Source organism: Choloepus didactylus, chromosome 15 (assembly GCF_015220235.1).
Source record: "Choloepus didactylus isolate mChoDid1 chromosome 15, mChoDid1.pri, whole genome shotgun sequence".
Taxonomy (NCBI): Eukaryota; Metazoa; Chordata; class Mammalia; order Pilosa; family Megalonychidae; genus Choloepus; species Choloepus didactylus.
In genome coordinates, this window is record NC_051321.1 from 40,593,340 (window position 1) to 40,881,697 (window position 288,358).

The window sequence follows — 288,358 nt, forward strand, 5'->3', positions numbered from 1 at the left end:
ATATTAATTACAGACTCGAAGAAAAATGTTCCCCAAATAAGATAGGATCTGCTGGAAAGGAGTAGAAGTGGAAAAACACAGGAGATTTTACAGCTATATTGGAACACATAAAATCTTTGAGATAGTTGCCCCCTACCCTGAACATCAGAGGATTACTATGTTTCAACAAAAACCTAAGATTCTTGCTTTCTAAAGTCCTCTTTGGTTATCTAGGGTCCTTACTACTAGAAATTGGACTCCTGGTAGCTGGAGAAAGTGGGGATCAATGATGGGAAGAGGGGTGATGAACTATAATCCTGTGCAGGACTACCTTCACTATCATCACTTTGACAGAAACCTACTGCTCCAGTTCTCTACTTGGATTTACTTTAACAAACTCATCAGAGCCGACAAGGCATGCATTTTTAGTTCACGGTAGAAAATCCTCTGCTTTGATTCTTTAGCCTGAGTTGCTAGGCAGCGGCCATTCCCACGCTGATAGAGCCAGTTCTCTCTTTCATCAACAGTTGTCAATCATGCCCCGCAGGCAAGAACCTCCAGGAAAAGCTTATTTTTCTCCTTTCTCTTGCTGGCCTCATCCACACCAATTCAGCAGGATTTCTTCAAGGGCCAGCCTTAACTTTCTGAAGGATAGATGACTCCCAAGATCACTTCATCCTGCGAATCAGGAAGGTGTTTCCCTCTCTCCCAAACAACATCTCTGCTCATCTAAGACAGACTGAAACTCCAGATGGTTTCATTCTTTTGGCCTAAGACTCTGTTTTACATTGAAATGCAAATCTGGCCCCAGTCATTGATAGGTTAGGGAGAATGAATTTATCAAATCATTCTCACTAGGAATGCAGTGGAGGTGGGGGGAAGTGAGCGGAAGTGCATTGAGAAGTAGGGAAAGGAAAAAGCATTGGCAAATGGAGCAAAGACTCCAGAAAGAGAAGCCAAGACCACTGATGATAAATCTGTGAGATCCTCAGGTTACCCTAAAGCTGATCTTGGACTTGGCAACTATACCATGGTGTCTCATTAAACAGATCCTGAGCACTCAGCATCCTGCTGCTCAATCATGCAAACCAGGAGTGGGAACTGGAGGTCAAGATGGAGGCTAGTGTGGGGGACACTGTTAGGACTACTGCTCACCCTGCCCTCAGTTATCAGCTCTCTTTGGGAATTGCCTCTGCTGAGGAAAATTGCCTTGGCCAAGGCCACTTCTCCTTCCCCATGGGTTCCACATCTAATGACTGATTAACACAGAGGTTTAAAGGCCCATTCCAGGACCCCTCTGCAGTTTCATTCCAACTCCATCACTCCCAGTGTGGTTGGCTGAGGCAACTATTCAGACTACATCACTCAACTTCTCCCTCTGCCCAATCCTGCTGCCGTTCACTGTCTTTCCCAGGTGTTGAGTTCCTAATAAATGTCCTGCATGCCAATCCCCAGCACAGTCTTCTTCCTAGGGACCCTAAACTGAGATAATCAGGCTGCAAGGTTTCTATTTCCCAAATGAAGCTAACCTCATTCTGCCATTAAATACATGAAAGGGTTAGGAAGTCTTCAGCTGCCTTACATGGCTCCTACTACATTGTTTAGGCTGAAGCTGGGATATTTGACTCAATGACAAAAGCAGTACAAATAGGCCCACAGCAGTCTTCTTTAATACCTAAGGGAAGACCTTGGAGTTTAGCTTCTCAGACATTAGACAACAGGAAAAGAGGTGATCCATTTCATTCAGTAAGCATTTACTGAGCATGAGCTCTTTATAAAGCACTAAACTATTTGCTGCTCCCATCATCATCATCATCATTGTTGTCGTCATTGTCACTGCCATTGTTGTTACCAGTTAGCATTTTAAGTGGTGTCTCCAGATTCGGTATTACAGGAATTGGGAAACAAATCACTATCCTCTCTTCATGTTCCCCTTATGGTTTCACAGACACAGATGATACATCGCTTTAGTCTTCATATTCCCAGATAGAAGTATACTTAGTTTTCAAACCATCTAGCTTAGACATTTCCCCATCTGCTTGGTCATTCCCTGGAGCTTTCTCTGGAACTGCTTCACTTCTGCTGGTTTTCTTGAGTTGTGATCATATATGTTTCTTTTTTCTAGATCCGGATGAACCAGGGTTTTGAAACCAAGATCATATTCTTTTGCTTTGCTTCCAGTGATCTCACTGAACTGTCCAGCCAGCCTTCCTGGTAAAGCTGTTTGCTGGGCCAGAGTGACATTAGGGCTTCTCTAAGCATATCTGATAGTTTAAAGTCCATTACCTTAAACAAAATTTGAATTGTTATTTCCTTACACACTTTGCATTCATCCTCACTGACTACTGCTGCTAATTTTCTTGTGATCTCTCTGAAAATTATCTGTGCTGACAATTTTAGCCCTTCAAACAGTTTGATATCTTCTATAAACTTAGAAATTTAACTACAGGTGTCCTTTGCCAGTATATTCCTAAACATGAGGAATGACCAGTTCTGTTCTGATCTCTGCAGGTTTCCATTATTTAGACCTCCATTAATTGCCCTTTTGTTTCTTGTCTTTGAATTCTATTATTTTCCCTTCATGAAATAATCCCACAAGTTCCAAGATGATGCATGCTGGTGACTAATACAATGTGGTGTTAACTATAGCACTACCTTAAGATATACTGCTCCAAAGATTCCCTGGAAGAACAAACCAGTCATTGGTTGATTGGTTCTTGGCTAAAAGAACCTGGACAGGATTGGGTGATAATGTGGCTAAAGCAGAATCCAGGGCCTTTCTAAATCCAGGCTTAGGTTCAGTCCATGTTTCACCTTACTCAGTCCTGCAATGTGTTCTGAAGTCCTTCATTGGCCCTAAGCCCACTCCCCTATCTAAACAACCAACATGGTAGTGACCTGACCAATTCAAATATCTTTGGGGGTGATCTCTTCAGTCTTCCTCAGGTTGAATTCACTCCCTATAGATTCCAAATAGACTCAGAATGAGATCAGGCTATAAAGACTCTTGTGAAAATATCACCATTGGGAAGTGGATAGGCTATCTTAGGAACAATATGGTCAATAACAGCCTTCCAATGGGACAGGAATAATACTGTGAAAAACATCACCATTGCATTCAAGATGTGATCATTTAGCTGAAACAGAGTTGAACACTTATTTTTCAAACATATCTGGGGAAAAATCTTGGGATTCTGCTACTTACTAGAGACTGTGAGGAATAATCTGTGTAAAATTTATAGCATCACAAGGAAAAAAGTACCTGTTCTCTCACATAGATCCACGAAGAACTGAGAAAGGGGGCATTTAATAAGGTATGAATGTAAAGTTTCTATTCTTCCTGGCAGTGACTCATATCTCTAAATATAGATTTGCATGCGTGTGCATGCACACAATCATGGCATATTCCCTGTTGACTCAAAGGATTTTATTTCAACTGTTCATTTCTAAGAAATTACTGTTCTTTCCCATTCTTGTATGCCTGAGTCACGCCCTCCCCCACCCCCTTCCCTGACAGATTTATACCACTGAAGTACAAGGTATTTTTAGGAACAAGCTGCCACTGGGAGTTAGCCCTCTCGATGGAAATCAAAACCACCATATCGTATTTCAGGGCAAAGTTCTTCATCTAATGACTACCAATAGGCAGCATGCAACTCATGCATTTGGGATCATGAGTGTTGCAAACTTAACTGAGATTCAATATTTTGTTCTTAAAATTTTCTAGATACACTGTAAATCTATTCAAGTCATTGGTAATGACAAATTAGATAGATGGGAGGGAGGGAGAGGGAGAGAGAGAGAGAGGGAGAGAGTCTAGGTTTTGTGTTTGGATATTTTTCTCTTCAGTCACCCTAAATATTTGACTTGGTCAAATACCTATACTTAAAATAGACTAAGTGTCATCTATTTTTGTTTCCTTGTTGATATATTATTCCATAGGACCCCTAGTGCTCCATCATCCAGCCATGTAGCTGAGTGATGCAAAAGTTGGCAGTCCAACAGACTACTTGGGATATATCAATATATGTGGCAGTATTTTATCAGGAAAATTAGATTGCCCAAAGGAAGCATTCAGTCAAAGTGTTGAATTTAAACAGGTCTGCAAACAGGGAATCTTCAGAGCTATGCATACCAAGACTGTTCTGCTGGTCTATGAGGTTATTAACTCCACCACTAAACCTAAGTCACCAGCACTCACAAGGACCAGGTATTAACCCCATTTTATAGATGGTAACACTAAGATCTCCCCACTGGGAAAATCCAGCCCCAACCCCATCCCCATCCTGGTGAAATAATGAGAAACTTGGTGTTCCGGTTTGCTAATGCTGCGGAATGCAAAACACCAGAGATGGATAGGCTTTTATAAAACGGGTTTATTTCACTACACAGTTACAGTCTTCAGGCCACAAAGCATCCAAGGTAACACCTCAGCAATCGGGTACCTTCACCGGAGGACGGCCAGTGGTGTCCGGAAAACCTCTGTTAGCTAGGAAGGCAGCTGGCATCTGCTCCAAAACTCTGGCCTCAAAACGGCTTTCTCCCAGGACGTTCCTTTCTAGCAAGCTTGCTTCTCTTCAAAACATCACTCCCAGCTGCACTCTCTTTCTCCCCCCCCCACCCCGAGTCAGCTCATTTATATAGCTCCACCCATAAGGGCCCACCCCAAATGGGCGGGGCCACGCCTCCATGGGAACATCTCATCAGAATCATCTCCCACAGCTGGGTGGGGCACATTCCAAGCAAATCCAACCATCACCAAAACGCCTGCCCCACACAAGACCACAAAGATAATGGCATTTGGGGGACACAATACACTCAAACCGGCACACTTGGACTCACTGTTAAAGCATGAATGTCATGCTCCTTCCCAGAAAGTTAAATTACAAAGAAATATCAAAGCACTATGAACTAATATGTGATTATGCATTATTAATAAAATTACAATATGATATTCATATTTCATTCCACTTCATGATATTTGAAAGTTTTCAATACTATTTGTGATAATTCCCAGTCTTATTTACAAAGTGATGGAATTGTTTTTCTTTCCTCCCTTTTTCCTTCTCTCTCTTCTCTCCTCCCCTTCTGTGCTTCTTTTTTTTTTTTTTAATTTATGTGACTTTTTATATAATTTCCAGTTACTAATTCCATATAGGAAAGACTGACACAAAAAGAAAACTTTGTTCAAAATTGAACATTTTTTGTTACACTCTGAACTATTTGTTCTTTTGGTATATTCTGAATACAGCTGAAGTGACAGTGTGTCTGTCAGCATCTGGTGTGTAGCAGACTGCCAGGCAACAGTGTTATTCCAAGGGTCTGGAGATCAGAGCAAATGAAGAAGGTTTCCCTTTTTAGTTTCCTTTATTACTTTAATTCTTAAAAATCTAGAAAGCAAGCTAGAAAGTACAAGGAAGGAGGGAAAGAAGGAAGGAAGGAACAAAGGGAGGGAGGAAGGGAGGGAATGAGAAAGAGGAAAAGTGAGAGAGAAAGTAAAGAAAGTTATAATGCAGTTGTCTTATGTCAGTCACTTCACATGCGTTAAGATTCTCTTTATCACCTTTGTCTGCTTCTCAGCTATTTCTTTGTTCTTACCTTAACGAATGAGAACTGTTCTGTGAAATCCAGACATTGTTAAATAATTCCATGCCTCCAAAGTTATTTTTACTTTTGAAACTAATACCCCTAATCATAGTCACAAAAACCTCTCTCACACAGTTTTTGAGATTCATCCTACATGTGCAATTAACAACAACAAAAAATCCCCTAAATAACCAAATTTAGGCATGTGGACATGTTTCATTCTGTGGGTATGTGTGCAAGTGTGCATATGTCAGAGGAAGTCAGTTTGTGAAGATTCAAAATGCACAAACCAGTGGTCACATACTGGTTCTAGGCTTGACTGCCATTTTCCTGCTGTGTAATTTGAAGAAAGTAAATTCACCTCATCAAGTTTTAGTTGTCTGGTCGTATGTTAAAGTCTCTTACATCTACAGTATGTTTGTAAATTTCTGCTTGTAAATCTTCACTGAATGTCATTTGGTTCATAAAGGCCCATGACTTTATCTCCATTGAAGAAGCTACAATTAAACAACATAAAAATATTCACTTTTTTAAACCATTTTTTTTTTTTTTTCACACTTGCTGGTTTCTTTTGAGGTCCCACATTTTCTTGTTGAAAACTGGGCATTTGAGATAATATAACCCTGGGAGTCAGATTCTCCCTCCGCAAGATTTTTTTGTTATTCCTGTTTTTTGGAGAAGGTGGTGATGGTGGTATTTGTTGTTGTTTGCTGGATTAGCATCTTTCGGGGTAAACCTTTTTTTTTTTTTTTTTTGCATTTTGCTTTGAATTCTACATTAAGATTCCAAGGATTCTTTACTTTTTGTAACTATTTTGATTGAGGTATATTGTCTCGCTGAGGGTATAAACATGGAACAGCTGTATTTTACAAATTAACTGCTACCAGCTGAGCTGAATAGACACTTAATATTTCAGTATTATTTCATAACTTTACAGTCCCTATTAGATTATTGAGGCTCCCCAATCAAATTATTAATTTCTTCTCGTCCTCCAACCACAGGCTAGAGTTGTGGCTACAGGCGCTTGGAGAGAAAGAGTCCATGAGAGTGGGGAAGGAGGCAGGGAGGGGGGTCAGTGTGACCATTTTATGCTCTCTCATCCTCTTGGCTGTTAAAAGGCCTGGAGAGTAAAAAAAGACTTTCCCTTAGGTGAAGGGAAGTTAGAGAAACTCTGATTTGTTGGCTTTCAAAGTTATTCTCTTTTGTGAGCAACCATCAGTTAGTGTTGGCAAGGTAAGTGACTACTGTTTGTCATCCTGGCTGGCCTAGCTCATTATCTATAGACTTAATGCGGATGAATGCCCAATGATGAGGGTTTCCATCCCAAGAAGCTTCTTTAGGCACAGGTGAGCCCTTGTGAGATTCAAATGCATCTTCCAGCTGGTCCCTAGATGGTACCCAATAGCATGTGGCACTCCTCTCATGCATGTTCCTCTTTGACTCAAGCCAAGGCAGTCTCTAACATCATCTACAATCTTCAACCCCAACTCTGGGTGGGTCTGAAGGTACTAAAATGGATAAATATTCTTAAGCCTCAGAAACTCAATGGGTAGGCCTCAAAGGAGAAGTCTCTTGTCCCCTCTCAGTTTGGTTCTTTTCCCACGCTGGGGCAGGTCAGCAATTACTATAGCTTTCTGGACTTTCAACTGGAGAACAAGATATAATTCTCCTTTCATGCAAAAAAAAAAAAAAAAACCCACAAAAACCTCTCAAACTTTACAAATAATTATCTTGAGCTTCCATTCCTTGCCTTGGGAAGAGAAACTATTTAAGTACTCTTTGCCTTTACAAATACTGGGCTCTCCTAAAGATACACTTCTACCCACCTTCTGCACCTTATAGCCTTTTTGTTGGGGGTGGGGAAAGGGATGAAGGAGGCTGCAGTGTGAGTTCTGCTGAAATAAAATCACATTTCTCAGCCAGCCTTGTGTGGAAATGGTTAGCACAATAGCTGGTGGTGTTATTACATTAGAATGGGGAGTGAATGCTCTAGACCTAATTAAAGGAAAACAGGAGTTGTTATAAAACCTTCATGCTCATTTTATCTCTTTTTAAATTTTGTTTTAGGTCTGCTTCTAATAAATGCCCTTCATATAGACTCAAATTAACCTAGAGTCTTTGCCTTTCAACAAGGGAATTTAACTCTTTTACATTGATTGTTATAACTGGCTTGCTTGGCCTCACTTTCATTTTCGTTTTTAATTCTTCCTTATTATTTCCTTTGTTTTCTATGTTTTTAGTCTACAGTTTATTGTTTCTTCCCCCTCCTCCTTTTCTATTGATCTGAAAGACAAATGACATGTGTTTAATTTTTAATTTCTTCTAGTGACTGCCATTGTATTTAATAACAAATATGTAAGCTTGTATAAGAGATTTAACCAGCAGTTTGAGGCATCAGGACAAAAAGCACCAATTAATGGAAACATTAGAAGTAATCTAAAATAATTCTGATTTTTTTGTTCTTTTATTGGCAAATGTTTTTATTGTTCTTTTGCCTGGAGACCTATTGAATTCTTTCTTTATATTAAAATTTTTTTAATTGACATACATATCGTGGAAACATACCTACCATGGATATGTAATAAAAAAGAATTAGCTATTGATAAAAACAACAACTTGACTTAATCTACAGGAAATTATACTAAGTGAAAAAAGTGATTCCATTTATATAACATTTTTTAAATGACAAAATTTTAGAAGTGGAGAACAACAGATTGGTGGTTTCCAGGGTTTAGGGTAGGGACAGGGGGGCAGGGCCTGGAGGCAGGAGGGAAGTGGGAGTAGTTATAAAAGAGCAACACAACACAAGGGATCCTTTTGGTGATGGAATCTTTGGTATTTTGACTTGTGGTGGTTGATATATTAATCTACACATGTGATAAAATTGTACAGAACAACATACACAAACAAATGAGTAGAAGTAAAACTGGAAAAATCAGAATAAATTCAGTAGATTAATATCAATATCCTGGTTGTGATATTGTACATTTTTACAAAATGCTACTATATGGGCACACTGTCTAAAGGATACATGGGTTCTCTCTGTATTATTCCTTGCAATTGCATAAGAATCTATAATTATCTCAATAAAAATCAGTTAAAGAAATCCATTAGGACTTGTCTAAGTCTCGGTCACTTTACATTAACATTTACCAGTATACCTCTATAAATCACTTAGATTTTCAAACTCTAATCTTCAGCTGAAAGTTACATATGTTTGAAATTATTGCTTTAGTTCCATTAGATCTGGCCTTTCCTTCCTTTCTCTATATCTTCTCTATATCCAACATTCTTTCTCATTGGGTTGTTCTCTTAATCCTTTTCCTCCATATCCTGGAAGAACTTTGAATTGGTTCTCTAGAGTCTATAGTATTGATTTGATTTTCAGTAGTGTTAAGTATTGAGCATTGATAAAGTAATTTTGAATCATTTTTTGATGTTTATACATTTTTCCCTTTTTTTATCCAACCCCTTTTCTACCCATCAGTCAATAAGCTCCCTTTCCATTCAGTCTTTCATTTTATCTTCCCATCTTTGATTTCTTGATTCAAATAGTCCACATTTTCTACATTTTTAAAAATAAATATAGATGGTTTCTAAAGCAACTAGCTCTATAAGGTAGGTCTTTATCAAAAGTGAGCTCTTCTTTGGCTTCTAGAGTATTATACCATCTTTTGTGCTGCAGAAACATTTTGTTTTGTTTTGTGCTTTTTGTTTTAAGTGTACTCATCCCTAAATAAGGAAGCTCTATTGAGTCCTGGCATTTGTCCACAACAGAGTGTGGAGTTTCTCTTTGTTATTCACCTAGTTATTATCAGAATCCTCTTCTTTGCTTATAACCTAGGGTAGAAATTAATTAACTTTCTGGATTTCCACATCTTTTATTCGGTATAATTCTGCAGTCCTGAAGAAATCTCTTTTGGTCTCTTGACCTGATTATCTTTCCACAGAGAGTGAAGTTTATCCAGAATTCTTTAAAACCTTCTATATTTCTTTCCCTTCCAGAAGAAGTGCTTTTGGATTCAGTCCCTTGTAACTACCAAATTCATAACCCAAATATAAGTGTCCCCAGCCATTTTACATTTTCAGAAACTATGGCCCTGTGTTGGGGAGAAGGGAGGATAACGTGAGTCTGACATCCCTGGAAAGCAGCTCTTATATAATAGAGAGTGACTTCTCTTTCTGTGGTTGAATGCTTCTGTCTGTGAGGTTGGGGGAATAGCCCCCTGGTTCTGCCTTAGAGTAAACAACTCAGGAATTACCAGTAAGCATTTTTAGCAGAGGAATAATGTAACCAGATTCATATTTTTAAAAGACTACACAGACAACAGTGTGGAAAATGAGCTTGAAGTGGGTTAAAAGAAACAGGAAGCCAAATTAAGAGGCTATTGTAGGAGTCCAAGAGAGCAATGATGACACTTGGGCCACGGAAGCAGCAGTGGAGATAGAGAGCAAGTGGCACATTCAAGAGATGCTTGTGAGGTAGAATTGACCTGAATGACTCCTCCTGTGGTGAGCAGTTTAGTTTAGGGTAAACACCTGCAACTGTGCCCTTTGGAGAAAGTGGACACTTCTCTGTGGCTTCAGGGGAGTACATTGAAATTTTAAGCTGTTTAATTTATTGGGAGGTAATGCTAACCATCCTAAATGTATTTACAGGTTTGTGGGTTTTTTTGTTTTTTGTTTTTTTTCTGTTTGGTATCAGTCCCTGTATTAGTTAGGGTCTCTAGGGAAACAGAATCAACAAACGATATCTAGGAATATAAGATTTATAAAAGTGTCTCATGCAACTGTGGGCATGCATGAGTCCAAATTCCATAGGGCAGGCAGCAGACTGGCAACTCCAGTGGAGATGTTCGAGGAACTCCTCAGGCAGAAACTGGCAACTTCAATGAACATGTTCGATTAACTCCTCAGGAAACGAACTGGCAACTTCAATGAAACTCCTCAGGAAATGCTTTGCTGGTTAGCCAAAGAAGTAAAGGTCCTCTGTCTCGCTTGGATTAAATTTAGCTGACTGCATTCTGTCATTGTGGAAGACATGCCTTTCGTGGATGTAATCAGTCACAGGTGCAATCAACTGACTGATGATATAATACACCAGCCTGTTGGTTTATTAACCAGCCACAAATGTCCCTGCAGTAATGGTTAGGCCAGTGCTTGCTTGACCAGACACCTGGGTACCATCACCTGGCCAAGTTGACACAAGAACCTAACCATCACAGTCCATATGTATCATGTTTATTTAATTCTGTCACAGCCAGGTAAATTTTCAGGAAATTAATTTGTGTAACAAAGAATGAATAGCATTAGCTTGCCTTTAAAGGATAATCAGAAATAGAGAACTCACAGAACCATTTGGTGCTGTTGTCTAGGTTACCATCTAGTGATAAAAATTCTGCATAGCAGATGTGCCAGTTTGAATGTATTATGTCCCCCAGAATACCATTATCTCTGATGCAATCTTGTGTGGGCAGACATATTAGTGTTGATTAGATTGTAATTCTTTGATTGAGTGTTTCCGTGGAGATGTGACCTACCCAACTGTAGGTGGTAACTCTGATTAGATAATTTCCATAGAGGTGTGGCCCCGTCCATTCAGTTTGGGCCTTGATTAATTTACTGGAGCACTATATAAGCTCAGACAGAAGGAGCAAGCTTGCTACAGCTAAGAGGGACACTTTGAAGAACACACAGGAGCTGAGAGAGGAGCTCTAGATGAGAGACAGTTTGAAGACAGCCATTGAAAGCAGACTTTTGCTCTGGGGAAGCTAAGAGAGAATAAACACCCCAAGAGCAACTAAGAGTGACATTTTTGAGGAACTGCAGCCTTGAGAGGAACATCCTGGGAGAAAGCCATTTTGAAACCAGAACTCTGGAACAGACGCCAGCCACGTGCCTTCCCAGCTAACAGAGGTTTTCCGGATGCCATTGGCCATCCTCCAGTGAAGGTAACCGATTGTTGATGTGTTACCTTGGACACTTTATGGCCTTAAGACTGTGACTGTGTAACCAATCCTTTTCTGGTGTTTTACATTCCGGCAGCATTAGCAAACTGGAACAGCAGACAAGTAGCCTTCAGTTTGTCACAACTTTTGGAGTGAACTTGCTACTTGCAATTCACGTGTTAGTATCCTCACAGTCAAGTACATAAGGTGATTGTCTGCCAAATGCCACCAATTAACTAGCCGGATTATGACAGGCAAGTAACTTGATCTCAGCAAGCCTCAATTTCCAAATCTGTAAAGTGAAAGGCCAGGACTAGCTCATTTCTAAGGCACTAAAAATGCTTAGTAGTTGAAAGGTGTGTCTTTTCTGCAGACAGACCAAAACAACTGCCCAGGATGAGACAAATGTCTTTTTTTTTTTTTTTTTTTCTATACTTAGTATCTAAAATCACATGTTGTACATCTAGCTTAAGGTTCTCTAAATGACCTCAAATTTTGAGATTTCTTATTAAGCAGATTAATCTCATTCCAGGTTTCCCATTGCTTCAGGAAATTCTCCATATTGATAGCCCTGGTGATTTTTCTAAGAGCCAAATTAAATAATAAGTTAATATATCATTATTCAAAACATTCCAGTCACTCTTGATAAACCACAGAAGTCATCTCCAAGATTTTTATTATTCATCCTAGTCAGAAAAAAATGCCTACATATTTTTTCTGTTTGTAAATAATATGCATGCATAACTGCACTAATATAGTGATACATATTAAAATGAATATAAAACAGAAATATTTAAAGAATGAGATAACATTTTTCTCTCACTAAAATAATATCTTGGTGCTTTTAAAAGAGATTTTAAAATAAGAAAAATCTTTTGTATTTGCCCATATTTACCATTCTAAATGCTCTTTGTTTCTTTGTGTTGGTTCAGATTTCCTTCTTATTTCATTTGCCTTCTGACTGAAAGACTTCCTGTAAGATTTCTTGTAGGGCTGTACTGCTGGTGGTGTTTTGTTTTTGTTTTTGTTTTTCCTCCACCTTTCATATGCTTGAAAAAAAAAATCGTTATGTTCCAAGTTTTGAAAGATATTCTTTTTGGGTACAGAATGCTAAGTTGACAAGTTTTTATTTTCTTTCAGTATTTTAAAGATGTTGCTCCACTGTCTTTTTGACTTGTAATTTTTAAAACATGTCAACATCATTCTTATCTTGTTCCTCTGTATGTAATGTGTGATTTTACTCGTGCTCTTTTTTAAAGATTTTTCTCTTAATCACTTATTTTAAGCAATTTTATTATGACATGCCTAGGTGTAGGTTTCTTCATCTTTGGTCTGCTTGCAGTTCTGTAAGGTTCTTGGATCTGTAGTTTTGACTTTTCATCAAATGTGGAAAATTTTCAGCCATTATTTCTTCAAAAGTTTTTGTCTCTACTCCTTCCTCTCCTTTTAGAACTATAACTATGTATATATTAAAACACTTGAAGTTGTCCAGCAATTCCCTGATACTCTATTTAGCATTTTAAAGGAATAGTTTCCATTCCTATGTATTCAAGTTCACTATATTTTTCTTCTGAAGTTTCTGCTCTGCTATTAATTCCATTCAGTGTATTTTTCATCTTAGACATTGAATTTTTCATCTCTAGATATTCAATATGAGTCATTTTAATATCTTCTATATCTCTACTAAACCAACTCATATTTCCCTCTATGTACTTGAACATATAAAATATATTTATCATAGGTATTTTAACATCCTTCTCTTTTTATCCTATCATCTGTATCATTTTGGGGTCTGCTTCTAATTGATTAATTTTTCTCCTCATTGTGGGTCAGCTTTCCTGCTTCTTCACATGTCTGGAATTTGTTTTTTATTAGGGAAGTTACAGAACAATCATGCATAAAATACAGCGTTCCCATACAGCACCCTATTACCACCTTACATTGGTGTGGAATCTTTGTTACAATTAATGAAAGCACATTCTTATCATTGTACTATTAACTGTAGTCTATAGTTTACCTTAGGGTTCACTGTTTGTATTGTGCAGTTCCATGAATTCTTTTTAAAATTTTGATTCTAGTAACATGCAACTCAAAATTTCCCACTTTTAACCACATTCAAACATATAATTCAGCAATGTTAATTAATTACACAATGTTGTGCTGCCGTCACCAGCATCCATAACCAAAACTTTTCCGTCATCCCACATAGAGACTCTGTATATTTTAAGCCTTATAATTCCCTATTCCCTACCCCTATCCCATTCCTGGTAACCTATATACTGGATTCTGACTCTATGAGTTTATTTATTTTAATTATTTCATATCTTTTTGTGTCTGTCTTATTTCATGCAACATGATGACTTCAAAGTTCATCCATGCTGTCACATGTATTCATTACTTTACATTATTACAGCTGAATAATATTCTATTGTGTGTATATGCCACATTTTGTTTATTCAGTCATCGGTTGATGGACACTTAGGTTGCTTTCATCTTTTGGCAATTGTGAATAATGCCACTGTGAACATCAGTGTACAAATGCCTGTTCAAGTCCATGCTTTCAGTTCTTTTGGGTATATACCTAGAAGTCAGCTTGTTGGGTCATATGGTAGTCCTATACTTAACTTTAGGAGAAACTGCCAAACTGTCTTCCATAACAGCTGCACCATTTTACATTCCCATTAGCAATGAGTAAGCATTCCTTTTCTCTACATCCTCTCCAACACTTGTATTTTCCTGTTTTCTTAAATGGTAGCCATTCTAGTGGGCATGAAATGGTATCTCATTGTGGTTTTGATTTGCATTTTCCCTAATGGCTAATGATGCCAAGCATATTTTCATGTGTTTTTTGTCCAATGTCTGTATTCTTTGGAAAAATGTCTATTCAAGTCTTTTGCCCATTTATAAATTGGGTTGTTTGTCTTTTTGTTGTTGAGTTGAAATATTTCTTTATATATCCTAGATAGTAAACCCTTATCAGATATGTGGTTTCCAAATATATTCCCCCACTGCGTAGATTGTCCTTTCACTTTTACGATAAAATTCTTTGATGCACAGAGGATTTTACAAAGTTTTTAACTTTTGATGTTCCCATTTATCTATTTTTTCTTTTGTTGCATCTTCCTTGAGTGGGTAAAGTATAAGAAACCGCTGCCTAACACAAGGTCTTGAAGACACTTCCCTATGATTTTTTTTTTTTTTTGAGGAGTTTTATAGTTGTGGCTCTTACATTAGGGTCTTTGATCCATTTGTGTATATGCTGTGATGATTTGTGCATATGGTGTGAGGTAGGAGTCCATCTTCATTTTTTTGCAAATGAAGATCCAGTTTTCCCAGCCATTCATTGAATGTTTGTTCAACCATTTGTTGAAGAGACTATTCTTTCCTAATAAGTGGTCTTTGCCACCTTGTCAAACATCAGTTGTCCATAAATGTGAGGGTTGATGTCTGAGCTCTCATTTGATTCCTTTGGTCTATATGTCTGTTCTTGCACCAGTACCATGCTGTTTTGATTACTGTGGCTTTGTAATAAGTTGTAAGATCAGAAAATGTGAGTCTTCCAACTTCATTCTTCTTTCTCAAGATGTTTTTGGCTATTCAGAAGTCGGTGTAACTGGAAAAGCAGAAAGGAGAGGACATCACCACATGATGGGAGGCACAGACATAAGCCCAGCAACATCAAAGATTGCCAGCAGCCAGCACCAGACCACTACAGACTCCAGGAGAAAGTAAGCCTTATCCACATATTAATTTTGGACTACTTCTAGTCTCAAAACCATGAGTCAATAAATCCCAGTTGTTCAGCCCAAACCAGTTTGTAGTATTTGTGATAGCAGTTCTGGAAAACTTGAGATAATATATCTCAATAAAGTTGTCTTTTTTTTTTTTTAATAAACATAAGGAGGACTAGAGTTTCTTCTTACAATCCAGTAGCTCACCTCAACAGACCCAACAAGGGATATACAGAGCCCACATTGGAAACCACTGACCACAGGATAAAGTTCAAACATTTTAACTTTACATAATGGAAGGTCCATCAGGATCTGGCTGCTATCCATGTTTCCTCATCTCGCACTGCTCAACCTCTTAATCTAGCTGTACTTAAGTCATTGCAGTTTCCTGAACATGCCCCTCTGTTTCGGGCACACTACATCCCCTTCCCCACTGACCAGCAAGCTCCTACTGTGGGTCTGTCACATAACCTGCATAAACATGCAAGTCAGCTCTGCCTCTGCTCCATCTTGAAGAGCTGTCTCCTTTGTGAAGCCATCCTTGACTTTCTCAGTCATACGTACACCGTATCTTCCTCTATGCTCACCATGAATGCTGTGGCAAAACCACTGATAGAGCATTTTGGAGCATCTAACAAGCAAGTACAACTGGGTATCTTCCCTTACCTGAAGAATTATTCTCCAGTTCTCATCCATTTGGGAAGGCAGCCCTGGAAAGAGGCATAAGGAGAAGTGATTGAGAAAGGGGTCTGGCCTGTGCCACCCCAATACTGATGATCTCTCTAGAGAACCGGCTGAAGGGTCAGAGTTTGAGGTATGATTCCTTGGAGGCAAACAAGAGGCAAAAGTCCTCACTTGAGACAATGGGAGCAACTGAACTGGACAAAAGAGTTAAGCCAAAACCTGAGCTGTATAGTTGAGGACCAAAATTTATGGAGAAGTCAGGAAGAGGACAGAGGTGAAGTTGAAATCTAATGATTTGACAACTTCCCCAGTAACTTTGGATGCAGGTTGTTCTTATACCAGACTTTGAGAAACACTGGCCTAGAAGATAAGAAAGGAGAAATGTAAAACAGGAGAAGTTGCTAGGGTCATCTAAACACTGCTAAAGGAATGATCAGTCATTGTGTAGGGTGCATCCCTGCAGTGAATTATATAGCAAACTACACTTGTTTTGATTGTAGGCTCATCTATAACCTTGTGATTGCAATTTGACTTCCCTTGCCACTTTCCTGAAAGGAGATAACTTACAGATCTGCTGACATGAGCGCTCTCTCTCAACAACTGTTACTTTTCATTATAAATCAAAACACTGGCATTCTGCATATATCTTCATTTCTGTGACTTTGGTTACTATGAGTCCCTGCTGAAAAGTGGATCTTCTCTCATAGTGCAGAGGAAAACTGTTTCCTGAGCCTGGGTGGGATTGCCGAGTCTGTTACAGAAATTAAGCTCACTGTGAGTTGATCAATCTCACATACTGACATGTCCAGGAGAATGTTCAGAACAGTAACTTCCTGCTCAAACCATCTGCTCAGATCCCAACAGAGCTCCACGCCCTCCTACCCTGTGTTATCAATTCCCAGGGCCACCCACACTGTCACCCCTCTCCCAGAACCCTGGGGAGCCCTTCCCCTTTATTGAGTCCTTCTTGTGCCCTAATGCCCCTCAGTCTCTTAAACCCCTCTGCTCCTAGCTCCATCTGATCTCATCTCTTGTCCTCCTCGGTTTTTAGTCTGCATTGTCAATCATTCCATTCTGTCTGCTTTTCTCTCCTTTTTTTCTTTTTCCCCCTCTGGAATGGAACTACAGAGAGTTTCTAGTCCCTGCTGGTAGAAGAAGGCCTGACATGACAAAACACCCCCTTCTTAACCTTGTTTAGTGTATGCCTGACCCCAAGGAGAGTTGGGTGAGTGACAGACCCCAGGAAGGGGGGTGGAGGCAGACTCATCCTGTCACACAGGGTTAAGGCCAGACCCTTTGCTGCGATCAGTTCACTACAGTGAATGCCACCCTGTGTTGTGTCTTGGCAGCCAGCTGCCTTTCCTGGGCAATACCCCTGTGAACTGCCTGAACCAAATGCCTTAGCATTCACACTGCATCACCATTCAAGGGAAAGAACAGAAGAAAGGCTAAACTAGATTAGACCAATCTTCATTCCCGGGGGTCCTGGGCTCTTAACAGTGGCAGTGACTGACAGGCCCGCCCTCCATGCTATTTACTTCAGTAGATTAGGGACAGCCCCCAATAGCTTCTTTTCTTTAGTAACCTATTATATAAGCCTCTCCTTTATTCCCTCTATCAAATCTGTCATCATGTCCTGCCAATTTCTGTGGTCACCACTACTGTTCTAACCCTCATTATCAGATGAGAGGCCCCATCTGGTTTCTGTGCTAAGTCTTCCCTCCCCCTCACTGGAGCGATCTTCATGAAACACTTTCATCCTCTCACTTGCTGCCTCAGAAACCTGCTGAGGCAGGCAGAGTCCAGGCTCCCCCCCCAGCTACACCTTCCGTGACTCATCTCCCCCTGCTTCCTGCATTCGGGCCCATCTTGGTGTTTGTCCCTCAACTTCACACTCATACTTGCCTGCAGTGCCCTCACCCGTGTGCTCATCTAAATTCTTCCTCTTTTTTAAATGTCAACTTCACACCTTGATCTGTTTAAAGCAAGGACCTGAGACATGGTGAAAGAGCACTGGGCTTGGTGTCACAGGTCCCAAGTTTCCTGTTCTGACACCTCCACTTTTGGGCAGGTAATTTAACTGCGGGACACTGATTACGTGCTTCAACTTGGCAGGCCTGGGCTGGGGGACCTGATCAGCCCCTGGGGAGGGTGGTGAGCACGGGCGACAGCGCCCTCCGCAGCCCCCTGGGCCTGGGAAAGTGAGGCCGGAGGCAGGCCCCATTTCCTCACCCAAAATAACACTGTTGGGGGAGGCTTGCCGGAGGGAACCGCCTTTTCCCCACCCCCTTATCTTGCCCGGACACTCCCCGTTGCCAGTGCAACTCCCATCACCACCAGTGCGCATACATTGTTGCCAGACACCGTTACCGGAGCAACTCTCGCCCCTTTTCAATCAACCTCCGCGCCCTCTCAGAACCAATCCAAGCCTTTAACCTCTACAGCTACCCCGCCCTCTAAACGCCCGATATAAGCTTGTACTCTCCCCTAATAAACTCTCTTGGCTTCTTCACCCTAAAAGAACCGTGTCCCGCCTGTTCCTTTCTCGCCGCCCTCCATACTTTGCACGCCTACGCCGGGGACCGGGACCAGTCCCCCGCCTCGCCCTCGCCTCCGGGAAAGAGCCCCCGCCGCCGGTACCCTCCAAGCAATCCTGAGAGCCTAGGATTTGGCAACCGGCCGCCACCTCCCCCCCCCCAGACGAGTCAACTGCGACCGCATTTAACTTCTCTGGACTTGGCGTTATTAGACTGTAATCATACTTCACAGATTGTGTGCATGCATACTTCCAGCATATTTGTTAACGACTAGCAGGAAAAAGGATTTTAGCTCCTCCAACCTCTGCCTTCCAACATGCTGTATAAACTTTCCCTTCCTGGCTGGCCCTTTAACAACAGGTTTCTGGAAATTTTCAGTTATAGGAAAAATTCTGACCTCCAAATATTAAAAAGTCCAGTCGAATCCAAACACAAACTTAAGGCTTTGCCCCCACCTCCATTCTTTCCCTCCCCACCAAATCATGTCTGAACCATGGCTCAGGCACCTGCCGCAGTCTACCCTTTCATTCCTTCTTGCTCTTCCACTCCTCTTCAGCCTGCTTCTGGGCCTTCCATAGAGAGAAACCCTGGATCGGAAATTGGGAAAGTGGAGAGTTACCATTCAAACTAGCACAAGTAAAAATTGGGTTGTTGATAGGATTCAGGGGAATTTCCTAGAATTCAAGTTTGGAGATACAGCCTAGTAGGAACTGGAGAAGGATTTGGAAGCCATTTTCTCCATCTCACTCACTCTGGGGTTGCAGACTCTCCCATTTTTACTCTGTCTGCTCACCTGCTTCAATCCCCTTCCACTCTCTGCTTCCCCAGCACAAGGCCCAGACAGTCGGTCCCACCCCTGACTCCACAGCAGTTTTGGGTTCAAGCCTGTGTATAGGCAATAGTTACAGTCTTTGTGCTTATTTGTTTACTTTTTCAAAGGGAGAACCAGATTGGCCAGTCCTGTCCAATGGATGGTCTAGCTTTGAGTCAAATTATAATAAATCATGCTGGAAGACAAGACTGTGTCCACTGTCCACTCATCAGGGCTGTGGTTGGCACCACAGGAGTAATCCTTTCTCAGAGATTTAAAGAAGAATATTTGAGGCAGAGGAAAGAGAAGTTCAAATCACGTGGCTCAAAAATCTTGGTAAAACAGAAGGCCAGGTTGCCTGCCAGGATTGGGGCTTCTGAGAAAATCTTGGGCGACTGCAGAAGTAGGGGACCTGGAAAAGAGTGGCTGGGGGGAATTTGATAGCGGATTGCCCAGGATGCAAAAATATTGCCAAGGGGCCCTGAGGACCTCCACTGCGACTGGAGAGGTGCCTGCCCCAACCCCATAAGCAAAAGAGGGGCCCTTGCCGGACCCTTTGCTCTGGAGGGCCCTGCAGGCCACAAACACTGGAGAGCCTTCATTTGTTCTTTTTTGAACTCTTGAGAATGTTATTTGAAAGTCTGGTAAGTAATTGAGCAAATGGGAAACCAAACTGGACTTCCCAGGCCAGATAATGAAGGACTAGGATCTCACAGGGACTCCCAGACTCTGCTCTGGAAAATCAGACAAAGGGGGGCTGCTTTTGTTTAAAGTTGGCCCTCCTCAACTTGTGTGAGTGTCCAGGCAGGCCCCTTCCCCTCCTTCTACTTAGGTGGTGGGCCAGTGATCAATTTAGTGCCTCTTAACTCTACATACACCCTTCACTACCTACTCTGTGATAATGGAGCTGACCCTTTAAGCAATTCTCCTTTGCTGCAAGCACAGTGTTAAGCTTTATCAGAGCAAGGCACATTGAGGGACTTTTAATGAGGAAGGGGTGTCTCTTCCTGGTTTTAATGTAATTCCATTTGCTTCTTTTTGTCTTATTGCAAAGCTGTGAGTAGACTATGTTTGTAGAACATTCCGGGGCATGTCACCAGCCACTCATCCAGCATGCACAGTACCTTGGCAAACTCACAGCCCTGGCCTGGTGACTACCTTGTCGTGACCCTCCTAATGTGGGTAACTTGGTATGTGTAATATATATGTAGATATGCACATATGTATGTCTTAGCAATAACTATCTCCATTCTGTGGAACTATGGTAATTTTTATTTTGCTACTACATATATGTCAGGAAGCAAGGTCAAAGAAAAAAGAGATGAATTCTCAAATTTTAAAAGATTATCTACATTCTCCTGTCTTCCTGAAATAAAAATAAAATCCCCTCATTAAACCAGATAATATCATCTATCAGGACAATGACAGCCTACCTGGGAAGATACTGTACACAGGAAAATACATCTTGCATTTTTTCCCCAAACTTGGGAGGTAGGAAGGGAAATTAAAAAGAATTTTTTTGTGTGAGTAATTATGTGTGCAAATGCGTGGTTACCTATTCTTTTGGGGTGCTTCATTTTTGCCCTTGCGCACATATGCTCTGAATCCATACAGGGTGATTGGTGTATACCTTGCACCTGTATCTTACTATTAATTTTGGTGTTCCATTAGAGAAAACCCCAGGAAAGGGGAGGAGGTATATCGGGCAAGGGGTGAAGTTGCAACAGTAATTCTGCTATAAGTAAATTTTTAAGTCCAAACTCTGTGTCCTCTTCTCTTTGGGTTAGAAATGTTTGTCACTAATGCCAAAGTAAATTTCTTCCTTGGCATTTAAAAGAAACATTCAAGTAACATAACCTCAATAGGTTAAATCAATTTCAAGTTCTGGGTAGTAAAGGAGGGTGTGTGTGTGTGTGTGTGTGTGTGTGTAAATTCTTTTCCGAGTCTCTTGGATTGTACTGACACCATTGTTATTTCCTGAGAATAGACCCTTCCTAAGTCACCCACTCATGTTTTGAAACTTGCCAGGATTTGAAATAATTTGATGCATTCTTGCTGCTAAAATTATCCTCGGAGGAAAAGTTCTACACACCGAGCGTTCACAAAAAAAGGACTCTAAAAATGCAAATGTTTGGTTGTTCATGCCAGGAACCAAGAATGGAGAAGAAATGAATTCGTCCCTTTCCAAGTTAGGGAGGGAAAAATCTGCTATGGTATCTTGCAGCAAAACTCCATCACCATTGCGGCTTGGAAGCCTGTTCTTCTTACCCTGTGTGTGTTCATTTACGTCATAATTGGCATTCAGATTTTTGAGAGCTCTCTTTTCAGCTAAGCTAAAAAAAGAGTGAAACCAAGACATCCACATCATCTGAATAGCTTGGTTGCATGCATAGAATGGGGAAAGAAGGAACAAATAAATCATTTTGTTAACTAAGAAATTTCTCCATTTTCTAAGGTAGCCTTTGTAGTCTATAAAATATTTGTTTCTTTAAGGAAGAATAACTCCCAGGACTATCTGTGCATATGAATTAGTATTGTCACCATAACTCCATAAACAATTATTGCTTCTCTCATTAGGAGTAGAAACCCTGGTAATTTAACTAGTGATTTTGATTTGGCTTTTACTGGAATGTAGTTCAGTTACTTCAATGAGAGGTAACAGTTTTTCTCAAGGAAGCTTCAGTTACTTGGATTACAAAGCCCGTTCATTTCACAATGCTGTATTCTTCATGTCATACATATAACTATATGCCCAAAATATGATAACCTAGAAGATTCATTTGATCACAAGTTTGGACTTTTTTTTCTAGCCTCAATAATATCCATTTCCTCTTCCTGGAAAATTTCCCTCCCTCCATCCTCTCCTCACCCCACCCCAACTCTTCCTCCCATCTCCCACAAAAGAAATTCTTACTTATCCTGCCTGATTCAATTTAACTCCCCACTTCACTCCAAAGGTCACCTTAAATTAGGTGCCCTTCCTCTGTGCTTCCTTAGTGCCCTCTACTTAACTGTCTCATAGCACTTAAAGGCTGAATTGTAGCTGGTGTTCTCATCTGCCTCTTCCCATCTGACTGGGGCTTCTGTAGGGCAGTGATTGTGATTGAGTGCTTTAATCCCAGCATCTCATTTGGCACAGAGTTGACACACAGGAAATGGTGGGTGAGAGATTTTAAGATGCTGTACCTCACAGGCTTGAGGGAGGATCCAATGAGATGAGCCATGTGAGATTTGAGTTTCAAACGGTAAGGCCCTTTTTAGAAGTTAGGTGACTTTAAGGTGAAGAAATACACATAAAAATTGTTCTATTATGTTCACATGTAAGTGGAAGTTTGGTACAGTTTATGCTTATTACAATGAATAAGGGGGATTGGAAAGAGAATTTTTACTGATCACTTTCTCTGTGCCAGGAATTTTTCATATACTCTAGCAATCCCTCTAGCAATCCTGGAACAGTTATTAATATCTCCGTTTTACAGATGAGGAAACTAGAGCTCAGAGAAGCCAAGAAACTTTCCAATGTCACACAGCTAATAAGTGGCAGAGCCAGGATTTGATCCCAGATGTGTCTGCCTTCAGAATTCATATATGCTCTCCTACAGGAGGCACTGCCTTTACAGAGGGAAGAATATAGAGCAATAAACAATTACCCTGCTCACACCTCCATGTCTAAGTCAGAAAATCCAACAAATCCAGTGGAATTTGGTAGTTAAATAGGCGTATTTTTCAAGCTTTTATTTTTTCCCCACAAATTAAGGAACAATAGGAATTTTGAAAGGGACTGGTAGAAGAAAATATTGTATATCCAGGAAAGGGAGGATGAGAACAGAGGTGTGTGTTATAACATCAGCAATTTGTATTATCATTAAGAACATAATCATTTATATATTATTGGATAAATTACAATCATGACAGATGTAGTCATGAAAGAGCAAACTCTTGACAATGATGTAAAAGCCCGTTCAATTAGCTTGTCCCAACCTTTCTAATACACAACCTGCAACAACTTTGTGAAGTGTTTTAACTGTAAATGTGGGGCAGTGGGATTACATTAGGCTGAAGCACTTTGTGAATCTCACATGAAAGGCACTTAGCAGTCACCTGAACACACCGTGCATTTTAATGACTAGCTCTCTTTACTTTAGTTGTTCCTTCAATCTTGGAGCAACCATGTTTGCGAATGCACACATGCAGACACACACACAGCTGGAAAACTATGCATGTTGCAGGTCCTTGCTCGAGTGTAATGTGTTTGAAAAGCGCTTCCAACACACCTAGGAAGAATTGATGACTCTCCTCTGTGTATTCAGAGCTCTCTATTCATATTTTCACTGTAACTCCTGCTCACACTGTGCTATGGTAAGATGCCTCTACTGCTACACTGAGAACCCAATAAGCATAAGAACTATGCCTTAATAATCTTACTATCCCTGGAGCCTACCTCAGTGCTAAGCATACAATAGATGCTCAATAAATGTTGAATAAAAGACCAACTAATGGATCCTGGCTCCCCTGAAAAAAAGTTAATTGACATTTTTGAGCCTCAGGTTCCTCATCTGTAAAATGAGGAAAACAACAAAAATACTTAACTTATATGGAGATTTTAAACATGCAAAAGGCAAATGACAATAAAATGCTTGGGATATTGTGAGCGTCCCTCCTCCCCCCAAAAGACTACCTAAAAGGAAATGCTTATTGTATGTTATGCCCTCATGCACCACTAGAGGGCAATGTAATCAAGATTACTATAAACAGGTGCAGTTACAGATGAATAAGAGGAACAGCGTTTTAAAAAATATGAGTATCTTGTTTTCAGATCTCATTTGTATTTTTTTGCCATGCATTTTAATCAATTCTGCATTTAATTTTGAGGAAACATTCAACAAATGTAAAAAGAACACTTTGAAGACTCATGAAACAGAAGCCAGGTGATTTACACCAACTCCTGGAGTGCCAAGGAGTCTAGGGATTAATACCCCAACCTGGGGAAAAGAATCTATGGGCTACAGACAGGATTGGAGATGTTCTTTTTTCCTCTCAGATATAACCAGTTGTCTGAACAAATTAGTTCTATATCTTCTCATACTTTCAAAATGCTCAATTTCCTACATTAACACCAGGGTAAATTTAAGCATTGTTGCATCTGAGGAAAAAACTGAGGGGGAAGGGAATAAGCATTTTCAGGGTGAGTAATGAGAAAATACAAAACGGGTACAGCTGTCAGTCTAAGAAGTTTCTGTGGATTTATTTCTGAGGTACAGCAATTTTGTTTAACCAAACTGAATGAAATTGAGTTCAAGCTCTAGTAACTGTGAATCTGAAGCCTGCTTACTTTAGTCTCTATTTTCATTTTATCTTTAGTCAGCTGATTTAGCAGTAGCATTTATCGTTATTAAACTTGGATAGATTCTTGTTTGATTAAAAATTTTCTATCATGAAAATTTAGAGTCAGTGCCATAATTTAGCTTACAGTTACCAAACTTAACCATGCTTTAGTTCCCCATCTGTACTTTAAGGGGAGTAGACAAAAGTAATGTATTTTTTGGACAAATTAATAACTAATATCCTTTTCATTACCTCCCCTGCTTATGAAGCCTTTGTTTTGAATGATTTGGCCAACGTAACTGCATTTACATGCAAAAATAAGTTCATTTTCTTTCTAATTAATTAAAAACAAAAGTAATTCCTAGAAGTTGAATAAATTGTTGCTGCAATACTGATTTGATTTAATTACAGCACAAATAATTTATTTTATTCAATAACTTTATTAAGTGCCTACTGACTCTCAGATTCTGTTCTTAGCATTGAGGATATAGTGGTAAACAATAGATAGATAATGCTCTGCCAAAGTGGTGCTTAGGTTCTGGTGGGGGTGAAAAACAAAGAAATTTGATGATTTATTATTTATGAATAAATGTATGTATTAATTTAGGCTTTTTTAAAGTTTTGAAATAGCTTGTGGTTTCAGTTTCCTGTGTCTAGGAGCCTCTGTTTCTAGGGAGCCAGTAGACTGGCAGCTCTCTGAGCCTGATTATCCTGTTCACAATTTTCTTGACTGTATTAGTTTTCTATTGCAGCTTCTGTTAGTAAAAACTACTACAAACATAGCAGCTTAAAACAACACCCATTTATTATCACATAGTTCTGTAGATGAGACACCCAGGCAGACATGGCGGGGTTCTCTGCTTAGAGTCTCACAAGGCCGAAGTCAAGGTGTTGGCTAGCTGCGCTCTTACCTAGAAGTTCTGAAAAGAATCAGAACTTTGCAGTTGTAGACTCACAGTTGTAGGATTGAGGCCCCCTTTCCTTGTTTGCTATCAGCCAGGGACTTATCTTTCAGCTCTTTAAGGCTGCTTGCATTCCTTTTCATCTGGCCCCCTTCATCAACAAAGCCAGTCATGATGGATCAAGTCCTTCTCACACTTTAAATCTCTGACTTTTTCTACTACCAGCCAGGGAAAGCACTCTGCTTTTAAGGACCCATATGAATAGATCAGGCCCACCCACATTATCTCCCTATCTTCAAGTCAACTGTGCTATATAGCATAACACAATCATGGGAATTCACATTCACAGATTCCAGGTATTAGGGTGGGACATCTTTGGGGACCATTTTAGAAAGTCTGCCTACTACACTGACCAATGGAATTTCTACCTCAAGCAATCAGTCATTTAGAAACCTCTGTTACCAGCCAGAAAGATTTTAGACCCACGGCATAGACAGGACTTTTTGGAACCATTAAGATCATTTTATTTAACGGATGGAGGTCTGTTTCAGTTTGCTGTCCCAGCCCGCGGGACGATCAACGGAGGCTCCAAATCCTGTGAGGGAGGAATGGTATGGGACAAGAGACGCGAAGAACGACAGCAAGACAAAGATTCCGATCAAGCTGCAAAACTTTATTGAAGAGGCAGGGTATATATGCCCTGGAGGGAGAGGGGGTGGCTAATAAGGACAGGTAGCGGTCTGGGATTGGTGATTGCTGTTGCTAGGGTGGATGGCCAATGGGTGGCTACTGTTTAGGTGCCAACTAGCTACTGCTTAGGCGGGAACTACTGTTACTTCCTTGAAGAAGGCTAATTATAGCTTAAGCTGTTCTTGCATCAGCCCTGGCGGCCATGTTGCATGTTACCGGTATCGCTGAAGGTGAATATTATATATGCTACCTTAATTGTCCCCAACAGTTTGCTAAAGTTGCTGGAATGCAATATACCAGAAATGGGTTGGATTTTAACAATGGAGATTTATTAAGTTACAAGTTAACAGTTCTAAGACTGTGAAAACATCCAAATTAAGGCATCAACAAGAGGATACCTTCTCTGAAGAAAGGCTGCTGGCATCTGGGGTTCCTCTGTCGGATAGCAAGGCACATAGCCATGTCTGCTGGTCCTGCACTCCCGGGTTTCATTTCTTTCAGCTTCTGATTCCAGTTGCTTTCTCTCTGAGCCTCTGTGGGTTCTCTCTTAGCATCTCTGGGGTGTTTTTCTCTCTAAACTCTCTCCGAATGTCTCTGCCTTTTATTCTCTCACAAAAGACTTCAGTAAAGGAGTAAGACCGACCTTGAATGGGCTGGGTCACATCTCAACTGAAACAACCTAATCAAAAGGTCCCACCCAGATAATAAGTCTGCCCCCACAGGGAAGGATTAAAAGAACATGGCCTTTTGTAGGGGATATAACAGCTCCAAACTACTACAAGATCTTTAAAAGTAATTATTGGATTTTTAAGGAATGCTTTTCAGATTGTTTTGGTCCATTTTTCCTTTATGTCTTTTCCTTAGAAAACAGTATCCTTTTAGGAAAATAAAATGTTAGTTACAGACATAGCAAGCAACTTCAAGTAAAAAGAATATTAATCAGTGGTTACTTACTGAAATCTTTTTATGTTTAATCCTCTAAGATATGAGTTAATAAACATACAGTTTTTCTTTTGTCCATTTTAACTGGCATTCATTAAATTTTAGTATTTCATCAACAGAATATAGCTGATATCTGGACGGGCAAATGACAATAATGATGTGTATCAATTTTATGCAGCATTTTTTACTTTTATGGAGTTGAAGAGTAAAGGAACTGTTTGCTTTGTTTAAATTTTCAGATTTATTGACTATTTGAGGTGAAAGTTCATTTTTCACTAAGTAATGATTACTTAAAACCCATTTTTTTTTCCACTTCATTAAATGTACAAATTGGTGTCACTGTGGCTGCAATTAATTTCATATGATGGCAAAGCAGAAAATATATGATTTTAAGTTTCCAGAGTATTTATCTTTGGCAGATGTAGTATGGACAAATGACTCAAACCTTCAAAATACAACTCATTAAATATAATTTAATCTCTTCTTTTATTAACCTGCTTATTTTTTCTTTAAAGTTTTCAAAGTAAGTTTGAGGCAAGCACCCCTACTCTGAAAACAATATCTGCCCCAAGATAGTAGACTAGAACCCTTGCCATCTACTTCAAAATTACCTAGAGTAACTTATTAAAAGTAAGGGTTATTGGACTCTTCCCAATGTTACTACACCAGCTAGATTTTTTTTTTTTTTCTTGTCGTAAGTAACAAAGAAAGCAACACAAATTTTTTCTTAAAAGAAAGAGGAGTTAATGAATCCAAGGATTGCAGTGGCTTATCAATGTCATGGAAGATCTGGTTTCTTTTTCTCCTTCCTCTTCACCCTGCATAGCTTCAACTTCATTCTGAAGAGCCTTTCCCTAGCTCCCTGGTATTTGCTTCCTCCACCATATCTTGAAAGAGAGAGGAGGTTGTTCCTGGAAGTTCCCTGTATAAGGACGTGTCCTTCCTTAAAAGTTCCCAGAAAATACTTTTTCACCTGTTGTTAACCCAAATTAGGTCATGTGCCCATTCCTGCATCAATCACTGAGATTAATAGATGGGATTGCACTGATTAACCGTGAGCCATGTGCCCACCTCCACAATTAGACACTGCAACACCTTTCACTACACCACAATGGGTAAGGTGGACAGATATATTTACCAAAAGAAGGGGAAATGGACATTGCTTGGGAGGATGCCAAAATACTGACTATAGCGCTCAGACAGTACAGCCACACAAGTGGTGCACTTACATTCCAGGAGCACCATTCACAAAAACGATTTGAAGGCCCACCTTCTTCCCATTTCCAACTGATAATTTTGCAATGTGACCACCTTGATCTCTGGGTGAAGTCTAAAAATCTGTGTTTTAATAAGCTACCCAAGTGAGCCTGCTGCACACAAAAAATTGAAGATCATTGCACTAAACTGTAAACTTCTTGGGAATAGTTTAATTAATTCTTATATCCAAACACCAGGTCCAGTATGTTGCCTGCTGAATAGTATGTGATCAGTAATGTTGACTAATTGGTGATTGATTTATTGATTTTATCAAGCAGAAAAGGTTGGTCAGGAAGGCCTTCAGTAAAACTTCTGGTGGCAGGACATCTACAGTGGGAGATAGCCAAGGGCACTGACATTCAACTTAGCTTTTAGACAAGGTTCTCAGTAGCAGCAAAGGACAAAAGAAGCTAATAGGCCTTCACTTAGAATTCAGATTTGTCCTCAGAAATGGATTTCCAAAAGAGGTTCATAATCAGTACAAATTATACAAGCATACAAGTATCGAGGTAGTCATGCAACTTCTTGACTTCAACCATTGACTTCTTTACCAACGTATTAATACTTTTATATTGATAGCATTTTTTCAGGAAGTACATGTTTTAGTGCCATTTAGCATCCTGTGACTAAGCAAAGCTCTCCCACTGTGAAAAGAAGGGTCAGAGAGAAGAAAGAATGATCCGCTATGACCAGAATGCATTAGCAAAACCCCCCAAACCAGGAACTCCTTGACATTCTAGTAGGTGTCCTCATGTTGGCAAGCCCCATATCACAGTATGTCTTTATCCTGTGGCTGGTGAAGCAGCTTAACACTTTAGCTTCCTATGAAGGAAAACTATAATAGAAATAGAGTAGCCCCAGGAAGGTTTAAAATACCTCCTTTGTTTTTGGAATAGATTTGCCATGTGAGTGCATCCCATTAGTACTAATGCCGCCGCCTAAATAGTGATGCTGGGAATCCCAATATCACATTTATCTGCCCTTTTAAAATAAACTCCAATACCAGAGTTTACTAAACTCAACTCAGCTAAAATCTTTCCCAAATGTATTCTCTGCTGCTTTCATGATCAAAGCATGATTGTAATACTGTAACATTTGCAGGCCCTAAAAAGTAGACTCTGTGAAACATTTAATATTCATCCTTTCAACAGTATTTGTTGAGCTTCCATGGGCCAGGGGTTGTGCAAAAGATGGGTCCTCCGTATCTGTCCTCAAAAACTTCTAAAGGCAACAGAAATTATTAATCAAAGATGCTTTACTAGGATTGTCACCTTAATGAAAGGTGATTGTATTTCTAGTATCAAACGTTCCATTAGGATGTCAGGCAACAGGAAGTTGCTGAGTAGGTCTTAGCAGTAGTCCCTTACTGTGACCAAATCTACTAAGGGTTTAAACCATCCTAAATAGTATACAGCTATAGGAACTACAGGAACTCAAAAGAAATTGTTCATCTATTCCTGCCATAAACATTTATTGAACAACTACTCCGGGCTTTAAGGGGTGTAAAAAGATGAACCTGAGGAGTGAGGGGGCATGGAGGCTACTGGGTTATTATCTATGCTGGTGCAGTAGCAGAAATTAAAATTTTTGACTTGCCTTGTTTTGCCAATATTTAAGCATTTTGTTCTATTGAATGTGACTACACGTACAGACACTTTTATCTGGTCTCACACATGAAAAGAGAAAGCATAAGGCGTGTAATTCAAGTTGTTTCTCATCCAGGCATTTTTATAGTACATTACTAAATCTAGTTGAAAACAATAGGAAAGAGAATACTTTTTTTTCCCTAGTATTTGTTTTATCAACCTAGATTTAAGATCACAGAATAGATTGAATTTAGTTAAAATAAAGATTTCAGTTTCTAAAATAACATTTGAATTGTTATTGCTGACCTGCTAAAGGTGGGAAATAATTTTATGTTCCTCTTTATGGATGAAGATCTCAGAGGCTTAAGAAGGAAAAAAAAAATCCTGAAAAAGAATTCAAGAAATATGGAAAGAGGAAGAATGATGCTTCAATGCAATGTCTGTATACATCATTTCCCTGCAAGGCTAATTTGCACTAAAATACTTTTTTGCTGACTATATTGCACTTACTCCATACCTTTCTTAAAATTAACATTTAAATAGGTGGTGACAGCAACTATATTAAAACTAGAAAAGCTTTATATAAATGAAAGCCAGAATTTATAATTTACAAGGCAAACTTAAATACTAATTATTTATTCATAATTATTCATTGCTTGCTTACAAATTCTGGGTTTGAAAAACACACACCCTCATTTCAGCTACTATAAGATGCTGTAACTAGTACTTAGTTAAGCTAATGATCAGGAATACACTAAATTATGTAAACAAAAGATGATCCAAAAACCATCTTTGGGATTGTTTGTTTCTGAGACATCGGTTTTTATATTTGAATCGGCAAATCTTTGATCTGGAAATTCAATCTATAATAAAATAACAAAGCCACAACCTAAAAAGACCCTGAATGTTAAGAAATTCCCTATTTTTAATCAGTGATACAGCACACTTACTTTCTCCCTTCTCTTAGATCAGGTGTCTTACCATTCCAGTCGACTGACAAAAGGAAAAAGGAGGTGGCGATAAGAAAGGAAATTGTCTGCGTGCCTTGGTGGTGGGGTTGTTTCAGTATCATGATTATACGCTTTCCTCTTCAGCTTTAGAGTTCTTACCCATATTTTACAACGATCTGATATTAAGGATTATGCAGTAGCGTTTAGGAATGTCCTTCTGTAACTTACAGGAGGAAAGGACAAATGAAGAGAAATAAGGCAGCAAGGGGATGCAGGCAGAAAGCAAGATCTAGGCGCGTGGGACAGGAAGGGAGGGGCGGATTTGGCAGTCAAGAGTGGGGAAAGGAACGTGGAATGGAAAGTGTAGCCTGGCCGTCCTGCCCTGGGATGGGGAAGGTGAAGCCCATGTCTCCCCCCACCCCCACCCCCAGGCCTTTCCCCTCTAGGTGGAGGCTATCTATCAGAGCGTCAAGAAAGTGTCGCTCGACAAAGAAAGGCTGTCTTCCGAAGATGCCAGGCTCTCCGCCGCCTCTCCTGAGAGGTGGCAGGCGGGCAGGCAGAGAAGGGGCAAGCAGCGGCTCCGAGGCCCGACGACTCAATGGGCCCTGAGGAGGAAGGCAGCCAGCGTGGATTCTTGGGCGCAGGGCGCTCGCCCGAGGTTCTAGGCGCCCCAGGCCAGGGTCGTCTCGTGAAGAAGCGGCTGCTGCGCCCGCCGAGCCGTACAGGCAGCGCCCGGGCACTCTCTATTCCCGCCCGACCCTTTCCCGGCCTCGCTTTGTGCTCCAGGCCAGACCCTCTACTGCAGCCCGGGAGCGAGGGTCCCCTTCTCGTCATCGCAGGCGACAGCCTGCAAACAACATGGCCGCCCAGCGTCGGCCGCGGCGCCTCCTCCCCCGGCCCGTAGCGTCGGTGAGGCGGCTGGCTGCGGCCAGGGCCCTAGACCCCACGATCGGTGAAGCGGGGGCGGGGCAAGCGAGGCGGCGGTGCGGACGAGCGGGAGGTGCCTACAGTCGCTTCGGCAGGCCGGGCGCACGCGGAGGCGGCGGGAAGGAGGGGCGGGGGCGCGGCAGTCGGGCGCGCGCGCGAGGCCGCCGGGCGGACGGGGGCGGGGCGGCGGCGGCGGTTGAAAGCGGCGGCCAGAGCCCTCTCGCGGCCGTGGCTGCAGCAGCGCCAACCCCAGCAGCAGCCTGGCGGCCACCGCCGCCTCACACTCCCGCCGCCCGGCCCGACATGAGTGAGGCGGGTCGGGTGCCCTCGCCCGCCGCGTCGCCGGCGGTGGCGACGGCTGCGCCGGAGGAGAAGAGAGGGAAGGAGCCTGAGCGCGAGAAACTGCCGCCCATCGTGTCGGCGGGCGCCGGCGCGACTGCGGTAGGTGCTCGGCGGGGACCGCGAGGCGCCTCGACGGCGGGCGTCGGGGAGAGGGCGGGGGGCGCCGCGAGGCCAGCGTCTCCACTGGGGACCCGAGGAGCTACTTGCCGGTGCAGACCCACCTAGCCGCGCTTTTTCAGGCGGAAATAAAAGAGTTGTGCCTCGTGGACAGCCCCGAACACTTCACGAGCTGCACCTTCCACCCTTGATGTTTTTGGTTCTCTTCTTTTTCTTTCTTTCTTTCTTTTTTTGTTGGCCCCCCCTTTCTATAGGGAAATGCCCTGCATCTTGGATTCGGCATTATCTATTGGATGAGGATAAGATGTCAGCTAGGCGGGAGTGGCTTTTCCATAGCGGTGCTTGCCTGCCATTGAGGCTCGGAGATTTCCCTCTTTTCTTCTCTTTCTTTCCCTCCCTCCTTCAGATTGCACAGACTCAGCGGCGAGGTTCCACTTAATTGTGACCTTTCCGTTGCTGTCAGGGATGTGGGAGGTAGATGCAAGGGTGATGGTTTTATTTTTCATATGGTACGGACATGTGACTTGAGGCGGGGAGACTCTTTTAACCTTTTATTTAATCTCAAATTGTTCAAGCTTGACAGGGATGATTTTTCAAGCTGGATTTTCTTAAGGGTTATTTGGAGAGCGCTCTCAGACGTTTTAAACTATGATGTAATGGGACAGCTCTCCGCCCCCTCCCTGTTTTTACTGGTGGTTTTGACTCTGGTTACTTAGGAGCACAAAGAAATTAACCTCTAATTTTGAAACTTTTATTTGGTATAATATTTAAATACTTTTTGAAAGCTTGTTTTATTAGAGACTGTGATATGTCATGCAGCTATGGGTGGCAAAATAATAAAAGTTTAGTGAATATTATATATTTTCTTTATTCCTGATTGCAATTCATATTTTAATGTTACCCCAAGAATTTACTAAAATAGCTCACTCTTTAAAGTATTAGTATTAAGAATAATGTTTTGATTATATGGGTTTTGTTCAAAAATGTCTAAGGACTGTGATAACTGGAAATTGTTAGAAAAAGCTCTTCAGGTTAAATCAGTACAGCAAATTTTGGACAGTAATAAAATGAGAGTTAAAAGTGCAAGTATGGTTGATTGATAATTGGAGCGAAGGGCTAAGGGATTACTTTGGAAAATCTTTGAAGGAATTGTCACCCAACTGCTGGCAGACCCGATTCCTGTTGCTGGCACCCGAGGTTTTCAGAGCTTATGTAGGAAGTTCTTAACTCACAAATAGGTGGTGTTCCAACAACTCATTTCTAAATCCTTTGTTTAAGATAAGGAATGCATTTATTTATAGAAATAGTTTGGCTTAGGTCCTCAAGCAAGCACCCCCCCCCCCCCGCCAACAAAACCAAGCCAAACCTTGTTTATGTCAGTGAAGATTTGGGATGAAAACTTGCAGAAATTGATACAGTTGGGATTATAGGTCTATGACCAGTTATCTGAAATCCTGGGGCTTTGGCATTCAGAATCTTTCAGATTTAGAAAGGTAATATGGTACATATGCCCTATATTGTGTAATGCTCTCAGTGGGGTTCAGGCCAGTTCCCATAATCAAGCATATTAACAGTGAAATAGATGCATTGTTCATGCTAAATGGAATAAAGTCAGACTATAAGTAGCCTCTTGTCAGTTCAGGTCAAATTTGATTATCAGAGTTCAGGTCAGGTCATGTTTTGCCATGAAATGAGTTTTACACTCTCAGTTTTATGAGCTTGTTGGATTTTAGAATTATAAATAAATATGGATTTGTACTATGAATCAAACAGAAGAATAGAGTTCAAGAAGATTTTTTAAATTTTGAATTAAACTTTGAGAAGACAGGTTAGATTAGAAGAAGATGAGGAAATTCAGAAGGTAATTCCTGGTGCTTTCCAAGGTCTTTCAGATTTGGTAGCATTGTTGTGGTTTTCTTTTAATTGACAGTTTAACGTCAGAATTTATGGCGCTCATTTGAATTGACAGAGGTTTGTCATTAGGTTTTGTGGCAGGAGTTAGAAAGAAGATCAAGAGAGGAGGGTCTTATCAATATGTGTGTTCTTAGAGATTTCCAGAGCTAGAATTGACTGAGCTATAGCATTGAAAACCCAAGTCAAGAAAATATATGTTTGGTTCTTCCAAGGGCAAGAAAGCCAGGAGAGTCTGATGAAGACTTGAGTTCACCAGTGGGTGAGGAAAGTCATGATGTATGGGGCAGGGAAAGACAGTTTGTGACCTGTTCAGTTTATCACCCTCCTTGTGGATTAAATCGAACTCCTGGGGCTTGCCATCAATAACTTTTTCTTTGATCCTTTTTCAGTGATTCTTCTTTTTGCCCCCAGTTAATGTCTCTCTCTATCTAGATTGACTTTATGACTTAATTCAAGTGGCCCTACAATTGTGACTTTCCCCAAAATCATTGTATCACATTCATGAAAGTGTGAAAGCAGTTTAAAGTGACGGCTCACTAAAATAAATAGACCAGGGTGGGGGTGGGGGTTGTGAAATGAAACGGGGTAGGGCTTCGGTGGCTGGGGGATTTTGGGTGGAGTCGAGGGGTCACTGGTGGACGCTCTTGTGCACTATATAGATAGCACTTTTTAGGTTTTGGTGTTTTGGAGTGGCTAGAGGCAAATGCCTGAAATTGTCAGGCTCCAGCCAGGTGGCCTTGACTCTTGAAGACGATTGTATAGCAGTGTGGCTTGAGGGGGGTGGCAGTTTGATTGTGGAGACCTTGTGGATCGCGCTCCCTTTATGCAGTGTGTGGATGCATGAGTGGAAGAATGGGGACAAAGACTGAATGAAAAATGGGGTGGGATGGGGGGACAACTTGAGTGTTCTTTTTTACTTTTATTTCTTATTCTTTCTGGTGTAAGGAAAGGGGTCAAAAATAGATTGGGGTGATGAAGTCATAACTATATGATGATACTGTGAACAGTTGTACACCATAGATGATTGTATGGTATGTGAATATATCTCAATAAAATTGAATTTAATTAAAAAAAAAGATAGGCCAGATTATAGTGATCCTAAATAAGGTTGAAGAGTTTTGACTATACCCTGGAGATTTAAAGAAAGATGCAGGGGTGGAGGAGAGGGTGCTGGAAAGAGAAGCTCTAATGTGATTGATCCTAAGGCCACCTAAGTATGAGGAAAGTCCATTCTAGCCAGGAGTTACCTATCAATATGTTTTCAAACATGACTGAACCCCCGAGTTACCTTGGTAGCATGTTAAAGTCCTGATTCCACCCCTCACCTTAGAGCACTGGTTTTCAACCTTTGATTCATACCTGGGGAACTTTCAAAGCTATCAGTGTCCCGGCACTAATGCAGGTCAATTAAATCAGAATTTCTGGGGACAGGGATCAGACATTGGTGTTTTGTTTTGTTTTAATTCTCCAGGTTTAGCCAAGGTTGAAAACTGACACTCTATATACTGAATTAGAAGCTCCATGTGTGAGGTTCAGGAATCTGTATTTTTAATTACATTCCCCCAAGTGTAGTTTTTGGAGCAGCATTTGAAATGGACAGGGGAAAGGTATGAATTAGATGATGAAGCACAGAAGAAATCAGGTGTGGTAGGGAATTGATAAGAATTGCAGTTAAAGTGGTTCTAGTTAGGGATGCTTAAGAGGTTAAGATAGAGCCCTCAGAGGTCTATCAGTTTTGGGGTTTGACCTTGCTGTTTTGGAGACGGTGTGTCAGTAGAATCAAGAAGAATAAAGAATATAAAGTAGTGTATGGATATGAAGGACTGATGATATGAATATTGAATTTACTGAGGTTGATGGATTGGAATGGAGGAGAAGGATGTTATAAATTAATTGCAAATGTAATTCAGTCGTTAGAAAATAAGTGGTGAATGAGGAAGGAAAAATGGTCAAAAGGAGGGTCAGAAATTAGAGTGGCAAATGATGGTGTTTGTTTACTTAAGCATTTAAATCAGGTGAATCTTTATGGGTTAGACTAGCAAGGATTGTAGAGGGTTCAAGAAAAAGCTAGATTTTACTTAGGTGAAGGGAAATGGAAGAAATCAGATTACAGTTGGAAAGAGAAGTTTGTCTACAGTGAAGATAAGGGAACTTGTCAAGTGGATGTAAGGTGAGAAGAGCTTGAAGGAAAACATAAGATGTGTAGGGATAGTGTAAGTTTGAGGAGTTCATCTGAAGGCAGCATAAGTGGGGTTGATAGATTCTCTGGACCAAAATTATTGAACATCTATTCTGTTTAGCTTTGTTTTAGATACTATAGAAAATACAAAGACAAGGTTAAAAAAATGGTTCTTGCCTCAGGGTATGCATGGCAAAACACATGAAAACATAACAAAGCAAAACAGTATGTAAAAGCCACAATGAACCATAGAAATAATTTGCACTATAGGAAATCAGAAAAAGGAGATCAATGTGTGCAGAACTGTGAAGAAAGGCCTTAAAGTAAAGGTAATTATTTTAGTTGGCTGGCCATTGAAAGATGGTAGGATTTGGATGGGCAGAAGAAAGTGGAAAAAGTAATCCAGTGGGGAAAACAACATGAGCAAGGCTTAAAGGGAAGAATTAGGGAGTAATAAAGCTAGCTCAATAGACGCATGCTGTGAACTCGTGGGAGATAAAATTGCATGGCGGGTGAAAGTAGATCACTAGGCAGAGAAGTTTGGACTTTATTCTGTGGTTAGTGGGAAGCCATTGGAGTTTCTTAAATAGAGGAACTGCATAATGAAATCAGTGGAGTGTATAGTTAGACTGGAGCAGGGAGGAGGAAGAGAATGAGGGAAATGAGGGAAGGAGCTTTGTAGTTCATGCTTGAGGTAGAGTGCATCCACTGGGCTAATGGCCATGGGATAAAGTGTAAGGCATGGAAGAAAAAGTAGAAAACAGGAAAGGAGAAGGAAGATTATAAAGCAAAAAGATTCTAAGGTTTCTAGATGAGGTCTCTTAAAAAATATTTACATAAAACGGCATTCCAGTCCATACCAATCCAGATACTCTTGAGTGTATTTGTCTGTGTGAACTTATATAAACTGCCCAGTTAGGTGTTTGAAACAATCTTATATATGGAAAATCATGTGCTCTTTGCCCTTTATACTCTAAATAAGAAGAGTGTTAGTTTGCCAGGGCTGCTGTAACAGATGTTTACCTTAAGCAACAGGATTTTATTTTCCCACACTTTTGGAGGCTAGAAGTCCAAAATCAAGGCATCACCGAAGTTTTTAGTGTTCTGGTAGTGGTTTGAGTGCCTACACTGGGCTAAGCATTTTCTTTTTATTCCCTCACACACGATCACACAACAATCCTGTAAGGAAGATTATTGTTCCCGTTTCACAGAAAGAATCTGATAGTTAGAGAGTTTATATGTACCTTGCCAAAGGATAAAATTGCTAGTAATGGCCATAGCTTGGTTTAAAATTGAGATGTTTCTTATTCAAAAACCTATGTTCTTCCCCTTATTCCATACACTCTGTAGCTATGGTCATAAATATAGGGGCCATGTGATATAGTGTAAAGAATCTGCACCTAAAGCAATATTTCTGTTTTAGAAAAGAGGATGTGGTCCGGTGACAAATTTGTTCAAAAATTTGTTATCAGAGATAGAACTTATTATGAGAGAGCAAGATAGGATATCTGATAATTTGTATTTTAATATTATGGTATGAATATATCATTAAATTCTGTGGACTTCATGCTTTCCTTCACATCCTTCTATATCAAGCTTCAGGCCCTGTAGAATTTGCCTTTTTCAATCCATATCCCTTGCCAGCACACATTCACACACAGTCTCACACACACTCATTAAATTAAGAGATAGCATGCACTCTCTGAACTCTCTAGGATTGTTGTATGTCTAATTTTGTGTGAAGTTTTTGAAGAGGAAAAGAAATAGCTTAAAAAGGGGGTACAGCTAGTATTGCCATAGTAGCAGCTTTTTGCATCATGCTTGTAAATTAACTTGCTTATTTTTAGTTAGAGTTGAGTAAGAGAGAACAGAGAGCTCGACAGAAGATGAGTGAGGAAATAGGTGGAGCTGAGAATGCTCTGGAAAGCTTTGATTTCCTTTTTCTCCTGTTTTTATTTTTCCTAGTATTATATTCGACTCTACAAGTATAGGATCCTTTCTTGTGTTATAAATTATTACACTACTGAGCCTTGCTTATATGAATCACTGGTTGTTATTTAAGTTGTTATTTGTAACTTGGATAATTTTCTATGTAACGTTTGACCTGGTGCTTTTGCTTTTAGTAAGCAGTCAAAAAAAAATTTTTTTTTTGGTGAATGCAACCAGATGAATAAGGATACATGCTTTATTTTAGGAACACACAATCTATTGCTAAAACATTCATCTTTGGACAGGAAAAATAAATTTCAGTGAGGTATGGCCAAAGGTATACAGATTGCCTTTGTCCCCACACAGACAATTCAGGTTTTATTCATTCAGCATGTTTTATGTTTTATCTAGTAGAGTATTTTATAAAACTTTTCAATTTGCTACTTTCCCAGAAAATCCCCTCTTCCACAATGGTGCAAGGCAAATATTCTGTTCTACTTCTTGAGAGTGTGTGTTGGGTTGGATCTACTTAAGGAAGTATGTTTTCATCTATCTAGATCAGAGTGGTACAATAGAAATATAATGCAAGCCACATATGTGATTTAAATTTTTATAATAGATGAAAAAGAATAAAAAGAAAGAGGTAAAATTAATTTTGGTAATGTATTTTGCTTAATCTAAAATATCCAGAAAATTATTATTTCAGCAATTATTCAATATAAATACTTACTGAGATATTTTACCTCTTTTTTTATACTAAGTCTGAAAACTGTATTTTATACTTACTCCACATTTCACTTTGGACTAGCCACAATACAAATGCTCAATAGCCACATGTGGTAATGGCTGAATTAGTGCAGATTTAGATGATGTCTTGTTCTCTCAAGATTTCTTAAAATCCTGTATTTGTTCATTCTTAGTGCTAATTGCTGTTTATCCCTACTGCAGCAGTTCTCAAAATGTGGTCCTTCTCGCTTTTTTAGGGATCTGTAATATCAAAATTACTTTCATCATGATAACTAAGATGTTATTTGTCTTGTTCATACTCATTCTCTCATGATTGTACAGTGGAGTTTCCCAGGAGCTATATGACACGTGACATTGCAACAGATTGAATGCGGAAGCAGATATGAGAGTCCGTCTATATTCTGTTAAGACATTGAAGACATTTTGCGACGTGTAAAATGATGTAATTCTTCTTTTTTTTTGGTTTTGGAAAATATAGTTATTTTTCATAAAAATGTTATTTTTGTTAACAAGAAATGGGTTTATTGTTAAAGAAATTAATACATACTTCAATTTTTTCAGTTTTAATTTCTAATACAATACATATCGATAGATAGAACCCACAATACAAAAGTTCTTTGAAATTCTCAGTGACTTTTAAGAATGAGACCAGAAAGTTAGAGGACCACTGCCCTAATGTATGTTGAATTTTCTTTGTACTATTAACATTAACGCTTTTTAAACCTGGCATTATTGATAACAGGTGTTCTACATAAGTGAGTTTTCCAAATAACCAAGTGTTACTGAATACTGGAAAATGCCCAGTCATTATTTATTGTATGGAGCATTTTCTAAAATGCGTTACGTGTGTCTCTTCTCAAGTAGAAGATACTGAACATAATTCACATTTCTTAATGGCTCAAGCCCATCATTATGAACATCCATGATGTACTATCATATCCAACACTATGTATGTCTGCTTTTTAGTTTACCTCTCTTTTTAATCATTACTAGGCCATCATCAACTACTACCTCTCCCCACCCCTTCTAGATTGCTATTTCTTTTGTTTTATGGGATGAGAAACCAGATACTCCATTTATGGGACTTCTGGACTCAAATGGATACAACATCCATACTCAAGCTTAATAATAATCTGGAATAAAGTAAGCGTGGGTTTCAGTTTCTCTCCTGTGGAGTGGAGTGATAGCTTTTCTGCTGAAGCCTTGGGTCACTTATTTAAGAGGCTTTTGTCTTCTTTTAGCTACATTTTGGAAGATTAAATTGGCAATGGAGTGTTCCTGAATATAGTTACTTTAAATTCTAACTTTCCCTATTTCAGTGACTTATTTAGAACCTTTCTGTTCATACACCATGTAATTCTACCATGTTGGAAGATACTGCTTATTACTTGCTAAGTTATAGGCTATCATTATCAGTGTAACAAAGACCTGCAAGCTGGGTCAAGACTTTGATTTCTGAGTGGCTGGAAATGGCTAACAGCTGAGCAGTCCGTAAGTGTGATTGGAAGTCCTGAAGAGAATTATCCAGGATCATGCTAGTGTATGGATGAAGGTGTCTTAGGTGTTTCAGAAGGTCATCAGCTATTTTAAAGGGTGGCATGGTACTGTTATTTGGAAAACTGAAGGCAATTGGAGATTTATACATCCAGCCTATCATACAGACAAGAATTTTCACAATCGATAGAGATCTGAAAACTGTTAATGAATTATCTTCCAAGCTGTGAAGCACTGATCATTAATGAAATGAACATGTCCTTTGGAAAGGAGATCTCTTCACAGTTTTGCATCCAGAGCAGACCAAATCAAAGAGCTCTCCATTGAGTCCATCTACCCATGCATTTGTAGCGTGTACTGTTCAATACATAAAAGTTAATGGCAATCTGACCTATCTAAATTGATACCTAGAATGCTACATTAATTTCCAATTGATATAGTTTTAAAAGCAAGCATTTCAATCCTGTTTGTAAATCTAGTAGTTTAACATTTATGAATAATGAATTTTGTTGACATAGAAAATCTGTTTAAAATATTTTAATTCAGAGATGCTATGATAGTGAGATATTATGGTTATTAAGTATATCATGATGGAATAGAATCTGCAGTTATTCCTTTGCCAAAGATTGGGTTAGAATGTGAACAAAATTATTTTATATCCTAAGGTAGCTTTTGGGAGATAAAGGATGATCAAAATAAATTTTACCAGAATTTTTAGTATTATAGAACTGATACTCAGTATAAAAGCTATAATGTAAAAATATGAATATTCTTATTGTTATTTGATAGAAAAATTATGTGACAAAATCAGGACTTTAACTCAAATACAATCTTTTCCTTAGTAAAGGTTTAAGGTAGAAACTCACATTCAAATAGCAGAATTTAAAATAAAGTTGAAAACATTTAACTATGAAGAGGAGAATAAGTACTCAAATAGTTGCCTATTTAAATTTTTTTAGATAATTTTATATTATGATCTTACATGTAATCTGTAAGAGGTCCATATTAAGTACTTGTGAAATATTATCATTGATTAATTATTGTAATTACTACATAAACTTTTTCTGCTGTTTGCAGTGTTTATTAAACTCATGGTCAGCCTCTACTGGAAGATTCGTCTCCATTTTTTATTATACCAGATTGAAGTATTTTGTTTTTGTTTTTTTAACCTTCAATGAATTCTTGAAGTGTTCCCTACTTTTACTTATCTTCAACGTACAACAGCTGGTTGGGTATCCTGCTACTATCTATTTATCGCACAAATCTAGCCCACTCTTTATAGGCTGGCCACATTCCAGGACCTCATCTTTAGTGTCTGCTTCTAGTAGGACTCATAGATAACATTTCTAAAACATGAGGAAACCAGATATAATATCTATGATGGGTCCAGGTCTAAGAAGGAGTGTAATGTCTCTACCCTTTAATTTAGTCTATAGTTTGATGCCATATTAATGCTCTATGGCTTCTTCATTGGATTCTCTAATTTTCAGCTAATGATTTTACCGTGGCACAACATGCTACCTATTTTTTTCATGGAAATCTTAGGTTACGTGTTAGATTTATCTTGGGCAAGCTGGTATGGGGCAACGGCTGTTTTTAGCATTTGCTTTTATTGATATTTAGTGCTGTGTCAATCTATAAAACTGTCCATGATTAATTTCATGTCATTTTAAGTATAAACTATTAAGAGCACGTCTTACAACAAAAGACTTCTTAGTAGACCAAGGATCCTTTTTAATGTTTAAGGTTTTTTATTGCGAGAAACAGAAATTCAGGCCATTTGTGCTCCTTTTTTGTGTTAGAGAAGTTGTAGGTTTACAGAAAAATCATGCATGAAATACAGAGTTCCCATGTAGCACCCTATTATTAACAGCTTGCATTAGTGTGATACATGTTACAATTCACGAAAGAACATTTTTATATTGTATTGTTAACTGTAGTCCATCGTTCACTCTTTATATTGTATGGTTCTTTTTTTTTTAAATTTTTCATTTATGCTCTTTATGGGACTAGGGGATTTATTGGAATGATTCACATAAATAACAACCTGAAAGCAGGCCAGGAACAGAGACTGGCTGCTTTCTGTGACTCTGATATTCTCTCACTCTTTTTTGGCCAGTCTCCTTCATATTTCTCAGTCTAAAATATAAAAAGACCTGATTTGATTGGCTTATTATGAAGCATCAATGTCTTTTGCACCAAGCCACCTAATGTTTGGTCACCCAGACTACATATAGTCTCCCTTTGAGTTGAGTGCCTATCCCTGCTCTAATCCGTGGCCGTTCCTGCACAAAGAGTAACAGTGGTGCTGTGAGTGGGGCGGTTTAAATAGAAGTTAACATTGGATTTGGCAGCAATGATTGCATGTTCAATATACTTTCCCTCAAACCTTTATTCCCTTCAGTAAACCATCTAGATAGACAATCCCTGCTCATTGCATTCATTTCCAAACTTCCCATTCATTCATCAATCCATTTTATATAGTTTCTACTGAATCTGTTGTCTTCATTCTCCTGAATCTGTTCTCTTTGAGGACCCCAGGAATTCATGCTTGTTCATTCTAGTAGGCACTGTTTAGGCTTAACCATTCTTCGTCATTTAGCATTGTTAACCATTTATAGATATAAATATATTTAACATTTATAACATACATATGCTATAGATACACACATGTTATATATGTTAATCTATGTTATATATAACATACATATAGATAACATCCATTTGTTATATAACATACATATCACACACTATATATATAAACACTATCTTCCCCTAGTTTTTAACCCCTCACATGGATTTCTTATCTCTTTGCTTATTCATTCTTTTTTTTTTTTTTTTTTTTTTTTTGGTTAGGGAAGTTATAGGTTTACAGAAATAACATGCATAAAATATATAAAATACAGAATTCCCATATACCACCCTATTATTAACACCTTGCATCAGTGGGTTACATGTTATAATTCATGGAAGAACATTTTCATAAATGTACTATTAATTATAGTCGATCATTTACAGTTCTTTATGTTGTACATTTCTATGTATTTTCTTTTAATTTTTATTCTAGTAACACATATACAATCTAAAATTTCCCCTTTTAACCACATTCACATATATAATTCAGTGCTGTTAATTACTTTCACAATATTGTGCTACCATTACCAGCATCTGTTACCAAAGCTTTACAATATACCCCAATAGAAATTCTGTACTATTTAAGCATTAACTCCCTATTCCCTACACCCAACCCAGCCCCTTGTAACCTATATTCTAGTTTCTGACTCTATAATAGTTTGCTTATTCTAATTATTTCATATCAGCAAGATCATACAATATTTGTCGTTTTGTGCCTTGCTTATTTCAAGGTTCATCCATATTGTCGCATGAATCAGAACTTCATTCCTTTTTAATGCTGAATAATATTCCATTGTATGTATATATCACATTTTGTTTATCCATTCATCAGTTCATGGACATTTGGGTAGCTTCCATCCTTTGGCAGTTGTGAATAATGCTGCTATGAACATTGGTGTGCAAATATCTGTTGAATCCCTGCTTTCAGTTCTTTTGAGTATATACTTAGTAGTGGGATTGCTGGGCCATGTGGTAAATCTGTACTTAACCTTCTGAGGAATTACCAAACTGTCTTCCATAGCAGTCGCACCATCTTACATTCACATCAGCAATCAATCAGTGTTCCTGATTCTCCACATTATCTCCAACACTTGTAATTTTCTGTTTTTTTTTTTTTTTTTTTAAATAGTAGCCATTCTAATGGGTGGGAGATGGTATATATTATGGTTTTGATTTGCATTTCACTAATAGCTAATGATATTGAGCATCTTTTATGTGCTTTTTAGCCATTTGTATATCCTTTTTGGAGAAATGTCTGTTCAAGTCTTATGCCCATTCAAAAGTTGGGTTATTTGTCTTTTTATTGTTGAGTTGTAGGATTTCTTTATACATTCTGGATATTAAACCCTTCTTGGATATGTGTTTCCAAATATTTTCTCCCATTAAGTATGTTGTCTTTACTTTCGTGATAAAGTCCTTTGATGCACAATTTTTTTTTTATGATGGAAGATTTTGATGACTGATTCAATCTTTTTACTTGTAATTGGTCTGTTGTGTTCTTTTATTCTTTTAGAGTCAGTTTAGGTTGTTCGTGTGTTTCTAGGAATTCGTCCATTTCACCTAGGTTGTCTAATTTGTTGGCATACAGTTCATACTATCTTCTTATGAACCTTTTTATTTCTGTGGGATCAGTATAACGTCTCCCTTCTCACTTCTGATTTTCATCTTTTTTTCTCTTTCGGTCTAGCTAACGGGTTGTCAATTTTATTGATGTTTTCAAAGAAATAACTTTTGGTTTTGTTGATGCTTGCTAGTGTTTTTTAAATTCTCTGTTTCATTTATTTCCGCTTTAATCTTTGTTCTTTCTTTCTACATTTTTTGGGTTTAGTTTGCTGATCTTTTTCTAGTTCCTCCAGGTATGCAGTTAGTTCTTTGATTTTAGCTTGTTCTTTTTTTTTAAATGTAGACATTTAGTACAGTAAATTTGCCTCTCAGCACTGCCTTTGCTGTATCCCATAAGTTTTGATAAGTTGTGTTCTCTTTTTCCTTTGTCGCAAGATATTTACTTATCTCCCCTGTAATTTCTTCTTTAACCCATTGATCATTTAAGAGTGTGTTATTTAACTTTCATATATAGTAGGACCTCATTTTTGGTGAAATCAACACATGCAAATTCAGGTATACCTGATTGGCAGTCAGAAAAAATAAAGGCAGAGAGAGAGAATTAAAATTTTTAAAAATTGTTTCTATAATTAATTTGTTTACTTATTGTTACTTGAGTATTTATCTGCCGTATTTATTTTAAAAAAAGTGTAATAGGTATGTTCGTATAAGAAATACTTACTGAATGATGGGGTTTGCTATTATGAGCACCCTATATTGAGCCCTGGAGCATGGCAGCAGTGGGGCCAGTGCATGGAAGAGGCAGGGCAGAATGCTGACCCAGGGTCTCCAGGCAGTGCTGCCAGCTTGCCGCAAAAGGCTCATTCCTGGCCTCCCTTTGGCCGCCTCCAGATTTTTTCCTCTGGGGAGAGTGGGGAGAGACCTAGGATTGGGGCAGGCTGCTGGGGAGAGGGGGAGGGAGGGTAGAGAGAGAAGCAGGGGGGGGTGGAATTTCAACATACGCAAAGAGTCTTGGAACATATTAGTTGCATAAAATGAGGTCCTACTGTATTTTTGGTTTCCTAGATCTCTGCCTGTTATTGATTTCCAGCTTCATTCCACTGTGGTCAGAGATGGTGTCTTGCATAATTTCAGTCTTTTTAAATTGATTGAGACTTGTTTTTGTGACCCAACATGTGATCTATCTTGGAGAATGATCCATGTGCACATGAGAAGAACATATATCCTCCTGTTTGGGGGTGCAATGTTCTGTATGTGTCTGCTAAGTCTAGTTGATTTAATGTATTATTCAAGTTCTCTGTATCCTTATTGACCTTCTGTCTAGATGTTCTATTTATTGATGAGTGTGGTGTATTGAAGTCTCCAACAATTATTGCAGCGGTGTCTTTTTCTCCTTTCAGTTTTGCCATTGTTTGCCTCATGTGTTTTGGGACACTGTTGATTAGGTACATAAATATTTATGATAATTGCTTCTTTTTGGTGGATTGCCCCTTTTATTAATATATAGTGTCCTTCTTTGTGTCTTATAACAGCTTTTGATGTAAAGTCTATTTTGTCTGATATTGGTATAGCTAGCCCACCTCTTTTTTGATTACTATTTCCATGAATTATCTTTTTCCATGCTTTCACTTTGAATCTATTTGTGTCTTTGGGTCTAAGGAGAGTCTCTTGTAAGCACCATATAGTTGGATGGTGTTTTATTTTTTTAATCCAATTGGCAATCTGTGTCTTTTGATTTAGAAGTTTAATCCCTTACTATTCACTGTTAATACTGTAAAGACAGTATTTCAGCCATTTTGTTCTTTGGTTTTTATTTTTTATTTTTTAATGCAATTTTATTGAGATATAGTCACATAACATACAATCATTCAAAGTGTACAATCAGTTGTTAACAGTATTGTCATATAGTTGTGCATTTATCACCACAAAGTTTGAACATTTTCATTATCCAAAAATTAAAATAAAGATTAAAATAAAAAAGAACATCCCAAACATCGCATTCCCTTCATCCCCTCCAATGTTCATTTACTTTTTTTTTTCTGGCCAATTCATTTTTGATAAGACAGCAAAGTCCACTCAATTGGGAAAGAGTAATCTCTTCAACACATGGTACTAGGATAACTGGATATCCATATGCCAAAAAAAAAAAAAAAAAAAAAAGAATGAGGACTCCTCTCTCACACCATACACAAAAATTGACTCAAAATGGATCAAAGACCTAAATATAAAAACCAGGACTATCAAACTCCAGAAAAAACATATAGGGAAATATCTTCAGGATCTTGTGTTAGACAATGGTTTTGTAGACTTTACACTTAAACCACAAGCACCAAAAGAAAAAAATAGTTAAATGGGACCTCATCAAAATCAAAAACTTTTATGCTTCAAAAGGTTTATCATGAAAGTGAAAAAAGAACCTACTCAATGGGAGAAAATATTTGGAAACTACATATGCAGTAAGGGTTTAATATCCAGCATATATAAAGAAATCCTACAACTCAACAATAAAAAGATAAACAAATCAATTAAAAAATGAGCAAAAGACTTGAACAGACATTTCTCCAAAGGGGATACACAAATGACCAAAACCACATGAAAAGATGCTCAATATCATTAGCTTCTAGGGCATGCAAATCAGAACCGCAATGAGATACCATCTCACATCGATGAGAATGGCTACTAGTTAAAAACAAGGAAATTATAAGTGTTGGGAGGATGTGGAGAAATAGGAACACTCAATCATTGCCCATGGAAATGTAAAATGATGCAGCTGCTGTGGAAGACAGTTTGACAGTTCCTCAGAAAGCTAGGTATAGAATTACCTTGTGACCTGGCAGGGACTTGAACAGATATTTGTGCACTGATGTTCGTAACGGCATCATTCACATTGCCAAAAGATGGAAGCAACCCAAGTGTCCATCAACTGATGAATGGGTATACAAAATGTGGTATATACATATAATGGAACACCAATCAGCATTAAAAAAGAATAAAGTTCTGATGCATGCAAGAACATGGATGAACCTTGAAGATGTCAGGTTGTGTGAAATAAGCCAGTCACAAAAGTACAAATACTTTATGATCTTGCTGATATGAAATAATTAGAATAAGCAAACTCATGGAATCAGAATCTAGAATACAGGTTACCACGGGCTAGGTTGGAGGTAGGGAATGGGGAGTTAATGCTTAAATTGTACAAAGTTTCTCTCTGGGTCTATTGTAAAATTTTGGTAATAGGTGGTGGTGATGGTAACACAAAATTGCAAATGTAATTAATAGTACTGAATTGTAAATGTAAAAGGGGGGAATTTTAGGCCATACATTGTTATTTGAATAAAAATTAAAAGAAAAAAATCATCTAGGACCACGTTAACCACAGGGCAATAAAATCACAGTTTAACAAAGAGAGAGAAAAAAAAGGATGGTTTAAAATCTATGTCCATGGAAATAAGGAAGGTGGGGCACTGCACTTTTAATCTAGTTAAGGAGAAATCAGTTAAAATGGAAATTACAAATCATTGCAAAATGAAAAGCAGTAAGAGCTCTACATATCAAAACCAGTGGGGTGTAGCCAAAGCTAGTACTCAGTGGAAAATGCATGGCCTTAAATGCATTTATTAGAAATCAGAATTGAAAACAAAAGAAACCAAGCTTTCAAGAATCTAGGTGAAAGCACACAAAATAAGCTCAAAAGTAAAAGGAAGTAATTAATAAAGTCAGAAATCAGTGAAAGAAAATACAAAAAATAGAGTTGAGTGATACTCAAAAAACGGCTTCCTTGCAATGACCAACAAATTAAACAAATGTTCTTTCTAATAAAGAAAAAGAGAGGGGAGACATAAATAATGACAGGAATAAGCTTCAGCTCCAGATTAGATTTTTTAGCAAATTTTCAAAACAGAAACATAATTATTTGGTAGGCAATCATAAATTACCAAAATTGCGTAAGAAAAAGTATAGGAGTAGTATGGACCAACAGCCATAGAAGAAAGTGGAAGGGTCAAAGATTTATCTTTCATATTTGTTGCAGGCAGCCTCTAAAATGGCCCATAATAGCACTTACTGGTATTCACACCCTTGTATAATCTCCTCCCTTTGAGGGTGGCTGGACTAGCAACTCGCCTCTTCTAGCCAGTGGACTGCAGCAAGAGTGATGGGATATTACTTTCAAGGTTAGGTTACAAAACAGACAGTCACTCCTGTTTTGGTACATGACTCTCTCCCTTAGTGAAGCCAGTTGCGAAGTTGTGAGCTGCCCCGGAGAGAGTTCCATGTGTCAAGGAACTGAGGGGGCTTCTGGCCAACAGCCCATGAAGAACTGAGGTCTTGAGTCAGACAACCCACAGGAAACTGCATCTTGACAACAGCCACAAGTGAGGTTGGAAATGTATCCTACCCCTAGATAGACCTAAGATGACTGAAATCCCAGCCAACACCTTGATTGCAGCCTGTGAGAGATACATGCTTTGTTTCTTGAGCTACAGAAATTATGAGGTAATAAATGTTTGTTGTTTTAAACCATTGTTTTGGGGGTAATTTGTTACACAGCAATATATAACTAATACAAAAATAGGTCCCAGGCCTAGATGATTTTCTATATTATGTTAACACTTCCTAAGCATAGAAAAAGATGGATGGCTATTCACCTCGCTTTTGGAAGTTAGTCAAACCCTCATACCAAAGGTGGAAAAGAATAGGATATATAAAGAAGATGATGAGCTAATCAGTTTACAAACACCAAAGAAAAAGTCATAAACAAACATTTAACAAGTGAAATCTGACAACATGGTAATTGAATACTGAATTGTATCCATGTAGAATTAACTTCCAAGAAAGCAGTATTTTAAAAAATATATATTTGTTACTTATTTATGTACTAGGCTCTGTCATAGGTGCTTTACATGTATTTAGTGGTTTAACCTGCATAATAACCTAATGAGGTAGCAGCTACTGTTTAAACCCGATTATATATTCGATGAGACTGAGGGGGAGAAATTACACAAGTCTCAGCATTACCCTGATGATAAAACCAGATGAAGACATTACAAGAAAGGAAAACTACAAACGAATATCTCTTATGAATATAGACGCTTAAATTCTCAACAAAATATTAGCAAAACAAATCCAATAATATATTACTGAACCTTTCTCCATATCTCTTCTTTCTTTGTTTCTCTGTTGGTAGGGCTCCTTTTAGTATCTGAAGTAGGGGAGTCTTTTGTTAGCAAATTCTCTAAGCATTTGTTTGTCTGTGAATGATTTAAGCTCTCCCTCAAATTTGAAGGAGAGCTTTGCTGGATAAAGTATTCTTGGTTGGAAATTTTTCTCTCTCAGAATTTTAAATATGTCGTGCCACTGCCTTCTCGCTTCCGTGGTGGCCGCTGAATAGTCACTACTTAGTCTTATGTTGTTTCCTTTGTATGTGGTGAATTGCTTTTCTCTTGCTGCTTTCAGAAATTACTCCTTCTCTTCAGTATTTGACAGTCTGATCAGAATATGTCTTGGAGTGGGTTTATTTGGATTTATTCTATTTGGAGTTCACTGGGCATTTATGCTTTGTGTATTTATATTGTGTAGAAGGTTTGGGAAGTTTTCCCCAACAATTTCTTTGAATACTCTTTCTAGACCTTTGCCCTTCTCTTCCCCTTCTGGGACACCAATAAAATAAATTTGGACGTTTTATTTTATCTATCGTATCCCTGTGATCCATTTCGATTTTTTCTATTTTTTTCCCCCATTCTTTCTTTTGTTCTTTCATTTTCCGTTTTGTCCTCCTCCAGATCACTGATTCGTTGTTCAGCTTCTTCTAGTCTTGTACTATGAGTATCCAGAATCTTTTTAATTTGGTCAACAGTTTCTTTTATTTCCATAAGATCATCTATTTTTTTTTTATTTACTCTTGCAGTTTCTTCTTTATGCTCTTCTAGGGTCTTCTTCATGTCCTTTATATCCTGAGCCATGCTCTTGTTGTCTTTAGTTCTTTGATTAATTGCTCCAAGTACTGCGTCTCCTCTGATCTTTTTTTTCTTTAAATTTTTATTGAGATTGTTCACATACCATACAATTTTCCAAAGATCCAAAATGTACAATCACTTGCCCCTGGTACCCTCATACAGTTGTGCATACAGCACCACAGTTAATTTTTGTTCAATTTTTAGAATCTTTTCATTACTCCAGACAAGAAATACAGCAAAAGACGAAAGAAGAGAGAAAAGGAAACTTGAATCCTCCCATATCCCTAAGCAGCCCCCCTCAATTGTTGACTCATAGTGTTGGTATAGTACATTTGTTACTGTTTATGAAAGAATGTTGAAATACTACTAACTGTAGTATATAGTTTGCAATAGATATATATTTTTTCCCTATATGCCCCTCTATTATTAACTTCTAGTTGTAGTGTCATACATTTGTTCTGGTGCATGGAAGAGATTTCTAGTATTTGTACAATTAATCATGGACATTGCCCACCATAGGATTCAGTTTTATACATTCCCATCTTTTGACTTCTAACTTTCCTTTTGGTGATATATATGACTCTGAGCTTCCCCTTTCCACCTCATTCACACACCATTCAGCACTGTTAGTTATTCTCACATCTTGCTACCGACACCTCTGTTCGTTTCCAAACATTTAAGTTTATCCTAGTTGAACATTCTGCTCGTACTAAGCAACTGCTCCCCATTCTTTAGCCTCATCCTATATCTTGGTACCTTGTATTTTGTGTCTATGAGTTTACATATTATAATTAGTTCCTATCAGTGAGACCCTGCAATAATTGTCCTTATGTGTCTGGCTTATTTCACTTGGTATATTGCCCTCGAAGTTTTGTCATTAACCCATTTTTTTTTTTTTTTAGGATGGTTTTGTTCACATGCCATACATTCCATCCTAAGTAAACAATCACTGGTTCTGTGTATGGTCATATATTTATGTGTTCACCACCTTCACCACTATCTATATAAGGGCATCTACATTTCTTCCAGAAGGCAGGAGGGAGAGTCAAAGAAGGTAGAGAAGCAAAAGAAAAAGAAAAAAGAAAGAGGAAAAAAAATGACAGCTAGGAAGCAGCAAAAGGAAAGATAATCTTAAATCAAAGTAGAGTGAAGAGTCAGACAACACCACAAATGTCAAGTGTCTAACGTGCCTCCCCATCCCCCATTCTTATCTGCATTTACCTTGGTATATTCCCTTTGTCACATTAAAGGAAGCATGATACAATGGTTCTGTTAGTTACAGTCTCTAGTTTATGCTGATTGCATCCCTCCCCCAATGCCTCCCCATTTTTAACACCTTGAAGGTTGACATTTGCTTGTTCTCCCTCATGAAGGAACATATTTGTACATTTTATCACAATTGTTGAACACTCTAGATTCACCGAGTTACACAGTCCCAGTCTTTGTCTTTCCTCCTTTCTTTTGATGTCTCACATGTTCCCAACCTTCCTCTCTGTACCGTATTCATAGTTACCTTTGTTCAGTGTACTTACATTGCTGTGCTACCACCTCCCAAAATTGTGTTCCAAACCACTCACTCCTATCTTCTCCTATCACTCTGTAGTGCTCCCTTTAGTATTTCCTGTAGAGCAGGTGTCTTGTTCACAAAGTCTCTCATTGTCTGTTTGCCGGAAAATATTTTGAGATCTCCCTCATATTTGAAGGACAGCTTTGCTGGATATAGGATTCTTGGTTGGTGGTTTTTCTCTTTCAGTATCTTAAATATATCACACCACTTCCTTCTTGCCTCCATGGTTTCTGCTGAGAGAGCTGCGCATAGTCTTATTAAGCTTCCTTTGTATGTAATGGATTGCTTTTCTCTTGCTGCTTTCAGGATTATCTCTTTGTCTTTGACATTTGATAATCTGATTATTAAGTGTCTTGGCATAGGCCTATTCAGATCTATTTTGTTTGGGAGACGTTGCTCGTATTTTTTCATTCTTTTCTCCATCTGCTCCTTTGCGTATAGGCTTTCAGGTGTTTTGTTCTCCAGTTCCTGAGTGTTTTCTTCTGCCTCTTGAGATCTGCTGTTGTATGTTTCCATTGGGTCTTTCTTCTCTTTTGTTGTGCCTTTCATTTCCATAGATTCTGCTAGTTGTTTTTTTGAACTTTCAGTTTCTGCCTTATGTATGCCCAGTGTTTTTCTTTATAGCCTTTATCTCTTTTGCCAAATCTTCTCTAAACTTTTTGAGTTGATTTAGCATTAGTTGTTTAAATTCCTGTATCTCAGTTGAAGTGTACATTTGTTCCTTTGGGCCATAACTTTGTTTTTCTTAGTGTAGGTTGTAGTTTTCTGTTGTCTAGGCATCTGACCTGGACCACCCCAATCAGGTTTTCCCAGACGAGAACCGTCTCAGGTCACAGAAGGAGGAAATATTCAGTATCTGGTTTCCCTGATGGTTTTTCTTAGAGGATGGACACACCCTGTGCTTTTCTGCCTGGCAGGTGCACCTGTCAGCCTGTCACTGGCTGGTGTAAGGGGGTGTGGCCTGTGGCTCTCCTCCCCCAGGCTTTGGGGTCTGGTTCCGGTAAGGCAGGCAGTGGAGCTGGGCCCCTCCCTTTCCTCTTGGAAAGCTATGCCCCCTCCAGAGAGGTCATCTGAATATCAATAAATTCTTTGTCTCTCTGACTCTGCTGGTCAAAGTGCTGTGATTTTAAAATGGCTGAGGCTTTCTTGACGACAAAGCACTGTGTGCTGAAAACAGCTGAGGCTTTCTCCACAGAGAGAGAAAGGGACAGAAAGCTCCCAGATTCACCCGTCGGCCAGAGATAGCACCTGATCCTCTGTGTTCCCCGTCCTGAGACAGATATGTCGCCTGACTCTCCCAAGGTCAGTTGTCACCAAAAGCCTCTGTCTGCTTGTTAGGGATTCGCTATCTGTATTGAGCAGTTAACATTAAAACCCCAGTTGGAGTTGGGCTGAGGTATATTTGCTTGTTCAGAGAGTGCTGCTCTCTAGCACTGCAAGGCTTCCATGAGGGAGGGGCTCTCAGCTCTTGGCTCTCAGCATGGGTCCACAGTTTTTACTTACAGATTTTATGCTGCGATCTTGGGTATTCCTCCCAATTCAGGTTGTTGGATGATGAGTGGACAGTCACGTTTGTCTCCCTGCGGTTATTCCAGGTTATTTACTAGTTTTTTGGTCATTTATGAATTGTTCCAGGGGGAACTAACAGTTTTCCACTCCTCTCTATGCCACCATCTTAGCTCTTCCCTCTTCTCTGATCTTTTGATTTGGGTATTTGGGTTTGGGTTCTCCATATCGTCTGGTTTTTTCATATGCTTTAAAATTTTCTGTTGTTTTTGGCCTCTTGGCATTTGCTTAACTTGATAGGGTTCTTTTAGGATATGTAGGCCAGTTCAAAGACTAATCTCTAATTTGTCAGATCTACAGCTTGGTGGAGTACACTTTCTCTAACTAACCAGCAGGTGGCATCTGCGAGCCACCTATTCCCCTCAAGCCAGTTCTCTCCCAACTTTGTCTTTGTGGTGTGTGGAGGTCTGATTCTTGTGGGGTCCAATTGGTGCACCAAGTTTGGGTGTGTTGTTGGTGCTGTCTGCCCTGAATGTGGGGCGTGTGTCTGAGCGGATGGGGAGGGAGGGCGGCTTTAATAATCAAACCTCCTAGGTGTTCCTGGAGATTTAAGGCTGTTGGAAGAGTTTAAACCTTCATTTCAGTCTTGCCACAGATTGTCTCTGCCGCTGACCCACATGTCCTTAGTATTGGCATATGGTCCCTGGGATTTCCAAGTGCATCCCTCTTCCAAGCTGTGCCCTCCGAGGGCCTCTGCTGAGGGAAGGCTGTGCTACGTCACAGGTGAGCGCCATCCCCCAAGGGAAGTTCTGGGCCGCCGGCCGTGTAGGGGCATTCCCAGCCTGCTGTATGGATGGCTGTATGGGGCGTGTTAATTTCCCCCTTCTCACACAGCTCCGCCTTCGTAGCTCTGGGACAATTAGCTGTGGGTGCACAAAAGGCTTTTGTCCACGCCCGATATTGTGGCATGTGTGTGTTGCTGGAAACACTTCCTGTCACACTGGGTTTTTTGACATGGCCCTGGGCTGTGGCACCGGCTCCAGGCAGGAGCGTTCCCAGCCCTCTGGGAAGATGGCTGTAGGGGGAGTGGTTATTTTCCCCTTTAGGCTCCCCTCTGCCTTCCTCGCTCCGAGACTGTTAGCAGTGGGTACACAAAAGGCTATTGTCCACACCAGATATTGAGGCTTTGGCACAGCCTGCTCCTGCTGCGCTTCGCTGTGCAGTTCTCACTGCCATATCCACAGCCGCTTTTAGGTTTTTTTTAAAAAAGAACTAGTCCGACTCCAAATGCCAACCCATGGTTTTCCCACACTGCAGCATGGCTGCGGATATTCAGCAGACTTACTCACTTGTTTCAGAACGTAGACCCTGGTTTCACCAAGTGCACAGTCCCTGTGGCTTTAGCAGACCTTGTCGAGCTGGTGCATCGCTGAAACTGGTGCTCTGGGTCACTTTCTAGCTTTTATCCAGTGTTTTTCATGGAGGTGTTTTTTTTGCCCTGTCTCTCCTAGCTGCCATCTTCCGGAAGTTCCCCCCGTCCTTTGGTTTTTATATGTCATACATAGTTGTTTTTGTTTTTTTTTTTGTCTCTTTTCCTTTATTGCAGCCTCCTTTTATGTTTAGTTGATCTTTTGTGATGTATCTGTCTGATCCCCTTCTCATTTCTGTTTCTGTATATATTTAAAATACTTTGTTTGTGGTTACCCTGGTGTTTTTATTACATAAGCTACACCTTTAACCTATTGATTTGAAAAGATACCAACTTAGCTTCAGTAGCATACATGTTCTCTGCTCCCATATCCCTCTGTTGATCCTCTTTATATTGTTTTTGTCACACATTACCTCTTTATATTTTGTGTGTCTATTATCAGGGAATGTGACCTTTTCCTATTCAATTGTATTCTGACTCTTAAAGAAATTAAAGGTAGAGTTATATATGAGGATACAGTACCATTGGGTTTTGCATTTACCCTTTACTACAGTTTCTTTTACTATAGTTCTTCACTTCTTCTTACTACTCCAAGCCACTCTCTCCTGCCTTTTCCTTTCTACCCAAAGCACTCCCTTTAGTATTCTTTGTAGGGTAGTTATGATAGAATAAGTTATGCCGCAGTTACAAATTAATACCCCAAAATTAGTGGTCAAACACTCTAAGTGTTTATTTCTTGCTTATGGTATTTTTCACTTTGATCAGCAGTGGCTTTGTTCTACATAGTCACTAGGGGACCCAAGCTGATGGATGCTCTGCCATTTGCACACTGAGCCTCCATTGTTGTCACAATGGAGGAAAAGAGAGAGGAGCTAGAGGCTTGCCTTCAGTCCTTAAGTGCACTGGCACTTCCTGGCCCAGAAATGACTGGTATCATTTCCACTAGTGGCCTGTTAGAATCAATCACGTGCCTCTACCTAACAACAGGGTGGGGAATTTGGGAGAGCATGTAGATATTAGGTGAGTTTAAGTGTTTCTGTCACACTGAATATGGGATGATTCTAAAAAGATAAACAAAAATTTGTCTGATGAATAAGAAGAGAGAGATGAAAAACTCCCTACTGCGAAAGCAAAGAAATTAACTTTAGAGGAAGGAAGTGAATGTTAAGGAAGATGTTAACTCCTATATTTTAGTAAGCATCTGGAAACTGGAACATAGTGTATGCTCAGCTCAGAGATGAGAATAAGCGCTTAAGGCAGCTCTGTTGCTAATCTTGCACTGGAAACAATTTTATTTATAAATTAGAGGTTAATTAAATATGTATTATTAATCTTAATGAGTTATTATTTTGTGGAAAATGTGTTCATGGATAGGGTCTATGCTCTAAGAAGGTTGCTCTGTAATCTGTTTAAGGATCCCTAAGTGCTTAGCCCTATTTTTTTTTTTTTTGTAATCCTTTACTACCCAAAGTACAATTACAGTGCTTAGAAAGAAATGAACTCAAAAGGATTTATCTTTTTATCTGAACTTTTAAAGTTGTATCAAATGACAGGAAAGTCTTCAGTAAGTCAACCTGTGAAGTATTGCCTGCATGTTAATTATTAAAAATAATATTAGTGATGATTACATAAATAATTTCTAAATGCATAGTTCAAATAACAGCAGTAATCAAGTGTGTATTTTATATGAGGAGCTGTGCTAATTATTTTATATGCATTATCCTAGTTAAATGTCACAATAACCTGTGAGATAGGTACTATTTTTTTCCCATTTCCAAACTTCATCAATTTGTAAGCAATTAGATGAGGTGGCTATTTTCAGTTTATACTTAAAACAGTTTGGTCCTAGAAAAGGTAAATCAATTGTACATACATCAGTTTTAACTACCTGTCTATCATCAAATTAAAGTCTCTGTTATAAATGTTTATGATTTCTACAGTAAAATAACTTAGCTGTGGCTGACAGGAAATATGTTATAATATTAATTTTTCTGTTTTTAGGGTTTGGACAGAGGAGCCAAAGGACAAATTCCCACTATCAGCAGTTTTATTTCAACTGTTAGCCAGAAGAAAGAAGCTGCTGAAAACAGAAGTTCACCTACACATCTTGTTTTCCCTAACATCAAGAATGGTAAAAAAAAAAAAAAAAAAAAAAAAAATTATTTATAATTATTGAAAGTACACAATAGTGTATATATATTGGCTGCAAATGTATTATGAAACTATTAAAAAGTAGATTTTAAATTTTAATTTTTATTTGATCCTTTTGAGAGGATATTGGTTTTGGTTTTTAGAAAAAAAAATTTATTAAGCATTTTCTAGAATAACAGATTTAAAACATAAAAGAATGTTCTGTGCTCTAGGTGTCTAATGCAGTAGTCTCATGTTATTCAAATGTCTTGAGCAAATACCCCACTATATATTTATGAATTATATGTGTGTGCTACTATTCTGTTACATACACTATAAAATACACAAAAATAGAAAAGTCTAAAAGATGAGCTGAAGATGAAACAAGCCATACTAAATATTTATAGAAAGTTCATGGTATGATAAAGACTTATGTCTAATATACTTTGTTATTTTAAAAATATTTTCTATCACTTTATGGTACCATGATTTGAAGATCTGGTTCTAGGTTCAATTTTGTTCAATACTTGTTTTTAATCGCTGTTATTACCGAAAAAGTTATAGATTGCAACACTTATCTGGCTGTGCTTATCAAAATACTAAATTTTAAACCCCATCCACAAATTTTGCTATGGTTTTTAATTAATTTGACTAATAAATTTTCATCTTCCCTGATGTCAGTCATTCTTTCAAACTAATTAGAAGTGTTACATTTTGATAGTAACAAATTGGCTCAAACCTACTGAAAGCTTCATTTAGATGATTCTATTTCCATATTTCATGTTTGTAGACATAAGCATTTTAATAAGCAATGCACTTACATAATGTAAGTTTATGTGTAATATAATATACATAATGATGGAGTCTTTTCTAAACATCCATTTTCAAAATGCTTTCTTTGCAGCATAAGTTTCTTTTGTAAAAGTTCATCTTTTTCACTGTTAGATTAGATATATTTGTTATTTCAAAGTTACTTGCTAGGTTGTATACTACTGAAACTATTTATAACAAAGATGAAGAAATTTGTAACGTATCTCCTTTTGTAAATGAAAAAATGTAACTCATTTTTTTTTGTAAATTTTTATTTTGAAATAATTCCGAACTTAGAGAAAAGTTTTAAGAATAATACAAGTAACTGCCACATAAGCTTTCCCCAGATTAACCAATTGTTTACATTTTGCCCCATTTGTTCTTTCTCTCATTGTCTCTCTCTCCCTCCTTTTCTTTCATCACACACACACATAAATACGTATATATGCACACATTGTTTTCTGAATAATTTGAGAGTATTTTTTTTCCGAAAGCGTTAGAGACATGTTACCCCTTACCCCTAAACATTCCCTCGTGTATTTTCTAAAACTAAGGACATTATCTTACATAGCCACAGTAGTTTACCAAAATCTGGAAATTTAAATATTCAATTATGTTACCTAATCCATAGTTGATAACCAGTGTGTCAACTGTCACAATAATGTTCGTTATAGATTTTTTTCCCCAGTTCAAGATCTGATCTAGGACCATCAATTAAATTTAATTTGTCATGTTTCTTTAGACTCCTTTAATCTGGAAATTTCCTTAGCCTTTATTTAACCTTTCTTGACCTTGACATTTTAGAAGAGTATTGGCTAGTTATTTTGTTGAATGGCCAATTCTTCCAGTGTGTCTGATATTTCTTCATGATTGGATTCAGTTTATAATTTTTTATGTCAATACCAGAGGTGAGGTTGTATCCTTTTCAGTGTATCCTATCAAGAGACATGATATTGATTTGCCTCACTATTGGCAATAGTAACTTTGACTACTTGGTTAAGGTGATGTCCTCCAGGTTTCTTCATTGTAAAAAATAAGTATTTTATGGGGAGATATTTTAAGACTGACTATCTCCTTCTTCCACCAACTTTCACCTAACTAGTTTTGGCATCTGTTGATAATTTTCTAATTCCAACATTCTTTTTATATTTATTAGTTGACATTCAACTGTAAGGAAAAGTATTCCCTACTCCCCCATGTATTAATTTATTCATGTATATGTATCACTTTGACTTCATGGATTTCTGTTTCATTTGCTGGGTTATCCACTATGTCATTTTAAATTTTGATGTATTGAAGATGTGCCCAGTGGGAGCCCTTTCTGGCTCATGATCTTGTGTTGTATTAATAGGTACCTATCATTTTTGTGTGTACTTCCTTACTTTCTGGGGCAACAAGAAGTTCCAAAGTTCCAACTCACCTTGTACATTTCCTGCCTTAGCCCTGGAATCAGGCTTTTTTGAATCCTTGTTCCTTTTAGTGGAGAATATTATTTAGAAACCAAGTACAAGAATAGGTCCCAGAAAGTTCCCTTGAATTCTTCCCAGTTAGTACCTCCCCTGCCTATTGCAACTACCTCTTTTCTGATCTGTTTTTTTTAAACATAGATTTATTTTGCTTCAACCTATCGCAACTACCTCTTTTCTGATCTGGTTTTTTAAGCATAGATTAATTTTGCCTGTTCTAGAACTTAATATAAATGGAATTATCAGTATGCATTCTATTGTCTCTGGTTTCTTTTGCTCAGAATATCATCTGTGAAATTTGTCCATGTTGTGTATATCAGTGCCTTGTTCTTTTTATTGCTGAATTGTGTTCCATTGTATGAATATACTGTAATATGTTATCCAGTTCACTCATTGATGGGTGTTTTTGTTTTTCTGGCTAATGAATAATGTTTTGGACTTTAAGAAACACCCTTCTAAATAACAAATGGGTCAAATAAATGAAAATGAATATTAGATTAATAAACATTTTAAAATCCCTAAAAATTGATCAGGAAGTATTTAGAATTATGTAATAATTAAAACACTATATATCAATCTCAGGGGATGCACTTAAAGTGGTATGCTGAAGGAAATATATAGCCCTAATATTTATATTAGAACAGAGAGACTGAAAATGAGTGAAGTAAACGTTCAACTTAAGTAATTAGAAAAAGGACAATAAAATACCTTATTTACAAAGAAACAAATTTGGAGGAGATATTACATGTAAGAGAAAAATAGAAAATAAATATACAATGTAGAGGATTAGAAGACCAGAAGTTTATTCTTCAAGAAATTTAATACAATTGACAAACCTGTGACAGTGTTTATCAACATAAAAACATAAAAACATAAAAAGTGATATTTGGAATGAAAGGGGGTTCATATGTAGATATGATTAAGGTATTAACCTTTATGAATAAATTTATGCCAATATGTTAAAAAACTTAAGTGAAATTGATGAATTCCCAGAAAAATATAACTTGCCAAAATGATTCAAGGAGAAATAGGAAGCCTAAATAGACCTATAACATTCCTGTCAACCATCAGTCCTACCAGAATACACACACACACACACACACACACACACACACACACACACACACATACATACACGTACCCCTCAGACTGTTTTACTGGCAGATTCTAACTGTAGTATTATATAAGCTATTTCAGACTATTGATATTGAAGAAATATTCCCCAACTCATTTTGTGAGGTTGGCATCACCTTGGTTCCAAAAACTTGATGAAGATAGCACAAGAAAGAAAAATTAAAGGCCAGTTTCATTCATGATTAGAGATGCAAAAATTCTAAACAAATTATTAAGAAACTAAATCTAACAATGTGTAGTAAGAATGTTTCCTCACCAAATTTTACATATACCAGGAATGTAAGATTAGTTTAACGTTAGAAAATTGAATAATCTTAATTACTGCATTACGTGATTAAATTGATCGTCTCAATCATATGTAGAAGAACTAAACAGTAAAAGCAGTCCTAAAAATGTATAGTTTACTGGCCAGGAATAGGAGGAAATTTCCTTAGTCTGGCGAATGGTATCAACCAAAAACTTATCACAACCATCATACTTAATGGAGCATTCCCTTTAAGATCTGGCATAAGACATGGGTGCCTGGTGTCATCTCTTCTAGTTGATACTGTAAGGAAGATCCTGGCCATTATAGTAAAACAAGACAAAGAAATAAAAGATATAATAACTGGTAAGAAAAAAGAAACTCTGTTTAGAATGATATGATTATCTACATAGAAAACAAAGAATAATCTACAGCTTAATTGTTAGAATTAATAAGAGGATTAGCTTAGCAAGTTGGAAGGATACAAAATGAATATTAAAAGTCAATTGAATTTTAACACAATAGCAAGAAATAGAAAACATAAAATTTAAAATATATGTCGCATTGATGATAAAGTGCCTTGAAACAAGGAGTATATGAAAATCATGATTAATTCAACCTCTGCACATAAGGGTTAAACAAAGTACTATTTATAAAAGTTTCAAAAAATAATGTATCTATGTATATGTGAATGTGATTAAAAGGGAAAATTTTAGGTTGCGTATATGCTACTAGAATAAAAAATTAAAAACCAAAAACAGGACTCTACAACACAGTGAACCCTATTGTAAATGATACACTATAGTTAGTACTATAATTATAAAAATGTTCTTTCATGAATTATAACAAATGCACCACACCAGTGCGAGGTGTTAGTAGTAGGGTAATATATGGGAACTCTATTTTATGCATGACTTTTCTATAAACCTACAACTTCTCTAATAAAAAATCTAGTAACAAATCCAATAAAAGGTATGTAATAACTTCATGAGTAAAATCATAAAACTTTATAGATGTTAAAGAAGACCTAAGTAAATTGAAAGATATGCCATATTCATGTATAGGAAGACAGCTTTTTTGTGTGTGGAACTTGTTAGGCTGATTTGAAAATGTACATGAAAAAGCAAAGAATCAAACATAGCAGTACACTTCTCAAGTAGAAGAACAAGGTGGGGGATATATATTGCCAAATATCAAGATTAAATATGGTGCTATAAATTTAGATACAGCATTACATTGTGCAGAAATAGACAAATTGACCAATGGAACAAAATAGGAAGCTCAGAAACAAAGTTACACATAGGTGGAAACCTGAATTACTACATACTGGCACTTTAGATAAGTGGGGAAAGTGAATAACTGGTGCTATGACAATTGGGTATTGTCTTAGTTTTCCAGGGCTGCTATGACAAATGCCACACAGTGGGTTGGCTTAAACAATAGGGATTTATTGTCTCACAATTTTGGAGTCTGGAAGTCTAAACTCAAGGTGTCAGCTAGGCCATGCTTTCTCCAAAGTCTGTTGTATTCTGGTGCTAGTTTTCCAACAGTCCTCTGTCACAATGCACTCTCTCTCTCACTTGCTTCACTCTCCTACTTTTGGTGTCAACTGACTTCTGGCTTCTTCTGATTGACTGTGTCCAAATTTCCTCTGTGTTTTAAAGACTCCAGTCATATGGATTAAGGACCACCCGGATTCAGTTTAGCCTCATCTAAATAGAATTTTCAAAGATCCTATTCACAAATGAGTCCACACCTTAAGATAATAATAATTGTCTTCAAAGGTCCTATTTACAAATGGGTTCACATCCACAGGAACATGAATTAAAGGCTTGAACATGTGTTTTTTGTGGGACATGATTCAATCCCCAGCAGGTATCCAAATGGGGAAAAAATGAAGTCTATCCTCCATCAAAAAATCATACATTAAAATCAATTCCAGGAAATCAAATGCTTACATGTTAAAGCAAAACTATAAAACTTTTTATAAGACATAAGAGGAACATACTTTTATGGCATAGAATTAAGAAAGGCTTTTAAAAACAAGACTTAGAAAGTACAGACTTTTAAAAAATTAAAAGACTGATAAATCAGACTACATTGAAAGTAAGAACTTCTGTTCACCAAAATAAATCATTAGGAGACTGAAAAATAGAAGTTACAAATTGGAAAAATATTTGCAACCCACATAACCAATGAAAAATAAATATCCAGCATATTGAAGAATTCGTAACAAATCACTAAGAAAAAGAACAAATAACTCCATATAAAAAGGGGCAATAAGTTTGAAAAGACAAATCACAGAAGAGGGAAAACAAATAACCACTAAACATGTAAAGTAATTAGTAGTAGGAAAAGTACAATAAAACCATAAGGAGATACCATTTTACAGCCACTGGAAAGGTAAAAAATTAACAAGTCTGACAGTATTAAGTTTGACAAGTGTGGTAGGCAGAATAATGGCCCTGCCATAGATGTCCCTGGAAGATGTAAATATGTTAGGTTACATGGCAAAGGGAAATTATGGTAGCATATGGGAATAAGATTGCTAATTAGCTGACCTTAAAATAGGGAGATTATCCAGGATTGTCTAGATGAGACCGGTATGCTTACCTCTAGCATAGAACCAGAGTGGCCTCCTAAAGGCCACTCACAGCTCCTAGAGGCCGCCCACAGTTCCTTGCCACAGGTCTTCTCACAGACTCTCTCACAGGCCCTCTTGCAGTATCATAGCTTACTCTTTCCGGGCTGACAACAGGATACTTCTTGTCAAATCCTCTTCATGATTCAATTCTCTCTTTGTCTTCTGCAACCAGTGGGAGAAAACTGCTTCTAAAGGGTCTATATGATTAGATTTCTCCTACTTCGATAATCTTCCTATTTTAAAGTCAATGGATTAGTAAACTTAGATCTGCATCTTCTCTTTTGTTGTTATGATATAACATAATCATGACAGTAACACCAGGGGGTGGAGTTTGAGGGGGAGGAGGTTCATCTTAAAATTTTATCACACCCATTTTAGATATAAGGCAGTGGAGCTCAGAGAGGGTGACTTAGTTAAGGTCACACTGTCAAGGTTTAGAACCAAAATTCAACCCCACATTGAATTTGAAGATGATGAAACTCTTGTTCTGACAGATAGAGGAAACTCCTAATTGACTGGTTTCTCTTGCCTGATTAATCATATCACATTAATCACACAACTCGAATCACATCACCCCATGACTCCCTAACTTCCCAAATTAAATAAAAATTTTTTACCTTGACATTCAAAGACTTTCATGATATTGCAGCAGCTTTTCAGCTCCCTTTTCTCTCCTGCATCTAACTTATATTTCACCTATTCTCCTGGAATGTCTCATTTCTGTTTACCACAAAGGTTTTTGCCCATCTGTTTCAAAGTTTTTGCTTTTCTGTCTGGAAAGCACTTTCCTCTCTTCTTCACCTGTCAGAATCCTGTCTGTTCTTTAAAGCCACCTCTTTCACTAAACTATTGCTGTTGCTCCTTAACCAGATGTGCTGGTTTGTATATATTCTGTCCCCCAGAAAAAGCCATATTCTTTAATGCAGTCTTGTAGGGACAGACGTATTAGTGTTGATTAGGTTGGGATCTTTGGATTAGGTTGTTTCCATGGAGATGTGACCCACCCAATTGTGGATAATAACTTTGATTAGATTATTTCCATGGAGGTGTGACTCTGCCCATTCAACATGGGTCTTGATTAGTTAACTGTAGCCCTAAAAATGCTCAGACAGAAGGAGCTGGCTTAGCTCAGAGAAGCTTGGAGTTGTGGACCCCTGACGTTGGCTGCAGCCAAGAGAGACATTTTGAAGATGGCCATTGAAAGTAGACTTCTGCTACTCCAGAGTTTGCCTGGGCGAAACTAAGAGAATACCCCCAGACGCCTAGAGAGAAACGTCTTGGGAGAAAGCCATTTAGAAACATAACCTAGGAGCAAAGGAGGAAGACTGCAGCCACATGCCCTCTCAGACAACAGAGGTGTTCCAGACGCCATTGGCCTTTCTCCAGTGATGGTACCCTATTGTTGATGCCTTACCTTGGACACTTGATGGCCTGAAGACTTTAACTTAACCAAATAAACCGCATTTATAAAAGCCAATCCATTTCTGGTGTTTTGCAAAATGGCAGCATTAGCAAACAGGAACACCAGGTTTCCTTCCTTTGACTTCCCTTCTTTGACTTGCCATTTTATTATCTCTTAGCGATTTTCCAACTTTATGTAGTATCAATTGTATACTTGTCTAATATCCTCTCCTAGACTATATGCTCCATGAGGGAATAAATACCTTTGTAATCCATACGGAGCATAGGGAAGTTCTTTGTCCATCAGAGGTTCTTAGCAAATATTTGTTGAATAGAATAAAACAAATAGAGAACTCAGGGCAGGTAAAATAGCTATGAGAGTGGATGTGTCAGAGCTGTAATAACAGCAGCCACAAAAACTTCATATAGTATTTACTATGTATCAGACACTATTCTAAGGACTTTACATATAGGTAGGATTTTTTTCCATTTCACTGATAAGGAAACTAAATCACAGAGAGTTTAAGTGATTTGCCTGCATGAATTCACATAGCGAGTGAATGGCAGAGCCAGAAAAAGACAAGGGCCAAGGCATGTTTGGATAATGCCTTCATTAGAAGAGCTGGTAAAAAAAAAAAAAAGTGAGCTCTGAAAAGATAAGAGAACCAAAGTGTACTATGACTTGGAAATCAAGGGAAAAGAAAATTTTCTTTTATTTTTTTATTTTTATTATTATTTTTTTTGTGAAGGGTTTTTGTTTAATACATCTGGAAAGAATGCATATACAAAGAATTGAGACATGAGAAAGCATTGGTTCAAGACTAATGAATCTACAAGAATTAGGATTTAGGAAAGGTGGAAAAGATTACCTAAACATTAAAAAAAAAAAAAAAAAAAAGAAACTGCAACCAAAATAAGCTGATATTATCCGTATTAACACTTATGAAGAGTCTTCTTAAGACTCTCTCCGTGATTTTTTTACACTAGAGTGCCTCAACTGGCTGCTCTAGGGTTCCTCAGATGCAAAACAGAAATAAGGGGATCCCCCTGACTGGTACCCATGTTGTTAAATGTTCTCCCCACCCCCACCCCCACCCCAGCTTCTTAAGCCGGCCTCCATCCCCAACACTTGCACGAGGATGTGAATCATTCCATGGCCATCTGTCTTGTAGCACCACTCCCCATATTTCCTCCGTAGACCAGGTTTTCAGTTGTGTTCTAGGAACATCTTATCATATACTATTAAGCTGCACATCTATGCTAAGCATACAAGACAATGACTGACAGGGAAAATTTTTTTTTAAATTATGAACTCAATCCATTTGGTGTATTTCAAAAGGTGCAATACTTTGCTTCATTTATCAGTAAAAGTTGTTAGAAACTAACTTCAAAAAAAAAAAAAATCAGCAAATGGCAAACAAATTTCCTTGAAAGTCACAGTCATATATATAGTGCATCCCAGAAAAGAGGAGGGGCAAGACAGGTTCCACCCACTTTCATGAGTTTTATCAAATACTGAACCTACTCAAGGGTGGAGAGAAAAGGAAACTTTCAAAAAGGAGTATGTTATTAAATGAGGCATCTGTTATACTCCTTTCTAAGAGCACCAGGTGGGGAACATGTTTTCTAAACTAGATCTAGGAAGTGGAACGTGGAATCAATCCATCCTCCTCCCCTCCAGGGCTATCCACCACTGGTTAATGAATTAAAAAACAAGACTAAATAAAAACAAAACCCCCGCAAACTCCCCCCTCCCCCCAAAGAAAAGGGAAAGAAGGAAAACAAAACAAAACACTAGGATGTCCCAGATTACTCTCCAGAGTGGAACCAGGGAGCAGCTTCCACAATACAAATTAGTCTGTTACAGAGTCATCACAAGCATGCCTTGCTTTTAACCAAAAAAGAAAAATTTTTTTGAAACAACAAAACAAAAACTAGTACTGATCACTTTTCGGACAATACACAATTATTCAAAATTAACTAGTATTGGGAGGGGGCAAGAGGGCCATACCTATGGGCCTTGTCTCACACGAGTGCATGTGGTTAGGTGCAGGGCATTTGTCATTATTGCAAAAATGAATTTTAATTTTTAATCTTTAGTTTGATTTAAACATTGTTTTTAGTATGATGCCGATACCAGTTGTGCAGAAAGGGCTCTGGAGAGATGTTCATAGCAGCACACACCTGCAGCTCTTCTTCGGTTCTGGAGGCTCCAGGGCAGCCAATATTGCTTCATCAAATACATTCTTTAGGCCTTTCTGTGTGAGAGCAGAACACTCCACATATTTGATAGCCTTCAGGTCACGGGCCAGCTTTTCAGCAGTCTCCGGAGTGATAGGCTTCTGTTTGTTCTTGGCAAGTTTCTCAATAGTAGAGGGGTCATCTCTGAGATCAATTTGGGTCCCAACAAGCAAGAAAGGAGTCTTTGGACAGTGGTGAGTTATCTCAGGTACCCACTTTTCTTTCACATTTTCAAATGAGGATGGAGATACCACTGAAAAACAGACTAGAAATACATCTGTTTGTGGATAACTCACTGGTTGTAATCTGTCATAATCCTCTTGCCCTGCGGTATCGAAAAGTCCGAGAGTGTATGGCTCTCCACCAATCATAACTGTGGCTGCATAGTTGTCAAAAACAGTCGGTACATATTCAGATGGAAATTTGTTTGTTGTGTAGGATATCAGGAGACATGTTTTACCAACGGCACCATCACCCACAACAACGCACTTAATTGTCTGCATTGCTGAAACAGTTTTGTATCCACTTTAAATATTTCAAATTCGATGTTGACCTCAGCTCCTCCGCCGCAGAAAATTTTAAAATAGGATTTGGTCAACTGTCGTTACTGAACAGAGGGCAGGGTGGGTAAGCACAGTGGGAAAAAACCATGTATTTGTTGGTTAGTGTGTTCATTGGTGACTTTTAAGAGAATAGATTCAGTAGGATGGTATAAGGAAAAAACAAATTGTAAAAAGTTAAGAGGAAAATTAGTGGTGAAGATATAGGGGCAGATGTAGACTGCCTTTAGAGTAGCTTAAATTGAAGGAAGGAAGAGAATAATGGAGTCTAGCAGAGTAGTAGGGTCAAGGTGAAGGATTTCATACAGAGGGAGAGACTAAAGTAGGGGCATAGAATAATAAAGTGAACAGAATAGAAAATTGATGTGAGAAAGGTATCAGGAAGAATACAAGCAGAAGGGCTGAGATGTTGACTCCAGCAAGGAAGGAAGGATACTTCTTACTCAGAGACCGTGGAATCGAGGGAAAATAAATGCAGGGAGAAGTAGGAGGAGAAAATGGAAGTAGAAAAAGTTATTTTTTCTAGGCCTGAACTCAGTAAAGTCTCCTGGAAAGGTTAGGAGCTTTAAGAAAATTGAGACATCTACTGTGGAGAATGATAGGGTAGCCATACCCTTCTTTGTTTGGATTGTTTGTTCAAATTTCTTGGCTTTTGATTCCAGGCTCCTACCTACTCCATTCTGTCTGTACTAATCTCTTGATCGCTAAACCCATCTTGCTAACTCGTATGCATACCACCTGCCTGCCTCCTGCTTTGGTGGACTTACTGACTCAGCCTGGCCCATCTACTTGAGCTTTCTCCTAGCTGTTTGGTCTAGATGCCACCTGAATTCAGGTGTGATAGGGAGGCCATATATAAGAAATGCTAGAAAGAATTCTTTTATCGAATGGAAAGTTAAGACTAGATCTTCTAAATGCAGCATGTTTATGATTCCTTTATCTTTTGGGAAGCTGCTCTTACTTGCCACTAAAATTGTTTCCTCAAAGATGCATCATTTTTGGCATTACGCTTTTCCTCTCTCTTTTCTGGTAGCAGGACCTTTGCTGGGTATTCTCTTAACAGCTTGCCTCCCCGTCTGATCTTCAAGAGGTATTAGAGAAGCTGCAAAAGTCCAGCGTGGGTTTACCGAACAGCTGAGGGATGCCTTTCCTCCCCGTAGATCACATGACTAGGTATGCCTGTGGAGTTGGCTGTCCTTTTAAAGATCTGAGAAGTGTAGGAGTTTTTACCTACTATAACAGCTGCTAGGGATGATACATCTTCAGAGAAAAAATCTAGATGATAAGTAATGGTTGTTGGAGGGGGTGTTTAGCACTACATTCTCTGACTCTTCTGCATCTTTCTTTCTGAAGGGATTATGCCCCTTTTCAGACTTACTTAAAACATCTTTACACCTCCAGTCTGATGCCCTTGTTACATCATGAAGTGGTTTATAAATATTTTTTTTACCAATCCATTTTTTAATTTTTAAATTCTTGACATTACGGAACTAAACTGAAGTTTATTAACATTCCACCCTTACATTGCTTATCGACAAACAGAAATAAAATTCATGAGCCAAAAAACCCAAAACAAAACTAAAAACAGGGAAAAGCTTAGAAAACTAAATATGGACAGAACATCTATAAAAGAAAGTAAGCAGTTACTCCCCAAACTTTTAAAAATAACTTGTACTCTTGGTACTTGAGAAAAGAGTAGATAAGAACTCTGATATTTACCTTGAAGGCAGTTGGAGCACACAGCTCAGCCTGTTTCATGAGTTTACTCTAGCAGAGCCCTGAGATGGCATACTGAAATGTACAGTTTTTACACTCTGGAGAAATGCACCCTATGATGTTTGCCACTCTAAAATAACAAAAGAATGGTCTTAAGTTCAAAAGATGATTGGATCTGTGTGTGGTGGGGTCCTATGATATATTCCCGGATAAAGTGAAACCTGGTTTTCACATGTTTCTACAAGAGCAATTTGAGGGGCAAACAAGAAAACAAGCTGTTAAAAGAAACTCAGCACAGAACTTACTATCTGGAGAGAATAAAAGGATTTGTAATCACTGCTTTAGGATTCCTACCCTAGAAGAAGTATCTGAAAGGCCTCAAATGATCCCATCTTCAAGTTTCCCTGAACTGATTTTGGACTTAATTTCCAAGATCCTTCCCTAGGTCAGAGTGAGTACCTTGGACGTGGCTTTTCTTAACTATTCCTGTTGGAGGAGAAGTGTATCAGTCAAGTACTTATAATACCTTGTTACATTCATTTGTTTACATATCTGTGTCTGTGAGCTCCTCAAGTTTTTATTTTAGAGAGGGAAAGAGCTATCTTTTTCTTTTTTATATTAAAGTTAATTTTTGAATGTGTAATGCATTTACATATTTCAGAAATCAAAACTGTGTAGATAATGCACTCAGACATCTCACTTTCACACTCTTCCTTGTCCCCTATAGGAATCTTTTTTTTTTTTAAGTTTCTCTTATGTTCTTTCCTGTGTTTCCTTATGCAGATACAAGCAAATGTAAATCACATTTTCATTTTCCACCTTTTCTTAAAGAAAAGATAGCTACATATATAATGTATAGTACTTTGTTTTTTGCAGTTAATATATCCTGAATATCTTTCTATAGCCGTACATAGAGAGCTTCCTTATTCTTTTTTACAACTATATTGCATTGTATTAGATGTACCATAATTTATTTAATGATACCCCTATTAAAAGGAATGAGTTGCTTCCATTCTTTTGCTATTATAAACAATTCCACAATGAACAACTGTCATTTTCTTCATATGCAGGTATATGGCTCTATCTATAAGCTATTCTTAAAAGTGGGTTGTTGGGTCAAGGAGTAAATGCATTTATAATCTCTTTACATTTTGAACTCGTGTGTATCTTCAAGACCCAGCATCCATAGTACATGGAGCCTATACTCAGTAAATAATTGACTAAATGAAGAAATGAATAGGGGACACTTTTTTCTGGGTTTCTGGTCTGTTTTCCCTGTTGGAAGGGCAAACCCATCTCAAGGCTACAGTTCTTTAAGAGACCTCCAGTACAGGGTACCTATTCCATTAAAAATAACCCTCTATAGAAAGGACTTTGGGATATCTTTATAGCTAAACCCATAAAAGAACATTTCACCCTACTTTTATTGCAGTTTTACAAACACACACATAATTGAACTTAGTAAAAGGTACATTTACAAAAACTGGTGAATGCATTGCTTTATTTGGCTCTGATGGCTAAAGTCCTGAGTCAGAGAGCTTTTTTTCCCTCTTCCTCTCTCCCACCTTCAATTTTATTTTTTACCAAATGTTCATAAAAGTCATCCTATAGACAATGATATAAACACCACCTGTTATGACTAATCCTCCCTGTCTCTCCCTGTTTCAACTGCCTGCCACTATGAAAGTATTGAAAAGGAATAGCAAAGTACTGAACTGATAGAGGGATCCTTCAAATTATAGCTCATTTGCTACCTGCCTGGTATGGACACATTTTCAATTATGATATTAAATAAGAACTGAGTCTTTAAGTCAAGTACTACCAGTAATTATTCACTTGACCTTAGCAAACAGCCCTCATCAGCCTTCATTTGCTTATTTATAAGTGAGGAAATTAAGCCTTTATAAGTTGTAAAATATCTTCTACACCTAAGTTTTATGATTTATTGGGGTTAATTTTCTAATATATTGATTATATTTGATCTTTTTTTGATCAGTTTTTGTTGTTGCCATTTTGTAGTTTTTCTAGCTCCTACTTCCTTGCAAATTAAGGGCTCAGTTTTTCTACTTGATACTATACATGGTAGAAGCTTTGGCACTATTCAAAAATGGAAATAATATGGGTTTTGTACCTTAGGCTGGGGTTGAATCCTGGGTCTGTAACTTACCAGCCGTGTGACTCTGGAAGTTATTTAATCTTTCTTTCCTTATTTCCCCATCTGGAAAATAGGATAATAAAGAAGCTACCTTATAAGCTCATAAGGATAAATGAAATAATACATATAAAGCAGTCAGTTCCATGCCTGGCATATATGAAATACAAAAATGTTGGTGATAATATACACAAGCAGTTAAGTCATGGGAGGATTGTAATGGGACAGGGATTTCCATTACACTTACCCATGACTGACTGTACAACTTTTTTTACATAGTGAAATGTGTGACAGACAGTAGAATATAATCAAAATTTGTATACAATTTTAATAATACTAATAAAATGAAAACCCATGAACTCAGCACTCAGATTAAGAAAAAGAACACCAACACCTTACAAGCTCCAGTGAGTCCACTAAATCATATTGCCTCACCCTTTGCTCCAGAAGTAGCTATTATTAAGTTGATTTTAAAAAAGAGTTTTCTTACCTATGTATTTTTCCATAAACAACATACTGTTTGTTTTGAAAAACTGAATAGCAAACAAAACAGGATGTGTAGGGAAGGGACAGTATTGCCACTATTAGGTGAAGATTCTCAGGAAACGATAATCTGAGCATAGTCACTGGGTCAAATCTGGCTCCACCTTCCCTGAGAATGTGTTAGTCCCTTCTGGGAAAGTTAGTGGGCAAGGTCATGAGTGAGTCCTGGGAAACAAAGAGCGACTATTTGGGCATCTGGCAGAGCTATAATTTGGATTATGTATTAGGTGTCTGGCCTCTCCAGCTGTCAAGGAGTGCCATAAATTAAAGCTGAGAGGCGAAATTAGTGTCCTCAACTGATTCAAATAGAACAAAAAGAGAAGAGCAGGGACTTCAATACCAAACTGGCAAGAGAAGCCAAAGTACAGAGTGACTCTTGGCTGGGCTCACTTCTTTATTATAAATTCAGTTGGAAAAAAAAAAAAAAGAGTACAAAGTCAATCAGGATCTTGAGGATGACAGTCATTGAAATTACTACCTCCAGTCAATGTTTAGAATACAGCTCTCATCTTAAGCTTTTCTGATCCCTGGTCCTTTTTGTAACCTCTCCCTACCTCTGTCTCTATTTCTGTTAAATTCTGTTATTTTTCTTCAATTTCCTGAGACACTAAAGTATTGAAATTAGGCCAATTAATAACCATACAATGGCCTCAGAGTTCAAGTGAAAGAAGTGTCACATGTCTCTCACTTTAAATCAACAGCTAGAAATTATTAAGTTTGGAGAGGAGGCCATGTTGAAAGCTAAGACAGGCTGAAAAGCTAAGCCTTTTGTGCCAAACAGCCAAGTTGTGAATGCAGAGGAAAAGTTCTTGAAGGAAATTAAAAGTGCTACTCCAGTGAACACACAAATGATAAGAAAGTGAAATAACCTTGTTGCTTATATGGGGAAACTTTTAATGGTCTGGATAGAAGAGACACAAGCCACAGCATTCCCTTAAGCCAAAGCCTAATCCAGAACAAGGCATTAACTCTCTTAAATTCTCTTAAGGCTGAGAGAGGTGAGGGGGCTGCAAAAGAAGCTTGAAGCTAGCAGAGGTTGATTCATGAGGTTTAAGGAAAGAAGCCTTCTTCATAACATCAAAATGCAGTGTGAAGCAACAAGTGCTGATGTAGAAGCTGCAGCAAGTTCTCCAGAAGATTTAGCTAAGATAGTTAATTCAGTGTAGATGAAACAGGCTTTTATTGGAAGATGCCATCTAGGACTTTCATAGCTAGAGAGAAGTCAATGCTGGCTTCAGAGGTTCAAATGACAGGTTGACTCTCCTTTTAGGAGCTAATACAGCTGGTGACTTTAAGTTGAAGCCAGTGCTCATTTACCACTCTGAAAACCCTAAGTTCCTTTAAGAATTATAGTGTATCTACTTTGCCTGTGCTCTATTGACAGAACAACAAAGTCTGGATGACAGCACATCTATTTATAACCTGATTTACTGAATATTTTAAGCCCACTGGAATTGCTCAGAAAAAAAGATTCCTTTTAAAATACTATTTGCTCTGGTCACCCAAGAGCTCAGATAGAGATGTACAGTGATATGAATGTCGTTTCCATGCCTGCTAACACAACGTCCATTCTGCAGCCCATGGATCAAGGAGTCACTTCAACTTTCAAATCTTATCATTTAAGAAATATATTTTGTAAGGCTATAGCTGCCGCAGATAATGATTCCTCTGATGGATCTGGGCAAAGTAAATTGAAAACCTTCTGGAAAGGACTTACCATTCTAGATGCCATTAAAACGTTCGTGATTCATGGGAGGAGGTCAAAATATCAACATTAACGGGAGTTTGGAGGAAGTTGATTCCAGTCTTCATGGAGGCCTTTGAGGGGTTCAAGACTTCAGTGGAGGAAGTAACTGCAGATGTGTAGAAAGAGCAAGAGAACTAGATTTAGAAGTAGAGCCTGAAGATGTAACTGAATTGCTGCAATCTCATGATAAAACTTGAAAGGATGAGGAGTTGCTTTTTATGGATGAGCAAAGAAAGTGGTTTCTTGAGAAAGAATCTACTCCTGGTGAGGATGCTGTGAAAATTGTTGCATTGACAGCAAAGGTTTGAGAATATTGCATCAACTTAGTTCGTAAGGCAGCAACAGGGTTTGAGTGAATTGCCTCCAATTTTGGAAGAAGTTCTACTGTGGATGAATGCTATGAAACAGCATCATATGTTGCAGAGAAATCTTTCATGAAAGAAAGAATCGATGGGCCAAACTTAATTGTTACCTTATTCTAAGAAATTGCCACAGTTACCCAAACTTCAGCAACTACCACTCTGCTCAATCAGCCGCCATTCACATCAAGGCAAGACCCTCCACAAACAATAAGATATGACTCACTGAAGTCACCGATGATGGTTAGCATTTTTTTAGCAATAAAATATTTTTTAATACTTTATTAAAAATTTTTTAAAAGGTATGTACATTGTTTTTTTTAGACATGATGCTTTTGCGCACTTGAACTTCAGTACAGTATACACATAACATTTATATGCACAGGGAAACCAAGAAATTCATATGAAATGCTTTATTGCATTTTTTTTTTTTATTGCAGTGGTCTGAAACTAAACCCACAATATCTCTGAAGTATGCCTGTGATGCTTTTTTATTTTCTTTAAATATTTCTTTTTATAGCACCATCTTATTTCATGGATGTACTGTCCTCTCATCCCTCAGAAGAAATTAGTAACAAGTTTTTTTTTTTTTATCATTTTTTTTTATTGTGGATAGATATGGAAATAACATATTTACCTAGAAGTGATAACTTTCCAAGTACAATTTAACAAGTAGTTAGCAAATTTCAAACAATGTTATGGGTTACATTTCCACAGTTTCAGTTATTTCCTTATTGTGAAATATAATATATGCAAAAAGGTGATAACTTTTAATGTATGATTTAACAACTAGTTAAATAGGAAATTTCCAAGAATGTTATGGGTTATAGTACCATAGTTTCAGTTATTGTGAAATATAACATCTAGACAAAAAGGTGATAACTTTCAGATTACAGTTTAACAAGTAGCTATATAGCAAATTTCAAAGAAGGTTATGGGTCACAGTTCCACTATTTCAGTTCTTTCCTTCTAGCTATTCTAATACCCTAGCAACTAAGAAAAACAAAATTATATAGATATTCAATATTCATAATCCTTTGTTAAATTCTATCTTGTCTGTTGCTACCCCTTTCTCTAGTTTAAATCACTTTCCCAATCTTCAGGGATGTCTAGGCAGTGAACACCCTAACTTGCTCTTATTGAAAAGGGGTATCAACATTATGGGAAAGGGGGAAGCATCTGATTGATGTTCCTGAAGAGGCTGTTGCCTGTGGGTTTTGGGGATTAGCCAGCACAGGAACTCTCTGGAAGATTAAAGTTTCTAAAGGATAAACTTAGTGAGTGAAACTTTTATAGAGTCTCAGATACGAACCTAGGTATTCTCTAGGGATTTCGGGACTACTGTTGACTTGGGCTTATCATTCTTTGGCTATTTAGCATATCTAGCTGAAGCTTGCATAGAAGTAACCTTCAGGACATCTTCTTGACTCTATTTGAAATCTCTTAGCCACTAAAACCTTATTTTATTGTCTTTCTTTTCCCCCTTTTGGCAAAAAGGCATTCTCAACCCCTTGAAGTGAGGGTCATGCTCTTACCCAGAATCCATGTCCCATGTGGCCTGGGAGATTCAGTCACTGGGTGGTCCTGTCCCACATCAGGGGGAGAGTGATGAATTTATTTGCAGAGTTGGGTTTAGAGAGAGAAAGTCCACATTTGAGCTACAAAAGAGGTTCTCTGAAGGTGATTCCTAGTCGTAATTATAGGTGGTCTTAGCCTCTCCTTTAAAGCATGTTTCATAAGAGCAAACCTCTAGATTGAGGGCTTTACTTATAACGTAGGGGTTTCTAATTTCACAGCATATGTTCTGTCCACGATAATCAGAATCTCACATTGTCATTACTTAGTTGTACAATCCTCATCAATCTCCATTTTAAATAATTCTCATGACTCGTATACCCCATAGCTCTTACAGCCCTTAATTGTTTGTCCCTGGTATTTGTGTGGTACTAGTAAGGTATTCCTATTAATTAGAATCCCTAGTATGCAATAGGTAGATTTTTTCCATGTACTACTCTGTCGTCAACACTCTGTACCAGTGTCATACCTTAGAAGTATATCATGCAAGCACCTATCTATATTTGTAGTGCTGATCTGTGGGATACATGCCTTTAAACAACCCCTTTCAATCCTGTTTGCCTTCAAGGCAGCTCTGATGCTTATAATCCCATTAACAAATAATCATTACCCCTATCCACACCCATTCCTTTTAAGTCACCTTCATTAACATATCTGAACATGTAAGGTTATCATTCCCCCTTCACTAGCTTCTGTCTATCACTAGGTCCCCAATATTCTACATTAGAAGACATTGATTTTTACATTGTTCAGGGAGTTCATAGTAGTAGTAACATATAATATCTCTCCTTTTGTGTCTGACTTATTTCACTCAGCATTATTTCTTCAAGGTTCATCCATGTTGCCATATGTTTCAGGATCCTGTTCCTTCTTACTTACATCCATTGTATGTATATACCACACTTTGTTTATCTACTTGTCTGTTAAAGGACACTTGGATTGTTTCTATCTCTTGGCAATTGTGAACAATGCTGCTGTGAACATCGGTGTACAAATGTCTGTTTGTGTCACTGCTTTCAGATCTTCTGGGTATATACTGAGAAGTGGAATTACTGGATCATAGGGTAATTCAGTATCTAGTTTTCTGAGAAACTGCCAAACTGTCTTCCACAGTGGCTGGACCATTATACATTCCCACCAGCAATGAATACAAGTTGCTATTTCTCTACATCCTCTCCAGCATTTGTTGTTTCCTGTTTGTTTAATGGTAGCCATTATTATTGGTGTGAGATGGTATCTCATTGTGGCTTTGATTTGCATTTCCCTAATAGCTAGTGAAAATGAATATTTTTTTGTGTGTTTTTTAGCCATCTGTATTTCCTCTTCGGAAAAATGCCTTTTTTTAATCTTTTGCCCATTTTGTAATTGGGCTGTTTGTACTATTGTTGTTGAGTTGTACAATTTCTTTATATATGCAGGGTATCAGTCGCTTATCAGATATATAGTTTCCAAATATTTTCTCCCATGGAGTTGGCTGCCTCTTCCTTTTGACAGTCTTTTGAGGCTCAGAAGATTTTGATGAGGAGGAGTTCCCATTTATCTATTTTTTCTTTTGTTGCTTGTGCTTTGGGTGTAAGGTCTAAGAAGCTACTTCCTATTACTAGGTCTGGAAGATGTTTCCCTATATTATCTTTTTTTTAATTGCTATTTTATTGAGGTTTATTCACATACCATACAGTCATGCGAAGTGTACAATTATTCACAGTATCGTCACATAGTTGTGCATTCATCACCACAATCAATTTTTTGAACATTTTCCTTATTCCAAAAAATAAGGAGAATAAAAATTAAAATAAAAATTAAAGTAAAAAAGAACACCCAAAACATCTCATACTCTTCCCTGCCCCCCCATTATTTATTTACTTTTTGTCCCCCTGTTTTCTACTCACTTGTCCATATGCTGGATAAAGGGAGTGTGAGCCACAACGTTTTCTGAATGATACAGTCACACCATGTAAACTATATAGTTATACTATCATCTTCAAGAATCAAGGATACTGGAGTGCAGTTCAACAGTTTCAGGTATTTCCTTCTAGCTATTCTAATACACTAATAACTAAAAAGGGATATGTATATAATGCATAAGAATAGCCTCCAGAATGACTTTGACTCCATTTGAGATCTCTCAGCCACTGAAACTTTATTTTGTTTAATTTCTCTTCCTCCTTTTGGTCAGGAAGTCTTTCTCAAACCCATGATGCCTGGTCCAAAGGCTCATCCCTGGGAGTTGCTGTCTTGCATTGCCAGGGAGATTTATACCCCTGGGAGTCATGTCCCACATAGGGGGAGGGCAGTGAGTTTACCTGCTGAGTGGGCTTAGAGACAGGCCACATCTGAGCAACAAAAGAGGTTCTCTGGGGGTGACTCTTAGGCACCATTATAAGTAGGCTTAGCCTCTCCTTTGCAGTAACAAGCTTCATAAGGGCCAGCCCCAGTTAAGGACTTGGCCTACTACAATGGTAGTCCCCAATGCTTGTGAAAGTATCAGGAATTCCCCAGGTGAGAAAGTTTAATGTTTCCACGTTTTTCCCCAGGCCCTCAAGGGGACTTTGCAAATACTTTTTAATTCTCTGCCCAAATTACTCTGGGATGTATCGGGATTTCATTCTACCCTGTACAAATCAACCAGATCTCTCCCCCATTCAAGTTACCATGTAATTATGGTGTTTGAATAAACTGAACATAAAAGTTAAATTATATAGCATGCTATGGAAAGTATAGATTTTGCACCAAATAAACATCTCTTCCTTTGGTCTCACACAGAAGTTGAAGTTTTAAAACATAGTCAATGTCATCCTTTTCCCTTTAGTCTGGTTTACCTTAGTTCTAATCAAGTCCATTTCATTCATATCTCTAATTGAAGTCTCATCTCTTTTTCAGCTTCTTTAACATTTGCTGTATGGGGTAATGCTGACATTCACAGCTGCTGAACTCTGGCTCTGAGTCTCATGTGTCACACAGAAACCTGAAATTACAGGGACTGACCAGGTTATATACAAAGAGCTCAGCATCTCAGAATTTAGAGATAACCATAACGACTCATGAATAGATGTGACTGCTGTAAGAGCTTACAATCTAGGAACCTTTACCATAAGCCTTCCCCTGATAACCTATGCTCTCAGATTCAATTCTCAGAGTTTGCACTTTATAGTTAGTCCATATTAGTGAGGCATTATAATGTTTGTATTTTGGATTCTGGCTTACTTCACTCAACATGTATATTTGTCGACTCAAGGTCCATTCACCTAGGTGCATACCTCAAAATTTCATTTCTTCTTGCTGCCTTCTAGTATTCCTTTGTATGTATACACCACTGTACATCATTGTGTTTATCAGTTGATGTACCCTTAGGCCATCTCCATTCCTTGCAAGTCATGCATATCACTGCCATAGACACCAGGGTACAATGTCCATTCATGTCCCTGCTCTCAGTTCTTCCAAGTATATACCCAATAACAGGATTGAAGGACCATATCACAACCCCATAGTTAGCTTTCTGGAACCACCAAATTGCCCTGCAGCTGGGCTGCGCCATTCTACGTCCCTACCAACAGGAAATAGGTATATCCCTTTCTCCACATTTTCTCCAGCATTTGTATCCCTCTATTTTTTTAAAACAGTTTTGTTCACACACCATAGAATCCACCCCAAGTAAACAATCCATGATTCCCAGTATAATCACATAATTATGCGTTCACCACCACAATCTGAGGACATTTCCATCTCTTCACCAAAGAAAGAGGAAAAAGAGAAAAAAAAATGAAGGATAGAAATACAAAAGATAGAAGAAAAATGAAAATAAAATACAACAAAAAGGTCAGACAGCATCACCACCACCAAGAATCCCATATCACTCCCTTGTATCCCCCCCTTATAGACATTTAGCTTTGGTATATTGCCTTTGTTACAATTAATGGATGCATCTTTCATTGTTACTGTTAACTATAGACTGTAGTTTGCATTGATTGTATTTTTTCCCCTATGCCATCCAGTTTTCAACCCCTTGCAATGTTGACATTCATTTGCTTTTCCTCATTTAAAACCATTCTTATATTTATACATTTAATCACAATCATTGACCACTCTAAGTTTTGCTAACTTACACAATCCCAGTCTTTATCTTCTATCTTTCTTTCTGGTGTCATACATACCCCTAGCCTTCCTCTTTCAACTGTACTCACACTCATATTTGTTCAGAGTACTTACAATATTGTGCTACCATCATGCAGTATTGTGCTATCCATTTCTGGATCTATACAGTCAATCCTGTTGAACATTCCATACTCCTTCAGTATCAAATGCCCAATCTGTAACCTCTTTCTATATCCTGATAACCTGTTTTCTCAGCTCTCAAATCTCACTCATCATTGTTAGTCCATATTAGTGAGACCATACAGTATCTGTCCTTTTGTTTCTGGCTGTTTTCACTCAATATAATGTGTACTGTCTACTGTTTTGTCTTTTGGATTTTATATGTCGTATCTTACTTTATTTTTATTTTTTCCCTGTGTTCTAGTTTGCTAATGCTGCCAGAAATGGATTGGCTTTTATAAAGGGGGTTTATTTGGTTACAAAGTTACAGTCTTAAGGCCATAAAGTGTCCAAGGTAACGCTTCAACAATTGGGTACCTTCAACTGGAAGATGGCCAATGGCGTCCGGAAAACCTCTGTTAGCTGGGACTAATATCCAGCTTGGAGCAGATGACGTGACTGTCATCTGCTCCAAGTTCTGGTTTCTAAATGTCTTTCTCCCAGCCTGTTCCTCTCTAGGCTGAAGCTCCTCTTCAGAAAGTCATTCTCAGTTGCTCTTGGGGCATTTGTCCTCTCTTAGCTTCTCCAGAGCAAGAGTCTGCTTTCAACAGCTGTCTTCAAACTGTTTCTCATCTGCAGCTCCTCTCTCCACTCCTGTGCGTTCTTCATAGTGTTCCTCTTGGCTATAGCAAGCTTGCTCCTTCTGTCTGAGCTTATATAGTGCTCTAGTAAACTAATCAAGGCCCATGCTGAATGGGTGGGGCCACACCTCCATGGAATTTATCCAATCAGAGTTATCACCCACAGTTGGGTGGGGTGCACCTCCAAGGAAACAACCTTATCCAAGCATTCCAACTTGATCAACACTAATATGTCTGCCCCCACAAATTGCATCAAAGAACACAGCTTTTTCTGGGAGACATAATATATACAAACTGGTACACTCTGTCTCTCTCTCTTTTTACCTTTACTGATAGTCTTCATTTCTACACTCTTCTCCAAACCTCTCTCTCCTGTCTTTTCATGTCTGCTCCCTTTGGTATTTCTTGTATAGCAGGTATCTTGTTTACAAATTGTCTCAATCTGAAAATATTTTAAACTCTCCCTCATTTTTGAAGGACACTTTTGTGGATATAGAATTCTTGGTTGGCAGTTTTTCTCTTTCAATATCTTAAATATATCTTACCATTGCCTTCTTGCCTTCATGGTTTCTGCTGAGAAATCCACACAGTTTTATTGAGCTTCCTTTGTATGTGATTGATTGCTTTTTCTTGCTGCTTTCAGAATTCTGTTTTTATCTTTGACTTTTGATAATCTGATTACTAAGTGTCTTGGAGTTGGTCTACTCGAATCATCTGTGTGGCGTATGCTGCACTTCTTGGATCTGTAATTTTATGTCTTTCTTAACAGATGGGAAATTTTCAGTGATTATTTCCTCCATTACTCTTTCTGCCCCCTTTCCCTTCTATTCTCCTTCTGGGATACCCATGACACGTGTATTTGTCCATTTCATGTTGTCATTTAGTTCCCTGAGACCCTGCTCGTATTTTTTCATTCTTTTCCCTCTCCGTTCTTTTGTGTGTAGGATTTCAGGTATCCTGCCCTCTAGTTCACGAATCCTTTCTTCTGCCTCTTCAAATGTGCTGTTGTGTGTCTCCATTGTGTTTTTCATCTCTTCTGTTGTGCCTTTCATTCCCATAAGTTCTGCCGATTTTGTTTTTTCAGACTTTCAAGTTCTTCCTTATGTTTGCCCAATGGCTTCTTTATATCCTTCATCTCTTTAGCCATATCTTCCCTGACTTCGTTGATTTGATTTGTGAGTTGATTTACGAGGTTTGTTTGATTAATAATTAGTTGTTTCACCTTTATCTCAGTTGAAGTGTATGTTTCTTCCTTTGACTGGCCATATCTCCATTTTTCCTAGTGTGATTTGTAATTTTTTTGTTGCCTGGGTATCTGGTTTCCTTGATTATCCCAATCAGATTTTCCCAGACCAGAGGGGCCCAGTTCTCATGATGAGGCTGTATTCAGTAGCAGGTTTCCCTAAGGGTGAGACACAGAAGATTGTCAGACTTTCCTGTGAGGCCTCCAGACCCTGTGCTTTTCCTATCCTGCCCATCATGTGGCACTTGTCAGTCTGCAGATCCACACCAGTGTAATGAGATGTGGTATATTTAATTCTAAGTGAACCCATCCTGGCCAGGGATCAAGGGTGTCAGAAGCCAAGCTTAAGCTATTTCTGGATTTTCCCCTCCCATCCCAAGTCCTGGGGTCTGGGTTCTCTGAGTGAAGGCAGCCACATGTGCTGGACCCTGCCCTCTCTTTTCTTAGGGAAGATAATCCCTTTAGGGAGTTGTTTCTTATACTTGAGTTTTTCCTTTGACTCTCTATCTTAGCTCCACCTTTGCCTGGGTCAGTGCTGATAAATGAAAATGCCTGAGGGTTTCTCTTATGAGCTATTTAGAATGAGAGAAAAAAAAAAGGAGGGGAGCAAGAAGTTCCCTTTTCAGAACCAGTCCCTAGCCCTCCAGTTCACTAGGCAAGAACTGGTATTGGTACCTGGTTCTGTGTGCCCCTTTTCTTGGGGCACAGTCCTTTTCCAGTTTTCTGATCTCAGTGGACTCCAAAATCCTCTGTTTTTATTTATTTATGTATTTTTTTCCATTAGCCCTGTCTTCTCTCTGTCAGGATAAACCTCTGGGTTCTTTTCCTGCTTGCTCTGGGTTTATCTGTGCTTGTAGCCTGTATTCAGTAGTCTAGATTTGTTAATTAAAACTGCAGCTGGAGCTTGGTTGCGCTACATTCCCTTACTCCCTGCAGGAACCTTTTCCCTCAGCAAAGTTTTGCAACTCAGCCTGCCATGCCGTTGGGGGAGGCGCATCAACTCTGCAGTTTGGGGAGCTTTTCTTACAGTTTTATGATGCAATCTCAGCCATTCCACCCATCCCTGACTGGTGTATGATGTTGTACGGTCACAGAATCCCCCCAACAGTTGTTCCAGACTGTTTTCTAGTTCTTCCTGGCTGTTTACTAGTTCAAGAATGAATTTTGAGTCCCTATATTATCTTTTTAAGAGTTTTATTGTGCTGTCTCTTATATTGAGGTCTTTGATCCACTTTGAGTTAATTTTTGTATAGGAAACGGTATGTGAGGTAGGGGTCTCTTTCATTCTTTTGGATATGGATATTCAGTTCTCCTTGCCCCATTTGTTGAAGAGATTGTTCAGTCCCAGTTCAGTGGATTTGGGGGCCTTATCAAAAATCAGTTGACCATAGATCTGGGGGTCTATTCTGAACTCTCAATTCCTTTGATCAGTATGTCTATATTTGTGTCAATTCCACGCTGTCTTGAGCACTATGGCTTTATAGTGGGCTTCAAAGTCTGGAAGTGTAAATCCTCCTACTACTTTCTTCTTTTTTAGGATGTTTTTCTCAATTTGAGGCCTCTTTCCCTTCCAAAAAAATTTGATAACTAGCTTTTCCAAGTCTTCAGCATAGGTTTTTGGAATTTTGATTGGATTTGCATTGAATATGTAGATCAGTTTAGGTAGAATTGACATCTTCAGGATGTTTAGCCTTCCTATCCATGGACACAAAATATCTTTCCACCTAATTAGGTCCCCTTTGATTTCTTTCAGTAATGTTTAGTAATTTTCTGTGGAGAGGTCTTTTATTTACAACCTTGTAAATTTATTCCTAGGTACTTGATTTTTTTAGTTGCTATTGTGAATGGAATTTTTACATCCTTGTAAATTTATTCCTGGGTACATGATTTTTTTAGTTGCTATTTTGAATGGAATTTTTTTTTATTGCTGCTTCAGTTAGATCATTACTAGTGTATAGGAATATTGCTGACTTATGTGCATTAATCGTTTATCCTGCTGCTCTGCTGAATTGTTTGTTACCTTAAGTAGCTTTGTCATCAATTTCTCAGGATTTTCTAAGTATAAGATCATATCATCTGCAGATAATGACGGTTTTTCTTCCTCCTTTCCAGTTTGGATACCTTTTATTTCTTTGTCTTGGTGAATTGCTCTGGCTAGAACTTCTGGCACAATGTTGAATAATAGTGGTGACAGTGGGCATCCTTGTCTCATTCCCAATCCTAGGGTGAAGGCTTTCAGTCTATCAGCATTGAGTACTATGCTGGCTGTGGGTTTTTCATATATGCCCTTTATTATATTGAGGAAGTTTCCTTGAATTCCTACCTTTTGAAGTGTTTTTATCAAAAAGCGATGCTGAAATTTTGTCGAATGCTTTTCATTATCCATCAAGATGATCATGTGATTTTTCCCTTTCGATTTGTTAACGTATTGTATTGTAGTAATTGATTTTCTTGTGTTGAACCACCCTTGCATGCCAGGAATGAACCCCACTTGGTCGTGGTGTATAATTCTTTAATGTGCCTTTGGATTCGTTTTGTAAGTATTTTTGTTGAGAATTTTTGCATCTGTATTTAGTAGGGAGATTGGCCTATAGTTTTCCTTTTTTGTAGTGTCATTATTTGGTTTTGGTGTCAGAGTGCTATTAGCTTCATAAAATGAGTTAGGTAGTGTTCCTTTTTCTTCAATTTTTTGAAAGATTTTGAGCAGTAATAGTGTCAGTTGTTTTTAGAAAGTTGGGTAAAATTCCTCTGTGAAGCCATCTGGCCCTGGACTTCTATTTGTAGATGGATTTTTGATGACTGATTGGATCTCTTTGCTTATGATTGGTTTGTTGAGATCTTCTATTTCTTTGTCAGTCTGGGTTGTTCCTTTGTTTCCTGGAAATTGTCCATTTCCTTTAAGTTGTCTAGCTTGTTGGCATACAGTTGTTCATACTATCCTCTTATGATTTTTTTTTATTTCTTTGGGATCCATAGTAATTACTCCACTCTCATTTCTGATTGTTTATTCGGGTCTTCTCTCTTTTTTACTTTTTCAGTCTAGCTAAGGGTCTGTCACTGTTGTTGATTTTCTCAAAGAACCAACTTTTGGTTTTCTTTATTCTCTGTATTGTTTTTTTTTTCCCCCTCCCATTGCACAGCTTATTTATTTCTGCTTTAATCTTTGTTATTTCTTTTCTTCTGCTTGCTTTAGGGTTAGTTTTCTGATCATTCTCTAGCTCCTTTAGTTCAGTTTGGTCTTTGGTATTAGTTCTTTCTTGCTTTTTGATGTATGCATTTAGAGCTATAAATTTCCTACTCAGCACTGCCTTCACTGCATCCCATAGGTTTTCATATGTTGTATTCTCATTTCCATTCATCTCTAGATATTTACCTATTTTCTTACAATTTCTTCTTTGACCTTCTGGTTGTTTAGGAGTGTGTTGTTTAACCTCCTTGTATTTGTAAAAGATCTGGTTCTTTGGTGGTTATTGATTTCTAGTTGCATTCTGTTATGGTCCAAGAAGGTACCTTGAATAATTTTAATCTTTTAAAATTTATTAAGACTTGTTTTGTGCCCTAGCTTATGATTTATCTTGGAGAACGTTCCATGAGTGCTAGAGAAGAATGTATATCCTGGACTTTGGGATGATTTATATATGTCTGTTAAGTCTAATTCATTTATCACATTGTTTAGGCTCTCAGTTTCTTTATTGGTCCTCTGTCCAGTTCTCTCTATAGAAGAGTGGTATATTGAAGTTTCCCACTATTATTGTAGATGTGTCTATTGCTACCTTCAGTTTAGCCAATATTTGTCTCATGTATTTTGGAGCTCCTCAGTTGGGTGCATGAACATTTATGATTGTTATCTCTTCTTGGTTTATTGTCCTTTTTATTAATATATAGTGTCCTCCTTTGTCTCTTAATGACATCTTTGCATTTAAAGTCTATTTCTTCTGGTATTAGTATAGCTACCCCTCTTTCTTTTGGTTGCAGCTTGCTTGGAATATTTGCTTTCTATCCTTTCACTTTCAGTCTTTTTGTGTCACAGGGTCTAAGATGAGTCTCTTGTAAACAAGTTATCAATGGGTCATACTTTTTAATCCATTCTGCTAGTCTGTATCTTTTAATTGGAGATTTTAATCCATTCATATTCAAAGTTACTACTGTGAAGGGAGTTCTTGAACCAGCCATCCTATCCTTTGGTTTTTAGTTGTCAGATCTTTGTTTCCCTCCTCCCTTTTTTCCTTTAGGTTGCCCTTACTAATACTCTTAAGTTCTTAGCCCTTCTCCAGACCTCTTTCTCCTTTCTTTTTTTTCTCAGCCAGTACAGCTCCCTTTAGTTTTTCTTGCAGGGCATGTCTCTTGTCAACAAATTCTGTCAGCATTTGTATGTCTGCAAAAATATTAACCTCTCCCTCAGTTTTGAAGGAGAGCTTTCCTGTATAAAGAATTCTTGGCTGGCAAGTTTTGTCTTTCAGAATCTTAAATATGTCATACCACTGTCTTCTTACCTCCATGATGCCCATTGTGTAGTCAGTACTTAGTCTTATGTTGTTTCCTTTGTATGTGACAAATTGGTTCTCTCTTGCTGCTTTCAAGACTTTCTTCTTTTCATCATTACCATTCTGATCAGTATACATTTCAGAGTGTGTTTATTTGGATTTATTCTATTTGAAGTTCATTGTGCATCTTTGATTTGTATATTTATGTCATTTAGAAGGGTTGGGAACTTTTCCCCAACTATATCTTGAAACACTCTTCCTAACCCTTTTCTCTTCTCCTTCTGGGATACCAGTGATTCTTAAATTTGTGTGCTTCATGTTGTCCGTCATTTCCCTGAGATCTATTTCAAATTTTCCAATTTTTTTTTCACCATTTGTTCTTTTGTGTATTCACATTCAATTGCTTTATTCTAGTTCACTTGTTCTTTCTTCTACCTCTTTAAATTTGCTGTTGTGTGTGTCTGGTATATTTTTAATTTGATGAGCAGTAGCTTTCCATAAGATCTGCTATTTTTAAATTTACTCTTTCAAATTCTTCTTTATGCTTTTCTAGTGTCTTCTTGATGCCGTTTATATCTTTAGCCATCTCCTTGAAGTTGTTTTGGAGATTTGTGTACTTCTTTTATTAATTGCTCCAAATTTTGTGTCTCTTCCAGCTTTTTAATTTGTTCATTTGGCTTGTACGTATCTTCTTGCTTCTTCAGGTGCTTTATGATTTTCTTTTGGCTTTGGGGCATTTGCTTATCTTGGTAACATTATTTTGGGAAATGCCAGATTATTTGAGCATTTGTATATAATTTGGCAGAGCTACAGGTAGCTGGAGTGCACTTTCCCTGTCCTACCAGAAGCTGGCACTCTTGAGCTACCTCTTACTCTCAAGACAGCTTTCCCCCAACTTGACCTGTGTGCTGAGTGGAGTCCAAGTGGGTAGGAATCCAATCAGTGCACCAGTTCTCCCTGTGCACTGGGGACTACTTGCCCTGGGGATGCAATGTGGGCCCTGTGCAGTTTGGCAGGGAATCCACTCAAGGGCACTCTCCAGCACAAAGGTGCCCAGCTCCCTGCCTGCTGTGTGCCCGCAAGCCTCTGGGGTGTGGGAGGGGCTCCTGGTGCTTCCACGTGGTGCCTTCTCTTACCCCATTTCTTGTCCGTATACACTCTGGACTTCCATGGGGGGATAGTAAATATGGTCAGTACTCATCTGCTGCCTTCTGGGTTCCCTACTGGGAGCTCCCAGCTGTGTGGCTGTGGTCGATTATCTCCCCAGCTAATTCTTAAGGTGTGTGCATGGGCATGGAGAGCCATTTCTCACTCCCTTGCCTGGTGGTTGGCTGGCTGCTGCCGGCCCGGGAAGTGGTCCTAGTTGATGAAACTCACCCTGTCCCTTGAGTCACATTCCTCTGCCTTTCCATCTGTGTCCCCACCACATACTATAGGAGTCCCTCTATGGCTTTTCACACCCTGAAACCACTTGTCCTGGGCATCCTCCATCTCCTCTTTAGTTTCCTTCTTGGAGGAGAAGCCCACTCTACCTCACCCACTCCTCCATCTTCCCTAGTAATAGGTTTTTCAAAAAAATTTTTTTCCCCTGCATGGTTTGAAATTCTGCCAAGTTGCTTTTGTGTATTTGTTAGGGTCTCTATTTTCCACATTGAAGATTTTCATCAGAGTTTGATAATTCTTCATTTTCAGCTCATGGTTAAGAATTGGGGAACCAAATTATGGTTGTAAGATGAGATATGAATAAGATTTTTTTGACCATGAGCTTCATTTTAAGGTACTGTTGATTGGGGAACCCCAATAGCAGTATCTTTATTTCTTTCTGGGTTGATCATATTTTCCAAAAAATATCTGCCAGCCTTCTGTCTGGGGAAGGGGCCAGGTAAGTTTCTGGCTACCAGTATTGTGTTTGCTGGGGATGGGGGCTAGAAGTCTCTGCATTCATCACTTAGGATCATCAATTTGTTATTTATTGCCCCTATTTTTTGGTATAGTTCTTATAATCTCATCTGTGTATGGTGTTCGCCAAGTCCAAAGCCCTCTGTTTGTCCTCTCCAAATAATAAATGTTCAGACTTCTGTTTGGAGAGGGATGGGACAGGAATTATTTCCCAGTCGCAGGGAGAGGGTCTAATGATCTTTTACTTCAAGCAGTTTTTACTATAGTTTTTTAAACTGTAGCCCCACCCCCACTTCCATATTTGTACCCTTTGAGGATTCTGTCATGTAAATCAGTGTGCTGGTTTGTATATATTATGTCCCCCAGAAAAAGCCATAGTCTTTAATGCCGTCTTGTGGGGACAGATGCGTTAGTGTTGATTATATTGGAATCTTTGGATTAGGCTGTTTCCATGGAGATATGACCCACCCAACTGTAGGTGATAACTCTGATTAGATCATTTCCATGGAGGTGTGGCCCTGCTCATTCAGGATGGGTCTTGATTAGTTCACTGGAGTCCTATTAAAACAGCTCACAAACAGGGACCTCGGAGCAACCGAGAGTGACATTTTGAAGAGGAGCTGTGGCTGAGAGAGGACAAAATACCCCAAGAGCTACATTTTGGAGAATGCCATTTTGAAATGCAGCCTGGAAGCAAGCAGACACCAGCCATGTGCCTTCCCAGCTAACAGAGGTTTTCCGGATGCCAGTGGCCATCCTTCAGTGAAGGTAGCCTATTGTTGATTCCTTACCTTGGACACTTTATGGCCTTAAGACTGTAACCTTGTAACCAAATAAACCCCCTTTATAAAAGCCAATCCATTTCTGGTGTTTTGCAAAATGTCAGCATTAGCAAACTGGAACAATCAGGTTCCTTTTCATCTATCCCTTTTGGGCTTGATATTTAGCTTTCTCAGGTTTGTCACAGATCTGCCTATTTTCTAACTTCTTTATACCTTTAAGGCTATTCTATTCTTTTCATTGTCCTTGCAGGTTTATGTCTTTTAAACAACAACAACAGAATCTTTTACATAGTTTTAGTGGGATTTTGGGAAGAATTTAGGGAAGTTTTGGAATGATTTAGTGGGATTTGGAAAGGATTTGAGAGTGATTCACTAAATGTCTGTGCTTAATCTGCCATCTTAACCTGAAAATCCCCCCATTGTGTGTTTGCCAGATGAAGAATATGAGATTCTAAGAGATTACATGATGTATTTAAGGTCACATGTTCCAGTCACATGTTCCAGTCTTTTTTGTTCATAATAATTAACCACCCCAAAACATAGTGGCTTAAAACAACAGCAATAGGTATTTTGCTTGGAAACGTGCGATTTGGGTATGGCTTAATGGGACATCTTATCTCTTCTCCTGAGCTTCAGCTGAAGTGATTCAAAGGCTGGGGTTTGGAGTCATTTAAAGACTTGCTCACTCACATGTCTGGTGATTGATGCTGGCTATAGGCTAAGACCTTAGATTGGGCTGAGACTGAAACACCTACCAATGGCTCCTTGGCTTCCTTACAGCATGGTGCCTGGATTCTAAGGGCAAGCATCCCAAAAGGAGAGAGCCTAGCAGAAATTGCACTGCCTTTCAAAATGTAGTCATGTAGCTTCACTTCTGCCACATTGGGAAAGGAATTAGGCTCCATCTTTTAATGGGAAGAATGTCAAAGAATGTGTGGGCGTATTTTAAAACCACTTCATCATGCGACTGTAAAACATAGATCCAGAACTAGAAGCCAGGCCTTTTGACTCATTTTGGAACTTTTTCTTATACCATGCTATAGAGGAAGAAGTCATAGCTAAAATCAAGTTTATAGATGACTTCTACCTTTTAAATTTCCATGCTTCCTCAATTTCTCTATTACAAGTCACTATAAAGGTCACTCTAATCAAGATTTATCTTGATTTTTTATTAGTTTACAAGTCATATCTATTTTGTTCTTACATTAAATATGTGGAGTGGTAGAGATGGAAGTGATGTTATAAATTATGTAAACCAGTGGTTTTCAAACCAATTTTTTTTCTTATTTTTTTATTTTGTAGCAAAATACCTAAAAAAAAAAAAAAGGTTTTTTCTTGTAGCATCGTTATTAAGCATAGAAAAGCTGAACTGCTCTGAATAAACCTATCTACTGAGCACTATTTCCCTGAAGTGCCCTTGAAGTTCCTCTTTAGAGTCTTTAGGCTCTTCAGCCCCTATTTGAAAACTACTAAATTAGGCCATCTCCTTCATTTTATAATGTCAAAACTGAGGCCCAAGGAGTTTCAGTGACTTATCTAAGGTTAAGAAAGTTAGTTACCCAACCAGCAACAAGACTACAGTCCCTTTACTTCTGAGGCTAGTGCTCTTTCCATTATTTCTTTATCACTTATTTAATTACAAATTATTTATGATGAAATTTAGGTTATAACATTTTGCAAGAGTGTGTCACCAGCACCAAAGATTTTATATCAGGGCTTTGTCCCCAGCATGGAGCTGAAGTTCCTCCTACTGAACAGTCAACTTTCTTAAAGACCCTTGTTTACCTCTGATGCTGCTGTTGCCATCTGTGCTTCCTGGCCGGGAATACTCTTCAATCTCCTAATCATGTGGCCAGTTTAAATGCTAGTCTTAGTTTGGGTAGCTACAGTGTAGAAAGCTATATAATACTAGTTTCTAACCAGAGTCAGTCTATGATAGCTTCTTGAAAACAGTGAGCTGGCAAAATCTGGCTCATAATCTCACACCCTTAAACATGGTTGTATTATGTTCTTCACATTTTTTTATATACTGCCAGCCCCCACCACAAGCCTTATTCTTCTTGCACTGTCTTCAAATGTTTTACTTAATGTTTCTAAGCAACCAACTAAAATTGGCAATGCTATATTAAAAGAAAGGGAAAATGATTACTGCTTATTAGTTTAGTACAGAGTGTTCCCAAGTATTGGCTGAATGAAACCTACATGACAGGTTTTCGCTGATAAAATATATTGTAGCTTTTTTTAGCATATCATGCTATTCTGTGTTGCAGAAAAGCCTGTATATGACAGAACAAAGATTTGCCTGTTCTATTTGTAATATCATTTTGAGATTCAATTAGTCTCTCATCACCACATTATTGATTTTCTCTTTTGAATTGGATTTTAATAACCATCTGTGAGAACAGGCAGAACGCCTGTCTCTGGAAACAATGCCTTGATATTCAGGGACGTGAGAGCAGCTGTGAGCTGTTATTCTGCCTTTCTTAATAGCCGAATGTCACATCCTGTAGTTTGGCTTTCATTCACTAATGTGAGCAAAGGATTCTGCCTTTATTTCTGACTCAAGTTCCATTAACACAGTGTGTTAACATTCTGCATTACTTTTCAGTCCAAGTTACTTTCTGAACTAAAAATAAATCCCATCTGGGTCTCTCATTCTAACCTCATCCTATAATCTTCATGGCCTTGGCATTACTATTTCTCTTATATAAGAATTTCCTCATCCTCAGACTTTGCCAAAATCCAGTTCTCTTATTAACGTGAATTTCACTCTTCCTCCACCTCAGCATGATATTAATAAAAATGAGTGGGTATGGAAATGTGTATATATGCTCTGTGAGTGAATAAATGAATTTATATTTGAATGAGTCTGTTTATGTCAAATAGTGGGTGTTTATAGCCAGGTTGGGAAAGGTGTGTGGGAAGGGATAGGAAAGGGTAAGCTTGGTGAAGAGGAACTGTAGAGGAACCACAAAATATAATAGTAATAAGACTGGTGTTGGAAGAGAGGAAAAAACTATTTATCATCTATTTCTTTTCTATTGAAATGCCCTTTTCTTTCTCATTAATAAAGATTTCCAAACATAATTCTCAAGTAACAAGTTGTGATGATATCTGTTTTATTTGCTAGTATATTAAATATCCAATTTGTGCTTAAAGTACAAATTACTAGAAATTTGGTATATTTAATAAAGGGCATAAAATTAATTACAAAGCTGAATTACAGAAATTTAATCATTTCTTTTATATTGTCAGCACCATTGTTCTCTCATCTCTCACTGTTAAACATTGTTTCTCAACATTTGGCTCCCAGACTAGCAGCATCAGCATTATTTGGAAACATGATATAAATGCAGATACTTGGACCCCACACCAAACCTACTGAATCAGAAATTCTGGTGGGTGGGACCCAGTCATATGTGTTTTCAACAAGCTCTCTGGATGATTCTGAATTGGTATTTCTACACTATCTTCCATTATGAAAGTTTACTTTAAAAAATATCCCAACTTTCATGAAATTTATCTTGATCTGTTAAAGTTGGTATAGAGGCAAGGATAGATGATTGATTAGGAAGATGGGTAAGTGAAAGAAAGGAAGAAAAACCTATGGCTATATTAATTCTGCATTTACTAATAGGGCAATATTTCCTTAGTGGAAAACATATCCTGATTATATTAGAATATAGATAAACTCTATATATGTGTATTTCATTGTAGAATTTAAAATGATAAAATACTAATCTTTTCTATTGCTTTAGAAGTATTAATACTTGATTTATCTTTATTCCATTTCTGCTGCTCCCTACTCATCAATTAAAAATGGCCTATATAAATTATATAACCCTTAAAAGGTATTTTAACATGCCTTAAGAAACACCAAAATGTTTATTATTAAAATCTAATGAAATATTGATATAGAGATACCTTCATGTTCTCCTTAATAGTCTATATTTTTCTGTCTTGGCCTCTGTATTAGTTAGGGTTCTCTACGGAAAGAGAACCAACAGGAGATATCTGTAAATATGAGACTTTATAAAAATGTCTCATGCATCTGTGGAGATGCACAAGTCCCAAATTCCGTAGGGCAGGCTACAAGCTGACAACTCCAGTGAAGGTGTTCAGTGAATTCCCCAGGAGAGGCTGGCTGGCTGAAGTAGAGATGAAAATTCTCTCCTGATCGCTGAAGTTATCACTTCTCCTTTTAAAGCCTTCGACTGATTAGATTAAAAAATCTCTCGTTGCAGAAGACACTCCCCGTAGTTGATTGTGGATGTAGCCAGCCACAGATGCAATCAACTTAATGATGTTAGTCCACGAAATGTCCTTGCAGTAGCAGTTAGGACAGTGCATGCTTGACCAGACAGTTGGACACCATTGCTTGGCCAGGTTGACACATGGCAGCACTTCTGACATTTTTGTAAATAGTAGGAAAAAAAAGGAAATATAAATTATGAAATAATTAGTTTGACAATTACAAAACTTTATATGAGGAAGAGGAAGCATAGAAGAAAAAGGCAGTGTAAAAGAAAAGAAACATTGGAAAAATGTTAATGTAAAACCAAAATAGAAAGGAAAATAGATTGTCAAAAGTATTTTAGAAAGTGAAGTAATGTATATAAAAATATAGTGGTGAGAGACTTGCACTTCTGGGAAGGTGGAGTAGACATACCTTTCCCTGTTTCTCTAAATACAACTAAAACCCCTGAACATTATTTATAATACAGATTAGGAAGTGGTCCTTCTGCTTCTATTTTCTGGAAGATATCATTAAAAATTGGTATAATTTCTTTTTTAAATGTTTGGTAGAATTCTTTAGTGAATTCTGGGTCTGGTGCTTTCTCCTTCATAAGGTTCTTAATTGTTGACTCAGTTTCATTAGTAGAAGTAGGGATATTCAGTTACCTATTTCTCCTTGTGTGAGTTTTTGAAGATTGTGTTTTTCAAAGTATTGATGCATTTCATCTAAGTAATCTAATTTGGGGGCATAGAGTTGTTCATAATATTTATTATCCACAGGATCAGGTATGATGGCTTCTTTTTGTTTCTAATATTAGTAAAATTTGTCTTTTTTCTTTTTTTGAATAGCCTTATAAGAAGTTTATTAATTTTATTGATTTTTTCAAAGAACAAGCATTTGGTTTCATTGTTTTGTGCTGTTAATTTCCTGTTTTCATTTTAATTGATTTTTAATTTTTATTTATTTTATTATTTATTTTCTTCTGATTATTTTGGATTTAATTTCCTTTAATTTTTTGAGTTTCCTAAGGTAGTTTAGATTGTTTATTTTAGATCTCTCTTCTTTTCTAATATATGCATACAGTGTTATAAATTTTCCTCTAAGCTCTGCTTTGATTGAATCCCATAAATTTTGATAAGTTATTTTCATTTTCATTTGGTTCAAAATATTTTTCTAATTTATCTCGAGACTTCTTCTTTGACCCATGTTTTATTTAGAAGTACATTGCTTAGACTCCAAATAATTGGGATTTTTCTAGCTATCTTTCTATTATTGATTTCTAGTTTAATTCCATTGTGGTATGAAAGTATACATTGTATGATTTCTATTCTTTTAAACTTGTTAAAGTGTGTTGTATGGCCCAGGATGTCTTGGTGAATGTTCCATGTGAGCTTGAGAAGAATATGTTGTATGAAGTTCCTGGATGAAATATTCTGTAAGTGTTGATTAGATCCAGCTGATGATGCTATTCAACTGTATCCTTACTGATTTCCTGCTTGCTATATCTGCCAATTACTGATAGATGGGTATTGAAGTCTCCAACTATAATAGTAGATTTGTCTGTTTCTACTTGCAATTCTATCAGTTTTTGCCGCCTTTATTTTGACACTATGTTACTAGGCACATACGCATTGAGGATTGTCATGTTTCCTTGAAGAATTGACCCCTTTATTAAGATATAATGCCCCTCTTTATCCCTGATAATTTTCCTTGCTCTGAAATCTGATTTGTCTGAAATTAATATAGCTAATCCAGCTTTCTCTTTATTAGTGTTAGCATTATATATCTTTCTCCATCCCTCTGCTTTTAACCTATCTGCATCTTTGTATTTAAAGTAGGTTTCTTGTAGACAGTATATACTTGGATCTTGATACCCACTCGGATAGTCATGTCTTTTTTTTATCATATTTTTTTGTTGTAGATTATAACATACATACATAGAAGTGATAACTTTTCCAAGTGCACATTAACAAGTAGTTAAAAAGCAAGTTTCAAAGAATAGTATAGGTTACAGTTCCACAGTTCAGTTATTTCCTTATTATGAAATATAATGTATATACAAAAAGGTAATTATCTTTAAAAGTATGATTTAACAAGTAGATATATAGGAAATTTCCAAAGTTGTTATGAGTTATAATACCATAGTTTCAGTTATTTCCTTACTGTGAAATACAGCATATATACAAAAAGGTATAGCTTTCAAATTACAGTTTAACAAGTAACTATAGAACAAATTTCAAAGAATACTATGTGTTACAGTTCTACCATTTCAATTCTTTCCTTCTAGGTAGTCTAATAGCCTAGCAATTACAAAAAAGAAAATTATATAGATATTCAGTATTCATAATCCTTTGTTAAATTCCATCTTGTCTGTTGCTACCCCTTCCTCTAGTTTAATCACTTTCCCAATCTTTAGGGATGTCTAGGCAGTGACTACCCTAACCTGTTCATGTTGAAAAGGGGTGTCAACTTTATGAGCAAAGGGGACACATATAGTTGATGTTCCTGAAGAGGCTATTGCCTCTGGGTTTTGGGACATAGCTGGCATAGGAGCACTTTGAAGGATTTAAGTTTCTGATGAATAAACTTAGTGAGTGAAACTTTTATAGAGTCTCAGATAGGATCCAGGTATTCTTTAAGATTTTGGGGACTACTGTTGACTTGGGCTTATATTGTGGTCATTTGGCATATCCAGGTAAAGCCTGAATAGGAGTAACCTCCAGGACAGCCTCTTGACTCTATTTGAATTCTCTTAGCCACTGAAACCTTATTTTGTTGCCATTTTCCCCCCTTTTGGTCAAAAAGGCATTCTCAGTCCCTCGACGCCAGGGTCAGGCTCATTCCCGGAATCCAGGTCCCACATTGCTAGGAAGGCTCATTCATCTTTGGGGTCCTGTCCCATGTCAGGGGGAAGGTGATGAATTTATTTGCAGAGTTAGGCTTAGAAAGAAAGTCCAGATTTGAGCAACAAAAGAGGTTCTCTGGAGGTGACTCATAGGTATAATTATAGGTGGTCTTATCCTCCCCTTTACATCCATAATCTTCACCCAAACAAGCCTCAAAATTGAGGGCATGACTTATAAAGTAGGGGGTTCCTAAGTTCACATAGCATATGTTATGTCCATGATGATCCATCCATATCTCACATTATCATCACTTAGTTGTACAATCCTCATCAGTCTCCATTTTAAGCAATTCTCATGACCCAAAACATCTCATAGCTCTAGTCAGCCCTTAATTTTTTGACCCTAGTATTTGTGTAATGCTAATATGGTGTTCCTATTAATTATAGTCCCTAGTGTATAATAGATAGATTTTTCCCATATACTACATTGTTAATCCTCTGTACCAGTATCATATCTTAGAAGTATATCATGCAAGCACCTATCTATATTTGTGGTGCTGATCTCTGGGAAACATGCCTTTAAACAACCCCTTCAATACACCTTCAATATATCTATTCACCTTCAGTACAGCTCTGATACTTATAATCCCATTAAAAAACAGCTGTCAACCCTATGCATTACCATACCTTTGAATTCACCACCATTAACATATTTAAAAATATTAGATTATCATTCCCCCTCACTAGCTACTGTCTATCACAAGGTCCCCAATGTTCTATATTATAAGACATTGATTTTATGTTGTTCAGATAGTTCATAGAAGTGGTAACATACAATATCTCTCCTTTTGTGTATGTATGACTTATTTCACTCAGCATTATATCTTCAAGTTTCATCCATGTTGCCTTATGTTTCAGGACCTTGTTGTTTCTTACTGCTGCATAGTATTCTGTCACATGTATATACCACATTTTGTCTGTTGAAGGACACTTGGACTGTTTGCATCTCTTGGCAGTTGTGAACAATGCTGCTGTGACCATTGATGTACAAATGTCTGTTCATGCCAATGCTTTCAGATCTTCTGTGTATATACCAAGAAGTGGAATTGCTGGATCATAGGGTAATTCAATATCTAGTTTTCTGAGAAACTGCTAAACTCTCTTCCAGACTGGCTGTACAATTATACAGTCCCACCAGCGATGAATAAGAGTTCCAGTTTCTCTACATCCTCTCCATCATTTGTAGTTTCCTGTTTGTTTGATGGCAGCCATTCTTATTGGTGTAAGATGATGTCTCATTGTGGTCTCAATTTGCATCTCCCTAATAGCTAGTGAAGATGAACATTTTTTCGTGTGCTTTTTAGCCATTTGCATTTTCTCATCGGAGAAATGTCTTTTCATATCTTTTGCCCTTTATTATAACTGGGCTGTTTGTACTATTGTTGTTGAGTTATAGGATTTCTTTATATATGCAAGATATTAGTCTCTTATCAGATACATGATTTCCAAATATTTTCTCCCATGGAGTTGGCTGCCTCTTCACCTTTTTGACAGATTCCTTTGAAGTACAGAAGCTTTTGATTTTGAGGAGTTCCCATTTATCTAATTTTCTTTCATTGCTTCTTCTTTGGTTGTAAGGTCTAAGACGCAACCTCCTAATACTGGGTCTTGAAGATGTTTCCCTACATTTTCTTCTAGGAGTTTTGTGGTACTCTATTGAGGTCTTTGATCCACTTTGAGTTAATTTTTGTATAAGGTGTGAGGTAGGGGTCCTTGTTCATTCTTTTTGTCATGGCTATCCAGTTCTCTGAGCCCCATTTATTGAAGAGATGGTTCTGTTCCAGTTCAGTGGACTTGGGGGCCTTATCAAAAATCAGTCGACCATATATCTGGTGGTCTATTTCCGACCTTTCAATTCGATTCCATTGATCAATATGTCTATCTGTATGCCAATGCCATGTTGTTTTGACCACTGTAGCTTTACAATAGGCTTCAAAGTCTGGAATTGTAAGTCCACCTACTTCGTTCTTCTTTTTTAGGAAGTTTTTGGCAATTCACGGCCCCTTTCCCTTACAAATAAATTTGATAACTAGCTTTTCCAAGTCTGCAAAGTAGGTTTTTGGGATTTTGATTGGAATGTTGTTGAATCTATTGATCAGTTGGGTAGAATTGATATCTTTTTTTTTTTTTCCATTTTTATTGAGATTGTTCAGATACCATACAATTATCCAAAGATCCAAAGTGTACAATCACTTGCCCCTGGGTACCCTCATACAGCTGTGCATCCATCACTCTTAATTTTTATTCAATTTTTAGAAACTTTTCATTACTCCAGACAAGAAATAGAGTGAAAGATGAAAAAAGAAAAAAAGAAAAGAAAACTCTAATCCTCCACTATCCCTAACCAACCCCCCTCAATTGTTGACTCGTAGTATTGATATAGTACATTTGTTACTGTTTATGAAAAAAATGTTGAAATACTACTAACTGTAGTATATAGTTTGTAATAGGTATATAGTTCTTCCCTATATGCCCCTCTATGATTAACTTCTAATTGTATTGTCATACATTTGTTCTGGTTCATGGAAGCGATTTCTAGTATTTGTACAGCTGATCATGGACATTGCTCACCATAGGATTCAGTTTTATACATTCCCATCTTTTGACCTCCAACTTTCCTTCTGGTGACATATATGACTCTGAGCTTCCCCTTTCCACCTCATTCACACACCATTCAGCGCTGTTAGTTATTCTCACATCTTGCTACCAACACCCCTGTTCATTTCCAAACATTTGAGTTCATGCTAATTCAACATTCTCCTCATATTAAGCAACCACTCCCCATTCTTAAGCCTCATCCTATATCTTGGTACCTTATATTTCATGTCTATGAGTTTACATATTATAATTAGTTCCTGTCAGTGAGACCCTGTAATAATTGTCCTAATGTGTCTGGCTTATTTCACTCAGTATATTGCCCTCGAGGTAGGAAGCAGCAAAAGGAAAAATAACCTTAAATCAAAGTAGAATAAAGAATTAGACAATACCACCAATGTCAAGTGTCTAACATGCCTCCCCTATCCCCCCTCTTATCTGCATTCACCTTGGTATATCACCTTTGTTACATTAAAGGAAGCATAATACAATGATTCTATTAGTTACAGTCTCTAGTTTATGCTGATTGCATCCCTCCCCCAATGCCTCCCCATTTTTAACACCTTGCAAGGTTGACATTTGCTTGTTCTCCCTCGTAAAAGAACATATTTGTACATTTTATCACAATTGTTGAATACTCTAGATTTCACCAAGTTACACAGTCCCAGTCTTTATCTTTCCTGCTTTCTTGTCGTGTCTCACATGCTCCCCACCTTCCTCTCTCAACTGTATTCATAGTTACCTTTGTTCAGTGTACTTACATTGTTGTGCTACCATCTCCCAAAATTGTGTTCCAAACCATGCACTCCTGTCTTCTGTCACCCTGTAGTGCTCCCTTTAGTATTTCCTGCAGGACAGGTGTGTTGTGCACAAAGTCTCTCATTGTCTGTCTGTCAGAAAATATTTTGAGCTCTCCCTCATATTTGAAGGACAGCTTTGCTGGATATAGGATTCTTGGTTGGCGTTTTTTCTCTTTCAGTATCTTAAATATATCACACCATTTCCTTCTTGCCTCCATGGTTTCTGATGAGAGATCCACACATAGTCTTATGAAGCTTCCTTTGTATGTAAGGGATCGCTTTTCTCTTGCAGCTTTCAGGATTCTCTCTTTGTCTTTGACATTTGATAATCTGATTATTAAGTGTCTTGGCATAGGCCTATTCAGATCTCTTCTGTTTGGAGTACGCTGCACTTCTTGGATCTGTAATTTTATGTCTTTCATAAGAGATGGGAAATTTTCATTAATTATTTCCTCTATTATTGCTTCTGCCCACTTTCCCTTCTCTTCTCCTTCTGGGACACCAGTGATACGTACATTATTGTACTTTGTTTCATCCTTGAGTTCCCGGAGACGTTGCTCATATTTTTTCATTCTTTTCTCCATCTGCTCCTTTGCGTGTAGGCTTTCAGGTGTTTTGTTCTCCAGTTCCTGGGTGTTTTCTTCTGCCTCTTGAGATCTGCTGTTGTATGTTTCCATTGTGTCTTTCATCTCTTGTGTTGTGCCTTTCATTTCCATAGATTCTTCTAGTTGTTTTTTTTGAACTTTTGATTTCTGCCGTATACATGTCCAGTGCTTCCTTTACAGCCTCTATCTCTTTTGCAATATCTTCTCTAAACTTTTTGATTTGATTTAGCATTAGTTGTTTATATTCCTGTATCTCAGTTGAAGTGTACGTTTGTTCCTTTGACTGGGCCATAACTGTTTTTCTTAGTGTAGGTTGTAATTTTCTGTTGTCTAGGCATGGTTTCCTTGGTTATCCAAATCAGGTTTTCCCAGACCAGAACAGGCTCAGGTCCCAGAGGGAAGAAATATTCAGTATCTGGTTTCCCTGTGGGTGTGTCTTAGAAAATTGCTCCACCCTTTGATGCCTCAGGTCACTGTGCTTTTCTGCCCAGCAGGTGACGCCTGTTAGCCTATAATTCTTGACTGGTGTGAGGAGGTATGGCCGTGTTCCCCCAGGCTCTGGGGTCTGGTTCTGAATGGAAAGGGCCCCACCCCTTTCCTCCTAGAGAAGACAGACCCCCCAGGTTGAGGTCATTAGCATTTCAATGGTCTCGCTCTCTGCTTGTGGTGTCTCCACCCTTCCCCGAGTCACAGCCCTGGAAACTGAAAATGACTGGGGCTTTCTCCACTGAGCCGAAAAAGAAACAAATAGTCCCCTTCAGACCCAGTCCAAGGCGACCCTCCGGCTCTCCCAGGTCAGTCGTCACCCAAAGCCTCTGTCTGTTTTTTGGGGATGCGTACCTGTAGTGAGCAGTTCACACTCGCTCCTTAAAACCCCAGTTGGAGCTCAGCTGAGCTGTATTTGCTTGCTAGGAGAGAGCTTCTCTCTGGCACCACGCGGCTGTGCAGCTCGGGCTATGGGGGAGGGGGTCTCACGACTTGGATCCGCAGGTTTTACTTACAGATTTTATGCTGTGTTCTCGGGCATTCCTCCCAATTCAGGTTGGTGTATGATGAGTGGATGGTCTCGTTTGTCCCCCCGCAGTTATTACTAGTTGTTTCTGGTTTTTTGTAGTTGTTCCAGGGGGACTACTTAGCCTCCACTCCTCTCTATGCCGCCATCTTGCCGGAGTCCTAGAATTGATATCTTAACAATGCTTAATCTTCCTATCTGTGAACATGGAATACCTTTCCACCTATTTAGATGCTTTTTTATTTCTTTTAGTAAAATTTTGTAATTTTCTGTCTAGAGGTCTTTTATGTCCTTGGTTGAGTTTATTCCTAGGTACTTGATTTCTTTGATTGCTATTGTGACTGGAATTTTTTTTAATTACCTCTTCAGTTAGGTCATTACTAGTGTATAGGAACATTACTGACTTATATGCATTAATCTTGTATCCCACCACTCTGCTGAATTTATTAGCTCAAATAGCTTTGTGGTCGTATTCTCAGGATATTTCAAATATAAGATCATATCATCTGCAAATAATGACAGTTTTACTTCTTCCTTTCCACTTTGGATACCTTTTGTGTCTTTGTTTTGGCAAATTGCTCTGGTTAGAACCTCTAGCACAATGTTGAATAATAGAGGTGACAGTGGGCATCCTTCATTCCTAATCTTAGGGGGAAGGCTTTCAGCCTCTGACCGCTGAGTATTATGCTGGCTGTGGGTTTTCCATATATGCCCTTTATCATATTGAGGAAGTTTACTTTAATTCCTACCTTTTGAAGTCTTTTTATCAAAAAGGGATGCTGAATTTTGTCAAATGCTTTTTCAGTGTCTATTGAGATGATCATTTGATTTTTCCCTTCTGATTTGTTAATATGTTGAATTACCTTAATTGATGGTCTTATGTTGAACCACCTTTGCATGCCAGGAATGAACCCCACTTGGTCGTGGTGTATAATTCTTTTAATGTGCCTTTGGATTCGATTTGCAAGTATTTTGTTTAGGGTTTTTTGCATCTATAGTCATTAGGGAAATTGGCCTATAGTTTTCCTTTTTTTTGTAGTGTCTTTATCTGGTTTTGGTATCAGAGTAATATTGGCTTCTTAAAATGAGTTAGGTAGTGTTCCTTTTTCTTCAATTTTTTAAAAGTGTTTGAGCAGGAATGGTGTCAATTCTTTTTGGAAAGTTGGGTAAAATTCCCCTGTGAAGCCATCTGGCCCTGGGCTTATATTTGTAGGTAGATTTTTGATGACTGATTGGATCTCTTGGATTTTTAATGATTTCTTGAGGTCTTCTATTTCTTCTTTGTCAGTCATGGTTGTTCTTGTGTTTCTAGGAAGTTATCCATTTCCTTTAAATTGTCTCACTTATTGGCATAGAGTTGTTCATAGTATCCTCTTAGGATTGTTTTTTAAATTTCTTCGGGATCTCTAGTAATTATCCCTTTCTCATTTCTGATTCTGTTTATTTGGGTCTTCTCTCTTTTTTACTTTGTCAGTCTATCTAAGGTCTGTCAATCTTGTTGATCTTCTCAAAGAACCAACTTTTGGTTTTATTTATTCTCTCTATTGTTTTTTTTGTTTGTTTGTTTTTGTTTTTCTCCAGCTTATTTATTTCTGCTTTAATCTTTGTTATTTCTTTTCTTCTACTTGCTTTAGGGTTAGTTTGCTGATCATTCACTAGCCTTTTCAGTTGTTCAGTTAGGTCTTTAGTTTGAGCTCTTTCTTGCTTTTTGATATACCCATTTAGAGCTATAAATTTCCCTCTCAGCACTGCCTTCACTGCATCCCACAGGTTTTAATATGTTGTGTTCTCATTTTCATTCATCTTTAGATATTTACCAGTTTCTCTTGCAATTTCTTCTTTGACTCACTGGTTGTTTAGAAGTGTGTTGTTTAACCTCCATGTATTTGTGACAGATCTGGTTCTTTGGTGGTTGTTGATTTTTAATTGCATTCCATTATGGTCAGAGAATGTGCTTTGAATAATTTCAGTCTTTTAAAATTTATTAAGACTTGTTTTATGCCCCAGCATATGATCCATCCTGGAAAATGTTCCATGGGCACTAGGGAAGAATGTATATCCTGGTACTTTGGGATGTAACAATCTATATATGTCTGTTAATTCTAATTCAGTTATCATATTGTCAGGGTTCTCAATTTCCTTATTGGTCCTCTATCTATAGAAAAGAGTGGTATTGAAGTCTCCCACTATTATTGTGGACATGTCTATTACTCCCTTCAGTTTAGCCAATGTTTGTCTCATGTATTTTGGAGCTCCTTGATTGGGTGCATAAACATTTATAATTGTTATTTCTTCTTGGTGAATTGTGTGTTTTATTAATATATAGTGTCCTTCTTTGTCCCTTAAGACATCTTTGCATTTAAACTCTATTTTGTTTGATATTAGTGTGGCTACCCCAGCTTTCTTTTGATTGCAGTTTGTTTAGAATATTTTTTTCCATCCTTTCACTGTCTTTGTGTCACAGGGTCTAACATGAGTCTCTTGTAAACAGCATATCAATGGATTGTATCTTTAAATCCATTGTCACAGTTTGTATCTTTTAATTGGAGAGTTTAATCCATTCACATGCAAAGTTATTACTGTGAAGGGAGTTCTTGAACCAGCCATCTTATCCTTTGGTTTTTAGTTGTTAGATCTATTTTTCCCCCGCTCTCTTTTTTTCTTTTAAGTTACCCTTACTTAACTCTTCAGTTCTGTGCTCTTCTCCAGACCTTTCTGTCCTTTTTTTCTCAGCTATAGGGCTCCCTTTAGTATTTCTTGCATGGCAGGTCTCTCGTTAACAAATTCTCTCAGCATTTTTTTGTCTGAAAATTTTAACCTCTCCCTCAATTTTGAAGGAGGGCTTTGCTGGATAAAGAATTCTTGGCTTGTCTTTCAGAATCTTAACTATGTCATACCACTTCCTTCTTACCTCTGTGGTGCCCACTGAGTAGTCATTACTTAGTCCTATGTTGTTTCCTTTGTGTGTGGTGAATTGCTTCTCTCTTGGTGCTTTCAGAAGTTTCTCCTTCTCTTCAGCATTTGACGATCTAATCAGCATATGTCTCAGAGTGTGTTTATTTGAGTTTTTCTATTTGGAGATTGTTGGGCATCTTTGATTTGAATATTTATGTAATTTAGAAAGTTTGGGAAGTTTTCCTCAATTATGTTCTTTCTAGCCCTTTACCCTTCTCTTCTCCTTCTGTGACACCAATGATTCTTATATTTGGTCACTTCCTGTTTTCTATCATTTCTTTGAGATCTATTTCAAAATTTTCAATTTTTTCCCCATTTGTTCTTTTGTGTGCTTGCATTCAATTACTGTCCTCTAGTTGACTTATCCTTTCTTCTGTGTCTTCAGATATGCTATTGTCTGTCTCTAGTATATTTTTAATTTGAGCCACAGTACCTTTTATTTCCATAAGTTCTGCTATTTTTTTTAATTTACTCTTTGAACTTCTTCTTTATTCTCTTCTAGGGTCTTCTTGATTTCCTTTATGTCTTTAGCCATCTTGTTAAGGTTGTTTTGGAGATTTGTTTGTACTTCTTTAATTAATTGCTCCAAATTTTATGTCTCTTGAGGCTTTTTAATTTGTTTGTTTGCCTTGTCTATATCTTCTAGATTCTTCAAGTGCTTTGTAATTTTCTCTTGGCTTAGGGGCATTTGCTTGTCTTGATAGGGCTATTATGGAAGGTGCAGAATTATTTGAGCATTTATACATAATTTGGTTTTGTGGAGTACAATTTCCCCATCCTACCAGCAGTTGTCACTCTTGAGGCACAGCTTGCCAAAGTGCAGCAGGTGGTGCTCAAGAAGGTCTTTCCTGAACTTCTCCTGTGTGGTGGCTGGAGTCCATACTGCATGAGGAACCAATCAATGCACCTGTTCTCCATGTGCACTGGGGAGTACCTGTTCTGGGGCTCTGATGCGGGCCCTGAGCAGGCAGGGAGTCCAGTCAAGGGCAACCTGCAGATGGAACATGGGCCCTGCCTGTCCACTCTCTGCCTACCGTGTGCTTGTGATTTTCTAGGGTATGGGAACAGCTCCTGATCACCAGTATGGTGCCTCTCCCTTCTCCGCTTCTTGCCGTTGCACCCCCCCCCGCCCCTAACTTCCATGCAGGGAGAGCAAACACTGCCCACTGGGTTCCCTCATGGGAGCTCCCCACTATCTGACTGTAGAGGATCACCCCCATCAAACTGTAAAGGTAGGTGGATAGGAGTGGAGAGCCACTGCTCACTCCCTTGCCTGCGGCGGTTTTGCTGCTGCCAGCTGGTGGACGGTCCAACTGGAACACACTCACCACATCCCTCCAGCTGCCATCTCTCCTCCACTTTTGTTGGTGTCCCCTCCACATTTTGTGGGGGACCCTCTATGGCCGGTCACACCCTGAAACCACAGTCCCTGGTGTCCTTAGGCCTCTGTCTAGTTACTTTCATGGACGAGAAGCCCGTTTTGCCTCACCTACTCCACCATCTTCCCAGAAGTCTGCGTGTCACAGTCTTTTAATTTGTGCACGTAGACCATTCACATTTAAAGTGGTTATTGATATAGTGGATTAATATCTGCCATATTTGTAAATGTTTTCTACATGTTGCCATTGTTTGTTCTTTCTTTCTTTTTTTTGGCCTCTCTCTCTCTCTGCCTTCTCTGGCTTTAACTGAGCATTTTTTTATGATTCTTTTTTCTCTGCTATCTTAGAATTTATCAATCATACTTTTAAAAAATTCTTTTAGTGGTTGCCTGTGGTAGCTTGGAGTTATGTACCTCAGAAAAACGTTTGTTTAATCTTAATCTGTTCCTGTGCGTATGAACCTATTTGTAAGTAAGAATTTTAATGAGGTTACTTTGGTTAAGATATGGCCCAGCTGAATCAGGATGGGTGTTAATCCTATTACTGGAGGCCTTATAGAGCGGGCCACAGAGGAATAAGCTATGGGGAGCAGCCAGTAGCTGGAAGTAAATGGAACCTGTTAGAGAAAGAAGATGCTGCCATGTGCCTTGTCATGTGACAGGAAAGCTAAGGATGAAGGATTGCTGGCAGACAGCCCTGAGCGCCATTGTCTTCTGGGAGAGAGCATCACCTGACAGCTCAGTTTTGGACTTCTAGCCTCAAAACCATGAACCAATAATTCTTGTTGTTTAAGTCAACCCATTGTATGGTATTTGTTTTGGCAGCTAGGAAGCTAAAACAATTGCTTTTATGTATTTCAAAATAAAAGATTTTATTTTGCCTTCTTTTATTCCTTCTCAAATGCCCTTCTTTTCTTTATTTAGATCTGAATTTCTGACCTGTATTATTTTTCTTCTCTCTGAAGAATATCATTTACCATTTCTAGAAAGGCAGATCTACTGCTAAAAATTCCCTCAGTTTTTATTTGTCTGAGAAAATCTTGATTTCTACTTCAGTTTTGAAGGTTAATTTTTGTTTTTAAAGATATAGGCATTTATTCAGGACATCTACTAAATCTCTTCAAGAACAGTGAGAGTCTGTGGTAGGCATTTGAGCTTCCCTCCCTCTCGTCCCAGCTCAGTGTAACAGAAGCTCTACTCCAGGTGGTGAAATCAAGAACATACAGCTCTCTACCTCCCAGCACCCAATTTATGACTAGGGTATATCTCCAAGAGTGGCAGACCATCAGTATTTCTCATATTCCTCCAACCCCATCCCAGCACCATATTGTAAAAGCTCTGTTCCAGGCCAGAGCAGCTGAGATGTCTGGGGCCATTTTCAAAATATCTGTCTCAACTCCAGCTAGCCATGAGCTCCTTCTGTCTGAGTTTATATAGTGCTCCAGTGAACTAAAGAAGGCCCAGGCTGAATGGGTGGGGACATGCCTCCATGGAAATTATACAATCAGAGTTATCACCTACAGTTGGGTGGGTCACATCTCCATGGACATTGGACCAGTAGGTCCCAACCCAATCCACACTAATACATCTGCCCCCACAACAATGCATTAAAGAATATGGCTTTTTCTGGGGGACATAAATATACAAACCGGCACATTCCACCCTGTGGACACCAGAAAGACATATTCTTTCCAAATACAAAAATACATTCATTCCATCACAATATCGCAAAAGCTTAAATCATTTCCATAACAATAGGTGAAGCACAAAATCCCGTCAAAATCAGTTACAGTTGTGGTCTGTCCAAAAGCAAAATTCCCCTCTGGCTGTGAACCTGTGAAACTTAGAACAAGTTATCTGCTTCCAATATTCAAAGGAGAGATGTCATAGGATAAACATTCCCATTGCCATAAGGAGAAACTGAAAGGAAAACAGGGCTTAAGGGACCAAAACAATTCCTAAAACCCTGAGGGCAAACTCCATTAGATTTCAAAGTCTGGGAGTCATTAACAGAACAAAAGGACATTGTATCCTTGGGGCTTGAGAGAATGGGAGTCCAACCCTTTCCTAAGGCTTTCCTGGCAGCCTTTTTCTCTCCAAATGCTGGGGTGAGTGCTCCAACATATCCACACATTGAGGAGGCCCCTTTTTCAGCCCTACCCTCCTCAAACATTGGGGTGCCACCCGGACTCTGCCTCTCGGGGCAAAGGCTCCCCCCTCTTCAAACACTGGGATGGTGGCCAGGCTCTCCCATTTCTCTGGGAATGTGTTCCACTGTCTGTGGGGCCTGGGGTGGCAGAACTCTTCCGGAGCATTGAGGTGGAAGGCCCACCCTCGACCTCCAGGGCCAACTCACCTTTTCCATGCCTGTGGGGCGCTCTGCTCTCCCAGCCTGAGACCTCTTGACTCCAGACCTCAACCTCCATGGCTCTGTCTTTGAAGAAATTTTTCCTTCAATTTGTTCCTTGTCTGTCTCCTCCAGTCCAAACCTGCAGCATCTCCGTCTGTAAAGATCTCACAAAAATTCTGTTGGCTTCACATGAAGCTCACTGGTCAAAGCTGTCAGACAATAGGACTTTCCACAAATCCTTTCTGCTTAACTCCTTCTCCAATTTTGGCTTGTACTGAAATGGCAGCCGGGTTCCATGTTTGGTTAAATCCTCACATTGGGCTGTAGCTTCTGAGGTTCCATCCCCTGGAAGCTCAGAGTTTTCCAAGCCATCAACTTCTGGTTTCTTTGAAACCAAGAGTTCAGTTCTCAGCTTATCTGTCTTCTCAAATTTTACTATGAGCTGCAAGGAGAAGCCATGCTATATCTACAACTTTTAGTTCTGAAATCTCATCAACAAAGTACCCCAGCTTGTCGCCTTCAAATTCTTCCTTCCATTGGACACCAGGACTCAATTTTGCCAAATTTTCTGCCACTTTAAAACAAGGATCACCTTTCTTTCAGTTTGCAACAACACATTCATCATTTCTGCTCAAGGCCTCTTCAGAACTATCTTTCGAGTCCATATTTCCACAGTCTCTTCAAAGTAGTTTAGGCCTTTTCTATCAAGCTCCTCACAGTTGTACCAGAATCTTCCCATTATCCATTTAAAAAGCTGTTCCAACATGTTTGGTATTTGCAAACTCAGCAGCACCCGAATTCTCTGGTACCAAAATCTGTTCTAGTTTGCTAATGCTGCCAGACTGCAAAACACCAGAAATGGATTGGCTTTTAAAAAGGGGGGTTTATTTGGCTACACAGTTACAGTCTTAAGTCCATAAAGTGTCCATCAATAGAGGGTACCTTCACTGGAGAAAGGCCAATGGCGTCCAGAAAACCTCTGTTAGCTGGGAAGGCATGTGGCTGGTGTCTGCTTGCTCTCAGGTTGTGTTTCAAAATGACGTTCTCCAAAATGTATGCATCATCTTCCACTGGCCATCTTCAAAATGTCTGTCTTGAAGGTTAATTTTGCTGGCTACAGAATTCTAAGTTCGTAGGGTCTTTTCTTTCAACACATTAAATATTTCACTCTATTCTTGCTTGCATGGTTTCTGAAGAAAAGCCTGATGAAATTTTTGCTTTTGTTCCTTTAAAAGTAAATTTCTTTTCCCCCTCTGGCATGTTTCAAGATACCCTCTTTGTCTTTTATTTTCTGTACTTTAAATATGATATGTCTAGGCCTAGATTTTTGGTACTTTTCTTGCTCGATGTTCTCTGAACTTCCTAAATCTGTGATTTTATATCTGTAATTTTGGAAAATTCTCAGCTCCTATTACTTAAAATATTTATTTTGTTCCTTTCTGTCTTCTGATATTCCCATTATTCAGTGTTACACCTTTTTTAATTGTCCCACAGTTCTTGGATATTCTGATCATTTTTTTTTCAATCTTTATTCCGTTTGCTTTTCAGTTTGGGAAGTTAATATTGATGTATCTTCAAGCTCATTGATTCTTTCCTTGGCTGTTTTCAGTTTACTGATGAACCCATCAAAGGCATTCTTCATTTCTCTTACAGTGTTTTTAATTTCTAGGCTTTTCTTTTGATCCTTTCTTGGAGTTTCAATCTCTATGCTTACATTACCCATATGTTCTTGCATGTTTTTCGCTTTTCCCATTAAAGTTATCGCTTATTAATCATAGTTATTTTAGATTCCCAATCTGATCATTACAAAATCTCTGCCATATTTTCATCTGGTTCTGATGCTGGCCTTGTCTCTTTAGACTATGTTTTTTTTATTTTTGCCTTTTAATGTGCCTTGTAATTTTGTGTTGAAAGCTGGATATGATGTATCAGGTAAAAGGAACTGAGGTAAATAGGCCTTTAGTTTGAGGGTTTATGTTTGTTTAATTAGAGTAAGGCTTTGCTTACTGTTTGTTGTAACTGTAAGTGTCAGAGGATCAGAATTCCTCTGATGTCCTTGTTTTTGTCTCCCCTATTGTCTTTGAGTTTCCCTGGAGACTCCTTCTTAAATAGGATCTTAACAGTTCTTTTCAACTGTGGTACCTGTTACTATACAGAGCCCTAGTGATGTAATGGTAATATGTGGGGGAAGTGAAGCATTCTGAAGTCCTCTGATTAGGTCTCAGTCTTTTAGTGTGCCTGTGCTCCTGTCATATGACCTTCACAAATGCTTCTAAGCTTTATATTTTTTTCCCACCTCTTTGGTGAAACAGGAAGGCCTGCAGGACCTTGTAGAAAAATTCCTCTTAAGAGTTCTCTGTACTTGTTATCTCCAGTTACTCTGCTCTTATTCTTCCTTCAACCCAACTCCAGTTAGGTTTCTGCCCCCCCAATACACCATGAAAAGTATTCTTGTCAAGGTCGCCTGTGCCAGTTTGAATGTATTATGTTCCCCAAACGCCATTATCTTTGATGTAATCTTGTGTGGGCAGACCTATCAGTGTTAATTAGATTGAAATTCTTTGAGTGTTTCCATGGAGATGTGCCCCACCCAACTGTGGGTGATGACTCTGATTGGATAATTTCCATGGAGGTGTTGGCCCACCCATTGGGTGGGTCTGAATTAAATTTCTGGCGCACTATATAAGATCAGACAGAAGGAGCAAGCTTGCTACAGCCAAGAGGGACACTTTGAAGAAAGCACAGGAGCTGCAGATGAGAGACAGTTTGAAGATGGCCGTTGAAGCAGACTCTTGCTCCAGAGAAGCTAAGAGAGGACAAACACCCCAAGAGCAACTAAGAGTGACATTTTTGAGGAACTGCAGCCTAGAGAGGAACATCCTGGGAGAAAGCCATTTTGAAACCAGAACTTTGGAGCAGACGCCAGCCATGTACCTTCCCAGCTAACGGAGGTTTTCCGGACACCATTGGCCATCCTCCAGTGAAGGTACCCGATTGCTGATGTGTTACCTTGGACACTTTATGGCCTTAAAACTGTAACTGTGTAACCAAATAAACCCCCTTTTATAAAAGCCAATCCATCTCTGGTATTTTGCATTCCAGCAGCATTAGCAAACTAGAACATCGCCCTTGACTCCCACATTGATAAAACCAGTGATCAGTTCTCAATCCTTATCTTGTTTAGCAGATCAGTGCATATGACACAGTTTATTACTTCCTCACTTTTTTTTATACTTTTCACACTTAGGGAGTTCCAGCTGAGTATTTCCTTTCTCTCGTGTTGGAGGCTAGAGAGGTCTGGAATTGTGTATCTCCTTTCCCCCAGATTGGTTAGTCTGTGGTAAGACTCATGTTGGCAAAATAGCAGGCCTTTCTTAATAAGAACAGAACACTGTGGTTTTATTTCAAAATGGTTACATTTGTCCTTCTCCTGCCAGAAGCATGAGGGGCTTTTCAACTCCAGTCTTCACAGTGAGAAACCTGGTGGGGCAGTTAGAAGTAAAACTCGTGAAATTATAGGAACCGCCCCTAAGCTTGGGCCTCCAGGAGTTTGTTTTCTTTTTTTTTTTTTTTTACATTTTTAATTGTGAAATATAACATATATACAGAAAAGTAATAACATTCAAAATACAATTTAACAAGTAGTTAAGAGCAAATTTCAAAGAATGTTATGGGTTACAGTTCCACCATTTCAGTTATTCCCTTACTGTGAAATACATATACAGAAATGTGATAACTTTCAAAGTATAATTCAACAAGTAGCTATTGAGCAAATTTTGAATCATGTTATATGTTACAGTTCCACCATGCCAATTATTTCCTTCTAGCTATTCTAGTACCCTAGAGACTGAAAAAAAAATATTTATATAAAGATTCAGTATTTGGAATCCTTTGCTAAATCCTACTATCTTGTCAGTTGCTACCCGCCCCCTCTCTTTTTTTTTAATTAAATTCAGTTTTATTGAAATACATTCACACACCATACAATCATCCATGGTATACAATCCACTGTCCACAGCATGATCACATAGTTATGCGTTCATCACCACAATCTATCTCTGAACATTTTCCTTACATCAGAAAGAACCAGAACAAGAATAAAAAATAAAAGTGAAAAAAGAACACCCAAATCATCCCCCCATCCCACCCCATTTGTTCTTTAGTTTTTATCCCCATTTTTCTACTCATCCATACACTAGATAAAGGGGGTGTGATCCACAAGGTCTTCACAATCACACTGTCACCCCTTGTAATCTACATTATTATATAATTGTCTTCAGGAGTCTAGACTGCTGGATTGGAGTTTGGTAGTTTCAGGTATTTACTTCTAGCTATTCCAATACATTAAAACCTAAGAGGTGTTATCTATATAGTGCATAAGAATGTCCACCAGAGTGACCTCTCGACTCCATTTGACATCTCTCAGCCACTGAAATTATTTCGTCTCATTTTGCATCCCCCTTTTGGTCAAGAAGATACTCTTCAGTCCCACGATGCCAGGTCCACATTCATCCCCGGGAGTCATATTCTGCATTGCCAGGGAGATTTACACCCCTGGGAGTCAGGTCCCACGTAGGGGGGAGGGCAGCGAGTTCACCTGTCGAGATGGCTCAGTTAGAGAGAGAGAGGGCCTCATCTGAGCAACAAAGAGGCACTCAGGGGGAGACTCTTAGGCACCATTACATGCAAGTTTAGACTCCTCTTTGTGGTAATGAGCTTCATAAGGGCAAGTCCCATGCTCGAGGGCTCAGCACATCAAACCGCCAGTCCCAATGTTTGTGACAACATCAACATCAGTCCAGGTGAGGATGTCCAACACATCCGCACCTTCCCCCCGATCCTCAGGGCTGGGGAGGGGGAGGCTGTAAATATATTTTTTATTATCTGCCCAAATTACTCTGGGATGTGTCACTATTTCACTCCAGCCTATACTAACCTACCGTATCTCACTTCCTATTCAAGGTTCCATGCAATTGCGGTGTTTGAACAAATTGACTGTAGAGTTGTACTGTTTAGAAAATTTGGATCCTGTACCGAATAGATATCTATTCCCTTGGTCTCATATGGAAGTTGAAGTTTTAAAACACAATCAGTTTCAGCCTTTACCCTTTGGCCTGGCTTGCCCTGGTCTTAACCAGATGTGCTTCATTCATATCATTAATTGAAGTCTGGGCTCTTTTTCAGCTTTTTTTTTTTTTTTTTTTTTTTGACAGTGGCTATATGCACTAATACTGACGTTCATATCTGCCGAGCTCTATCTCTGAGTTTCAAGTGTCTCAGAGCTATGCATTGTTCCAGAGACCAATCAGGTTATACGCTAGGGGATCAGCATCTCAAAGTTTAGAGATAGGCATTACAATTCAGGGGTAGAGTTAACTGCTGTAAGAGCTTACAGTCTAGGGACTATTACAATTATTATGTCCACGTTAGGCTATGTTCTAAGATTCATTTCTGAGTTTACACATTGTAGTTAGTCCATATTCGTGAGGTATCATCCCTCTCACCATGTTTTCTCCAACACTTTTACTCCTATATATATATTTTCCTACAATTTTATAGAGTTATAGTCACATACCATACATTTATCCACAGTGTACAATCAGTTGTTCATGGTATCATCATAAAGTTGTACATTTGTCACCACAATCAGCACTTGAACATACTGATTACTACAAGAAAAATTGTTTTGTTTTGTTTTTTAGCAATAAGGAAAAGTGATAAAAAGAAAAATAACATGTCATACAATACAATATACTAGTAAGGACAGCAAATAACACCACTACCAAGAATCCCATATTCCTCCCCTATATCCCCGTCTCATATACATTTAGCATTGGCATATTGCCTTTGTTACATTTAATGGAGGTCTATTACAATGTTACTGTTGACCATAGACTCCAGTTTGCTTTGATTATGTTTTTTCCTGAGTACCTTTTCAAATTTCTACAGGGTTGACATTCATTTGCTTTCCCACATGCAAAAACATTTTTATATTTGTATATTTAGTAACAGTCATTGGCCACTCTAGTTTTTGCCACGTTATACAGTCCCAGTCTTTATCATCTATCTTTACCTCTGGTGTCATACATTCTCCTGTCCCACCTCTTTCAGCTTTACTCACAGACATCTTTGTTCAGTGTACTTACAATACCGTGCTACCATCACACTGTATTATGCTATCTATTTCTGGATCTATGCAGTCAATCCTAAACATTCTGTAGTCCTTCAGCGTGAAATGGCTGATCTCTGCCCTCTTTCTATCTCCTGGTCACCTGTGTTGTCAGCTTTTAACTCCCAAAGTTTGTTCATTAATGTCTGTTCATATTAGTGAGACCATACAGAATCTGTCCTTTTGTTTTTGACTAACTTCACTCAACATAATGTCCTCAAGGTTCATCCACATTATTACATGATCCATGTCTTTGTTCCATCTTACAGCTGCATAATATTCTATCATGTGTATATACCACAGTCTGTTTATCCACTCGTCCTTTGATGGACATTTGGGCTGTTTCCATCTCTTGGCAGTTGTGAATAATGCTGCAATAAACATTGGTTTACAAATGTCTGTTTGTGTCTTAAGTTTCAGTTCCTCTGAGTATATACCCAGCAATGGAATAGCTGGGTCATATGGCAAATCCATATTTAGCTTCCTGAGGAACCTCCATACTGTCTTCCAGAGTGGTTGCACCATTCTACATTCCCACCAACAATTAATAAGTGTGCCTCTTTCCCCACATCCTCTCCAGCACTTGTCATTTTCTGTTTTTTGGAGAATGGCCATTCTGGTAGGTGTGAGATGATATCTCATTGTGGTTTTGATTTGCATTTCCTTAATAGCCAGTGAAGTTGAGCATTTTTTCATATGCTTTTGAGCCATTTGTATTTCCTCTTCAGAAAAATGTCTGTTCATCTCTTTTGCCCATTTTTTAATTGGATTGTTTGTCTTTCTGTTATTGAGATGCAGGATTCCTTTATATATTCGGGATATTAAACCCTTATCTGATATGTGGTTTCCAAATATCATCTCCCATTGTGTAGGTTGCCTTTTGACTTTTCTGACAAAGTCCTTTGATGTACAAAAGTGTTTAATTTTGAGGAGATCCCATTTGTCTATTTGTTCTTTGGTTGCTCGTGCCTTGGGTGTGAGGTCCAAGAAACCACCTCCTATCACAAGAACTTTAAGATCTTGCCCTACATTTTCTTCTAAGAGTTTTATGGTCTTGGTGCTAATGTTTAGGTCTTTGATCCACTTTGAGTTAATTTTGGTATAAGGTGTGAGACGGACATCCTCTTTCATTCTTTTGGAAACGGATATCCAGTTCTCCAAACACCATTTATTGAACAGGCTGCTCTTTCCCAGTTGCTTCGGCTTCACTGCCTTATCAAAGATCAGTTGTCCGTAGATGCGAGGGTCTACTTCTGAACACTCAATTCGATTCCATTGATCAGTATATCTGTCCTTAAGCCAGTACCATGCTGTTTTGAGCACTGTAGCTTTGTAGTATGCTTCAGAGTGAAGTAGTGTGAGACCTCCCACTTCATTCCTCTTTCTCAAGATATTTTTGGCTATTCGGGGCACCTTACCATTCCAAATAAATTTAGTTATTGGTTTTTCTATTTCTGTAAAGTAAGTTGTTGGGATTTGAATTGGTATTGCATTGAATCTGTAAATCAGTTTAGGTAAAATTGCCATCTTAACTATATTTAGTCTTCCAGTCCATGAACATGGTATGTTCTTCCATTTTTTCAGGTCTTGTTCAATTTCTTTTAGCAGTTTCTTATAGTTTTCTATGTAAAGGTCTTTTGTGTCCTTGGTTAAGTTTATTCCTAAATACTTGATTCTTTTGGTTGCTATTGTAAATGGGATTTTTTTTCTTGATTTCCTCCTCTTGTTGCACATTACTTGTGTATAGGAACACTACAGATTTTTGCGTGTTGATCTTGTAGCCTGCCACTTTGCTGTATTCATTGACTAGTTCTAGTAGCTTTGCTGTAGATTTTTCTGGATTTCCTACATATAAAATCATGTCATCTGCAAATAGTGAAAGTTTTACTTCTTCCTCTCCAATTTGGATGCCTTTTATTTCTTTTTCTTGCCTAATTGCTCTAGCTAGAACTTCCAACACAATGTTGAATAACAATGGTGATAGTGGGCATCCCTGTCTTGTTCCTGATCTTAGAGGAAAAGCTTTCAGTCTCTCCCCATTGAGTATGATGTTAGCTGTGGGTTTTTCATATATTGCCTTTATCATATTGAAAAAGTTCCCTTCTATTCCTATCCTTTGAAGTGTTTTCATCAGGAAAGGATGTTGAATTTTGTCAAATGCCTTTTCTGCATCAGTCGAGATGATCATGTGGTTCTTCTGCTTTGATTTATTGATGTGGTGTATTACATTAATTGATTTTCTTGTGTTGAACCAGCCTTGCATACCTGGAATACATCCCACCTGGTCGTGGTGTATAATTCTTTTAATGTGCTGCTGGATTCGATTTGCGAATATTTTGTTGAGGATTTTTGCATCTATATTCATTAAAGAAATTTGTCTATAATTTTCTTTTTTTGTAGTATCTTTGTCTGGTTTTGGTATTAGGGTGATGTTGGCTTCATAGAAAGAGTTAGGTAGCTTTCCCTCTTCTTCAATTTTTTTGAAGAATTTGAGCAGGATTGGTACTAATTCATTCTTGAATGCTTGGTAGAATTCACATGTGAAACCATCTGGTCCTGGGCTTTTCCTTTTTGGGAGCTTTTTGATGACTGACTCAATCTCTTTATTTGTGATTGGTTTGTTGAGGTCATCTATTTCTTCTTGAGTTAACGTTGGTTGTTTATGCTTTTCTAGGAAGTTGTCCATTTCATCTAAGTTGTCTAGTTTATTAGCATATAGTTGCTCATAGTATCTTCTCATTATCTCCTTAATTTCTGCAGGGTCGCTAGTTATATTTCCTTTCCCATTTCTGATTGCATTTATTTGCATCTGCTCTCTCTTTTTTTTGTTAGCCTAGCCAGTGGTCCATCAATTTTATTGATTTTCTCAAAGAACCAACTTCTGGTTTTGTTGATTCTCTCTATTGTTTTCCTGTTCTCAATTGCATTTATTTCTGCTCTAATCTTTGTTATTTCTTCCCTCCTGCTTGCTTTGGGGTTAGTTTGCTGTTCTTTCTCTAATTCCTCCAGGTGAGCAGTTAACTCTTCAATTTTTGCTCTCTCTTCTCTTTTAATATAGGCATTTAGGGCAATAAATTTCCCTCTCAGCACCACATTTGCTGCATCCCATAAGTTTTGATAAGTTGTGTTTTCATTGTCATTTGCCTCGAGGTATTTACTAATTTCTCTTGTAATTTCTTCCTTTACCTACCGGTTTTCTAAGAGGGTGTTGTTTAGCCTCCATATGTTTGTGAATTTTATGACCTTCTGCCTTTTTTTATTTCCAGCTTCATTCCATTGTGGTCTGAGAAAGTGTTTTGTATAATATCAATATTTTTAAATTTGTTGAGACTTGCTTTGTGACCCAACATATGGTCTATCCTAGGGAATTTTCCATGAGCACTTGAGAAAAAAGTGTATCCTGCTATTGTTGGATGTAGTGTTCTATAAATGTCTGTCAAGTCTAGTTCATTTATCATACAATTCAACATCTCTGTTTCTTTAGTGATCCTCTGTCTAGATGTTCTATCCATTGATGAGAGTGGTGTATTGAAGTCTCCAACTATTATTGTAGAGGTATCTATTTCTCCTTTCAGTGATCGCAGTGTTTGCCTCATGAATTTTGGGGCATTCTGGCTTGGTGCATAAATATTTATGATTCTTATGTTTTCTTGATGAATTGACCCTTTTATTAATATATAGTGTCCTTTGTCTCTTTTAATTGTTTCGCTTTTGAAGTCTAACTTGTCTGATATTAATATAGCTACTCCCACTTTTTTCTGGTTGTTGTTTGCATGAAATATCTTTTTCCAACCTTTCACTTTCAGTCTATGTTTTTTGTCCTTGTGTCTAAAGTGAGTTTCTTGTAGACAGCATATAGATGGGTCCTGTTTTTTAATCCATTCTTCCAGTCTGTGTCTTTTTATTGGGGAGTTTAATCCATTTATGTTTAGTGTTATTACTGTAAGGGCAGTACTTTCTACTACCATTTTGTTTTTTGGAATTTATTTTTCATATCTTATTTTTTCCTCTCCTTTTACCTTTCCTGATAATCTTCATTTCTGTACTCTTCTCCAGCACTCTCTCTCCTGTCTTTTCCTATCAGCCTGTAGCACTCCCTTTAGTATTTCTTGTAGTGGCAGTCTCTTATTCACAAACTCTCTCAGTGTCTGTTTGTCTGAATGTTTTAATCTCTCCCTCATTTTTGAAGGAAAGTTTTGCTGGATATAGAATTCTTGGTTGGCAGTTTTTCTCTTTCAGTATCTTAAATATATCATGCCACTGTCTTCTTGCCTTCATGGTTTCTGCAGAGAAATCTGTACATACTCTTATTGACCTTCCCTTGTATGTGATGGATCGCTTTTCTCTTGCTGCTTTCAGAATCCTCTCTTTGTCTTTGACATTGGACAATCTGACCAGTAAGTGTCTTGGAGTACCTCTGTTGGGATCTTTTCTATTTGGGGTACGTTGTACTTCGTGAATCTCTAATTTTCTGTCTTTTATACGAGTTGGGAAAATTTCAGTGAATATATCTTCTATTACTCTTTTTGCCCCTTTTCCCCTCTCTTCTCCTTCTGGGATACCCATAACATGTATATTTGTGTGTTTCATGTTGTCACTCAGCTCCCTAAGACCCTGCTCATATTTTTCCATTTTTTTCACCATCTGTTCTTTTGTGTGTATGAATTCGAATGACCTGTCTTGCAGTTCACTGATCCTTTCTTCTGCCTGTTCAGATCTACTGTTGTGTCCCTCCATTGTGTTTTTCATCTCCTCCATTGTGGCCTTCATTCCCATGAGTTCTGCCATTTGTTTTTTTAAGTTTATGAATTCTTCTTTATGGTCATCCAGTGTCGTCTTTATATCCTTCAGCTCTTTTGCTATTTCTTCCTTCATTTCATCGAATTTATTTAGCATTGGTTGCCTCCACTCCTGTGTCTCAGCTGAGCTATTAGTTTGTTCCTTTGGCTGGTCCATGTTTTTGTGTTTCCTGGTATGGCTTGTTATCTTAAGTTGTCTAGGCATCTGATTTTCTTGATTAGTTTATTTTGGAGCTTGTTTCCTATCTTTTACCTAGTGGTTTTCTTGTTGGTTGGCTTTGTTCTCTGGCCTCTGTTATTCAGTTCAACTTATTCTAGACCTCTAACTTAGGTTCTATTTAGTTGATCAGAATTTTTCCCCTCTTGTTTTTTCTGTTTCTTGCTCTGCCTCTATGTAACCTTTTTGTGAGTGGGTCTCCTCAGATATGGTGGACTCTAGTCAGATTTCCCCAGTCTAATGAGGCCCAGGTCTCATTGGGAGGGTATGGAGTTTTCCTGAGAATGAGACCCTCCTATGAGGCCTTTAGAATTGGTGCTTTTCGTTTCCTGTCTAGCAGGTGGCGCTTGGCAGCCCGCAGCTCCCCCACCAGTGTAAGGAGGTATGTAGACTTTAGTTCTGGTGACTCTGATCCTGTTGGGGGCATGGCTGACTGAAGCAGGAATCTGAATTCCAGCCCCTGGGGTCTAAGTTCCCAGAAGGAGGACTGCCCATTGAGCTGGACCTCCCTCCACTCTCCCAATCCTCAGAACTCCAGTTGTCTCTCAGGGGCACTACTCCCTTCTCCCCTCTCCTCTTTGGGGCCTCTCCAGGTAGATTCCTTGGTCAGCCTGAGTTACCAATTAAAGATGGGGGTGGAGGCCTTCAGTAGTGAATATGGAACTCAAAGACACTGTGGATACTCTGTCTCCCCCCAAGCCCAGCCCAGTCCCTCAACCTGGGCTTTCTGATAGAAAATAACCACATATATTACTTTTAGATTAAAAAAAAAATACAAAAGAAAAACAAGAAAAAGAAAAAAGAAAAAAAAAAAGAGTCTCTTTTAAAAGTCTTTCCCCAGCCTGGAAGTTTTGTCAGTGTCAGAATAGAGCATTTAAAGTTATGCTTTAGGCTGTTGTCTGATAATCACTCTCCAACAGCTTCAGTTCCACCCCTGCTGGGGGCTATTGAAATGGAAAAAGATAAGGGGTCAGTGAGAAGCCAGAAGGGACAAAATGTAGGGGAAAAAAAAATGGCTTTTTTGGAGTCTGGGAATGGGTGACCGCTTTTACGTGCCCCCACTTCTCGGAGCCCAGCCCTTCTTTAGCACCCCAGCTCCCAAAATTAGTTAATTAATTTGTTAATTAATTCTGTAGTTGAGGCTGGGTTGAGCCTTCCTTCTTGCCCTCAGCAGATTGCTGTTTTTTGTTTTTTTTTTCCCCCCCTTTCAGGGAGCTGGCAGCAAGACAGTCTGTGAGGTCTGGGTGGGGAGGGGCACCAGACCCCTGGTCCTGGGAACTTACAACGTTCGCTGCGATCTCAGCTTTTCCTCCAATTCCAAACTTGCGTCCAATGTGTGACTGGTTACTGGAGACCCTGAAAACACTGTTTCATATAGTTCTTGGGTAATTGCCAGCTGCTCTAGGGGAGAGACGAAATTCTGCTCCTCACCACTCCGCCATCTTGCCCCGCCTTCCTCCAGGAGTTTTTAATCTCTCAAGCTAGACAATGCTTAGACTCCAGCAGTTAGTGAAATACTTTTTAAGTATTCCTTCCCAGTGCTTCAGCAGTGCTTTATGCTCCCAGTAAGCTGTGATTCTCTGTATTTATGTAACTCTCCAGTTTTCAGGGTGGTTGTTTGCCTTGTGATCTCAATTCTCTGATGTGTCTAAGAACTGTTGATTGTCAGTTTTTTCTTGTGAGGATGGGAGGGATTACTTCCAAGCTCTTTAAATGTTGAAACAGAAACTAGATAAGCAGATCATTTTTACATGGGTAGAACCTCCACATTCTTTATTTTTTTTTGGGGGGGGGGTTGTTTTAAATTCAATTTTATTGAGATTGTTCACATACCATACAGTTATCCAAAGTGCACAATCAGTTGCCCATGGTGCCATCACACAGCAGTGCACCATTATCACAATTAATTTTTTTTTCAATTTTCAGAACATTTTCATTACTCCAGAAAAGAAATAAAAACAAAAAAGAAAACTCAAATCCTCCCATACCCGTAACTGCCCCTCCCCATTATTGATTCATAGTATTGGTATAGTACATTTGGTACTGTTGTTGAAAGAATGCTAAAATACTACTAACTATAGTACATAGTTTGCAATAGGTATATTTTTTCCCTATATACCCCTTCTTCGGGTTTGCTAATGCTGCCAGGATGTAAAATACCAGAAATGGATTGGCTTTTATAAAGGGAGTTTATTTGGTTACAAGGTTACAGTCTTAAGGCCATAAAGTGTCCAAGGTAAGGCACTGAGTGTAGGGTACCTTCATTGAAGGATGGCAATTGGTGTCCAGAAAACCTCTGTTAGCTCAGAAGGCACATGGCTGGCATCTGCTTGCTCCCAGGTTGCATTTCAAAATGGCATTCTCCAAAATATTGCTCTTGGGGCATGTTCTAGTTTGCTAATGCTGCCAGAATGCAAAACACCAGAGATGGATTGGCTTTTATAAAAGGGGGGTTTATTTGGTTACACAGTTACAGTCTTAAGGCCATAAAGTGTCCAACGTAACACATCAGCAATATGTTACCTTCACTGGAGGATGGCCACTGGTGTCTGGAAGACCTCTGTTAGCTGGGAGGGCATGTGGCTGGCATCTGCTCCAAAGTTCTGGTTTCAAAATGGCTTTCTCCCCAGACATTCCTCTCTAGGCTGCAGTTCCTCAAAAATGTCACTCTTAGTTGCTCTTTGGATATTTGTCCTCTCTCACCTTCTCCGGAGCAAGAGTCTGCTTTCTCATCTGCAGCTCCTGTGCTTTTCTTCAGAGTGACCCTCTTGACTGTAGCCCCTCTCCAAAATATCACTCACAGCTGCACTGAGTTCCGTCTGTCCGTCAGCTCATTTATATGGCTCCAGTGACTCAACTTAGACCCACCCTGAATGGGTGGAGCAACACCTCCATGGAAATTATCCGATCAAACATTTCACTCGCAGTTGATTGAGTCACATCTCCATGGAAAAACACTCAATCAAATAATTCTAACCTAATCATACTAATATGTCTGCCCCACAAGATTGCATCAAAGAACATGGCTTTTTCTGGGGGACATAATGTATACAAACTGGTACACCCTTCTATTACTAATTTCTAGTTATAGTGTCATACATTTGTTCTAGTTCATGAAAGAGATTTCTAATATTTGTACAGTCAATCATGAACATTGTCCACCACATGATTCACTGTTTTATACATTCCCATCTTTTAATCTTCAACTTTCCTTTTGGTGATATACATGATCTAAGCTTCCCCTTTCCACTACATTCACACACCATTCAGCACTGTTAGTTATTCTCAGAAACATGTTCCCATGAGCCCTGTCCATTTCCGAACACTTAAGTTCAACCTAGTTAAATATTCTGCTCATAGTAAACGACTGCTCCCCATTCTTTAGCCTTGTTCTATATCCTGGTAACTTATATTTCATGTCTGTGAGTTTACATATTATAATTAGTTGATATCAGTGAGACCATAGAATATTTGTCCTTTCTTGTCTGACATTTCACTCAATATAGTGCCCTCAAGCTTTCTTCATCATCCCGTTTTTTTAACAGCAATTTTGTTCACATACCATACATACCATCCTAAGTAAACATTCGGTGGTTCTCTGTATAATCATGTATTTATGCATTCACCACCATCACCACTATTATATAAGGATATCTCCGTTTCTTCCACAAAGAAGGAGGAAGCATCAAAGAAGGTACAGAGACAAGAGAAAAAGAAAAAGAAAAAAAGGTGACAAATAAAAAGCAACAAAAGGAAAGAATTAAACTAAAGTACAATAAAAGTCAGACAACGTCACCAATGCCAAGAGTGCCATACCCCTCTCTTATATCCCCCTTTTGTAGGCATTTAGCCTTGTTATATTGCCTTTGTTACATTAAAGGAAGCATAATACAATGCACCCATAAATTTGACAACTTAGATGAAATGGACCAGTTCCTCAAAAAACGTAAACCAACACAACTCACCCCATGTGAAATGGACACTTTGAATAATCCTGTATCTACTAAGGGTATAAAATTCAGAGTTTAATGACTCCCAGAAGATAAATCTCCAGGTTCAGATGGCTTCACAGGAAAAATCTACAAAACATTCAAAGAAAAATTAATACTAGTTCTAGGGGAGAAACTAAAATGGCGGCTAGGTGAGACAGGACAAAGGTACACCTCCATGAAAAACACTAGATAAGGACCAGAGAGTGACCCAGAATACTGGTTACAGCGATGCGCCAGCTGGACGAGATCTGCTAGTTCCCAGGGGCTGTATACTTGGTGAAACCGGGAGTCTGCATTCTGAAACGAGTGAGTAAGCTGGCTGGAAGTCCCGCAGCTGCACAGCGATCTGGGGAAGCCAGGGTTTGGCGTCTGGAGACCAATGGGCTCTTTCAATAAAAAAAAAAGGAAAAACCCAGGAGCATCTGGTTTTTCTTGGTTACCCTAATCAGATTTTCCTAGACCAGAATGGGTTCAGGTCTCAGAAGGAGGCTATATTTGGTGTCAGGTTTCCCTGAGGGTTTATCTTAGAAGATTGACAGACTTTCCTGTGAGGCCTCTAGCTGCTGTCCTCTTCCTAACCTGCCCAGCAGGTGGTGCCTGTCAGCCCGTCATTCCCAACTGGTGTAAAGAGGTGTGGTCCCTTTAGTTCTCAGCTTAGGTTGTTTCTGTTTTGACTGTTTTTCCCCCAGACCCTGGGATCTGAGTTCTTAAGGGAGGGTAGGCAGTACAGCTGGGCCCCACCTCCTTCCTTTTAGGGAAGATACGCCACCTAGGGAGTTATCCTCTGCATTTGAATTACTCCTTTGTCTCTCTGACTTAGTTAACTCCACCCCTGTCTGGGTCAGAGCACTGAGAAATGAAAATATCTGAGGCTTTCTCCACTGAGCCACTCAGTCTCAGTCAGAGAAAAAGGGAAAGAAAGCCCCTTTTCAGAGCCAGTCCACATACCCTCAGTTTTGCCCATCGGTCAGAGAGAGCACCTGGTCTTCTGCACTCCCTTTCCTTGGGCACAGGCATTTTCTGGCTCTCTAAGATAATTTGTCTCTAAAAGCGTGTGTATTACTTTTTAAATTTTTTTTTTAGTCAGCCCCACCTCCTCTCCACTGGGAGCAACCTTAAGGTACTTTGTTGCTTGGTAGAGGTTTGTCTACATTTGTAGCTTGTATTCAGTAGTCCACATTTGTTAATTAAAACCCCAGTTGGAGCTAGGCTGAGCTATATTTGCTTGCTCTGGGACTGTTGCTTTCTGCCACAGTGAAGTCTTGCAGCTCAGCCTGCCATGAGGGGCGGGGGGCTCCCGGTATGGTTCCGCAGATTTTACTTATAGTTTTTATTCTGCCATCTCAGCCATGCCATCCAATCCAGGTTGGTTTATGATGTGTGGACAGTCACGGATATCTCCCAGCAGTTGTTCCCTCCACATTCTTTTAAAGTGCCCATGGAATATATACCAAAGTAGACCATATCCTGGGCAATAAAACAAACTCAAAAATTTAAAAGAATTAAAATAATATAGACTGTGCCTTCCATAGTAGGTTCAAATTAGAAATCAATAATAGAAAGATGACAGGAGGGGGAGTCTCCAAACACTTGGAAACTGAAGAACACACTTTTAAATAACATATGGGTCAAAGAGGAGATAAGAAATTATCAGAACTGAAAGAAGATGAAACATGTCAAAACTTGGAGGATGCTGCTAAAGTAATGGTGAGGGAGAAATTTATAGCACTAAATTCATGCATTAGAAAAGAGGGAAAGTTACAAGTCTAAGCTTCCATCTCAAGAACCTAAAAAAAATGAAGAGTAAAATAAACCCAAAGCAAGAAAAAGAAGGAAAATAAAAAGTCATGAATAAAGATCAGTGAAATCTAAAAGTGAAAAATAATAGAAAAAATAAATGAAACAAAGAAATGGTTCTTTGAAAATATCAATAAAATTGACAAACTTCTAGAAAGACTGACAACAACAAAAAAAGACAAAAATTAACAGGCTTACAAATGAAACGGAATATCACAACAGACTCTATAAATATCAGAGTTAATAAGGGAATATTGTAAACAGCTCTGCACCCATAAATTTGACAACTTAGATGAAATGGACCAGTTCCTCAAAAAACATAAATCAATACAACTCACCCCATGTGAAATGGACACTGTGAATAATCCTGTATCTACTAAGGGTATAAAATTCAGAGTTTAATGACTCCCGGAAAATAAATCTCCAGGTTCAGATGGCTTCACAGGAAAAATCTACAAAACATTCAAAGAAAAATTAATACTAGTTCTAGGGGAGAAACTAAAATGGCGGCTAGGTGAGACAGGACAAAGGTACACCTCCGTGAAAAACACTAGATAAGGACCAGAGAGTGACCCAGAATACTGGTTACAGCGATGCGCCAGCTGGACGAGATCTGCTAGTTCCCAGGGGCTGTATACTTGGTGAAACCGGGAGTCTGCATTCTGAAACGAGTGAGTAAGCTGGCTGGAAGTCCCGCAGCTGCACAGAGATCTGGGGAAGCCAGGGTTTGGCATCTGGAGACCGACGGGCTCGTTCAATAAAAAAAAAAAGGAAAAACCCAGGAGCGGCTGCAGCTGCGATTGTGGGAACCACGCAGTAAAACACAGCAAGATGTGGCTGGGCCGGCCTCTTGATGTCTGGCCTGGAAGATAGCCTGCTGCAGATATTCCTGGGGCCGGGGGAAAAAAGGGGAGAGCCAGAAGCGGAAAGAAACCCTGCGGCTCTCAGCTGGCTCCCCAGAGGGCTGGATAAACTCCTGCCTGGGGCTGTGACCACAGCCCAGAGCCCCGCCAGTTGTCCTGGAGCTGGGAAGGAAGAACTGTGCAAGGAGAGGGGTGTGGAGACGCCCTGTTCGGCCATTTTTGCATCAGGCTGAAAGCGAGCCGGCATGACCCGGCGGCCCAGGGCTTCCCTTGAGGGACAGCGTGCACAGGTGATGTAGCACGGCATTCCCTCGGCAGAGGTCCTGGAGGATCGCAGCTGGTCAGGGGACCCGCTCGGAGAACCCAGGGACGCTACACCAAGTCCAGTGCTTTGTGGGACAGTGAAAGAGAGGGTCTGGGGCTGAAATGAAATGAAGGCTTGGACTCTTGCGGTGGCCTTGAATCTCCGGGAACCGGGGGAATTTGAATATTGAGGCTTTCCTTCCTCCCTGGCCACCTGTACCAGCGCCCCGTATTCAGGGTTGACGGCTCCAGCAACACACCCGGGCTGAGTTCTCCGGCTGGACCCTACAAGAATCATTTCCCCACACACCGCAGGGACAAGGTGGAGAACTGACTTGAGAGGTATAGGTGACTCACAGATGCCATCTGCTGGTTAGTTAGAGAAAGTGTACGTCGCCAAACTGTGTTTCTGAAAAATTAGATAGGTTTTTTTTTACAACTTGAAAGAACCCTGTCAAGCAGAGCAAATGCCAAGAGACCAAAAACAAAAGAAAATCTCAATGCATATGATAAAACCGGATGACATGGAGAATCCAACTCCAAACACACAAATCAAGTTATCAGAAGAAACAAAGTACCTAACAGAATTAATCAAAGAAATACAATCGAGGAATGAAAACATGGCAAAGGATTTAAAGGACATCAAGAAGACCATGGCCCAGGATATGAGTGACATAAAGAAGACCCTAGAAGAGCATAAAGAAGACACTGCAAGAGTAAATAAAAAAATAGAAGATCTTATGGAAATAAAAGAAACTGTTGGCCAAATTAAAAAGACTCTGGATATTCACAGTACAAGACTAGAGGAAGCTGAACAACATCTCAGTGTCCTAGAAGTCCACAGAACAGAAAATGAAAGAACAAAAGAAAGAATGGAGAAAAAAATCGAAAAAATCGAAATGGATCTCAGGATACGATACATAAAATAAAACGTCCGAACTTAAGACTCATTGGTATCCCAGAAGGAGAATAGAAGGGTCTAGAAGAAAGGTCTAGAAAGAGTATTCAAAGAAATTGTTGGGGAAAACTTCCCCAACCTTCTACACAATATAAATACACAAAGCATAAATGCCCAGCGAACTCCAAATAGAATAAATCCAAATAAACCCACTCCAAGACATATTCTGATCAGACTGTCAAATACTGAAGAGAAGGAGCAAGTTCTGAAAGCAGCAAGAGAAAAGCAATTCACCACATACAAAGGAAACAACATAAGACTAATTAATGACTACTCAGAGGCCACCATGGAGGTGAGAAGGCAGTGGCACGACATATTTCAAATTCTGAGAGAGAAAAATTTCCAACCAAGAATACTTCATCCAGCAAAACTCTCCTTCATATTTGAGAGAGAGCTTAAATTTTTCACAGACAAACAAATGCTGAGAGACTTTGCCAATAAAAGACCTGCCCTACTTCAGATTCTAAAGGGAGCCCTACCAACAGAGAAACAACAGAAAGGAGAAAGAGATACAGAGAATTTTAACAGACATATATAGTACCTTACATCCCAAAGCACCAGAACACGCATTTTTCTCTAGTGATCACAGATCTTTCTCGAGAAGGGACCATAAGCTGGGACATAAAACAAGCCTCAAGAAAATTAAAATATATATATATATATTGAATATACTGAAAGTACATTGTCCAACCACAATGTAATACAAATAGAAGTCAATAATTTTTGAACTGTAACTCCACTATTTACTTCCTACATGATATAAAATACACAAACTCTAAGGACAAATCAGTGGTTTTGAACTCAATGTAAAATATGTAATTTTAGACAACTATATAAAGGTGGGGAAATGGAGGAGTATAGGAACATAGTTTATGTGTCCTATTGAAGTGAAGGTGGTATCAAAGAAAAGCAAGATTGATACAGATTTAAGAGGTTAATTTTATCCCCCACAGCAAACAAAAGAAATTGTCAGAGAATATAACCATAGGGATGAAAAGTAGAGTTTGGGTTAAGAGAAATGGAGGAAGGAGCAATGGGGAGTTAAGAAATGAGTGTAGGGTTGCTGTTTGAGGTGAAGGGAAATTTCTAATAATGGATGGTGGGAAAGAGCATTGCAACATTCTAAATGTAATTAATTCCACTAATGGAAGGCTAGGGAGGGGGTGGAATGGGAAGATTTAGGCTGTATATATGTTTCCACAACTGAAAAAAAAAAGTCTGAATAGATGATGATTGAATGCCAAGGATGAACTTGGATGGGATTGGAGGATAGAGGACAGGTGCCTCAAAGGGACACAGTTGAGACATAAGGTAAAGGAAATATAGAATGTAAGCTTTGTATCATTGTTGAATCTCTTGTACTTCTTAGCTGCGCTTAATGGGATTGCACAAAAGAATGTTCTTGTTCATGGGAAGTGTATACATGAATTTTAGTGTATGTTCAAGGATGTGTGCAGCTAGCCTTCATATGTTCAGAAGACAGAGCAATAGATGATGGATGATAGGGAGGGAGGGAGGGAGGAGGGAGAGAGGGAAAGAAATAGCAATGTGACAGCATGTTAAAGTTGGTGGATTGAGCTATTGGGGGAGGGGGGTCAGGGTATGATGGAATTCTTTGTATGGGGTCAGTATTGTTTTTGCAACTGTTCCCATAACTTTGAATTTATTTCAAAATGAAAAAAAATTAATAGTAGTTCTAAACAGTCTCTTCCAGGAAATAGATTAGGATGGAGCACTTACCAACTCTTTTTGTAAAGCTTGTATTACTCTGATACCAAAACCAAAGATAGTAAAAAAAAAAAAAAAAAAAGAAAATTAGGGACCAGTTTCCCTCATGAATATAGATGCAAATGTCCTTAAATATTAGCAAATAAAATTCAGTAAAGATAAAAAGGTAGAAAGCATTATACACCATGACCAAATTGGGTTTATTCTAGGAAGACAAGATTGATTCAGTATTTGAAAATCAGTTGATAGATTCTACTATTGAACAGATTTTTTAAAAAATCACATGATAGTATCAATCCATTCTGAGAGAAAGTATTTGGCAAAACTCAACACCCATTTATACTAAGCTCTCAGACAACTAGGAATAGAAGGTTTCTTTCTTAATCTGCAAAAAAAAAAAAAAAAAAAAAAAAAAAGTACAGGTAATATTTTCCTTAATGGTAAAAGACTGAATGCTTTCACTCCCTCAAATCAGGAAGAAAAGAAGGCTCTCACCACTCTTATTTAACACTCACCACTCATTTAACACAGTTTGCTCTCACCACACTTATTTAACACAGTGCTGGAAATACTAGCTAGTACAATAAGAAAAGAAAAAGGAAATAAAAAGATGTAGACCAGAAAGTAAGAAATAAGACTGTCTCTATTTGCTGATGAAATGATTATTTATGTAAAAACATGCCAAGAAGTCTTAAAAAATTTGTAGAACCTGTAAATGAGATCAGTAAGGTTGCAGGATACAAGATAAATGTACAAACATAAACATAGAAAAATTCATTTTATTTCTTTCTGCTAGCTGTGAATATATGGTCACTAAAATTTAAAATTCATACCATTTACAAACTCTCAATAAAGAATAAAATATGTAAGTGTAAATCTAAGAAACATTAAAGGATTTATGTGCTGAAAATTCTGTAGTGCTCATGAAAGAAATCAAAGAAGATATACATAAATGGAGAGACACATCATGTCCATTGGTTGGAAGACTTAACATAGTAAAGATACCAATTTTCCTCACTTTTTATGCAAGTTTAATATAATCCCTATCAAAATCCCAGCAATTTCTATTTGTATATATAGGCAACAGTATTCTAAAATGTGTATGACAGAGAACTAGAATAACAAAACAGTTTTGTTTTGTTTTTTGCTGCAGCTTTCTATTTTCTTTATAAAGCATACTTGGGCCCCGTGCTACAGAAAAACATGAACAACATTTTTATCATCACAAAATAGCCATTATCGTATAAAACTAGTTTTGCGGTCTCAGAGTTGTTGAACTTTGATTGGGACAAAATGTTCAGACAGATATTCAGCTTTATAAGCCCCATTCATTGATAGTCTGAGAAATTTATAATTAATAACATGCTTAGGTGGACTGTTAGTATTTTGATGTAATTATGTATTTAACATAGGAAAATAAGCTTAATACTGTAAAGATCTTTGTTTTGTTTTGGCTTCCATCAGAAATTATTTTTAGAAATACTTTTGGGGCTTCTCAATCCCTCAAGTTCTTCCTCATGAGTTAAAAGGATCCAAGACAAAGGTTGATAACACTTGAAAAACTGTTCACAATTTGGTGATGGGTCATCACAGAAGGGGTATTTAATATATACTAATGGAGCCTGAATGATCCACATTGTTAAAATTCAGTTGTGGAGAAAGAAAAATCATCCTGACCTTTCTAGGAACCAGCTGGTACATAAAAAATATGATCACCATATTTTTAAAAAATGTGATCTTGTTACCATATTCCTTAGGCGACAAAATAAAAGTTCTATTTTCTATGTAGCATATATATATATATATCCATCTATTTAGAAAAATATGTAAAAATAAGACAATAAGAGGCATGAGGAGGTGTGGCAGGCATTTAGTGGGCACAATGAATGCTTAAAGAAATACCATGTGCTTATTTTGAGAGATTTAACATCCTGCCCAGGTGGTGGCAGTGAACACTGATGTGACAACATCATTCACATACTGTTTACTGTGCCAAAAATCCTCCATGCCAAACAGTTTTGAAAAAGAAAAATAAAGTGGGAGAAATCAATCTACTTTATTTTCAAAATTTATTATAGAAGTTCAGTAATTGAGACTGTAGTATTAGTGGAGGAATAGATACAGAGATCAAAAGAACAGAGATCCCAGAAATAGACCAATACAAAAGTGCCCAACTGAAATTGACAAATGTTCAAAAGCAATTCAATGGAGGAAAGTCTTCTTAACAAATGATACTGGAATAATTGAACATCTATAGGCCAAGATTAATTAGAAGAACAAGCATCAATTCAAATCTCATACCATATACAAAAATTAATTAAAAAGGGATCACTGACTTAAATGTAAAATTATAAAACTTTGGGGGAAAAAATCATAAGAGAAATATCTAGGATTAGGAAAGAGTTCTTAGACTTGACACCAAACACAGTCCATGAAAGGAAAAATTGATAAATTCGACTTCATCAAAATTAAAAACTTTTGTTCCATGAAGGCCTTGTTAAGGGGTTAAAAAGACAAGCTACAGAGTAGGAGAAGATATTTTCAAACCACATATACAACAACAGATATTCTGCTTTCTAGAATGCATAAAGAACTCTCAAAACTCAAGCAATCCAAATAGAACATGAACAAAAGACATGAGATGTTTCACTGAAGAGGTTATACAGATGGCAAATAAGCACCTGAAAAGATGTTCAAAACCATTAGTCTTTAGGGAAATCCAAATTAAAACACAATGAGATACCACTATACACCCATCAGAATAAAAAATAAGTAAAAAAATAGTGACCACCAAATGCTGTTGAGGAAATTGCGAAACTGGATTACTCATATGTTACTCGTGGGGATATAAGTGGTACAGCCACTCTGAAAAATAGTTTGGCAGATTCTTAAAAAACTAAGCATGTAACTACCATAAAACCCAGAAATTGCACTTCTAGACATTTATCCCAGAGAAATAGAAATTTAGTTTCAAGATAAAAACCTGTACGTGATTGTTTATAGAAAAGTTTATTCAAAGCCATGGAGTGCTACTCAGCAATAAAAGGAACACATTATTGATATACGCAACAACCTAGATGACTCACCAGAGAATTAGGCTTAGTGAAAAAAGCCAATCCAAAAAGGTCACATATGTTTGATTGCATTTGTATAACATTCTTTAAATGACCAAATTATAGAAATAGGGAACAGATTAGTGGTTGCCAGGGGTTAGGGGACATAAAGGTAGGAGGGAAGTGGGTCTGGCCACATAAGGGCAACATGAGATCCTTGTGATGGAAATATTCTTTATCTCAACTATATTAATGTCAATAATCCAGTTGTGATATTATACTATAATTTGCAAGATGGGGGAAACTTGGTAAAGATACACAGTGTCTCTATTATTTTTTTACAACTGCATGCGAATCTTCAACTATCTCAAAATGAAAACTTTAGTTTAAAATATTAAGAATGATAACTAGATATTCTGGAAAATTTTTTTGGATCCTTGGCTGTACAAAATATGATTAATTCTAATTCTGTTGTGACTCCCCTCATTGGTCTGTGTATGGCCCTATGATTGCTTTATTTTAAGGATAGGATAAGCTAGGAAAGGAAATAGTGTTAGATGCAGTATAATAAATAATATAACATAATAATAATATATAATATAATAATATTTAATGTAACATAATATAATTTAACTTAACACTCATGACCTCAGTACCTAAAACATGAGTTCTAGGACAAACATTGACAGTAGTAGACCAACATATATGCTCTTCCTTAATCCCAGATAATCACTATTCTAAATCTTGTATTGATCATTTCCTTGCTTTCTTTTTCATGTAGTTTTAACTTACATGTATGTATGTCTTAAAAGCTTATAGTTCTGTTTTATTTGATTTTGTAGCATTATTAAAAGGACATCATTATACTGAATATAATCTGTTTTGGATTTACTTTTTTTCATTCAAAATTAAATTATTTTGCTAAGACCTATCCAGATTGTTATTTTTAACTATAGTTTATTTGCACTAATGGTTGTGTAGTATTTCATTGCATAAAAATACCACAATGTATTTGTCAATTCTCTGCTTAATGGATAGTTGGGTTATTTTTAGATTTTTTCCTATTGAAACAGTACTGTTGTTAACATTTCCTGATGTACTGATGCAAAATTTCTCTTGGGTATTTGTTTAGGATTAAAGATGCCCGGAAGTAGGGTGTATGAATATTCAAATTTCTAAGACAATGCCAACCTGTTTTCAGGCTTTTTGTACCAGTTTATACTCCTACCAGCAATACATGAAGTATCCTATTGATCGGCTTCCTCTCTAACATTTGGAATTGTCACGTCTTAATTCTTGGCAGTCAAATGGGTATAAAGTTGTATCTCATTGTGTTCTTTATTTGCATTTCCTTAATCACTAATGAAACTGAACATTTCTTCAGGTGTGTATGTGTTGCCTCTTTACTAAAATGGCTCTTTGGTTCTCTTGTATATTTTTCTTTTGGATTATTTGTCTTTTTCTTACTGATTTCTAGGAAATATCTGTATATTCTTGATATTAATCCTTTGTATATATATATGTTTCAAATATTCTCTCCCAATTTAACTTCTTGTTTTATTTAAGGATCAAGAAGATTTTAATTTTAACATAGTAAAAAAAATCGTTCTTTTATTTTATAGTGGTGATTTTAAATTTCTTTTAAAGAAACCTTTCTCTATCCCAATGTTAGAAGAATTTGTTCCTATAGTTTTGCTTTTGACATTGAGGAGTGAGATAGGGATCCAACGTCATTTTTCCCCCACATGGTCAACCAAATTTTCAGATTCTCCCTTTTTTCCAGTGATCTGCCATGTATTTCATATATTGAAGTTTCAAATATGTATGGGTATGATTTGAGGCTCTTTTTTATGTTCATCTGTTTCTCCAGTCCTGTTTCAGTAAAACACTGTCTTGGTTGCTAGAGCTTCAAAAGTTCTCTTATCTAGTAAGGCTGGATCCCCCTCCTTACTCCTTTTCTTTATAATGCCTTGGCTATTCTTGTCCCTTTGGATGTTCCATTTAACTTTTAAAATCAGTTTATCAAGTTCCAAAATGCTGCTGAGATTTTTATCGAATTGCATTCAATCTGTGGATCGGTTTGGGGAAAATTGACATGGTATTCAGTGTCCCTAGCCATAAACATGATTTATCTTTCTATTACTTAGGTCAACAAAGCACCATTGTTTTCTCTATAGAAATTTTGCAATTTATTCCTTGGTACCTAATATTTTATTGTTTTGAAAATGTCTTCTTTTAATTAAATTTTCTGGTATTGTCATTGGTATTTAGAAATATGGTTATTATATTGATTTTTTTAATCCATCCACCTTGGTAAACTCATCTATTCTTTCTAATTTTTTGTCTATAGATTCTTTTGGATTTTCTGTTTATAGTAAAATCACCTGGAAATGGCAGATTTATTTCTTCCTTTCTAATTCCTATGTGTTTAGTATCTTTTTCATACTTTGCACTCACTAGAACCTCCAGTACATTTTTGAATAAAAGTGCTGATAGTAGGTTTTTTTGTGTGTTGTCTGTCTCGATCCTTATTTAAATGTGAGTACCTGTAAAATTTCATCATTAAGTATGGTGTCTGCTATAGGTAAGTAATTTTGTACCTTTAAAATAGAATATAGTATTTGTTTTATACAAAATTTACAAAATATAGACAAAGTAATTTTCAGTAAGTTACCCACATGAGGAATTGTAAAGTCTACATTGCTTGACTACAATGCCAAAAACTAGAATTAATAATGAAAATTTAAGCATATGACCTAGAAATTTTTAAAATAGCTTTCTTAATTTCTGAGATAAAAAGTGGAAAGTACCATTTAGAAAATAACAACTATGAGAATACTGCATCTTATCTTTGAAAGCATTCATCTTTCAATGTCAGAAGCCCTGGGCTCAGTTCCCAGAGCTCAGCTCTCAGACTTCTTTATTTACACTCATTCCTTAGGGATCTCATTAGTCCCATGACTTTACTACCTTCCATAAGCTATAAACCTATACACTTCCCCCTGCACTCCATATTCATATATTCAGTTATCTACTCAAAATCTGCACTTGGATGTGTACTAAGTATCTTATATTTAACATGACCAATGAAAACTCTTAATTCCCTTTCCCACCCCACCCCACAAAAAGGGAATCTTACTCCTTCTCTAGTGTTCTCCATTTCAGTGAATGACACCGTCATTTACTCAGTTGTTTAGGCTAAATTATTGGAGTTATCTTTGCTCCTATCTTTCTCTTAGCAAATCATGTCAGTTTTCCTTTCTCTCAACATAATTTCCAACATGTTCTGTCAACTCCATATTCAGAATATACCACAAATCCAGCCATTTCCCATCAGATCCACTACTACCACTCCATTCCAAGCTACCACCCAAGCCCATTGCCCTACCAGATATTATTCAACTGTTGTGACCAAAATAGCATAATACGAGTGCAATAACAGGCAGGTCAGTAGAATCATACCTATCTCAATAATAGACTCTAGTTATAAAATCATTTAATATATGACAAAAGAAGTATAAAAAAAATGTGAAATGACACACTTTTAAGTGGTATAATGTAATTAGCCATTTAGGAAAAAAAATTTCTCTTCTAAAATAAAATAAATTCCGGAAATTTTATTGGGCATTCACTATTTTCCAGGTAATGTACTAAGTGCTTCTCGAATACTATAATGAAGAAAGCATAGATTAGAAGAGATATATGACTGACTATCTGATCTCTAGAGAGGGAAAATGTACTGATCATAAAAAATAATGAACTAATAAAGGAAAAGACTGAAATTAGCTAAACAAAATAAGCTATAAGTATTATATTAGTTAAATATTTATCTGTTTTCAGACATAAAAATAAAGATAAATAACAGAATCTTGGAAGATAGCAGCAGAAGCAGCATTGTATTTTATTTTATTTAATTTTTTAATTTTTAATTTTATTTCATTTTTTATTTTGAAATAAATTCAAAGTTACATGAATAGTTGCAAAAACAATACTAGCCCCATACACGGAATTCCATCATACCCTGACCCCCTCCCCTGATAGCTCAATCCACCAACTTTAACATGCTGTCACATCTCTATTTCTTTTCCTCCCTCCCTCCCTATCTATCTTCCATCACCTATTGCTCTGTCTTCTGAACATATGAGAGTTAGCTGCACACATCCTTGAACATACACTATAATTCATGTATATACTTCCCATGAACAAGAACATTCTTTTATGCAATCCCATTAAACATAGCTAAGAAGTACAATAGATTCAACAATGATACAAAGCTTACATTCTGTATTTCCTTAACCTTATGTCTCAGCTGTGTCCCTTTGAGGCACCTGTCCTCTATCCTCCAATCCCATCCAAGTTCATCCTTGGCATTCAATTGTCATCTAGTTAGACTGTCTTTTTTTTTTTTTTTTTTTTCTTTCTTCAGTTGTGGAAACATATACGCAGCCTAAATCTTCCCATTCCATCCCCTCCCTAGCCTTCCATTAGTGGAATTAATCACATTTAGAATGTTGTAATGCTTTCCCACCATCCATTACTAGAAATTTCCCTTCACCTCAAACAGCAACCCTACACTGATTTCTTAACTCCCCATTGCCCCTTCCCCCATTTCTCTTAACCCAAACTCTACTTTTCATCTCTATGGTTATATTCTCTGATAATTTCTTTGTGTTTGCTGTGGGGCTTAAAATTAACCTCTTAAATCCCTATCAGTCTTGTTTTTCTTTGATACCACCATCACTTCGGTAGGGCACATAAACTATGTTCCTATACTCCTTCATTCCCCCACCTTTATATAGTTGTCTAAAATTACATGTTTTAAACTGAGTTCAAAACCACTGATTTGTCCTTAGAGTTTGTGTATTTTTTATCATGTAGGAAGTAAATAGTGGAGTTACAGTTCAGAAATTATTGACTTCTATTTGTATTCCATTGTGGTTGGAGAATGTGCTTTGAGTATATTCAATTTTTTTTTTTTTTTCTATTTCTTGAGGCTTGTTTTATGTCCCAGCTTATGGTCCCTTCTCGAGAAAGATCTGTGATCACTAGAGAAAAATGAGTGTCCTGGTGATTTGGGATGTAAGGTACTATATATGTCTGTTAAAATTCTCTATATCTCTTTCTCCTTTCTTTGTCTCTCTGTTGGTAGGACTCCCTTTAAAATATGAAGTAGGGCAGGTCTTTCATAGGCAAAGTCTCTCAGCATTTGTTTGTCTGTGAAAAATTTAAGCTCTCCCTCAAATTTGAAGGAGAGTTTTGCTGGATAAAGTATTCTTGGTTGGAAATTTTTCTCTCTCAGAATTTTAAATATGTCATGCCACTGCCTTCTCACCTCCATGGTGGCTGCTGAGTAGTCACTACTTAGTCTTATGTTGTTTCCTTTGTATGTGGTGAATTGCTTTTCTCTTGCTGCTTTCAGAACTTGCTCCTTCTCTTCAGTATTTGACAGTCTGATCAGAATATGTCTTGGAGTGGGTTTATTTGGATTTATTCTATTTGGAATTCACTGGGCATTTATGCTTTGTGTATTTATATTGTGTAGAAGGTTGGGGAAGTTTTCCCCAACAATTTCTTTGAATACTCTTTCTAGACCTTTACCCTTCTCTTCCCCTTCTGGGACACCAATGAGTCTTGAATTTGGACGTTTTATTTTATCTATCGTATCCCTGAGACATGTTTCGATTTTCTTTATTTTTTTCTCCATTCTTTCTTTTGTTCTTTCATTTTCTGTTCTGTGGGCTTCTAGGACACTGAGATGTTGTTCGGCTTCCTCTAGTCTTGTATTGTGAATATCCAGAGTCTTTTTAATTTGGCCAACAGTTTCTTTTATTTCCATAAGATCTTCTATTTTTTTATTTACTCTTGCAGTGTCTTCTTTATGCTCTTCTAGGGTCTTCTTTATGTCACTTATATCCTGGGCCATGGTCTTCTTGATGTCCTTTAAATCCTTTGCCATGTTTTCGTTCCTTGATTGTAGTTCTTTGATTAATTGTGCGAGGTAGAGTGTTTCTTCTGAAATCTTGATTTGTGTGTTTGGAGTTGGATTCTCCATATCGTCTGGTTTTATCATATGCATTAAGATTTTCTGTTGTTTTTGGCCTTTTGGCATTTGCTTTGGTTGATAGGGTTCTTTCAAGTTGTAACAAAAAAAAGGATATCGATCTAATTTTTCAGAGGCATAGTTTGGTGATGTACATTTTCTCTAACCGGCAGATGGCATCTGTGAGTCACCTATATCCCTCAAGTCAGTTCACAACCTTGTTCCCGTGGTGTGTGGGGAAATGATTCTTGTGGGTTCAGTTGGAGAACTCAGTTTGGGTGTGTTGCTGGAGCCGTCCGCCCTGAATGTGGGGCGTGTGTACGGGTGGCCAGGGAGGAAGGGCAGTTTTAATGTTCAAATCCCCCAGGTTCCAGGAGATTCAAGGCCACCGCAGGAGTCTAAGCGTTCATTTCAGTTCAGCCCCAGACCCTCTCTCTTGCTGCTTCACAAATCACCGAACTTGGCGTAACGCCCCTGGGTTCTCCGAGCAGGTCCCCCCTCCCAGCCGCGATCCTCCAGGAGCTCAGTCGAGGGAATGCCGTGCTACGTCACCAGTGCATGCCATCCCTCAAGGGAAGCCCTGGGCCACCGGGCCATGCCACGGCACGCTCTCAGGTTGTTTCAGAATGCAGAATGTCTGAGGCTATCTTTACTGCAATGCCTTGCGGGCTGAGAACTGCTGAGGTTTTCTCCACAGAGAGAGAGTGGGGGACAGAAAAACTCCCAGGTTCACACGTCAGCCAGAGATAGCACCCGATCCTCTGGGCTCCCCGTCCTGAGACAGATATGTTCCCCCATTCTCCCAAGGTCAGTTGTCACCAAAAGCCTCTGTCTGCCTGTTGAGGATTTGCAGTCTGTATTGAGCAGTTAATATTAAAACCTCACTTGGAGCTGGGCTGAGAGAGTGCACGGTGCGGCTTCCTTGAAGGAGGGGCTCTCGGCTCTAGGCTCTCTGCTCTCAGCAGAGGTCCGCAGTTTTACTTACAGATTTTATGCTGTGATCTCGGGCATTCCTCCCAATTCAGGTTGGTGGATTATGAGTGGGCAGTCACGTTTGTCTCCCCGCTGCTATTCCAAGTTATTTACTGTTTTTTTGTTCATTTATGAATTGTTCTGGGGGAGACTAAGTCTTCCACTTCTCTCTATGCCTCCATCTTCCCAGAATCCCCCGAGCATTGTTTTCTAAATCTCCCTGAGATTAAAAACACACTGAACGATAGCAAAGTAGAAACTCATGGACATCATTTAACCACAAGCAGCTGATATCACCAAAAGCCATAAGACCTTCAGGGTGTTAGTTTCTAAACAGAAGAAAGCAGAAGGGAGCATCAGAACTATTTAATGGACCTGAGAACTGGACAACTTCAAAATAAGCAAAAGGCATTCATTGAAAAGCTCAGCAGGCTGATTTGAGAACAAATGCTGAAACTGCCAAGAGCAGGCGAATGCATATGGTCCATAGTCTAAAGGAAACAGTGTAGGCCCCTTTGAATTCTCAGAACTGAGTAGCCATGGTCCCCTTCCACACCAGGGCCCCACACTGAGATAAGCATCAACACTGAGCAGGGTAGTGACACTAGATAATAAGGAAAGAGAATTCTTGAATAAAATTGAGGGAGGGAAGTAGGGCCTGGAAACCTCAGAAAGCAAGCCACCATGTTTTTGTTATTCTACATAAAAACAATACACCTTCAGAAAATTTTGGAAAAGTATTTACAAATAAAAATCTGCACTAGAAAAGGATCAAGGTAAAATCCTATTGTGTAATTGCAAAATTTTATTGTAATAAAAAAGAATAAGAAACAATAACATACCTCTGTTCAGATGGTGAAAGTACATCAGAAACACATGCCAACGAACATAGATAAAAACCACCTATTTCAGAATGAGTTAAAATATTTTAAAATGATATTACACTTGAAAGAACAAATCAGAATCATAAAAAAACTAGAAATGAGGTGACAGAATGAAGAAATTTGAAATACAAAAAAAAAATTAGAAACAAATAAACTAGAAAAAACACCAAAGCAAACAAACGCAACAGATGATACCTTAAGAGAGGTAGCAGATGAAAAGGAGGAAATGTTTAAAAGAAATGAAAAGATAATAATAATTTGAGAAAAAGTACCTAAAATTGAAATAAAAAAAGATTATCCAACATATGGATAAGTGGAACAAGGTAAAGACCCAATATATGAAAAAATAGATGCAAGGGAACAGAATATATACTAAAAACCTGTAATTCAAGGAAAATTTCCTGAAATTAAAAGACATTTAAAACTACTGTGCACTGAAGGACCCATTGAATTATAGAGACTGTCAACCCAATGCAACCAACACCAAGACATATTCCAATAAATTTACTAAAATTTAAAGGGGAAAAAAAAGATCCTTTGGGTGTCTAGGCAAAAAGAACATGTGACCTATATGAGAAAGAAAATTAGATTATATCAGACTTTGCAGCAACAATGCTTTCTGTCAATAGAGATATTTAAGGAAAGAAATGTGAACTAAGAATTTTATACCCAGCCTGACTATCAAGCATGAAATTCACAACTATTATCAACATGCAAGAATACTTTTCCCATGAGCTCTTCCTAAGAAATGTAGATAAATGAGTTTCAGACAATCAAAATGACTAGAGAGACCTTGACATAAGGGATGATGGTGAGAAAGTATAGTTACTTGAAGAAATGAGACTTAAGGTTAAAAAAGAAAAAATATGTTAATGGCTACATAATCTGACAATGTAGGTGTAGTACAGCCATTAAAAAAGCAGAGGTAAAATGAAGAGAATGTATTCACAAGATGTTTAATTTGCTTTTAGTAATTACATTGGTGTTTGTCATTAATATTGTTATTCTGACACTGTTATATGGAGTATGAGATAAAGAAAAATGAGTAATTATGAGATATTCTAATTCATGCATCCCTAGGGTCCTTAAGAATTAGGATTCTTGGAGTGGAAGAAAGCAGTTAGAGAGATGTCAGAAGAGGTTAAGTAAAAATTCTCTAGTTCTGAATTTTAATTGGAATGATACTTCTTAATTCTTTCTACTGAAAAGGTCTAGAAACAATGACCAACCCAGTAGCAGTGAGCATGCCCATCAATGAGATTGTTGTGATTGTTAGATAATATTTCCCATTAAAATAACTAAAGCTTGTTGGAGAGATGGCTTATTCCAGGTCTGGGGCAATAAAATATACTAGAATATACTAGAGTATTTTATCACACCAGATAGCAACAAACTATCAAAGATGGCTAGAAATATGTCAAAAGGACTCTGGATCTCTCTAGCCAAAAATGGGATAATTTGACCTTTAGTATGGATTTTAAAAATGTAATGGGTGGAAACCTATCAAATATGTTTAAATCCATAAATTCATACCAGTATTTAAAAAAATACCTTCAGAGAAAGATAGAAAATCTTTTTATTATCTTGAAAACTGGCAAGTAAAAGAATCAAGCATCTATCTTGCCCTTCCTATGTGAATTGTTCTGCTTGGTAACCAAATAATTGAAAAATATTCAAATTAATGAAAAAGATGTGATATTATATTGTTGTCATTGTACAAACTCCCAGTGACTTAATTAGTCTAAGTATTGGGCCTCAGTGGCTAGTAACATCTCAAAAAGACGTCTAGACAACCAGACACATGACTACTGACAAACAAACACCGCACCACCTAAAGTCTTGCCAAAAACTGAGTTTGATCAAGGCTGTGGGAATCAACAGCCCATTTGCTTGAATACAGAGAACAGAGAAGTTTATTGATCTGCACCATGAGTGTGCAATGAACACTATCCAGACTCTAGGAAACTTTACCAAATGGCCCGGATTCTTTCACAGATAAATTGTTAGGAAAAGAAAGGATAGAGGGGGAAAGCTGTAGATTAACAGGGACTTAAAAGACATATAAAATTAAAAAAAAAAAAGCAAGACTAAAGTGTGCAATCTATGTATACACAACTAGGCAAATAACCTATACAGAAACACAAGGAAATAATAACTATACAGTCAGGGTAATGGTTACTTTTGTGAGAAAGGAGGTTTTGATTGAGATAAAGGGGCTTCTGGTGGGGGGGTGGAGGTAATATCCTATTTCTTGACTAGGTGGTGGTTTCAGAGGTGTTTGCCTTGTAATAATTCATTAAGCCATATGTTTATTTTGTGAGATATTTCTGTATTTGTTTTACTTTACAATTAAAAGATTATACATGCAACAGAAAGGTAAACAATGAACTGGCAAATATTTGCAAAAATACATTAAAATTTCCTGCAAGTTAAAAGTGCCAAATATAATAAAAGTGCTAAAACTCCAATAACATTACAGACAACGTAAATAATTTACATATATTCAAGAAGCTAAAATATTTAACACATTGAGCCTCACTGCAATAATCCCCAAAAGACAACATTGGGGAAGGTAGAAGGGAAAAGAAACACTGTCTTACATTTACAGACAACTTCTAGGTGGGAGGGAGAAAAGGCAGAAACTATGTTAAATATACATAATGTAATGTACAGCCTAGTGTCTTTTGTAGATGGGAGAGAGGACAATCCAGGAAAGTGCCCCTCACTATGGTAGGTTTTTCTGTTACGTGATACCAAAGTGATTGCAATATGCAGTAATTCATTTGTTTTTTGTTCATATTAAACTAGCCTGGCAGTTTATGATTTGGAAAGTTTTCTGATTAGTTACACTAAATGCTTTTTTTATACTTCACAGTGAGAGACCTACCACCTATTTGTCTCGATGTTAGACAAAAACAGCGCATCTCTATAGATGCATTTTCATCTGAAATGAAGGCCCCAGTCCTTCCAGAATCTACCATTCCTATCCAGCCCAAAACTATGAAAGAGTTTCAGTAAGTTTCACCTCATCATTATATGTATACATGTAGTCATCTGATGCCAGCAGATTTAATATCATTGTGTGAGGAATTAATTGAACTTGTGGATCATTATGAAGCCATTAGCAAAGAGTGAACAAAAGGCATCTTCTATGTCTCAAGTAGAAAGTAGAAACAAATATTTTGTTTGTATAACAGGTAAGGGGTAAACAGGTTGCAGCAAAAGAACTGAAACATTAAGTAAGAGAAAATTAGTCAAAATGAGCAAAAGGAGATAAAGGTGGTGATAAAATAAGAGAATGTGAACGTTTCAAAAACTAGGTTTCATCTCATGTGTAACACAGAAGAACTATGTCACCACACAAAAAATCCTAAGAGATACTTGAAGGAGTAAATTGAGAATGAAAAAGTGGAGAGAATGAAAACAAAATCCTCTCAAGAAGTTTGACTGTGAAAGAAAGGAGAGAGATAGTTGAAAAATGCATGTCAAGAATGAACTTTTTAAAAGCAGATAAATGGTAAATTCGGAGCAGGATTAATATCTTAATTCAATTAAGAATTAGAAATTAATATACTATACATTAACTAATTGGTATATATTTCTGTATTTGGTTTCAATATTTCAGATTATGTTTGATGACATTTATTTGTAAAGACATAATGCTATTTTATCTGAATAATATGTCTATAATCTCATTTTAGGGATGATATAGAAAAAGTTAAGTCATCAGGAGATTGGAAAGCAGTACATGATTTTTATTTAACAACGTTTGATTCTTTCCCAGAACTAAATGCTGCATTTAAGGTAATAATACATCAAACACATTTTTTGTTCACCTTCAGTTTTGAAATTTCCAAAAAATATATGATAAATTTACCTTGTTTGCTACCCAGTATTGATGTAAGCAATGTTTAAATAAACATATATATTTATTGATTTCTGAAATCATGTGTATCATAAATAAATAAATAGCATGAGTGATATCTTAAAATAGTTTTTATTTGTAGTAGTGTTAATGTTTGACTCCATACTTCCCATTTTAAAAAGAAAGTTATTAAAATAATCCTTAAACATTATTTTTATTTTCAGCAATTTTGCTCTAACCATATTTCTTTTATCATCAGAATAAAAAATAGAAATTATGAAGGAAAAATTATGGTTCAATATTACTAAGAATAGTCCTTAAAATGTTATATACACTTAACTATTTAATTGGATTTGCAGAGAGATGTGAATGCCTCATTTAATACCATTGAAGACTCTGGGATTAACGCTAAATTTGTGAATGCTGTATATGATGCTTTACTTAATACTGTAAGTATTGTTATGAATGCATACAAATCATATATGTGCCTTCTGTATTTCAGAAACAGCACTATGAATATTATAAAAATTACCTTGTAGTGTAATTAAACTGAAAACTGATGTAATTTTATAGTAAATGTAGTTGGAGTAATCAGATAATTTTATTTTATTTTTCTAAGAATTAGGCAGAAAATACCTTTACATCCAGTCCTTGTTTAGAAAGTCTTTCTAAAATAAAATCATGTTTCATTTACTCAGAAAAAAGAAGTAAGTTATTTGATTGCATTGAAATTGCGTTGAATCTATAGATCAGTGGTTCTCAAACTGTAGCATGTATCAGAATCACAGGAAGGACTTGTTAAAATACAGTTTTAGATTCAGTAGGTCTGGGTTGGGGCCCAAGAATTTGCATTTCTAGTGAGTTCACAGGTTGTGCTATAAATCAATTTGTGAAGAACTGACATCCTTCCAGTCCTTGAGCATTATATATCCTTCCAATTACTTAGATCTTTAATTTTAGTAGTGTCTTCTCATTTTCTGGGTAGAAGTTTTACACATTTCTTGTTACGTTTATTTCTTGTATTTGATGTCATTATAATTTCATTTTCTAGTTGTTGTTTGTGTTTGGAAATACTTCTATATATTTAGCTTTATCTAGTGACCTTGCTAAATTCACTCATTAATTCTAACAGTACACTTAGATTTTCTATGTACACAATCATGTCTTTTGTGAAAAATGCAAGTTTTATTTCTTTCTTTCCAGTCTTTATATCTTGTATGTATGTATGTATGTATGTATGTATGTATGCATTTGCCTTATTGCACAGGCTAAGACCTCTTCTACAATTTTGAGTAAAAGGAGTGACAGCAGACATCTTTGTCTTATTCACAGTTTCAGGACTCCACTATTAAACGTGATAGAGTACTTGGGATCATTTGTCATCAGAGAAATGGAAATAACACTATATACTCATCTGTTCTGGTTTGCTAAAGCTGCCAGAATGCACAATACCAGAAATGGATTGGCATTTACAATGGGAGTTTAATTAGTTCACAAATTTACAGTTCTGAGGCCATGAAGATATCCTAATTAAGGCATTAAGAGGTAGATACCTTCTCTGAGGAAAGGCCGATGGCATCCGGGTTTCCTCTGTCACATAGGAAGGCACATGGCTGGCTCTGCTGAACCTTCTCTCCCAGGTTTAGCTTCTGGTTTCAGTGGCTTTCTCCAAATGTCTCTGAACTTCTATGTCAGCTCCTATGGGTCTTTGCTTGCTTCTCCCAGGGGCAAACTCTAGATTATGTATCTTAACTTCTTTCCAGAATGCCTCTCTCAGCTTCTCCAGGGCAAACTCTGGCCTTCATCTCTTAGCTTAGGATCTCCAAATGTCTCTCTGTCCTCATCTCCAAGCATCTGGTCTGTGTCGGCTCTGAGCTCTGTCTCTCTCCCTGATTCTCTTAATGACTCAAGTAAACTAATTAAGACCCACTTTGAATGAGCAGGGTCATATCTCCACAGAACGAATGCTAATGGAAAGGTCTCACCCACAATAGGTTTGCCCCCACAACAGTGGATTAAAAAAACATAGTCTTTTATGAAGTACATAACAGATTCAAACCAGCACACCATTAGAATCATTAAAAATTTTTAAGTTACCATGCCAAGTATTGACCATGTTGTGGAGCAACTGAAACTTTCATACCCTACTGAAATAAGAAAACTATTTGGCATTATTTACTAACACTTATCATATGCATACACTATGACCCAACCGTTCCATTCCTAGGGCCACTTCTCTTCTTTTGCCTTGTAACAATGTTAATGTTTTATATACAGTAAAAAATTAAATCTACAAATAAGGGAAAATGCCCTAAAATGGAACACAAACAGAAAACAATTAATCTAACTGTATTTCAAATGAATACCATAACCGTAATTTAAAAAAGAACTAAGCCAAGTAACTTTTAGACACAGTTCTTGACTATATATGCAATCTAAAGATTAAAAAAAATCTTTAGCTTTTCTTACTAGATTTCATTTTTTTCAGCACTATAAGTTAACAATCCTGAAACTAATTTCTATATATTGTACAATTAACCAAAAAAATAAATATGTTGATGATGTTGGGATCCAGCTTCCTTACTCTGGGAGAAGAGAGAGAGAAATATGGAATGGGGGAAGCTAGAAATAACCCTAGGTGTGTGTTGAACTGGAATTGGAGGTATCATAATGAACTTATTGTTTTTAATAGATAAATATTGATTCGTGTGTGTGTGTGTGTGTATGTGTGTGTGTGTCCACTGAAAGGGCCTAGAAGCAATAACACCCCAGTAGTAATGAGCACTTAGCACTCAGATCTTGATTTCTAAATACCATTCCCCACTAAAAGGAATCGGAGGTCCTTAGAGAAATGGTTGATTCCAGGGCTGAGGAAGGGAAAGTACAGATGAAACTGGAACAAATTGTTGTTCCATATAGTAGGAAAGTGCATTTTTGAAAATCATGGGGACTTCTGGGAAGATGGTGGAGTAGGATAGGCAGAGTTCACTCCTACACTGTGGAGCAACTAGAGAAAAGGCAGAGAATGACTGGGACAGTAGTTTCAGGGTTTGGGTGACTAGAGAGGGACCATATATAGGAAGGACTTGGTTGAAAAAGCGGAGAGGCTACGACTGGGAGGTTGTGGTGAGTGTGCCCAATAGTGACCACAGCTGGGGCCCGCCTCTGTGTGCTGACTGGATCAGATGGCTGAGGAGTGGCATATTCCCATCTTGGTGGCCAGCTGCAGAGGCCAATCCTCTCAGTCCCATAGCCTGGAGTTCCCACATGGGAATCCAGGAGCCAGCAGACTCATTTTATCCACACATAGAGACTTTGCTGTGATGCCCAGTGCCTACCTCCATCCCTGAGGCAGGCTGCTGCAGGTGCTTGGTTTTAGGGGAGACTGGGGGTCCCTCCCCTCAGGAGGATAGGGGATGCAGAAGAGTGCCAATCTGACAGTTGTCTGGCGACAGAGACACTCTGCATCCTGCTGCCTTGATCCTAGATAAACAGGGGCTCAGAGTGCAAAGTGTGGATATGAGCAGAGGTGGGGTTGAGGCAGCTGCATTGCAGCACCAGGCAGCCTTCCCCCACCCCCAAGGCCTGTGGGTGCACACCAGCCTGGGTCTTGTGGGCTAGTATAAAGCAGGACACTCCTGGGCTGGCTGCTGGCTGGAGAAGTTGAACCTCTCAGTCCTGCAGCCCAGAGTTTTTCCATGCGGGAGCCTAGGAATCATCAGACTCATTGTGCCCACAAGCAGGGTTTCAGCTGAGGCATGCAGTGCCCGCCCTTCACTCCTGCAGCCAGCGGCTTCCAGTGTGCATGGAGGCCTCTGGTCTTGACTGGGATTGTTACCTGGTTGGGATTTTGCCTAACAGGCTGCTGCAGGCAGGAAGAGGCGGGTTGTGGGGAAGAGGTGGCCCAAGGGTACCATCTGCAGGGAAGACTGGGAAAGTTCAGTCTGGTAAGCTGCTTCTCTGCCCAGCCTCTAACATCCTTCCAAAAAGGGCTATACCCCCCTGTGTTAGGCCCTGTCCTTGGTTTGGCTGGGAATTACTGGCAAACCAAGTGCAAAAAGGAGACCTTCAATGCAAACCCAAGCCACTACAAAATCTTAGATGAGTGAGGGAAATCAGCTTTCAAAATAACCTTATCAAGAGAATCAAAGGTCAAGAAACCAAGAAAAAATCACAAAGCACATGAAGAAGCAAGAAGATATGGCCAATAAACCTGCTTATAATTGTGCCTAAGTGTCTCCCCCTGAGTACCTCTTTGTTGCTCAGATGTGGCCCTCTCTCTCTAGCTAAGCCAACTGGGCAGGTGAATTCACTGCCCTCCCCCCTACATGGGACCTGACTCCCAGGGGTGGATATCTCCCTGGCAACATGGGATATGACTCCTGGGGATGAATCTGGACCTGGCATTGTGGGATTGAGAACATCTTCTTAACCAAAAAAGGGATGCGAAATGAATTGAAATAAAGTTTCACTGGCTGAGAGATTTCAAATGGAGTCAAGAGGTCACTCTGGTAGACATTCTTATGCACTATATAGATAACCCTTTTTAGGTTTTAATGCATTGGAATAGCTAGAAGTAAATACCTGACACTATCAAACTCCAACCCAGTAGCCTTGACTCTTGAAGATGATTGTATAACACTGTAGCTTACAAGGGGTGACAGTGTGATTGTGAAAACCTTGTGGATTGCACTCCCTTTATCCAGTGTATGGATGGATGAGCAGAAAAATGGGGACAAAAACTCAATGAAAAATAGGGTGGGATGAAGGAGATGGTTTGGGTGTTTTATTTTTTGTTTTTTTTTTTACTTTTACTTTTTATTCTTATTCTTTCTGGCATAAGGAAAATGTTCAAAAATAGATTGGGATGATCAATGCACAACTATATGATGGTACTATTTACAGTTGGTTGTACACCATGGATGATTGTATGGTATGTGAACATATCTCAATAAAACTGAATTTAATTTAAAAAAAAAGGTATGTCCAAGGCAAATGACCAGATTAAAAAGCCAGAGCAGGCACAGAATTTGAAACAACTAATCAAAGATGTTCAAACAAATCTCCTAAATAACTTCAAGGAGCTGACTAAAGAGATTAAGGATATCAAGTAGAGACTAGAAAAGCATAAAGAAGGATTTGAAAGAATAAATAAATAGCAGATCTTATGGAAATGAAAGATATGGTAGATCAAATTAAAAATATACTAGAGACACACAACAGCAGATTTGAAGAGGCAGAAGAAAGAGTAAGCAAACTAGAGGACAGAACAACTGAATTCAAATGCACAAAAGAACAAATGGTGAAAAAGATGGAAAAATTTGAATTGGAACTCAGGGAAATGATGGACAACATGAAGCACACAAATATAAGAATCATTGGTGTCCTGGAAGGAAAAGAGTAAAGGGCTAGGTAGATTATCTGAGGAGATAATTGGGGAAAATGTCCCAATTCTTATAAAAGACATAAATATGCAAATCAAAGAAGCCCAACAAATTCCAAATAGAATAAATCCAAATAGGCCCACTCCAAAACACATACTAATCAGGCAGTCAAATGCTGAAGGAAAAGAGAGAGTCCTGAGAGCAGCAAGAGAAAAGCAATTCACTACATAGAAGGGAAGGCACATAAAACTAAGCACTGCCTAGTTGTCTGGCACCATGGAGGTGAGAAGGCAGTGGTATAATATATTTAAGATTCTGAAAGAGAAAATTTGCCAGCCAAGAATTCTTTATCCAGCAAAGCTGTCCTTCAAAAGTGAGGGAGACGCCTTGCAGATGCCACTACCTGCCGCCGCAGTCCCCCACCCACAGCCATGTCAACCTCACCATGTTCTTTGACATCACTGTCAACAATGAGCCCTTGGGCCATGTCTTCTTTGAGCTGTTTGTAGACAAAGTTCCAGAGACAGCAGAAAATTTTTGTGCTCTGAGCACTGGGGAGAAAGGATTTGGTTATAAGGGTTCCTGCTTTCACAGAATTATCCCTGGGTTTATGTGCCAGGGTGGTAACTTTACATGCCATAATGGCACTAATGGTAAGTCCATCTATGGGGAGAAATTTGATGATGAGAACTTCACACTGGAGCATATGGGTCCTGGCATCTTGCCCATGGCCAGTGCTGGACCCAACACAAACGGTTCCCAGTTTTTTCATCTCCACTGCTAAGACAGAGTGGTTGGATGGCAAGCACATGGTCTTTGGTAAAGTGAAAGAGGGCATGAATATTGCGGAAGCCATGGAGCACTTTGGGTCCAGGAAGGTGAAGACCAGCAAGAAGATCACTATTGCCAACTGTGGACAGGTCTAATAAATGTGATTTTTGTTTTGTCTTAACTACCATTCCTTCTGTAGCTCAGGAGAGCGTCCCACCTCCCCTGGTCTGCCCTCACAATCCTGTCATCTTTGTACTCTTGCTGCAGTTCTTTGGGTTCTACATTATCCTCCCCTTTTCAAGTCTAGCTGGATTGCAGAGGTAAGTTTATGACTATGAAATAAAAACTTAACCGAAAAATAGTGAGGGAGAGTTTAAATTTTCACAGATAAACAAATGCTAAAAGAATTTGTGTACAAGAGACATGTGTGCAAGAAATGCTAAAGGGAGTTCTATTGGCTGAAAAAATAAGGCAGGAGAGAGAGAGACCTGGAGGACAGTAAAGAAATGGTGATTATCAGGGTACCTAAAAGAATAAAAAGAGAGGAAAATACCAATTTGAGAAATAAAAGCCAGGAGATAAAATGGTTGAAGTAAGGACAGCTTTTACAGACTGTTAATGGATTAAACACCCTAATAAAAAAAATACAGGTTGGCAAAATGGATAAAAAATATATGCTCCATCTATATGTTGTTTACAGGAGACTCACTTTAGACCCAAAGATAAAAATAGGTTGAAAGTGAATGGATGGAAAAAGATATTCTATGTGAGCAATAACCAAAAAAAGTAGGAGTAGCTATACTAATATCAGATAAAATAGACTTTAAATGCAAAGATATTATAAGAGACAAGGAAGGAAACTATATATTAATAAGAGGGGTGAGTCACCAAGAAGAAATAACAATCACAAATGTTATGCACTCCAAAGTACATGAAACAAACACAACAGACATTTCTACATTGATAGTAGGAGATTTCAATACACCATTCTCTTTAATAGGTAGAACAACTTGACAGAGAATCAATAAGGAAATAGTGAACCTAAATAATTTGCTAAATGAATTAGACTTACCAGATATATATAGATTGTTGCATCCCAAAACAACAGGATATACATTTTTTTCAGTGCTCATGGAACATTCTCCAAGATAGATCATATACTGGGACACAAAACAGATCTTAATAATTTTTAAAAGAATGAGATTATTTAAAGAATATTCTCTGATCACAATGGAATAAAGTTGGAAATTAATAATCACCATTGAATAACCAGAACTTTCGCAAACTTATCTAGGTTGAACAGTGAACTCTTAAACAATCAGTGGGTCAAAGAATAAATTGCAAGAGAAATCAGTAAGTATCTGGGGACAAATGAAAACAAGAATACAACATATCAAAACTTATGGGATGCAGCAAAGATGGTGCTTAGAGGAAAATTCATAGCTCTAAATGCCTACATTAAAAAAATAAGAAAGACCTAAAACTAAAGGCCTAACTTATCAACTGAAGAAACTGGAGAAAGAGCAACAAACTAACTATAACACAAGTAGAAGAAAAAAAATAACAAAGATTAGAGTAGAAATAAATGAGTTGGAGAACAAGAACAACAAAAAAATAAAACCGAGAGTTGGTTCTTTGAGAAGATCAACAAACTTGACAAACCCATAGCTAGACTGAGAAAGTAAAAAAGAGAGAAGATGCAAATAAATAAAATCAGAGGGGAAATAAAGAAAATCATGAGGATACTACATACAACTGTTTGCCTAGATGAACTTAGATGAAATGGATAATTTCTTACAAACACATGAACATCATCAAGTGACTCGAGAAGAAATAGAAAGCCTCAACAAACCAATCACAAGTAAAGCAATTCAATCATTCATCAAAAACTTCCCTACAAAAAAAAAAGCCCAGGACCAGATGGCTTCATTTGGAATTCCCACATGGGAATTTTACCAAACATTCAAGAACTAACATCATTCCTGCTCATACTCTTCCAAAAAATGGAAGAAAAAGGAACACTACCCAACTCATTCTGGGAAGCTAGTATCATTCTAATACCAAACCTTGATAAAGATGCTAGAAGAAAGGAAAACTACAGACCAATCTCCCTAATAAATATAGATGCAAATATTCTCAAAATACTTGCAAATTGAATCCAGCAGAATGTTAAAAGAATTATACACCACGACCAAGTGGAGTTTATTCAGGCATGCAAGAGTGGTTCAACACAAGAAAATCAATTAATGTACTACAACACACTAACAAATTGAAAGGGAAAAATCACATAATCATCTTGATTGACACTGAAAAGGCATTCAACAAAATGCAGCATCCTTTCCTGATAAAAACCCTTCGAAAGGTAGGAATCAAAGGAAACTTCCTCAATATGATAAAGGGCATATATGAAAAACCCACAGCCAACATTTACTCAATGATGAAAGACTGAAATCCTCCCTTCAAGATCAGGAATGAGACAAGGATGCCCACTGTCACCACTGTTATTCAACATTATGCTAGAAGTTATAGCTAGAGCAATTAGGCAAGAAAAAAGTAAAAGCATCCAAATCAGAAAGGAAGAAGTAAAACCCTCATTATTTGCAGATGACAAGATCCTATATTTAGAAAATCCCGAGAGATCTATGACAGAGCTACTTGAGCTAATAAACAAGTTCAGCAAAGTGGTGGGATATAAGATTAACATGCAGAAATCAGTAGTGTTTCTATATACTAGCAATGACCTAACCAAGGAGGCAATTAAAAAAAATCCACTCACAGTAGCAACTAAAAGAATCAAGTATCTAGGAATAGACTTAACCAAGGATATAAAGGACCTGTACACAGGAAACTACAAAATTTTGCTAAAAGAAACCAAAGAAGACCTGAATAGATGCAAAGACATTCTCTTTTCATTGATAGGAAGGCTAAATGTCATTAAGAAGTCAATTTGACCCAAATTGTTCTACAGATTCAATGCAATACCAACCAAATTCTAACAACCTACTTTGCAGACTTGGAAAAGTTAGTTATCAAATTTATTTTGAAGGGACAGGGGCCTCAAATAGCCAAAAATCCTAAAAAAGAAGAATGAACTTGGAGGACTTAGACTTTCTGACTTTAAAGCTTATTATAAAGTCACACTGGTCAAAACAGCATGTTATTGGCACAAAGAAGACGTATTGATCAATGGGATCGAATTGAGAGTTCAGAAATAGACCCTCAGATGTATGGTCAGTTGACTTTTAACAAAGCCCCCAAATCCACTGAATGTGGACAGAATAGTCTCTTCAGTAAATAGAACTGGGAGAACTGGATATCCATATCCAAAGGAATGAAAGAGAACTTCTACCTCACACCCTATACAAAAATTAACTCAAAGTGAATCAAAGACCTAAATATAAGAACCAGTACCATAAAATTCCTAAAAGAAAATATAGGGAAACATCTTTAAGACCTAGTGATAGGAGGTCGCTTCTTAGACCTTACACCCGGAGCATAAGCAATGAAAGAACAGGTAGATAAATGGGAGCTCCTCAAGACTGAACACTTCAAAGGACTTTGTCAAAAAGGTGAAGAGACAGCCATCTCAGTGGGAGAGAATACTTGGTAACCATATATTTGACAAGGGTTTAATATCCAGGATATGTAAAGAAAAATCCTACAACTCAACAATAAAAGGACAAACAACCCAGTTATAAAATGGGCAAAAGATATGAATAGACATTTTTCCAGAGAGGAAATATAAATTGCTAAAAACACATGAAAAGATGTTCATCTTCATTAGCTATTAGGGAAAGGCAAATCAAAACCACAATGAGATATCTTACACCTATAAAAATAGCTGCTGTTAAACAAACAGGAAACTAAAAATGTTGACAAGGATGTGGAGAAATAGGAACACTTATTCATTGCTGGTGGGAATGTAAGATGGTGCAGCTACTGTGGAAGAGTTTGGCGGTTTCTCAGAAAACTAGATATTGAGTTACCCTATGATCCAGCAATTTCACTTCTCAGTATATACCCAGAAAATCTGAAAGCAGTGACTTCAACAGACATCTGCACACTGATAATAGTGGCATTATTCACAATTGCCAAAAGATGGAAACAATCCTAGTGTCCATCAGCAGATGAGTGGATAAACAAGATGTGGTACATACATATGTGATGGAATGTTATGCAGCAGTAAGAAGGAATGAGGTCCTGCAGCAGGTGACAACATGGATGAACCTTCAGGACATAATGTTGAGTGAAATAAGTCAGGCACAAAAGGACAGATGTATGATTTCACTAATAGGAACTAACTAGAATATGTAAACTCGGAGTCTTAAAACATAGAACATTGGGTACCTAGAGATAAACAGAAGGTAGAGAAAGTGCAGCAGTTATCTAATTTGTACAGAATTGTTAACGAGGTTGAACTCAAATGTTTGGGAATGGATAGAGGTGATGGTAGCTTGTTATTGGGATTATAAGTAATAGTGTCTTACTGTAGCTGAATTTGGCTGAAAAGCATTGTTTAAAGTTATGTACGTCACTGATGGACACTACAAATATAAATAAGTTCTTGCATGAACTACTACACAGGTATATAACTTGTTCAAAGAATTAATAACAGAGTGATATATGGGGAAAACTTGCCTATTGCAGCCTACGAACTGTAGTTAAAAGTAACACCTTGATGGTCTTTCATCAACAGTAATGGTGCACCACACCAATACCAGGGGCCAATAATAGGGAGGGATAAAGGATATGGAGTGTTTTTGATTTTCTTTTTATGTGTCTTTCATTTTTTTCTTTGGAGCAATGAAGTGTCTAAAATTGAGTTTGATGATTGCACAACTAGGTGATGATACTATGAGACATTGTATGCTTTGGATGGACTATATGATTTGAGAACATATCTCTAACTCAAAATCTGCAAAAAAATTTTGGGGATGTGACACAAGAGCCAGCTTGAAGGCTCAGTGGCCAAATCTGAGTCAATTTGGCCAATAAATAAAAATAATAATAATGAATTATAACTGAATAAAATAGGAATCTGTGGGCCCATCCTGATAATAAATAGATCACAGGTAGATAGGTAACAATATAGACGGATATAGATATATAAATATAGGAAATAGTAAAAGTCTTTTATGCAGTAGAATATGAACTAATAAATGTAGAAGGAATGATAAAGTTAAAAATCAGTATTGCAGGCTGGGGCAAGATGGCGGCATAGAGAGGAGTGGAAGCTAAGTAGTCCCCCTGGAACAACTACAAAAAACCAGAAACAAGTAGTAAATGATCCAGAATAACTGTGGGGGGACAGACGAGACCATCCACTCATCATACACCAACCTGAATTGGGAGGAATGCCCGAGAACACAGCATAAAATCTGTAAGTAAAACCTGCGGATCCAAGTCGTGAGACCCCCTCCCCCATAGCCCAAGCTGCAAAGCCTTGTGGTGCCAGAGAGAAGCTCTCTCCCAGCAAGTAAATATAGCTCAGCTGAGCTCCAACTGGGGTTTTAAGTAGCAAGTGTGAACTGCTCACTACAGGTACGCATCCTGAAAAAACAGACAGAGGCTTTGGGTGACGACTGACCTTGGAGAGCCAGAGGGTCGCCTTGGACTGGGTCTGAAGGGGACTATCTGTTTCTTTTTCGGCTCAGTGGAGAAAGCCCCAGTCATTTTCAGTCTCCAGGGCTGTGACTCTGAGAAGGGTGGAGACAGCACAAGCAGAGAGTGAGATCATTGAAATGCTAATAACCTCCACCTGGGGGGTCTGTCTTCTCTAGGAGGAAAGGGGTGGGGCCCTTTCCATTCAGAACCAGACCCCAGAGCCTGGGGGAACACGGCCACACCTCCTCACACCAGTCAAGAATTACAGGCTGACAGGCGTCACCTGCTGGGCAGAAAAGCACAGTGACCCGAGGCATCAAAGGGTGGAGCAATTTTCTAAGACACACCCGCAGGGAAACCAAATACTGAATATTTCTTCCCTCTGGGACCTGAGCCTGTTCTGGTCTGGGAAAACCTGATTTGGATAACCAAGGAAACCATGCCTAGACAACAGAAAATTACAACCTACACTAAGAAAAACAGTTATGGCCCAGTCAAAGGAACAAACGTACACTTCAACTGAGATACAGGAATATAAACAACTAATGCTAAATCAAATCAAAAAGTTTAGAGAAGGTATTGCAAAAGAGATGAGGCTGTAAAGGAAACACTGGGCATATATACGGCAGAAATCAAAAGTTCAAAAAAACAACTAGTAGAATCTATGGAAATGAAGGGCACAACACAGGAGATGAAAGACACAATGGAAACATACAACAGCAGATCTCAAGAGGCAGAAGAAAACACTCAGGAACTGGAGAACAAAACACCTGAAAGCCTACACGCAAAGGAGCAGATGGAGAAAAGAATGAAAAAATATGAGCAACGTCTCCGGGAACTCAAGGATGAAACAAAGTACAATAATGTAGGTATCATTGGTGTCCCAGAAGGAGAAGAGAAGGGAAAGGGGGCAGAAGCAATAATAGAGGAAATAATTAATGAAAATTTCTCATCTCTTATGAAAGACATAAAATTACAGATCCAAGCAGCACAGCGTACTCCAAACAGAAGAGATCTGAATAGGCCTATGCCAAGACACTTAATAATCAGATTATCAAATGTCAAAGACAGAGAGAATCCTGAAAGCAGCAAGAGAAAAGCGATCCATTACATACAAAGGAAGCTTCATAAGACTGTGTGCAGATCTCTCAGCAGAAACCATGGAGGCAAGAAGGAAGTGGTGTGATATATTTAAGATACTGAAAGAGAAAAACCGCCAACCAAGAATCCTATATCCAGCAAAGCTGTCCTTCAAATATGAGGGAGAGCTCAAAATATTTTCTGACAGACAATGAGAGACTTTGTGAACAAGACACCTGCCCTACAGGAAATACTAAAGGGAGCACTACAGGGTGATAGAAGACAGGAGGGCGTGGTTTGGAACACAATTTTGGGAGATGGTAGCACAACAATGTAAGTACACTGAACAAAGGTAACTATGAATACGGTTGAGAGAGGAAGGTGGGGAGCATGTGAGACACCACAAGAAAGGAAGAAAGATAAAGACAGGGACTGTGTAACTTGGTGAAATCTAGAGTATTCAACAATTGTGATAAAATGTACAAATATGTTCTTTTACGAGGGAGAACAAGCAAATGTCAACCTTCAAGGTGTTAAAAATGGGGAGGCATTGGGGGAGGGATGCAATCAGCATAAACTAGAGACTGTAACTAATAGAATCATTGTATTATGCTTCCTTTAATGTAACAAAGGTGATATACCAAGGTGAATGCAGATAAGAGGGGGGGGATAGGGGAGGCATGTTAGACACTTGACATTGGTGGTATTGTCTGATTCTTTATTCTACTTCGATTTAAGGTTATTTTTCCTTTTGCTGCTTCCTAGCTGTCATTTTTTTTTTCCTCTTTCTTTTGCCCCTCTACCTTCTTTGACTCTCCCTCCTGCCTTGTGGAAGAAATGTAGATGCCCTTATATAGATAGTGGTGAAGGTGGTGAACACATAAATGTATGACCATGCAGAGAACCATCGATTATTTACTTGGGATGGAATGTGTGGTGAGTGAACAAAACTATATTAAAAAAAAAAATGGGTTGATGACAAAACCTCAAGGGCAATATACTGAGTGAAATAAGCCAGACACATTAGGACAGTTATTGCAGGGTCTCACTGATAGGAACAATTATAATATGTAAACTCATAGACATGAAATATAAGGTACCAAGAAATAGCATGAGGCTTAGGAATGAGGAGTGGTTGCTTAGTATGAGCAGAATGTTCAATTAGGATGAACTTAAATGTTTGGGAATGAACAGGGGTGTTGGTAGCAAGATGTGAGAATAACTAACAGCGCCGAATGGTGTGTGAATGAGGTGGAAAGGGGAAGCTCAGAGTCATATATGTCACCAGAAGGAAAGTTGGAGGTCAAAAGATGGGAATATATAAAACTGAATCCTATGGTGGGCAATGTCCATGATCAACTGTACAAATACTAGAAATCGCTTCCATGAACCAGAACAAATGTATGACAATACAATTAGAAGTTAATCATAGAGGGGCATATAGGGAAGAACTGTATACCTATTACAAACTATACACTACAGTTAGTAGTATTTCAAAATTTTTTCATAAACTGTAACAAATGTACTATATCAGTACTACGAGTCAACAATTGAGGGGGTTTGGTTAGGGATAGGGGAGGATTAGAGTTTCCTTTTCTTTTTTTCTTTTTTCGTCTTTCACTTTATTTCTTGTCTGCAGTAATGAAAAGTTTCTAAAAACTGAACAAAAATTAAGTGTGATGGATGCACAGCTGTATGAGGGTACCCAGGGGCAAGTGATTGTACACTTTTGATCTTTTGATAATTGTATGTTATTTGAATTAAGTCTGCAGATTAGGTAATAGTGTTCTATCTTGATTTTGTTAACTGTACTATGGTTATACAGTGAATATTCTTGTTCTTAAGAATCACACTGTAGTGTTTAGGAATAAAGCGGCGACATGTCTGCAACTTATTCTCAAATGGTTCAGAAAATGATAATTTATATAATTAGAAAGAATGAATGATAATGCATATGTGGCCCATTGTTAGCAATTGCAAAATCTTAGCAAAGGATGAACAATAATTATTAAACTCTTCTGGCACCGTTAAGTTTGAAATTATTCAAAAATTCAAAAGTTTTAAAAATCAGTTGAAACTAGAGAGAAGGGTAGTAAGGAACCTCAATACTTATGTCACACTGAAACCTGGTACCTAAGCTTTGTCCTAGCAGTAAACTGAGGTAACTTAATAAGAGCTCCGGGATAAACCAGAGGCCCTAAAGTAGTCCAAAGTGTGAAAAGTTCCCTTTCTCCCACTGCCTCATCACTCTGCCTCCCATTCCATCTACCACCCACCAGCTTCTCGAAGAGGAAAAAGAAAATCTCTTCATTCGAGAACCCTAGGATCCCCACAGAATGTCATAAACTAAATATGAACAGTAAGTATACTAACAGAAAGTTGACCAGAATGAGAGTCAGCAGAAATAAAAGATTAAATCTATATCCCCAGGACTTCAGATAGTGGGATTATCAATAATGAGACTATCTAAAATAATTATCTTTAACATCAAATAGAATATTTAGAAGTAGAAAAATCAATAGATAAATTAACAGCAGATTAAAGACCGCTAAAGAAAGAAAGAAGTGAAGAAATTTCTCAGAGTACAGAGGGAAAAAGAAGTAAGAAACTGAAAAAAGTAAAGATACATAGGGGGTAGAATGAGAAAGTCTAAGACAAATTTCCGTTGAAGTCTCAGAAACAATAGAAAGAATGGAGACGTATGTAATGCCTGAGAATTTTCCAGAACTGTGAGACATGAATCCACAAGTAACACAAAAAGCACATCATATTCTAAGCAAAATTAGTGAAAAGAAATCCAAGGAGGAAGAAGATGGCAGCATAAAGAGGAGTAGAAGCTAGTTAGTCCCCCTGGAACAACTAATAAACAACCAGGAACAACTAGTAAATAATCGAATAACTGCTGGGGGACAAATATGACTGTCCACACATCATATACCAACCTGTATTGAGAGGAATGCCCACGATCACAGCATAAAATCTGTAAGTAAAAACTGTGGACCCGCACTGAGAGCCTCTCCCCCACAGCAGCCCAAACTGCAAAACGTTGCTGTGATATAGAGCAGCACTCTGTGAACAAGCAAATATAACTCAGCCCAGCTCCAACTGAGGCTTTAATTAACAAATGTTGATTTCTCAGTAGAAGCTACAAATCCCCAACAAGCAGACAGAGGCTTTTGGTGACGACTGACTTTGGAGAGCTGGAGGACCTCTCTGGCAGGGAGGGGGAGCCCAGAGGACCAGGTGCTACTTCTGGCAGATGGGTAAAACAGAGTGGCTACAGACTGGCCCTGAAGGGGGGCTTTCTGTCTCTTTTTTTTTAGCTCAGTGGAGAAAGCCTGAGCCATTTTCAGTTCCCAGCGCTGTGACCCAGACAGGGGTAGAGATAGCAGAGTCAGAGAGTATTCAAATGCAAATGATATCTCCCTAGGAGGTGTATCTTCCCTAAGAAGAAAGAGGTGGTGCCAAGCTCTACTACCTGCCTTCCATTCAGAATCAGACCCCAGAGCCTGGGGGAAAATAGCCACAGGCCACACCTCCTTAGACCAGTCTGGAGTGACAGGCTGACAGGTGACATCTTCTGGGCATAAAAGCACAGTGGCTTGAGGCCTCACAGGGCATATCAATAGTCTAAGAAACACTCTTAAGGAAACTTGATGCTATTGCCTTTTTCTGAGACTTAAGCCTGTTCTGGAAAACCTGATTGGGGTAACCAAGGAAACCAGATGCCTAGACAACAGAAAACTACAGCCTACACTAAGATAAATGAAGTTATGGCCCAGTCAAAGGAACAAACTTACACTTCAACTGAGATACAGGAATTTAAACAACTAATGCTAAATCAATTCAAAAAGTTTAGGGAAGATATGGCAAAAGAGATGAAGTGTATAATGAAAACACTGGGTATACATAAGGTAGAAATCAAAAGTTCTAAAAACCAACTGGCAGAATCTGTGGAAATGAAAGGCACAACACAAGAGATGAAAAACACAAAGGAGACATACAACAGCAGATCTCAAGAGGCAGAAGAAAACACTCAGGAACTGCTGAACAAGACACCTGAAAGCCTAAACACAAAAGAACAGATAGAGAAAAGAATGGAAAAATATGAGCAACATCTCCGGGAATTGAGTGACAACATGAAATGTAGGAATGTACATGTTATGGGTGTCCCAGAAGGAAAAGAAAGGGAAAAGGGGGCAGAAGCAATAATAAAGGAAATAATCAATGAAAACTTCCCATCTCTTATGAAAGACATAAAATTACAGATCCAAGAAGCACAGCATACTCCAAACAGAATAGATCTGAATAGGCCTACGCCAAGACACTTAATAATCAGATTATCAAGCATCAAAGACAAAGAGAGAATCCTGAAAGCAGCAAGAGAAAAGTGATCTATCACATACAAAGGAAGCTTGATAGACTGTGTGCAAATTTCTCAATAGAAACCATGGAGGCAAGAAGGAAGTGAGGTGATATGTTTAAGATACCGAAAGAGAAAAACCACCAACCAAGAATCCTATATCCGGCAAAATATCCGGAGATGAGGGAGAGCTTAAAATATTGTCTGACAGACAATGACAGAGTTTGTGAACAAGATACCTGCTCTACAGGAAACACTAAAGGAAGCACTGCAGACAGAAAGAAAAAGATAGGAGTGAGAGGTTTGGAAAACAATTTTGGGAGATAGTAGCACAGCAATGTAAGTACACTGAACAAAGATGACCATGAATATGGTTGAAAGAGGAAGGCTGGGACCATGTGGGACACCCGAACAAAAGAAGAACGATAAAGAGTGGGACTTTGTAACTCGGGGAAACCTCGTTTGCTCAACAATTGTAATAAAAGGTACAAATATGTTTTTACATGAGGTAGAACAAATGAATGTCAACATTGCAAGGTGTTAAAAATACGGTGGGATTGGGGAGAAAATACAATCAATGCAAACTAGAGGCTATAATTAGCAGAAGCATTGTATTATGCTTCCTTTAATGTAACAAAGGCAATATACCAAAGCTAAATGCATTTGGGGGGCGGGGGTGGGGAATAGGGGAAGGGTATGGGACTCCTGGCATTGGTGATGTTGTCTGGCTCTTTATTCTACTTTAGGTTAATGCTATCTTTCCTTTTATCACTTTCTAGCTATCAAGTTTTGTTTTTTGTTTTTGTTTTTGTTTGTTTTTCTTACTTTCTATTTTCTTTTTCTTTTGCCTCTCTGCCTTCTTTGACTCTTCCTCCATCTTTGTGGAAGAAATGGAGATGTCCTTATATAGAGAGTGCCAATGGTGCTCAATACATAAATATGTGACTAAACAGGGAACCAACGATTGTTTACTTAGGATGGAATGTATGGTGTGTGAACAAAACCATCTTAGAAGAAATGGGTTGATGAAGAAACCTTGAGAGCACTATATTGAGTGAAATAAGACAGACACATAAAGGCAAATACTGCAGGGTCTCACTGATATGAACTAATTATAATATGTAAACTCATAGACATGAAATATAAGTTACCAGAATATAGGAATGAGGCTAACGATTGGGGAGCAGTTGCTTATTATGAGCAGAATGTTCAACTAGGGTGAACTTAAATGTTTGGAAATGGACAGGGTTGATGATAGCATGGTGTGAGAATAACTTACAGTGCTGAAAGGTGTGTGAAGGTGGTGGAAAGGGTTAGCTCAGAGTCACGCATGTGGAGGTTAGAAGATGGGAATGTATGAAACAGTGAATCTTATGGTGGGCAATGTCTATGTTTAACTATACAAATATTAGAAATCTCTCTCATGAACTAGAACAAATGTATGTCACTGTAACTAGAAGTTAACAATAGAGAGGCATATAGGGAAAAAATATATACCTATTGCAAACTATATACTACAGTTAGTAGTATTTTTTTTTTTTTGTTTTAATTCAGTTTTATTGAGAAATATTCATATACCATACAATCATCTATGGTGTACAATTAACTTTTCACAGCACCATCTTATAGTTGTGCATTCATCACCCAAATCTATTTTTTTTTTAAATCATCATTTTATTGAGATATATTCACATACCACGCAGTCATACAAAACAAATTGTACTTTCGATTGTTTACAGTACCATTACATAGTTGTACATTCATCACCTAAATCAATCCCTGACACCTTCATTAGCACACACACAAAAATAACAAGAATAATAATTAGAGTGAAAAAGAGCAATTGAAGTAAAAAAGAACACTGGGTACCTTTGTCTGTTTGTTTCCTTCCCCTACTTTTCTACACATCCATCCATAAACTAGACAAAGTGGTGTTTGGTCCTTATGGCTTTCCCGATCCCATTGTCACCCCTCAAAGCTACATTTTTATACAACTGTCTTCGAGATTCATGGGTTCTGGGTTGTAGTTTGATAGTTTCAGGTATCCACCACCAGCTACCCCAATTCTTTAGAACCTAAAAAGGGTTGTCTAAAGTGTGCATAAGAGTGCCCACCAGAGTGACCTCTCGGCTCCTTTTGGAATCTCTCTGCCACTGAAGCTTATTTCATTTCCTTTCACATCCCCCTTTTGGTCAAGAAGATGTTCTCCGTCCCACGGTGCCAGGTCTACATTCCTCCCTGGGAGTCATATTCCACGTTGCCAGGGAGATTCACTTCCCTGGGTGTCTGATCCCACGTAGGGGGGAGGGCAGTGATTTCACCTTTCAAGTTGGCTTAGCCAGAGAGAGAGGGCCACATCTGAGCAACAAAGAGGCATTCAGGAGGAGACTCTTAGGCACAAATACAGGGAGGCCTAGCCTCTCCTTTGCAGCAACCGTCTTCCCAAGGGTAAAACTTATGGTAGAGGGCTCAACCCATCAAACCACCAGTCCCCTATGTCTGTGGTCATGTTAGCAACCATGGAGGTGGGGTAGGCGAATACCCCTGCATTCTCCACAGGCTCCTCAAGGGGGCACTACATCTTTTTTTTTTTCCCTTGTTTGTCTTTTTTCTTTCTTTTTTTTTTTTTTAACTTTCCCTTCTTTTTTCAAATCACCTGTATGAAAAAAAAAGTTAAAAAGAAAACAAACATACAATAACAAAGCATTTCAAAGAGACCATAGCAAGGGAGTAAGAAAAAGACAACTAACCTAAGATAACTGCTTAACTTCCAACATGTTCCTACTTTACCCCAAGAAAGTTACATAATATAGCAACATTTCAGTGAACTTGTTCCTACTACAACCATCAGAAATTAACAGACCATAGTCATTTCTGGGCATCCCCAGAACGTTAAATAGCTTATCTGTTCTTCCTGGATTATTGTTCCCCCTTCCTTAATTGCTCTCTACTGCTAGTTCCCCTACATTCTACATTATAAACCATTTGTTTTACATTTTTCAAAGTTCACATTAGTGGTAGCATATAATATTTCTCTTTTTGTGCCTGGCTTATTTCGCTCAGCATTATGTCTTCAAGGTTCATCCATGTTGTCATATGTTTCACCAGATCGTTCCTTCTTACTGCCGCGTAGTATTCCATCGTGTGTATATACCACATTTTATTTATCCACTCATCTGTTGAAGGACATTTGGGTTGTTTCCATCTCTTGGCAATTGTGAATAATGCTGCTATGAACATTGGCGTGCAGATATCTGTTCGTGTCACTGCTTTCCGATCTTCCGGGTATATACCGAGGAGTGCAATCGCTGGATCGAATGGTAGCTCTATATCTAGTTTTCTAAGGAACAGCCAGACTGACTTCCAGAGTGGCTGAACCATTATACAGTCCCACCAACAATGAATAAGAGTTCCAATTTCTCCACATCCCCTCCAGCATTTGTAGTTTCCTGTTTGTTTAATGGCAGCCATTCTAACCGGTGTTAGATGGTATCTCATTGTGGTCTTAATTTGCATCTCTCTAATAGCTAGTGAAGCTGAACATTTTTTCATGTGTTTCTTGGTCATTTGTATTTCCTCTTCAGAGAACTGTCTTTTCATATCTTTTGCCCATTTTATAATTGGGCTGTCTGTACTATTGTCATTGAGTTGTAGGATTTCTTTGTATATGCAAGGTATCAGTCTTTTGTCAGATACATGGTTTCCAAAAATTTTTTCCCATTGAGTTGGCTGCCTCTTTACCTTTTTGAGAAATTCCTTTGAGGTGCACAAACTTCTAAGCTTGAGGAGTTCCCATTTATCTATTTTCTCTTTTGTTGCTTGTGCTTTGGGTGTAAAGTCTAGGAAGTGGCCTCCTAATACAAGGTCTTGAAGATGTTTTCCTACATTATCTTCTAGGAGTTTTATGGTACTTTCTTTTATATTGAGATCTTTGGTCCATTTTGAGTTAATTTTTGTGTAGGGGGTGAGGTAGGGGTCCTCTTTCATTCTTTTGGATATGGATATCCAACTCTCCCAGCCCCATTTGTTGAAAAGACCATTATGGCTCAGTTCGGTGACTTTGGGGGCCTTATCAAAGATCAGTCGGCCATAGATCTGAGGGTCTATCTCTGAATTCTCAATTCGATTCCATTGATCTATATGTCTATCTTTGTGCCAGTACCATGCTGTCTTGGCAACTGTGGCTTTATAATAAGCTTCAAAGTCAGGGAGTGTAAGTCCTCCCACTTCGTTTTTCTTTTTTAGAGTGTCTTTAGCAATTCGAGGCATCTTCCCTTTCCAAATAAATTTGATAACTAGCTTTTCCAAGTCTGCAAAGTAGGTTGTTGGAATTTTGATTGGGATTGCATTGAATCTGTAGATGAGTTTGGGTAGAATTGACATCTTCATGACATTTAGCCTTCCTATCCATGAACATGGAATATTTTTCCATCTTTTAAGGTCCCCTTCTATTTCTTTTAGTAGAGTTATGTAGTTTTCTTTGTATAGGTCTTTTACATCTTTGGTTAAGTTTATTCCTAGGTACTTGATTTTTTTAGTTGCTATTGAAAATGGTATCTTTTTCTTGAGTGTCTCTTCAGTTTGTTCATTTCTAGCATATAGAAACATTACTGACTTATGTGCATTAATCTTGTATCCCGCTACTTTGCTAAATTTGTTTATTAGCTCTAGTAGGTGTATCGTTGATTTCTCAGGGTTTTCTAGATATAAGATCATATCATCTGCAAACAATGACAGTTTTACTTCTTCTTTTCCAATTTGGATGCCTTTTATTTCTTTGTCTTGCCGGATTGCCCTGGCTAGCACTTCCAGCACAATGTTGAATAACAGTGGTGACAGCGGGCATCCTTGTCTTGTTCCTGATCTTAGAGGGAAGGCTTTCAGTCTCTCACCATTGAGTACTATGCTGGCTGTGGGTTTTTCATATATGCTCTTTATCATGTTGAGGAAGTTTCCTTCAATTCCTACCTTTTGAAGTGTTTTTATCAAAAAGGGATGTTGGATTTTGTCAAATGCTTTTTCAGCATCTATTGAGATGATCAATTGATTTTTCCCTTTCGAGTTTTTAATGTGTTGTAATACATTGATTGTTTTTCTGATGTTGAACCATCCTTGCATGCCTGGAATGAACCCCACTTGGTCATGGTGTATGATTTTTTTAATGTGTCTTTGGATTCGATTTGCAAGTATTTTGTTGAGGATTTTTGCATCTATATTCATTAGGGAGATTGGCCGGTAGTTTTCCTTTTTTGTAGCATCTTTGCCTGGTTTTGGTATTAGATTGATGTTAGCTTCATAAAATGAGTTAGGTAGTGTTCCATTTTTTTCAATGTTTTGAAAGAGTTTGAGTAAGATTGGTGTCAGTTCTTTCTGGAAGGTTTCGTAGAATTCCCCTGTGAAGCCATCTGGCCCTGGGCATTTATTTGTGGGAAGATTTTTGATGACTGATTGGATCTCTTTGCTTGTGATGGGTTGGTTGAGGTCTTCTATTTCTTCTCTGGTCAGTCTAGGTTGTTCATATGTTTCCAGGAAATTGTCCATTTCTTCTACATTATCCAGTTTGTTGCCATACAGTTGTTCATAATATCCTCTTATAGTTTTTTTAATTTCTTCAGGATCTGCAGTTATGTCACCTTTTTCATTCATTATTTTGTTTATATGGGTCTTCTCTCTTTTTGATTTTGTCAGTCTAGCTAGGGGTTTGTCAATCTTGTTGATCTTCTCAAAGAACCAACTTTTGGTGATATTTATCCTTTCTATTGTTTTTTTGTTCTCTATGTCATTTATTTCTGCTTTAATCCTTGTTATTTCTTTTCTTCTACTTGGTTTAGGATTGGTTTGCTGTTCATTTTCTAGCTTCTTCAGTTGATCCATTAGTTCTTTGATTTTGGCTCTTTCTTCCTTTTTAATATATGCGTTTAGTGCTATAAATTTCCCCCTTAGCACTGCTTTTGCTGCATCCCATAGGTTTTGGTATGTTGTGTTCTCATTTTCATTCGTCTCTATATATTTAGCAATTTCTCTTGCTATTTCTTCTTTAACCCACTGATTGTTTAGGAGTGTGTTGTTTAACCTCCAGGTATTTGTGAATTTTCTAAGTCTCTGATGGTTATTGACTTCTAATTGTATTCCATTGTGGTCAGAGAATGTGCTTTGAATAATTTCAATCTTTTTAAATTTATTGAGGCTTGTTTTATGTCCCAGCATATGATCTATTCTGGAGAAAGTTCCGTGAGCACTAGAAAAGTATGTGTATCCTGGTGATTTGGGATGTAATGTCCTGTAGATGTCTGTTAAATCTAATTCATTTATCAGATTGTTTAGGTTTTCAATTTCCTTATTGGTCTTCTGTCTGGTTGATCTATCTATAGGAGAGAGTGATGTGTTGAAGTCTCCCACAATTATTGTGGAAACATCAATTGCTTCCTTTAGTTTTGCCAATGTTTCTCTCATGTATTTTGTGGCACCTTGATTGGGTGCATAGACATTTACGATTGTTATTTCTTCTTGCTGAATTGCCCCTTTTATTAGTATGTAGTGGCCTTCTTTGTCTCTCAAAACATCCCTGCATTTGAAGTCTATTTTATCTGAGATTAATATTGCTACACCTGCTTTCTTTTGGCTGTAGCTTGCATGAAATATTTTTTTCCATCCTTTCACTTTCAATTTCTTTGTGTCCCTGTGTCTAAGATGAGTCTCTTGTATGCAACATATTGATGGTTCATTTTTTTTGATCCATTCTGCGAATCTATATCTTTTAATTGGGGAGTTTAATCCATTTACATTCAACGTTAAAACCGTGAAGGCATTTCTTGAATCGGCCATCTTATCCTTTGGATTATGTTTGCCATATTTTTCCCTCTCTCTATTAATATCCTTTATTGTACCCATACCGAATCTCTTTAGTACTGAACCTTTCTCCAAGTCTCTCTGTCCTGTCTTTGTTTCTCTGTCTGTAGGGCTCCCTTTAGTATCTCCAGTAGGGCAGGTCTCTTGTTAGCAAATTCTCTCAGCATTTCTTTGTCTGTGAAAAATTTAAGCTCTCCCTCAAATTTGAAGGAGAGCTTTGCTGGATAAAGTATTCTTGGCTGGAAATTCCTCTCTCTCAGAATTTTAAATATATCGTGCCATTGCCTTCTCGCCTCCATGGTGGCTGCTGAGTAGTCACTACTTAGTCTTATGCTGTTTCCTTTGTATGTGGTGAATTGCTTTTCTCTTGCTGCTTTCAGAACTTGCTCCTTCTCTTCTATGTTTGACAGTGTGATCAATATATGTCTCGGAGTGGGTTTTTTTGGATTTATTCTATTTGGAGTTCGCTGAGCATTTATGATTTGTTTATTTATGTTGTTTAGAAGATTTGGGAAGTTTTCCCCAACAATTTCTTTGAATACTCTTCCTAGACCTTTACCCTTTTCTTCCCCTTCTGGGACACCAATGAGTCTTATATTCGGACGCTTCATATTATCTATCATATCCCTGAGGTCCATTTCGAGTTTTTCAATTTTTTTCCCCATTCTTTCTTTTATGCTTTCATTTTCCATTCTGTCATCTTCCAGGTCACTGATTCGTTGTTCAACTTCCTCTAGTCTTGTACTATGAGTGTCCAGAATCTTTTTAATTTGGTCAACAGTTTCTTTAATTTCCATAAGATCATCCATTTTTTTATTTAGTCTTGCAATGTCTTCTTTATGCTCTTCTAGGGTCTTCTTGATTTCCTTCATATCCCGTACTAGGGTCTCATTGTTCATCTTTAGTTCTTTGAGTAGCTGCTCTAGGTGTGTCTCTTCTGGTCTTTTGATTTGGGTGCTTGGGCTTGGGTTATCCATATCGTCTGGTTTTTTCATATGCTTTATAATTTTCTGTTGTTTTTGGCCTCGTGGCATTTGCTGTCCTTGATAGGGTTCTTTTAGGGTTTGTAGACCAGTTGAAGTCCTTATCTCTAATTTATCAGATCTACAGCTTCGTGGAGTACACTTTCTCTAACTAACCAGCAGGTGGCGTCCACGAGCCACCTGTTCTCCACAAGCCAGATCTCCCCTGCTTAGCCTTTTTGGTGAGTGGGGGAGTGAGTCTTGTGGGGCCCAATTGGTGTCCCAAGCTTGCGTGTGTAGTTGGTGTTGCCTGCCCTGTATGTGGGGCGTGTTTCTGGGCAGTCGGGGAGGGGGGGTGGCCCTAACAATCAAATCTCCCTGATGATCCTAGAGTTTTAAAGCTACTGCAATAGTCTAATCCTTCAGTTCAGTCCTGCCACAGTTTGTCTCTGCCACTGACCCACAAGTCTTTGGTATTGGCGTATGGCTCCTGAGACTTGCAAGTGGGCCCCTCTTCCAGGCTGTGCACCCCGGGTCCTCTGTTGAGGGATGACTGTGCTATGTCACAGGTGAGTGCCGTCCCCCAAGGGCAGTTCTGGGCTGCTGGGCTGTGTTGGGAGGCTCCCAGTCTGCTCAAATGATGGCTGAATGGGGCTCTGTTAATTCACACTGCTCCCCCTTCCCAGCTCTGGGACATTCAGCTGAGGTTGCAGGGAAGGCTAATGTCCACGCCCAGTTTTGTGGTGTGTGCCTGTTATTTGAAGCACTTCCATCACACTGGGTTGTCTGGGGCAGCTCTGGGCTATGGGGCTGGCGATGGGCAGGAGTGTTTCCTGTCCACCAGGATGGTGGCTGTGAGCGGACACCCCCCTTTTCTTGGGAAGTTGTGTTGTTTAGTGAATTTTCTCAGCCACTGGATTATTGCCTTTTGTCTCAGAGCTCTCTTATTTCTGCTCTTGACTTGACGTGCCCAAATTTCAATTCTTTGAAGCTTTCTGTATTGAGCTTCTTAGAGTAATTGTTTTAGAAAAAGCAAAAAGGATTTTAAAAAAAAAAAAAAAAACGGCCCTCCTCAGAGATCTAATGGGTTATTGAAATGCTAATAGACAAAGCAACCAGGGCCATTAAGGAAAGGTGCCCTGGGCAGAGAGATCAGCCTTGCTTCGGGATTTGCATATGCGCCTCAAGGCCTGATCTCCGCCCTTCCCCTTTCTGTGTTCACCAGAACTCCAAAAATCCTCTGCTTTTACTTTGGAGCTTCTCGTGTTGTTTTCCTTCTATGCCCGTCTCCTCTCTGCTGGGCTGGCTGCTCTCAGAGTCTCTGGTGTCTGGCCTCAGTCTATCTATGGTTGGAGTTTGAATCAGTAGAATGAGTTTCCGATGAGAGCAGCCACTGCAATTCTCCCTTCTCCTTCCTGGAGCTGACAGCCCCTCCTCCCCCGGGACTGAGCCTGGCAGGGAGGGGCGCGGGTCCCCTGGCCGCAAAAACTTACAGATTTCGCTGATCTCAGCAGTCCACGTTTTCATGAGTGTTGTATGAAGTATGCCCAAAGACAGATTGCTCTGTGGTGTCCAGTCCACGCAGTTCCTGGCTTTTTACCTACTTTCCTGGAGGAGTAACTAAAACATACAGCTCACCAGTCTGCCATCTTGCCCCGCCTCCCAGTTAGTAGTATTTTAACATTCTTTCATCAACAGTAACAAATGTACTATACCAAAACTATGAATCAATAATGTAGGGGGGCGTGGTTAGGGGTATGGGAGGATCTGAGTTTCCTTTTTTTTGTCATTTCTTTTCTGGAGTAGTGAAAATGTTCTAAAAATTGAAAAAAATTGTGTTGAATGCACAGCTGTATGGTGGTGCTGTGGGCAATTGATTGTACACTTTGGATCTTTGGATAGTTGTACGGCATCTGAACAATCTCAATTAAAAAAAAGGATACAAAAAAAGTGGCGAACTTTTAATGATTATTTGAAGCATCAATTAATGAAGATTTTATTCATAATTTATCACAAGATAAAATACCACCTTGATGTATTTTTGTTCATTCATCCTTGTTTGAGATGTTTGGTAGTAAATAAGATTTTTTTTTTTAGTATTTGAATTGTTAAACTATAAAAAATGTTATTTTATGCCTTTTCCAAATCTTTTATCCCATAATGAAAAAGACTTTATCTTGTTATTATATTTTTAATTAAATATAATTTGGTTGCAATTAATTCATTGTGGTTTAACTGCTAAATATATCATGGTATTTGTGGGACTAAATATGTTCAAAATCTGTGCAATCATTTTATGTCATTAAATATGCTACTCCTACACTTGTGTTCATGATTTTATCCTGTCAAGCCAGGGAAAGTAAAATTGTTTTTCAGTTTTATAAAACTGCTGTTGTTCATCAAAGGACAACAATATATGGTCGTAGAGATTGTACACCGCACATCCCAGGGACCAGCTTTCTCCCTAAAATTGTAAAATGTCAAATTGACAGCACCATGAGTGGTGGTCCTCGATCATCAGGTGTGATTTAAACTATTGAAACAGACCTGTAAATACAATTAACATGTAAAAGTCACCTAAGTAGCTAATCCTAATTACCTCATGACTTTCTTTTGCCTACAGCCTCAAGACATTCAGAAGACAGTGTTAAAGGGAATCATTAACAACCTGTTAAGAGAATGGAAAGGGTAATTATAACCAATATTCAACTAATCAATAGAGGCAGTTAACTTACACTTCTCATACATCTTCAGTATTTGTGTGTATCTGACTCAGAAAATATTTTAGTTGAGTTATAATAAAAATGTAGATCAGAAATAAAGTATAAACTTTTTACAATAGGACTTTTTAACTTGAGGCCTGTGACTTCTCAAGAAGATTGATAATGGGCCTCAGAGGATCTGACAATCCTTTAAACTTGCATGCAAAAATTTTTGTGTGCATTTATATGTACTTTACAAAAATGAGATGGGTACTTCTATCAGGAACCTAGAGTAAAATAATATGGTCATTGTATTTAGCCAGAGCAAAAATTTTTCTTATTTCTAATATGAAGAAACAGTATAGCTACTGAAATTTTTTTCTTGGAACTAATAATGGATTCTTATATAAGGAATGATGGGTAATATAATTGATAATATTTTGAGCTATGTATATGCAGAAAACACCAATATGTACTTCATATTATTTAAACAACAGCATCTATTAAAGTCAAAGAATACCATTAAATATAATTCAAATGTTTGTACTAAGCCCAAATAAAAATAATATCAAGACTGAATTCTTAAATTTAACTTCAAATATACCCTATATATTTTAATAATATTGTTTTGGTTTTCAAAGAAATTCATGCTTATTATTGAAAATTTTAAGAAGGCGGAGAAGTATAAAGAAAGTAAAAATATTAATATTTTGCAGTATTTTTTTCTAGTTATCTTTTAAAAACAATTGGAATCATACTATATAAATGGTTTCATGACATTTTTAACTGTTTCTTTATTTAACATCCTAGTAATGAGTTTGCATTTTCCTTCTTAAATCACATTTTTAATAGCTGCCTAGTAATTTAGCGTGTGAATATACTACAATTTACCTAACCATTCTCCAAAGCTTTCTTAAGCTTTGTTTGTTAACTTTCTTAGTTATGGAAAATGACAGTGAACATTTTTTGTACCTAAATTTTTTTTTTCTGAGTCTCCACTAAAAATTCCCTAGAAGAATTACTGCATCAAAGCATAAGCATTTTAAGATGCTTAATACATTCTGCCAGATTGCATTCTAAACCAGTCATGACAATGTACACTGCTAACAGCACTGTATAAGAGGGCCTAACTGACTGTAGTCTATGGATTTTGATTTTCAGTAGAATCTCCTTATAATGTTTTGCCTTATTTTATAAATGAAAAATTGATCTCATTTTAGGTACTTTTCTGTAATACTAATAGTGTTAACATTTTGTCATTTATTAGCTATTTATATTTCTTCTTTTATAAGTTATCCACATACTTTGTCCATTATTCTGTTGGAGATTTGTCTGGTTTTCTGTTTGGAACTCTTGCTTATTGAGAAAATTGGCCTTTTTTGTATCATGTGTAGAAAAGTATTTTCTCATATTCCTTATTTGAGAAAATCATTTACTGGCCTCACAGAGAAGAAATCCCTTTTACTTCTCAATTAAGTGCCTTAGGATTTAAGACTTAAGGCCAAACTGGGAATTAGTTACTTCCTGAATATTGTAGTAAAAATATCATCAAAATCATTCTAAGAACTCATACTCACACATATTATTATTACCCATGCCCAGTAATTCATGTGGGTATAAATGACACTGCCAGAATTACAAAGTTCTAGGTGGGACAGAAATGGACTTAGAAGAAAAGGTGATAGAGATAAGTATTGAGAAATGGAAATTAAAGGAGCATGAACAGCTGACTATTGAGATGTGTCAAGTAATAGAACATCTTTTGGTACCATAGCTTTAGATAGTAAACTGATTGGTAAATTCCCTCGTATCTTACTGGGTTAAATAAAATGTAAATTCATTACTGAGATGATGCATATCAGCTTCTGTTCATTTCTGTATGCTATAGACCAAATAGTATAGATGTCTCATATATTTTTTCTTATATTATGCAAAGTCACTAATTTTGAAAAATTAAAATTTATTTCCCTTAGCAACATTGTTAAATAATGTTGCATTTAATGATAAATGAAAGGATTATTCGGCAAATGGTATTGAGAAAACGGGCTAGGTGGGAAAAAAGTCAAATTTATCACCTTGTTCATTGGGAGATACATATTAGTAATATCAGTCATGTTGTCATCATACCTCACTTTTTTCCTTTGTAAGTAAAGAAATCATTCTGAGATATTTTACTATTTTTACTCCTGGCTAACTTGAATTTCATGTTTTTGATTTCAAGTGAAACACTGTGTTTCATTGGAAGTGAAGAGAAAAATTTAAAATATAAACGGAATTCTTAGGATACTGGGTTAAGCTTAAGCTACTGGTATTTCAAGTCTCCTCTAATAAGCAAAATCTAACCTTTGTTCCTCAAAAGTGTGCCAGAGACAGTTTAAAGTGATAATTTGATGTGACAAATATATCAAAGGAGCATGCAATTTTTACCCAAAACTGTTGTTTTGTTTTGCTCTTACAATAACATCTAAAGTTTATTGAATTTTTACTATGGGCTAGGTACCTTTCTAGCCATTTTACATGTAATTCTCATTGAATCCTCACTACAGTCCTACGAAATAGGTAACAATGATTTTCATTTCACGGTCAAGGAAACTAATTCACAGAGAAGTTAAGTAAGTTGCCTAAGTTCACACACTAGTGCCTGAATCAGGATTAAATCCACGTAGTCTGACAAAAAGCCTGTGATCTTAACCACTCTTTGTGTCCCCTGAACTGTATATTATAGAATGAAATAGGTGTGCATAGGCAGAAAATTGAGGATTGTCATGGCATAGTTCTAAAATGGAAAAATATAAGATTTAGCTCTATCACCATCATTTTTAATACTTATGAATTTCCTTGAGTTCTTTAAAAATATGAATCCATTATTACTTAGATTAAATATAATTTCTAAAATAAAACAGTCTCAGAAAATAAAGTCTGACAATTATATAGACTTTTCTAGATGGAAAAAGTTTAGATTTTAAACCTAAATAATTTAAATCATTATTCAGTCAGCATAATTCTTCCATAAAAGAATTTTATTAAGTGACTAATTAAATATATATATATACATATTCAGTTATTTATTTCAAATTTACATGCATATATTTCAGATATACAGCTTTACATTGTTTAAAGGTACATCTAGTACATTTTATGTTTTCATTATATTATGATTATTTTAATTATTAATTATATCTTAGTTTCACTGTTTATGGTTAAATTAAACATAATTATGTTTATTTATGTTTTCAGATGTATTTTGTAACTTTAACAGAAAGTTAAATATTTTCCGAAAGGAAAATGAAACAGAAATTTAGTTGTGAACATTTTTTCCCAACTTTTAATTTTGAAAAATTTCAAACCATAGAAAAGCTAGAGAGTACAATGAACATTCATATACCTACATCTAGATATACCAGCTGTTAACATTTTGCCACATTCATTTTACTTTTGCTTCTTCTTCCTCTATCTGTGTGTAAGTTTTTTGGTAAGTTAAAGACATCGTAACACTTCATCTCTGAATCCTTCAGCATGTATTTTCTAAGAACTTTTTCCTACATAGCCATTGTTACACCAAAGAAATTTAAGATTCATAAAATGATACTCTCTAAAATGCAGTACACATTTAAATTTCCCCAACTGTACCAGAAGTGTCTTTAATATCTGGGTTTTGTTTTTCAATCCAGGATCCAGTCAAGTATCATGAATTAGATCTGGTTGTCATATGAGTGAACCATTTTTAATTCAAGAAATTATTTCTAGGTTATTTGTAGGAGTAAATATAATAGATCTTGAGAGGGCCAGAAACACTCATCAACCTCAGGAATAACAAAAACCCATGGTAAAATCTGATAATATGAAAATCCAGATTAACAATGAAAAATAAAAAATTATTTACATTTCAGAGGTATTCAAAATATTGTTCTTTAATTAGAAACATCCTAGATATATTTTAAATTGTGACTTGATTTGCATATATTTCTAACTTATTCAGCAATGGACTTATAAACTCAAGCATGTTTTCTTTCTTTAATACATAAATATTCTTAAGTGAAGATACCGACTATCACCTATTAAAGCAAAAGCATAGTATTTCCAAGTTGTTGATTATCAGACTTTAACTGTTTCCAGAGTTAGTCATGATATGTACCTCATGAAATATATGTTATAACCTAGTTAACTTAGTCTTTAACGTATTTTCAGAACCACCTAGAGTAGGCACAGAGGAACCTCTATTCCAAGTATATTATGAACTTGTTACTTGCTCAATAACACATATTAATTTAATTCTAAGTTTTGGCATTAATCAACTCAGTTGTTGATCAAAACATTTATTGGTCATTTTTGTTAGATTCTATGAGATTAAAGATTGCAGCTATAATCAGTTACACTTGTTTCTTTTTCAGTCCACGAACAAAAGATGATCTTAGAGCATATTTTATACTTTTACAGGTAAGAAAGCAAGAACTTACTTGAACTTGTCTAATTCAGATCTCGATTTATGCATGTGTAAGTGAATAATATCAAACATTAAGTATTATTTTAAACAACATTATTGATACTATTTTTTTGAATTGTAGTTACTTGAGACCAGAGGACTAAAGCTGTAACAAATAAACAATGGGAAAATATATTATCTACAATATTAAGATTTAAATATAATTCTTGCCTACCTGCTGTGTTATTCAGGAATAAATAGAATGGAAGCATTTCTTCCTCCTCCATTCAGCCTCATTTTTTATAATTAATTTTAATAGGTACCAATACTTTCTTTATTTTCCACAATTAGTAGGTTTTTAACTTTCTTATGTAATTTTCAATAATACTTAAGTTAGCATTCTCATGGAAAGGTAAAAGTTGTTTCTGTTTGCTAAAGCAAAGATGAAATTTTTCCTCTTGAGTGATGCAGAGATTCATAAATACAAAAAATAAGTTAAAGTCCAGACAAATAAATTTTTAATTTTCATTATTTCTTTGAGAAAGAAATATGTTATTGCCACAGCTAGCATACATTTGTATTCTCCTTTACAATATAAAGAAGGTGTTCATATATATTATCTTAATTAAAACTAAGAAAAAATATATTAAATAAGAAATAGTGTTGCGTTCAATATTATGTCCAGTAAAAGGAACTATGTGAGATAGGGGTAGAAGTGGGGAGGAGAAGAAAAAGGAAAAAAGGGAGTAAATGACCAAGAGACGGTTTAGATAGTTTAGAAGAGAAATGTAAAGAGGGATAATAGGTAAGAGAAAGAAGGAAAAATAGAAAAAAAAAGAGGAAATATATGTAGAGATAATAAAACTAGAAATATGACATGAAACTCAAATGTTTAGGCAAGTATATTAGTCAGCAATAAGCTCTGTTCATATTCTGTTCTTCTCATGAGCCATCACTAGACAAAGTTATCGATGAGGGTCACTCCCCAATTTTGAATTGTTCTTCCAGGAGGTCAGTTTTGAAAAGCACATTATTTTCCACAATTTCAGTTTATTTTAAAATAAGATTCATTTTTTCCATGAAGTTCTGAAATGTACATTGTGATGGAGTTCTAAATTTTGAAACATAACTAGAAATTTTGCTTGGTTAAGCACTCTTTCAATGTCTCTTTAACATTTTAAAAGTTGTCAGAAGCTACTATGTGTTCCTGCCTTTGTTCTTTGCTGTGATATAGGGCTATGTCATTTCACAATGGCAAAAGTTTCACAATCAACTTTTGTTTCATTTTTCCTGCCTTGTTTCTTTCTTTCTGTTTTTTTTTTTTTTTTTTTTAATCAAGGAAAACCCAGGGTTTTTGTTTAGTTTGGATGATAGTGATTGCCACATTTATAAAATGCCTGCTTCATAACAGACACTGAGCCAGGCACTTTCAAAACGTTTTCTTGTTTAATACTCAAAATAACTCCTAAGATAGATATTATCATTCACACTTTACAAATGAAGAAACTGAGAATCAGAATTTAAGGAACATGCCTAAAGGCACACAGGTAGTAAGTGGTAGAATTAGCCCTCAGGCCCAAGTCAGTCTTAATTCCAAAGCCCATGGTCTTTCCATTGTACTGCAGTGTAAATCAAAGTCTCTGTTATTTCAATAGCAAATAGACTATTTTTTTCAAAGGATGGTCACCTAGTATTTCAGAATCTCAAATTTAGTTTCCTGAATTTACCATTTATCTCATTAAACTTAGTGTCTTTCCTTTTACATGTTACAAAGTTTTAACACAATTATCTTTAATATCTTTTTCAGAATCCTCAATTTAATAACACATCTACGTATGTCATCTATGCTCACTTGCTACGACAGATAGCTACCTTAGTGGAAGCTGACCATCATTTCCTAATTCACTGGTTTAAAAAGTAAATCATTCTCTGACATTAAGAACTTTTATAGTCCCACAGTTTTAAATATGATATTTATTTGTAATTTTACAATAAAATATATGTAAATGTTTTTAGGTCTTTCAAAATGATATTTATAATTTATAATGCTTCAAAAGCCAATTATGGGTAATTATAAATGCCAGTATTATTATACTGTATTTTTTGGAATGCAACTCCACTTCTTCCAAAAATGCAAATGCGTGAAAAGTAATGATAAATCTATAGTTTGGACATACCATGTACAAAGATATAATTGGTAATAAGTACAAAAAAAGGTGGGTTGACTGAAGGTTATAAGAACAATGTATGTGTATGCTACTGAAGTCAAATTAGTATCCAACCAAATATGATTGTTATATATTTAGGATGTTAAATTTTAACCCCATGGTAACCACAAGGAAAACATATGAAAAATATACCTAGATAGAAATGAGAAGGGACTCAATATTGTACAATACAAAAATTCAAATAAATATGAAAGTGGGCATTGATAGAAGAATTGAGGGACAATAAAGGTATAAGAATCACAGAGAATAAATAGCAAAATGGCAGAAAAAAGTCTGCAGTATGAGTAGTGACTTTAAATCTAAATGGAGTAAACTCTCCAGTCAAAAGGCAGAGATTGGCAGAATGTATTAAAAAAGCAGTATGTTGTCTAAAGAAATGTACTTTAAATTCAAAGACAAGTACGTTGAAAGTGAAAGTATGGAAAAAATATATACCATGCAAGTAGTAGCCAACAGAAAGCTGGGGTAGCTATCCTAATATGAGATAAAATAGACTTTAAGTCAAAAACAGTTATGAGGGGAAAAGACAGTCCATTAAATACTGATAAAGGGGTCAATTCAACAAGAAGACATAACAATTGTAAATATATTTGCACTTAACAGCAGAGCCCCAAAATATATGAACCAAATAGAGACATATTGGAAGGGAAAAATTGTTAGTTCTATGGTAATTTTAGGAGACTCTAACACAACACTTTTAATAGTACACAGAACATCTAGTTAGAAAATCAATAAAGAAATAGAAGATTGGAATGGTACTCTAAATCAGCTAGAACTAACAGACATATGTAGAACACTTCATCCAACAACAACAGAATACACATTGTTCTTGAGCTCATATGGATCATTCTCCAAGATAGACCAAATTTTAGTCACAAAACAACTAAAGTCTCAATAAATTCAAAAATATTGAAATCATACAAAGTAAGTCCCCTGAGCACAATGGAATGAACCTAGACATCAATAAAACTTGGAGAAATGGAAAATTCACAAATAGGTGGAAATTAAACAACTTAGTTGTAAACAACCAATGGGTTAAAGAGGAAATCAAGAGAAATTGGGAAATATCTTGAGGTGAATGAAAATGAAAATACAACATACCAAAATTTATGGGATGCAGCAAAGGCAGTGCTGAGAGAAAAATTTATAGCTGTAAATGCTTACATTAGAAAAGAAAAAAGATTTCAAATCAGATACCTAACCCCCAAACTGGAAGAACTAGAAAAAGAAGAGCAAACCAACCCAAAGTGAGCAGAGGGAAGGAAATAACAAAGAAAAGACTGGAGGTAAATGGAATAGAAAACAAAAAACATTAGAGAGAATCAACAAAACTAAAAGTTGGCTCTTTGAAAAGAGCTATAAACTGACAAACCTTTAGAAGGACTGACAAAGAAAAATAGAGAGAGGACACAAATAACTAAAATCAAAAATGAAAAGGGGGAAATTTCAACCAGCCCCACTGAAATAAAGGACTATAAGAGGACTCTACGAACAATGTATGCCAATAAATCAGATAACCTAGATGAAATGGACAAATTCTTAGAAACAAATTACCTACACAGACTCAAGAAGAAATAGAAGATCTTGACAAACCAATAACTAGTAAAGAGATTGAATCAATCTTCAAAAACATCCCAATAAAGAAAAGCCCAGAACCAGCTAGCTTTACAGGGGAATTTTAACCAAATATTACAAGAAGAATTAACACCAATCCTGCACAAATTCTTCCAAAAAATTGAAGAGGAGGGAATCCCTTATTCAATCCTATGAGGCCAACATCACCCTTATACCAAAGCCATATAAAGATAACACATGAAAAGAAAATTACAGACCACTATCCCTCATGAATGTAGGTGAAAAAATCCTCAACAAAATACTAGCAAACTGAATCCAACAGTATATTAAAAGAAATATACATCACGGCCAAGTAGTATTTATTGCAGTTATGCAAGGATGGTTCACATTTTAAAAATGAATTGATGTAATTCACCACGTCAACAGAATAAAGGAAATAAAACACATGATCATCTCAATTGATGGAGAAAAAGCATTTGACAAAATCCAGCAACTCTTCTTGTTAAAAACACTTAGAAAACTAGGAATAGAAGGAAGCTTCCTCAGTATGATAAAGAACATATGTAAAAAACCCACAGCCAATATCATAATATCATATTTAACGGTAAAAGACTGTAAACTGGAGAAACTAAGATGGCGGCTAGGTGAGACGGCGTAAAAAAACACCTCCGTGAAAAACACTAGATAAAAACCAGAAAGTGACCCAGAATACTAGTTACAGCGATGCGCCAGCTGGACGAGGTCTCCTAGTTCCAGAGGGGCCGTATACTTGGTGAAACCGGGAGTCTGCATTCTGAAACGAGTGAGTAAGCTGGCTGGAAGACCTGCAGCCACGCGGCGGTCTGGGGAATCCAGAGTTTGGCATTTGGAGACCGACGGGCTCTTTTAAAAAAAAAAAAAAGTATAAGAAAAAACCCAGGAGGGGCTGCAGTTGCGATAGTGGGAACCACGCAGTAAAACAGGAGGGGGCTGGGCCAGCCTCTCAGTGTCTGGCCTGGAAGATAACCTGCTACAGATACCCTCAGGGTCGGGGAAATGGAGGGGAGAGCCGGAAGCAGAAAGAAATCCTGCGGCTAGCAGCTGGCTCCCTGGAGGGCTGGATAAACTCCTGCCTGGGACCATGCCCATAGCCCAGAGCCCCGCCAGTTGTCCTGGAGCTGGGAAGGAGGAACTGTTTGTCAGGGGGGTTGAGACGCCCCATTCAGCCATCTTTGCATCAGGCTGAAAGCGCCCCTCCACAGCCCAGTGGCCCAGGGCTTCCCATGAGGGACGGCATGCACTGGTGATGTAGCATGGCATTCTCTTGGCAGAGGCCCTGGAGGATCACAGCTGGGAGAGGGGACCTGCTCGGAGAACCCAGGGACACTACGCCAAGTCCAGTGGTTTGTGGGACAGCGAGAGAGAGGGTCTGGGGCTGAAAGGAAATGAAGGCTTAGACTCTTGCGGCAGCCTTGAATCTCCAGGAACCTGGGGGATTTGAATATTAAAACTGTCCTTCCTCCCTGGCCATCCGTACACACACCCCACATTCAGGGCAGACGGCTGCAGCAACACACCCAAACTGAGTTCTCCAGCTGAACCCCACAAGAATCATTTCCCCACACACTGCGGGGACAAGGTGGAGAACTGACTTGAGGGGTATAGGTGACTCACAGATGCCATCTGCTGGTTAGTCAGAGAAAGTGTACGTCACCAAGCTGTATTTCTGAAAAATTAGATTGGTATTTTTTTTACAACTTGAAAGAACCCTATCAAGCAAAGCAAATGCCAAAAGGCCAAAAACAACAGAAAATCTTAATGCATATGATGAAACCAGATGATATGGAGAATCCAACTCCAAACACACAAATCAAGACATCTGAAGAGACACAGTACCTGGCAAAATTAATCAAAGAACTACAATCAAGGAATGAGAACATGGCAAAGGATTTAAAGGACATCAAGAAGACCATGGCCCAGGATATAAGCAACATAAAGAAGACCCTAGAAGAGCATAAAGAAGACATTGCAAGAATAAATAAAAATATAGAAGATCTTATGGAAATAAAAGAAACTGTTGGCCAGATTAAAAAGACTCTGGATATTCACAATACAAGACTAGAGGAAGCTGAACAAAGTCGCAATGTCCTAGAAGTCCACAGAACAGAAAATGAAAGAACAAAAGAAGGAATGGAGAAAAAAGTTGAAAATATCGAAATGGATCTCAGGGATACGACACATAAAATAAAACATCCAAACTTAAGACTCATTGGTGTCCCAGAAGGGGAAGAGAAGGGTAAAGGTCTAGAAAGAGTATTCAAAGAAATTGTTGGGGAAAACTTCCCCAACCTTCTACACAATATAAACACACAAAGCATAAATGCCCAGCGAATTCCAAATAGAATAAATCCAAATAAACCCACTTGGAGACATATTCTGATCAGACTGTCAAATACTGAAGAGAAGGAGCAAGTTCTGAAAGCAGCAAGAGAAAAGCAGTCCACCACATACAAAGGAAACAACATAAGACTAAGTTATGACTACTCAGTGGCCACCATGGAGGTGAGAAGGCAGTGGCATGACATTTAAAATTCTGAGAGAGAAAAATTTCCAACCAAGAATACTTTATCCAGCAAAACTCTCCTTCAGATTTGAGGGAGAGCTTAAGTTTTTTACAGACAAACAAATGCTGAGAGACTTTGCCAATAAAAGACCTGCCCTACTTCAGATTCTAAAGGGAGCCCTACCAACAGAGAAACAAAGAAAGGAGAGAGAGATATAGAGAATTTTAACAGACATATGTAGTACCTTACATCCCAAATCACCAGGACACGGATTTTTCTCGAGAAGGGACCATAAGCTGGGACATAAAACAAGCCTCAAGAAATTAGAAAAAAAAAAAAAATTGAATATACTCAAAACACATTCTCCAACCACAATGGAATACAAATAGAAGTCAATAATTTTTGAACTGTAACTCCACTATTTACTTCCTACATGATAAAAAATACACAAACTCTAAGGACAAATCAGTGGTTTTGAAATCAATGTAAAATATGTAATTTTAGACAACTATATAAAGGTGGGGGAATGGAGGAGTATAGGAACATAGTTTATGTGTCCTATTGAAGTGGAGGTGGTATCAAAGAAAAACAAGATTGTTAACGGATTTAAGAGGTTAATTTTAAGCCCCACAGTAAACACAAAGAAATTATCAGAGAATATAACCATAGAGATGAAAAGTAGAGTATGGGTTAAGAGAAATGGGGGAAGGGGCAATGGGGAGTTAAGAAATGAGTGTAGGGTTGCTGTTTGAGGTGAAGGGAAATTTCTAGTAATGGATGGTGGGAAAGAGCATTACAACATTCTAAACGTGATTAATTCCACTAATGGAAGGCTAGGGAGGGGGTGGAATGGGAAGATTTAGGCTGTATATATGTTCCCATAACTGAAAAAAAAAAAAAAAAAATCTAAATACATGACAATTGAATGCCAAGGATGCACTTGGATGGGAACGGAGGATGGAGGACACGTTCAAAGGGACACAGTTGAGACATAAGGAAAAGGAAATATAGAATGTAAGCTTTGTATCATTGTTGAATCTCTTGTACTTCTTAGCTGCGCTTAATGGGATTGCATAAAAGAATGTTCTTGTTCATGGGAAGTGTATACGTGAATTACAGTGTATGTTCAAGGATGTGTGCAGCTAGCTGTCATATGTTCAGAAGACAGAGCAATAGATGATGGATGATAGGGAGGGAGGGAGGGAAAGAAATAGCGATGTGACAGCATGTTAAAGTTGGTGGATTGAGCTATCGGGGGAGGGAGGTCAGGGTATGATGGAATTCTGTGTATGGGGTTAGTATTGTTTTTGCAACTGTTCCTATAACTTTGAATTTATTTCAAAATACAAAAAAGACTGTAAACTTTCCTCTAAGCTCAGAAACAAGATGAGGATGCCCACTGTCACCACTGATGTTCAGCATTGTCCTGCAAGTTCTATCCAGAGCATTTAAGCAAGAAAAAGAAATAAAAAGCATCCAAATTAGAAAGGAAGAAGTAAAACTTTCCCTGTTTACAGATGACATGATCCTATATACAGAAAATCCTGAAAAATCCACAGTAAAGCTCCTAGCACTAATAAATTAATTTAGCAGAGGTGGCATACAAGACCAATACCTCAAAATCAGCAGTGTTTCTATATACTAATCATGAACAATCTGAAGAATAAATCAAGAAAAAATGTGCATTTATAATAGCAACTAAAAGAATAAAATATCTAGAAATAAATCTAATCAAGAATGTAAAGGACTTGTACTGAAAACCTTGCTAAAAGAAATCAAAGAAGACCTGAATAAATAAAAGACATTCTGTGTTCATGGATTAGAAGCCTGTATATTGTTAAGATGTCAGTAATACTCAAAGCAATTTACAGATTCAATGCAATCCCAATCAAAATTCCAACAACCTTTGAAGAAATGGCAAAGCCAATGATCAAATTTATAAAGGAGTGTAAGGGGATCTAAGTAGCCAAAGCCATCTTGAAAAAGAAGAATGAAGTTAGAGGACTCACACTTCCCAATCTTAAAACTTATTCCAAAGTCATAGTAATCAAAACAGCATGTTACTGGCACAGGGGCATACGTATAGACACGTGGAATATAATTGAAAGCTCAGAAATCAACCCTCACATTTATGGCCAACTGATTTTTGACAAAGAGGCAAAGACCACTCAATTGGGAAAGGATAATTTCTTTAACAAATGGTGCTAGGAAATCTGGATCTCCATTTGCAAAAGAATAGAGGTGAACTCCTACCTCACAACATATAAAAAATCATCTCAAAATGATCTCAAAAAACCCTAACTGTAAGAGCTAGAACTATAAAACTCCTAGAAGAAAAGGTAGGGAAGTATCTTATAGGCCTTGTGCTAGACAGTGGTTTCTTAGACTTTACATTGAAAGCACAAGCAGCAAAAGAAAAAAAATAGATAAATGACAACTCATAAACATTAAAAATTTTTGTTCATCAAAGAATACTATAATAAAAATAAATGACAATGTACATATTGAAAGAAAATATTTGAAAACCACATATCCAATAAGAGTTTAATATCTAGAGTATATAAATTTTTCAACTCAACAACAAAAAGACAAATAACCCAATTTAAAAATGGAAAAAGACTTGAATAGACAATTCTCTGAAGAATATATTCAAATGGCCAAAAAAGCACATGAAAAGGTGCTGAAATCATTAGCCATCAGAGAATTGCAAATCAAAACCACAAGGTACCATTTGACACCCACTAGAACAGCTAATTATTAAAAAATGGAAAATTACAAGTGTTGGAGAGGATGTGGAGAAATAGGAACACTTATTCACTGCTGCGGGAATGTAAAATGGTGCAGCTGCTGTGAATGACAGTTTGGCAGTTTCTCATAAAGTTAAGTATAGAATTACCATATGACCCAGCAATCCCACTTCTAGGCATATATATCTCAAAGGTGGAGTACTGGATTTGTTCAGACATTACTATTTTAATTGTGTTTTTATTTCCTATCTGTGTATCAATAACTCTCACCATTATTTGCATAGTGCCTTCTATTCACCTAAAAAGTCATCGTAAATTTTTGTTTAGCTATCAGTATCTATTTATAAAAGGACAAATATTTTTTTCACAGAACTATGCTCTCACTCTGTGATTAGTAAACTTTAAAAGAGGCAACATATTCTGAATTTAATTTTAAATATATTGAAAGTCTTAAAAATTATGTTTGATACTAACTTTATAGCAATTTTAGTGTTTATTTCTTATTTAATTAAGAAACTGTATTTGAGATAAGATATTGCATCATTTCAAATACTGGATCATTTAAGAAAGAGAATTGAGGTAATGTTCTAAAATTCTATTTTGTATAATGGAGTTTTATACCTAAGAAATATATTGCCAAAATAGAAAATGTTAATTTTGATTGGTGTTAATTTCAAAATCTTTATTACCAGATTATCCCAGAAGAGGTTCAAACAATTGGTAGAGAGATTGCTGCAATTTATTTCTTTACGCCTGTTTCCCGCCAAGCCTGAAGAATTTCCACCTATAACAAAGTGTTCCTGGTGGATTCCATCAGCATCTAAAGTATTGGCTTTACTTAGTAGGTTTTTATTATTTTATATCTTTACTTATATTCTGTTAAATATGGGGAGGCATTCTTAAACTTTGAACTATTTCTTTGAAGGAAAGAGTTGTAATTTATTTTTTGATGTGATAATTGATTTCACGGTTAGTTTATAAACGTGAAAAAAGCTTTATGCCTCTTACTGGGTAGTTTTCTGTGTTATGACTATCAGCTGCATGTGACCGGCTAAGTAGTGATTGAGAAAACAGGCAGTTTCATTAATCACCAGGGTCCCCTAGGAGAGAACACACTGATGGAAAAGTAGTTTGAGCAGATGGTCATCAGTATACTCCCCTTACTACCATTATAGTCACAACCACAAGTGTTTCTAAAAAAGCAAGAAATTGTTGGCTGTAATTCAACCACAATTTAAAAATTACCATTTTCATTTGAAGCTGCTATTGTTTTTAATAGGTATTTTTAGATAAAGGCTATCTAGTGGACAATAAAGGCTATCTAGTGGACATTAAAGTGCCCATCTTACTATTAGAATGAATCATGTGTAGTTTGGAAAAGATCATTATGTTAGAATTTATCCTTACAGATACTGCAAACAATTTGGTTCACCTTCCCCTTATTCCTTATACTGATTTTTATAATTTTACATTGGATCATATTGATCTCATGGAAGAATATCATACGTGGCAGAGCTTTGGAAACTCTCACAGGTAAGATTGAAAGCTCATTTGACTATTCATCTAAATAAAATACTATTCAAAATAATGACTGGATTTTAAGTATGTATAAACAAATTAAAGTATACACTTACATTTACATATAAACTTATCAGTTTGGATATCCAGTTTTGAAATACCACATTTTTAAAGCATTTTCTTTTTCTGTTACCATTTTGAATTTATGTACATGTTAACTTTGTTTTGATTTGGTTAATACCATCTTTTCAAGAAGGGAAAAGCTCTAGCTTAGTATGCAGTTTCTTATATCTTATTATCCTGTGTGCCTTCATCCAGCCAGAGGTCAACCAACAAGCCATACAGACTGTTCTGCCATTGTAGTATGGAAACAGCCTTAAACAACACGTAAATGAATGTGTGTGGCCGTGTTTCGAAAAACTTAATTTACAAAAGAAGTGGTAGGCCATATTTGTTTTATAGGCCTCTGCAAATGTCTGATCTAGCACATTGATCATGTACACACACACACACACACACACCCCTTCACTCACTCCCTTTCTCACTTATTCTTTAGAAAAATTGGCTGTCCTTTACATACACTATAAAAGAATGGATGTTACAGCAAAGGGATTTCACTACAGATTTATTAATTGCCATAATACAATAGATTTTCAAAACACCTGACCAAATTCTGTAATATACTGAACCTTATATCCACCCTTCCAGTTTGGATTAAACCAGCAAGATGATCCCAAACATAATTGATTCCCAGAGTATGTGATATCCAGGAAATTACATTTTTTCTAAAGGAGACTGGTCAGTCTGATGGATATTTCTTGGCAAAACATTTTACCAAGATACTTTTTCTCCCATTTAGATGTAATTGTAATGCTTGGACAAAACCACAAAACAATTCCAAGTTATTGTGCAAATTTCAGTGACAATGTCTTTTAACTCAGAGCTCCCTCAAACCAGCGTGCCATAACATTGGGTGAACCAAGAATGAATTACACAAGAGTTTTGCTCCTATGATATATTCAGCCGTTGGACAGCCAGCCTGCACCTGCGAGGGGATCCAGAGCCCTAGGGCAAGTCACCTCTCTATGAGCAGCTCATTTGTTTATCTCATTGTGTCATACACATAACATTTTTCTGTGTGTGCCATGACAAGGCAAATGTTGAGAAGCACTATTTTAATGTACACTATAAGATCAGTGTCATACATCCCACTAAGTTCATTTCCAAATTTTTAGTTATCACTTAGCGACTCAAAATTATTACACATTAGTTACTGAACAATTCTTATCACTCCTTAACAATTTTGACCCAGAGAGAAAGCTGTTTCATTTACACTTCACACTAGGGTTGTCTCTCTGTTCCTCATGATGGCTTCATTGCACCTAACTATAGATGTACCACCTAACTATACTTGGAGGGATTCCTGTTATAACTGAATGGACTCATTACAGTCATTTCTGATAGGAGTCTGACTCCTGAAGTGTCATTGCAGCCATATTAGTCACAGATAAGTAATTTATGATGCATCTCGGTGTGTGTGTAGTTGACGGCTTTTGTACATATCATAGAATGAGCTCTGGCATAAGAGAGAAGTTATTTTCATAACATTTGATGATAATGTTTGTGTTTTTACAAATTAAACCATTTCATATTACTGCACCATTTAATTACAGTATAAAAGCAACATATTTTTTTCTTTTATCAGTCTTAAATTTATTACTTTGCTTTTTATCTACTGTAGTTAATGCTAGATTTCCTCATTTCTGAAGCTCATACATCAGAAACAGCCATATAATAGTGAATTCTTCTATTTATTTGAACGTATGAGTTTTCTGTCCTAATTCTCCTTCATCAGTACTTCTACCTCCTGGTGTTGGCCATATTCTTCACAGGTAATGATATGCAGGTGACTATACATAACTGAAGTTATTTATGTAAATAATATAAGTGATCCCCCAGCACACATTTCAGAGTATTAGATGTAGCTTCCTTTAAATAAAAGCACTGCACATCTAGCAAAAATATGTACTTCACAGGACTGTGGGATTAAAAAAAATGATGAACATAAAATCACTTCTTAAATGGTAAAACATAATACAAAATTAATGTCTTATATTGTTAGAAGGGGTGCCTTCGATTCCCTTAGTATAATTTTGCTAAAAGTACACCATTTTGCTTTTTCTGTTTCACTTGTTGAGCAGGTTTTCCTTCTGTCAGTACCCATTCGTTATTTCTATAACTGCAAAAAAAATCATTATTCAAAGAGACTCAGAACAACAGATGATAAGCATCGCAAGGGTAAGCCCACTATGAAAACATTTATGCCAACTATGATCAATATAGTAAATAATTTAACAAATAAGTCACATGTCTTGTGGATTGTTCTAGCATAATCAGGAAATGTTAAAATTCATATTATATTCCCCCCAAAGTGCTTAAAACTGTTCAAGATGCTGGAAATAAGACACCCCTCATCACTTCTAAATCAACTTCTCGTTATATATGTAAATGTAGCAGGAAGATTAAATGCTTCTTAGAGCCAAAATACTGGGAGCTTGTTGGAAATCATTTTGTAGAAACTGTATTCCAGCTCCAGTTAACCAGCACATTGATGAGAACTACAGTGGGGTAGGGTGTATCCTTAAGAGCAAACCATTCAAATCACTGAAACATTTTCAGGGTTTTATTAAAATGAAATAAAAACAACCAAAAAATGAGATTTAACAAAAAGTATATCTCTTAGAGAACTGAAATTTATGCCCAAAGAAGGTGAAAGATGTTTTGTTGGTTCTTAGGAAAACAAAATGCATGGAGGACTATAGAAAATGAGAATAGCAGTCAGGCTGACTTCAGGCAAATTGTACCTCTGGGCCTGTCCTTACCACCCCCCTACAACTTGTGTTTCGATACTATACAGCACAGTAAGTTATGTACATTATCTGCTAGGTATCAGACTAAGTAAAGTTTTTATTATGACTCTAGATACTACATTTAAATGCTCTGGTTGCCTAAAATATTGCTCATGTATTTTGAGCATCTGCATATTTGACGTGATTACTCAAAACTTTAAAAATTAGGGGGACGATTGGCCGTAGCCTTCTTAAAATAAAAAAAAAAAGGAGCATAAAGTAAAAAGAAATGATTCCCATGTCTTGTTCAAGAATATAAAGAGAATCCTAAATCATAAATTATAATTCTTCAAGATATTACAAAAATTAAGATTTGTCTATCCTTCAGTAATTCAGTTCCTAGAGGATATCTTCTTTTACATCTTTTATTAGTTGCATTTGTACTATTTCATGAGCTTTTTTCATACTTTTTCATCTTGAAGTATGATTTTTGATATTGTAAGAAAAGATCTAAAGAGCTAGAAACTTATTTAAATTTCTCAGAGCAGTTTTCTTTCTGTGCCACTCACACTTAAGGTATCAGTAACTTTTCTTCCACTTAGAAGGAATAGAGTAGACTCTGTCACAGGCTGCCTTCCACAGATCATGAAAGCAAATGAGTAGATGTTGAAGATTTGAGTGGTAGTATCGATTCTGTGGGTTCCTCCCAACATTTTAACTTGTAAACTGTCATATCACTTGGAATTAATGACTGGTGACTATTTTGACAGAAGGGAAGCCTTTCATGTAGTCATTGTAAGTAGGAGCTTATATGGTACAATCTAAAGTTGCAAAAGAGATTCCCCAACCTAAACATAACTCCCTCATCAGACTGTGTCTAAAATTCTTCTATTGCTGGGGTATTTATTTGGATTGAAATACGAATTCCTGATGGAAGGAGTAGTCATTAAGCCTTGTCTGCCATTAGTATCCTAGGGTAAATTTGCTTAATGGATCTTTCCAGTGTGACACCTCCCTAGGAGCAAGACTGGGAACAGAAGAGAGGAAAGGGTAGGAAAAAAGGCCTAGGACACAGACACTTTCCTGGGTATATAAATCTGTTTGAGCACCAAGGGGAAAGACCCAGAGAAGCAAGAGGCTATATAAAAAAGCCTTTAGAATTGGATATTAGATTGATGAAGAAGGGCTCTGAATTAGAGTGTTTTATTATAGGGTCTACAAAATCTTGGGAGTAGCTTTATTAGATGATTTGGAGTATTAAAATTTTACCTATTAAATCAAAATGCTACACGTATTTATAATGTCTGAAATGTTCATCTTTAATCTGCACAATATTTTCTTTGCTATCAAAGAAGATTAGGTAGTCTGATAAAGATTATTTAGATAAATTAAATATACAAGCATGTCAATTTTATATGATGTATAGATGTTTTTAAATGTTCTTTTCACATATTCATTGTTTATATTTTGAAAAACCATGAAAAACAGGTTTTAAAAAATCACCTGTATTTCCATCACCCAAGCACAACTACTGTTAACATTTTAGTAAATTTTTTAATATATTTTCTATATATTTTTTAAAAGACAACATAGTTGAAACAGTATTGTGCACACAGTTTTGTTCCTTGCTTTTTTCAATTGTACCTTAAACATTTTCCATGTTATTTACATACTTTTATGGCCATTATTTTTAATAACAGTATTATATTACATTGGATGGATACATAAGATATTTCTTAAGTTTCCTTTTATAGAAAATGCTGTGATGAACATCTCACTACATAAAAAATTTTCTGCACTTAGAATTCCCAGAAGTGGTATTATTGGGACAAAAGTTAAACCTTTTAAACTTTGTTAAGGTTTTTGATAAATATTGACAAATTACTTTCTAAAAGTAGACTGCTTTTAGAGTAAATTCAGTATCTAAAAAAGCATGAGCCAAGGTTTACCATCAGAAGTATATACCTTGTTGTAAATGTTCCCATTTTATGTTTGTATTTATTAAAATAGAAAGCTACTACTTAATAGATGAGACATCTGCGAACTGCAATGCAAAATTCTTTACTGTAAAAGGTGAATTATTTTTGGTTTTCCATTTTGGACTCCATTTGGTTCATCGTTCCAAAATGAATTACTAATAAGGCATTTGCATAAACTTGATACACCTATGTTGTGGATTCCTAGGACAAAATTATAGCAACATTCATGTGTGTACAATTGATTGTATGAAATAGTTTATATAGGAGATGACATTGACAAGAATATAAATGATTTTAAAGGGTTTAAATGTTTTAAATGAAATTAATTACATTTTAAGTAAAAGTGAAAATGTTTGCTTTCTCAATTAGCAAAGTCTGGTGGACAAAGTATCTCGAAGACAGAGACCTGATATGAATATGTTGTTTCTAAATATGAAAGTAAGGCGGACACATCTGGTTAGCGATTCACTTGATGAGGTATAGATAATTTATTTCAAAATGTTATTAAATGATTAAAGTTTTGAACAAATGCTATAATATGGTTTGCTATTACCGAAATCTTAGTAAGCTGTTTCTTTTTCCCATGTGCAAATAAGTGTGCCTCCTCATATTTTAATGCCATGGTTAAAAATCAGTTCTGTATTCACAATTAAGTCTTATATTCATTTTCATGTGTGTTTATTAATAGTTTGTTGTTAATTCCTAGAAAAAGATTTGATATAGAACACTAAAATGAGTAATTCATGTTTCTGTGTATGTAACCTGGACTCTTTGTCATTGGTTAGGTGCATAACAAGTCATTTTAACTTTTCCAGGTGTCAGGTTACTCAACATCTGTAAAATTAGAGGTCTGATCTAGAGGTTGTATTGGATCAATTCAAGTTCAAGCATGTGTTGATTGTATTTACATGTATTATAGAGCTTCCTGCATGTATAGTGCTTTAGCCAGATCTCCTTGTAATTATTAAAAGATAAAGACTGATTTGGCTATATCATTTTAAAAGTTTAGTGTTGAAGGGAGAGTTAAAGAAAAGGAAATGAATTATTTTATATTGTAATCTGCTAAATTAAAATTAGCAGCATTATGATACCAGAAGACAACAATCTTGGGCAAGATGTCTGACTTCTTTAATTCTGTTTCCTGATATAAAACAAATATAATAATACCTAGCTCACACAATGTCTGGCAAATTTATTGAATGAATGAATGAATGAAGTTTGTGAAATTGTAAATTAGATAAGGACTCTCTAACACATTTCCAGATTTACAGTTAATTCCCTCTTTCCTGTCTTTTGTTCTCCTCCACTATATAATGTCTTCAAATAGTTAACCCGGAAAAGAGCAGACTTGAAAAAGAAGTTGAAAGTTACATTTGTAGGGGAAGCTGGTTTGGATATGGGTGGTTTGACTAAAGAATGGTTTCTTCTTCTAATTCGTCAAATATTTCATCCAGATTATGGTGCGTACTTATCTAATTTTTATAAAGAATCTTTCCTCTTAATTGTTAGATTCTTGCAGTCACCCTTATTTTTAACCTGTGCTATGATTTTGCAGAATTTTTGTCAACCATAAATGTTGAACATTTGTTTAAGGATTATTATTTACGTTTAAAAAATTGTTTGACCAAATTGATGATTTAAATGTTAATAATCTTACTGGGAATTTGACACAAAATGTATCAAGACTAAAAGTATGCATTTGCAAGGAAACCTCCATATTTTTGCTGAATAATCCAAATGCATGAAAATTTAATTTGTCATTGAAATAAAGAACATTCAAAATTTTTTAAAAACAAAACTATAGCTTACACTAATATTTGAAACTTATTTCATTAAATGTGTCATTCTAATAAATAAAAATTCATAAATTAATATTTAAAAGTAAAATCTTTAAAATTTTATTTGGTTTTATTTTATTTAGAGAAACCACCTGTATATAATCCTTAGTAGCTGTTTGATATTTTTCTTCACAGAAGAGTTTTAAGTGTTCTTATTCTTTATTTTTCTTTATTATATATATCTGTATATCATCTTTCAGGTAATGGGAAAAAGGGATGACATGGATAAATTGACATCTCTAGACAATCCTCAAAATTAATGTTGATCATAACTTATAAACTATAAAGCTATAGTTTTATAATATAGAATTGATTGGTTAATTTAGTTTCCATCCTTTTACCTTCTATTTCTGCCTTTCATTCAGGATACCAATGAACAATAAAATGCACTCTCATGGTATCTATATATTTTTCTATATTTTAAAAATATATGTATTTTCTAAGATTTGCAATATATAGTCCTGGAAGTAATGAATCAGAAATTTTTAACATGAAAGAATTTGTAACAGAATAATTGCTGAAATATTTTGCTTCTAATAAATGAGATGTCACATACATTTTTACCACTGTGATATCTTTACCATTTTTTATCATTTTTAGTATCATAATAATATAATTTTGCTTCTGTTTTTCAGGCATGTTTACATATCACAAGGATTCACACTGCCATTGGTTTAGCAGTTTTAAATGTGATAACTATTCTGAATTCCGATTGGTTGGTATTGTATCCTTTAAACTTTCCACTAGGAGGTGCTAATAGACAAGAAATTAAAATATATAACTATTTTAGAAAACTTTTCATAAAGCATTTTATCCAAATTAAACATTCCTGTAGAATTAACTAATAGATTTTCAGTGATCTTTATTATTTGTAATATCCCAGTTATATGCCAATAGAGTGAATTAATCTCTAATTCCAAGGAATTACTGAGTTTGGAATCTTCTTTTTCCAAAAACTTCATCTCAAATTAAAATGGCTATTTATTATTTCACAAAAACCCTAAATTGTCAACAGTTTAAAACATTTCTAAAAATCAGATTATCTTTTCCAACCATAATGAAGTATTTTTTCCATTAGTTTTCACTTTGTGCTTATTTCACTTTATTTACTAAATTGAAATTGTGGGAATTAAATCTATCTCTTTAATATGCCTCCACCCTGAGACATGAAGAAGGAAAAATTGAAAATTCAATGAAATGGGTATGTTAAAGCATATGGCATTATTTTATAGGTTTTAAATTATATTAATCCATATGCCATTGTCTGATCCTTATCAGATATAGAGGGCATTCCTACATTGGCTAGGAGAGTGGACAATCTGCCTTCTGAATTAGCTTTTTAAATTCTAGGTAATATAATTGTATATGGAAGAAAGGATGGAAGAACAATTAAATGAGCAAGCATTCTGGATACATAAGTTAAAAGAGGGGGAAAATTCCACCTTTAAGCAGCTTACCATCTAAATTGACAAATGACTACCAATGCAGAGTAGTCTGTTCTCAACGACAAATGACCATATGGGGATTAAGTGCTAAGAAGTTCTGAGAGGAAAAGTTTCAGTGTATCCTTCCTAGAGGAAGTAAAGATTTAAAAATGGAAAAATTATATTTTATTGACACAGGGCTAGAGATAGTAGGGACATTATAGCCTAGGAGAAAAGGTAGAAAAATGATTGAACCGTGCCAGAGCTGTTATAGAGCATTGAGTAGGTCCCCTTGATTTAAGCAGAGGGCACATTGGAAGTTACAGCAGATAAAGTCAGAAAAAGAAATAAAAGCTATATTATGAAGGTTGAATGGCTGGTTTTGTTACATTTGTTGAAATAAATCCTGAGTAATGTATATAGAAATTGAGAGACTTGACAGAAGAAAAGGTATTAGGGAGAAAATTACACATTAAGGTAGTAAACTTAATCTGAAATTTTGTATATATTATTTCTAAGGGTCCAAAGTGCTAAGTTCCACAATATAGAGTGTTGACAATTATTGGACTCCTATTTTTATCCTGTCTATAGTAATTGAATATTTCAACTTCATTGAAAGCCCAAGTCTTTGATGATTCTTACTACACCATGAGCTATTTGAATTTCCTGATGTATATGTTTGTCATGTATATGTTTTACATTCTTATCATGTCTTAGATTTGGGTGATATTTTTGCTTTGTAATATTTGTAATTTCTGTTCAGTTATTACCCAAAAGAATATTTTAAGCATATTTACATGTTGCATATTTCAAGTTAAACAATTAAATCTATAATTAAATTATTGTAAGTACACTATCTCATAATTATATATATTTATCTCACAAAGAAATAAACTATAGAACATAAGACTAATGCCCTAAAAAAAACTCCCTAGGAAATATGTGAGATTATTGCAAATTGTAATCATGTAAGTAGTTGGGAGATCTATCAAAAATAAGGAGAACTAAAAATTAAGAAATAACTGGCATGACCACTGAGTAAGTATAGTTGGTTGCATACGTATTTCTAGTCTTTAAGCTTCATAACCAAAGATTTGTTGTTCTAATAATTCTGTCAGTATTGTACTTCTAACACAATTTTTCTAAATAAGGCCTTGGGGATTACCAGAAATGTTATAGTAAAACCTGTAATAATACTTGTAAAATGTTTTAAAGATTGCATTAAAAGCCATAACATGACAATTTTTTAAAAGTAGAATTGCCATCACCAAAAGGGACGTTGGAACTAAGGGTGAGAGCAGTATAGTTTAGTACAGGGCTTTCAAGCTCTGCTCTGTTTGTTCCACATGCTACCTCAGTGGCTCCAGTAAGAGGATTCCCCCACAGCCATTCCTGCTTCCACCAATGCAGGTTGATTTAGTGTGAAATGAAGTGTTACACTTCTGCATATCAAAGAGTCCTGTAGCAAGTCCTGTAAGCCTATTTCCTTATCTGTAGAAAGCCTGCTTTCAGGGTGAAATAAAATTTAAAATTTAAAAATAAATGACAGCATGCTTAGAGCTTGGCTCTATAATAAGTGATCATAAATGACAACTACAATATCATTGTGGTTGTCATTGTTACTGCTATTATCATAATAGAACTTGGTTTCAATACCTTTCCTCTTGAACATAGTGCTTCGTCTCTGTTGATATGGTTACCTATAAAACAGTATATATATTCCTTAAATTATTATTAGTCTTCATTCTGCCTTAGGAAATGAAATACTGGCTAACTTTTTTTAATAATTGTTTTCAGTAATTTATCCAGACCATATTTTTAGATTTCCTTTGAGGCCTATAAAATCAATGACTTTCTTAATAACTTGATATAATAATCTTTATTTGACAGTTGAAATATTGTGGAATTTAATCTAAAACCTTCAGCGAATGGATAAGTTACATTCTGCCATATAACTGTTAAGTAAATAAAATTCAATTGGGCAAACTTTATAAATATAACATCTATGGCTTTAAACTCAACACTTTGAGAAAACTCCAAGTAATAAAAGCCTTTCCAGCATTACTGTAGGAGATTAATTGTCCTACTGGCCATTAGTGTGTTATTTGTGTGTGTGTGTGTGTATTCATATTTTTTATTCCTCTCTCTTTTCTTCACAGTCTGTATTTAATTTTAAAAGAGCTAAAATGACTATCACCAAAATCAGTAGTAAGTTCTATAATGAGTTCTTTTGAATAATTTGTTGCTGCCACTTACAAAATCACTAAAAGCTTTGTTTAAATTTATAAAATGTTTTTATATGTTAAATAATTTACAAAAATGTCTGAAATTGCTATCTATTGTGATCTTAGATAAACTTTTCTAAGGAAATCTATTAAATACTATCAACAACGTCTTTCTACATGACTTTTGGTAATCAAGGAATTATGTTATGTAAAATAAAGAAAAAATAAACGACAGAGGAAAGGAAGTATGTGGGACTAATTAGTCATTTAAATTTGAAAGAAGTATGTAAGAAATAGACAAGTGCATCATTCAGTACTCATCTGTTGTCATGGATTTTATGTTAATGCTTAACATTTAGTATGCATAGCTTATGGGACTAGCTGTTTATAACAGCATCACCTTGGATATCCGCTTCCCTCCCTGCTGTTACAAGAAATTATTGAGTCCTCCCATCGTTCCCAGTGATCAAAATACAACAGTAGGCATCTGCAATGTTACCATTGACGACTTAAGTCGAATTATGCCTGTAAGTATAAAGTTATTAGCATCTTTTCCCTTCATGCTAAATCATCTCTCTTCTACATGGTCTCTCTTCTTCTAATTCTATTCTTATTTTTTAAATATGGTTTTCCCCCACTTTTGTAACCCATCTGCTTTTTCATCCAGTTTTTTCCTTCTTTATAGAGACACATCACCTACTTTGCAGCACTCCTAAACTCTTATAGCATAGTAGAAAATCACAGGCTATGGAGTAAGAGAGATTTGAATCCAGGCTCTTCCATTCATTGGTTCTGAATGCTTGAATAAGTTGTTTTAACCTCTTTATGCTCTTGTTTCTTTATTGTGAACACTGGGTTGGTAAAACTTATAAATTGGGGAGATCACATGAGATAATAAAGCACATAGTACCTGAATCACCTTTCTAAATGGTTGTGGTGGTTGTATTATAAATAGTAATAGTAGTACTAGTATTAGATTGAGAGGTTTTAATGGTAATGAAAGTCAACTGCCTGCGTATTTATTTGGAAATGCTACACAGTGGTCAACTAGGAGGGTTTGGATAAAGACCAGAATATGTAAGAGAACAAATGGGCATCACATTAATCTATAGGGATTAACTGATAGAGTGAAATTATATATCTCTTACATACAACCAACTTGAATTCCATGATAAACAACACTAATGTTTATTTGTTTCTTTTTTACATTTTTTATTGCAAAATAAACATATATACAGACCAGTGATAACTTTCAAAGTACTATATAACAGGTAGTTAGCAAATTTCAAAGAATGTTATGGGTTATTATTCTGCAATTTCAGTCACTTCCTTATGTGAAATGTAACATATATACAGAAAGGTGATAACATTCTAAGTACGATTTCACAAGTAATTATATAGATAATTTCAAAGAATGTTATGGGTTACAGTTCCACCATTTCAGTTATTTCCTTCTATCTATTCTGATACCCTAACATCCAAAAAAAATTATATAAAGATTCAGTATTTGTAATCCTTTGTTAAATCCTGTCTTGCCTGTTGCTACCCCTTCCTTTAGTTTAATCACTTTCTCAATCTTCAGTGATGTCTGGGCAGTGACCATCCTAACTTTTTCATATTGAAAAGGGGTGTTGACATTATGGGGAAGGGGACTACATCTGGTTGATGTTCTTGAAGAGGCTCTTGCCTCTGGGTTTGGGGACTTTTCTGGCATAGGAACCTCTGGAGGATTTAAGTTTCTGAAGAATAAACTTAGTGAGTGAAACTTTTAGGGAGTCTCAGATAGGGATCTAGGTATTTCAGAACTGCTGTTGGTTAGGGCTTGGCATACTGTGACCATTTGTGATATCTAGCTGTAGCTTGCATAAGAGTAAACTCCAGGATAGCCTCTCGACTCTATTTGAAATCTCTTAGCCACTGTAACCTTATTTTGTTAACTTCTTTTCCCCCTTTTGGTCAAGAAGGCATTTTCAGTCCCTCAGTGCCAGTGTCAGGCTCATTCCTGGAAGTTGTGCCCCATATCACCAGGCAGATCACTCCCCTGGGAGTCATGTCCCATAAAGGGGGGAGGTTAATGAATTTATTTGCAGAGTTGGCTTAGAGAGAGAAAGCTATATCTGAGCAACAAAAGAGGTTCTCTGGAGGTGCCTCTTGGGCATAATTATAAGTAGGCTTAGCCTCCCTTTTACAACCATAACTAATGTTTACTTAATGTCCATAAATAAAGAATTTGAAGTCAATTTTAAAGATACATTCAAGAAGTTTCTTAGGTTTTAAAACTTGAAGAAATTTTATTCAGGGGAAAATAAGGATTGGAAAAATAAAATTAACCCCGGGATTAGGTTAATATGCAAAATGCATTTTGCAAGGTCATCATGTCAGCTTGCCACAAATATGCCTAAACTTTCACAAAAAAGAAAACATAATCTATTACATGAACTTCAGTGACCCTAAGATAAAAGTGAACAAAAATTGCTCAGGGAAAATAGCTGTGACTGGTACTGAGATTGAGAGAAATACCTCCTTATTAAGATGATGCTCTGTAATGTCTTAACAATGTCTACAAAATCAGCCCTAAAATAAATATAATAAATAAGTTTCATGGGACTTTCTCTAACATTTCTCAGTACAGGCAAACAATATAGACCAGTAGTTGCAATTCTTTGAGGAACCAAAATACCACAATATGCAAGTTTCTGATCACTACATTTAAGTCAAGGTTAACGGTAGAAAAATGGATAAGATTCACAATTTCTGCCAATCACTTATAATATTAATTTTTACAGCTGAGTTTGATGACTATTGGTCAGCAGAGAATACCCAGTTATATTGTTAGCAAGTACCTGAACTGTGGAGATTCTACATTGCTCATTAAGGGCCTCTCCAAGTATGTCTATGTTTTAATGGCCACATGAGTTCTGATCTGAGAAGCCTGTCCAGAAGTGTGTCCCATTAGAAAACCACTCTGGATTGACACCAGACACAGTTTTGAAAATTGGTTTGCTCTACCATAGGATTTACCCTTGGGAAGACGGTTGCTGCAAAGGAGAGGCTAGGCCTCCCTATAATTGTGCCTAAGAGCCTCCTCCTGAATGCCTCTTTGTTGCTCAGATGTGGCCCTCTCTCTCTAGCTAAGCCAACTTGAAAGGTGAAATCACTGCCCTCCCCCCTACGTGGGATCAGACACCCAGGGGAGTGAATCTCCCTGGCAACGTGGAATATGACTCCCGGGGAGGTATGTAGACCTGGCATCGTGGGACAGAGAACATCTTCTTGACCAAAAGGGGGATGTGAAAGGAAATGACATAAGCTTCAGTGGCAGAGAGATTCCAGAAGGAGCCGAGAGGTCACTCTGGTGGGCACTCTTACACACAATTTAGACAACCCTTTTTAGGTTCTAAAGAATTGGGGTAGCTGGTGGTGGATACCTGAAACTATCAAACTACAACCCAGAACCCATGAATCTCGAAGACAATTGTATAAAAATGTAGCTTATGAGGGGTGACAATGGGATTGGGAAAGCCATAAGGACCACACTTCCACTTTGTCTAGTTTATGGATGGATGAGTAGAAAAATAGGGGAAGGAAACAAACAAACAAACAGACAAAGGTACCCAGTGTTCTTTTTTACTTCAATTGCTCTTTTTCACTTTAATTATTATTCTTGTTATTTTTGAGTGTGTGCTAATGAAGGTGTCAGGGATTGATTTAGGTGATGAATGTACAACTATGTAATGGTACTGTGAACAATCGAATGTACGATTTGTTTTGTATGACTGCGTGGTATGTGAATATATCACAATAAAACGAAGATAAAAAAAAAAAAAAAGTTTACCAAAAAAAAAAAAATCTAAACTATACTCAGAGATGTAAGAGAAGTCCTGTGCCCATGAAACAACAGAAACAAGGAAATGAGGGAGGAAGGGAGAAAGAAAGGAAGGAAGGAAGGATGGAGGGAGGGAGGGCGGGCAGGCAGGCAGGCAGGAAGGAAGCAAGAAAGGAAGGGGGGAATTAAGTCCAAAGCCATTAGGTAGAGCAGAGGAAGGTAGATGTTAGGGGAAGAAAAGGAGGCACATCCAATGCAGGGTTGGCGGAACTCAAAGCAGATTGAGAAGAGAACCTTCACAGTTAGCAACAGTGGCCTTGTGCAGGCTGTGGGAGCCTGAAAAAAGTGAGGAGAGGATTCATGGGGGGAAGGACACATCAAACCCTACTGGGATATGAGGGCCTGAGAAGTGTAAGGAGTCATCCCAGCAATAAAGCACAGGGAAGTTTAAATCCCTGGAGGGGTGGAGAGGGCATCTGTCTTGCTAGGAGAGGCAAGCAGTGACAGATAAGTTACATTCAAGGAGGACTGATAAACTAAATACGTTGACTTAATGGAAGCCAGGTTTTTAATCGTCAAAGGGAGTTACAAATATGAAACAGGAGAAAATTAGAATGAAACTTGTAATGTAGAAATGGATTCATGGTTTTGAAAATTCATAGATAAAGATACATATGGAAATAACAATGGCCTGAACATTGATGAGATGCTGAGCCAAACTATATTCCTCTCAGCTTTATGTTATGTGAGAAATATAAATCTCTATTTGCTTAAGCCACTGTAGTTGGGTTTTCCATTAATTGTAGCCTACAGAAATGTGTAAGAGATAGGTGGAAGCAGTGACTGAAAGCCCTCACGTCCCTGTATTGATCGGGAGAGTCCTGACACTAAATAACTTTGAGTTTTGGTTAGTAAAAATGTATATGCATACTCACTAAAATAGTAAAAATAGAATGAGAAACTCTCAAGTCTGTAGATGGAAAAAAAAAAAAAGGAAAGGGAAATTGGTTTGAGTCTTTCAAATTAAGAGCTAAATCCACATTTTTATAGGACTCAATAGTTTTTAAAAAAAATAGTGTGATAAGATGTCTTGTAAAAGATAGTTGAGCAGGCTCTGATTTAGAAACTGAAAGATCTCCATTTCATTGTCTTGGATCTGTAACACACTAGCTATGACTATAGATGATTCACTTAAACGCCAAGGCCGTAATTTTCTAATCTGTGAAACAAAGAAAGTAGTCTAATCTCTGAGCTACCTTCTCATTTTAGATTTCTGTCTTTTTTTTTTTTGTCCTCCATATGCAGTTTTAACCAAATTTTACCAAAAAACTGCTTAATACTATGATTTTACTATTCTAATTTTACTCACACCCAGCTTTCTTTCAGTTAGTAATAATAATGTATATTTCATGAATGACCTTACCAATATATTGTATTATATTATGGAGCTGAAAATGAGACTAAGTTAGTTTCTTATTCTTATATTGACTCTTTAATAATTAGTCTAGATTGTGTATTACTAGGAAATCAACTGTGGAAAAAACTAAGTTTTTATATTTAGGTGAGTAAAGATTGAAAGGGAGCAAGAAAAATTTTAAATGCTTTTCTGATAGGGTAGTAAAATATGGGCGATTTTTAAAAATTTTTTATAAATACATTATTGATTTGTTACTTAACAGCATGTTTTTAAAGTTGGCACCTAATTTCCATGTTGTATATGGTTAAAATATATCCACAAAAAAATTCAAAATACTCTTTTACTCAATTATTAGTTTTTACTATATGTGTGAAAATAAGGGTTTAGAAGTTTTCCAAAAAGAGAAGACAGGAGAGCGATGAGAAACATATAATAGATATATGTTTCTTGATTTAAAGACAATATTATTAATATAGGACAAAAAAATGTAGAAAGTAAGCACAATATTCAGTGATGGCTCCCTTAACATGGTGTAAATAAATGCAGTAATTGTCCATGACCTTGTTAATGTATGCTCTACCGTTTCTCTAAAGGTGGGGATTCATGACTCAAAGCATCAGAATTGTCCAGCAAGAAAAATAAATCTCCATGACATAGTCTAAATATAAAAAGTAAACTTGAGGAGTTTTATGTAGTCTAGATTAGAGGAGAGGCAAGCATAACCTTGAATCTGTGACTGTAGTATCTCTTTTCCTTCTTAAATCACTCTCAAATATGTTCTATTAAACAAAACCTGGGTATTCAGTGTGTAAAAACATATTCTATAATTTCACACCTTTTTTATTGATTGTAGATTTATAAAACAAGTTTAACCATATAGATAAAATTTTAGAGATAACATACGATAGCTAAGGGACTAAGTATTACAACATAGTTGAACACCACCAAAAGAAACTCAACAAAATAGTGGTTTCAAAATACAAAGGGCTGAAAAGGTCTAAAATCTACTGAATCCCTTTCTGAATTAAGCAAGTTTAAATATATAACTTCGTAACTTATATTGACTGCGTGTTTTATCATTAAATGTTTAACCTTTGGAAAGAAGAAGGTAAGTACTTTCCATTGTATTCACCTACCAGTCCCTGGAGTTTTTATTGAAAATTTCATATCTCCCAATTGTACTTTTCTGAATCCATAAGTTTTATTAATAGTCAAAATAAATTATAATATCAAATCTATGTCTGCCTAGGTTTATATTAAAAATTTCTGGGTTTAATGGAAAAAATATATATTATGTAAAGTTTGTTAAGGACATTCTAACTATGCTGTTCTTTTTCCTCTTCTAATTTAAAACAAATTAAAATTGAATTTTTTCATAAAACCTGAGAACATTGGGTTTCTTTCTCTATTTTTAAATCCCTTGTTCATGGATAAAATTAGTTGTACCATAATGAAAGAGAATATTTTCTGCTTTTTATTGGGGAGGGGGTTGGTTGGGAGAGTTCTGTAACTGAAATGTAGACCCACTTAACTGTGAACTGTGTATTTTTATAAGAGATAGATCCTAAACCATCACAGACTTTTAAAACAATACAAATAAAAAGTGAGTACAGGCATACCTCATTTTATTGTGCTTTGCTTTGTTGTGCTTCACTTTGTTGCACTTTGTAGATACCATGTTTTTTGTTTTGTTGTTGTCGTTGTGGTTGTGGTTGTTGTTGTTTTTACAAATTAAAGGTTTCTGGCAACCCTGCATAGAGTAAGTCTATTGGCACCATTTTTCCAACAGCATGTACTCACTTCATGTCTCTGTGTCACATTTTGGTAATTCTTACTACTTCAAACTTTTTCATTATTACTATGTCTGTTATGATCTGTGATCTTTGATGTAACTTTTGTAATTGTTTTGGGATGCTACGAACTGCATCCCTATCAGACAGCAAACTTAATTGATAAATGTATGTGTTCTGAATGCTGCACCAACCAGCCATTCCCATCTCTCTCCCTTTCCTTGGGCCTCCCTGTCCCTGAGACACAACAATATTGAAATCAGGCCAATTAATAACCCTACAATGACTTTTAATTGTTCAAGTGGAAGGAAGAATTGTACAACTCTCACTTTAAATCAAATCTAGAAATGATTAAGCTTAGTGAGGAAGGCATGTGGAAAGCTGAGATAGGCCAAAAGCTAACTTTTAGTGATCTGGATAGAAAAGAAACAAGCCACAATATTTCTGTAAGCCAAAGCTTAATCCAGAACAAGGCCTTAAATCTCTTAAATTCTTTGACAGCTGGGAGAGATGAGGAAGCTGCAGAAGAAAAGTTGGAAGCTAGCAGAGATTGGTTCATGAGGTTTATGGAAAGAAGCCATCTCCATAACATTGAAAGTGCAAAGTGAGGCAACAAGTGCTGATGTAGCAGCTGCAGTAAGTTCTCCAGAAGATTTAGCTAAGATAATTGATTCAGGTGGCTACACAAAACAGCAGGTTTTCAGTATAGGTAAAGCAAACTTCTATTGGAAGAAGATGCCATCTAGGACTTTCATAGCTAGAGAGGAGAAGTCAATTCCTGGCTTCAAAGAATAGGCTGCCTCCTGTTGGGAGCTAATGCAGCTGGTGACTAAGTTGAAGCCAATGCTCATTTTCCATTCTGAAAATCCTAGGACCCTTAAAAATTATGCTAAATCTACTCTGCCTGTGCCTATAAGTGAAATAACAAAGCCTGGTTGACAGCACATCTGTTTACAACATGGTTTACTGAATATTTTAAGCCCACTGTTAAGATGTACTGCTCAGAAAAAAGATTCCTTTCAAAATATTACTGCTCATTGACAATGCATCTGATCACCCAAGAGCTCAGATAGAGATGTACAATGATATGAATGTTGGTTTAATTCCTGCTAACACAACATCCATTCTGCAGCCCATGGATCAAGGATTCTTTCAACTTTCATCTCTTATTTAAGACATACATTTTGTAAGGCTATAGATGCCAAGATAGTGAGTCTTCTGATGAATCTGGGCAAAGTCAACTGAAGACCTGGGAAGGATGCACTATTGTAGATGACATTAAGAACATTCATAATTCATGGGAGGAGGTCAAAACATCAACATTAACAGGAGTTTGGAGGAAGCTGATGCTAACCTTCTTGGATGACTTTGAGGGGCTCAAGCCTTCAGTGGAGGAAATAACTGCAAATGCGGTAAAAAGAGCAAGAGAACTAGATTTAGAAGTGGAGCCTGAAGATGTGACTGAATTGCTGCAATCTCATGATAAAACAATGGATGGGCAAAGAAATTGGTTTCTTGAGAAGGAATCTGCCCCTGGTGAAGATGCTGTCAACATTGTTGCAGTGACAACAAAGAATTTAGAATATTGCATAAATTTAGTTGATAAAGCAGCAACACAATTTGAGAGGATTGATTTCAATTTTGAAAGAAGTTCTACTGTGGGTAAATGCTATCAAACAGCATTGCATGTTGCAGAGAAATCTTCTGTGAAAAGAAGAGTCAATTGATGTGGCAACCTTAACTGTTGTCTTATTTTAAGAGATTGCCATGGCCACCTCAGCCTTCAGCAAAGCACCACCATCATCAATCAGCAGCCATCTACATTGAGGCAAGACCCTCCACCAGCAAGATTAGTACTCAATGAAGGCTCAGATGATGGTTATAATTTTTTAGCAATAAAATATTTTAATTAAGATAATACAGGGTATTTTTGGACATAATGCTATTGCACACTTAATAGACTACAGTATAGTGTAAACAACTTTTATCTGCACTGGGAAACCAATGTGTTACTTGCTTCATTGCAATACTTGATTTATTGCAGTGGTCTGGTACCAAACACACAGTATCTCCAACGTATGCCTGTATACCACAAATTCATAAACAGTAATGTAACAGCATTGAATTATGATTAAAACTGCATTAGTGATGTGTTTATCTTACTGCTTGAGAATATACCTAAGAATTAGGTATATTCTAATATATATTCTACATATACCTAAGTTATATATATACTTAGGTATATATAGGTATATTCTTAAGAATATACCTAAGAATTATTCCCATATGGTTGAACTAGATATTTTCCTTTTGTGCTGTGGAAAACACATCTCAAATATTGTCTTTATTTTTAAATCTGAAGGTGCTTATCTTCTCTTTTACTCACATATAAGTGAACTATAGTTGATCTGCTGAAATATTTTGTGTATTGTTTTGTTTAGAAAGACAGATAACAATTATTTTTACAGGAGTTGGCCCATGGATTAAGTGAACTCTTATCACACGAAGGCAATGTTGAAGAAGATTTCTACTCAACATTCCAGGTACTATTAAGGGCAAAAAGCTTTCTGTCAACCATATATTTCATTTAATTGTTGCCATTTCTTATTAAACACCCACCATTGAAAAGGATAAACCATGGTTAATAGATACATACAACCCCTGTTTTAAAAGATCTTAATCTGATAAAGAACAGTGAAACAGACACATGTATGTGAGCAGTCAATGAAGGTACTTAAAGAAATTCACAAAGGGAATAACTAGTATATTCCCTTGACCCGATTACTTTCTCAGCTTCTAAAAGTAAGCCTATGCTATACCCTCAACACAAGAAGAGCAACACTTAACAAGTGAGACCAAAATTCTCTTTTCCACTCCTGACAATAATTGGAAGATGGAAATTACAATTATCCACATAGTCCGAAGATTTGAGTGTTACCTAAATGACCATGCAAGTTTTGTGGACATCAAAATATATAGCTGCGTTTAATAGATAGGTTTAAGGCTCCACTTTTTGCCACCTAATGCTTTCATGACATCTCATTCTTAATGCAATTATCACAAGTGCTTAACCTTTCTGTGGTTTGAGTATTTAGAAGGGGGGAAAATCTGTTCTGCTTAAGTTTTAAATTTTACAAACCTACTTAATTGGGGCCTGTTATTAAATCAGCCATACTAACAAATATGATGTGATGGCATTTCCCATCAGGTTTTTCAAGAAGAATTTGGAATAATTAAATCCTATAATTTAAAGCCAGGTGGTGATAAAATTACAGTTACCAATCAAAATAGAAAAGGTAAGTTAGACATCACTTTTAAATTCAAATTCATTAGTGTTCACTATTTACTTTTACTATTTAACATGTAAAATTGCTTTCCAGAATATGTGCAGCTTTATATTGACTTTCTTCTCAACAAATCCATCTATAAGCAGTTTTCTGCATTTTATTATGGATTTCATAGTGTGTGTGCTTCAAATGCACTGATGGTGAGTTTAAAACTTAAAATTATACTTTCAAGTAGGCTTTATAATACTATAATATTTGACAAATAACTCCCCAAATATTTTAGTGGTAAGATTTTTAAATAGTGTATTCTACTTCGTTAAAATAAAGCTAGAAATAAAACTAGTTCTCTCTTTTCAGCCTTAATTCCCTGGAAGAGGGGGGAAATTAGTGAAACTCAATTTTTCTCCCCTTCTGCTATAGAACCCTGTTTATTTTCTTACTTTATGTCTTTTAGGGCTTTAAAAATTTTTTTTCAAGGCATAGTAGGTGAAGAAATCCCATGGTCTTAATAGTAAAAGGAAAGGTTCATAGCTCTGGGGCAAAAGCCTCAACTTCTTAGATTTAGGCAACACACCTGTACTTCCTGTTTCTTTAAGGTCTCTCAGCAACTCCAAATTGCCTTCTATCCAAAAGAAGTAGTTTGCTTCCAAAGTCATGGCAGACTCAAGTTGATTTGACTTCTCTCAGCCCCATGGTATGGGTCAGTTGCTATTTAGAATATCATGTAGGAAAGACGTATCATAAGATATAAATATAGTTTTCTAGTTCTTCACCCCAGCTTCCCAGGGCACACACCATCATATTTTTGTATATACCTTCAGTTTTATTATGAAGATTTGGAGTAAGGTCTTTCATTTGAATTGTTTTTTACGGGGAAGAGAAATGGACTATAGAGGTTACTTTGGGGCAGGAGCAAATGTGTTTACGTTTTTTCCAGCTTATTTGAGAGGAACTTTTGCCACAGGATTGTAATTGAACAAACCTTTGAAAAAGAAGCACTTTGTTGATTCAAATTGAGTTTTGTTTGTGACACACTAGTAGTTGTAGGGGTGGAGAGAGACAAGATTAAAATGGAATGATATAGCATGGTCTAGCCTATGTATGTGAAAGAACAAGTGAGCAGCACAAGACAGACTGTAACCAAATACATAAGTTGTAACAGTGTACACAGGAGGTGTTATGAGATGTCAAAAGTAAGCAGGCAGATTAGTAGATACTGGATTAGCTAAAAGAGCTTCAAGCTGGGTTTTGAGGAAGAATTGTAATTTGGATTAGTGCTTAGTCATCTGCTTATTTTTCTGGCACACTACTAATTATTTGCAAAAGAGGATGGTTTGACAATATTTATAAACTTTCAGGAGGGAAAGTATCTTGCCTAAGTAGGAAAAACATAACTGGAGAAAATTTTTCTTCTAAAAAAAATGGTTTGATTTGCCATAAAAGTCATAAATTTTGTGATTTGACTCAGTGAAAATAGTTTCATTTTTTTTAATCAACATTTTAAATTATCATTTTGATAAATAATTACTGGCAGCTGCTTCGTCCGGAAGAGGTTGAAATCCTGGTCTGTGGAAGTCCTGAACTGGATATGCATGCTCTGCAGAGAAGTACTCAGTATGATGGCTATGCAAAAACTGACTTGACTATAAGGTAATCTCTTTATACTTCCAATAGTGGGGTTGCAGAAGAGGGACCAAAAGAGAATGTGGGTTCATTTATTTGTATAACTTAGTCTTTGAATCAAATCAGTTAGCTGAATTATTATAGAGTACCACACTATCTTATTTTTATCTCTAAAGAGTAATGAGAAAATATTAAATATGAAACCAATTAGTGGTCCTTTGAGAGAATGCGATATAAATAAGTTTCCACAAAAGTACAGAGATTGAGTTTTTTTAAATGACTTTGGCTTAGAATTTCAGGGATGCTGTAATCATAAATAGCATTTTAATAACATTGCATTTTAAAAATAAGATTTGTAAATTATAAAGGAGAAAAATGACTTTTGTACTATCTACCCTTGGACTACTTTTATAATTTTTTAATATTATTTTTAATAATGTTAGTAAAAAATCTAATTCACATATATGTTCTTCCATGAATTAGAAAAATTTTATGTCATAATTGTAAGGTGTTAATAGTGTGATATATGGGAAAAATACACCTAATGCAAACTATGGACTGTAGTTAATAGTAATATCTTCATGTTCTTCTTCCAGTTGAAACAAAAGTACCATCCCAAAGCTAAGTGTCAGTAATAGGAGGGAATAAGGGACATAAGTTTTTCTTTTTGAAGCTATGAAAATGTTCTAAAATTGATTGTGGCGATGAAAAATTTTAGATTTAAAAAAAATTTTAATTAAAAAATCCAATTCACACATAGAAGCTCGTCATTCCTTAATTTCACATTAAGGGTTTTATGTATGTTTAAGAAAATTTTTCCATGGAGCTTACTTCATTCTACTTTGCAAGGTTTTGTCAAGACGTTTTCATATAAATTTTCTTTGGTATTCTCTAGATACTTTTGGGATGTTGTGCTTGGATTTCCTCTTGATCTTCAAAAGAAGTTGCTACATTTTACTACAGGAAGCGACAGAGTACCTGTAGGTGGGATGGCTGATTTGAACTTTAAAATCTCAAAGAATGAAACTTCTACTAACTGGTAAATTTCTGGATTGTAGTTTTATATTTAATTTATAGGTTTTTGCTAATAATGATACATTTGGAATCAGGGGGTTCATTCAGTCTGAAGTCATTTTCATAGAAAAATTGTGGGAGTAAATAAACATGGCCTTGAAATGACAGAGACTATGGCTTAAAGTTTTCTATTATTTTTTACTATTTTTTAACTTTATTTTGAAATACTTTCAAACCTATAGGACAGTGAAAAAAAATAATACAATCCACATACAGAGAACCCCAGCATATCCCTATCTTCCCAGATGCCCATAACCACCAATTTTAACATTTTGCCACATTTAATGTATCATTTTTATCTTTATCTATCAGTCTTTCAGTCTATCTCTCTATCTGTCTGTCTTTCTCTTTATCAATCTATTGTATGAACCCTTGAGTGTAGGTTATATACATCATGCTCCTTGAATATGTAATGCTGCCATATTCATTTCCTAAGAACAAAGATATTCACTTATGTAATCAAGTTCAAGAAATTTAACATTGATATAAAACTTACCACCTATATTCCAATTTTTTCGTATGTCTCCAAAATTTCCTTTGGCCTTTTCTCCTCCATTATTATATCCTGTCAAGGATCACATATTGCATTTAATTGTCATTGTCTCTTTAGTTACTCATTCTTTTTTTTAATTCTGGGAACATATATACAACATATCCCCATCTGAACTACCCCCAAGGATATCATTCAGTGGGATTACTAATATTTACACTGTAGCAGTAACCACATCACCTTCCATTGCTAAGTTTCCCATCTCCCCAAACAGAAACCCTACACCCATTATGTATTAACTCCCAATTCTCCCTGTCCCCTGCACCTGGCAGCCTGTACTCTAATTTCTGTCTCTGTGAGCTTGCATATTCTCTGCTGTTTTCCTTGTAATTACCATGGGTTTAAATTTAACAAAATCTGTTATCAATATAACATCAGTGGTGTATACCAACTATGTTCCTATACCCCTCTCACCCCTACCTTTGTATAGTTCTTATTATAAATTGCATGTTTATGATTATGAATCCCAAGCCACTGAATAATCATATTTTATGCATTTGCCTTTTAAATCCTGTAAGAAGTAAAAAGTAGAGTTATAAACCAAAAATACAATAATACTGGCATTTATATTTACCTATGTTATTACCCTTACCAGAGATCTTTATTTCTTCATGTGGCTTCAGTCAATTGTCTATTGTCTTTCCTTTCAACCCACAGAACTGCCTTTAGCATCTCTTATAGGGCCAGTCTAGTTGTGACAAACGTCCTCAATGTTTTTGGGGAATGTCTTAATCTCTCATTCATTTTTGAAAGACAGTGTTGCCAGATACAGAATTCTTGGCTGGCAGTTTTTTGCTTTCATCACTTTAAATAGGCCATCTTGCTCCCATGATTTCCATTGAGAAATCAGCACTTAATCTTATTGAAGTTCCCTTATATGTGACTCAGTTGTGGTTTTCAGAATTCTCTCTTTAACTTTGGCATTCAATAGTTTGACTGTAATACTGCATTGTAGGCCTGTGGGGACTTATCCTGTTCGGAGTTTGGATGTGTATATTCATGTCTTTTGTTAAATTTGGGAAGTTTTCAGCCATTATTTATTTAAAAATTCTCTCTGCTCCTTTCTCTTTTCTCCTTCTAAGATTTCCACAATGCATATATTGGTATGCTTGATGGTGTTCCACAAGTTCCTCAAGCCCGTTCACTTTTCTTCCTTCTTTTTGCTTCTCTAAGTGGAGGATTTCAGTTGTCTTATCTTCCAGCTCATGGATTCTTTCTTCTGCCAGCTCCAAACTGCTGTTGAACCCCTCTGGGAATTTTTTTTTTCTTTTTCTTTTTGTTTTTTTTTTTTTGGCTTTTATAAAGGGAGTTCATTTGGTTTCAAAGTTGCAGTCTTGAAGACATAAAGTGTCCAGGGTAAGGTATCAACGACAGGGTACCTTCACTGAAGGATGGCCGATGGTGTCCAAAAACCTCTGTTAGCTGGGAAGGCACATGGCTGGCATCTGCTTGCTCCCAGGTTGTGTTTCAAAATGGCATTCTCCAAAATGTCGCTCTTGGGGCATTTTGTCCTCTCTTAGCTGCAGCTCTTCTTCAAAATGTCACTCTCAGTTGCTCTGCATCTGGGCCTCTGTGGCTCTTTTTAAAGTACTGCAGTGATCCAATAAAGACCCACCCTGAAATGTGTGGGGCAACGCCTCCATGGAAATAATCCAGTGAAAGGTCTCACCCACAGTTGATTGAGTCACATCTCCATGGAAACACTGAACCAATAGGTTCCAACCTAATCAACACTAATAAGCCTGTCCCCACAAGATTGCATTAAAGAATATGGCTTTTTCTGGGGGACATAATATATATACAAACCAGTACAGTAAGAATTTTGTTAAATGCTTTCACCTGCAGCTTAGAGATCCCAGAGCAATATGTATCTGGTCTGTACTCTTCCTTCCTCTTCTGTAGCACTTTCATGGGATGAGAACATTTCTGTGGGCTTCAACAATGACACCATGGGGGGAGAAAGATTCAGAGGCATATCAGTTGGTCTCAAGTTCTGAAGAAATAAGCGTGGGATCAAAGTTCCAGGTGAGAGAGAAGAAGAGGCGAAAAGCATGATGCCAGGGAGAAGCAAAATACAGGAGGGACCTCACCCCTCACCACACTCTTAATCTGAGCATCCTCAGTCACAAAACCCCCTGCAAGCACTCTTTCTCAGTTAGTGCCCCTGGACAAACTTCCTTTTTCCTATTGTCAATCAAGGGCAATTTGATTAGAAGCTCATGAGATGTTAGTTTATGAGAATATATTAGAATATCCTTCAGATAGACAAACCCTCAATCTGGTTGACTCCTCAAAACTGTGCTTATTAATTTCTGCAAGGTAGATGGGGTATAATATAACCAAAAACAACATCCAAGACTAGCCATGGTATATCAGGAAATTGGTATTCTAGGGAATTTTTAATTTCTGTTACCATGGTCTTTGGCTCTGTTAGGTTCTTTTTCATAATTTCCATCTCTATATTGCTCGTCTCTTTGTGTTCATCTGTCATTTTCCTGATTTCTTTTAGTTCTTTGTTCATGTTTTCCTTTAACTCTTGGAGCATTTTTAGGACCATTTTTAAAAGTCTTTATCTGGTATGTCCTAGGTTTGGTCCTCCTTATTGATGCTTTCTAATGCTTTAATCTTTTCCTTTGCCTGGGCCATCACTTCCTTTTATGTAATATTTTGTAATCTTTTGTGGAAACCTGGAATTTTGATATTTTTGTATGTGATCACTGGAATTTAGACTCTGAGGTATCTGTTTCTCAAGCTTGTATCCAGGTGGTGTTTTGACAGAACTTTCCTTGAATGCCAGAAAATAACAAAAAGGAAAAAGAAGGAAAGAAAGAAAATACCTTTCCCAATCTTTTCAGATGAGTCTTAATCCTATCAAGATTAACAAAAATATTATCAATTTAAAAAGGTAATCTGAGTAATCTATTTTAATACTGAAGTGTAATTACATCTAAACTTTTCCAATTATTATTATTATTATTTCAAGTAGTATTTTGTGAGCTCACATGATTCAAACATGAATCTAGAACTCAAACAACTCTAGGACTCCTAGTGGGAAACTACTATATATTAAGGATAGTTGGTTATCAAATACACATGACCTTTTAGTCAGACACAGCAATAATGTACCTCAAAGCACAAAGACAACACTCTAGTTAAGAGGGGAGTTTCCATTCCTCCTATACAGCTCACCATTGCAGAGCCACTAGATTTTTGTTAAATAAGAATGTTAAATCTTAAGAATTTTCATTTTAAATTTTGACTGATCTGGCTTTGAAGCTCAGGTTGACAGCTCTATCAATTCTATGGCCTTAACTTGTATACATACATTCTTTTTCTCATCATTAAAATGAGAATGTTAACACTTTTTAGTCTGTTTTGAGACTTAAATGAAACAATGAGCATGAAAGCACTTAGCACAATGCTTGTCAAAGACCAAGTACTCAATAAATACTGATTCTGATAATTTTAATACGAGGCACCCAAAGTTTCTAATCATATAAACTTACTTCTTTAAAAGTGTTCTCCTTTTCTGAGGTTTATTCTCTATTTTTATTTATTGGTTTCTATGACAACTATTCTGATGTGGAATTTATAAAGACTGAAGAAAAGGGTCTAAGATAGCCATAAAAACCCTGAACAGTGTTATCAAAGAGGGTTGGAGGAGCTAATCAAAAGCATTAAAAGGATGAATGTTGCATGTACATGGAGGGCAACAACATTAAAAGTGTGGGCATCACTAACTGAATGAGGCTGGCTTTTAATCTGGATTGCTGGAGGCCTTATAAGGAAAAAGAAATTGGAAGCCAGAGTCAGAGAAAGCTGCAGGGAGAAGGAAGAAGCTAGAAGCCAGCAAGAACCCAGAAGAGAAAGACAATATCACCATGTGATGGGAAAGCCAAGAACCCCAAGGTTGCTATCAGATAAAAGTCTTTATGAGCCAAAAGAAAAAAAAAAAAAAGTGTGGCATCAGGGATGGGGAGAACTACCAAGGAAGATGGCAGAGTAGGGCACTCCAGGACTTACTCCTGCCTTCACAACAGCTTGAAAACAGGTGAGGACTGTCAGAAACAATGGTTTTGGGGATCTGGAGGCCAGAAGAATTGATTTGCATCCAGAGAAGAGCAGGAGGAAAAGGCTGAGAAACTACATTAAAGGACTGTGAGTTCACTCCATGGTGGCTTCTGGCACCTATTTACCACTCTCAAAGCAGGCTGCCTTGGGGTCCAATACCTTGCTAGCTGTTGCAGACAAAAAGAGACATAAAAATCCTCTTCCCCATGAACGGGGGTGGGACACAACTGAGCCCTGATCAAAGATTTTGATTAGTGAATTCATATCACTAGGTCCCAGATCTGAGCTACTGTTTCAACCCACCCCAGATAAATATAGCCACAGCCATTATCAGAGGAGGAGGTGGTGGAGGTTTGAAGATACAGTGTCTCCATAGGGCTGTGGGGAACGGTTTGCTGAAGGATACCCTCTGCTGGGTGGGCTAGGAAAGTGCAGCTTTGGGGAGCCATCAGAGAGGATTTGAGGCATTTTTCTCCCAGGGCTCTCTGAAGCTAGTCTGTGCCTCCTTTGTGGGACCCTGGCTCTGTTTTGTCTGGGAAATACTGACTTGGAAAAATCCCCTCCAAGAAGACTCTCCACCCAGAATTTGCCCTCCTCACAAGCAAAAAAGAGCTAGAGGCAAGGAAAGGAGTGTAAAAAAAAAAACTGGAGAGGCAAAACAAAGACAAACAGAACAGATCAAGATTCCCAGAGAAGGCCCAGAGGAAAGGAAGCTTTCTCCTGGGGGCAAAACAATTGCACAAATAGTGCAATCTTAAAAAAAAAAAAAAAAAGAAAAGAAAAGAAAAAAGAAGAAAACACCTCTGATCAGTTAAACATGGGCAATTCTAATGGTCTAGAATATGTTGGACCAAGTGCCAAAGAAGAGCCTTAACAAAAAAGCCAATCAACAATAAAACCCTTGGCAAGAAAGAGAAACTGACCTTCAGAGTAAACTCATCAAGATAGTCAGGTGTCTAGATATCAGGAAAAAAATTACAATCCATATAAGAAACAGGAAGATATGGCCCAGTCAAAGAAACAAATTATACTGTTGGAGGAAATACAGAATTTGGAATAGCTAATCAAAGATGTTCAAACAAATCTCCTAATTCAATTCAAGGTGATAAAGGAAAATATGGCTAAAGAGATAAAGAATATTAAGAAGACAATGGGTGAGCATAAAGAGGAATTTGAAAGTATTAAAGGAAACAGCAAAATTATGGAAATGAAAGGCACAATAGAAGAGATTATATATGCACTAGAGGCATACAACAGCAGATTTGAATAGGCAGAAAAAATAATCAGTGAACTAGAAGACTGGGCAATTGAGATCTTCCAGATAGAAGAACAGATAGAGAAAAGAATGGAAAAAAATGAGCAGGAACTCAGGAATTTGAATGACAGCATGAAGCACACAAACATGTGTGTCATGGGTGTCCCAGAAGGAGAAGAGAAGGGAAAAGGGGCAGAAAGAATATTTGAGGAAATAATGGCCAAAAATTTCCAAACTCTTATGAAAGACATAAATATACATTTCTAAGAAGCACAATTGTAGTCCAAAAAGAATAAATTCTAATGACCTACTCCAAGACACATACTAATCACAATGTCAAATTCCAGTGATAAAGAAAGAATTCTGAAAGCAGCAAGATAAAGGCGATTTATCACATGCAGGGGAACTGCAATAAGAGTAAGTGCTGATTTCTCATCAGAAACCATATAGCAAGAAGGCAGTGGTGTAGTGTATTTAAAGTACTGAAAGAGAAAAATTGCCAGCCAAGAATTCTTTTTCTGGCAAAACTGTCCTTCAAAAATGTGGGAGAGTTTTAGATAGTCACAGATAAACAGAAACTTAGGGAGTTCATCAAGAGATCTGTTCTATAAGAAATACTAAAGGGAGTTCTGCAGTTGGGAAGGAAAAGACAGGAAAGAGAAGCTTAGAGTGTAGAAATGAAGATTATTAATAAGGGCAACTAACAGGGTTAAAGGAGAGACAAAAATAAGATATGGTATATAAAAACCAAAGGATAAAATGCTTGAAGTAAGTACTGCCTTTACAGAAATAACATTGAATGTTAATGGATTAAATTCCTCAATCAAAAGAGAAAGATTGGCAGAATGGATTTAAAAAAGTATGAAGCTACTATATGTTATCTACAAGAGACTCACCTTAGACCCAGAAACACAAAAGGATTGAAAGTGAAAGGTTGTAAAAAGATATTCCACACAAACAATAACCAAAAAAAGAGCTGATGTAGCTATACTAATATTGGACAAAATAGAGTTTAAATGCAAAACTGTTATGAGACAAAGAAGGACTCTATATATTAATTAAAAGAGCAATCCACCAATAAGAAATAACATTCATAAATATTTATGTATCTAATCAAAATACATGAGACAATCACTGGCAAAACTGAAGGGAGAAATAGGCAATAATAGTTGGAGACTTCAATACACCACTTTCATTCATAGGTAGAACATATAGATAAAGGATCAATAAGGAAACAGAGAACTTGAATAATATGATAAATTAACCTAACCTAACAGGCTATTACACCCTAAATAGCAGGATATACTTTCTTCTCAAGTGCTTATGGATCATGGATCTTTCTCCATGATATAGACCACGTTAAGTCACAAAAGAAGTCTCAATAAATTTGAAAAGATTGAAACTATACAAAGCACTTTCTCTGACCATAATGGAATGAAACTGGAGGTCAATAACAGGTGGATAACTGGAAGATTCACAAATATGTGGAAATTAAATAACACTTTTTAAACATTCAGTGGGTCAAAGAAAAAAATTGCAAGAGAAATCAGTAAATATATGGAGATGAATGAAAACAAAAACACAACATATCAAAATTTATGAGATACAGCGAAGGCAGTGCTGAGAGGGAAATTTATAGCCCGAAATGCCTACATTAAAAAAGAAGAAAAAGTTAAAATCAAAGACATCATGGCACACCTGGAGGAATCAGCAAAAGAACAACAAACTAACCCCAAAGGAAGCAGGAGGAAAAAAATAACAAAAATCATAGCATAAATAAATGAAATTGAGAATTAAAAAAACAATAGAAAGAATAAATGAAACCAAAAGTTGGTTCTTTGAGAGCTATAAAATTGGCAAACCCTAGCTAGACTGACAAAAAAAAGATAGATAATATGCAAATAAATTAAATGAGAAATGAGAGAGGTGACATTACTACCCAACAGAAATAAAAAGGATCATAAGAGGATAATATGAACAACTGTATGCCAACAAATTAGACAACCTAGATGAAATGGACAAATTTCTAGAATTTGTAGAACAATCTACACTGACTGTAGAAGATAAAAGACCTCAACAAACCAATTACAAGTAGAGATTGAATCAGTCATCAAAAACCTCCCAACAAAGAAAAGCCCAGGATCAGAGGGCTTCACAGGTGAATTCTACCAATGATACCAAAAAGAGTTAATGCAAATCTTGCTCAAACTCTTCAAAAAAATTCAAGAGGAGTGAACAGTACCTAACTAATTCTATGAGGCCAACATCACCCTAGTAGCAAAGCCAGATAAAGATACTACAAGAAAAGAAAGTTACAGACCAATTTTTGTAACAATATAGATGCAAAATCCTCAATAAAATACTTACAAATCAAATCCAATAGCACATTAAAAGAATTATACACTATGATCAAGTGGTTTTTATCCCAAGTATGCAAGGGTGGTTCAACACAAGAAAATCAATTAATGTAATATACCACATTAACAATCAACGGGGGAAAAACCACATGATCATCTCAAATGACACAGGAAAGGCTTTTGACTAAATCCAGCATCCTTTATTGATAAAAACATTTTGAAAGATAGGAATAGGAGGAAACTTCCTCAACATAATAAAGGGCATATGTGAAAAACCCACAGCTAACTTCATACTCAATGGTTAAAGACTGAAAGCTTCTCCTTTAAAATCTGGAACAAGAAAAGAATGTCCACTGTCAACACTGTGCTAGAAGTTTCAGCTAGAGCAGTTAGGCAAGAAAAAGAAGTAAAGGGCACCCACATAGAAAAGGAAGAAGTAAAACTTTAACTATCTGCAGATGACATGATCCTATGTTTAGAAAGTCCTGAAAATTCTACAAGAAAGCTTCTAGAGCTAATAAACAAGTTCAGCGAAGTGGCAAGATACAAGTTCAATAGACAAAAATCAGTAGTGTTTCTATACACTAGTAATGAGCAACCTGAGGAGGAAAACAAGAAAGCCGATCTATGTCTAATAACAACTAAAAGAATCAAATATCTGGGAAAAAATTTAACCAAGTACGTAAAGGACTTGTACACAGAAAACTACAAAACATTGCAAAAAGAAATCAAAGAAGAACTAAATAAATGGAAGATACTCCATGTTCATGGATTGGAAGACTAAATATCATTAAGATGTCAATTCTACCCAAAATGATTTACAGATTCAATGCAATCCCAATCAATATTCCAACAGCCTATTTTGCAGAAATGGAAAAGCCAACTATCAAATTTATTTGGAAGGTTAAGGGGCTCCGAATAGCCCAAAACATCTTGATAAAGAAGAACAAAGTTGGAGGACTCACACTTCCTGACTTTAAAGCATATTTCAAGGCTACAGTGGTCAAAACAGCATGGTACTGGCATAAAGATAGATATACTGACCAATGGAATTGAATTGAGAGGTCAGAAATAGACCCTCACATCTACAACCAATTGATATTTGACAAGGCTGCCAAGTCAACTGGAAAAGAATAGTCTCTTCAACAATTGCTAGGATAACTGGATATCCATATGCAAAGAATGAAAGAGGCCCCCTGTCTCACACCTTGTACAAATATTAACTCAAAATGGATTAAAGACCTAAATATAAGAACCAGGACCATAAAACTCCTAGAAGAAAATGTAAGGAAGCATCTTCAAGATCTTGTGATAGGCAATGATTTCTTAGACTTTGCACCCAGAGCACAAGCAACAAAAGAAAAATATAAATAAATGGGACCTCCAGAAATTAACAACTTTTGTGCTTCAAAGGACTTTTTCAAGAAAGTGAAAAGGCAACGTACTCAATGGAAGAAACCACATATCCAAGAAGGGTTTAATACCCAGAATATATGAAGAAATCCTACAACTCCATAAAGAAAAGGCAAACAACCCAGTTAAAAAATGGGTAAAGGACTTGAATAGACATCTCTCCAAAGAGGAAACACAAATGACTGAAAACACATGAAAAGATGCTCACTATTGCTAGTTATTAGGGAAATGCAAAGCAAAACCACAATAAGATATTATTGCACACCTACTGGAATGGCCACTATTTAAAAAACAGAAAACTACAAGTGTTGGAGAGGATGTGGAGAAATAGGAACACTCATTCACTGCTGGTAGGAATGTAAATGGTGCAACCACTATGGAAGACAGTTTGGCAGTTCCTCAGGAAGCTAGGTATAGAATTGCCGTATGTTCCAGCAGTCCTGGTACTAGGTATATACCCAGAAGAATTGAAAGCAAGGATGGGAACAGTAATTTGCACACCAGTGTTCATGGAGGCATTATTCACAATTGCCAAAAGATAGAAGTAACCCAAATGTCCATCAAGCAATGAATGGATAAATAAAATGTAGTGTATACATACTGTGCTGGTTTGGATGTATTATGACCCCCAAAATGCCATGTTCCTTGATACAGTCTTGTGGGAACAGACATATTAGTGTTGATTAGGTTGGAACGTTTTGATTGAGTGTTTCCATGGAGATATGACCCACCCAACTACGAGTGATGCCTTTGATTAGGGTGTAACATCTTGATTGTATGCTTCCATGGAAATGTGGCCCTGCCCATTCAGCGTGGGCCTTTGATTTAATCACTGGAGCCCTATGAAAAGAGCATCTGAGGAGGAATTTTTGGAGCTGCAGCTAAGACAGACGTTTTGGAAGATGGCCATTGAAAGCTGACATTTTGGAGAATACCATTTTGAAACACAACCTGGGAGCAAGCAGACACCAGCCACATGCCTTCCCAGCTAACAGAGGTTTTCCAGATGCCAAAGGCCTTTCTCCAGTGAAGGTACCCTATTGCTGATGCCTTACTTTGGACACTTTATGACCTTAAGACTGTAACTTTGTAACCAAATAAACCCCCTTTATAAAAGCCAATCCATTTCTGGTATTTTGCATAATGGCAGCGTTAGCAAACCAGAACACATATCATGAAATATTATTCAGCTATAAGAAGAAATGAAGTCCTGATGCATGCAACAATATGGATGAACCTTGAGGATATTACGTTGAGTGTAATAAGCCAGACTCAAAAGGACAAATATTGTATGATCTCACTGTTAATCAACTAGTTGTATAAGCAAGCTCACAGAATTAGAATCTAGAATATAAGTTACCAGGAGATTGATTGGGGTTAGAGAATGGGGAGTTGATGCTTAACTTGTAAAGAATTTCTATTTCAGCTGATCATAAAGCTTTAGAAATGGATGGTGATGATGGTAGCACATTATTGTGAGTGTAATCAACAGCACTGAACTATAAAAGTGAATGGTTGAAAGAGGAAATTTTAGGACATATATATTACTAGAATAAAAATTAAAAGAAAAAACATGGGACTGTACAACACAGTGAACCCTACTGTAGATGATGGACTGTAGTTAATAGTATGAGTATATGAATGGTATATGGGGAAAAATACACCTAATGTAAATAATGGATGATAGAACTGTTTTAATAATCTTTCAACAGTTTTAACAAAGGCAACTAGTGTTAAAAAAAGTACAAAATTTTTTTAAACTGTTGTCATTAATAGTAGCAACTGTTCCACACAATTGCAAATGTTGGTGGTGGGGTGTGTACCAGAATCCTGTATTTTATGCCTGATTGTTTTATAAACTCACAGCTTCTCTAAAAAAAAAAAAAATTGTGGTGATCAAGTATCCCAGAAATGCTCTTTTTGCTATTTTTTGACAGTCAAGACTATAATAGTAGTCACAGTTATATTATCCACTACTCTACTAGCTGTTTTATATAGATGTTCATATAACCTTTTACACGATCCAACTGATAGTTTACCCTGTCATATTGATGAGGAAACTGAGATTTGACACATTAAGCAATTAGAACAAGGGCCTAAGGAAGTTGAGGAAGCAATATTCAAATCTAATCTGTCTGACTCCAAAAAATGCCTTTAGAGTGAAAGTTTCGCGAGAGCAGGGACATTGATGGACTTTGTAAACATAGCCCCAGTGTCTAGAATGGTGTCGGATACATAGTATCAATAAATATTTGTTCAATGAAGGAATGAATGAGTGATTTACCAGCGTAGTAAAATAGGTTTGTATATGTGTGTCCTGGTATTTTAAAAAGTTAATGTTTAGCAGTCATTTTAGATGTATTTCAAGACTTAGTGTCATTAAAAAATTATTTTCTCTAGGTTACCTGTGGCCCATACCTGCTTCAATCAACTTTGCCTTCCCCCCTACAAGAGCAAAAAAGACCTGAAACAGAAATTGATCATCGGAATTTCAAATGCGGAAGGTTTTGGACTTGAGTAACCGAAATGACTTGAAATATAATATTTTATATGTAGCATTCACTTCCCTCTTATTGTGCCTTTAACCTTTTTGTGTTTCTGTCTCAAACACCTTGACAAAGCTTGCCAATTTTAAAACACTGATTTTTTAAAAAATCAAATATGAAATATGTTCAGTGAAGGCATGATTTTCTAAAAACACAGAAATTGCTCAACTGAGGAATATATCAGATAGCAAAGACAGATATGGGTCCAGTCCCTCTTTTTTATAGCACTTTATCATGCTCCACAAGTAGTTTGTCACAGGTGTTCCACTGGGAAAGGAGAGTATGGTGAGGAATGCATTTATGACATAGTCAACCCAGTGGCAGATTGTGTGTTACTAGCACACAGTAGCAAAGCAGATAGCTACATTATCATTAATATAAGGCATGTAGCCATATTTTCATATAGAGGTAAACAGTATAATTGCAAATGCAATTTACAGGGTTTTTTGATATATTGGCATTGGTCCTATAAGATTCTTTTCAACTGTTGCTGAAAAGCATGTAAATAACTACATAGCCTGAGAATAATGGGATTTTGATAGTGCCATTTATTGCTAAAGATTTATTTTTACAAAGTAAATTCAGGGTTTTAGATGTGTATACAGCTTTTACAAATTAATAAAGATTGTACAAGAGTGTAACTATTTTCCGATTAATTGGATTCAAGGTTATGTTCTTTTAAGTATTATTAGTCTGCATGCTCATTGCAGTAAACTAGTTCTTTGAGTACCGTGTCTGTAATATTTGTATAATCATTTCTTATTAAGATCAGGATATTAGAAAATAAATCAGATCTAACTAATCATTGTTTAAGTCAATTATAAGCACAACGGAAAAGAACTGTTTATATATATATATATATACATATATATATTTTGATTGATATATAAGGCTTGTTTCTAACATTTTTGATTACCAGTTGTCCTGAAACACTAATTTTTGGAAAAGTTAGGATATAGTATTTGACAAAAGTGAATACAATAATAGCATTTGTGTCAAAATGATGTAGCTTGGTATAAAAATGGAGTTCATCGTTTTGGCCAAATGTTTGTTTTTCACTGGATTATGATTGTAGTAAATTCAAAAGTACTTTTTGAGTGTTCTAATAAAGTAGCATGTGAAAAGAAACTACATTTTAAGTCAGATAGTAAATGGTTTTTTTTTAATTTACAGTAAATGAAGCAGTTTTATTAGCATGTTATAAATGTTTCCAAATCAAGACTTCTCTCTTATACTTTGATAGCCTTCCTTCAGAAAACTCTGAAGTTATATTTGCAATAATAATGATGCCAGCATTTAGTACCAGCATATGGTTCACATGCAAATAAATATTTTCCGATTTTTTTTCTGAGTTAGGCTATTTTCTTGTTGCTGTGCTTCCTGTACCCAACCAGCAAAATTCTTCAAGGGTGAAGAAACTAATCTACAATTATGCAGCCAACCCACATCTCTTTGAGAAAAAGGAGTTTCTTAGTTTTACTATTCTCTTTCAGCGGAAGTAACTTCTGCTTTTTCATATGGGTTATACTCTTTAAAGCGTTTTTCTTCTTAAAAATCTTGAAGCATTAAAGGCATATGGTTTTGTTTTGTTTTGCTCTGTTTTTAATCCATGCAAATAAAACTGCTTCTCTCTTACACTGCTTGAACTAGAAAGTAAGATGCTTAATGTAGGTTGCTACTAACTAATAAGCACAAAAGAATTGTGTAAAAGAAACCAGATTTAATTGTTTTAAATAAAATGTAAACAAAGTTTTTATTTGGTAGAGATAACTCATGGAAGAAATGTGTTGGCTTGGTCTGCATGTTTAATGATGTGCTTGTATATTGATAGCTAAATCACTTTTTAAAATAAGAAGTACACAAGCAAGCCAAATACAAGTCCATAAATAACTGGAAAATTTTTGTTGTCTGTTGTTATTAAGTTGAAATTTATAACCATTTATCACTAAATTGCACATTGCCTTTATTTATTCTGTTTTTGGTTTACAGTGTAATAATACCTCATTTTTAAAAAAGAAAACACTACTGTTATATTTCATTAATTTAAACAGCCTAGGAAATTCATGTAGTTACTTTTTTATATAATCTGTTAATGAATTCCTGATTTTTGTATCTGCCACAGTAAATTAAAGCATTGCACAGTGCTTATCAGTATTTACAAAATGTTTTGTCCTTTTTAAATCTTTGCTTAACCATATTTTTGTCTGTATGATCAGAAATTTTTAACAATCCCTCTTTTTGAACAAATCTATATTGTATTAAGTTAATTTCTGGATAAAATTTTTCAGTTATTAAAGTTATATAGTCAATCAGGCTTCAATTCAATTTTTGAATACTAGGCAATAATCAAAACCAAAAGTTTAAAACATCTCATTCTTTGTATTATACTGACTCTTAAACTAGTGCTTAGGAAAATGGCTGACATATATAGCTTCAAAAGATGTGTTATTATTGACATTAAATAGAACTAACTTAGCATTTTATCTGGGTGATCGCACAGTAGATATTCCACTAAATGAATTTTAATACAAATATAGTCCACCCAAAAGGGAAATAAGTATGACATTTCATTGATTATAGTAGACAACTTCAGATCTTAAGTGTTCCTCCCTGAAACCATTAGTTTGGCCTTTTTCATCTTTTTATTGTCTCTTAGATGTGACCCTACTGCTTCCTTCTTACAGCCTCTTCCTTGGTTTAAATAAACTCTCAACCCTTCATAGCCAATTGGCCTCCTTGACTATAGACTTCCTCTTCTCCAATTCATCCTAAAGTCCCTGACAAGTTAATCTTTATAAAGTTCTGTTTTCATCAGGTACCTCTCTACCAAGTCTCTAAGGTGTATCTGGTGCATATCTGACCACCTTCACACCCCAGAACTTGGCATGAGTTCCACTGTTATTTTGCATAATTTATCTTATTCCCCAATAACCAAATTCCAAAAGGATAGCTCCTTTACTTTCTCTTGAACACACCCTGCTTAGTCCCATCCCTGCTCAGCTTATTATCTTCTGAGATGCTCTTCCCACTTTTCTCCAACCAACCAACTCCTCTCTATTCATCCCCACGCAGCTCAAGTGTCCTGCCCTCCATGACCTCCTCATATCAGAATTCTCTCTCCTTTGGCAAACCTTGCCCTGAATCACTACCCCTTCCCAACAAAAAAGCTAGCTGGAAGGCATATCTCCCTTTTTTTCATACACGTAACACCTATCTTCACTTCTCAGGAAGTACTTAGTATTTTCAAACTTGTGCATGGTTAAATGTGTACATACTAGTAGCTTGAGAACAGAACTCTTTCCTGTGTTCCCACCTAGCATCTAGCACAATGCTGGTCAGTAAACTTAAGATCTTGCCTGACTTGTTAATTTGACTGAGCATGTGATATACCCACCAAATCAGTGGAGTGAACCAGAGACCTGCATGGGTAAGTAGTTTTGTCTTTAATTCATAGCTTATTTCCCTGACTCACACAAACTCACTCACACCCTAAAAGTCAGGACTTCAGTATGTCAGCCTTGGGGAAATGCCTTCTGAACTCGTGTTCCCATCAGTCTGTGTCTACTTTTCCACTCCAACACACAGCAATGGCCTGCTCACCTCCAATTACCAAATGACTCATACACCGTAAGAAACAAAACCAGAGAATGAAGTTGTGCATTGTACATTAACTGTGAAAAGGAGGGGGAAAAGCACATTACAAAATTGCTCTATGGTACGATCCAAATTTTGAATGTGTGTGTGTGTGGATGAGTGTTCTTTAAGATTATATCACATCGTGTTAATAGTAATTATCAATGGGATTTTCATGATTTTTTTAGTCATTTTGCTTGTTCGTGTTTTTAAATTTTTTTGCATCAACATTACGTAATAAGCAAATTTGTAAACCCCATATCCAGTAACCTGTGCATTTACAGAGTATTAATTGAATGAACAGAGGAGAGTATTTATTATTCTCCTTTGGTGTATGAGACATTTTATGTATACCATTTCGTGTTTCATTTAATCCTCACAACAACCATATAAAATTGATGTTATTTTCCTCACATCACAGGTAAGGAAATTGAAACTCAGTGAGGACCTTGCCCAAGATCACTCAAGGTATCAAAAGCCAAGCCAGAATTTGAACTCAGATCTGTCTGACACCAAACATCATGATTGTCCATTCCGCATCCTCCCCTCACCCACAAGCTTTCCAGAAATTCCCAAGCTGAACTATTCTGCTAGAAGCGGATAAAACATTTCCTCACTTAATTGGACCAGGAGTCAGTCAATCTTAATTCTAGTCCTAAATTTGACACTTAATGGCTACATAATTTTAAATAATTTCCTTACTTACTTCCCTTAGCTTCCCTTTTCTTCTAAAAAATGATGGATATTCTTAGAATTTTGAAATATAATACAGAATAACAATTTCCTCTGTGTCAAGGAAGAAATTAGGTATAATAATAGGCTACTTAGAAAACCATGACAGTGAAAACACTATGTATCTGATTATCTGGGATAAGGGCAGAGCAGTGTTTGTGGGGAAGTTTATAGCTGTAAATATTTTTAAGACTGAAAGAGAAAAAATTAATGAACTCAACAAACAAATTGAAATTTCAGAGAGGGAGGTAACAAAGAAAAATATAAAGAAATAAAGATAAAAAGCACCAATAAATAAATTAGGAAACATAAAAACACTAAAATTGAGACATAAAATCAAGAGGCAGTTCCTTGAAAAGGCTGACAAAATAAACTAGCAAATATTCATTAGGGAAAAAATGAGAAGCATTTGGAAATTGCAAATTGCAGGAGAATGTCAAATATCCCACATTTATCCTGCTCAGCAAAGGCTGCGGTTTTCTCACTGCTTAGAAGAAAACTGAGGTTTGATAGAAAAGAATTTTAGAGGCTGTTTTCATTAACGCCCTCCAGAAACAGCTAAGCATTTACCTCGAGAAAGAAACTTTATATTGAATATATTTATCACACTTAGCAGCTCCTTTCAGTTCTACTCTATCAGACCTAACCTCCCTTCTCAACTCCAGTCCCAAATTTCAGGGCCCTCTGGACAGCTCCATCAGCATCCTACCAGCCCCTCCAAAAGGTTCCACTTAGCTCTCCTATTCCCCATCTTCTCTGCTTCCTCCTCTTCCCCGTTCTTTCTTCTTTCTCCTCCACCTTCTTTCTTTGGCTCTATAAATGACATCACCTTCCTGGTCACCCCAGCTTAACCCAAGACATTGTTTTTTAACAGCTCCTTATCCTTTGTCCTTGTCTATTTCTTATTGAAGCAGTTGCAGATCATCCTCAATTCTGCTGCACAGCATATCTGTTTCCACTGCCACTGCCCTAGTCCAGGCCTTGACCACCTAACCATTGTGGTATCTCTAATCTGACCTTTCTGTGGTGAGTCTGCTCCTTCCTTCTCAAATCCATCCACACACAATCACCGTATTGCTCAAAAACCTTCGTTGTCTCTCTACAAAACAAAATCAAAACACATCAGTTACTGAAGGCTTTCCACTGTGGGAGCCAACTTGTTCAACCTTGTTACTTACTCTTCTCCTCAAATATCCCATAATCCTCCCAAAAAAAAGAGATTTGAGAGAAGGAATTACCCAGAAATTGTGTACCCACTCAAGTTGTCCTTCAAATGGACAGCAATAAACATTTTGGGGAATGCAACCCCTAAGTATCCATCATTAAAAAATTAAAAACTAAAATGATCTTGATGACAAAATCCAAACTACATGTAGCTGAATTCTAAATATAATAAAACAAAAGGAAACAAAACACTGTGTTAGGCAAATGAAACCTTGTGTATGGGGCAAACAAATTGATTTTTGCCACTCTCAGCAGAGGAAAGACTATAGAACTGGATTGTGAATCCCACCTCTGAGTCATACTGGACCTGGATTTAAATCTCCTCCATCATGTACTACTTATGTGACCATTGATACACAGTAATGTCTCTGACTCTCAATTTCCTGTCAGTCTACCTACCTACCTACCTATCTATGAGGTGCTGAGAAAATTGAATAATTCCATGCTTCTGTACTTGTACTCCAAACATCTGGCCTTTGATCCTCCTCTCCACTCTGGGAGTGTTAGAATGAGAACTTCCTTTCTCTCCATGCTCTGACCACACTGCCCCAAAGCGTTGAAAGCCACTTGTGATTGTTGAGAGCCTGGTAACATTGAGCCACATTTCTCTGGAATATGAATCTAGGCAAGAATAGCTCCCCAAGGCCTTTTTCTTCTCTCTAGTTCTCTGGGAATCTCTGGCCTGCTTAAATGTAACCATAGTGGGCTCTTGAGCTTCCAGTCACCCCTGGGCAATGGCTACCTCCCTGGCTAGGCCCCCTATTCTCTAGTTTTTCCATTTGCATCTAGGGAAGTAAGTGAGGATCCTGGGGATCTCAAGGTCTAGCAGTTTAGTCAAGGTACACTAAGCTGAAGTAGCAGATCCCCAAAATGCAGTGGCTTTGTAAAATAGAAATTCATTTCTAACTCATTTAACCATTCTGTAAAGATGTTCAGGTCAGGGGGCAATTGTCAAGCTTGTGATCCCCAGGCTATTTCCTGTGGCTCTACCATCCCCTAGGGGTATCATTGACATCTGTACCCTACAGGCTGAAGGAAAAAAAGCCTGACAGATCCACCCAGAAAGTTTGATGGGCCAGGCCCAAAAAGAGCACACACTGATTCTGCTCACATTGCATTGGACAGAACACAGTTGCAGGCTAGATTCTTGGGAAGCAAGCACCAATGTTCATTTGGGGGTGGGTGATGTTTATTAGGACTCAGTACCTGTGATGGTTTGAAACCGTATGTACCCCAGAAAATCATCTTCTTAAAGCTAGTCCATTCCTTTGGGTGTAAACCTATCCTAAGTAGGACCTTTTGATGAGGCTACTTCAGTTAAGGCATAGCCCAGGGTGGGTCTTATTCCTTTTATAGGAGTCCTTTATAAGAGAATGAAATTCAGACAGAGAGAAGGCCACAGAAGCAGGAAACTGAAAGCAACAAAACCCAAAAGAGAAGAGAAAGACCAGCAGACGCAACCATATATGCTTTGCCACGTGGCAGAGAACCCAAGGATCACCGGCAGCCAGTCTTCAGGAAGAAAGCAGAACCTTGATGATGTCTTGATTTGGACATTTTCATGGCTTCAAAATGTAAGCTTGTAAGCTAATAAATTCCCATTGTTAAATGCTAACCCATTTTATGGTATCTGCTTTCAGCAACCTAGCAAACTAAAACAATGCCTGTGAAATAAATGGAAGGAAACAATTGGACAGAGGGAGAAGTCAAACTGTGATATAGGCCTGACAAAGCATTGACCAGCCCAGTAAATACGGCCCATCATAGTTGTCCTCTTGGGCCAAAATGTCCAAGTTTTTATATCCATGCCTTAGGCAGTCACCAAACATAGGCTTCCCTGGAAGGGTGTGACCTTGGGCTAGGTGGCTGTCTACAGCTGAGGCAGACCCTGAAGGGGCTGAGTGCTGGAGACATCCGCTGACCACACTGCCTGCTGCTGGAGTATCTGGGAGGCTCACCTCCACCTCTGTCACACATGACTACACCTAACTGTGAGGAAAGCTTAAAAATGTAGTGCAGCTGTGTACCTAAAAAGAGGGGGAAAGCAGGGTTTGGTGGGAACCAGCAGTCTCTTCCACATACAAGTTCAGAGCAGGAGGCAGGATCTCAGCCATATTCTCCAAACTGATTTTACAAAGGAGCTCTGTACTTGGTATTTAAACGATAAGACAGATATTCTGATCTCCAGTTGGTCACATATTTACTCTATCTGCTAGAATCCTGAGGAGAGCAGGGGTGATAGGCACCAGGAACCTAACTCTAGCAATAATGTCTGCAAAGTATAGGTACCTAATCATTATGGCTTCCATCTCTTTTATTGCTACATTGTTCTTCTTTAAGAATATGAACTGCCACAACCAGAGCCTAGCTCATCAGTGCTCTGGGTGATTTATTAACTAAAAGAAAGAGATGAAACATAGCCTTTGAGTTAAACAACTGCCCATCAGCCTTGACCTCTCAGATGCCAAGGACCTATATTCACTTTCCTAGCCCAAGAGAGAAATCTGGAAACCTAGAAATGAATCTTCCCTCATACCAAGTGACATGCTTTTCTCTTTCGATTGTCACCTCTGAGATCAAAGGAAAAGTTGGGGAATTCTCTGTGAATGTCACAGCTGAGGACACAACTGCCAAACCCTTCCCCTGTCACCCCACACAGGATAGCATTGAGAGATTCAAACCAAATACAAATCTGGACCACCTAGGAGACTATCTGGGCTTGTTTCTTATCATCTGGAACCCAATAGGCTGCCAGCCAAGGTGGGTGAGGGACAGAAGAGTTGCAAAGGTGGGCCTCCTTGAGATGGGCAAATCTGGTCCCATTCTTACTCCTGCTGCCACCCCCTCAGTGATGGTGCCCAGATATGAAACCTGGCAAAGAAGAGGTGTTCCACAGAAGGTGCTGATGGGCCTGTGTCAAGCCCCAGAATGTTCACTTTGAGGAGCAGAGGAACCATCACAGAACTGGGAGTTAGTCCAGCACAGACCTTAGCCTGCTCTTTGACCTGGGGCAAGCAACCACACAGAACCTCCATGATTCCCGTTAAATGGGGGTTAGAATACCAAGCCCACGTACATCTCTGGTAGCTTTTAAACTATGGGTCCATGCATATCCTCCTGGAGGTCAATAGGCTCTAACTTGCCATTTTATTTTTTATTTTGATAACCTAAAAAGATCTCCAGGGGGAACTAAGATGGCGGCTAGCTGAGACAGGGCAAAAAAATGCCTCTGTGAAAAACACTAGCTGAAAACCAGAAAGTGACCTAGAATACCAGTTGCAGTGATGCACCAACTGGATGAGGGCTCCTAGCTCCAGAGGGGCCCTATACTTGGTGAAACCGGGAGTCGGCATTCTGAAATGAGTAAGCTGGCTGGAAGACCCACAGCCGTGCAGCAGGCTGGGGAAGCCAGGGTTCAGCGTATGGAGACCAGCTGGCTGTTTTTTTAAAAAAAAAAAAAAAAAGGAGTGGCTCCAGTAGCAATTGTGGGAACCACACAGTAAAACACAGCAAGAGGGGGCTGGGCTGGCCTCTTACTGTCTGGCCAGGAAGATAGCCCGCAACAGATACCATTGGGTTCAGGGGAACGGAGGGGAGAGCTGGAAGCAGAAAGAAACCCCGCGGCTAGTAGCTAGCCCCCGGAGGGCTGCATAAACTCCTGCCCGGGGCCGTGCCCAAAGCCCTGCCAATTGTCCCGGAGCTGGGAAGGAGGAATGGTGCAAGGAGGAGGGGGCTGAGATGCCCCGCTTGGCCATTTTTCTTCGGGCTGGGAGTGTGCCGCCGCACGGCCCGGCGGCCCGGGGCTTCCCTTGACGGACGGTGTGCACTGATGACGTAGCACAGCCTTCCCTTGGCTGAGCTACTGGAGGAACACGGCTGGGAGGGGGGATCTGCTCGGAGAACCCAGGGACGCTACACCAAGTCCGGTGGTTTATGGATCAGCGAGAGAGAGAGGCTGGGGCTGAACTGAAATGAAGGCTTAGACTTTTTCGGCGGCCTTGAATCTCCGGGATCCTGGGGGATTTGAACATTAGAACTGCCCTTGCTCCCTGGCTACCCGTACACATGCCCCACATTCAGGGCGGACAGCTCCAGCAACACACCCAACCTGAGTTCTCGAACTGAACCCACAAGAATCATTTCCCCACACAAAGTGGAAAAAAGGTTGAGAACTGACTCGAGGGATATAGGTGACTCACAGACACCATCTGCTGGTTAGTTAGAGAATGTGTACGTCACCAAACTGTGTTCCTGAAAAATTAGATCGATATCCCTTTTTCTTTACAACTTGAAAGAGCCCTATCAAGCAAAACAAATGCCAAGAGGCCAAAAACAACAGAAAATCTTAATGCATATGATAAAACCAGAAGATATGGAGAATCCAACTCCAAACACACAAACCAAAATATCAGAAGATACAGTATACCTCGCAAAATTAATCAAAGATCTACAATCGAGGAACGAAAACATGGCAAAGGATTTAAAGGACATCAAGAAGACCATGGCCCAGGATATAAGCTACATAAAGAAGACCCTAGAAGAGCATAAAGAAGACATTACAAGAGTAAATAAAAAAATAGAAGACATTATGGAAATAAAAGAAACTGTTGGCCAAATTAAAAAGACTCTGGATATTCACAATACAAGACTAGAGGAAGCCAAACAACATCTCAGTGTCCTAGAAGCCCACAGAACAGAAAATGAAAGAACAAAAGAAAGAATGGAGAAAAAAAATAAAAAAAATCGAAACGGATCTCAGGGATACGATAGATAAAATAAAACGTCCAAACTTAAGACTCATTGGTGTCCCAGAAGGGGAAGAGAAGGGCAAAGGTCTAGAAAGAGTATACAAAGAAATTGTTGGGGAAAACTTCCCCAACCGTCTACACAATATAAATACACAAAGCATAAATGCCCAGTGAACTCCAAATAGAATAAATCCAAATAAACCCACTCCAAGACATATTCTGATCAGACTGTCAAATACTGGAGAGAAAGAGCAAGTTCTGAAAGCAGCAAGAGAAAAGCGATTCACCACATACAAAGGAAACAACATAAGATTAAGTAGTGACTACTCAGCAGCCACCATGGAGGTGAGAAGGCAGTGGCATGACATATTTAAAACTCTGAGAGAGAAAAATTTCCAACCAAGAATACTTTATCCAGCAAAACTCTCCTTCAAATTTGAGGGAGAGCTTAAATTTTTCACAGACAAACAAATGCTGAGAGACTTTGCCTATGAAAGACCTGCCCTACTTCAGATTCTGAGGGGAGCCCTGCTGGAGGAGAGACAGGAAAAGGAGAAAGAGATATAGAGAATTTTAACAGACATATATAGTACCTTACATCCCAAATCACCAGGACACTCACTTTTCTCTAGTGATCACAGATCTTTCTCGAGAAGGGACCATAAGCTGGGACATAAAACAAGCCTCAAGAAATTAAAAAAAAAAACCAAAACATTGAATATACTCAAAGCACATTCTCCAACCACAACGGAATACAAATAGAAGTCAATAATTTTTGAACTGTAATTCCACTAGTCACTTCCTACATGATATAAAATACACAAACTCTAAGGACAAATCAGCGGTTTTGAACTCAATGTAAAATATGTAATTTTAGACAACTATAAAAAGGTGGGGGAATGAAGGAGTATAGGAACATAGTTTATGTGTCCTATTGAAGTGAATGTGGTATCAAAGAAAAACAAGATTGATATGGATTTAAGAGGTTAATTTTAAGCCCCACAGTAAACACAAAGAAATTATCAGAGAATATAACCATAGAGATGAAAAGTAGAGTTTGGATTAAGAGAAATGGGGGAAGGTGCAATGGGGAGTTCAGAAATGAGTGTAGGGTTGCTGTTTGAGGTGAAGGGAAATTTCTAGTAATGGATGGTGGGAAAGAGCATTACAACATTCTAAACGTGATTAATCCCACTAATGAAAGGCTAGGGAGGGAGTGGAATGGGAAGATTTAGGCTGTATATATGTTTTCACAACTGAAAAAAAAAAAAGTCAGTCTAACTAGATGACAATTTAATACTAAGGATGAACTTGGATGGGACAGGAGGATAGAGAACAGGTGGCTCAAAGGGACACAGTTGAGACATAAGGAAAAGGAAATAAAGAATGTAAGCTTTTTATCATTGTTGAATCTATTGTACTTCTTAGCTGCGCTTAATGGGATTGCATGAAAGAATGTTCTTGTTCATGGGAAGTGTATACGTGAATTATAGTGAATGCTCAAGGATGTGTGCAGCTAACTCTCATATGTTCGGACAACACAGCAATAGATGATGGATGATAGGGAGGGAGGGAGGGAAGGAGGAGGGAAAGAAATAGCAATGTGATAGCAAGTTAAAGTTGGTGGATTGAGCTACCGGGGGAGGGGGGGTCAGGGTATGATGGAATTCTGTGTATGGGGCTAGTATTGTTTTTGCAACTGTTCATATATCTTTGAATTTATTTAAAAAAAAAAAAAAAAAAAAAAAAGATCTCCAGAAGCCTACTCTGGCTCATCCAGAGGACCATGTTACACTGAATATTGGGTTAGATCCTGGCTATCTAGAACCACAGCTGTGTCATAATTTCAGACACAGCATTTGTGTCTGGATCCAGTTTTTGCCAAGGGAGGAGCTTGTGCCAAATGACATCACAGTGTGCAAGATGAAAGTGTTTTCATTTCCTATTGCTGCTAAAACAAATTACCACATATTCAGTAGCTTACAACAACACAACTTAATTATTTTACAGTTCTGGAGGTCAGAAGTTGAAGATTGGTCTCATTGCCTAAAATCAAAGTTTGGAAGGGCTGTGTTCTTTCTAGAGGTTCTAGAGAAAAATCTGTTTCCTTGCCTTTTCCAGCTTCTAAATGCTGCCTGTATTCCCAGGCCTTTGGACACTTTCCTCCATCTTCAAAGCCAGCAGCATAGCATCTTCAAATCTCTCTCTGACTTTGACCTTCTGCCTCCCTCTTTCACTTATAAGGACCCTTATGATTATATTGGGCCCACCTGGATAATACAGAATAATCACCCCATCTCAAGATCCTTAATTTAATCACAAAGTCCTATTTGCCATTTAAGGTAACATATTTGCAGGTTCCAGGGATTAAGATGTGGAAATCTTTGGAGGCCATTATTCTGACCACCGCAGAAGGTTTTCCATTGTCCAAACAGTCCAATTGAAGACAGACTGGACATCATAATAAGGAATGGTCAGAATGGCATAGGGTGTCTTTTCCATTATTCACTGATTTCCTACAACAGTCCAATGACCATTCTTGTGATTTTTAAAAATTTAACTATACTTGAAGTATTTGAAAACTAATTTCAGATGGCCTCCTATTCCCAAATACAGAAGAAATAGTATTGAAAATGAAAGAAAACAAGTTTTATATACCTCAGGGTTTCTTCTCTTCTAGAGTTCCCATTGCATTAAGAAGACTTCTTTTTTGTTAAAAGGAATGAAATAGATTTACATGTACTAACATAAACAGATGTCCAAAATACATTGTTAAGTATAAAAACCAACCTTCTGAACAGCATGCTTAGTAATATCCCATTTCCATAAAATAATGTATTTATGTTTATTTCTACATAGAAAATATCCAGAAGAATATAAACCAAACTGTTACCCGTGGTTATCCTGGGGATTGGGGGGAGCAGGAATGGGACAGCAATAGAAAGACTTTTGCTTTCTAGGTTTTAATTTCTGTGATGTTTTATTATATATATATAATTTTTTATTTTATATATTTATTATATATCATATATGTATATAAATCATTTTTTGTAACTAGGAAAAAAATTGATAGTACTTGTTTCTTTTTAACAACTTAGGAGGAACTCTTCTAAAATATGATGTTTTCTGGAGAATAGCAACCAAAATTTCAGGATTCTGATGGGTCAGTGGAAGCCTTGGGCTTCATATCTGAGTGCTTCCTATTACCTCCTTTTGAATTCCTCCTTAGAACTCTGCAAAAATGCCATCTGTTGTTTCAGGGAATGTAGGTCATAATTAGTAACCAGGGTTTATTTGTTTTGGAAAACACTGAGCACACTCCAGAGTTCCCAGTCCTCAGGACAGAATCCCAGTGCTTTCAAGAGGGGAAGGACCCTGGAGGTCACTGAAAGCAAGTCCCGCATTGTACCCTGAGCCTAGCTAAATCACCAGCTAGTAAGAAGCAAAACCACAGGTCAGGTGTGTGAGATTCAGCAGCATTTGTTCCAGAGAGCAAAAGAGTGTATGCAGAATGGCAGCCCAGCAGGTAACCAGCCTAGAGAGGCTGCCTGGTATTTTCTCACTGGACTCTGCTGGTGTTGATGTAGTCACCATATTCTCCCCCAACCAGATCAGGGCAACCAGCAGAGGATGGTGGGGACACAAAACACTGGGGAAGAGTGCAGAGCTTATGTGGGATACCCCCAGAGGCCAGAAAGAGCAGACTTTCACCACCTGTGAGCATAGCCTGACCATGCATAGTCAGAAGGCTTCATCTCCAAGGAACTGGAGCCCCAGTGACACACCAAATGGATCTAGCCACTGCACTGCTCAATTCCCTTGAAAGCAGAAGACATGTTTGTTCTAAGAGATGAGATGAATAAGAACTCAAGCATCAATACACTAAATATCCTTTCAAGACTGAAGCATCTCCTCCAGAGCTTATAGAGTTTTTCTCTCATCATTCTGACTTTTCAAGGACTCACCAATGGGGAAAACAATCAGCTGTTCTCTTTGACGGGAGATGGTCCTTCTATGCCACCCAGGAGCAGAAGGGCCTTCCCTACCCCTCTGCTACTTATAGCCCATGTTTGATAATTGGGAAGATTCCCCCAGCTCTTCCACCTAGAGTTCTTTTGTGTTTGCAGGTGTTGGAGTGTTGGGAGGATGCGAGACCAGATTTCAGATGCAGGAAGAGCTGTTTTCCAATGGAAGTATTTTGTCCCTTCTGCATTCCTACACTGAAATGCCTGAGACGACAGGGAAGTCATTTTTGCACCACTAAACGTTGATTTGTTGAAGTCCTGCTCCTTTCTTGCCTCCCTGACTGTAGCTAATCTTGCAGCCTGGCTGCAAGGAAGGATGTGTTACCGACCCTCTATGACCCGGACCCTCTAAAACGGGTCTCTTGTCTTTGTTGCCCACACCAATAAAAATAAACCAGTTTCAGTGAGATAAAACTGCACTTTATTCTTTGGCCAAAGAATGGAGAAGGGTGGACTCGTGTCCAAAAGGCAACTTCTCCGTGAAGGGAGGGATTCTTTTATAGGGATAGAGGATGAGTGTGCAGGTGGTTGGGGCAAGTGGGCAAGAAGATTTCCAAAGAATTCAAGGGGTTTTAAGCATGCGCTGTCCCTGGTCATGCTAGAACATACTCAACATACATTGCACATTCAGAAAAATGGCATCTAAATCTGGCCCAGAAGTGAATAACTTGCAATGTAATGAGCAAAAGTATAGTAAGATCAGGGTTGGAATTTTTCTTGTAGTAGTCAGTATGTTCAAGTGCTGATTGTGGTGATAAATGTACAACTTTATGATGATACCATGAACAACTGATTGTACACTGTGGATAAATGTATGGTATGTGAATATAACTCTATAAAATTGTAGGAAAATATATATAGGAGTAAAAGTGTTGGGGAAAACATGGTGAGAGGGATGATGCCTCACCAATATGGACTAACTACAATGTGTAAACTCAGAATTGAATCTTAGAACACAGCCTAACGTGGACACAATAATTGTAATAGTCCCTAGATTGTAAGCTCTTACAGCAGTTAACTGTATCCCTGAATTGTAAGGCCTATCTCTAAACTTTGAGATGCTGATCCCCTAGCGTATAACCTGATTGGTCTCTGGAACAATGCATATCTCTGAGACACCTGAAACTCAGAGCTAGAGCTCCGCAGATATGAATGTCAGTATTAGTGCATACAGCCACTGTCAAAAAAAAAAAAAAAAGGCTGAAAAAGAGCCCAGACTTCAATTAGTGATATGAATGAAGCAGGTCTGGTTAAGACCAGGGCAAGCCAGGCCAAAGGGTAAAGGTTGAAACTGATTGTGTTTTAAAACTTCAACTTTCATATGAGACCAAGGGAATAGATATCTATTTGGTACAGGATCTAAATTTTCTAAATGGTACAACTCTACAGTCGATTTGTTCAAACACCACAATTGCATGGAACTTTGAATAGGAAGTGAGATACAGTAGGTTAGTATAGGCTGGAGTGAAATAGTGACACATCCTAGAGTAATTTGGGCAGATAATAAAAAATATATTTACAGCCTCCCCCTCCCCAGCCCCGAGGATCTGGGGGAAGGTGCGGATGTGTTGGACATCCTCACCTGGACTGGTGTTGATGTTGTCACAAACATTGGGACTGGCGGTTTGATGTGCTGAGCCCTCGAGCATGGGACTTGCCCTTATGAAGCTCATTACCACAAAGGAGAGTCTAAACTTGTATGTAATGGTGCCTAAGAGTCTCCCCCTGAGTACCTCTTTGTTGCTCAGATGTGGCCCTCTCTCTCTCTAACTGAGCCATCTCGACAGGTGAACTCGCTGCCCTCCCCCCTACGTGGGACCTGACTCCCAGGGGTGTAAATCTCCCTGGCAACGCAGAGTATGACTCCCGGGGATGAATGTGGACCTGGCATCGTGGGACTGAGAGTATCTTCTTGACCAAAAGGGGGATGCAAAATGAGATGAAATAGTTTCAGTGGCTGAGAGATTCCAAATGGAGTCGAGAGGTCACTCTGGTGGACATTCTTATGCACTATATAGATAACACGTCTTAGGCTTTAATGTATTGGAATAGCTAGAAGTAAATACCTGAAACTACCAAACTCCAACCCAGCAGTCTGGACTCCTGAAGACAATTATATAATAATGTAGATTACAAGGGGTGACAGTGTGATTGTGAAGACCTTGTGGATCACACTCCCTTTATCTAGTGTATGGATGAGTGGAGGAATGGGGATAAAAACTAAAGGACAAATGTGGTGGGATGGGGGGATGATTTGGGTGTTCTTTTTTCACTTTTATTTTTTATTCTTGTTCTGGTTCTTTCTGATGTAAGGAAAATGTTCAGAGATAGACTGTGGTGATGAACGCGTAACTATGTGGATTGTATATCATGGATGATTGTATGGTGTGTGAATGTATTTCAATAAAACTGAATTTAATTAAAAAAAAAAAAAAAAAAAAAAAGATCAGGGTTGGGGGTTTAGTGCGCATGCTCCTGAAAGGAACCTTCCCGGGCTGCAGCAAGACAGGAACTTGAGGTTAGCATCAAGATGGGTTCTTGCTTTTTCATTGGCTGGGGACTTTGTGGTTCCCCAGAGGGTGAGGGGATGATGGCTGCAAGAGCTGGAGTTTTTTAGCAGCTTAGCTTCTTTGCAGGTGTTTGCAGTTATATTTTTCTGAAAATAAGCACAACTCAAGGAAAGACAGAAGTTAGAAGCTTTTATGAGCAACCATCTGGGTCAGACTTCATCCTGGTGACAGATAGAACCCACATAACTAAAGACTATCTAAGCTGGGTCAGAACGCTGTCACATCATCAGGGGCTTTGGCAGTCCTCCCTCTCTTCTCCACCCTCAGGTACGGAATGACACATCACAGCATCCCCTTCTCTGCCCATGGGAACAGCATGGAGAAGGCTTGAAAATTCCCCAGTCTTCGGGAGTGGGCTATGGGAGGAGCTAAAAACAGATCAAGGCCCTGGGACGGAATTAGAGAAGGGTGTGTGAGAAGAAATAGAGGGAGCCCCTGGGAAACCTGCTCTGGTGGCCAAGGAACATCCACTTTGGACATCCCAAAGGACTGAGGAGGCAGGTCCTGCACCGAGGAGCTGCCCTAAAACGAGGTGGTTAGACTAAGAGCCATACCCAACCCTTGCACCCTCTTCTGTATTCTAAACTTTCAAACAGATCGCTGTGAACCTGTAGTAAAGAACTGACCGAGCCTCCTTCCGGGTCTTGTGCGTAAGCGTAAGCGTATGCGTGGGGTCGTCAGCGTCGGGAGGGGAGAGACTTGGAAAGAGAATGCGGTCAGCTAAGCACAGGAATCAGGTAGGAGAGATGCTGCTTGGTTGGAAATGGGGGAGTGGAGTCAGAGCTCTGGGCACTTGGCCTCTAACTTCCAATTTCCCGAGGCAGCTTGGCAGAAGCTTAGGACTTTGGAAGCCCAAAGAAGTAGGAAAAGTCACCCATCGAGTCCAGCCCCTTAGTGCACAGCGGGGATCTGGAGCCGGAGGGGGAGGAGAGGACCCGCAGGTCGTGCACTTGGTGAGGGCCGCCGCGCCCTGCCCTGGCTCCCCTGGCTCCCCTGGATTTCTTGGAGTTTTGATAGCCATGTCAACTCACAGCATGGCGTGCAGTTGCATCATTACTGGCCTTAGACAGTTTGCAAGAGGGTTTGACATCCTTGGCCCCTCCGGGCAGGGTGGTCAGGCCTAAATTCACATGATTGGGATGGAGTCCACGTTCGTATCTTCCTTTTCACCTCTGCTCTCTATGCCTGATGCCCGGACACTGCACAGAACTGACTTTGTTCTGTGTGGACAGAGGGGTGGCAGTGGGGTGAAGCCATGGTCTTTCTGGCTTCTCTGAAAGGGAAGTGCAAAGGACAAGAAGGTGGGAGTGGTACCTCTACCCAGCACTGCCCCGGGAGGGCACTGAATCCAGTGGGCAGGGGCCTTTGCCCACTAAGCAACAGGCAAAGCCCCCTCGATTCCTACCCCCTTTGTGGTAGCCCTCATTACCCAGAGCCTGCCATATGCCCAGCATTGGACTGCTGGGCTTTGTTGTCATACAGAGCTGGTTTCAAATCCCAGCCCCACTTCTTACTAATCTATGAGCCTTGGATAAATTAATCGAGCTGAATTTAAGTCTTTTATTCTGCAAAATATAGATGGACTATGACCTACCTCATGGGTAAGGATTAAACCATCTATGGAGCATTTGAGACTATGACTATTCGTTGGCATCAGCTGTCAGAGCTTCTTATGTCTCTTACCCACTCTCCCCCTGCCCCACTGCCTGTATTCCTAAGTCCTTTTTAGGCACTGAGTCCTCAAAGCCCTAGGATGCCTCCCTCATTGTCCCAATTCACTACCCTCTGCTGATAAGAATGCAGGATCACTCCTTCTAGGCTCAGCCACCAAAATTCTGCCCAAGAATTCTACAACCAGTCTTTTTCCTAGTCCAGCTCTGGACTGTGTTCACTACTCCCTTGGCATGGGGGCCCAGAAAATGCAGAGATGAAGTAAGACCCAGCCCTGCCCTCCAGCCACCCTCCACCTGGTAGAGAGAGGAGAGGATGTACATGCTCTAGTTCACATGAGCTCATGGCCAGGTGTGCTGCAGGAGAGAATCAAAGTCTGCAGAGTTCCAAGGAAGGAGCAATCATTTCTTAGTGGGTGAACCTGGGAAAGGCTCAGGGAGGGTCAGGAGAGCAGAGGAAGAGCAAGAACTCTCGAAGGGTCAGGTGGAACAGGTTTAAATTTTCCACTCCCTGCTGTGTGACTTTGTGCACACTAACATTTCTGAGCCCCAGTTTCTTCACCTGTAGAGTAGGGATAATAATACCTACCTCTCAGGGTTACTGAAGACTTAGGGAGAGTGCTCCATAGTCATTATTTTTATTTGCATGGAGAAGGCAACAGCATAAACTCTCTGAGGCCAGGGGTTAAGCAGGGTTAAGGACAATGACTGAGGAGTCAGTGGACCTGGGTTTGAATCCTGGAAAATTATTTGGCCTTTTTGAACTTCAATTTCTTAACCTGTAAAATGGGAATGATGATAGGCCCAACTCAGAAGGTTGTTGGGAGGACTAAATGGAACATGCTTGTAAAGCAGTTGGTGCAAGCCCTTTGTCAGTGTTGGCTCTTGGGACTGTGTGCTCATGCAGCCTGGGATGGCTGACAGGTATCACTCACTAGCCCAGATCCCAAAAGGCCTATGGTGGGGACATGGGGTAAGGGTTTCTGCCACAGATAGTGCAGCCACAACTGTGAGCTCCTAATGAGCCCTTTCCTCTGGAGCCCATGCGGTACAGTGTCACATCTTTGTGGAGACTTCTGTTTGCTCAACTGATTTCAACACGCCATCTGTTAGACCCACCTTTATCCCATGAATTCCAAGCTGTTTTTCTGAAACAGGTGGTTTACAAGTTCAACTTTGAGTAATCAACAATACCATCAATAGTTAACCCACTCCTCAATTCAGTTGTTCTGAACACAAGTGGGACTGTGATCATGCCTCTGAGCTGTTAGGATAACACAATTATAATCTCTGTCCAGTTTAAGCAGCATCTTGGCCATGCAGTAGTACACGTGACCCTCTCAACAGCCCTGTGAGGCTAACCGGGCAAGGATTATCCAGCATCTAGGAATAAATGGACCTTCAGAGACCACTCTATATTTTCTAAACTGATGTCACTTAGAGTCAGCAACCACAAGGGAGGTTATCTTGAAACTTAGTTTGCATGGCAAGCACACTGCTGTGGGGTGATCTGGAAGTGGCTTAGGGAATTAAAACCAGCTTTGGGCACCACCAGACCTTCTATATCACCTAATTCAACTTTTCATTTTACAAATGGAACAAGTTGAGGCCCAAGAAGGGATGCAGCTTGCCCGAGGTCATGAGATGGTCAATGCAGAGCTGGAGACAGGACTCTGATATCCCAATTCCCACTTTTGTGATTTTTCTACAGCATCACCACACTGTCCCAGTAAGTTTTTGTTGGTGAAAATTTTAATGACATTTAAGTAACCAGTACCTGGATCAAGAGACAGAACACTACCAGGATTCTAGAAGCCCCCGCCATATATTCTTGCAGTCTCTTGACCCCAAAGAGAACTGCTATTCTTATTTCTAACATCTTAGATTAGTTTTGTCATTTTTACATCTTTATATAAATAGCATCATATAGTATTACTGTTTTTACCACTTTTTCCCTCAACATCATGGCTATGAGATTCATCTGTATTGCTGCACATAATTACTGCATAGTATTTCATTATGTGAATATACAGCCATTTATTTATCCATAATACAGTGGATTCATTCATATCGTTTCCAGTTTGGAGCTATTACAAAAAGTGCTGCTATAAACATTCTTGTATAAGTCTTTTGGAATTGCTGAGTCATAGGGTATGTGTATGTTCAGCTTCATGAGATATGCCAAAATGTTTTCAAATTTAAACCAATCCACCATCTGTGTACAAGAGTTCTGCCCCAGCATGATTTTAAGGTGGGAAAACTCGGGCTGCAAGAAGGCAAGTGACTTGTCCTGAGTCGCACAGCTAGGAAGTGGCAAAGTCGGACAGGTGTCCAGGTATCTTGAAACCTGGACTATCACTCTTTCTCCTGCCCCATTGCTCCACTTCTTTAAAAGGTGAATCCCCATGTCCCAGCCTAAGCCTCAAGGCTCAGCTCCTATGGTGACCTTACTCTCACTCTGCCTCATTCTTTGCACGTTTGGCTGTCTTCTTGGTTGCCTCAGAGCGAAACTGAAGCCTACATGGTTGGTGGGGATGGACGCTTTTGTTCTTTGGGAAACACTTGACTGTGCTAGAATATTAGGGTTGTGGGCAGAACCTGCCCTGTAGGTTGAGAAGTGGGGTGAGGGTGGGGGTGTAAAGCAGATGGGATTAAACACTTTCAACACCATGATTCCCTTTCATATAAGTGTCCTGTCTTCACAGAAATGGTCACAGTTACTTGGTGAAACTTCCCAAATGTGGGATTTTTGGAGAATACATTTTGTGGATCCCTCCTCAGTCTAGGCAGTTGGTTCTATGGAAGATATGGGCAGGGTTTCTTATATCTGGTTAGGGGGGCGCATGAGAGGAGTTGGTGGGGGGAAGGACACTGAGGTGGAAACTGTGGTTTTCTGTTCATCATGAGGACCCGGAGAATGAGGGGAAAGTTGGTTTCCTGCAAAAGGAGACTGGTGCAGCTCAGTAGTAGTAATGGTGGTAGTAGTAGCAGTAGTAGTAGTAGTAATAGTAGTAGTAATGGTAGTAGCAGCAGTAGTAGTAGTAGTAGTAGTAGTAGTAATAATAATACAATAATAGTTGCCATTTCTTGAGCCTCTTTTATATTCTGATGTTACTGTAAAGAAGATATTCAAATCACCACCTTATGGATGATGAAATCTGGGCACAGAAAGCTTCAGTTCATCCAAGGTCATATCAGGGGTAGAAATTAACATTTTGTTGACCACCTAATATTTGTCCAAATTGAATAAAATTTAAAAGGTTTCTTTACTGCAGAACTTCTCTGAGTCTTTATTATACTAATATGCATAATTTGCAAGAGGAAAATCATTTAAAAAAATGTTTTCCAAACCTTTTGTCCTTTTTTGTCCAAAGAACACTTATTAATGTCTTGATGAATGAAGACAGGTGGGAAATGTTGATCTCGTCTCACCTATATATTTGTATTTAAAAAAAATCATTTTTCTAGGCCAAAATTAATAATGGTGAAAAAGATAAAGACTGGAGACCCTTTTTTGTAAAGAAAAAAAATAAAAATAAACCCCAAGAGAACACCCAAGAAAGATTCAGTATGAGACTGGGATTATCTTGGCTGCAGGTCCTTTCTCCACAATTGAAGCATGAAGTTAGTTACCTACCTACCAGCAGGTGAAACTTAAGGAAACATGCCAAACGGTATTTTCCAAAAATGGCTGCAAAAATATCTCCTGTCCCACGTGCTCTTCTGCAGTGCAACTTTGTCACTCCCCCATCAAGAGACGGAATCTATTTCCTTTCCCCTTGGAAAGGATCTCAGTGGTCTTGTGACTGCTTTGGCCAATAGAATATGGCAGGAAGTAACACTATGTGACTTCTGCAGCTGAGTTATAAAAAGTGATGGAGCTTCTACCTTGCTTACTGGAAGACTTGCTTACTGGAAGGGTCTGACTACCCTGAGCCTGGCATGCTGTGAGGTAGCCCAAGCTACATGGAGATACCACAGGTTGGAGCTCTGGCTGGCAGTCCTGGTCTGGGAGTCATAGCAACCTGAGCACCAGACAGTGAGTGAAGGAGCCTCAAGGTGATTACAGACCTATCAGATCTCCCCATCTGAGGTCCCAGATGTTATGGAGCAGAAACAAGCCCCTCCTGTTGTGTCATGTCTGAATCCCAGGCCCATAGAATCTGTGAGCATAATAAAAATGGTTGCTATTTCAAACCACTAAGTTCCAGAGTAGTTTGTTAATCAGCAATAACTGGAGTTTATATGGACAATTAGTCAAATGCTAGAATCACACAACTGGGAATCTTCAAACAGGAAAGAGGGGCTGGGGAAGGAAAAAGGCAGAGAAGTCCCTGGTAACGGGGAGATAAATAAAGCTCAGGATTCTTGAAGCCACAGAGATGTAAATCAAATGGCTTAAAGCCGGAAATGGTTTTCCAGCCAGCTGTGAATTTGAAACTCCCATATGTGGTACAACATTAAGCTGCTATTTTGAAAATTCTTTCATCTTTTTCAGAGGCATTTCAGAAGCCCGTCCTTCCTCTTGAAGGGCAGCCAGTTGTCTACAGAAATTGGTTTATCAGAAGAAGCTGAGGCATTTCACATGCAAGTATATAATTCTGGAAATGCAGCTAAAAAAAAATATTCTGTCCTGGGTGAAGAAAGAAACATTGCAGAACAGTATTTCTGTAAGCACCAGCTAGGCAGCGTTGGATGCACTTTTTTTCATTTCCCCCATTTGAAGTGGCACCTGCATATGAACATAATGCAGCATTGTTGATTCTTTAGAAGTTACTGAGAATTTTCCCTTATCACCAGTGCCCATGCACCACTGGGAAGTCATAGCATTCTCTTGGGTGCTCAATTCAATTCACAGTTATTTATTGAGTACGTGTGCCAGGCACTGTGTTGGGAGTTGGAGATGGAGTAATGAACAAGGCATGATGGTTCCTATCATTACATAGCACACAGTGTAGGAGGGAACACAGACATTAAACAAACAAAAAAAATGTGTTGTAAGTAGTACAAAGGGAGAGGGAGATGAGGATGCAATGAAAGGTCACGGAAGTTCTCCCTAAGCAACACTAAATCCAGAAGTGGAGGCAGCCAGGTGACAAGAGGAAGGAGGAGAGCAGAGCCAGTAAAGGAAAAGGCATGATCAAGGTCCGGCCACTTACGAGAACTAGAGTTGTTTGAGGAACTGAAGGACAGCTGGTGAGGATGGAGAGAACAGGAGAGAGTGGCATGAGATGACGGTGGGGAGTGGGCAGGACTCAACTCAGGCAGAGCTCTGTGAGCACGTGGAAGATCTGGGGTGTGATCTAGAGGAAAATGGGATTGCATTGATGTGTTTGAAGCAGGAAGCAGTGTGGTCACATTTGTGACTTAGAAAGCTCACTCTGACTATAGTAAAGAATGGGTTGGAGAGGGCCAAGAATGATGCAGGGACGCCAGTGAAAGGTGACTGCAGCAGTCCAGGTGAGTATTTATGCTGGCCTGGATGGGCACAGGGGCAGAGGACAGAAAGAATGTAGGAATGAGAGCTGGGAAGCAAGGAACTTTCACTTTTATTTAACAAAACGTTGTTTTTTGAAGAAAGTTCTACCCTACATAATTAAACAAGAAAAAAGAAATGAGAATTCTACAAATGAGAAAGATGAAGGTAATATTACTAGTATTTTCAGAATCAGTTAAGAGCTCCTATAAGGTCTATCAGAAATAATAAGGTATTTGGATGCAAAATTAATACGCAGACTTAAATAAGCTTTCATATACACAAACAACCACAAGCTAGAAAATATAAAGAAGACCTCATTGATGACAGCAACAAAAGATAAAATACCTAGAAATATACATAATGAGAAATTTACAAGCTCTATATGATGAAAATTTTGAATAAGTGGAAAGAACTGGGAAATACAACATCATTAAGAAGCCATTCTATTTCGGTTTGGTAAAGCTACTGGAATGCAATATATCAGAAATGGGTTGGTTTTTACAATGGGATTTATTAACTTACAATTTACAGTTCTTAGGTCATGAAAATGTCCCAATCAAGTTATCAACAGAGCGATACCCAGACTCTGAATACAGGCTGCTGGCATCCAGGACGCCTGTCATAGAGGAAGGCACATGGCTGGCACCTGCTGGGCTTCACTCTAGGGTTTCAATGCTTTCAACCTCTAGTTCCAATGGTTTCCTCTCTGAACTTCTGTGGGTCCTCTCCTAGCTTCTCTGAGGCTTTTCTCTATGAGCCTCTCTTAATTTCATCTCTTACCTTCTGTATGTGTTTTATCCTTTTATAAAGGATCCAGTCAGAGAATTAACACCCACCTTGAATGGAGTGGGGTCACATCTCAATTGAAATAACCTAAACTAAAGGTCCTACCTACAATAGGTGTGTACCCACAGGGATGGATTGAAAGAATATGGCCTTTTCTGGGGAACATAACAGCTTCAAACCACCACACAAACCTCTCTATGTTCTTAAATAAATTTAACATAAAATCAAATTTTAAGTAAGTAAGTTGATTCTGAAGTTCACACAGTAAAACAAAAATAAAACAGTCAAGAATAGCTAAGAAAATTCTGAGAAAGAAGAACTGAAAGTGAGCATCCATTTAGCTTTGCAGGTAAGCAGTATGGTGCCCACAGGGGCAATCTGGCAGCTGACAATACAGGAAAGTATTGTTACTGAACTATAATGTTCAGTCTTTACATTTTTATAGATAATATTTTAACAAACTTTTAATGAAATTAATATTTGGATAAAATCTGAAATATTTATTCTTTTAGTGCATAAACATATTTTATAGTAGTGATATTTGGCCTTAGTCTTACTTAGGCTGCATATTTATTTTAACACATAGCATTTGACGGGCAATAAGCGAAAATATATTTTTAATGTACTGCTCTTGTAAACTCCTTTCTATTTTTTGAATTTTAAACTATTTATGTGTTACTACTGAACACACAGTTCACAATAGACAATGCAATAGTTGTATTGCATAGTTCAAATATATAAATTGTAGCCTATATATTTTCAGTAAAGATGCTCTCATTTGCCAGTCTTGTCCATTTTCAGGCCTGTGCTTGGAGGAAGGCAGTCGGTGCTGAGGTTTTAAGACTCCACGGCTGGGAGATGGTGACCAAAGCAAAGCTTTTGGAGGTATTCTAGTCCCTGACCATCCCTGATGATATCAGCAGACATGCATATAAATAGCACATCTTTAGCAATATGGTTAGTCATTTCTCTCCTAAGTGCTAATTTAATAAAATGTGTGGCACTTGCCATAATAAAAAACAAGGTAAATTATGAGCCATGGTGACATTCTTTGGAGGACACATGGAGGCCCACAAGAAGGAGTGATGAATTCTATTTGCGCAGGGGTTACAGAATAATTTCCTATAACGGATGTTTGAGCAAATTTGTGAAAGCAGAGATGGTTTCCTATTTGTATCATATTCAACTCTGCATCCTTATTACTAGGCACATGGTAGGTAATGGGTGTTTAGTAAAGGAATAAATCAACGAATATATGAAAGAATGCACTGTCTCTCACATATACACACCACTTATTGAGGGCTTATTGTATGCCACTTTCTATTCAACTTTTTCTATGCATTCACTCACTTAATCCTTACAACAATCTTGTGAGGTAGGTATTGTCCCCATTTTACAGAAGAGCACACTAAGTCACTAAGACATGAAGAATCTAGCCCCTAAACTATAGCTGCCAAATAACCTTCCTTGTGAATGGCACCTCCTGGAGTTGTGCAGAACACAGCACAATCTTCAAGAATGCACTTGTGGAGCATCTCAGCTTTTCATAAGGAATAAATGAATGAATAAATAAGTGATAAGTGAATGAAGGAATCGTCTTTCCCCTAACTAATTTCAATTTCTGTAGGTAACTTTTTAAAACCTGCCTCCAGATTCAGGGAGTACACCCTGCCACTCCCCTTACCCTCTCAGTAGATGGGCTCCTTAAATCCTGCCTTGGTCTCAAGAAAGCCGAATGCAGATGCATCCATGCCAAGACTGTGCTGACTGAGTTCCAGCAACCTCTTTGCTGACTCCACTTTACTGCTGAGAACAAACCAATTGTCAAAATTGCCTGATAGGAAATGAAGTGATGTTAGCGGGGCTCCTTTTGGCCACACTGGTTTCCTCAAACTGAGAGGGAAAGCAGTCAGCCCCCTATCAGAAACCCTGGCCGGAGGTAGAGGAAAAAGCCACCTACGTAGTGGGATGTGAAAGAAGCCAGAAGGCTGACCTGTTGAAATTAATTGCCTCCTTGAGCTGCTTCTGTGCTTGAATCTCCTGCCATTGGCTTCTCTTCCTTGGATTAAGGCTCAGTCACAATGCAACCTTGAAACCTGAGGGAGAGAACACACAGACAATCCTTGGAAACATTTCACCTGAACACGGATTCCTTCAGTGATGAACTGAGAGAAAGTAGGACCAAGAGGAACGGGGTTCAGATGGGCATGTTGAGAGGAGAGAGAAGTGAGGAAAGGTCCCAAGTGAGAAGCTGTCTGTTGAGCGGAATCAGCCTTTGTCTGGTGCCATTTTGGAGGAACGGATGGTCTGGGAAGACAGGGTCAGACAACAAATGGACCTTGGGCAACCAGCCGAGGAAGTTCTGGGACACTGGGAGCTGTGAGAAGAGTGGGGATGGAGAAAGGTTTGTAACGGATATGCCAGTTTTCATTTTGTTTTTTGTTTTTTGTTTCCAACATACTCGCCCATAATCCTTCCTTTGGAGTCTTTGAGGAATTTCTCCCCATTCCATAAAGTTCCTGGTGAGGCTGTCAATCACAGTGTCTAAACCCTCCTCTCAATGAAGTGAGCATGTGGCCCAGGCTAACCAATTAGGCTTTTCTGTTAATTGATTCATGGACATGGAGAGAAAAAGGGCTGCCATCAATGTATTTTTTTTTTTAATTTAAATTTTCAAAACAAAATTCAAACTTATAGAAATTAGCAAGAAGAGTAAAGTTACTTAGTATATCCTTCATCTAGGTTAACATTTTGCCATATCAGCTTTATCATCCTCTCTCTTTTCTATGTGTGTATTTCATTTCATTTCATTTCATTATGTTTTAATTGTATATAACATCATTTTATATTATACTCTGTGATATTATATTGTTTTTGTCATTGACCTATTTAAGATTAAGTTGCAGACATCATGATTCTTTAAATACTTTGCATTTGTCCCTTAAGAACAAGGATATTCTCTTACATAACCAAAGACATTGATCAAATTCAGGAACTTTAACACTGATACAATACTATTATTAACATACAGTACATTTTCAAGTTTTACTGCGGGGACTGAGCTTGTGCCTCGACTTACCAGGCCTGGGCCAGGGGACTTGATATCACCCCCTGGGGAGGGTAGTAGGTACGGGCGTGAGTGCCCTCTGCAGCCCCCCCGAGCCTGAGGAGCGAGGTCAAGGCAGCTCCCTTTTCCTCACCCAAAATGCCACTGGCAGGGGAGGCTTGCCGGAGGAAACCGCCTTTCTCCCAACTGCCCTTTCCCCACTTCCTTATCTTACCCACTCACTCCCTGGTGCCAAGGCCACTCCTGCCACCGCCAGCGCGCATGCCCCGTGGCCAAAACAACCCCCGCCCGCTGCAACGGCTCCTGCGTCCTCTCAGAACCAATCCTAGCCCCTCTTCCTTCAGTATTGCCATTTTAGGCTACTTCACCTCCTTTCCAGCCCTGCCCCTCTTACCAGCCTATATAACCTGTAATCACCCCTGAATAAATCTCTTTGGCGCATACTCCTACTGGATGAAGAGTGTTTTTTGTCCTTATCGCCGCCCTCCACACCTTGCACGCCTCTCGCCGAGGACCTTGGCCACGTCCTCCGCCTCGCCCTCGCCTCCGGGAAAGAGCCCCCGCCGCCGGTACCCTTTAAGCAGCCCCGAGAGCTGAGGGCTCGGCTACCGGCCGCCACTCCCCCTAGAAGCAGTAACCCCGACCGCAACTGGTGCCCCGTGTGAGGAACGTCTCCACACGACAGTTTGGCAGGTCACCCGCTCGCCCGGACGCCTCTCCAGCTTCCCATTTCCTCGCCTGCAAGGTAAGGGCCGCCTCTCCCTCGCCGCTTCCGGAGCCGTGGGAGGTTCCTTGCTCCGAAGCCGCTCCTCCCTTCCCCCACGCTCTCTTCATCCAGTAGGAACTCCTCTATTCCCCCACGCTCTCTTCGTCCTCTTGTATGCGCACTTCTATGACCCCCGTTCCTCCTAACACTCTCCCTCTTCCCCTCCATTACTTTGCTGTAGTTCTTTGTATCTTTGTTTCCTCATTTGGCGCCGTGTGCCTCTTTGCAACCGCCCCCCCTGACTGCTCTCGTTGCCAAAGGGCACTGCTTTCTGCTCTCGCCGTCTCCTTCGGCCTTGCAGCCACAGTTTATCTCATTCTCTCTGCTCAGTAAACTACTCCTCCTTCTCCTCCCCGCCAGCCGGCCGGCCCGGCTCGGGAACAACTCCCCCTCCTCTCCCCTCAGCTATGGGTAATCGTATATCTACATGTCAGGCACCTCAAGTTCGTGCTCTAGCGGGTCTCCTAGACACGCATCGCTGTAAAGTGTCTGTCCGGCAGCTGCAGATATACTGGGATCTCCTGCTGCCCTTTAACCCATGGCTCACCACTTGCCATCTTTGGGACCCTGTTACTTATGATCGCCTTATTGATCGAGTCACTAATGCCATGGAACATGAGAGCAAGCGCTTCCCTCCCGGCTTGCTCCCCACCTTGATAACCATCCGCTCCTGCCTTCAAGGCTCCCTCCCCCCTGATAGAGGCCCCGTTAAATCCAAAGAGGCCCTATCAACCCAGCCAACAGACTCAGATAGCGATACTAATTCAAATCATGACTCGGACACGGAGTCCTTAGTCGAGCAGATTAACAACGCGCTCGAGGTGACTCCCAAAAAGCAAAATAACACTGCGCCACGCCAAGATGGCGAACTTCCTCATTCTTCTTCCATCGAGGGGAGGAAATGCTCCGGCGATGACATCAGCCCTAAGTTGGGCCGGAAACCGCATATGCTTTACCCCGCCCTTCCACAGGGCGGAGCTAGTCCACCATCTTATGCCTTGAACCCCACCCTTTCACAGGGCGGGGCTGATCCACCATCTTGTGTCTTAGCCACGCCTACCGCGCCGCCATCTTGCGACGCTTGGGGCCTCCCACTCCCGCCTCTCCCTCCGGCGAGCTCCCCCTCGGAGCCGCTACCGGCAGCTGCCGCCGCTCCTCCCACCCTGCCGACTAACAACCCCTGGCTACCTTCTACACCTCAAGGCAACCCTTGGGGCAATGCTCCCCCTACCCCCACTCCCGCGCCAAGTCCTCTGCAAGCGTGTCCTCCTTTCTCTCGTGCTTTTCGCTGTTTTCCTCTTAACCTTGCCCCCACCCCACAGAGGCCGCATGACTGGTATCCCATTGACTTAGATACTATCAAGCAGCTTCGCAAGGCCGTCAAGGAGGACGGGTTAGGTAGCCCATATGCTTCCCAAATACTACAGGATCTCGCCATGAACTATTGCCTCCCCCAAGACTGGGCCTCGCTTGCCCGTTCAATTTTTAACCCCGGTCAGTTTGTTGACTGGCGTGCTCACTTCCAGGCAGAAGCAGCTAAGCAAAGTGAGCAAGATGCAGCCCTTGGAGTCTATCATCCCCCCGAAGCCTATTTGGGCACTGGAGCGTTTCTAAATGCGTCTACTTATATTAATGCCCCTGCTGCCTTCTGGACTGTCCTCAGAGGCATCGCCTTACGCGCGTTTGCCAATTGCTCTGCCCGTCGACCTAACAAATTTACCAAGCTCTTCCAGGAGCCGAGTAAGTCTTTCACCACCTTTGTCTCCAGAGTCGAAGAAACCTGCGCTCAAAAGGTAAGTGATCCCCAGGCCCAATATTACATGTGCCCATCCTCAAATCCTGGAAAATCGTACTGTAATTCCCCCAACGAGTACTACTGTGCATACTGGGGGTGTGAAACATTAGCCACTAATTGGAAGCCTCCTGTTCCTAATCATTACCTTACCTTAAAATGGACCCCTACAGGGTGCAAACTCCCTACTGTTAACTGGCTCGGCCAAGAAAGTGAGAGATCCTGCACACAGCTTAATCTTACAGTGCAGCTCCCCACTGATCCCTCCTGGTTACTCGGTCAAACTTGGGGCTTCAGAATCTATGAGAAAGGAACCGACCGAGAATCACTTATTCTAATAAAAAAGGAGGCTATAAGCCAACCATACCAAAATACTGCTTTAAAAACACCCTCTGGCATGGGTCCCAACCAAGTCATTAACCCCCTTTTTCCACAGCAGCAACCAGCCGCACCTCAGCTACCAACAGCGCATCGCCAACCCCACCACCCCAGCTTCCTCTGCCCCCTTCTCGTTATTCCTCTCCCCTCCTCAGCCTCATCCAAGCCGCCTTTGCCTCAGTGAACTCCTCCAACCCCAATTTTACCTCCTCCTGCTGGCTCTGCCTCTCCACCTCTTCCTCACTGTACGAGCCCGTTGCCTCCAACCTCTCCTTTTCAGAAAGCACAGAAGACAGCCCCTCGGAGTGCAATTGGAATACCTCTGCCGTCCCCCTGACCTTTCATTCAGTCTCCTATGCGGGAAAGTGCGTCCGCCCTCGCTCCAGTAACTCTCCCGACCTCACTGCCTGTGCCAGCTACTCATCTCCCAGCAGCTCGGCAAAATTTCTCATTCCTCATAACTCCTCCCAATGGCTCTGCTCCTCTACAGGACTTACCCCCTGTCTCAGCACGAATATCATCAGTGAATATAAAGAAACTTGCCTCCTAATTGTCCTTATCCCTAGGGTCTTATACCACAGCGAAGAAGACTTCTTCCTCCGTCTGGAAAGAACTACAGCTCCTGCCCTTCTGCAAAAGCGAGAGCCCATCACCGTCCTTACAATTGCCTCCCTCCTAGGTCTTGCCGGCACTGGCACCGGAATCGCTGCACTAGCCAGTCAAGGCTCCGCCCTAACTCACCTCAGGGCGGCTGTTGACGAGGACATTCGTCACCTACAAAACGCTATTTACCATCTAAAAAATTCTGTCAATTCCCTCTCTGAAGTCGTGCTCCAAAACCGCCGAGGTCTTGACCTTCTCCTCCTCGGGGAGGGGGGCCTCTGCGCCGCCCTAGGAGAAGAGTGCTGTGTTTATGCCAATTCCACAGGTCTCGTCGAGGACAGCCTGAAAAGGGTCCGAGAGGGACTGGAAAAGCGTAAAAGAGATCGTGAAGCCACCAATTATTGGTCCAGTTTTTTCACTCCCATCCTCCCATACATCCTTCCTTTTCTTGGCCCCCTATTAATAATTATTCTAGCTCTCATCTTAGGACCCTGCCTCATCCGCAAAATTGTCCAGCTTGTAAGAAAACAAACAGATGCCATTTTTTCCTCGTTCGTGCAAATCCAGTATCAGCGACTCGCCACCTCTGACGCCCCCCACTCCAAGATGACAGCCAACCCTCCGCGACCTCAACGCCACCGGTCGACTCGCCAACCGCGAGGCCCTTCTCAATCACCTGAACATCGCTCTCACCTCGAGTTCCAGCTTCTCTGAACCCCTGAACTTTAAACCCCTGAACTTTAAACCCCTCACCTTCGCCCAACCCGCTGCAGCGAAGCCCTTGTCGAGCGCCCGGGCACCACACCAACACTGAGCTCCAGCCTCGCTGAGCCACCGTCAACCCCTTTTTCCCTTCCCTAACCTCCCCCTTCCCTCACCCTTAGTGGGCCTCTCCGGTAAAGCCTCTTCCTCTAATTAGAAAAGAAAGGGGAATTGCGGGGACTGAGCTTGTGCCTCGACTTACCAGGCCTGGGCCAGGGGACTTGATATCACCCCCTGGGGAGGGTAGTAGGTACGGGCGTGAGTGCCCTCTGCAGCCCCCCCGAGCCTGAGGAGCGAGGTCAAGGCAGCTCCCTTTTCCTCACCCAAAATGCCACTGGCAGGGGAGGCTTGCCGGAGGAAACCGCCTTTCTCCCAACTGCCCTTTCCCCACTTCCTTATCTTACCCACTCACTCCCTGGTGCCAAGGCCACTCCTGCCACCGCCAGCGCGCATGCCCCGTGGCCAAAACAACCCCCGCCCGCTGCAACGGCTCCTGCGTCCTCTCAGAACCAATCCTAGCCCCTCTTCCTTCAGTATTGCCATTTTAGGCTACTTCACCTCCTTTCCAGCCCTGCCCCTCTTACCAGCCTATATAACCTGTAATCACCCCTGAATAAATCTCTTTGGCGCATACTCCTACTGGATGAAGAGTGTTTTTTGTCCTTATCGCCGCCCTCCACACCTTGCACGCCTCTCGCCGAGGACCTTGGCCACGTCCTCCGCCTCGCCCTCGCCTCCGGGAAAGAGCCCCCGCCGCCGGTACCCTTTAAGCAGCCCCGAGAGCTGAGGGCTCGGCTACCGGCCGCCACTCCCCCTAGAAGCAGTAACCCCGACCGCATTTACTAATTGTTCCAATAATATTCTTCATAACTATATTTTCCCATCCAAGATCCAATCCAGGATCCAAGATTGTGCATTGCATTTAGTTTTAATACCTCTTTAGTCTCATTTAATTAGTTTCTTTTTCATTCTCTTAACAGTGTCTTTCACAGAGCAGAAGTTTTTCATTCTAATGAAGTGCTGCTTATCAATTTTTTCTTTCATAGATCATTCTTTTGGTGTTGTATCTAAAAAGTTATCACCAAACCCAAGATAACCTGGATTTTCTCCTGTGTTGTCTTCTAGAAGTTTTATAGTTTTGTGCTTTACATTTAAGTTTGTGATCCAATTTCAGTTAATTTTTGTGAAAGGTATAGAGTCTGTGTCTAGATTCTTCTTTTTGCATGTGATTGTCTAGTTGTTCCAGCACCATTTGTTGAAAAGGCTGTCCATCCTCCACTGAATTGTCTTTGCTAGTCTCATTTAATTTGAGGAACTCCTCAGCCTTTTTTTTCTTTCATGACACTGGCATTTTCTAAGAATATGGGCCAATTGTTTTGTAGAATGCCCCTTGATTTGGGGTTTCTGCTTGTTTCCTGGTGACTGGATTCAGGTAATGCGCTTTTGGCAGGAGTACCAGTAGCTTCCTTGACAGTTGAGACGGCCAGTCAGAGGAATGAAGCTGTGTAGAGACAAGATGAGCTGAGAGATGGAGAGAGAAAATCAACCCTGATCATGCTGTTTGAGCTCCCTTGATCCAGTGTACCTAGACGCTCCCAGCACCTCTAGACTTTGCAGTTACATAAGCCAATAAATTCTTCTTCTTGGCTTAAATCAATGTGTGTTGGGTTTGTGGCTATTCTAACTCACACCTTAGCCAATAAACTTGGACCACACAGTATCCTTTAAAAATCCTCAAATAAGAAGGACTAAATCAAGTCTGACCAGAAGGATATATGCCAAGCATCCCACAGGAAACTGGCCATCTTCCCTAGTAACAAATGAGAAGCCACACAGCAGTAACTACTTTCACTTTCACTTTATCCCACTTGAGAGCTTTTGCCTCTGGAGTAATCCTATAACCTACAGAGGCCTGTCCCAAGCCCCGTGACACAAAGGGAAATCTGGCTTGTATACAGATTTGTATACCTGTCTTCTATCTGCCTCTCCTCCTCTGGAGGATCCCATTACTACAAATGACCTAATCATGATGGCCATCAGCTTGGGTCACCAGATATCCTATTTCCGTTTACTGTTTACCTCATTATGCCTTATTCCTATTTCATTATAATCAGTAGAGTTATATAGAGGCTTTCGACTCTGGAAGATAAGAGACTGAATGGGAGCAGCCAGCTCTCCTCCAGGGGCATGCGGCTCATCCATGCTTTTGCCTCATCCAATTGGATCCTTTGCCTATCTGGATGTTGTATGTGACCACCAGAACTGACCATGTTGTCTAAGTTCCTGCTTTTGTCAGTTACTCACAGTTTGCTATGATTGCACTTTCCATGCCCATAGATGGAGAGAAATACGTATTACATATCAATTAGGAATGCATTTGACCTGCATTCAACTTAACCTAAGAGTGGCTTAAGCAATAAAGGCATTTAATTGCCTCACATAACAGAAGAAGTCTAGACATAGTTTGTTTCCGGAAACGTTGGCTTAAAGGTATTACCAGGGACCTAGTTTCTTTTCACCATTCCGTATTGCCACACTGGATGTACTTGGATTTTATCCATGTCTTTGTCGCAAGATGGACCCCACAGGTCCAGACATTATCTTAACAGTTTTCCCAGAGGCATTCTACAGATTTCCTCTTACAATTTATTGACCACAATTGAGTCATATGGCCATTTATAGCTGCAAGTGAGGCTGAGAAAGCAAGAAGCAGACAAAAAGGAATGGACAGTGTACAGAAAAGAGATAACATAGCAGGCTTGAGACTGTCTTTAAAAAGGCCTGGTTACAATGCTGGCATCTGGGAACTTGTATTTCATGAGGTTTCCCACCATTCCCAGAACTAATGAGAGTGGCTCACCATACCTAAACTGTTGTGCAAATGATACAGTTTATGATGAATACCTGCTTTCTGGGAGTCTAGAATTTTGGTTTGTGCTAGGCAGAGTGTGCCTACATGATCATCCCCCAGTAGAAACTTTGGCACTGAGTCTTTAGTGAGGTTCTATGGTAAACAACACTTCACATTTGTTGTCACAAATTGTTGGAGGAATTAAGAACATCCTGTGTATCTCCACTGGGAGAGAACTTGTAGAAGCTTGCACCTAGTTTCCTCTAGACTTTGCCCCATGTGCCTTTTCCCTTTGCTGACGTTGCCTGTATCCTTTCACTGTGATAAATCATAGCCATGTACATGAGTATATTCTGAATCCTGTGAGTCCTCCTAGCAAATCACCCAGCTGGAGTGGTCTTGGGAAACCCTGACACACGGAACCCCAGTACATGGTCTTAGCCTAATCATGATTTAGCCTCTGGGCCTGGTCATACTGGGGTTTTATCAGTGAAGAAGAGTGTAATGGCTGTGGTGATGACAGTATCACTAGACATAGTGATACTTCGCTGACAGGTATACTTACTGGAAGAACCTGGAAGAATTCACTGGAAGGCATTTTTAGGGACTTAGTCACCTGTAACCAGCATTTCCTGACTCATTACAGGGGTAATAAAGATAACCATCACAACTGGAACAGAAACCTTAATTGTAAGGAGGCTTACTGATATTCTATTCAACCTTTCATTCCATGGGAAGATGGGTCACAACATCATGGAAAGGAGGCTTGGAGAAATTTGCAAATGCCAGTGACAGGATGACTTGCATGTTTCCCACTGTAGGTGAGTTTGAACTCTCAGTGAGAGTAAGGGCTCCCATGCTTATAAATACTGGATGCTTGATGGATTGCCTTGAGAGGCAAGGGGCTCCTGGTCCCTGAAGGAGCTTCAGTCCAATGTTTGGTGATTAATTCCCACATCAGAGAAGGAGCAGGGGAGATGACCCCTAAGTCTGCCCCCACTCTGACATTACTTGGCTCTGAATAACCATCTGGGCTATGTCCCTGTGGGGAGGAGAAAGTACAAATGGCTCTATACACCTGAAAACCCAACTAGTTGCCATGGTGTTGGCAAAACACAGCATGACCAAACGTGGGGACATAGCTGCAGAGAGTGACATTTGGCTGAAGGAGATCTTGGAGGAGGATTTTGACCTTGTCAGGCACTTGGCCTGCCCCAAATCCCTTTGGCTATAACCTGCATATTTCATTCAGTTAATAATCACAGTCCTGGGCTCTAGGGTTGCAACAGAGAAAGAAGAAAGTAAAACTTATAGTCTATACCCTCATGGAGTCTGCATGTAGCTGAGTGACAAAAAAAATGAGAAGCAAAATTGTGGGTGTTACAAACCGTAAATGCAGTGGAAAATGCAGAAGGGAGCAGTCAATGTGGGCTGAAGTGACCAGGGAGGCTTCCTGGGGAAAGGACTTTACTTGGATCTTGACAGATGAGTTGAGTTTAGACTAATGCAGAAAGGGTGGGAACTGTGCAACAATTCAAGGCATAGAGGGCTCAACATGGAGACCCCTGAGGGCTTCTGTGGAAGAGGAACCCCAGGGAGGATGAGGCCCCAGGGAAGGCAGCTGTTGAAAACAGGAGTTTGAACTTGATGAGGCCTGCCCTCAGCAGCCCACAAAGGCTCTTGGGCAGTGGTACGGTAGAGATCTGGCTGAGGTGTGTCGGGGTGGGGTGGGGGGATAGAGACGAGGAGGATCACTAGAAGACACCCTCCCCACCTCTGAAAAATGGAGGCAAAGATTTTGGAGGGGCTAGAAGAAAGGAAAGTCAGAGAGAATGAAGACGGGCAGATTGGAGAGGAAGAAATGGCAGGACTGAGGATTAAGTACAGAGGATAGCCACAGGGACACCAGGAGGCCTGGCTCCAGGACATTCTGCCTGAGAGACCAACATTTACCTTTGTGTAGTCTTTTTTAAAAATTTTTAATTAGCCAAGTTGTGAGTTTATGGAAAAATCATGCAGAAAACACAGGATTGTAGTTCCATGGATTTTTTTCTTAATTTTATTGAAGTACCAACCTAACATTGCGCCTTTTAACCATATTCAGATATATGTATATATTTTAGTACTGTTAATTATGTTCACAGTTATGCTACCATCACCACCTTCCACTACAAGACATTTCCATCGTTCCAAATAGGAATGCTGTACATTTTAAGCCTTAACTTCCAATTCCTTTTCCCCACCCTGGCCCCTGGTCTAGATTCTGACTCTTTTAGTTTGCTTATTCTAATTGCTTCATATCAGTGAGATTATAAATATTGTCCTTTTGTGTCTGACTTATTTGACTCATCATGATGTCTTCAAGGTTCTGCCATGTTGTAGCACTTACTAGAATTTCATTCCTTTTCATGGCTGAATAATATTCCATCATATGTGTATACCATATTTTGTTGATCCATTCATCGGTTGGTGGACACTTGGTTGCTTCCATCTTTTGACAGTTGTGAATTATGCTGCTAGGAACATTGGTGTGAAACTACCTGTTCGAGTCCCTGCTTTCAGTTCTTTGGGGTATATACCTAGAAGTGGGATTGCCGACTCATATGGTAATTTTTTACTTAATTTTATGAGAAACTGCCAAACTCATCCACAACAACTGCCCATTTTACATTCCGCCAGCAATGGATTAGTGTTCCTGTTTCTTCACATCCTATCTAACTCTTGTAATTTTCTGGTTTTTCAATAGTAGCCATTCTAGTGGGTGTGCAGTGATACCTCATTGTGGTTTTGATTTGCAGTTCCCTAATGGCTAATGATGTTAAGCATCTTTTCATGTGCTTTTTTTGTCCATTTGTATGTATTCTTTGGAGAAATGTCTGTTCAAGTCTTTTGTCCATTTTAAAAATTGGGTTGTCTTTTTGTTGTTGAATTGAATGATTTCTTTATATATTCTGCATACTAAACCATTATTAGATGTGTGATTTCCAGGTCTTTTTCCCATTATGTAGGTTGTCATTTTATTTTCATGTTGAAGTCCTTTGATGCACAAAAGTTTTTAATTTTGGCAGAGTCCCATTTATCTTTTTTTTTTTATTTTATTGTGTGTGCTTTGGGTGTGCAATGTCTAAGAAGCCATTGCCTAACACAAGGTCCTAAACATGCTCCCCTAATGTTTTTTCTAGGAATTTTATAGTCCTGGCTCTTATGTTTAGGTCTATTATCGATTTTGAGTTGATTTTTGTATATGTGTGAAGTAGGGGTCCACCTTCATTCTTTTGCAAATGGAGATCGAGTTTTCCCAGCACCGTTTTTTGAAGACTATCCTCTTTTCCCAATTGAGTGGTCTTTGCCTCCTTGTCAAAACTCAGTTGGCCATAAATGTGGGTGTTTATTTCTGAGCTCTCAATTTGATGCCATTGATCCGTATGTCTGTCCTTGTGCCAGTACCATGCTGTTTTGATTGCTGTGGGTTTGTAATAAGTTTTTAGATTGGAAAATGTGAGTCCTCTGACTTCCCTTTTCTTTTTCAAGATGGGTTTTGCTCTTCAGGGCCACTTACCCTTCCGTATACATTTTATGATTGGCTTTTCCATTTCAGTAAAAAAGGTCATTGAAATTTTTGGGATTTTCTTGAATCTGTAAATTTCTTGACATTTTAGTAATACGTAGTCTTCTGATCCATGAACACAGCATGACAATCCATTTATTTAATTTGATTTCTTTTATCAATGGTTTGTAGTTTTCTGTGTACAAGTCCTTTACATCCTTGGTTAGATTTATTCCTAGATATCTGATTCTTTTACTTGCCATATTATAAGTGGAATTTTTTTTCTTGATATTTTCTTCTTATTTTTCATTGCTTGTGTATATTGTGGATATTTCAGGATTTTCTTGTATATTGGATCAAGTCATCTGCAAATAGGAAAAGTTTAACTTCTTGCTTTCAAACTTGGATGACTTTTTTTTCTTTTTCTTGCCTAATTGCACTGGCTAGAACTTCAATTGTGATGTGGTGACAGTGGGCATCCTTGTCTTGTTCCTGGGCTTAGAGGGAAAGTTTTCATTCTCCACCATTAAGCAGGATGTTAGCTATGGGTTTTCATATATGCCGTTTATCATACTGAGGAAGCTTCCTTCTATTCCTGGTGTTCTAAGTTTTTTTATCAAGAAGCATTGCTGGATTTTGTCAAATTGAGATGATCATGTGGTTTTTGTTCTTTCTTTCTGTGATATATTAATTGATTTTTTAAATGTTTAACCACCCTTGCATACCTGGATAAATCTCACTTGATCATGGGATATATTTATTTATTTATTTATTTATTTATTTATTTATTTATTTTTAATCTTCATTTTATTGAGATATATTCACATACCACACAGTCATACAAAACAAATCGTACTTTCGATTGTTTACAGTACCATTACATAGTGGTACATTCATCACCCAAATCAATCCCTGACACCTTCATTAGCACACACACAAAAATAACAAGAATAATAATTAGAGTGAAAAAGAGCAATTGAAGTAAAAAAGAACACTGGGTACCTTTGTCTGTTTGTTTCCTTCCCCTATTTTTCTACTCATCCATCCATAAACTAGACAAAGTGGAAGTGTGGTCCTTATGGCTTTCCCAATCCCATTGTCACCCCTCATAAGCTACATTTTTATACAGCTGTCTTCGAGATTCATGGGTTCTGGGTTGTAGTTTGATAGTTTCAGGTATCCACCACCAGCTACCCCAATTCTTTAGAACCTAAAAAGGGTTGTCTAAAGTGTGCATAAGAGTGCCCACCAGAGTGACCTCTCGGCTCCTTTTGGAATCTCTCTGCCACTGAAGCTTATTTCATTTCCCTTCACATCCCCCTTTTGGTCAAGAAGATGTTCTCCGTCCCACGATGCCAGGTCTACATTCCTCCCCGGGAGTCACATTTCACGTTGCCAGGGAGATTCACTCCCCTGGGTGTCTGATCCCACGTAGGGGGGAGGGCAGTGATTTCACCTTTCAAATTGGCTTAGCTAGAGAGACAGGGCCACATCTGAGCAACAAAGAGGCATTCGGGAGGAGGCTCTTAGGCACAACCATAGGGAGGCCTAGCCTCTCCTTTGCAGCAACCGTCTTCCCAAGGGTAAAACCTGTGGTAGAGGGCTCAACACATCAAACCACCAGTCCCCTATGTCTGTGGTCATGTTAGCAACCATGGAGGTGAGGTAGGCGAATACCCCTGCATTCTCCACAGGCTCCTCAAGGGGACACTACATCTTTTTTTTTCCTTGTTTTTCTTTTTTTTTTTTTTTTAACTTTCCCTTCTTTTTTAAATCAACTGTATGAAAAAAAAGTTAAAAAGAAAACAAACATACAATAAAAGAACATTTCAAAGAGACCATAACAAAGGAGTAAGAAAAAGACAACTAACCTAACTGCTTAACTTCCAACATGTTCCTACTTTACCCCAAGAAAGTTACCTAATATAGCAACATTTCTGTGAACTTGCTCCTACTATATCCATCAGAAATTAACAGACCATAGTCATTCCTGGGCATCCCCAGAACGTTAAATAGCTTATCTGTTCTTCTTGGATTATTGTTCCCCTTTCCTTAATTGCTCTCTATTGCTAGTTCCCCTACATTCTACATTATAAACCATTTGTTTTACATTTTTCAAAGTTCGCATTAGTGGTAGCATATAAGATTTCTCTTTTTGTGCCTGGCTTATTTCGCTCAGCATTATGTCTTCAAGGTTCATCCATGTTGTCATATGTTTCACGAGATCGTTCCTTCTTACTGCCGCGTAGTATTCCATCGTGTGTATATACCACATTTTATTTATCCACTCATCTGTTGAAGGACATTTGGGTTGTTTCCATCTCTTGGCAATTGTGAATAATGCTGCTATGAACATTGGCGTGCAGATATCTGTTCGTGTCACTGCTTTCCGATCTTCCGGGTATATACCGAGAAGTGCAATCGCTGGATCGAATGGTAACTCTATATCTAGTTTTCTAAGGAACTGCCAGACTGACTTCCAGAGTGGCTGAACCATTATACAGTCCCACCAACAATGAATAAGAGTTCCAATTTCTCCACATCCCCTCCAGCATTTGTAGTTTCTTATTTGTTTAATGGCAGCCATTCTAACCAGTGTTAGATGGTATCTCATTGTGGTCTTAATTTGCATCTCTCTAATAGCTAGTGAAGCTGAACATTTTTTCATGTGTTTCTTGGCCATTTGTATTTCCTCTTCAGAGAACTGTCTTTTCATATCTTTTGCCCATTTTATAATTGGGCCGACTGTACTATTGTCATTGAGTTGTAGGATTTCTTTATATATGCAAGATATCAGTCTTTTGTCAGATACATGGTTTCCAAAAATTTTTTCCCATTGAGTTGGCTGCCTCTTTACCTTTTTGAGAAATTCCTTTGAGGTGCATAAACTTCTAAGCTTGAGGAGTTCCCATTTATCTATTTTCTCTTTTGTTGCTTGTGCTTTGGGTGTAAAGTCTAGGAAGTGGCCGCTTCATACAAGGTCTTGAAGATGTTTTCCTACATTATCTTCTAGGAGTTTTATGGTACTTTCTTTTATATTGAGATCTTTGGTCCATTTTGAGTTAATTTTTGTGTAGGGGGTGAGGTAGGGGTCCTCTTTCATTCTTTTGGATATGGATATCCAACTCTCCCAGCCCCATTTGTTGAAAAGACCATTATGACTCAGTTCGGTGACTTTGGGGGCCTTATCAAAGATCAGTCGGCCATAGATCTGAGGGTCTATCTCCGAATTCTCAATTCGATTCCATTGATCTATATGTCTATCTTTGTGCCAGTACCATGCTGTTTTGGCAACTGTGGCTTTATAATAAGCTTCAAAGTCAGGGAGTGTAAGTCCTCCCACTTCGTTTTTCTTTTTTAGAGTGTCTTTAGCAATTCGAGGCATCTTCCCTTTCCAAATAAATGTGATAACTAGCTTTTCCAAGTCTGCAAAGTAGGTTGTTGGAATTTTGATTGGGATTGCATTGAATCTGTAGATGAGTTTGGGTAGAATTGACATCTTAATGACATTTAGTCTTCCTATCCATGAACATGGAATATTTTTCCATCTTTTAAGGTCCCCTTCTATTTCTTTTAGTAGAGTGATGTAGTTTTCTTTGTATAGGTCTTTTACATCTTTGGTTAAGTTTATTCCTAGGTACTTGATTTTTTTAGTTGCTATTGAAAATGGTATCTATTTCTTGAGTGTCTCTTCAGTTTGTTCATTTCTAGCATATAGAAACATTACTGACTTATGTGCATTAACCTTGTATCCCACTACTTTGCTAAATTTGTTTATAAGCTCTAGTAGCTGTATCATCGATTTCTCAGGGTTTTCTAGATATAAGATCATATCATCTGCAAACAATGACAGTTTTACTTCTTCTTTTCCAATTTGGATGCCTTTTATTTCTTTGTCTTGCTGGATTGCCCTGGCTAGCACTTCCAGCACAATGTTGAATAACAGTGGTGACAGCGGGCATCCTTGTCTTGTTCCTGATCTTAGAGGGAAGGCTTTCAGTCTCTCACCATTGAGTAGTATGCTGGCTGTGGGTTTTTCATATATGCTCTTTATCATGTTGAGGAAGTTTCCTTCAATTCCTACCTTTTGAAGTGTTTTTATCAAAAACAGATGTTGGATTTTGTCAAATGCTTTTTCAGCATCTATTGAGATGATCAATTGATTTTTCCCTTTTGACTTGTTAATGTGTTGTGATACATTGATTGATTTTCTTATGTTGAACCATCCTTGCATGCCTGGAATAAACCCCACTTGGTCATGGTGTATGATTTTTTTAATGTGTCTTTGGATTTGATTTGCATGTATTTTGTTGAGGATTTTTGCATCTATATTCATTAGGGAGATTGGCCGGTAGTTTTCCTTTTTTGTAGCATCTTTGCCTGGTTTTGGTATTAGATTGATGTTAGCTTCATAAAATGAGTTAGGTAGTGTTCCATTTTCTTCAATGTTTTGAAAGAGTTTGAGTAGGATTGGTGTCAGTTCTTTCTGGAAAGTTTGGTAGTATTCCCCTGTGAAGCCATCTGGCCCTGGGCATTTATTTGTGGGAAGATTTTTGATGACTGATTGGATCTCTTTGCTTGTGATGGGTTGGTTGAGGTCTTCTATTTCTTCTCTGGTCAGTCTAGGTTGTTCATATGTTTCCAGGAAATTGTCCATTTCCTCTATATTATCCAGTTTGTTGCCATACAGTTGTTCATAGTATCCTCTTATAATTTTTTTAATTTCTTCAGGATCTGCAGTTATGTCACCTTTTTCATTCATTATTTTGTTTATATGGGTCTTCTCTCTTTTTGATTTTGTCAGCCTAGCTAGGGGCTTGTCGATCTTGTTGATCTTCTCAAAGAACCAACTTTTGGTGATATTTATCCTCTCTATTGTTTTTTTGTTCTCTATGTCATTTATTTCTGCTTTAATCCTTGTTATTTCTTTTCTTGTACTTGGTTTAGGATTGGTTTGCTGTTCATTTTCTAGCTTCTTCAGTTGATCCATTAGTTCTTTGATTTTGGCTCTTTCTTCCTTTTTAATATATGCGTTTAGTGCTATAAATTTCCCCCTCAGCACTGCTTTTGCTGCATCCCATAGGTTTTGGTATGTTGTGTTCTCATTTTCATTCGTCTCTATATATTTAGCAATTTCTCTTGCTATTTCTTCTTTAACCCACTGATTGTTTAGGAGTGTGTTGTTTAACCTCCAGGTATTTGTGAATTTTCTAAGTCTCTGATGGTTATTGACTTCTAATTGTATTCCATTGTGGTCCGAGAATGTGCTTTGAATAATTTCAATCTTTTTAAATTTATTGAGGCTTGTTTTATGTCCCAGCATATGATCTATTCTGGAGAAAGTTCCATGAGCACTAGAAAAGTATGTGTATCCTGGTGATTTGGGATGTAATATCCTGTATATGTCTGTTAAATCTAATTCATTTATCAGATTGTTTAGGTTTTCAATTTCCTTATTGGTCTTCTGTCTGGTTGATCTATCTATAGGAGAGAGTGATGTGTTGAAGTCTCCCACAATTATTGTGGAAACATCAATTGCTTCCTTTAGTTTTCCCAGTGTTTCTCTCATGTATTTTGTGGCACCTTGATTGGGTGCATAGACATTTACGATTGTTATTTCTTCTTGCTGAATTGCCCCTTTTATTAGTATGTAGTGGCCTTCTTTGTCTCTCAAAACATCCCTGCATTTGAAGTCTATTTTATCTGAGATTAATATTGCTACACCTGCTTTCTTTTGGCTGTAGCTTGCATGAAATATTTTTTTCCATCCTTTCACTTTCAGTTTCTTTGTGTCCCTGTGTCTAAGATGAGTCTCTTGTATACAACATATTGATGGTTCATTTCTTTTGATCCATTCTGCAAATCTATATCTTTTAATTGGGGAGTTTAATCCATTTACATTCAACGTTATAACCGTGAAGGCATTTCTTGAATCAGCCATCTTATCCTTTGGTTTATGTTTGTCATATTTTTCCCCTCTCTCTATTAATATCCTTTATTGTACCCATACCGAATCTCTTTAGTACTGAACCTTTCTCCAAGTCTCTCTGTCCTTTCTTTGTTTCTCTGTATGTAGGGCTCCCTTGAGTATCTCCAGTAGGGCAGGTCTCTTGTTAGCAAATTCTCTCAGCATTTGTTTGTCTGTGAAAAATTTAAGCTCTCCCTCAAATTTGAAGGAGAGCTTTGCTGGATAAAGTATTCTTGGCTGGAAATTTTTCTCACTCAGAATTTTAAATATATCGTGCCACTGCCTTCTCTCCTCCATGGTGGCTGCTGAGTAGTCACTACTGAGTTTTATGCTGTTTCCCTTGTATGTGGTCAATTGCTTTTCTCTTGCTGCTTTCAGAACTTGCTCCTTCTCTTCTGTGTTTGACAGTGTGATCAGTATATGTCTCGGAGTGGGTTTATTTGGATTTATTGTATTTGGGGTTCAGTGAGCATTTATGATTTGTGTATTTATGTTGTTTAGAAGATTTGGGAAGTTTTCCCCAACAATTTCTTTGAATACTCTTCCTAGACCTTTACCCTTTTCTTCCCCTTCTGGGACACCAATGAGTCTTATATTTGGACGTTTCATATTATCTATCATATCCCTGAGGTCCATTTCGATTTTTTCAATTTTTTTCCCCATTCTTTCTTTTATGCTTTCATTTTCCCTTCTGTCATCTTCGAGGTCACTGATTCATTGTTCAACTTCCTCTAGTCTTGTACTATGAGTGTCCAGAATCTTTTTAATTTGGTCAACAGTTTCTTTAATTTCCATAAGATCATCCATTTTTTAATTTAGTCTTGCAATGTCTTCTTTATGCTCTTCTAGGGTCTTCTTGATTTCCTTTGTCTCCCGTACTATGGTCTCATTGTTCATCTTTAGTTCTTTGAGTAGCTGCTCTAGGTGCTGTGTCTCTTCTGATCTTTTGATTTGGGTGCTTGGGCTTGGGTTATCCATATCGTCTGGTTTTTTCATATGCTTTATAATTTTCTGTTGTTTTTGGCCTCGTGGCATTTGCTGAACTTGATAGGGTTCTTTTAGGATTTGTAGTCCAATTGAAGTCCTTATCTCTACTTTATCAGATCTACAGCTTCGTGGAGTACACTTTCTCTAACTAACCAGCAGGTGGCGTCCACGAGCCACCTGTTCTCCACAAGCCAGTTCTCCCCTGCTTAGCCTTTTTGGTGAGTAGGGGAGTGAGTCTTGTGGGGTCCAATTGGTGTACCAAGCTTGCGTGTGTAGTTGGTGTTGCCTGCCCTGTATATGGGGCGTGTTTCTGGGCAGTCAGGGAGGGGCGGGTGGCTCTAACAATCAAATCTCCCTGGTGATCCTAGAGTTTTAAAGCTGCTGCAATAGTCTAATCCTTCAGTTCAGTCCTGTCACAGTTTGTCTCTGCCACTGACCCACAAGTCCTGGGTATTGGCGTATGGCTCCTGAGACTTGCAAGTGGGCCCCTCTTCCAGGCCGTGCACCCCGGGTCCTCTGTTGAGGGATGACTGTGCTATGTCACAGGTGAGTGCCATCCCCCCAGGGCAGTTCTGGGCTGCTGGGCTGTGTAGGGAGGCTCCCAGTCTGCTGAAATGATGGCTGAATGGGGCTTTGTTAATTCACACTGCTCCACCTTCCCAACTCTGGGACAATCAGCTGAGGTTGCAGGGAAGGCTAATGTCCACGCCCAGTTTTGTGGTGTGCGCCTGTTATTTGAAGCACTTCCATCACACTGGGTTGTCTGGGGCAGTTCTGGGCTATGGGGCTGGCGATGGGCAGGAGTGTTTCCTGTCCACCAGGATGATGGCTATGAGCGGACACCCCCCTTTTCTTGGGAAGTTGTGGTGTTTAGTGAATTTTCTCAGCCACTGGATTATTGCGTTTTGTCTCAGAGCTCTCCTAGTTCTACTCTTGACTTGACCTGCCCAAATTGCAAGTCTTTGAAGCTTTCTGTATTGGGCTTCTTAGAGTAATTGTTTTAGAAAAAGAAAAAAGGATTAAAAAAAAAAAAAAAAAGTGCCCTCCTCAGAGATCTAATGGGTTATTGAAATGCTAAGAGACAAAGCAACCACGGCCATTAAGGAAAGGTCCACAGGGCAGAGAGATCAGCTTTTCTTCGGGATTTGCATGTGCGCCTCAGGGCCTGAGCTCGGGCCTGAGCTCTGCCCTTCCCCTTTCTATGTTCACCAGAACTCCAAAAATCCTCCGCTTTTATTTTGGAGTTTTTTGTGTTGTTTTTTTTCTATGCCTGTCTCCTCTCTGCTGGGCTGGCTGCTCTCAGATTCTCTGGTGTCTGGTCTCCGTCTATCTATGGTTGGAGTTTGGATCAGCAGAATGAGTTTCCGATAAGGGCTGCCACTGCAGTTCTCCCTTCTCCTTCCCGGAGCTGACAGCCCCTCCTCCCAAGGGACCGAGCCTGGCAGGGAGGGGCGCAGGTCCCCTGGCCGCAAAAACTTACAGATTTTGCTGATCTCAGCAGTTCCACGTTTTCATGGGTGTTGTATGAAGTATGCCCAAAGTCATATTGCTCTGTGGTGTCCAGTCCACACAGTTCCTGGCTTTCTACCTACTTTCCTGGAGGAGTAATTCGGCGCCGGGGCAGGCTGGTCCGGGCGGGCGAGGCGCAGGGCTCTCCCACACGTCGCGCCGCCAATGGCAAGTTGGAGGGCGAGATGCAAATACCCTATTTTAATATGCTTTTAGATTCGGTTGACTAGAATTTTGTTGAAGATCTTTGCATCTGTGTTCATAAGAGATATTGAACTGTAATTTTCTTTTTTTTTTTTTTTCTGGTGGTAACTTTATCTTGCTTTTGGTATGAGGGTAATGCTAGCCTCATGGAATGAATGTTGTCTCCTCTTCAGTTTTTTGGAAGAGTTTGAGCAGGATTGGCATTAATTCTTCTTATAATGTTTGGTAAAATTCCCCTTTGAAGCCATATGATTCTGGACTTTTCTTTCCTGGGAGGTTTTTGATGACCAATTCAATCTCTTTACTGATTATTGGTTTGTTGAGATCATCTGTTTCTTCTTGAGTCAGTTTAGGTAGTTTGTGTGTTTCTAGGAATTTGTCCATTTCATCTAGGTTACCTAATTTGTTGACATTCATTTGTTCATAGTATTTTCTTATAACCCTTTTAATTTCAATGAGGTCTTTTCATTTCTGATTTTAATTATTTGTGTCCTCTCTCTTTTTTTCCTCAGCAGTTTTGCTAAAGGCTTACTTGGGTTTAGTTAGCTCTTCTTTTTCTAGTTCTTCCAGTTTTGATGTTAGGACCCTAGTTTGAAATCTTTCTTTCTTCTTTATTAATGTAAGCATTTAGAGCTATAAATTTCCCTGTCACCACTGCCTTTGCTGCATCCCATATGTTTTGGCATGTAGTATTTTCATTTTCATTCACTTCAAGATATTTCCTAATTTCCCTTGTAATTTCCTCTTTCCCCCATTGGTTGTTTAAGAGTATGTTGTTTAATTCCTACATGTTTGTGAATTTTCCATTTCTCCATGTATTATTGATTTCCAGCCTCATTCCTCTGTGGTCAGAGAAGATACCTTGTATGGTTTCAACATATTTTAATTTATTGAGATTTGTTTTTTGACTTAAGATACAGTCTATCTTGAAGAATGATCCATGTGTACTCAAGAAGAATGTGTATTCTGTTGTTGGGTGAAGTGTTCTATATATGTCTGTTGGGTCTAGTTGATTTAGAGCATCATTTAAATCTTGTATTTCCTGATTGATATTCCATCTAGATGTTTTATCCATTATTTAAAGTCTCCGACTATTAATGTTGAACCATCAATTTCTCCCTTCAAGTCTGTTAGAATTTGCTTCATGTATTTTAGGACTCTGCTGTTAGGCACATATATATTTGTAATTACTATGACTTCTTGTTGAATTGACCCCTTTATCAGTATATAATAACCTTCTTTGTCCCTTATAACTATTTTTGACTTAAAGTCTACTTTATCTGATATAAATATGCTACCCTAGCTCTCTTTTGGTTATACTTGCATGGTATATCTTTTTCCCATGCTTTCACTTTCAATCTATGTAAGTCTTTGAATTTTAGGTGAGTCTCTTGCAGACAGTATGTAGTTGCTTTTTTTAATCCATTCTGCCAATCTCTGCCTCTAGACTGGAGAGTTTAATCCATTTACAATTGAAGTCACTAATGATGATGTAGGACTTTCTTCTGCCATTTTGCTCTTTAGTCTTTGTAAGACTTAGACCTTTTTTTCTTCCCTTAATTCTTCCATTAACACTTACTTTTATAGTTATTTTTTGCATCTGTTGTACCATATCGAGTGCCTTCTCATTTCTGTCTGGATATTTTATTCATGTGTTTTCCTTGTGGTTCATGGGGTTAAAATTTAGCATCCTAAATATGTAACAATCATATTTGGTTTGATACAAACTTGACTTCAGTAGCATACACATACCTTTTTCCTATACCAGTCTGTCTCCCCATGTTTTTTGGTACTTATTACCAATTGTATCTTTGTACATTGCAGGTCCAAAATCATAGATTTATTGTTACTTTTTGTGCATTTTCATTTTAGCACGTGTAGGAGTTACATACCAAACAAAACAATGCAATAATACTGGCATTTATAATTACCCAAATGATTACCTTTACCAGAGGTCTTTATATCTTTATGCCAATTTAAACCCCAGTCTAATGTCCTTTCCTTCCAATGTAAAGAACTTCCTTTAGCATTGCTTGTAGGGAAGGTCTAGTGGTGATGAACACCTTCAACTTTTGTTTATCTGGGAATTTCTTCATCTCTCCCTCATTTTTGAAAGACTTTCACCGGATATAAAATTCTTGGTTGCCAGTTGTTTTCTTTCAGGATTTTAAGTATTTCACTGCTTTCTTGCCTCCATGGTTTCTAATGAGATATTGGCTCTCAATCTACTTGGGACTCCCTTGTACATAAAATGTTGCTTTTCTCTTGGCAGCTTTCAGAACTCTCTCCTTGTCCTTTGCATTTACCAGTCTGATCAATATGTGATGGGGGATATTTTTCTTCATATTTATCCTGTTTGGTGTTCTCTGGACTTCTTGGATGTGCATATTCATATCTTTTGCTAAATTTGGAAAGTTTTCTGTTATTTCTTTGAATATTCCTTCTGCCCTTTCCCCTCCTCTTCTCCTTCTGGGGCTCCCATAATGCATGTATTGGTATGTTTGATTGTGTCCGAGAGGTCTCTTAAGCTCTTTTCTCTTTTTACTCCTCAGCCTTACTCATTTCAATTGTCTTATTTTGAGTTCACTGATTCTTATTCTAGCTCCAATCTGCTGTTGAAACCCTCCTGGAAATTTTTCATTTCGGTTGTGATCTTCAACACCAGTAGTTCTGTTTGGTCCCTTTTTAAAATTTCTGTCTCTTCAATAAAATTTTAATATTGCTTATTCATTGTTTTCCTGATGTCCTTTAGTTCTTTCTCTGTATTTTCTTTCATCTACTGAGCATTTTGAATATCATTTTTTTAAAAAAGTTTTTGTCCAGTATGTCCAGAGTCTGGTAGTCTTTGTTGGCAAAATCCTCTTCCTTTGGATGGGCCATCATTTCCTCTTTCTTTATTTGTCTTGTAAATTTTTGTTGCACTCTGTACATTTTAATGTTTTAAAATGCTAATTCTGGAATTTATTCCCTGAGGTGTCTGTTTCTTGATTTTGTAACCAGCTGTTGACATGACAGATTTTCTGGATGTCAGTTCTCTTATCAGGAAGGTCCACCCAAGACAAATGGGAAGTGTAGGGGTCTCTTTTCTAGACCTGTCTTGCCCTGGGCTTGTGCTTCCTAGTTGCCTAGGATTTCTCCTGTTTATAAGAGTTTGACTGCCCTTGTGCTTTCCAGGAGACAGCCTTCTCCCTTTCCCAGGTGTTTAAAGCAGGTAAGTCTTTGCTCCATACCATCTGCCTCAGTTGTTTATTACACTACTTTCATTGTCTCAAGCTGCTTTTGTCTGGAGGGCACATTTTGAGGGAATGGGGGCCCATGCTGGAGAGGCCCATGCCAGAACAAAGCCAGGGACCCACAAAGGAGGCACATTCTAGCTCCAGACTGCCCTGGAGAGGGGATGAGTGAGGGGCCAGGAAGGGCTCCAGTACTTCTTCCATGGCTCCCCAAAGCTGTGCTTTCTTGATAGGCCCAGGAAATGCAGCCCTTCAGTTGTCCCCTGCAGCTCTGAGGAGGTGTGGCATCTTTAAGTCTCCTCTGCCTCCTTTGTCCAGGGTGGGTTAGAACAGTGGCCACCCTCAGAGATGGGCCATCAGTGATCCACAGTTGCTAATCAAAAGCCTTGATCAGAGATGGCCCATGCTCAACCCTCATCTTGGGAAAGCAGATTTTTATGTCCCTTTCTGGCACCAGCAAGCTGCACCAGGGGCTGGACCCCACTGTGGCCTGCTGCAAGAGTGAGGAATGGGCACCGTAACTGCAGTGCAGAGAGAGCAATTTATTGGTCTTTACCTTAATTTATCAGCCTCTTCCTCCTGCTCTTCCTTGGATGCTGTCCAGTGTTCTTCTGGACTCCCGAGTTTTAAAATAGTTGATTTGATACCAATCAAATGTGAGGTTTTCTGCCTGATGTGCATAACAGCCAATCTGTGACACCGGGGTTTCAAAGAAAGAGTTTGTTGCTAAGTGTGAAGCAGGAGATCAAATGGCCTATCAGCCTAAAAATCTGTCTCCTTGAACTGCAGTAACTGTGATAGTCTTATAGTATTAAAAGACAGGCAGGTGCTAGGATAATGAGTGTAAAGACTTGAGATGATGAAGTTAGAGTTGATCTAATTATTGAGCATGCACAGATTGTTTACATGCCTAGTTACAGACTTTCTGTAAGAAAATGGTGGCCTTAATATGATGATGCATGTGATTTTTAGTATTATAATGAGGAATTTGGGTGACTTACGGTTAACGCTTAAGCTAGTGCACATATCAGGCAGACCAATTTTGGTTAGATCCAACTTCATCTAGTAGGGTAGTTTAGGAATTGGAGTGGACTAGTTCTTAGCTGACTCAAGTTCTTTCCTTAATAAACATTATGGGCTGTCTTTTATGATGATAAGACTCTCAAGTTGAAAAACAGGATAAGGGGTACAAGTGGGAACTAGTCACAAGGTTTTTATAATTCCACGATAAAGGTTATATAATTATAGTAAAATTTTCAAAGATCAAGTTGGCTGGGTTACAGTTCAGTAATTCTAGGTATTTCCTTCTGGCTATTCAAATATACTAAAAGTAAGGAAGAAGTCTGTATTGAGTAATCATAATCATTTGTGAATTCCTAACTTCTTGGTTACAGATTCAGGTAGCTCCCTCCTGTTTAATGGTTGTTCTGGTGGAGGCACTGATTCCTGGAGCTTCTTTCACCACCACCTTCCCACAGCCCTCCCCTTCTGCAGGCTGGAGGACACACAGCTGCTCCCTGTCCCCATTAAATGCTGCACTGACACCACAGGATGGTCAAGAAATGGCTTGGCAAGGTCTTTTCTGTTTTTTGGAAATCCCTCTGAGAATGTCTGCTTTCCCTCCCCCTCTGCTCCACCGCCTCTAAATCTTCCTTTCCCTTCTTCCTCCCCTCTCCCTGCTCGCTCCTTCCTACCCTTCCTACTCCTTCCCTTTTCTTCTCTCTCCTCCCCTCCTCTTTCCCAAATGCCTCCCCCTCCTCCTTCCCCCTCCCTTGTCTCTTCCTCCTCCTCACCCTTCTCTTCTCCCCACTCTTCCTCCTCCCTCCTGTCCCTTTCTCCACTCCTCTTCCTCCTCTTCTCCCCACTCCATCTTCTCCCCTTTCTCCTTTGCCTCTCTTTCCTCCTTCTCCCTTACCCCTGCTCTTCCTCTCTGTCCTTCTTGCCCTCCTCTCACCCTCCTCCTCCTCATCATCATTATCATCTTCTAACTTTCTGGCTTTCTTGGGGGAAAGCAGCCACAATTCCCTCCCTCTCTGCCTCCAACTCTTAGAGGACAGACCCTCTCATTGGGCCCAGGCAATGCCAGGAAGATGCCCAAACTCCTCCGTCTGCTGCTACCACCAACCTCACTCCAGCGGCCACACCCCCAGAGGGGGCAGGCACTGCACACAGGGAGCTGCCTTTGTTCTTCACATCCCACAACAGCTTGTGGGGATGGGGGTGCAGTGGCATTTAGGGCAGGAAGGGTCCCAGTTAACCCAAACAGCTGGCAAAGAACAATTGCAAAGGGAGCGTGTGTGCCCAGAGGTTTGTGGCAAGCTTCTGCCAGCAAAACTCTATGTCAGTCTTGACATGCCTCCTCCAGGGAGCAGAGCTGTCTCTTCTTCTATGTGTGTGTATTTGCGGGTATGCATACACACACGTACACTCCAAGTAACTGGCCCAACATTAGGAAAAAGTAATTCTAACCCTCCAATTGGTATCTTCCAGGAATGGACTCTTGGAGATCCAGAAGGGATGGGAATTTGAAAGCCCAGGTCAGCACTAAAACCAGCCTTAATCACTTCATGGAGCAATAGTCAACTCAGCTAATAAATTCTGGTGCCTGGGAATTTGGACCAGGCTCAGGGCCAGGCAAACACATTTGGTGGTGACTTTGGTGGTGGGAGGGGAGAGAGTAAACTGGGCAACCTGGTAAGAAGCAAGGGGTTGCCTAGGATCAGGAGCCCACCCCTAGGATCAGAAACCTGGGTTCCAGCTCTGCCGTTGACTCGCTGTGTGACCTCAGGCAAGCCTATACCCTCTCTGGGCCTCTGTTGCCTCTTCCATAAAATGAGGGGGTGGGCGCTGATGTTCCTAAGGCCCTTCCTGCACAGCTACTGGGTCTGTCAGTGAGTCTTGCTTCTCCCTCGGTGCTGGGAGCTCCCTCTCCTTCCACAGTGCGGCTGAGGCCAGGGCAGGAGCTGGGCTGGTTTAGAGGCCAGACCGAGACCCAGGTTTCCGAGGCCTGGGCAGAGCCTCTCCACCCTGCTTCCTCCTACCCTCAGGCCGGAGGTGCTCTCAGACGTGCTGCACAGTGCTTGCACCTGGTGACACCAAGCACTTTCTTCTTAATTAAAAAACAAAGTAATGTTTCAGAAAGCTCTGAGCACTTTCTACCTTGCGTTACCCCTGAGTACTTGACTGCTCTTCTCTGTTGAACTGTGGGTCCATCAGTGCAGCCTCTACGTCCAATTCATCCCAATATCCCCAGGGCCTAGACTGTACCTGAGAAATAGTAAGTGTAAGTGCAGTGTCTTTCTAATTGATTCTGATTACAAATGTGATACACTTGTGTTGTTAAAAAGTCCTAACGCTACATGAATGATTAAAATTAGAAAATGGAAAGTTTTCCCTAGTTCCCTTTTACCACCAGTCCCTTCCCTAATAATGATTTTGAACAATTCGGCAACATTCTTTTATACCAGACTTTCTCAACCTTGTACTTTAGCATTTTGGGCCAGATAATTCTTTGTAGTAGAATTGTGAGTAGCATATCTAGCCTCTACCCACTAGATGCCGTTTGCATCCCCCACAACCAAAAATATCTCCAGACATTGCCAGATGTCCCCAAGGGGCAAAATCATCCAGCGTTGACAGCCACTATTCTATACGTATTCCCAGAGGGAGAGAGTGGACAAGTAAGCAAGAGCAAGAAGGGGTGGACAATAAGAGATAAATATAGGTATAGACAACTACATATAATTGTTTGAAATGTAAGTAAAATTTTCTATTCTCTGATTCCCAGTCTTGTATGATCCTAGTCCACTCATTCATTCTTTATTACATTTACCAAATATTTATTGAGTGCTTGCTATGTGCTAGGAACTGTCGTCTTAGATCTATTTAGAATGCAAAACTAACTATACCTAATTTTTTTTTTTATCATTTCTCCTTCTTTGTGGACATTTTTGGACCCCCAAAAGGAAGAGAGGAAGTGAGAGTAAGTCATCCCCAGATTCCAGTTTGTTGCATTTCCCATATTTTCATCTCTGACCAGCTCCCTCCCTGCCTCCTAACCATGCACCTCCATCTGACTGGCTGTCATATTTAGCCTTGGGAGGTTGGACTGGAATGAGATAGGGACAAAAGAGAAGAGAGAAAAGAAAAAGGTGTTGCCTGGTGCCCTTGGCCTTTCCTTAGAATGGGCAACCAGAGTATAGATCACCGGGGAAGACTGGGGCTCTGGGTCGTCTCAAAACCTAGCACACCCACCACCACACATCCCAACCCCCAGCAAGCAATCTCTAAGCAGAAGCCCTAGGCTTGCCCAACTGGTCTCAGTCTTGTTTGTTTGCCTGGGCTGGTCGGTCTCCAGCAGAATCTAGTGGCCGCCCTCAAATCAGGTTACTGGCACAGCCTCTGGGTATTGACTACTTCAAAGATTACAGTTGAGCAAACAAAAGCATGTTAATTTTTAATTTCACTTTGTTGACTGGTGATCAGGCTTCCTTAACCAATAACTATCTGGTCAAAAGAAACACCCAGTCCTGCAGTGAAAGTCCATTCATCTGGCCTTCCAGGCCCTCACTGTGCTTTTCAAAGAAGCTCCCATATTGCTTTGGCCTCACTCAACACTTCTTTGAATTGAGGGACTTCTGAGTTGAGCAACCCTGAATCACCATGATTCCTAAGCTAAGCAGAGTGGCACTCTAAGGGTTAAAGTGGAATTCCTAGCGGGGACCTATGGGGTTTGGGTTTTTGAGTAGGAATGATACCTTTCTTCTAACAAAGGACAGATTATGACAGAGCAAGTATCTCCCTTCATGGTCCCCAGTTCACAATAAGTTACCACCTACCACAGATAACCTCCCCATTCTGGAGCCAAGGTTGTTCTCAGCGGGGACTTAACCACACACAATCCGAGGGCAGAAGAGAGCAGCAATTTATCCATCTCATCTACACAAAAGCTCTATTGTTGACAAAGTACCATAGTTCATGTAAATATCGTGCCATTTTGGGAGATGGGGGGAGATTATAATTATTACCTTCATGGTGTGGAGGAGGGAGCTGAGAATAATTGACCAGCCCAAGGCTGCACAGTTCTTTGAATCTTCGAGGGGTCTGGTCACTTAACTGCAGAGATGGGTTGTTTTTCTTTCTCTTCCTTTCCTCCTTTTGCTATTTGGGCCCTCTGTGGCTTCAGTGAATACCATGATGAATTATAGTGTAGGTCAGGAAAACCAGCAGAAGCAATCTTTCCCATCTGGGATGGAGCATATATCCTTCTGTTTTGTGCCATTTGTCTACCCTGTCAGTAATTGCAGAGAAGACCTTCTAAAAATGCCCTTTGTGTACTCAAGACATTTCCCTGGGGCTGTTGGACTTTTTTTAAAAAAAGCACAAAACAGTAATATAAAAAATATGGTCAGAACCTGAGTGAGACTTGAATGTGAGATGTTAGAGAACCAGTAAGCAAGGATTCATTCAGTTCATTTTTTTAAATAATTCACTCCAGAAAAAGACTGCTTGAGAGCATGTGTGTGTGTATGTCACTAATTTCATTCACAGATGTTGACAAGTGACTAAAACAGGAAGGGAAACTTTGTTCAGTGTGCAGAAATGAATGTACTGAATGACACAAGTCCCACAGAATTTGAAAACTGGAAAGAGGCTAAGAAATTAGTTACTATAGTAAGACAGGCTTGCACCCTTTTTCCGCAGAACTACTTCTGAGTTTCCTTGAGTTTTGTGATCATCAGAGACGCGATTCTTGGTTTGGCTGGAGAAGAAAAGGGTGGGTTTTCCTAAGAGTGCAAGGCTGCCACTGGCCTGCTTTAAAGCCTCTCAGACCTCGCCACTGCCTTCAGCAGCACTTCTGTGCAGCATCCGTCCCAGGGGATTCTACCCTAAAACAGTCCCTGTGGTCACGTGTGCTTGGGAAATGCTACCTATTATTTCCCACTCTTGGAGATTGCAATGCACGTCCCACATAATAAATGCTGCTGCATTGTGGAGTCCTGGAATAAAGCAAACCTCATTAACTTTGTTTAAACCAAGCCCCCAAACTTATTTTAAAACTGTACCAAGATACAGCTACAGAAAACAGAAACCCTGAACTCAGAAACAGGGTAAACAATAAGGACACTGATATTTCACAAAACAGATGTTCAGAGAGGTAGGACAAGCTTTGGGTTTTCCCCTCACATTTTCCTACTCTAGCAGCCTCAGTGTCGATTTCCTGTCCAGGCTGATCATGAGGTGGCAGCTACAGGCATCACCTTCAGGCCTGATACATGGCAGAGGAAGAGGAGAAACCATTTCCTCATGTGGCCTCTCTTGGGAGAGAAGAAACTTTCCCACAAGCTCCCTGGCATCCCTTCATGTCTCATTGGTTAGAATCAGGTCCCATGTCCACTCCTGAACCCATTACTGGCAGAGGAAATGGCATTCCCGTCTGACCCATTCTCCACCCCCCCTCAAGCTGGTGGTGGCTCAGTTTCCCCTGAAGCATGTGGCTGTATCCAATAGGAGTAGATTCCTGCAAAAAGTTGGGGCTCCAGTGGGAAGGAAAAGGAGAAGAATGGACAGGCAGCCAACAGTGTCCACTACAACCAAAGACACCCATTTTATACCTAACATATTAATGTCCCTCAGAATTTGGATTCCTTTATACACTTTGGATTATTCTGGAAAGCTCTGCTTGATAGAGTTCAAATTCTCTAACATAGCATTCAAAGCCCATTATCGTTTGGTCTCATACTATTTTCTAGTTTCATGTACTGCTTCCCTCTTCTAGAAAACAAAATGCTCTTTCACAGTCTTGTGCTTTTGCATATGCTGTGCCCAGCTATCGAACCCCTACTTGGCTTTTAAATATGGTTCAAATGTCACTTGCCTATGAATCCTTCAATAAAACCCAACTCCCTTCCCCCACAATCCACCCTCAGTCTGGTATAGAGCAATCAGATGCCAGCCTGCGTCCAGGCTCTGCCACTTAACTGTGGAAATTTGGGCAAGTTACTTCGCCTCTAAGCCTCAGTTCCCTTCCCAGAAAATGGGGATGATATAAGTATCTACTGACAAGGTTGTTAGAAGGATTAAATGAGCCAATGCTGCAAGAGCTTTGAACAGCACTTGGTGCATGGTGTGCGGTAAATGTTAGGGATGGGATCCTTCTGCAGCGTCACGGTGCTTCGTGCATCCCTCAATGAAAGCACACTCCCTGCAGTTACAGATTATTTGTTTGCACATCTGTCTCTCCAACTAAACCAGGAGCTCTTGAAAAATAGAAGTACCATGTTGTCCCACTTTGATTTCCCCAGTTCTAGCACAATATGTGATGCTTAGCTAGTGAATGAATGCTTGTGAATGAATGGCTGAATGATCCGTACACCTAAGGAAACTGAAGTTCCACCAAGGTGAAGGGAGTTGCACAACATCACGTAGATAGGAATTGCCAGAACCTGGAATCTTTGCCTCTCGGCCTCTGATACCAGGAGCTCTGCATGACACCTAGAGATTGTTTCCTGCCACGTGACAGCATTCCTGTTATTCATTTCAACAAACATATATTGAGCACCTACTATGTGCCAGTCACTTTGCTGGGAATCGGGTGATGAAGAAGATACAAACCCTTTCCTCAAGGCATCTGATGGTGGTTCTCCTGGACCAACACCTCCAACTGGCCTCTCTGCCCCCAGCCTCCTGGCCCTCCCACCCATCCCTCCAGGCACCATCAGGATGTCTTCTTGGGTTTACACTCTCCAAAACCCATAGCATCCAGGAACATTGTCCATACTCCTGGCCTCCCACCTGTGGTAGCCCGTGGCTCATATCTGACCACTGCCCAACTCAACTCTTCTCACGGTTAGACCAAGACTTCTCACAGCCCCGCACACCCCACAGCAGACTTTGTTCTATCTCCACACCTTTGTTCATTTGGTGCCTCCCACCTGACCACCTGCCTTTCCCTTTCAACCTGTAACTGGTGTGACCTACTTCACTAGCTTGGGGTATAAACCTAGTCACACTTTTTTTTTATTTTGTTAATTAATCCCCTGGAGATCCCATGTGTTCCTATTAGAATTGTTTGTGTTCTCCCAGATTGTACAAGAATCCCAGGACCTTTGTAAGTATATGTGAGGAGACAACTAGAAAATCTAATCTGTTCACTGTTGCCATTGCCTCGTGTTGCCTCATGCTGTTGAAGTCTTGCCTGGCACCATCTGAGGACGTTTTCCTTCCCTGTCCTTGTGCCCCTGGCCCAAGTCCTGATGGTTGCAGGTTACTTCTCTGCTAATCACACCTGTATGCTGAGCCATGTCCCCAAAGCTTGATTCTAGTGGCTTCCACAGCCACCTGCAGGCCTGTGTTGACCCCAAAGTCACAAAGCCAGACACCTCCTTCCTTCACTGTAAGTCTCTCTCTGGTGACATTAGAGTGATTTTCTGCCAGTTAGCCCAGGGTCCTGACCATCCCTGCCCACCCCACTAGATTCCCAACTGCTGGCAGTTGCCCAGTCTGAGTTTTGTCTTTTTTTGTTGTTGTTTGTTTGTTTTTATGTTGTTTCCTACCCAGTTACTCCTTACATAGCAATCTCATGTCTCATCCTCCAAGGCCCCGGGAATGTCCACAATTATATCTTCTTTCTGAAGTGCCTCTAGTGCTTATAGTCCCTGTCTTGATTTATTCATTCAGTGAAGTAATATTTATTGAGCACCAACTATGTACCAGGTCCAGGCATTGGGGATACAAAGTTAAGTGAATCACAGCCTCTGCTTCCAGGGCCTACCAAGCCAGTGGATTCTATATTGGGCTGTGTTGGTCATTGTGACAGTGCCAAAGTCCTGTGCCCAGAGCTGTAATGCCAGAAGGCCAGGCGGCCCCAGGCACTGCCATACCCCACTTGCCCTATTACAGTTAATCTGGTGAATGATAGAAAAGGTTGCAGCTTGCATCAAATTACAGTCCAGCTTCTGTCTTCCCTTACTATTACCCTTAGTTACCTCTTTCTGTCCCCCAGTGCATTATGACCTGTGCCGTTAGAAAGGACTGTGAAAAAGGATTTCCTACCATCTTACAGAAGTCTTTGTAAGTGGTAAGGCTGGAAGCATCTTAGCTAAGACATACACACAAAGGAGTGGGTTGGATTTCTGAAAGGTGCATAAGCTGGCATATTCATCAAAAGAAAATTCAATTCCACAAATATTTTTACAGCAACTGTTACAGGCTTGATGAGTACTTGGATTCAACAAACATTGCAGATTTTTGCTTTTTTGGTTGAGACTAATGATAATCCTAATATAAATATGATAGTTTTGTAACATAAATCCCTCTTTGAGTGAAGAGGAGGTGAAGGAAAAGACATGTGTTCCCAAAGAAGGCTTGGGATTAAGTGGGTATCTGCCTACAAAAAAGATGCTAATGGCAGTTTGAAGTCTAGTGAGAGAGATAAGGGGGTTCATATTGAACACTGATAGAACTTTCCCCAGGCTTGGGGACTCTAGGTGGAGGAAACAGTACAGGTTTCTGAGCGAGTGTGGAATCTAGGAGAAGTAACCAGTTGCAGGTAGTGGCTATAGAATAGCTGGAATCAAGGTCCAGCCAGAAAGGACCCAGTTTCACTGAGAGCTGGAGCTGAGGGAACTCATTGGCCACGCTGTGAAATGAGTGGAATGTGCAAACCTGGGCCAAGCTGGGCTCTGTGACTCTGGAGCATACTTGTAAATTGCTTTTCTGCATATCATGTATCTTCTGAAATTTCTCACGGGGTAGTAAAATTTAGCTCTGGGAGGGTCATATGCTTCAGATGATTCACCACAAAACAAGTTCAAGGCTGAAGGAGGAACAAAGAGTTAAGTCTTAGGTCTTAGGGCACAGGTTTAAAGCAGGACACGACCTGAATTCCTAGGGTGGCTGAAAGTAGTATTGACCAATGGTGAGAGAGGTGGCTCTGGTTTGAGGGTGTCCTGGACAATGTTATTATCAAGGAATTGAGCAGGACTTAAAAATTATTTGCTGGAAGGACCACAAGGTCTCCTGTAAGGGGCCCAGTGGCATGGGCACACTTCGGCAGCCTCCCGGCTGGCAGGGAGAAGTCTGTTGTCAGGCTGTCCTCTGAGTGGTGACCTCCAGTGGGCTGACTCTGGTGGGCTGAGACTGAGACCCTGCCTGGGTGAGCTTTGAGGAGATGCACAGTTCTGAAATCTTAGCTTGCTCTCATGGTGGTCCCCTGTCAACTGGAGCAAGGATTGGCCAAGGGCATGTTGATCCAGGTTTTTATTTGCCCCCTGTAGGAGCAAAGGTACATGTATCTGGGAAGAGGGCATACAATTTTCATCATTTTAAGGTGCTCCTCACCTCCTAAATAGTATAATATATTGAAGGAGGGAGGTGAGTTAGAAATAGTAGGAGTGTACGTGTGCTTGAGTTGGGGCTGTGGCTGAATACAGATCAGGAAAGGTCTCTAGAAGGACCATCACCTTGGCCAAGGCCACAGATATCGGGTCAAGTGTCCATGGAGCCCAGACAATAGGAGGAGGTCGTTTTGCCCATGGACATCATCTGAGGAGCCAGATAACTCAGCTCTCCAAGGTTGTAGAAGAAAAATTCCTTGGAGGTAATTGGTGGAAGAAGTCAAAGTATTAGGAGATCAGAGTTTTCGTAGAGGGCAAAGGGTCAAGAAATAACAATTATTGGAGGTCTACTAAGCACCAGTTGTTTTGTATGCATTATCTCTCTTAATCCTAACAAAATGCTGTGAAGTAAATGTGACCTCTCTGCATTTGACAAACAAGGATACAGATTCTGAGAAGCAGATGAGCTGCCCATGGATGCTAGGAAGTGGCAGGGTCAGGATGCAAACCTAGCTCTCGTTTATGGCAAAGCCTGTATTTCTCCCAATCAGATTGAAAATCTAATTCAATTCAACAACAACAGCAAATATTAAACATCTGCCAAGACGAAGATACAGAGCTGGGCCCTGTGGGCACATGAAAATATAAGCAAGATGCACAGTCCCTGCCTCTCAGGCTAATGGGAGAAGCATGACCTGTAAATATAATGGCAGTGAGTAATAGCAGTGTAAAAAGTTGACATTAACAGCTCTTCACCCTAGTCTTACACCCTCGTCCCCTCTGTCAGTAGGCCCTGACTAGCCCGGCCTTCTTGGTGGTCAGCATACCATGAGCTCATCCCTACCTGGGGTCTCTGTACTTCCCTTTTTTGTCTATCTGTCATGGCCTGACCCCAGCTCAGTGTCACCTTTCCACAGAGCCCTTTCCCGACCTCTCTTGTCCCCCTACACACATCCCAACACTCTCTGCCTTTTTTCTGGATCTCTTCATCACAACAGTTAAGTGCAGGCTTTGAATTCTTAATTGCCTGGGTTCTAGTCCTGGCTTCACCACTTTCTAGCTGTGCGATTTGTGGCAAATTCTTTAAACTCTCTGAGCTTCAGTTTCCTTGTGCATAAACAGATAATAATTGTACATAGCTTGGGGGGGGAGTGAGGGCAAAATAGAGTAATTCATCAGAATACTGAGAGCAGTGACTGGTACATAGAAACTGCTTAATACATGACAGTTGTTGTTGTTGATTTGTTTGTTTGTTGTATAAATTCTTCCCCACTAGAATGTGAGCTCCATGAGGGCAGGACTTGTCTGTTCACCGTGACATCCTCAGGGCCTGACACATAGCAGGCTATCAATAAATTATTGAATGAAACAATAATTATTGAATGAATAGCTAAATTTCTATGACTCAAGAATGGATTATTCCACTTAAGCTTCACAATAACCCCCTGAGGCAAGAACCATCATCATCTTCATTTTACAAATAAGATTCAAAGAGCTTGAGTATTTTTCCTAAGGCCACAGAGTCAAAACGTGGTGAGCCAGGATTCAAACCAAGTAGCTCCAAAGCCACTGCCCTTATCCACCATTTACACCACCCAGCCTGCAAGCCAGGGAGACCATGAAGGTGTATTGAGAGAGGGCAAGCAAAGGATGGTGGGCACAACAAGGGGTGGAGACTGGTTTGTAATTTGCAATTTAGGTCTCCAGGAAAGGTCGGATGGAAGAGGGAGCTTCTGAGTAGTCTCTGAAAGATGGGGAGAATTTTTAAGTGGAGATTGAGGGGAGAACATTTCTGAAAGAGAAATGAAGGAGGCAGAGCAAAGGCCTGGAAACAGAAGGAGGTAAGACTGACTGTGTTCAAGAAACAGCAAGTTGTCTGGCCTGGAAGGGCGTGAATGCCCCCGGGTATGGCATACTGAGTCACTGCTGGCCATTGATGCATATTTGAAATCAGTGTTGTAACGAGGGGGTGGCCAGGGAGGTGGAATTATGCAAACAGTGCACAGCCTCTTCTGTGTCCAGAGGTGGAGACAGCAAGGCACCTGGGAGCAGACTTTTGTATTTATGAGAAAAATCACTTGAATGGCCCCTTGTCCCGGGAAAGGAGTTTTTCCTATAGTCTGGCCAAGGCTGGCCTCCCTTTGTATGCGGAGTCCTGGAGCAGTGGGAGGAGGGAGGAAGAGAACCAAATTGCAAAGGAGCCTTCTGGGAGGGAAGTGAACACACCCGAACCTCTCTTCCCTGAGGAGAAATAGCCCAAACTATAGCCCAGGAGCAGAAAGGGGCACCGAGAAAGAACTCACCACAAGGTAAAAGGAGCTGGGTCCTGAGTTTAACGCAAAGTTAAGACAGCTGGTACGGCACAGGGTGGGCACAAGCTGGAGTCCCTCGGACCCCACTGCCCTGACCAGTATCTTGCTTTGGAAGCATCTGCTGAGCACATGAAAGAACCGAGAAACGAGAACTGTGGCCCTGAAGTCTACGAGTGTGACCTCCCTGTGGTCACCCAGAGATCTCTGCATCACAGGACTCACGTGCACGGATAGTGAGAGATGGAATGCCGTGACCAAATAGGGCAGCTATTGGGATAATACAACATTACCGTTCTCTCTCTGCCTAGATTTGGAAGCAGTATTGATAACCAATTGGGATTTTGGCCAATTTGAGGGAGATGAGCGCCAAAAGGGAGATATTGGACTTTCTGCTACTAAGAAAGGAAAGGAGCTAGAACAACTAATTGAAAAAAAAAAGGAATTGAAATGTGACAAAATTTGTACTCCAATCTAATGTTACAGTCAACCAGAGATGAACAAACTCATGTCCCAGCAGTCTTCTGTAGTGGTAAGGCAGGAGACTGGTAAATTGCAGTGTGCTAGGAGAGGGAGGAGTCTGGGGGAAAGGGGCCTTGGGCAGCAGAGATGCCTCCAGGTGGGCCTCCAGGATGAGCATCAGTGTTGGGACAGCAGGAAGGGGCACATAAAAGCAGGCTAATGTCATGGAAGACACACTCTGTCTAATCTGGGGCCTGCTCTAGAACCAGCAAGTCCTCATCTTCTACATCCAAAAAACATAGAGTTGTTTAGAACAGACTTTAATTGCCACACAAGGAATATAAGTTTTATATAAGGAAGACTCATCTCATGCAGATTACCTAGAAAGACTGTGAAGGTTGCATTCAATGAAGATTTATGGTCACCGGGAAAGGGGTTGGATAGGGCAGTGGTTTTTTAAATATTTTTAGTCACATAATCCTTATTAGAATAAAATCTTACACAGAATCTCAATGTTTAAACTGAAGAACATCGAGTGGTTTGGAGTGAGTCCGTGGTAAGGCCCGTTGAGCCCTGGATACCAGGACCTTCCTTTGTGTCCCTCACACCCCACACCCTCCACACTCTGATGTGGAGGCCCTGAGGGACCTCCCAGGAATACCTCGGGCTCTGTAACAAAAGGCGTAAGAACTGCTGGATAGGAGATGTGCTCTAGCAGAATAGATGATCTCCCTAAATCCCTGGGTCTGTGCTTCTAATACAGATTCCCTAACCACAGCTGCTTCTGGAACAGAGGGGAGTATCTCGAACCTCAGCTGGGATCATAGGCCCAACTAGACTAATGGGTCACACATCTTCTGTGTGTCCCTCTCAGGCCATTTGCCCATGTCCATATGTGCATTACCATGAGGGAAAGCTGATGCCCAGTGTTCCACAGCTCAGCCATTTCTTGGCATTGGTACCCAGCCTGTGTAACACCCTTTAATGATGAGGACACTGGAATGGTGCCACTTGCAGACATTCACACCTCCTGCAGCCAAGCTTGCCTTGAACCACCCCCAAACCAGCATCAGAGAGGAGAGCCTCTGAAGAGTCCCACCATGCCAGGTGCCATCAATGCCAACCTAAGGGTGCCGTGGAGAACTAGACTCTGTCCCTGGAATAATCAGAGTTGAGGGTGACAGTCACCAGGGGTAAGGCCCAGTAGAAGGACCAGGAGCCCCATACTCACTGCGGCTTGTTCACCATCATATCTCTCAAATCTGGCATTGTACTTGGAGCATAGATGCTCATCAGATGTTTGCTAAATGAGTAAAAGAATGAGTTGGGAGACTAGTATTTGTTCTGATTCTGTCACTAATTAAAGTTAAGTTAGAACAAATCATTTGTCTTTTTAAGACCACAATTGCTCAGTTGTAAAATTATAGAGTTAGACCATGTTCTGGTTTGCTAATGCTTCCATTACGTAAAATACCAGAAACGTATTGGCTTTTATAAAAGGAATTTATTCATTTACAAATTTATAGTTCCAAGGCCATAAAAGTGTCCAAACCAAGGCATCAACAAGAGGACACCTTCAGTGAAGAAAGGCCGATGCCATCCAGAACACCTTTGTCAGCTGGGAAGGCATGTGGCTGGTGTCTGCTGTTCCTTTGCTCTGGATTGCGTTTCAAAACAGCATTCTCCAAAATGTCTCTAGGTCTCTCTTAGCTTCTCTGGGACAGACTCCGGGCTAGCATCTCCAAATGTCTCCAAGCATCTCTCAGCATCTCTTTCAGTCCCAAGCGTCTCTTCAAAAGTCTCTCTCAGCTGCTCTGAGCTCCTTCTGTCTGTGAGCTCTCTTACAGGACTCCAGTGATTTGATTAAGACCCACCCTGAATGGGCAGGGTCCACATCTCCATGGAAATAATTTAATCAAAGGTCTCTCCCACAGTTGATTGAGTCACATCTCCATGGAAGCACTCAATTAAAAGATTAATGCCTGCCCTCACAAGATTGCAATTAAAAACATGGCTTTTGGGGGACATAATATATCCAAACCAGCACAGACCATGTAAGTTGTTTTCGCCTCAAGGAAATTGAATTATGTAAGTCATTCTGTAGTTTTAGGGCTTCCTCAAGAAATGAAGCATTTTTCACTAATTGAAAATTTTAACTACGTGGGACCCTTACATTTTTGCTATTTGAGCATAAATTTGGATTCTGCATAAAATATTAATTTGAAAACAGAATGGGGCAGATCTAAAAAATGGTTACAAACTTCTGAACCAGAAGATCTATAGAGATCCTTAATTTCAAGGATTATTCATATCCTATTCCAAAGGCATGATGAAGTGAAACTAAAAAAAGGAAGTTCAATTACCACTTAGTTCCAGCTCCAGGTAAAACTGTAAAGGGGACTAAGGTTCCTATGTTCATTCTGCATCCCTCATCTGACACCACTCATCCTGGATAAGCCATTGACCTGGGCCAGTAAATACCTGGAGTACCATCTTCACACCCCTCTACACTAGATCTGCTTTTTCATTATATCTGCCTCAGAATTCATTGTGTCAACTAACCTGTTAGGTTAACAGAGCCATGCTAATACTGGAGTATTGGAGAGCCAGAAAGGACCTGATAAATCACCAGATAACTAAAGCCCAGAGCGGGTGTGTGATTGGTCCAAGGCCACCCTATGACTTGGTGACAGAGCCAGAATCTAAATCCAGGT

At 38.5% G+C, this 288,358-nt stretch overlaps 2 protein-coding genes and 1 pseudogene across 7 annotated transcripts; 2 read left to right on the forward strand and 1 right to left on the reverse strand.

Annotated features, from left to right (window-relative positions):
• The first annotated feature begins 32,023 nt into the window (after positions 1-32,023).
• HECTD2 (HECT domain E3 ubiquitin protein ligase 2) lies at positions 32,024-224,252 on the forward strand. 6 transcript variants are annotated; one of them, XM_037804543.1, is made up of 21 exons: positions 32,024-32,296; positions 57,232-57,361; positions 142,740-142,878; positions 143,566-143,668; positions 144,089-144,178; positions 171,366-171,430; positions 175,836-175,881; positions 177,675-177,784; positions 185,653-185,801; positions 186,370-186,493; positions 188,680-188,776; positions 191,676-191,783; positions 192,634-192,766; positions 193,780-193,868; positions 197,162-197,320; positions 206,295-206,369; positions 207,035-207,122; positions 207,207-207,313; positions 208,648-208,763; positions 209,632-209,775; positions 221,857-224,252. In XM_037804543.1, exons 1-21 carry the CDS (start codon positions 32,159-32,161, stop codon positions 221,975-221,977), a joined length of 2,331 nt encoding a protein of 776 aa, XP_037660471.1. In that variant the 5' UTR covers positions 32,024-32,158; the 3' UTR covers positions 221,978-224,252. The 6 variants fall into 6 exon arrangements, 3 of the variants coding, with proteins under 3 accessions (XP_037660471.1, XP_037660472.1, XP_037660473.1); XR_005211869.1 differs by lacking the exons at positions 207,207-207,313; positions 208,648-208,763; positions 209,632-209,775; positions 221,857-224,252 and having other exon boundaries at positions 204,328-206,369; positions 207,035-207,105; XR_005211870.1 differs by lacking the exons at positions 207,035-207,122; positions 207,207-207,313; positions 208,648-208,763; positions 209,632-209,775; positions 221,857-224,252 and adding an exon at positions 204,328-204,462 and having other exon boundaries at positions 206,295-206,355.
• On the reverse strand, positions 67,159-67,864 carry LOC119510299 (cell division control protein 42 homolog). The gene has a single exon (XM_037804546.1). It carries the CDS (start codon positions 67,801-67,803, stop codon positions 67,228-67,230), a length of 576 nt encoding a protein of 191 aa, XP_037660474.1. The 5' UTR covers positions 67,804-67,864; the 3' UTR covers positions 67,159-67,227.
• LOC119510677 lies at positions 147,488-150,160 on the forward strand (annotated as a pseudogene).
• Positions 224,253-288,358: the final 64,106 nt, after the last annotated feature.

Bases quoted from the DNA above. Each gene is read 5' to 3' on its own strand.
- HECTD2 (XM_037804543.1), top strand. From the start codon at position 32,159: ATGAGTGAGGCGGGTCGGGTGCCCTCGCCCGCCGCGTCGCCGGCGGTG. The intron at 206,370-207,034 runs GTACTATTAAGG...ATTTCCCATCAG, and splicing joins ATTTCTACTCAACATTCCAG to GTTTTTCAAGAAGAATTTGG. The intron at 208,764-209,631 runs GTAATCTCTTTA...GGTATTCTCTAG, and splicing joins AAAACTGACTTGACTATAAG to ATACTTTTGGGATGTTGTGC.
- LOC119510299 (XM_037804546.1), bottom strand. From the start codon at position 67,803: ATGCAGACAATTAAGTGCGTTGTTGTGGGTGATGGTGCCGTTGGTAAA.